Raw genomic sequence first — 288,358 nt, 5'->3', positions numbered from 1 at the left:
AGCATCTAACATGTATATAGTATAAAATAATTTCATAATGTTCTTAAGAAACAAATTAATTGAAGTAGATATCAGAGTTGCATTTAAGTGATCTTATTAATGACTATTTCTCCCTATGTTCTTAATATATAGTTAATCTCATGTCTATTCTTAATTCTCCTAATTTTTCATATGGGCTACAGAGGTGAACTAATCTGTAATATGAAAACCATATTTAATAACAGAAAAGCATGTTTAGATTTATTTTAATCACCAACAGTCATTCTCAGTGATAACTCTTCATCGCAAATTTGAGCACATAAAATTCCAGAGGAGTTAACATAAATAAAAATAAAACAAGATAACGTCAACCTACTGATAGACAGCTGGAAGCATAAACTCTATTGATTGCATTGTTAATGCCATTTGTTTAATCATAACTTTTCAGAATTTTACTCAATTTCTGCTTGAAGATGAACATGTAAGCATAATGTTGTGAAGATAAATTACAAAGTTTGAAAATTGCAACAGTTCTAACTCTAGAATAGAAAGGCAGAAAATGTAGTTAGTGAAGAGAAAATTAAACAAAAGAAACTTCTCTTTCAAAACATAGGCAAAATTCAAATGCACAAGTGCAAAGAAATAGTCCTGAGTTATCAGAAACAAGATGAATAGAGAGGAAAAAGTTCCATCAAAACACATTTTGAAGTGATATTCCTTTTTTTGTAAGAAATTCTACAAAATTGGCAATTAGCAACTCTTGTTTATTGTGCAACTGGAATTCTATTTTAGTCATGTTTGGAAGAAAGCCCAAAACTGAAATTGCACAGTTAAGAGTCTTTAAAAGAAAAGTAAGATATTTTGATAACCCTAAAAAAGCATATGTTATGATTCAGATGACTGGGTTAAATGGCTTTTTATTTAAAAGGTTTCTGGAAACAAGAATAAATGTTCCACACAATAATAGCCAAAGGGCAGATGGGGGACGTTGGCGTCTCGAGAAAGGATAATTGGAATTGTGGAACACAATTTATATGTCTTGCAATTGGCAAGGAACATTTTCTTAATTTTTCACATGTACACTCTATGTTTACAAATACAGGAGGAACACATTTAAACGAATAACACAAGAATTAATTTATTGTAATTGCCTAAAAGTATTTTATCTAAAGCACAGGCTTAGGCTGAATAATAACACTTTATGTCTGTTTTTGTCTTCCAGAGTTGTTCCAAAATTTTCCCTCCCTGAAATCTACCAGAGTCGGAAAATAAGCTAATATCAAAATCTATGTGTTTTTAATTTTTGGCTTGAGGAAAAATATTATGTAGCTTTTATGTATTTTACTAGTTTATGTGCTTAACTGGTCACATTTGTCCCCAACTCCATCTTATTTATATTGCATTTAAGCAATTTTATTTTTATTCAACCAAAAAAGTACCTCTTGGAATCATAGAACATTTACATTACATTTTCTGGTATTTTTACTTCTGTCTGGATTGAATTCACCTATTAGCTAGCAACGCAAATTTAAAAAGCATATTTTGCTAATGAAAATATTACAATGAAACAGTGGGTTGTGCTTTCCTTAAGCCCAAGGGCAAGGAGAAAAAAGTGACTACATATGTATGTTTACCTAACATTTTTTTGATACAACCATCCTTATTCTATTATACTGTGGAAATAGCCACTTAACAAGATATGTCCATAGAAGTGTATGGCTCCTTACTCTAACAATATAAATGACATTCTTCTTCCCTCTACTGCTCCATTTTTGTTTCTATTGTTGTAGATTTTTATTTTATACAATATAGAGTTTTAGTTTCAGATTAATAGCAATTTATCCTCTTAATTGAAAATTTGAAAAATACCAAAGTCTATCAAAAAGGAAAACAAACAAACAAACGAAAAACAATAAAACGTAAAAGGCATCAGTAATATCTATCATCATATGAAGAAAACCATTGCTAATTTGGGTAGACTTTACAATTTAAAAACTAAATTTGAACAAATGTTAAATGTACAGTTCCGTTAATTTTTCCCAAATGAGCTCATCTTTGACACCACACATTATTCATGATATATAATATCGACATTCAAAACCTCCTTTGGGACCCATGCTAATTAGTACTGCATCTGAGAATAAGCAATATTCTAGCTTCTAAGCCTACATATACATTTTTAAATTTATATAAATGAAATCACACTCTATTTTCATGCCTGGATTCTTTTGACATTATTATATTTTTAAAGATTCATCCATTTATTGTGAGTAGTTGCAGTTTGTGATTTGATTCCATATATGAAATTACTGTAATTAATAAACATTTAGGTTACTTTTAACATTTGGCCCTTTATGAATTATGCTGCTATAAACATGTTTGTGCATGTCTGTTGGCAAACAAATACACATTCCTTTAGGGACAATATGTAGATAAATTATAAATTATGTCTATGTTCAATTTTTTAAAAGATACTGTCAAATAATTTTCCAAAGTATTTGTGCCAATTTATACTCTCACCAACATGTAAGAGGATTCCAGCTGCTTTATACCTTTATCAAAACTCAGTATCATCTGTCTTCCAATTTGGCCATTTCGGTACGTATAGTATAGGTAGTATCTACTTGTGTTTTCAATTTATGTAGTTTTTCTTATTGAGGACAAATTGGGTAACCACATTTTTATATGGTTATTTATCCAGCACTGTTTATTTAAAGTGTCTTTATTTACTCACTGCCTTTTAAGGTCATTTTGTAATATCAGTGATAATACTGACAGGTGTGGGTCTGTTTTGGAATTTAAAAGAGTATATTACTTCTTTCATGTATAGTCTTGTCTACGACTAATACTAAAGTATCTTTATTATTCGAACTTTATAGTAATTCTTGATACCTTGTAGTTTAGGTACTCCAGTGAATACTGCTTGATTTCTATGAAATTTTAATAACTTTGATTTCTATGAAATTTTAATAAGTTTCTCAATTCCTAATTTTTTATTTCAACTTTTATTTTAGATACAGATGGTATATATTCAGGTGTATTACATAGGTATATTGCACCCAGATAATGAGCATAGTACTCATTAGGCAGTTTTTCAGCCCATTATCCCCTCCCTATCTCCCCCATCTAGTAGTCCACAGTGACTATTGTTCCCATGTTTACAACTATGTGTAATCAATGTTTAGTTCCCATTTATAAGTGAGAGTATGTGTTATTGGCTTTCTGTTCCTGTGTTAATTTGCTTAGGACAATGGCCTCCAGCTGCCTCCATGTTGCTGCAAATAACATAAATTCATCTTTTTTATGGCTGCATGGTATTCCGTGGTGTATATGCAGCACATTTTCTTTATTGAATCTACTATTGATGAGTATCTAGGTTGAAAACATGTCTATGTTATTGTGAACAATGCTGCAATGAACTTAGGAGTTCCATCTCTCTTTTTGGTATAAAGATCTATTTTCTTTTGGGTATATATGCAGTAATGAGATTGCTGGGTTGAATGGTAGTTCTATTGTAAGTTCTTTAAGAAATCTCCAAACTGCTTTTTGCAGGGTCTGAACTAATTTACATTTCCACCATCAGTGTATAAGCATTCCTTTTTCTCCACACCCTTGCAAGGATCTGTTGTATTTTGACTTTCTAATAATAATCATTCTGACTTGTGTGAGATGGTATCTCATTGTGGTTTTGATTTACATTTCTCTGATAATTAGTGATGTACATCATTGTTTTCACGTATTTGTTGGTCACTTGTATGTCTTCTTTTGAAAAGTGTCTGTTCATGCCCTTTGCCCATTCTTCAGTGGTGTTATTTGTTTTTTGCATGTTCAATCTTATGGATTCTGGATATTAGACCAATTAGACCATTGTCAGATGCATAGCTTGAAAATATTTTCTCCATTATTTAGGTGATCTGTTTACTCTGTTGATAGTTTATTTTGCTGTCCAGAAGCTCTTTAGTTTAATTAGGTCCTACTTGTATGTTTGTTGCAATAGCTTTTAGGGACTTAGCAAAAAATTATTTGCCAAGGCTGATGTCAAGAAGTGTATATCCTAAATTATCTTCTAATATTCTTATACTTTGAAGTCTTACATTTAAATCTTTAATCTTTAAATCTTCACTCCATCCTGAGTTGATGTTTATGTATGGTGAAAGGTAAGCAACCAGTTTTAGCCTTCTGCATATTGCTAGCTAGTGGTCCCGGCACCATTTATTGAATAGTGAGTACTTTTCCTATTTTTGTTGGTCTAATTTAATATCAGATGGTTGTAGGTGTGTAGTTTTATTTTTGAGTTCTCTATTCTATTCCATTTGTCTATGTGCTTATTTTTGTACCAGTAACATTCTCTTTTAATTACTGTAGCCTTGTGGTATACTTTGAAGTTAGATAATGTGATGGTTCTGTCTTTGTTCTCTTTGCTTAGAATTATTTTGGCTATTCAGGCTCTTTTTCGGTTTCATATAAATTTTAGAATAGTTTTTTTTCCCCTAATTCTGGAAAGAATGACATTGGTAGTTTGATAGGAAGATCATTGAATCTGTGAGTTGTTTTGCGCAGTATGACCATTTCAACGATATTGATTTTTCTAATCCATGAGCTCCGAATGTTTTTTCCATTTATTTGTGTCATCTCTGATTTTTTTCAGCAGTGTTTTAGAGTTCTCCTTGTAGAGATCTTTTATCTCCATGGCTAGCTGGATTCCTAGTTATTTCATTTTCTTCATAGCTATTGAAAATGGGTTTGTGTTCCTGATTTGACTCTCAATCTGGATGCTTTTGGGGTATAGAAACGCTACTAAATTTTGTACATTGATTTTTTTATCCTGAAATCTTATTAAAATTGTTTATCAGTTCTAGTAGCCTTTTGGTGGGGTCTTAAGATTTTTCTAGGTATAGAATCATATTGTCAGTGAAGACAGATAGTTTGATTTCTTTTTTTTTTTTTATTTGGATGCCTTATTTTTTTTCTCTTGTCTGATTGCTCCGGCTAGGACTTGCAGTACTATGTTGAGTAGGAGTGGTGAGAGTGGACATCTTTGTCTTGTTCCGATTCTCAAGAGGAATGGTTCCAGATTTTCCCCATTCAGTATGATATTGGCTGTGGATTTGTCATAGATGGCTCTTATTATTTTGAGGTATGTTTCTTCGTCCATTAAGAGTTTGTTATGTAAGGATATGAGATTTTCTTGAAAGTTTTTACTGTGTCTATTGAGATGATACTAGTTTCATTGTTTTTAATTCTGCTTATGTGGTGAGTCCATTTATTGATTTGCATATACTGAAGATGGTTATTACATGGGTATAGATCACTTCCGGTCAATTTGGATCTGTACCAAATCAAGGCAGATATGTAAACTAAATACACCACAGTCATTGATATGGTTTGGATCTGTGTCCCTGCCGATATCTCATGTCGAATTGTAATCCCCAATGTTGGAGGTGGGGCCTGGTTGGAGGTGAATTGAATCATAGGGGCAGTTTTGCAGTTTCTCATCGTTTAACACCATCCAGACTTGATGCTGCCATCGTGATAGTGAGTTCTTGTGAGATCTGGTTGTTTAAAAGTGTCGGGTACCTCCTCTCTGTTTTTACCTCTTGCTCTGGCCATGTGAAGTGCTTGCTTCCCCTTCAACTTCCGTCATAATTGGAAGCTTCCTGATGCCAAACAGATGGTGCCATGCTTCTTGTACAACCTGCAGAATAGTGGGATAATTAAACCTCTTTTCTTCATAAATTACCAAGTCTCAGGTATTTCATTACTGCAGTGCAAAAACGGACTAATACAGTCATCTTCTAGTTTACCACAGTCCTTAAACAATGTCCTCTAAAGTCTGAAATTGGATCCTAGGGTGATATTGATAGCTCACCCTTAAGAGATGCTACACTTATAGTGTAGGTTGCCTCAGTGCCAAAAGTGTGGGAGGAAATCTTCACTGAGAGTTAAAACTTCTACATGAGAGTTAAGGGCTGACTGTGGAGCTCACGTATTTGTATGTCTCCTTTCTTTCTGGAATTTTGGACCCTAATATTCGACTTCTGTAACCCTTATATCCAATTGTTATGAACTCAAGTCTGTGAGACTCTTCAAAGCACTGCTTTTACTTATCATACTACTCTTCTCTGTCAGGATTATTAAACTTTTGCTCTAAGCCAAGCATTCGGAAATAGGTAGGAATTGCAGGTGTAGGAAGTTGAGATTGACTAACATCAATTAACCATATTCTTTGCATCTAGCCTCTCAAGACTTGCCTGCATCAGTAGATCTCACATATCATGAAACAGATGATTTTGTTATTGTCATTTGCTTTTGTATCACTTCTCAGATGGTTAGTACTGAGTGACAACTTGATTGGATTGTAGGATGCAATGTATTGATCTTGGGTGTGTCTGTTAGGGTGTTGTCAAAGGAGATTAATAATTGAATCAGTGGGCTGGGAAAGGCCGACCCACCCTTATTCTGAGTGGGCACAATCTAATCAGCTGCTAACATAGCTAGAATATAAAGCAGGCAGAAAAATATGAAAATATTAGGCTGGCCTAGCCTCTCAAGCTACATCTATTTCCTGTGCTGCATGTTTTCTGTCCTCAAACATCAGACTCCAAGTTCTTCAATTTTGGGTCTTGGACTGGCTCTCCTTGCTCCTCAGCTTGCAGATGGTCTATTTTGGGACCTTGTGATTGTGTGAGTTAATATTTCTATCCCTGTAGAGAACCCTGACTAATACAGATTTTGGTACCAGTAGTTGTTCTAGAGGAAGAGAATATTAAGGATGGAGTTCTTTCATTGTTTTGGGGGTTTCTGGAGGTGGCTGCTTCATATGATTAGACCCCAAAATGCTAACAACTCTACTTCCAATAGTATGGAGAACACTGATAATCCTTGGCATGAACTGTTTAGAGATTTATGCAAAATAAATGCATTTGACACTCCCGATTCACCGCTCATGAGAGGCAAGGAGTTTATGTGCTCTTTACCTAGTACCTTTGATCATATGTGGAGAACCACAGAACATAATGAAACTAGTTCGTGGCTCCTAAGTTCACTGAACAAAGTGATGAAAAAAAATGATGAATTCAGGGCTTCTATCTCCCAGCTTCAGAAGAAGATACTGAGCCTCAAATCTGCTAAGATTGCCCTGAGTGAGAAATCTTATCTCCTGTAGAGAATAGCTGAGATTGTGGAAAAGCAGAAACAAGCTCTTATCATGCAAGTGGCTGACCTGCAACAAAAGGTTCATGCTCAGCCTTGCCAGGTGTCTGCTGTCCAAGTGAGGGCATTGATTGGAAAAGAATGGGAACCTGCAACTTGGAATGGGGATGTGTGGGAGGACGCTTAAGAAGCTGAAAACACTGGGTTTGTAAACTCTGATAAACCTTGTTTGCCAGAAGAAATAGCTTCCCCATCCCCAGTAGTGACAACATCCCCTCTCTGACCCATGCTGCCATCAGGCTTTCCACCCTTGTCTGAGAAGATAAACCTTGCACCGCCTGAGGCAACAGTAATGCCTGAGGCAGTTACCAGGCAAGATAATGTTGATTCTCCTCAGGACCCATCCCTAACACCACTTTTTGCTTCTAGACCAATAACTAGACTAAAGTCCTAGTGGGCCCCTGGATGTGACATTCAGAGTCACATCTGGGTGACATCTGGGTGAACTCACTATCACCCATGAGGAGGTGCACTAGACTTGCAAAGAACTGCTTGAGTTTTCTAATTTATGGAAGAAAAAATCTGGAGAACACACATGGGAGTGGATATTAAGGGTGTGGGATAATGTTGGAAGGAGCATAGTGTTGGATCAGGCTGAATTTATTGATTTGGGCCCACTAGGGACTCCACATTTAATGCTGCAGCTTGGAAAGTTAAAAAAAAAAAAGGTGCTAATACTTTATGTGCTTGGCTAGCTGAAATATAGATTAAAAGATGGCCCGCTGGGGACAAGCTGAAAATGCCTGATCTTTCTTGGTGTAATGTAGAGGAAGGGATCCAAAGGCTTAGGGATATTGGAATAGTGGAATGGATTAGTCACTTTAGACCTATTCATTCCAGCTGGGAGGGTCCAGAAAATATACCCTTAACCAATGACTGGTGAAATAGATTTGTGAGAGCAACACCTGCATCTTTGAAGAGACCTGTAATTGCTCTTCTCTGTATGTCACATCTAACAGTGGGAACCACAGTCACTCCACTACAAAATTTAAATTCAGTGGGAAAAACTGGATCCTGAACTGTCAGAGGCCAAGTGGCGGCACTCAATCATCAAGGGCAAAGTGTGTGTGGCTACTGTAATGGACAGCAGAGGCAAAGCAGCAATCAGAATAGTCTGACTTGTGTAGAGCTCTGTCATTGGCTAATTAATCAAAGTGTTCCTAGAAGTCAAATTCATAGAAAGCCTTTCGGAATCAATACTTAATTTATATAAGCAGAAAACTTCTCAATCAAATGGACAAAAAACTAATTTGAATTATAGAAGCAGAGACCCATGGCCCCTCAAGCAATTTCCAGACTTGAGCCAGTTTACAGACCCAGAACACCTTGAATGAAAGACAGGCAGTGTCCTCCTAAGGAAGGACCCACTACACTACCGACAATTTATGCAGTGAATCTTACTCCCATCCTTCCGCAAGGAGACCTCTGGCCTTTTACCAGGGTAACTGTGCACTGGGGAAAGGGAAATGATCAGACATTTCTGGGACTACTGCACACTGGCTCTAAGCTGACATGGATTTCAAGGGACCCAAAGCATCATTGTAGTCCTCCACTTAAAGTAGGGCTTTACAGAGGTAAGATAATTAATGGAGTTTTACCTTAAGTCCAACTTACAGTGAGTACAGTGAGTCCCCAAACTCATCCTGTGGTCATTTCCCCAGTGCCAGAATGCATTATCGGCATAGGCATATTTAACAGTGGGCAGAACCCCCACATTGGCTCCCTAGCTGGTAGGGTTAGGGGTATTATGGTGGTGAAGGGTAAATGGAAGCAATTACAGCCGCCTCTATCTAGAAAAACAGTAACTCAAAAAAAAAAAATATTGCATCCCTGGAGGGATTGCAGAGATTTGTGCCACCATCAAGGACTTGAAAGACACAGGGGAGATGATTCCCACCACAATATCCCCATTCAACTCTCCCATTTGGCCCATGCGGAAGACAGAGAGAGCTTGGAGAATGACAGTGGATTACCACAAGCTTAACTAAGTAGTGACTCCAATTGCAGCTGCTGTACCAGATGTGATTTCATTGCTTGAGCAAGTTAACGCATCTCCTGGTACCTGGTATGCAGCCATTGACTTGGCTAATGTTTTTATCTCCATTCCTGTCCATAAGGTCCACCAGAAGCAATTTGCCTTCAGCTGGAAAGACCAGCAATATACCTTTACTGTTCTACCTCAAGGGGAATATTAACTCTCTGGCTTTGTGTCATAATCTTATTGGGAGAGACCTTGATCACTTTGCACTTCCACAAGATATCACACTGGTCCATTACATTGATGACATTATGCTGACTGGATCTAGTGAGTGCGAAATAGCAAACACACTGGATTTATTGGTGAGACATTTGCATGCCAGAGGATGGAAAATAAACCCAACTAAAATTCAGGGAACTTCTATCTTCAGTAAAATTTCTAGGGCTCCAGTGGTGTGGGACCTGTTGAGATATTTCTTGTAGGGTGAAAGATAAGTTGCTGCATTTAGCCCCTCCTACAACCAAGAAAGAAGAACAATGCCTAGTGGACCTATGTGAATTTTGGAAGCAACACATTCCTCTTTTGGGTGTGTTACTACAGCTCAATTATCGAGTGACCTGAAAGGCTGCCAGTTTTGAGTGGGGTCCAAAACAGGAGAAGGCTCTGTAACAGGTACAGGCTGCTGTGCAAACTGCTCTGCCACTTGGACCATATGTCCCAGCAGATCCAATGGTGCTTCATGTGTCAGTGGCAGATAGGGATGCTGTTTGGAGCCTCTGACAGGCCCCCATAGATGAATCTGGAGCCTCTGACAGGCCCCCATAGATGAATCACAATGAAGGCCTCTAGGATTTTGGAGCAAGGTCCTGCCATCTTCTGCAGATAACTACTCTCCTTTTGAGAGACAGCTCTTGGCTTTTTGCTGGGCTTTGGTGGAAACTGAATGTTTGACTATGGGTCATTAAGTCACCATGTGACCTGAACTACCTATCATGAACTGGGTGCTTTCTTATACACCTAGCTATTAAATGGGTCTTGCACAGCAGCATTACATCATCAAATGGAAGTGGTATATATGTGATCAGACTCGAGCAGGTCCTGAAAGCACAAGTAAGTTAAATGAGGAAGTGGCTCAAATGCCCATGGTCTACACTCCTATGACCCTGCTTTCTCTCCCCCAGCCTGCAACAATGGCTTCATGGGGAGTTCCCTATGATCAGTTAACAGAGGAAGAGAAGACTAGGGCCTGTTTCACAGACGGTTCTGCATGATATGCAGGCACCGCCCGAAAGTGGACAGCTGCAGCACTACAGCTCCATTGTAGGACATCCCTAAAGGACAGTGGTGAAGGGAAATATTCCTAGTGGACAGAACTTCAAGTAGTGCACCTGGTTGTGCACTTTGCATGGAAGGAGAAATGGCCAGATGTGAGATTATATACTGATTCATGGGCTGTAGCCAATGGTTAGGCTGGAGGGTCAGGTTCTTGGAAGAAGCATGATTGGAAAATTGGTGACAGAAATTTGGGGAAGAGGTATGTGGATGGACCTCTCTGAATGGTCAAAAACCATGAAGATATTTGTATGTGAGTGCTCACCCATGTGTGACCTCAGCAGAGGAGAGGCCTCATAATCCAGTGGATAGGATGACCCCTTCTGTGGGCACCACTCAGCCTCTTTCCCCAGCCACCCCTGTCATCACCCAGTGGACCCATGAACAAAGTGGCCATGGTGGCAGGAATGGAGGTTATGCATAGGCTCAGCAATATGAACTTCCACTCACCAAGTCTGATCTGGCTATGGCCACTGCTGAGTGCCCAATTTTCCATCAGCAGAGACCAACAATAAGCCCTCGATATGGAGCCATTTCTCAGGGTGATCAGCTAGCTACCTGGTGGTGGGTTGATTATATTGGGCCTCTTCCCATCATAGAAAGGGCAGAGGTTTGTCCTCGCTAGAACAGACACTTACTCCAGATATGAATTTGCCTATCCTGCATGCAATCCTTCTGCCAAGACTACCATCGCTGGAATCACAGAATGCCTTATCCACTATCATGGTATTTCACACAGCATTGCTTCTGACCAAGACACTCACTTTACAGCTAAAGGATTATGGCAGTGGGCTCATACTCATGAAATTCACTGGTCTTACCATGTTCCCTGTCATCCTGAAGCAGCTGGATTGATAGAACAGTGGAATTGCCTTTTGAAGTCACAATTACAACGCAAACTAGGTAACAATACTTTGCAGGGCTGGGGCGAATTTTCTCCCATAGCCAGGATTCCTGGGTTTAAGAATCAAGGGTTGGAACTGGAAGCGGTACCACTCGCCATCACCCCTAGTGATCCACTAGTGAAATTTTTGCTTCCTATTCCCATGACATTACATTCTGCTGGGCTAGAGGTCTTAGTTCCAGAGGGAGGAATGCTGCCACCAGGAGACATAACAAAGATTCCATTAAACTGGAAGGTAAAATTGCCAGTTGGTACCTTTGGGCTCCTCCTACCTTTAAGTCAAGAGACTAAGGAGGGACTTACAATGTGGGCTGGGGTGATTGACCCAAACTATCAAGGCGAAATCAGTCTTCTACTCCACAATGGAGATAAGGAAGAGTATTTGTGAAATACAGGAGATCCATTAGGGTGTCTCTTAATGTTACCATGCCCTGTGATTAACTTACCTACACCATCCCAATCCAGGCAAGACTACAAATGGCCTAGACCCTTGAGGAATGAAGGTTTGGGTTACTCCACCAGGAAAAAAACCATGATCTGATGAGGTGCTTGCTGAAGGCAAAGGGAATACAGAATGGATAGTGGAAGAAGCTAGTCATCAATACCCACTATGACCACATGACCAGCTGCAGAAATGAGGACAGTTATTGTCATAAATATTTCCTCCTTCTTTTGTTAAAAACGTTTGTGCATGTATACACTTGTACTGAGAAAATATTTTCACTTAATTTCATTTTTCCTTTATCATGTGACGTAAAATTTATTGACTTCGTATCAGTATTTAAGTATCATAAACTTTATGTAATAGCATTTGGGTTTGGAATTGGTGCGTTTCCCGTTGTAGGAAGGATAGTTGTAATATGTTAGGCATAATTATGACCTTATTATTGTCTTTATTTGAAGATTATGCATCATCTCAGGAGATGTGTATGTGTTCTAGTTGACAAGGTGTGGACTCCTGATGGTTATTACTGAGTGTGAACTTGATTGGATTGAAGGATGCAAAGTAGTGATCCTGGATGTGCCTGTGACGGTGCTGCCAAAGGAGATTAACATTTGAGTCAGTGGGCTGAGAAAGGTAGACCCATCTTTAATCTGGGCGAACACAATCAGATCAACTGCTAGAGCAGCTAGAATATAAAGCAGGGAGAGAAATGTGAAAGACTAGACTGGCCTAGCCTGCCAGCCTACATCTTTCTCCCATGCTGGATGCTTTCTGCCCTCGAACATCGGACTCCACGTTCTTCAGTTTTGGGACTTGGATTGGCTCTCATTGCTCCTCCGCTTGCAGACGGCCTATTATGGGACCTTGTGATCATGTGAATTAATACTTAATGAACTCCCCTATCTATCTATCTATCTATCTATCTATCTATCTATCTATCTATCTATCTATCATCTATCATCTATCTTATTAGTTCTGTCCCTCTAGAGAACCCTAATACAATCTGCTTTTCTAGTTCTCATTGAGGTAATTATTTGACTATAAGCTATTTGATGGTAATAGAATTAAAAATAACTCAGTTTTAAAAATATTGAATATGTAGTTTGTAATATTTAGGATACATTATAACACGTTATATGATCTTTATTACAGATTTCACTTATAAAAATCTATTTCATATGTTGCTAAAGTTCTTAGACATTTCTTTTACTAATGATTTTTTTAAAATGCAATATAAATCTTTTATCCACTACCCACTCCCAGAATATAATGAGTCCTCTAGATTTTTTTATCTGATTTTTTTAAGTTCAAAAAAGCATAGTTTAATTTTACTGGTATTTGTACTACTCTCTGGGTCTTCTAGTTTTCCATGGAGTTATGTCTATGCTTTTATTATATATAGCTTACTTGCCTCTCTTATTATCTTTATTTTTCAATTTCTCCACATTTTTAAGTATATTTCACATTTTGTGTATGTATTATCTATATCCCCCTATATATTTTTTCTGACATGGAAATTTTAATAGTTTTATTTAGTCTGTCATTTTTATGATATTATAATTTTATTTGATATTTATATTTATTTATGAGTTTATTTTTTCCCATGGCTCACAAGCTTGTAGAAAACATTTAATTTGTTACCTGATTCTTTCTAACATGTTTCTCTAACTTGTGCAATAAAGATATTTTCTATAATTTTCTTTGTATGTTTTTGTCACTAATTTTCACAATGCTAAATGTTTCCTTGGTCTTATTTTTGAGATTTATGTTTTACTTATCATTGTTATATTCAAGAATATATCCACATATGCAATCTCTTTATTCCTCTTTTCTATCTGAGTTCAGGAAATTCTCTCCAAATTTTAAACTGGAGTAGATGTACATATTTCATGAATTATTTTTTAGCTAATGTAAAACAATTGCAGTGTTTGTGTGTGTGTGTGTGTGTTTGTACAAATAATGTGAACATAATGAGATTCATCAATAGCTTAATAATTTGAAATCAACAATTATTTATTAATTATTTTAATGTATTAACGCATAAAAATATTATAATGGCAAATTATATATTTTACTTATTTTAACCAGATAGTTCACCATATTTATGTTAGTATTATGGTTGTTTAGCTATACATTTCACTAGGTTTACATTAATTTTTTCATGACATGAAATTAAGACAAATTAACTCCAGCTATTACTAAGCAGGCGTTTCTTTATATTAAATTGTTATGTATGTACCTTTAATAATTATAATTTAAAATTGAGAAGAACTTATATTATTTTTATTTGTTACCACAAGGTATAAATTTCCATTTTTCTATGCTTAGATAATGTTTTAAATTATGCAGATGAAATTTAAAATGTAATGTGATACTGCAAAAAATATCTTTCTTTACTATAACACAAAATTCCAGTCTTATAGATTGAATATTTGAGATTGGAAGAAATGCAAATATATAGCATATAATTATTCTATAAGCATGCTAACATTAATTTTACTCTCACAAACAGGGCTTCTTGGAGAGAAGAAAAATACTGCACTAGACAAACTAAATTTCAGTGAAAAATAATTGACTGAGGAAAGTGGTGAGGATCCTGCAACAACATACTGCATTAATGGCTTCCTCTCACCTCAAAATGCAACTTCAATTTCTAGCGATACAAGAGGTAATCTAATTCCCAAGATTTAGTGCCTGTTTTACCTACTTTAATTCTTTCTTATTTGCATTCTCTCTTCATTACAGATATGTATTTATCGTTCACACCCTGTGATCCCTCCACCCAAAGATCCTAGACTATGAATGGGTCTTAGGGTACTAAAAACATGTCATGTAAATCTAATGGAACATTGGAGACTTCAGACAATAAATATTTTTTATTTATAAATTCAACCTGTAACATACATTGTTCAACTGCAAAAAATAAATAATAACTGATTTTTCAATGAATTTAGTATTGAGGCTCTAAATAGCAGCAATTCTCAGAAAACTACATAATAGTCCATCTCTGAGAATAAAGAAAGATCATTATCTAGCAACTATTAGTTTAAGTTAATAGAAAGAATGAAAGAGAAAGAGAGGAAGAAAGAGAGAAGGAAGGAGAAAAAAGAGATGATGAATAGTAAGGAAGTACAGAAAAAAGAGGGAAAAGAAAGAAGGAAATTGTAAGACAAATTTCAAATCAAAATATACTAGTACGATCAGAAATTTAAGTCTCACCTTAAGCCTATATACAGAATAAAGACAAAGAAGAACATATTTGCATGTATCTTTATGCAAATTTTATAAATCATTTATAATTTCAAGCTCTAGGGTCAATGAGAACTACTTAGGAAAATATGTTATTATGTATTAAGTTATATGCCAATCAAAAATACAAGTAAAGTAAATAGAAATCTGTTATATCAATGTTTTAGTGAACTTCAAATAACAATATTTATATTTTTATAGGATTTTATGTAAATTGCTTTGTCATTCCCCTTATAGATTATCATGCTGAAATATCAAAAACAGTGTCAAAGTTAAAATTACATCCTAAATTATTGTCCAGCTCTTCATCAATAAGTTTATTTAGCTTCTTCAGGCATAATCATTCTATATAGAATCAGAAATAAGATAAAATTATTAATTATTACAATACCTATCACCAAATTAGTTTTGCAATATGCTGAAATCATTAAGAATCACATAGCTTTAGTACCTATGTCATACACAAAATTTAATAGGCCAGTAAACATGTTATTTGATGTATATATTAGCAAACAAAGAGTTTGATTTAAATTAAACTAACAGTGCTATTTAAAAATTACTAAGACATGAACTGAGCACTGAAAGACAAAGACATAAAATATTTCTGTATCTTATTTCTAAACATAGAGCATAATTTAAAAATATTTTCTTGATTAAAACCAGTGTATGGAAATAGACTTAATATAAATCCTTTCATTAATATATCACATATATTATTTCATATTCCATTAATTAGCTTTTAGTACATAATGGTTATTGGACCCAAATATTTTGCCTTGAATCTAATGTCTTAAAACAACAACCATTTATTCAGCTCATGATTCTATGGTTGTCAATTTGGCTGTACTCAGCTGAGAAGTTCTTCTGGTGATCTGGACTGGGCTTAGTCATGCATTTGTACTCAGTTGCCAACCATCATCTACCAGCAAGGCGTCATCAATTGATGAAGCAAGCTTGCCCAGGCTGGATTATACAATTGTGGAAAGGTCCCAGATACAGCAAGATACGTTTCATGGCCAACCTCAGAGTCAGCGTAGGAGGGTACTACCAAAGGCATAGGATCAGAGAGAGGAACAACTTATGGCTGTACTAGTATTCTAACACATGTGTGCTCTGTCTTATTTGAAAGTCGTCTTGTGTACGCTCTTCCCCAATTTGAATAAAAGTGTACCCCTCTAAGAGGACATCAAAGGCCTGCTTCCCAAAACTTGTTTCAGGTTCTGAACAATGAACAACTGTGTCCTCTGCTAAAGCACATAGTTATTAAAGTACAGTTATATTCTCTGATAAATAATAGTCATGTTCAATGCTAAATATGATAGGACATGAAATTTATTATATTTAGTGTAAAGTATTTTTAATAGGTAAAAGTTATAGGGAATATTTTAATTGACAACTATGTACTTCTCTTTCAGCCCAAGGAAATACTATGAATAAAATAAAAAGGAGGCCTCTGTTTCACTGAAAACGTCTCCCTCATAAAGAGATATCATTACACCAATTTTGAGATTTATTATTCTCATTCATGTCTTCATATATGTATAGAATGTGCATATCCTATTATATCTCAGTACGAAATTGTCAAAATTGAATATATTAATTGCAAAATTCTCTATATTCTTACACAAGCCTTCCTTTTCACTAAATTTTTGTTAGATTGATCCTTGTTAAAAATGTAGTGCTAATGCATTGATAATCACTGTTGAATTCTATTCGATTTTATGAGTAGATAGCACCATATGCGTTTCCCTGTGGATGAGTGTTATTATGCAAAAGAGTGATTAGACACTGTGTGTGTCCCTAATTTTAAAAACAAATGAACAGTTTATACTGGTTGAATTAATTAGAACTAGATAATTTATGTTATTGTTAATGTTAGTCATCATGTTTTTGAATGAAATCAGTATCTTACATAAACCTAGACTATGATAATGAGTGTATATATGAAAACTCATGGCAAAATTCAACGTTTCATAGATTTTCTCTTATATATAGTGTTCAATTTTATATTTAAGTCTAAAATTCATTTTGAATTAATTTTTGTATAAAGAAAGTCATAAATTAATCTTTTTGTTTGTGGATATTTGTTTCACCACCATCAGTTGAATAAACAAGTTTCTTCATTGAATTGCCTTTGCACCTTTTTTATAAATTACTCTATTTGTGTGGGTATTTCAGACTCTCTGTTTTATTGATATATGCATATCTATACTTCCACCAATACTATACTGTCTTAATTACTATCTTAAATAGTTATCTTGATTACTGTCTAAATTACTTAATTACTAAATTTTCAAATTGAGTAACTTTTACCTTTTTCTTTTTATAATTGTGTGGTCTATTACAGTTTCTTTTTTGCTTTGAATAAATTTTGAATTCACCTTTTTGGGATACTGAATTGCATTAGATCTATAAATCAAATAATGGGAAATTAACATCATAACAATATCAAGTCTTCCAATGCATGAATATAGTATATCTCTCGAGTTATTTAGATCATCTTTGATTCTACCATCAAAGCTTTACAGCTTGTAACAAATGTGTATTGCACATATTCTGTTAGATTTAGGCAAAACTATTTTATTTTGGGGGGACTACTGCATTTTGAAAATTCCAATAACTAGTGAGCAGTGCTAGCATATTACGATTAACTTCTATATGTAGATTTTTTATACCACAACATTTCTAAACTCATAAATTCTAGAAAAGTTTTACATATTTTGCAGGATTTTCTACATAAAAATTATGTAATCTGCAAATACAGACAATTTTGTTTCTTTATTTCTATTCTTTTTCCAGCCTTTTTGCACTGTCTAGGACTTCCATTTGTTAAATTAAAAAAAAAAAAAAAAAAAAAAAAAAAGGACCCGGTGCGGTGGCACTCTCACCTGTAATCCCAGCACTTTGGGAAGCCGAGGTGGGTGGATCACTTGAGGTCAGGAGTTCGAGACCAGCCTTGCCAACATGGTGAAACACTGTCACTGTCTGCTAAAAATACAAAAATTAGATGGGCGTAGTGGTGTACGCCTGTAATCCCAGCTACTCGGGAGCCCGAGGCAGGAGAATCGCTTGAACCCGTTGAGGAGGAGGTTGCAGTGAGCCACCATCACACCACTGCACTCCGGCCTGGGCGACAGGGTGAAATTCCATCTCAAAAAAAAAAAAGTCATCAGAGAAAATTATCTCCAAATATGTTGAATTTATCTGGGAATAAGCAAAGAGGATTATAATCTGGGATGCTTGGCCACGGCAAGCCACTGGTGCATCCAGAGAGAGAAAAGTAAAGGGAAGCTTGTATGGGCTTAAGGGAGAAGTTTACATAAGAGGTTCGGAATCAAAGCTGACTGGTTTCATAGACTCAGAGTCAGAGTTGTGTTTATTAGTGGAGATGCTGTTACTGGGCAAGTATTATTTTGAGAACATCTAATCTGAATTGCTGTGTCCTACTAAATATTTATAGAAAACTCTTGCCATAGACACATGTCCATAGGTGTGAAACGTGCAAGCAGGAGATGTGTGAAGGACATGAAGGGATTTCGTGTGAGGCTTTTAGAGAGTCCTTGGAAACAGTTATTTCAGACACGTAAGCATGAGTCCCCCTCCTTCATGCCTTTCTGACCTTATTTTTTCTGGGTCTGACTAGTGACTTTATCCTCATAGCTGTAACTTTTATACAGTATGATTTTGAAGAGGAGTAGGGAGAATTAACATCCTTGATTTTTTCAGAAACTTACGGGGTGTATTAGTCTGCTAGAGCCGCCATAACAAAAGACCACAGACTAGGAGGCTTAACCAACAGAAATTTATTTTTGCATAGTTCTGGAGCCTGGAATTCCAAGATCAAGAGGGTGACAGGTTTGGTTTCTCCAAAGACCTTTCACTATGTCTTGCAGAAGGCTACTTTCTTGCTATGACCTCACATGGCCTTTTTTTTTGCATGGGCATTGCTGGTGTCTCTCCCTTATGAGAACATCGGTCATGTTAGATGAAGACCCCAGCCTTATGACCTTTAAAGATTTATCTTCAAACACAATCACATTGGGGTTTAGGGCTTCAACATATGACTTTCGAGGGGAGAACACTCAGTCCATAACAGTGGGAGAGTATTCACTGTGTCCCTATTAAGCGAGATGGTAGCTGTAGATTGTAGTAGATACCCATTATTAGATAAGGGCTAGGAACGAACATTCCTATTTTACTGAGAGATTTTATCATGGATGGGTTTGAATTTGAATGAGTGTTTTTTTTCTGCATCTATTGGGGTAATCATACAATTTAATTTTCTTATTTAGTCTGCTAATATGGTGAATGACATGGATTGATTTTTGATTGTAGAACAACCTTTGTATTCCTGAGATGAACTCCATAGTCATAGGGTATTATCATTTTATGTAATGCTATTATAGGTTAAATTTGCTAACATATTATTAAGGATATTCACATCTATTTCCATGAGAGATATTAGTCTGGAAACATTATCTTCATTTCAATGTTTTCGTTGGTTTTGGTATGTGACAGTCACTCTCTAAGATAGTCCCTAATGATTGCCATGTACTGGTATTTATTGTCTAGAGCAAGCCCCTCCCCTTAAGTAATGTGCCTCTAGTAGAACAGAGCAACACTGAGGGATGTCGTATCTGTTATTTGGTTACAAAAAATATGACATCCATAGTACCAACAGATTCTCTTTAATGCTGGTTCTAATGAAGCAAACTCTCATGTTTGAGCCCCATTTGGCAAGAAACTGTAGGTGTCCTCTGGCAATTTTAATGAAAATGTTATTACAACTTTTATAAGTTGACAATAAAGTGTAACAGGAAATAAGTAATAATAGTTAATAAAATCCTGTAAAATAAGAAACGGAGAATCATGAAAAACAAATTTCAAAAAATATTAAGGAAACAAATATTATGAGATGTATACATTTAAAATATGGCAGATTTAGTATTTTGATCACTGGTGGAGAGTCTGTAATATACAGTGCTTTTATATTTAATGGATTGTCTTATAATTTAAGCAAGTACATTTAATTTTACTTTATATACAATGCAACTTATAGATTAAACACCTAAAATAAACATAAAATATTAAAAAAGTATTGGGGACAATTTTCTTGGTATGAAACCAAGAAATAATTTTGAGATTACAAACTACCACTGGAGAACAGTTTCTATCAAGAAAAAGCTACATGTTACATTTGAAATAGTATTTGTGACACGTATTAAATTAAAAATATATCCAAAAGCAACATGACAACCACAAAGAGATAATAGTATATGTTTAAATAATACATAAAGGCAATTTATACCAGAAAAAAAGGGAAATAAACATAGGTAAAGAGGTAAAATGTGATAAAAATAGGGACATTGAAATCAATGCACTCACTTTCTTTTAATTTTTGACTTTCCTTTTAGAAAATAGTAAAAATATTTTGTTAAATGTTAATAATGACTATTTTTGGAGAAACACACCCTATAACAGACTTAATGAGATTTACAATTTCTAACCCATACCTCAAGGGGAATTTGGCAATACTTACTTATTTGTAACATGCACATAACTTTGACAATATGAATATGAATAGATATGCAATATTAGATTAAAATTATTTCTAGTTGAGGAAATAATAAATTTACATGGCGATTTCCATCATATAATGATTTTCTTGATTCCGTTCATCAACTAGGACAAAGGGATGTTATTAAACAAGTTTTTATAAACCAATGGCTCAAGGATTTGTTTAGGTTTAATTTCTAGCTATCTCATTTATTTCTAAAATATCCTCTAATTCCTTCCCCCATTCTCCTCTCTCTTACATTTATCTCTTAAGTCCTTTCATACTATTATAAATGAAGAAAAGGAGATTCAAGGAGTTATGAGCTTTACCCAAGGTCATAGACTTTAATATGTGTCAGAAACAAATGTAAATTTAAGCATAGCTAACTATAAAACCAGCAATCTATCTGATATAATAGAAAGGACTAATTCTGGCCAATATTAATCTACTTATGAGAGTAATAGTAAGGTGATATTTTTCTTCAATTATGCAGATATCATACAAAATTTTCATGCCTAGTATTGTTTAAAATACTTGAAATATAGCAGTGTATATACAGAACCAGAACATGTATGTACTTAATATGTTTTTAGTTTTCATAGAAAGAGTATGTCATATTTTGTTTAACACACTAGAACAATTGTTGTTAAATCACTTCCATACCTGAGACCCTATGTGGTAGTGATTTGTGAATCATTACGTTTATTCATTAAGTAATTTAAAAGTGCTTTTTATTTTTTCTATAAAACTCATTTATAAAACCATTTTATAAAAACAGAGTTTCATAATTACTACAACATTTAACCCTTATACAAATTTTGAGGGTAGTCAAACCAGGAATTACTTTCTGAGGAGTAAATTAAGGTTCAGAGCTCTTAAGCTTCCATTTTTACTATGTGGTGGTGTGGGCACACAAATACCAGTCATTGAATGCCCTATCAGCTTTCTTACCATTTGTGTGTTTCTCCTGAATGTCATCTACAGATGTTAGCAAATAAGATACTGATAGCTTAAAAAAAAAAAAAAACTACCCAAGACAAACTAAAATTTGTCTTGGGTAGACAAAGGAAAGAAACATGTCGAACCTCTATCACTCACGTATGATTCAATCCTTTATTTCAGAGTTTTATTGATTTTAATTTTTCAAATTATCTAGAAGTAGTCTTGTAGATAGATATATTTTGAACTTCTTGTAAAAACTGTGGCCTTCTTTTTATACTGTTGGTTTTTTGATCATTTACATGGTTGTTTTATGTAGTACAATATCTAAAATAAATAAATAATAGATATTCATTTATTTTTGTCTGAGAAGAAAAAAGTAGAGAAAAAGTGCATTATTTTTTCAAGTATCCCTTTGGAATGATCCTCTTTTAAGTCAAGTAGAAAAAAGCTCTTTTCCATTCCACTAACATGTTTAACCATTAAATTCTGTGTAGCTATGAGTCATTACCTTAAGGTTTATTTTCCTAAACATCAAACGCATAGGCAAAACTCAAAGCAAGATGCATTCTTCTAAATATATATATATAAATAACATTTCTAGGATTTTAAAAATACTAGAAAAGCAGCAATATAACTGTCTAGTTAACTCAATTCTGCTCCATTTCTTTAGTTAGCATTTTCAAACTATTTCTAAGTTTATTATTTGCACCTGCATGTAAATCACACGGTTATTCACCTGAACAGCTTCTTTTGGATAGCTTCCCAGATTGAAGCCATTTATACACAAAATTGCCTTTTTGGCAGAAGTTCTAAGTGAAGTAAATAGTCTTGATTGGTCGGTACATAAAACCCACAAATGTACAGTTAGGAAAGGAAGAGTCTGTACTGTAATTGTCCAAAAAGCAGTGCGTGGCAGTTGTTAAATGAAGTATTTTTATTGGATATTTCTATAGTAAGAAGAAGACAAGATTGCAGTTTTCATTTAGTGAATGGAATAAATTCAACCCTTGTAATTTCCCATTCACTTGAAGATCTTTGTTGCCATAGTGCCATTAGAGTGATACTCCACATTGATTTGTATTACTGCAGCTGAACCTCACCAGGCTTTTAGGAGCTACATAAGTGCTTACTGACTCTGTTTCATATTTGTATATTTACAATTATACCATAGCTTCTTTTTATCTAGGATAAGTGAGAAACACTGTATCAGGCTACTAATGAAGAGTATTAACATATATTATACATTGTAGTTAAAAGCAAAGGCTTTCAAGTATTTGGATTCAAATCTTGCTCAAAAGGTGCAATCATGGGCAAGTTCAAGGGCAACTTACCTGATCTCTACAGGATTCAGATTCTTCAGCCTTTACGACAAGTAAAAATTAAGGGCATGGCTAATAGGGTAAGTGTGAGGAGCAAATGAGGCAACAGGTGAAAATAATTAATAAATGATATGAGGTAATAAGTGAAAATAATTAATAAATGATCTGTAATATGTGTTTCTCTTTGTGATAGTAGTAGTAGGTTAATATTAGCATTATTTAGATTCATTTAAATCTTTTGATGTTAACATTATAATAATTTTAAAATATAGTACTAATCTTTATTTTATGATTAAAGAAAATTAAGTCCAGGGACATTGAGTCACCCCTTACTTGTCAAGTAGGAAAAGCAAACCCCAAAGAAAGAAGTCTATTTTTCTATTGCATGTTATTTAATATAAGAATAAGCATTCGATATTTGAGGCCTTATTTTTCCGAATAAACGTTCTTTCAGGTTCTTGTAATGCCTTAGTTTTATCATTCTCAGCACCAGTTATCATTCATTCTTAAGTCCTATAATAGGACTGAACTTTTTACTTAGGTATTTTGTGCTTTAGGTTGTAAAGGCCATATATTATACTTAATCTTAAATATGAGGTTATTTAGTTACTTCTTTCCCATTAAATCACAACAGAAAATTTGATTTAATAACCAGCAGAAGTTGTATGTGATACTGAAAAGAATTTCTCATACAATAAAACCTAAATAATAAAAAAACATAAATAACCATAGTAATAAAATTGGCTTTTCTCAACTGAGCATATTTATTACTTTTTAAAATAGGAAGTCAACAGTAGCATGAAATATGAGACATATTATCAGTAGAAAAATTATTCAAAATTTTTAATTTGAAAGAAATATTGCTAAATATTATTCTTGCCCACTGAAAATTTTGTATACTAAAAATATGCTCATTTTCAATATTTTCTTGAGTTAAATATGTATCCCTAAATTGCTGAACAATTTAATTTACTCATTTATTTATTAATACATATTTAAGATAATGCTATATTTAAAACTGTTAAACACACACAAAAAAACAAATCTGGTTGAAAGGATCTTACAATTTTCTTGAAAAGGTATCTATATTGACAAAGTTATGAAAACATAATTTATAAAATTATAAAATATGCATTAAAGAATGCAGAATTTTAAAAGAATCAAATTCTTCAGTGTTATGAAATAGAACACAAAGATAGATAAAAAACAAATAGTATGTAATTGGCAGAAAATAAGGAGCAGAACAGTGAATTGCTGGAGGAAACACATCATGAAGATGTTCTAAATAATCTCTATTGCTACAAAGGGAAAAGATTCTCACTTTCTGTGATTTGTCAGGAGAGTTTCAGTATTAGAGTCAGACAAATTTGATTATAACTGTAGAGCCAAAAGCTGCTAGTGTATAATACTGGGCTTCAATTGCATCGTCAGTAAAATAGAGATAACATTCACCTTATTGAGCTGCTCAGATGATTACATAAAGTAACACATTAAAGTATCAGAAGCCTATTAATTGAAAATTTTAGGGAATTTTAATCTCCTGTTCAATAATTCCTGAAGAAATATGTCACAGATGATGGAAGAGAGAAATACAGGGAAAATACAATTCAGCTTTTGAAGACTTTGAGGAAAGATACAACAGTTTCAGAGAGAACAGATATTTTTCCTATTCATCTTTACCCATAGTAGCTAATCATATAGGCAGAGTCTGTTTTACAAATTTTAGTCTTTGTAAGTCTTTCAGTCTTATATTAGTGGAAGACACAGACTTTAGTAAATTATCCAATTGAAACATGACCTGCGCGGCCGGGCGCGGTGACTCACGCCTGTAATCCCCCAGCACTTTGGGAGGCCGAGGCGGGCGGATCACAAGGTCAGGAGATAAGAGACCATCCTGGCTAACATGGTGAAACCCTGTCTCTACTAAAAACACAAAAAAGTTAGCCGGGGATGGTGGCGGGCGCGGTGGCGGGCGCCTGCAGTCCCAGATACTCGGAAGGCTGAGGGAGGAGAGTGGCGTGAACCCGGGAGGCGGAGCTTGCAGTGAGCCGAGATTGTGCCACTGCACTCCAGCCTGGGCAACAGAACAAGACTCTGTCTCAAAAAAAAAAAAAAAAAAAAAAAAAGGAAAGAAAAAAAGAAACATGCCCTGCGCAAAAGTGAAGAGGTACACTGAATTAGGAGACCCTCCCTAAAAGAGGATATATCACAGGGGATTTAGAGATTAATTTCTTGAGAAGGGAAGGCTTGTTCTGATATGTGAAGAATGGGAAAGAGCGAACCATGTGTAGAGGAGAATATAAAGAAATCTTACAGGAAAAATCTCTCTAACAGAAGAATGATGATAAGTAGAAGAGAATGGGAAAAAGGCCAGCATGACTGAAATGGAAAAATCAATGGATAAGACAGGGAGGAAGAGAGAAAGAGAAGAGAGAGAAAGGAAAGGGCTAATTTCAAGATCTTTCAGGATAATGCAAGTAATATTTGAAGGAAGATGAGTTGCTCAGATTTGCATGTTAGGAAGTGTTCTGCAATTTCAAGAACTGATTAGTATGGGGGAGGTGCGATAAAACTGAATGGTAGTAGATCACTTGGAAATTTAGATAATTATTTTAGAAAATATAATTTTGTCCTAATTGAAGTGTTATGATTGACTAAGTTATTGTTGACCAATAATAGTTGTTTAATTTGTGGGGGATAATTAAACTTCTTTTTACAGCCTGGTTCATACCTGTGACAAATTTTGACCATGGAATTATATGTGAAAATGTCACTTGATAGAAGAAGCAGCTAAAAGGGCCAGTATTTGCTCTTTTCTCACTGCCGGGAGACCAGCAATATTCTAGTCAGAGAATACTCTATCAACTGTGTCTCTGAATTAGGACAACATAGAGCAAGGCTGAAGCCAACCTGAAATTACTGTATAGTACAGGAGAGTTAAATTTTAAGCCACTGACATTTTGCAGTCATTGTTACTGGCATACATTATCCTGATTGATACAGTAGAAACATTGCACATGAAGATAAGTGATCCAATTTGAGGGATATTTCTCATGTAAAATGGATTAACATCATAATGGATTGGATAAAAGGTCTGTGTCAGAGAGAGGTGTGAAGTTAAACTCCTTATGGTTTCACAATTGAGAACCAGATGGATGGAGATGACTGAGCTTAGATAGAAAAGAGAAGAAGATATGAATTATTGATCAGAATTAATTCTAGATCTCTATTTCTTAAGACTATTACTTGCAGTTATCTTTATTATCTTATTCCAGCATTAGTATCAATCCCATTGAGTAATCATTAAACATAAAAGATCTTCTGGTGTCAAAGAGATTTTTGGACATGATAGTCATATTCACGAGTATAATGAGTGAAAGCACATGTGGCCATGCAAATATTATTCTGGTTAAGAATTTCTCTTTCCAGAATGAAAGCTAAAGGTTTCAGAGTTCTAATATATTTTCAATAGATAATGTCTTGAATGATGTTTCCTGTTGAATTCATGGGATGTGAGTGTCACATGCTGAATGACAGTAATGGGCATGAATCTTACTCGAATGTCTTCTCTTCAATGTTTTCTCTTTAGCATTAACAATTATAATTGTAACCTTTTGAATAAGAGGAGTGTTTCTAAATAATTCAACTTTTTACACAACTCATTACTGGCACTTCATATAGTCTCTAAGATATGCCAACCATCAGTAATAGCTTCTGCTATTACTGAAAATATTTTATTTTAATTTAATTAAAAATAAATAAAAATATTTGTTCTTCAAATAGCATTTTTCTTTATATTATCTACTTTTTCCATACTTATAATCTGTACTATAATCCAACTTTAGCTGAGGGAAGCAAGGGTGGACATTGATTTTGATATTGTATGGTTCATAAGAGTGCAGAATTTTTGTAAACACTAGTCTGTAGCCTTATCTTTACATGAGAATAGAATTGTTTTTACTCCCCTAAGTGGACGTGCCCATTCATTAATTATACTGTAAGCGATTCATAGAGAGATGAAAACAGCAGACAGAGCATGTGCATGTATTTTGCTTAAACCTGATTCATAGTTAATTATGAAATTAGAACTTCTTAAAGTGATTTCATGATGTGATTGAGCAATGTAAAATGTAGTGCTCATATAGATACATATATAAAGGAAATGTAATAGGACATTCTTAGCAGATCAATCCATGAATACACTTTTTAAATACATATATACTTCTGTTTAGCACTAGAGTGCTAAATAATTGAGTTTATAAGTGAGATTTTCATTTCACTGTGAAAAAAATTTCAACTTCAGAATGTCATGGGTCTCTTTTATATGCATTCTTTAAGACAATATCATCCATTCTTTCCAAATTGAAGACAATTTGTAATATAAAAGATAAAGTTTGCCAAATGTAGTATCAATGTGTTGCTGAACCAATTTACTTTTGTTGAAAATGCCTAGATTGGATTTACTGAGTATTAATATTTCTGTAAATGTTTCATTAATTTACTTGCACTTTTATGACACCCTCTAAAACATCTCTGATCTTATCCACAACATGATGCTCCTGTTTTAAACAAACTGCATTCCACTAATGGAAACAGAGCAATCTTTTTTTTCAGTCCAGAGCTTACCCTTTAAATTCTACTTCTATTCTTGAGGAATTCGGAGTGCAAAACTTTCTTTTTGTAGTTCTACTACTTATTAAAATTTGCATTCTCAGGTCGAGCATACGATTTTCAGAATTTTAATGGAAAACTTGCTTAAAGCATTATTTTTCCTTTTATGTTTTTCTAGGAATTCATATATTTTCTAAAAATTTTAAAAGCATTTTCACACAGCTAGAAATAACATACACATTATTTTCTCTCTGTCTTCCTTTTTCTTTTTCAGCTGTCCATAGAATTATCCATTTTATTAGATTTTAAAATACAACGTTTATGTTTGTTGATACTCTGTTGCAATTTTATTCCCTATTAATTTAGTTTGATTTCATGAATTAAATATTGTATATGTCTGCTTATTTTTAGTGTCTAGAGGCAAATACATAGAAAATTGATTTTAAAAAAATTAATGAAGTATAATTTACATAATGAAAGGATAAATCTTAAATATACAGATCATATAGTTTTTTCATAGTACACTCCTATATACCTACCACTCAAAACAAGACATCAAACATTATTTATCATTCAAGATCTTCAGAGACCCTTCACATTCATCAGCTTTCACAGACTAATCACTTCTGAAGACAAGGTTTCAGGATCTTCGTGTAAAGACTGTGAAAATCTGTTACTTCATTACAGCAATGAGAAAATACCGTAACATTTTCAAAATTAATTTTATCAAAAGTCTGAAAATTAACCTAAGACTCAAAAATCGAATGTGGGCTTTGAAGCAAAGTGGCTGGATCTCAATAAAAATCTCAAGTTTTTTTGCATTTTAACTTGACTTGTTCCGTCCCCCCTCTCTTTAGCTCTTATGTAGCTGAGAAAAAAAGCAGGCTAGTGGCTACTGGATAGGGCAGACCCATTGCCAATGAGTTTTCACCACTTAAGCTGTCTGGAAACTCCAGAAAAAGCCTTGTCACAGGGATTTTATTATTTGACTTAACTCAGAACTCACTCAGTGTGAAAAGCCTTGCCATGACTCTCTCACCAAAACAAACAAACAAACAAACAACCTAACAAAACAAAAGGAAAAGAAAAACAGCAGTAACAGTTGAATATTGAAAATGCCTGACAGAGTGACACCGGTTGGGACAAACACAAACCTGGACAAAAAATTAAACAGAGAACTTGGGGGTTTTGAAATTCCGACACATCCCTTGGGATCCAAAAAGGTGCACACAATGTCACCATTGGCATGCCCAGGAAAGATTTGAAACAGCACTAATATTTTACCTCTGACTAATTTTGAGCCTCTGCACTAGCAGGAAATGAAGGTTAAGGAAGAGTTATAAGTTCCTGTAACATCAAAGGCATGCACCAACACACACACAGAGACATTCAGCAATGTGTGGAAGACTTAAGCTCAAAATATTTAAGAAAATTCCCACTTAGTACTTAGCTGATTATAAAGCTAATGGGCAAAAGCTTTGGGGACTGTTCCTGATACAGAATATAGACTTCAAAGAATTGTGACAAGAAGGTTACAAAACAAAGAGTAACATAAACAGTTGGAAATGTTAAAAGATAAACAAAAACAATAAATCTTTAGATAATGAAAAAAAGGAGAAAAGACTCAAAATCAGATGAAAAGAGAAAACATTAAGACTGACGCCACAGAAATGCAGAGAATCATAAGGGACTATTAAGATTGGGTCATGAGAAAACAGAAAATCTGAACTGACAATTACTGAGTAAGGATACTGAATCAGTAATAAACAGTCTCCCATTAAATAAAAGCCTAGAAACTGATGTCTTCAGTGCTTAATTATACTAAGCCAAAGAATACAAACTTACAGTCACATAGGAGGAATAAATTCAAGAGATCTATTGTGCAGCATGGGGACTAGAGTTAATGATGATATCTTGTATTCTTGAAAAATGCTAAGAGAGTGAATGCTAAGTGTTCTTACCAACAAAAATAATAACTATGTGAGGTAATGCATATGCTAATTAGCTAGATACTCCACAATGTTTATAAACTTCAAAACTTCTTGTTTTATACAATAAATGCTTGCAATTTTTTTGTCAATTTGAAACAAATAAATAATTAAAAATAAAATAAAACTTGCATTCTTGATTATCTGATCTAAACATCAAAACAACCCATTATTTTTGTGAAAAGTTAAATAACATAATGAATACATCTCTTGGAAGAACCTAAATGTCACCAATAGGACAAAATTAATAGATTTAAGAGAAGTAGGAAAAATGGTTGCCGGGAGGAATATGATAGTACGGGGGACATTGGATGCTGGAGAAAATTATTCAAAATTTTCTTCACACCGAGACAATAGTTGATTTTAGAATATAATTAATAATTGAGTATTGTTTGTCTTTTAAAGTCAAACCCTTCAAACACACACAATGACCTCAGGTGATCCACTCGCCTCGGCCTCCCAAAGTGCTGGGATTACAGGTGTGAGCCACCACGCCCGGGCAAGTCTGAGGTTTCTTTATTACTTTTTGTTTTTGAATGAGGCCAGTCCATTTACTGAAAGTGGGGTGTTGAAGTTCCCTACTTGTATTGTATTGTACTGCATTCTAACTCTTCTTTCAAATGATTTAATATTTGCTTCATATATTTAGGTATTCCAATATTGGGTGCACACATATTTGTAGTTTTTATACCCTCTTGCTGAATTGACCCCATTATCATTAATAATGACCATTTTGTCGCTTGTCACAGTTTTTTACTTAAAAATCTATTTTATATGATATACATATAGCTACTTCTGCTTTTTTTTGAATGCTCTCACCTTTATTTCTTTCAGTATACCCGTGATACAGATTTTTCATACATAACAAGGTAAATGACATGTGCATGTTTTATGTAAAATAGAGGCAGAACCATGGCTAAAGCATCTAGCCCAGCAATCATCTCATTATCCATGAGGAGTGGGGGCGGGAGGAAGTCACAGGCAGTTCACCAACACCTGGAAAGTCCATGACTATATAGCATATAGCAGATCTGCTATATGTATATGTATGTGTATATATATATACACACTATACTATACAGTATATAGTATATGCATATATAGTATAATATACAGTATATACATACAGTTATACTATACGGTATATACATACAGTATATGATATATACTATATATAGCATATATATCATATATAGTTATACTATATACTATACTATACAGTATACAGTATTTGTGTATATACATATATACTATACAGTGTACACTATAGTATAGTATATATAGTATATAGTATATATACCATATACATATATAGTATACACTATAGTATAGTGTATATATGTATATATAAGTATAGTATACACTATAGTATACTGTGTATATATATAAGTATATATATACATATATACTATACAGTGTTCTTATAGTAAGGTCTTATATAGTATACATATATGTATACTATATGTATATGTCTGTATATATACTATACTATATGTATATGTCTACATACATATATGTACATATATAAGAGAGCAATATTATATACACATAACAGATCTGCTATATGATATACATATACATATAGCAGAAGTGGTCATATGTATATAGCTCTCTTTTGTTTTTCATTTACATGGATTATCTTTATCCATCTCTACACTTTCAGTTTCTGTGGAGTCTGGAGAATTTAATTCATTTATATTTAAAATTATTATTAAGAGCCAAGGACTTACTACTGCTATTTTATTCTTTTGTAGTTGTTTTATAGATTTTTTTCTTCCTTTCTTCCTACTTTGTTGTCTTCTTTTATGGTCAAGTGATTTTCTCCAGGGGCATGTTTTGATTACTTGCTATTTGTATTTTGTGTATTATAGCTTTTTTATTTGTAGTTATAAGTCTTACAAAAATTATTTTATAGTTGTAGCAGATTATTTTAAGCTCATAAGAATTTATTAATTTATCAAGGAAGAAATCTCAAGGTAGATAAAAAATACTTTTTGAGATAAGAACAAAACCATAACAGACCAAAACTTATTGGAGGCAGCCAAGCAGTGCTAAAGGAAAATTTGTAGCAGTAAATGCCCAAATTAAAGAAAAAAGCTACAAATTTAATAAATTAAACTTCTCCTGCAGGAAATTAGAATTCCTAATTTCTAAAAAAAATCTAAAGTAATAAAATGGAAGGCAGTAATGAGGATTAGTACACCAATAAATGAAATAGAGAATGGAAAGCAATACAAAATATCAAGAAAACAAGTTTCTTATATTAAAAAAAAAACGAAAATTGACAAACCTTAAACTATCTATCCAGGACAAAGCAAGATTATAATCAATAAAATCTTAAATGAAAGAGCATCATTATTATGAAACTTACAGAAATTAAAAGGATTGTAGAGAAATATTGTAAAAACTTTATTTGAAAAAAATAGCTGACTACACATCAATATGCCTTATAAATAAAGACACAAACATTTTGAATGTACTACCAAACCAGAACCAGCACTGTATAAAAAGGATTATACAGAACGACCAAGACAAATTTATTCCAGGAATAAAAGTGGTTCAACCTGTAAAATCATTCAGTGTAATACATGACAGTAATTGAATAAAAGACAAAAGTAAATAATGATAATCTCAATAGAAATAAAGAAAATCTTTTGATAAATTCCACCATGCTTTCTTTATTAAAATGTACTACCTAACTGAGTGTAGAAAATAACTCTCAATCTGAAACTAGTTGGCTTTTCTGAAAAATAACAATTAGCATCATACATAATGATGAGACTTAAATGCTTCCCCTCTAAGATTTCAAACAAAAACAGAACGTCTGCTCTTGTTACTTATACTCAACATTATACTAGAGGTTCTAGACCGGGCCATTTATACAGAAAAAAGAGATAATATGTATCCTGATGGACTGGAAATAAATAAAACTATCTCTCTTCACATATGCCATGATCTAATATATGGAAAACTCCTAAGGAATACACACACACACACACACACCACAGACAAAACTTTCATAACTAACATACAAGTTTATAAAATTGACAGAATTTAAGATCAGTGTACAAAAATCAGTTGTATATATAGATACCTTCTATAGACAAAGTGAAAATGTTATTAAAACATATTTGTTTATAATAGGTTCAAAAATATTTAAGAATAACTTAAAATAATAAAATTACTTCTAATTTGAAAACTCTAAACCTTTATTGAAAACACACAAGTAGGTCCAAATGAATGGAACTACATTTTATATGCTTGAACTGGATGACTTAATTACAATGGCAATACATCCCAAATAATTCTCCACATTAAAAAGAATGCTTACAAAATCCCAGCTTTCATTTTATAAGAACTGACAAGAAAATTCTAAAATTCAAATAACTGTGAGATGAACACAGCCAAAACATCTTGAAAAACACTAAGTTAGAGAAATTACATTTTTTATTTCAAAATGTATTACAAAGTTACAGTAATTGATATGATACTGGCATAAGCATAGACATATAAATCAATGGAGTATAATTTAGTGTCCAAAAATGAACATCTTCATAAACAATTATTTTTACAATATTATCAAAATAATTTGATAGGGAAAGAATAGTCTTTTCAAACAATATTACTGGGACCACTGAATATGCACATGCAAAATAATGAATTTGGATCCCTACTTCATTTCATCTATAAAAATTAACACAGAATTGAACTTTCACCAGAACATAATAGAGAAAACCTTAGAATTCTTAGAAAAAAAAAGACATGGTAGCAAATCTTTCTGTTTTTCAGATAGGGAATGGTTTATTAGAAAAACACCAAAAGTACAAGAGAATAGAAAAGGATTAAGAGGTGTTTTTCTAATAAACCATTCCCTTTCATCAAAATCAAAATCTCGTGTTTCAAAAAACAGCATTAAGAAAGTGAAAAGACAACCCAAAGGAAAAAAAAAATACATATTTGCAAAGTATATATCTGATAAAAGACATATCCAAACTCTATAAAGAAGGCCTACAACTCACATTATAAATAAAATTAGCTCTAACATACACACACACACAAAAGCAAAATATTTGAATAAGTATTTCTCCAAAGATGGTCGTAATTACATAAAAAGAGGATTCATATCACTCATCACAAGAAAAATGCAAATCATAATTACCATTTGATAACATTTCGCTCTCACTATGATGGCTAAAAAGAAAGTAACAATTGTTAATGAGAAAGTAGAGACATTAGAACACCTGTAGATTCCTAGTTGAAGGTAAAATGCTGCAGTTGCTTTGGAGAATAGTTTTGCAATTTCTCAAAAAATGAAACTTACAGTTACTAATTTACCTGGCAATTTTACCCCTTGGCATATACCCTGGGAAATAAAAATATATTTGCATGAAACTTTTACATATAGCAGCATTATCCTTAATCACCAAAAAGTGGAAAAAATACAAAAGTTCATCAACTGTTCAATGGGTAAAATATGGTATATCCCTACAATGAAATACTATTTTCTAATTTTAAAAGTGAAGTAGGAATACTACATAGTATCAATGTCTACCACAAAGTTAAAACCATTCACAAAGGCCACGCATTTCATGTTTCGGTTCACATGAAATATTTTGAAGACAAAATTCATTGAGAGAGAAAGTTCAACGGTTGCCAATGGCTAGAGTTAGTGGGGAATGGAGATTGACTTCTAATGGGTACGTATTTTTGTTGCTGTTGTTGTTTTTATGGTGATAAAGTCTTTCTAAAATTAGATACTGCTATTAGTTGAACAACTTTGTGAATATTGTGAAAACCATTGAATTGTACACTTTAAAAGCTGAAGTTTTTGATATATAAATTACATCTGGTTAATGCTGTTATAATTACTCTTCTGAATTCTAGCATTATATATTATTTTTCACTTTTCTGGAAGTGCATTTAAATGAAGTAATATAGATTGTAATCTTTTGTCTGCCTTCTTATATACAAAAAATAACTGCAAGATCCATACATACTGTTGCATATATCATTATTTCATTCTTGTTCTTGCTATGTAATATTCGATTACATAAATATATCAGAAATATTTATCCATAAATTTACAAATGTCTGTCTGGTTTCTAGTCTGGACTAGCATGTGTAAATGCTAGGAAATCATTCTACATATCATTTTGTCACCACATACATTTATTTCTCCTGTGAGAAGATATAAAAGTGCAATTGTTGGAGCATAGGGTAGGCATATGCTTGGATTTATTACACATAATCCGTCGTCAAAAATGGTTAAATAAATATCCTCTCCCACCAACAATGTGTGAAAGTTTCAATTGCATAACACAACACAGTGAAACTGTTTTAAAAAATTGATCTGACACTAGCTTTTGCATTTAATAGATATGATTCAGTTTAAATCTTCTATTTTTGCTATATATCTCCTTTCTTCTTTTCTTCTTTGTTCTATACTTTTCCTGTTTTTCTGCCTACTTTAAGTTTAGCAATTACATGCAATCTATCCTTTCATATTTTAATTGAATTTCATTTTCTTTGTATATTGAAGTCTAATAGGTGATTAATTAGATAACTCAATGAAGCATTTTAAATAATTAAAGTATAATCATAATAAGGAAGTCATTTATCATGAAGAGCACATTGCAAAGATTTTTCGGTTTGTAAATTTAAATACAAAAATCTGAGATCTGAAGAACTGAATTTCTAAATCTAGCACTATAGTTTCAGTATTGTCATACATTTTATAGATAATCTAGATAAGGCCATAACTTTTAAAGAGAAATATGCAGTCTTTGAAGGAAAATTTTGTTTTATAGGCTACAGTGAGGCAACCATCGGCCTAAAATTCAAGACTTTTACTGGTCTAATGCCAGAACAACAATGATATTCTATTGACATAACTTATTTATTGCTTCAAAACTATTTTTCTTTCTAGTACATGAAATTTCTGACACAGGACAAAGTTACATTGTTACTTTACATTTCTTTTGATTCTTCCATAAAATGCTAGGGGGAAATGAAAAACCTATGGAACATAAAATTTTTTTAAATTTATTACTATTATTCTTTAATATAAAAAAATTAAAATATATCATTCTCTTTTAATTTTATACAAACATCGGAATATATACTAATTTTAAAGTTATAAGAATTTGTTTCTAAGTTATCAATTGTTAATAAAAAACTTGGCTGGGTGTGGTGGCTCACGCCTGTAATCCCAGCACTTTGGGAGGCCGAGAGGGGCGGATCACGAGGTCAGGAGATCGAGACCATCCTGGCTAACATGGTGAAACCCCGTCTCTACTAAAAATACAAAGAAAAATTAGCCGGGCGTGGTGGCGGGCGCCTGTAGTCCCAGCTGCTCGGGAGGCTGAGGCAGGAGAATGGTGTGAACCCGGGAGGCGGAGCTTGCAGTGAGCCGAGATTGCGTCACTGCACTCCAGCCTGGGTGACAGAGCGAGACTCCTAAAAAAAAAAAAGAAAAAGAAGAAAACAATCCTGTATAAATTCTGGTAATGTTCTGGAAGGTCTAGGATGCGATATATCTCTAATAAAAATACCAGGTTATAGGTTTTTTATTCTTAAAATTTACGTTTACATTAAATACAAATAAAAAGTATATCTGAGATTCTAATTCATAAATATCCCATATAAAAAATTTAAAATTGGCTGGGCGTGGTGGCTCACGCCTGTAATCACTTTGGGAGGCCGAGGCAGGCGGATCAACTGAGGTCAGGAGTGAAAGGAGTTCCTTTCACTATGTTGGCCTGGCCGGCATAGTGAAACCCCGTCTCTACTAAACATACAAAAAATTAGCTTGGCTTAGTGGCGCGCACATAATCCCAGCAACTTGGGAGGCTGATGTGGGAAAATCACTTGAACCTGGGACGTGGAAGTTGCAGCGAGCCAAGATCACACCCCTGTACTCCAGCCTGGGCAACAGAGCAAAACTCGGTCTCAGAAAAAATAAATAAATAAATAAATAAATAAATAAATAAATAAATCTTATTTGTTTCATAGTAAATATAAAGCACTTTCTAAAACCATTGCACATGGTGACCTGGGCAAGGAAATCCACTGTGGTTTCCAACGAACACTCAACCAGGCAATATCAGTTAATTTTACTGATATATCATCCTAGAATATAAATTTATCTAATTGTAATTGTTGGATTTTACCATTATTAAATTACTGTTATACCACTTACGCACTTTGATTACATTATTTTTGCCTGTCTAGAAACAATAAACTTGAATAAAATCAGTATGCAAGGCTTTAAATTGTTTCAAAATTAAAATATTTGTATTATGTTTGTGCAAATTTTCTTAAATGACCATGTACAGCCATCATCATTTTTCCAAAATGTTGTGTGTTGTATGTGTCTATATCTCCCAGCAGAAATTAATGACTGAGATGGAAAGAGGAAGAGAGAGAGCGAGAGAGCGAGAGAGAGAGACAGAGAAATGAAACCATACACCTGCTTGGCTCAGATGAATGATGTAGCATAGATTAGGCTTTGAAATATTTACTTAGAAGATTTATTAAATTACTCCGTGGCATACACACTTGTTTCTTTCATTCGTGTGATTAAGCCGAAAGCTACAGCACAGCCTGTCTTATTCAGAGGCAGAGCGCTGTGTGCTGACTATACAAGGCTATTAAGTGACTGGCTCCATTCTCCTTCAGACTGAGGCCAAGGCCTATCCAAATTGCTGAGTTTCCTTGCCTCCAAAACTTTTTAAGCTTAAAATTTATAATTTCTTTCTAAACGTACTGATTAAAAGTCTCAGGGTTTTTTTGTTTGTTTCACTTCATATTATTCCAACGCTGATACTTCTTAGACAACACTATTAAACACAGTATTATTTGAAATATAAAAATGGAACATTCCATTTAGCTATGGTGTATAGACTCACTATGAATTAACCTGATGTCAATGATCTCAGATTTTTTTTCCAGGCATTTTTGAAGGGATCCTGTAAAAGAGAAAGTTGAGATTTCTACTTTACTAGAATATATTTTAAGTAACTGTCAATATTTTCATTATTACATGGTGGTTAACCTAGACAAACCCAGTTAGGGCACATTCTTTCCATCAACACCCAGTTCTGACACTATCAACCCCTCTTTAGGTCCTTTCTGTGGTCAGAGGAGAAAACATTTGACATTGATGGAATGCTTAAAAACACTTCCAAAAATTCTGAGTTATGTGTTGCTTTCAGCAAGACTCTATAAAGCCTTTATACCAAGACAAGTCTGAGGGTCTTCTGTGCAATACTCCTAAATCTTCATTCTTCTCATCCAGAAGAATATTCTTGCATTGTTGGAAAAAGAAGCCTGTAGTATACGTAAAGTTTCTGATTAAAGTGCCTAAAAACCATGCTTTTGGATCCCACCCTCCATGTCCATTGAAGTGAGTGGTTCCAGGAAAGGAAAGTGAGTTGTCAACGTGCAAAGAACAAAGGAGAGATCTACAGGTAGAATGCAGATAATGTATCTAGAGACTAGCACCCTGTAACAAATCAGACAGCACACATGAAAACAGGCAAAATGCAGACGTCAGGAAGTGGATGCAATAGAGAGTAAAATAATCCCCTCCTATCTTATTTCTGTCTTTTCAGTGATGTATATTTGGAAAGTAATCTTTTCTACAGCCAAAACCTGTTATATTACACAAGGAAGCTTCATGAAGATTATCACATCACAAAATATTTTTGAGGTATATGCCTACAAAGAGTTAGCACAGTCCAAGCCCAGATATATATATATATATATATATATATATATATATATAGAAAAGAAATTTTTTTGGCCGGGAGCTGCGGCTCACACCTGTAATCTCAACATTTTGGCAGGCCAAGGAGGGGGGTGGATCACCTGAGGTCAGTAGTTCGAGATCAGCCTGGCCAACATGGTGAAACTCTGTCTCTACAAAAAATACAAAAAAATTAGCCAGGCCTGGTGGTGGGCGCCTGTAATCCCAGCTACTTGGGAGTCTGAGGCAGGAGAAACACTTGAATCCGGGAGGCAGAGTTTGCAGTGAGCTGAGATCATGCCATTACACGCCAGCCTGGCAACAAGAGTGAAACTCTGTCTCAAAAAATAAATAAAAATGAAAGAGAAATCTTTTTGTATTAGCTCGTATTTTCACAGAATACTACTTACATTAAAAACATAAAATATCATCCTACAACGTAACATACACTGTGCTAAAAAATCCGCAGGTTTGAATTTTTCACATGAACTTTAAAAATCATTTTGAAAATGTAAGATATTTCAGGCTTTGCTCCAGGAATCACCTAATTCTCTCACACCTGAAGATTGGCATATTTAATATGTAAGCACCTGGAAAATTTTCTGATTTCAAAAAATTAATTTCTAGAATCGCCAAATGAAAAGATTTTTTTTGGAGCAGAAAAGAGAAAAAGATTGTGAATATGTACATGTATATGTGTGTGTTTGGAGAGGCTAGATTTACTGTACGTAATTATGTGAAGACTACTTCATTCTCTAAGCATCTAATACAAAAATGTTTTCAATTAGAGGCTGGTCTTCATTGAGAAAATATTTTGAGGATCTCAACATCTAGAACCTGTTTGCTTGCTCATAAACAAAGAAGCAACACTGAAAAACAAGGGAGATAAAAATATAAAGTTTTTGCAGAGTGAGCAGGCAGTTTGTCACAGTGCTCCACGCAGAAGACAATTAAGATATTAATGCTTACTACAATTTTAAAGTTTTTCTGGGGCATACCTGTCTTGCTAAATTCAAGTCTTACAAAATCATATAGTAAAGTCCACATTGTTCGTTAATGTTGCCATGTGTTATTTCTCCCTGATAAGCTAGAAAAAAATTAAGATTCTTCACACAGGTAGATTTTGGATTAATGAAAAGAAAGCATATTTGGCCAAAAAAAGCAGAACTTGAGAAAACTGCTTATGTTGTTACAAAATCATAAAATTGTTCCAGTGAATGCCTGATTCTGATACTGGTAAAGCGGTGGTGCAATTATTATGTGCCACTGTGTGCTCTGTATGCCTAAGCTACGTACCTTCTTTATAAAAATGCTGAAGTATATTCCTATGACATTTCCGCCTGGAAAAACAAAAGAAACTTCTTCAAATATAATTACTTTTTCTTCTCCTCCTACCTAACTGTCTTTGCAGAGGGTTCTACCAATATCTTTAAAAGACAAAAATAACAGTTTTATATCAAGTCTCTGAAGTCAAAAATTGAGATTTTTAAATATCTCTTGACTTGCTTATTACATTATTGAGAAAACCTAGTAACAAATAAGCCAACTCATTATATATAAAATAACTATGTGTTCATGACATTGTTAATTGCATATGATCTATTACAGTGTTAATTTACAAAATTTAGTACAAGTTGGCAGGATAAAATACCAGCTGAAAAAGATGATGTAGTTGTCACAAGGTAAATATTAAGCAAAATGTACACATAATTATTTTTAATAGAATAATCTAATTATATTTCACAATTATTTGAAATAATTTACTTCTTTAAGAAATTAGAAATGTTATATCATACTCAGAGTCCAAAATTTAAGTGAAAGATTAACTTAGAGATATATAAACACTTGCCGTAGCTCATTTAATTTCTATTTTCTGTTTTATTTATTTACAGTTCTAATAACAATTTGAAAAAAAATTGAGTTTTATTGGCAAGTGCCTATTTTCCACTAATTACAGTCTCATTGCTGTTAGTTTACATATTTTCTTTTTGTCCAGAAGATGCTGCTGCTGCTGCATAGATGCTGATACAACTTTGGCTACTGGCTGTTCATAGTCTCCCTGTCACATTCATCTTGACTAAAAAGGAGATTGATGCACTTTTTTCTCAATGACTTTGTTTTTCATTCCTCTCCTTGATTACTGCAATCTCAGAAAACAAGGTATCATCAAACATAAAGGGTCTTATAAGAAATCCATTTATGTTATCTGATCCAGGAGAGAAACAAAAAAGAAGATTGGATTAAGATGAGATCAGGCATTGAAGATTTACAATAGAAAGGGTAAAGGTGGTAACCAATGTGCATTTTCAAACACTGGAAAACACTTGAATAAAGTATTTTAACTGAAAAGCCAGTTTTCAGCTATAGAATACACTGTAATAATTCAGAATGTCATGTTCAAAAACAGAAAAAAATAAAACTCACCATTAGATAAGGAATAAGTAAAACATATTTTTCTTTTTTTGTTAACGTGTTAAGACGTACCATGCTGAAAACATATATACTTTTAAAAGTCCTCATTATAATTTAAGGAACTATTGTATATGATCATGTTCATTTATATGCCTAATTCTTTGTTTGCTAATTATGGAATTGAATTAATTAATTAGAAAAGCAAGTTGAGAGGAAATCTGAAATAGTGTAGCTCTACTCTTACTCTGAAGAAGTTGAAGGGATCTTTAAAATAATACACGTTCCATCCCCTGACCTTCTTGTTCATAAAACTGCTGAAATAACCACAATGTCTTTAAGTCTCCTTCATGTATATACATATGTGTGAGCACACACATATACACACAAACATAGATTAATAATTTATGGTAGAAATTTTATTGAGGTAGAAATTTTTGGTTAGTTTCTACATACAGTGTCCTTCAGAGAAAATGTGTATCTTTTCACATTTATGGTCCTAAAGTGGCAGTTTTAAAATAAAATAGGAGCTTTCAAAATGTGGATGTGTAGATGCATGAGTTATGAGTAGTACTAAAAATATTAACCTAGCATTTGTTTAAAAAATACTGAGATCTGATATGGCCAAGAGTTGATATACAGCATAAAGCTTATTTTTTAAATAAATTTTAATAAAGATTACATTTAAAAGGTTACTTGGGAAAATAGTAATTCTTTTTCATTCTTTTCAAGTACAGATAGAATTAAAGTTGACCATGTATTTACAACAAAAGAAGTCTTAACAAATGCCAAATAACAAAATCATACACATCTTCTTTCTAAGCTATGATGTGAAAGTTAAATTGGTAACAGTAAGTTAGTCAAAATAGCATAATTTGTGTACTAGAAGATACTTCAGAGAACTGCATAAATAAAATAATAAATAAAAAATAAAATAATATCAATTTAGAACTAAAACAGGGAAAAACATTCTTTTAAAAAGTGTTTGAAATAAGCATGACCATGTCCTATATGCCAGGACTTGTTCTGAACAATAACAACAAAAATTATGAAGCACACAAAAAGATAGCAGAAATCAATTATGAGAAACAGGGTCAGACACGACATAGATATAGGACTGACATGGTAATTACAATAACTATGCTTAATATATTAAAGCCTTTAATAGAAAAGAGAGCCCCAGAGAGATAATTCCAGCCACAAAATGGAAACCATAAGAAAAAAGTCAAGTAGAAAATATAGAAATCAGAACAATGTGTAGAAATGAAGATCTTCAATAAACTCATGAGTAGACTCAGCATAGTTGAGGAAAAAATCAGTAATGTTGAATAAACAATGATTAAACAACCCAATTAAAATGAAAAGAAAAAAGAGAAACAAAAAAATTCCAGATCTTTGGCACAATATCAAATATTCTAATTTATGCATAATTGGAATTTTTAAAGAAGAAATGTTTAATGAAATAATGGGTGACACATTTGCAGAAGTAATGCCAAGCTGCAAACTTGTTCTAAGGTAACTTAGTGTCAAGCTGGAAAAAAACCCAAAATATACAAACAGGCTTGCATATACACACATGTGTGAATGTGCACACACACACACATAAACACAGAGCCCTAAGCATTTTATAGTCAAACTGCTGACTGGTGAAGTCTATGAGAAAATTTTTAAGACAGATAAAAAGGCATTTTGCTTTCAGAGAGCCAATGATAAGAAATACAGCAGACTTATCATCAAAAGCCATGTGAATAAGAAGACAATGGAGTGACATCTCTGATATGTTAAATGAAACACCTGTCAACCTCAACACCAGTGAAAGAATCTTTCCAAATTACAATTAAAAGACACACTGTGACAAACAAAACCTGAATGATTTGTTTATTTCCATATTCCTTGCCAGTAGAACTACACTACAGACAATGTTTAAGAAAGTTCTTCAAGCAGAAAAAAAACTGTGATATAGTCAGAAACTTGGATCTATACTGAATAGAGACTTGCCCATGGAATAAATGATACTTGATTCTTTAATGCAAAATGGTAACAATATACATGTGTACTAATGCATATATAATAATATACATGTATAAAATTAAAATAACAGTAATGGAATACGGAATGAGAGAAAGATATTGGAAACATAAGGTCCATAAACTGTATGTGAGTGGCATAATATTATGTTAATATAGCCTCTGATTATTTACAAATGTATATTGTCAACCATAGAGATACTACTGAAAAAAAAGTTAAAAAATATGAAAATAGACATATAAAAGCCACAAAACTATAATATACTTAGTTAAAACTAAAACTAAGTATGTTATATGGTTGGAAAAGTGGGAAAGAAACAAATAACAAAAGAAACATAGAATACTGCTAGAGAGATGATATATTTTAATCAAACATTTTTGATGATCAGATTAAATGTGAATGGTCTAAACTCAGTTGTTAAGGGATAGATTGTTAAATCAGATAAAGAAATGTAGAACTCAGCTATATTCTTACGACAAACATTCCAATGTAAATAAAAAGATACAGATTTTTTTCTTAAAAGGATGAAGAAAGATATTCCATTTAAATACTAATTCAAAATAAAGCTAGACTGGCTATATTAATTTCAGACAAAGTAGATTTCAAAACAAGAACACTTACAAGGGAGAAAGAGTGACATTAGATAATTGTGAAGATAACAATTATCTTCACACCAATCCTGTGTGAAGATACACCAATCCTGTGCGTGTATGTAACTAACAACAGACGTTCAAGATTTGTGAGACCAAGAAAATGCTAGACCTGAAAGGAGTAGTAGATATGTGCACAACTACAGTGGAATATTTTACTTATTTTTCAGTAAACTATAGACAAGCCAGCAGAAAATAAGCAACAATTTCTATGACATGAAAAATCAGCTTGATCTAATTGACATTTTAGAACACTACACCCAATGAGAATAAAGAAACACATTCATCTCAAGAGAACATTGATGATTCACCACAACAGATTATACTTGGAGTCATTAAATAAACCTTAATACAACAAATACACACATTGAAATCCTATACAGTATGCTCTAAAAACCAGAAAATGTAATTAGAAATCAATAACCTAAATATATCTGGAAATTACTTAATACATGGAAATTAAACACACAGCTAAACACAGAATCCAAGAGCAAGATTCAAGAAAAATGTAAAATTTCTTAAGTACATGTATTTTTAAAAATTGAAAGTAAAGAATAAAACATCACAATTTGTGAACTGAAATTAAAGCAGTGCCCAGTGAAAACCTTATAACATTAAAGGCTTATATTAGAAAAAGAAAGATTTAAAATCACTACCCTCTGCTTCCATCTGAAGAGACAAGAGGCAGAAAAGCAAAATGAACTCAAAGCACATAGAAGGAAGAAAATGATTTTGATAGCACAAAAATCAACAGATTGCAAATTAAATTAATAAAAATTCAAATAATGAATCAAGTCAACACACAAAAAAAGTAGATAAGACAAAAATTATCGTAAGAGGATGAAAAATGCCCCACCTACAGAGGCCCGCATTCTAATCCCCGGAAATTTTGAATACTGCTTTACATGGAAACAGGGTCTTTGCTGATGTGATTAAGGTATGACTCTTGAGATGGAGAGAGTATCTTGGAAGAAAAGGATAGGCCCTAATGCAACCCTTTGTATGATCATAAGAGGGATATTTGACACAGACATAAGAGGAGAAGCCAATTTGACTATGGGGGCAGACATTGAAGTGTCGTGATGATGGAAGTGGCTGCCCATCTATCTGGCTGTGTGCTCCTCAGAAGCTGGCAGGAGCCAGGAGCAGGTGGGAGCCCCAACCCCTACCAAGTTGGCTGGGCAGGAGCCCTATGTTCCTGGGCACAGCTGCAGATGCCCAGCTGTGGCTCTGGACCTAGGCATACCTGCCCTCTCAGGGGTCCAGGAAGTCCCCCTTGCTCCTGCAGGTTCCAAAGCACCTGCTCTTGCTCCCTGGCCCCTCCCTGCTCCTGGCTCTTATTTTGGAGCAAAGTTGTGGCCAAGCATGGGTGATGTTGCATCCCGGCCAGGTATGCGTGTGTTCAGGGCAGCACTGACACACAAGATCCCCTCTGCCATCTCTGCCCCTCAAGACTTTGGGCACTGATAAGCACCGGAGGGAAGCATGGGTGGGGAGGGTATTGGGGTGCTGAGGGCAGCTCGGAACTGGCCGCACTCACCCCTTGGTGCAAACAGCCAGGCCGCCATTGATGGTGATAGGAGCTTCTTGAGGGAGGGCTGTGACACTCTCTTTGGGGATCTGCGGTTCCTGGTGTATCCAAGCTTCTGACCACCATCGTGTTCCCCAGTGCCTGCAGTGGAAAGCCGCCTGTGGTATGCCTGGTCCAGCCACCACCTCGCCAGGAGCCGGTGTCTGTGCCAGCGTCTGGAGCTCCCCGCCCCACTGCAACTGATGTGCCTGGCTGTGCACATCAGTGCCAGCCCTACACTGTGGGTTGAGTGTAGGGCCAGACCCTACACTCACTCACAAACCCTTCACTACTGCGCACCTGGTTCAGCCTTGGCAGGCTTGGGATCTGGGCTGGTAGTGTGAGCAGAGCACAGCCTGCTGGGCTGAGTGGGTACAATGAGCTCCATAGGCAAAAGTAAAACTCTGAGAAAGGTGTATTGGCCACAGAGATATTGAGCTGGAAATGTAACACCCTAAGGATACTGTGACAATCAAACACAGTCAAGGCATGTGGGCAGCCAAGAGGCCAGAAGTGATTTGTCCCCTAGAGCCTCCAGAGGGAACATGCCAAAGCTGACACTGTGATTTTAAACCAGTGAAACTGATTTCAGACTTCTAGACTCCAGAACTATAAGAACATAAATTTAATCTTTGTGTCATTTGTTAAAACAACCATAGGAAATGAATACATTATCATATCAGGAATAGAAGAGAGAGCATCACCACTATCAATCCCACAGTCATTTAGAGAATAATAAAATTATACTGGGAACTACTGTACATCTGTAAATTTGATAATTTAGAAGGGATAGACTTATAATTAACAGAAAGATTAAACTTTATTGTATATGTAGATAAATATATGTAGATGATATAAATATAGCTAATATAAACATACGTGTGTAACTAAATGCAACATGATAGTCTGGGTTGAGTTCTGAAACAGAAAAAGAATTTTAGCTAAAGAAAACTATTAATATACAAAATAATGTTCATTATTTAATTAATGGAATTTGACTAAATAGAATTTCTTAATTTAGACAGATATACTTTGTTTATCTGATGGTATCATTAAGGGAAGCTGATTGAGGACAGATGGTTGCTTTCTGTACCATCTAATTTTGCTATCAATCTACAATTATTTCAAAAACAATTTTGGCCAGGTGCAGTGGCTCACGCCTCTAATCCCAGCACTTTGGGAGGTCGAGGCAGGCGGATCACAAGGTCAGGAGATCGAGACCACCCTGGCCAACATGGTGAAACCCTGTCTGTACTAAAAATACAAAAATTATCTAGGCGTGATCGTGCGTCTCTGTAACCCCAGCTACTCCAGAAGCTGAGGCAGGAGAATCTCTTGAACCAGGGAGTCAGAGGTTGCAGTGAGCCGAGATTGCGCCAATGCACTCCAGCCTGGCGACAGAGCAAGACTCGATCTCAAATAATAATAAAATAACAAAATTTATAAGAACATAAAGCATTTATTTGTAGTCAATGGTTTGCCAGGAAATATCTACTAGGCAGTATACTTATAATGATCTGTCATTAGAGATGGTCAGAAAATTTCGAACTATTGTCTGTGCAGAAAAAAAAACACGTATCTAATTTTTAAGTTTAACTTTTTTTTTTGTTTGTTATTGTTTTTTTTTTTTTTTTGAGACAGAATCTCACTCTGTCGCCCAGGCAGGAGTGCAGTGGTGCGATCTTGGCTCACTGCAAGCTCCGCCTCCCGGGTTCACGCCATTTTCCTGCTTCAGCCTCCGGAGTAGCTGGGACTACAGGCGCCCGCCACCACGCCGGGCTAATTTTTTGTATTTTTAGTAGAGACGGGGTTTCACCGTGTTAGCCAGGATGGTCTCGATCTCCTGACCTTGTGATCCGCCCGCCTCGGCCTCCCAAAGTGCTGGGATTACAGGCGTGAGCCACCACTCCCGGCCAGTTTAACTCTTTAAAGTATGTCTTTACTAGAATAACATTGGTCTTAGTTTTAATACTGTAAATAGTCTACTAACTACATGTCTTATTTTTTATAAAAGAAACCACCTCAATATTAAAATGTACAATAATAAATAATCTATGGTGTTTAAAATCATTTATTTCATCCTCTAAACTACATAGGTAACTAAAAATAGGGTTTTCTGTATTTAAATGGGTAGTTAAAATTTAATCAGATGTAATTAGTTTTTGGAATATATTTGGTACATATGTCAAAAATATTTTTATATAAAAATTTATTAATTATGCCTTTCTGTGCACATTTTTAAAACAGAAGAATTAACTGCACAATGAAGAAGTTTTCCAGTATGCTCCAAGAAAATGAATTCAGACCAGGTGCAGTGGCTCTGCAATCACAACAATTTGGGAGGCCGAGACAGGTGGTTCACTTGAGCTCAAGAGTTTAAGACCACCTTGGGCAACATGGCAAAAACCCATTTACACACACACACACACACACACACACACACACACACACACACAAAGTAAAACAAAAGTACAAAAATTAGTCAGGTATGGTGGCTCACATCTGTGATCCTAGCTATTCAGGACGTTGAGGTGGTAGAATCAGTTGAGCCCAGGAAGTTGAGCCTGCAATGAGCTGAGATCAGGCCACTGCACTCCAGCCTGGGTAACAGAGCAAGACACTGTCTCAAAACGAAAACAATATATTATTTCAGAATTGTCAATTTTTAAAAATATAAACATACATCAAGCAATGCATCAAAGTTTCCATATGATAATTACAATACAACAACTTACAAAAACTCAAGGCTCATGTGATTACTGTATTTCTTAGCGATAGGCTTAACATGAGAATATCTATTTTGTATCTTAAAAATGAATCACAACACTATAATGTTTTTAGTTCCTTCAGAAATGTCTGGTAACTTATTTTTCATCCTGTTTTCTGTTCCAAGGAACTTTAATGGATGACATCAATGATTCTGTTTAATTGGCCCTCAGATCACAGTGATGGGTTGCTACATTGTCCTTGTCTGGCTAATCTTTGTCATTTTTTAACAATAAACCAGAACAGCCAAGGGAAATAATAAAGTAAAGAAATGTAAAATCCTTAAGTTAATCAGATAGTCTGTGGATAATTTCTTTCCATTGTGCATTCATTAATGATTATTTCTAAGCTAAAATTACAATTAAATTTGACAATTGAGGATACTAATTTTATAGACTAATGTAAAATGTAATAGGTTCTTACAATTTTCTGTTATAATGTTTAAAATCCACCATAACATAAAGAGTAATGATACTTTATATAAAATATTACCACTTTAGATCCTTCAAAACTCAAATGAAGAGAGTGATTAAAATAAACACCTATAGATGAATTTTAATGGGCATACATTTTACCAAACATTTTATGTACTTCATCTAATTGAATCTCATGGTAATCCTGGGAAGTAAATGCTTATATCTATATTTTACAGAGGAGAAAATTGGCAAAGTAAGGTTATGTGAGGTACAAAAATTCTACCTTTTGTAACTATGTATTTTATGTATTTAGTAAAAGTGATGTATAATATTTCTAGTATCTTTTGCAATCTAGTCTTTTATTTAGAAAAATAACTGTTGTTTTGATGAATACAGATATGTATGTATGTAATTATGTATACATGTATGTGTTTGTATATTTACGTGTGTATATTTGTGTGTGTGTATATGTATATAATTCCAAAATCCCAAATTAACTATATATGTATATATATATAGTTAACAGTATATATGTAGTTAACAGTATATATAGTATATATATAAAACAGTGTATATATAGGTATATATAGTGTATATATATACAGTTAACAGTATATATATAGTTAACAGTATACAGTTAACAGTATATATGTATAATATAGTTAATTTGGAAACTGTAGCTTGAAGAAGAATAAAATGAAAAATGAAAGAGTATTTTAAAGTGAGCTCCTTCATTAAGATACTAGAATAAAAGCTATATATGCCCTCTAACAATTAAAGGCAAAGCTTGTATTAAAATTGTGGTAAGAGAAACATAGAGCAGACATTCACAGAGACTGCATATTGTAGTGATGAAAAGAGAGAAGAGAGGATATAAAAAATACTTTCTCTTTTCCTGTTGTTGTTTAAATTGGTTGCTAGAAAATGTTGCCGTATCATGAAGCTGGAAAAAGAAAAAAAAAAAAAAAAAAAAAAAACGGAGATAAGAATAAGTTTTTTGGGGAAAGAATGAGAATTCTATCTTAAACATATTTTATTCAGATATTTGGAAACATCCAATTTAAATGTTAAAAAGTCATTTAGAATTTTGAAGAATCTGAACCTCAAAAAAATTGTAGGGTACAAAAGCAAATTCAAGGTATTCATTACATAGGATGACATCACCAGGGAGAGAATACAAGAGTAAATTTTGCTAGGATTGGGCCTTGAGCTATTCTAGGAACTTATTTTGGAAAGAGGCAAAGGCAACTAGGGATAATGGATCGTATCAACTTGAAAACCATGACAGCACAGAAGATTGTTGTAGAAACAGAGGAATAATTGTGCTGTAAGAATGAAGTCAAATTAAGATGAGAATATAAAATTTAATTGACAGAGAAGCTGTGATTCCTGAAAAATGCAGATTCCAGGAAATGGTGAAAAGGAAATACTGATTGATATGGTTTGATTATGTGAAAAAATAAAGTATTCCATGATCTTTGAAGGTGGAAGGACATAAAAGGGGTGGTACACTAGTGAAACAGGGGAAACTAAGATTGCATTTTATACAACTTACAGTGGTCAGTTTTGGTGATCTTTTCCAGCAACACAACTTTGAGGAATATCACTAAATAATTCAGAGAGAAGGACCCAAGACAACCAATTAGACACAGCTCCACTGTGTGACTCCCACCGAGAAGAAGGAAAACAGCAAGTGAATCCTGCTCCATCAACTGAGGTATCCAGGTCCTCTCACTGGGAATGACTAAGTCAGTTGTCATAACCCACTCAGAGCAAGGAAAAGCAGGGTGGAGCAATGACGCAGGAGCCACCTGGGATAAAGGGAACTCCCACACCCAGCCAAAGGAGGTGACAAGTGAAAGTACTACCCCACCTGGGAAACCAAGCTGTTTCCATGGATCTTTGCATCCTGCAGATCAGGAGATCCCCTCATGAGCCCATGCCACCAGGGCCTTGGGTCTAAAGCAAAGAGCTGTATAACCCACTCAGGTTATGGCCACTGGCAGCCGGCGGGACACTGCCTAAGATGACTGAGTTCCTGCGGGGAGGGTTGGCCACCATCACTGTGGCTCCAGTCAGCCATTTCCCACTGGTGGTGTCAGGGACACTGGGCAGTTTGGACTGAGAGGAATTTCCCACAGCACAGCACAGCGGCTGTGGCGGATCGTGGCCAGACTGTTTCTATAGGTGGTACCCGATTTATCTCTCCTCACCAGGCAGGGCCTCCCTACAGGAACTACAGCAACTCCGGCCAGGGGTTTATGGACAGAACTCTGATATCCCTGGGAAGGAACACCTTGGGGGAGAGGCAGACAGAGTCTTGTGGTTCAGCAGACTTAGTCTTTCCTGCCTGCTGGCAGTCTGGATGAGGGGGATTCTCCCTAGTGCAGCTGAGCCTACTCAGCAAAGGACCTGCTTTTTAAAGCAGGTCCCTGATCTCATGCCTCCTGACTAGGTGAAAACTGCCAACGGGGGTCGCCAGACACCTCATACAGGAGCATTCTGGCTAGCATCAGCTCGCGCCCGGCTGGGATGGAGCTCCCTGAGGAAAGAGCAGGCAGCCATCTTTGCTGTTCTGCAGCCTCTGCTAGCGATACCTCCAGGCGCAGCAGGAACCCAGGGGAATAGGGTCTGGAATGGTACCCCAGTGAACTGCATAAACCCTAAGGAAGAGGGACCTAACTGTTAAAAGAAAAACAAACCAACAGAAAGTAACAACAACATCAACACAAAAGACCCCGCAGAAACCCCATCCAAAGGTCAGCAGCCTCAAAGATCAAATATAGATAAACCCACGAAAAAAAGAATCAATGCAAAACTGCTGAAAACTCAAAATGTGAGAGTGCGTCTTCAGTTTCAAATGATTGCAACACCTCTCTAGCAAGTGCACAGAACAGGGGTGAGGCTGAGATGGATGAATTGACAGAAGTAGGCCTCCGAAGGTGGGTAATAATGAACTTCACTGAGCTTAAGGAGTATGTTCTAACCCAATGCAAAGAAGCTAAGAACCATGATAAAACATTACAGGAGCTGTTAAACAGAATATTCAGTTTAGAAAGGAACAAAAATGACCTGATGGAGCTGAAAAACACAACATGAGAAATTCACAATGCAACTACAAATATCAATAGCCAAATAGGCCAAGTGGAGAAAAGGGTATCAGAGCTCGTAGACTATCTTGTGAAAATAAGACAGGCAGACAAGATTAGAGAAAAGAGAAAGAAAAGGAATGAAAAAAAAAAAAAAAACCCTGAGAACTATGGGATTATGTAAAAAGACTGAACCTATTACTGATAGGGGTACCTGAAAGAGATGGGGAGAATGGAACCAAGTTGGAAAACATACTTCACAATATCATCCAGGAGAACTTTCCCAACCTAGCAAGACAGGCCAACACTCAAATTCAGGAAATCCAGATAACCTCAGTAAGATACTCCATAAGGAGAACAATGTCAAGACCCATTATCAGCAGATTCTCCAAAGTCAAAATGAAGGAAAAAATGTTAAGGGCAGCCAGAGAGAAGGGCTAGGCCACCTACAAAGAGAAGCCCATCAGACTAACAGTGAACATCTTAGTGGAAACCCTAGAAGCCAGAAGGGATTGGGGGCCAATATTCAACATTCTTAAAAACAAAAATTTTCAACTTAGAGTTTCATATCCAACTTAACTAAGCTTCATAAGCAAAGGAGAAATAAAATCCTTTCAGACAAGCAAATGCTAAAGGAATTTTTTACCGCCAGGCCTGTCTTGCAAGAGCTCCTAAAGGAAGCACTAAATATGGAAAGCAAATCTATTACCAGCCACTATAAAAACACACTGAACTACACAGACCATTGACACTATCAAGCCACTACATTAACAAGTCTGTAAAATAACTAGCCACCATGATGAAGACGGGATCAAATTCACACATAACAAGTTTAACCTTAAATGTAACTGGGCTAAATGTCCCAGTTAAAAAACACAGAATGGCAAGCTGGATAGAAAGAAAAGACCCATCAGTGTGCTGCATTCAAAAGACCCATCTCATGTGCAAAGATACATATAGGTTCAAAATAAAGGGATAGAGGAAAGTTTAACCAAGTAAATTGAAAGCAGAGAAAATCAGGGGTTGCGATCCTTGTTTCTGACGAAATAGACTTTAAACTAACAAAGATCAAAAAACACAAAGAAGGGAATTGCATAATGGTAAAGGGTTGAATTCAACAGAAGAGTTAACTATCCTAAATATATATGCACCCAATACAGGAACACCCTGATCCATAAAACAAGTTCTTAGAGACCTACAAAGAGACTTAGTCTCCCAGACTTTAACTCCCCACTGTCAGTATTAGACAGATCATTGGAAAAAATTTAAAAAAAATATTTAGGCTTGAACTCTTCTCTGGATCAAGTGGAACTGATAGATATCTACAGAACTCTCTACCCAAAAGAAACAAAATATACATTCTTCTTGGCACCATGTAGCATTTACTCTCAAATTGATTCAATAATTGGAAGTAAATTGCTCCTCAGCAAATGCAAAAAGCTGAAATCATAACAAAGAGTCTCTCAGACCACAGTGCAATCAAATTAGAACGAAATATCAAGAAACTCACTCAAAACCACACAACTACATGGAAATTGAACAGCTTGCATCTGAATGACTCCTGGGTAAGTAATGAAATTAAGAAAGAATTCAATAAGTTCTTTGAAACCAATGAGAAGAAAGAGACAATGTACCAGAATCTCAGGGATGCAACTAAAGCAGTATTAACAGGGAATTGTATAGCACTAAGTACCCACATCAAGAAGCTAGAAAGATCTCAAATTGACATCCTAGCATCACAACTAAAAGAACTAGAGAACCAAGAGCAAATAAACCCTACAGCTAGGAGAAGACAAGAAATAACCAAGATCAAAGCAGAACTGAAGGAGATGGAGACACACACACACGCACACACACACACAAAAAAAACCCTTCAAAAAATCAACAATTCCAGGAGCTGTTTTTTTGAAAAAATTAATTAAAAAATGGATTGCTAGCTAGACTAATAAAGAAGAAAACAAAGAATTAAATAGACACAATAAAAATTGTTAAAGAGGGTATCACCACTGACCACACAGAAATACCAACAAAAATCAGATAATATTATAAACACCTCTATGCATGTAAACTAGGAAATCTAGAAGAAATGGATATATTCCTGGAAACATACACCCTCCTAAGACTGAACCAGGAAGAAGCTGAATTCCTGAATAGACTGTTAACTAATTCTGAAATTAAAGCAGTAGTAATCTACCAATCAAAGAAAGCCTAGGAACAGATGGATTTACAGCTGAGTTCTACCAGAGGTACAAAGAGGAGCTAGTACCATATTTTTCTGAAATCATTTCAAACAATTGAAAAGGAGGGACTCCTCTCTAACTCATTTTATGAGGCCAGCATTATCCTGATACAAAAGCTTGGCAGAGATATAACAACAACAGCAAAAAAACAAAACAAAACAATAAAAACAAATGAACAAACAAACAACCCATTTCAAGTTAATTCCACTGATGAACATTGATGCAAAAAATCTCAATAAAATACAGGCAAACCTAATCCAGCAGCACATCAAAAAATTCATCCACCACGATTAAGTTGGCTTCATCCCCAAGATGCTAGGCTGGTTCAATATATTCAAAATAAATAAACATAATTCATCACGTAAACAGAACTAAAGACAAAAACCACGATTATCTCAATAGATGCGGAAAAGACCTTCAATAAAATTCAACATCCTTTCATGTTAAAAACCCTCAATAAACTAGGTATTAAAGGAACATACCTAAAATAATAAAAGCCATTTTTGTCAAACCCACAGCTAATAGCATACTGAATGAGTAAAAGATGGAAGCATTCCCCTGAAAATCAGCACAAAATAAGGATGCCCTCTCTCACAGCTCCTATTCAAAACAGTATTGGAAGTTCTAGCAAAGGCAATCAGACAAGAGAAAGAAATAAAGGATATTCAAATAGGAAGAGAGGAAGTCAGATTGTCTTTCTTTGCAGATGACTTGATCCTATATATAGAAAACCCCATCATCTAAGCCCCAAAACTCCTTAAGCTGGTAAGCAACTAGAGCAAAGTCTCAGGATACAAAATCAATGTGCAAAAATCACAGGTATTCCTACACACAAACAGCAGGCAAGCAGAGAGCCAAATTATGAATGAACTCCCATTCACAATTGCTGCAAAGAGAATAAAACGCCTAGGAATACAGCTAACAAGGGAAATGAAGGGCAACTTTAAGGAGGACTACAAACCACTGCTCAAGGAAATCAGACAGGACACAAGCAAATGGAAATACATTCCATTCTCATGGATAGAAAGAATCAACATTCTGAAAATGGCCACAATGCCCAAAGTAATTTATAAATTCAGTGCTATTCTCATCAAACTATTGACATTCTTCACAGAATTAGATAAAACTACTTTAAAACTCATATGGAACCAAAAAAGAGCCTGTATAGCCAAAACAAACCTAAGCAAAAAGAACAAATCTGGAGGCATCACACTACCTGTCTTCAAACTACACTACAAGGCTACAGTAATCAAAACAGCATGGTACTGGTAACAAAACAGACTCATAGACCAATAGAACAGAATAGAGAACTCAGAAATAAGACTGCACATCTATAACCATGTGATCTTAGACAAACCTGACAAAAACAAGCAATGGGGAAAGAATTTCCTATTTAATAAGTGGTAATGGGAAAACTGGCTAGCCACATGCAGAAAACTGAAACTGGACCTCTTCTTTACACCTTATACAAAAATTAACTCAACATGGATTAAATACTTAAATGTAAAACCCAGAACTATAAAAACCATAGAAGAACATCTAGGCAATGTCGTTTGGGACATAGGCACACACAAAGATTTATTGATGAAAATAGCAAAAGCAATGGCAACAAAGGCAAAAATTGACAAATTGAATTGAATTAAACTAAAGAGCTTCTGCACAGCAAAAGAAACTATCATCAGAGTAAATAGATAACCTAAAAAATGGAAGAATTTTTTTGCAATCTATCCATCTGACGAAGGTCTAAATACAGAGTCTACAAGAAACTTAAACAGATTTACACGAAAAAAAACCTGACTCCATTAAGAAGTGGGTAAAAGATACGGACAGACACTTATCAAAAAAAGACATTTATGCTGAAAACAAAGATATGAAAAAATGCTAATCATCACTGATCATCAGAGAAATGCATACCAAAACCACAATGAGATACCATTTCACACCAATTAGAATGACAATTATTAAAATGTCAAAAAAACAACAAATGTTGGTGAGGCTGCAAAGAAATAGAAATGCTTTTACACTGTCAGTGGGAATGTAAATTAGTTCAACCATTATGGAAAACAGTGTGGTGATTCCTCAAAGACCTCAAACCAGGAATACTATTTGACTGAGCAATTCCATTACTGGGTATATACCCAGAGGAATATAAATTATTGAATTTTAAAGATACATGAATGCATATGTTTATTGCAGCACTATTCACAATAGCAAAGACATGAATCAACCCAAATGCCCATCAATGATAGAGTACATAAAGAAAATGTGGTACATATACACCATGGCATACTATGCAACCATAAAAAGGAAAGAGATCATGTCATTTGCAAAAACATTGATGGAGCTGAAGGTCATTGTTCTCAGCAAACTAATGCAGGAACAGAAAACCAAACATTGCATGTTTCTTACTTATAAGTGGTAGTGGAACAATAAGAACACATGGACACAGGGATGGTAACAACACACACTGAGGCCTGTTGGGGGTGTGTTGTGGGGAGGAACAGCATCAGGAAAAATAGCTAATGCATGCTCGGTTTAATACTTAGGTGATGGAGTGATAGGTGCAGCAAAGCATCATGGCACACGTTTTCCTACATAACAAACCTGCACATCCTGCACATGTACCCAGGAACGTAAAATAAAATTAAATTTAATTTAAAAAGCGATGCAGATATTTAAGCCAGTCTGAAATAAAAAGGTTAGTGTGTGTGTTTTAAGAAGTGCGATATTATAATCTGTTTGGATGTGGATAAAATGATCTAATATCAAGTTAAAATCATGAGTTAGCAAAAGACATATTTAGGATGGAAGACAGCTATGGATCCAGACTGCAAGAAGAAACTAACCATAGGCAAGAGAAATAAAATACCTTCCAGCATAAAAGGATTGAAGAGCAATGGGAGGGCTATAGGTCAAACTTCAGATTGTGTATTGGGAAGATGCATTAAATTCATTTAAATAGTATATTTTCTTGACAACGGTATAAGGCAAGACAATCTACTATGTGTGAGGAAGAAGATGTGTGGAAATTGAGAACAGAAGCTAAATAATCACTTCAGAATTTGATACATCAAATAATAGAATGCTGGACATTGCTTAGTGTCCATTTGAGGTTTACAAATATGAGTTTTAAATGAACTTATGTAAAAACATCATTGTTTTAAACAAGTATGAATGGGAATAGATACCACGGATTTATTTAGATATGCCTTTTATATCATTTCCAATAGTTTGTTAAAAGCATGCTAGTATCTTAGCTTCATTAAATATTTAATGATTCCACGTCTTATGATTTGAGGAGTGGCTATTTCCTTGTCTTATAAATTTTATGAAGTTCTTATTATCAATTTATATCAGTAATGACAATAATTCCATAATGATTACCAGGCAATATTATATTTTGCCTATATTTACCCAGTCAATTCACACAAGAAAAATATGAAGTAGGTATTATATCTTCTTGACAGATGAATAAGTAGAAACAAAAAGAGTTAAATAACTTTCTCAAAGTCATAGTTAGTAATTGTTGAAAGAATTATGGCATGTTGACAAGTGGGCCAAAAAAATAATTGTTTTGAACAAAATGTGATGTCCTGGTTCAGTGTTATGCAAATGTCTATCACATTTTGAATATCATGTGCCAAATAAACATGCTTGAAATAGGTAAGATATTTAACAAATTTAAAGTATTTTCGGATTTTAAATCAACTGAAGAATTCTTAAGCAATAGCTTGCATGAAGACACAACATAAAACATTGAGTAAATTAGCAAAGTTTCGGACTCCAGAGAAAAGAAAAAGGTAGCCATAGAGATTATGAAGGTCAGACCATTTAAGTTTCAAAACCAGTTTATTGAAAAAAATTTGAAAACTGGAGTAAATAGTATGAATAGATTGGTAATGCTGTGAGCATGAGGAAACACTATTAAGGAAGATATAGTGATAGAATTTTGAATTTAAAGAAAGAAGGAAAAATGGTACATAGTTATAATGTGAAAATACACCAGTAGAAAAGCTTATTCATAGAGTTTTTAATAAATATTGCTGTTTTTCTAATATGCTCATTCTTGATATTGGATTCATAGCTGCAGTTAGTATTTATGGATCTTCCAACTCCATAGTCATTATGTTAAAGTAGCTAAATATACTTTTATTTAAAATGCATGTAATTAACAAAAATATATTGAGAAATCATTTACTATTAATACAATGCAGATGGCTAAATATATTTAATGTTCTTTTAGAATTAAGCACATTTGCATATATAGCAGATCACAAATTCAATTGAGCGTGTTGCTAATATTAACTTGAATAACTTTACAAATTAAGTGATAGGCTTAGGGATGAATAATGGTGGTTTGTTGTTCTGATAACCATTTCGTTTTTGGCTTAATCCTTTTATAGCAGGTCTTTTTCTCAGGCCAGTGTGCATTTGAGTGGCTTGTTTTCTAGAATTTGAGCATTTATTGCCTACTTAATATAGCTCAATTTATTTTTGTGAGTAATTGCCTGAAATTTAAACTTTAAATGGTCTTCAAAGGATGTGTTTAGTCAAAAACCATTTATTCCGTTGATTTCTACTTATTGGTACTGTGTTTCTTTGCTTAATGTAGTTAAGAGAACAAGAGCAGACTGTCTGGGGCTGAATCTAAATTTCAGTAAATATTATTTGCATAATTTTGGATAACTTATTCTCCCATGAATCTAAGATATCATTCTTTGTAAGATATGTAAACATTAATTCAGAAATGTTTAAATTTGCAGAAAATATATCTCAATAAACTGTGGCCTTTAGTATACTGAATTTTATCCTCTGTTAAAAAAAGACAGGGTGAGAGAGAAATAATGAGTGGAACTCCCTTTTAGGCTGGTTGAGAGGATTAATGAGTTAATGTATGTAAAGTGCTTAGAAAAGTACCTAGTATATCATAAACAATAAATAAAAGTCATTTTGTGGTTATTTTGCGATAGCTTCTCCTCGTTTGTGCCATGTTCTAGCTCTCAGCTTTAATCTTCCGCTTCATTCTCCGCTGTAAGCTCAATTCTGCAAATGCCTTTCTATGAAGTAGGACTGGCAGGTCCTTTATAATGGGATTGGAAGGCTATGGAAAATGAGAGTAACATCTTCCAGCTCAATTCAAGTTGAAGAGGGGCAGATTCAATTTTCTAGAAATTTGTTTTGCTTACTCCCATTAAACATCCTCTTTCTTCAGGAAATTTTATGGGTTAATTGTTTCATTGCTTCCATATAATTATTTACAAAGCAAAGGCTTACAAGATACAGACAAAATTATTTGGAATATGTTTTGTTTAAGAATTTTCCTGAAAACTCAGTTATGACTTTTTGTTAAAATATTTTGTTATATCTGTACTACATACAAAGAAAAGCAACTTTTATGAATAAATACATGTATACATTTAAATTAGATTAAGGAAATGTAATATCTAATATATTTTATTTAGTTTTGGTGATTTGAAGAAGAAAGCCAAATATATTTTTAAATTCATAATCTATTTTAAACTGAGAAAATCAAGTTTGGACTCTATCTCTAAAAACTTACTATCACTAGAAGTTCAAAAATTAAAAAAAAACTAAAACATAGAAACATTTCTCAGAATTGTCTTAATTAGTATTAAATTATTTGCAATTTATTAAATAGAAATTAGTCTTGATTTATTTACTATGCATTCAAAATATGTATGCCCACATTATTAGATGCTATGATTCCTTCAGTTATGCTTATATATAGGAAATTGCATACAATTCCATATTTTAAAGCCATCTTGTTTTGTATTTAACAAAATGCAATATAAATTAGTCCAACTTGAATTTTTTAAATCCTGCTTTTTAAAATGTTGTGGGTTTAAATGAAGGTTTTCTTATTGCTTAGATTATCTACAGCAACTGAGCCAAAGTTATCTAACCAAGATTTATTGTTCAGTTACACGATGAAATGACAAGATTTAATATCACTAAATAAATATTAGCAGTCAGGATGAGAATATAATACAGTTGTAGGTATTACCAATTGTAAAGAAGGTCAACCATTAATCCATATTAAATAGAAAACAAAATTATCCTAAATTTGATAGTATGAAGTTAAACTAACTTAAATAAATTAGAAGATATACTAGATTTAAAGGAAAATGATTGTTTTTGAATTTTAGGACTGGGTTATATTGAACAAGCTGAGTCATTTGCATATTTTTGAAAAAATTAAATAAATTATAAACCAACAATCAAACTACAAATATGGACATGTGCAAAATCTGTGTTAGGTGTCGTTAGTGCACATTTGGAATAATTTGTGTTTGTGTTTTTAAATACAACCTAAAATTCAGGGTTTGCTGGTGGGCAATTTTTGTTGTTGTTGTATTTTTATTGTGGGAAAGAGTTTTAATACAAAAGTTAACATTAAGTATAAAACCAATATTTCTTCAATGTGACAAGTGTCTTAGAGAAATGTTTCTTGTACTTAAAGATTTTATTCAACAGTAAACTTATAAAAATAACTTATTTTAATGGTGAAGACATTACAAACATAGGACAAAAAATATAAGCAAAATTTACTTGAAGACATTGCACTGCTTGTATTGGTTTCATTGATATATTTTTCTTGAGTAGCTATATAATACATTACAACAAGATTAAATTTCAGGTTAAATTAACAAACTCCAATCTTTTTTATTTTATTTTATTTCATTTATTTATTTATTTATTTTTGAGACGGAGTCTTGCACTGTTGCCCAGACTGGAGTGCAGTGGCACGATCTCGGCTCACTGCAAGCTCCACCTCCTGGGTTCACGCCATTCTCCTGCCTCAGCCTCCCAAGTAGCTGGGACTACAGGCACCCGCCACCACGCCCGGCTAATTTTTTGTACTTTTAGTAGAGACGGGGTTTCACTGTCAACCAGAATGGTCTCAATCTCCTGACCTCGTGATCCGCCCGCCTCGGCCTCCCAAAGTGCTACGATTACAGGCTCCAGCCACCGCTCCCGGCCAGCAAACCCCAATCTTTATAGAAAGGCTAGTTGCATATAGATTTACTGGCAAAAAGTAAATAAAATCCAATATTATATCAAAATGTAATTATTTAAATGAAGCTAAAAATTCTGAAACATAATATCTTCCAAGACTCAATTATTCCCTGCCTTTTCTTCATCAGGACCAAAAATAAATTGGTTTTGATCAGTCAGGAGTCTGAGAAAAATGGTACCAGGCTCATTTCTCAGTGAGCTTTCAGTTGATTTGTACATTTCACGATCCCCTCAACAAAGGCTGAAGAGCAATGTATGTGTTTCCCTTCTAAGAATGGTGCCTCAAATAAGTAGAAGCCCTGCGAAAGCATCAATATAGACATATGTTTGTAAAACACATCCCAGAAAATAAATCAATAGATTATTTTAGACATTGGCCTCCTTCGCTACCTCTTCCCTTATTTTGGTGTTCCTATACATTGCCCTAAAGATTTGATACAAGCTTTGCACTAGGACTAGCTTAAAACAGTAAACATTTAATTCCTTTCTAGATGTTTCAACTAAGTATTATTGACAGAGTTTGACTTCATTAAGACTGGGATGTTACAGTGGTATATAAATTCGAACGTTTCATACACCAATACATAGAAAGGATATAACATCTTTTTAAAAACTGAACTTACTCTGAAAGTGAGACTGGCCAATCCATTCATATTCCATAGAACTAGTGATACTCTGATACCAGTGAATTTTGACATAAAATACAATTAAAGTTGCCTTAAGTTTTATATAGAAAATATTTTGAAAAAGGTGATATAAAGTCCATTTAAAATACAGAACATAGTGTAAATTTGAAAGAATAATGGTAACCATATTTATAGAATGCTATAATGTTACTGTGTACATCATTCTTAGTAAAGTGTATTATTATTAATAATTTTTGTATAATAATGTACATGAAAATATTTTCATGAATTGCTACTTATTTCATTGTTGATATTCTTGTAGGTACTCAAAACTAACAGATTGTCACATAAAGACATTCAATACCTATTGGATAAATGAATTACTAAATGAATACTTGGACATTATTTTTACCCTATATAAGAAAATTCTCAGCATAGGAGAAAATAGGTAAAAAATAATTTATTGCCTACCTAATCTTGCTTCTAAGTCTGTCTTTACCCCTTTGCACCTAAAATTATTTTCGTCTATTTTTTTCTCTTGGTTTTACCAGCATTTTCAAAGTATGTGGAATATTTATTTAAAGTTTATGTGGAATATTTCTTCTTTAATGTGCTAAATAAATTTTACCAGCTAAAAGTCATATTTATCAAATATGTTTGCAATATTCAGGGTTCGTTTTTAATGTAATTTTTGTGATCTCAGAAATTTGATTAAAGTGCAGATACAGAAACTATGACAGGTAATATCACATGTAACCTAAGTTCCCCAACTATAACCACTGCTGGTAGATTTTCTATTTTTCTTATTTGTTTGCTCATTATCTGTCCATTTCTTTGCATCATACTCAATTTATAAGTTACTTACAGTGCTTGCAAGAACAAAGGAAAATGCTAGGCTAAACGGCAAATAAAAGTGGAAATTAAACAATAACTAAAAAAAGTACATGAAAACATATGCTCTTAGATCATGTATAATTTTTAGACTTGTTCTACTAAGTCAGCTACAAGATTCTTTCTGACACAGAAAAATAATCACAATCAGTTACAATAAGAAAAATTAGTTAAATACAAAATATCTTGAGAAGCTCATATTTTCAAGACAATGGAAGTTAAGAATAATTTTTTTCTTATAGAGTCTCATGAAAAAGAGAGAAAATATCAACAAGATCTCTAAAATATGTTCCATATTAAAAGTCTCATGACTATATTTTATAATACTCAAAATATAACCTTAGATATCAAGATTGAACTAATAGAATATCTGAGAGATTAATAAAGTATAGTGTTCTTCTTGTAGGATATTTTGTGATTTTCAGGTTCTATCCAATTATATTATTTCACTAGTTCAAATATTAAATATAACTAAAAAATACTAAATTATGTTCTATTAAATTGACTATAACTTATTAACTTCCACTACTCTACTAGAGCTATTTAATATTATTCTGGATGCCATATTTGTTCAAATACATTCCACAAAGGGTCTAGGATGACACTGGGGGTGATTTTACTATTAAAATTATCACCTTTTATTCACCCAATGATGCTGCCATACACTGGAAAAATAAAAAGATGTCTGAACTGTATTTTTTAAATTCTGAGTATAATATAGGGAGCATAACAAAAGCTTATAACTTATTTCCACATATTTTTACTGTTCAGCTTTATAAAAACCATATGCAAAAAATGCTGGAAAATGTCTTTCAAATATTTTATGTTATTTTATTTTAATTTTTGCTTTCATGATGACCGTATAGGTTTTCAACTCAGAATGTTATTATAATGAGAAACAACAGTCATCACCCTTATGTGTCAACTGAAAGTTGATACTAATTTGGCATTTGGAGTGAAAGAATGATAGCTACAGGAGCAGCTACATGCTTTACAGCCATCTGTAGTCTCTTAAAGACTTTAACATCAGGTCTTGATCAGAAGCTGGCATTTTTAAAGGTCATCTGGCTTCTCAGTGCTAGTCAATTACTGAACAAGAGAGTACCACTGACAGTTAAACACTCTGCAGAATTAGCTAAAGCACTACAGAAAGACACCAAGCACTTCTTACAGAAATATTCTGCATACATTTCAGAAAATCCCCCTGGTATTTTCAAATCAACTTATGTTCAGCTGTACATAAACAATTCTATTTCTGTCTCCAAAGAAATTCTCAAACTGCAGGTTGTAGAAAATGGTCAGAATTTCAATCGTTATTTCTGTTTTGAGGTCCTGATTTGGAATTCTTCCTTTAATGCTTTCTTACAATAATATTTTGAGATAATATCCTTAAAAATGAACTGAATTCTATAGTAATTATATTACGTAAAAAATATAATCTATTTTCGCATACATACATATGTAGTATCCAAGATACTACAGTGAAGCCTACATAGACTATAAACCCATCACTAGACTACAATCTTTATGAGTGTATATTTTTTGTCAGTTTTGTTCAGTGCCACATGTCCAGTGCCTAGATCAATGCCTGACTTTGAATAGTTAATAAATATCAATTGAAGTGAAGAATAAAAAAAAACGGGAGAAAAAAATAGAATTGGCTATCTTTTCAATATCTAGTTATTGAGCAACCAGAATAAACATAATTATGAGGTAAGCATTGATATTTAGGAGGTGGCGCTTATGTAATGAAAAGAACAGAAACTATGGGGTTTGAAGAGAGCTTTTTACTTGTTTAAGACATCTAGCTTTTTTCTGAGCTCTGAATTAAAACAGTTTGGGTGAGAATTCCAATTCTAACTGCAACTTGTTGAATGGCTGTGTATAAAAGATTTTATTTCTTGTCCACAGGGTTTTCAAATAAAAGGCAAAGGTAAAATTATTAAATACTTACCTCCTTGGTTTAACTTGAAGATTTAATGAGGTAATAGAATAAAAATATTTGTCATCTACTGTGGGTTGAGTTGTGTCTCCCTAAAAGACATGTTCAAGTTCTAACCTCTGGTCCTCTGGTACCTGTGAATATGAGCTTATTTGAGATAGAGTCTTTGTACATATAATAAAGTTAAGATGAAATCATATAGGAATAGGGTGGGCCCTCAATACACTAACAGGTACTGTTATAAGAGGACAGGACACAAAGAGAAATAGGGTAGAAGGTTATGTGAAGATGGAGGCAGAATGTGGAGTGATGCAGATGTATCCAAGGAATGCCAAGAGCCACCAGAACCTACGAGAAGACAAAGAAGGAGTCCTACCTGGAGACTTTGCAGAGGTCATGGCCCTTCTGACACCTTTGTTTTAAAATTCTTGCTTCCAGAACTCAGGAAAATAAGTTTATGTTGTATTAGCTACCCAGTTTGTGGTAATTTATAGGGCAGCTCTAGGAAAATAATACAGCATAGTTAAAGTTCAATAAATATTATCTCTTTATAAAATATTATCACTCCATGACATTATTTTCTCATTAAAAATGAAATATAATAACATCTAACTTGCTATATTATGTCAGAATGTTTTAAAAATATGTTATCAACTGCTTTCTTGTACTGATCTCTGATAGATGTTGATATAGTTTGGCTCTGTGTCGCTGCCCAAATCTGATGTTGAATTGTAAGCCCCAGTTTTGGGGGAAGGGCCTGGTAGGAGGTGCTTGGATCACGGGGGAGGATTTTTCCCTTTGCTGTTCTTGTGATAGTGAATGAGTTCTCATGAGATCCTATTGTTTGAAAGTGTGTAGCATGTCCCCCTTTCTCTCTCTCTCTCTCTCTCTCTCTCTCTCTATCTCCTGCCAGCCATGTGAATATGTGCTTGCTTCCCCTTCACCTTCTGCCATGATTGCAAGTTTCCTGAGGTCTCCCCAGAAGTAGAATTGTTTTTGAGTTCTGTACAGCCTGCAGAACCTTAAGCCAATTAAATCTATTTTATTTATAAATTACCCAGTTTCAGGTATGTCTGTTTAGCATTGTGAGAACAGAATAAGACAGGTGTTATCATGAGAACATATTTTAACTGTAGATTTTATAAAAGAAATATTTTTGAAGAGTAGGTCTTGTAAGAGCATGTATCCATGTGCAATGGAGATAAATACTTACCAAAAGGCAAATCACTGTATATTTTAATCAGTATCTTAGAAAACTTGTTGTACCATTTTGTGCATGAGTGCCTTAATAAATATTATCTGATAAATCTCACTGATATAAGTGGTACTAAACATTTTTCTTTTAGTATTTTTGAGGCTAATATTATTAGCATGAGAGATTATGGAGGAAAAACAGCTTAAAGCAAGTACAAACATTCAAAATTATGCGGACTATGAAACTTTAAAGTAAAGCATGTAATTTATTTTTCCCCTATGTTTGATATCTAGCAGAAAAAAAAATCCAACTGAATTAAGAATGGTAATCCAGATAGATGACTGTCCTTTTGGCCCCAGATGGCTCTGACATAAAACTCATCCCTTCATTGGCTTCCAAACAGCATCTAATCATAGCAGTATAATTGGTTTTTTATAATTTTATTCAAGATATGTGGGGTTACAAGAAGGGTCAAACTGCATTGTACACTGAATACTGCATTTTATTTGAATAATTCCATTGTCATTGTTTTTTCTCTAATTTGTTATTTATTTATTTATTTATTTATTTATTTATTTATTTCTGGCTGCTCTTACCCACGTAACACCCAGCCCTCTGGCTTTCTTTCTTTCTTCCAGCGAAAGTGCACCTGGCTCCTTTCAGTTCCATTAAATTGACCTTTGATTAAGTAAAACAATTAGTCTGTTTTTCTGTTACTTCTATAAGTGAGTATTTCAATACCTAAAGGTTTTTAGCAAGAAAAAGTCTTAACATATATTTGGCACAACTTCACATCCTCACTTAGAACTCACTGTCTCTTTCACATCCTTCCAGATTATTTTAAGAATAAAATCACAATCATGTTTAAACTTTACCTTGCTCTATTTCTTTAACTCTAAAAGAAAACTCTTTTTACATACTCTGTGATACAAATACAGTACCTTAGAAAGGAAAACAGGCTTACAGTATAATTTCTCACTAATTATCAATCTGAAATCATAGGATGTAAATGGTGCCTACTATCAGGATCTTTCTTTCTCTTCTCAAATATATTTCTTTTTATCTGAGAAACTGATAACAAATTTTGTCAAACACACAAAATAAAAAGAAAAGATGCTCACGTATCTAGCCTCTGCCTTGATATATATTGATTTTCTAGGTACCTTAAAATAGAGTTAAGATTCAGCACACATCTAGAGAAAATCTGCTCCAAGGGGCAATGTATTGGGAAGCTACAGAAATAGGGTTAAGTAGAGCTCTCAGTGAGCTCACAAACAGTGAGAGGACAGACACGTATGTAACTAAGCAACAAACAAATGATACATGTGCCGTTAGAGGACTCCAAAATCAAAAGTTGTTTTTAAAAACATGGTTGCACTACTCACATTCTGATATCGAGTAATTTTCTTAACATCTTTGTGCCTTAGTTTGTTATATATGAAAATGGAGTCCTAATAACACTCAACTCAGAGGGAGGTTACAGTTACATAGGAGGACTTAGTTCTGGTGTTGCACTGTAGGGTGACTACAGTTGACAATAATGTATTTTTATTTCCTAGCTAAGAAAGAGGATTTTGAATGTCCTCATCACAAAAAATGACAAGTATTTGAGGTGATGGATATGCTAATTACCCTGATTTGATTATTACCCAATGTATACATGTATTGAAACATCGCACTGTACCCACAAATATCTAAAACTATGAATCAATTAAAACCATGAATCAATTAAAACCAAAATAGAACTTCAAAAAATGATACAATTCCTATAAAACTCTTTGATTCCTGTGTGGTACATTTTAAGTACAAAAATACATGTTTGTTCTTATTAATGCTGTTATTCATATGAGAATGAATAAACACAATTTGAACCAATTTTTTCTCTTCTAAAACTTGAATGTCTTCCTTTTCTTTGTTCTCAGCTGATACCCTTCGCATTTATATTATGACGATATCAAGGAAGGAAGATGCCAATGCTTTTAATTTTTCAAAATTACAAAAAATAATAAGTGTGCATACTTGAACTGCAGTTGCACCATATTCTCCACTTTTTCTCCTCTTATAAAGAAAAAGCATATATTTTCTAATTCAAGACCAAATCCTAGCCCCTTATTATGTAAAGTACAATTGAAGGGCAAAATTTCCCCAGCTCAACCGTTTCAGGTAAATTGAATCAGAATGTTCAGTATTTCTCCAACTTTCATGAATTACGTATGAATTCCTGGGAATCTTGTTAAAATGCAGATTCTGATTTCGTAGGTCAGGGATGGGGATAGTTTTTGTTTTTCTAACAATCTTCCAGAAGCTGATAATGCTGCTGGTTCATGGACCACATTTTCCTTAGGAAGAACCTCACAGATAGATTCCTGTATCCCACAAGGATTCCTTCTTTTTTGTAACACTTTTCATGCAGTGTAACATACTTTCCCTACGCGATAGATCAATTATAACTTTACAACTATTCTGGTCTGTCTTTCATAAAGTAATATTTCCCCACCTAATTTTCAATGTTCTGCCAAACTGGTACTCTCTTAATTTGTAAATGTGACAGGCTATTTTCCTCCCTGGAGACTTTATCCATGTATTTTCCTATTACCAGAAGAATACACTCTAGCTTAATCTCTGTTGTGTCCTTAAGTGTTTGATTCCTTCTATTTTTATGTCTCACCATGTCACTGATATGATTTAGCTTTGTGTCCCCACCCAAATCTCATCTCCAGTTATAATCCCCACATGCCGAGGGAGGGACTTGGTGGGAGGTGATTGGATTATGAGGGCGATTTTCCCCATGCTGTTTTCATTATAGTGAGTGAGTTCTCAAGAGACCTGATGGTTTAAAAGTATTAGGCAATACCCCCTTTTCTCTCTCTCTCTCTCTTGCTCCACCTTGGTAATAAGTGCCTTGCTTTTCCTTCACCTTGTACCATGATTGTAGGTTTCCTGAGGCATCACCACCCATGAGCAACTGTGAGTCAATTAAACCTCTTCTATAAATTACCCAACCTCCGGCAGTTCTTTATAGCTGCGCAAAAATGGACTAACACAGTCATGTCTTTGAAGAGCCCTTTAAGAATATCCAAAGAAAAGCAATCCAGCATATACTTGTTATGTTGTGTCTTCAGCAACACTACAACACTACAACTCTTTTTTTTTTTTTTGGAGATGGAGTTTCGCTCTTGTCACCTAGGCTGGAGTGCAGTGGCGGCATCTTGGCTTACTGCAACCTCCGCCTCCAGAGTTCAAGAGATTCTCTGGCCTCAGCCTCAAAAACAGCTGGGATTACAGGTGCCCGCCACCTTGCCAGGCAAATTTTTGTATTTTTAGTAGAGACGGAGTGTCATCATGTTGGCCAGGCGGCTCTCAAACTCCTGGGCTCAAGTGATCCACCCATGTCGCCCTCCTAAACTGCTGGGATTACAGGTGTGAGCCACCATGCCAGGCCCAACCCTCTGTTTTCTTTGTTGCAGATATGGTCTGGATGTTTGTCCCCTCCAAATCTCATTTTGAGCTGTAATTCTCACTTGAGTTAATTTTTGTACATGGTGTCAGAAAGGGATTCAGTTTCAATCTTCTGCATATGGCTAGTCAGGGACAGAAAACCAAATACTGCATGTTCTCCCTTATAAATAGGATCTAAATGATGAGAACACATAGAGGGAAACAACAGACATTGGGGCCTTTTCTAGGGTGGAGGGTGGGAGGGGAGAGAGAGGATAAGGAAAAATAACTAATGGGTAGTAGGCTTAATACCTGGTTTATGAAGTGATATGTATAAAAATCCCCATGACACAAGTTTTACCTTTCTAGCAAACCTGCAGTTGTATCTCTGAACTTAAATTTTTTTTAAATACAAAGAAATGTAATTTCCAGTGTTGAAGGTGGGGCGTCATTAATTGCTTAATACAATTTCCTTAGTGCTGAGGGAGTTCTCGCTCAGTTAATTCACACAAGACGTGGTTGTTTAAAAGGGTCTGCAAGCTCCTCCTTTGTGATCATAATCCCACTCCTGCTAAGTGCCATGCTGTCCACCGTGATTGTAAGCTTCCTGAGGCCTTCACCAGAAGCTGAACAGATGTTAGCACCATGCTTCCTGTACAGACTGCAGAACCATGAGCCAATCGAACCTCTTTTCTTTATAAATTACCCAGCCTCAGGTATTTTATACTAATGCAAAAACAGCCTAACACAGTTGATAACTTTTTAGTCATCTCTCAGAGATAGTGCTTCACCAAATGAATAATAATTTGTGTTAATTTCCTATTGCTGTCTTAGAAGTAACACTACAAGGTTAGTGACTTAAAATGGCACATATTTATAATTTACAGTTCAAGAGCCCTGAAATCTAAAATGAACTGGAGGAGCTCTAGGACCCATCGTGCCCACTTTCTGTTTGTGAAGACATATATTTGGTTAGAGGAGCCAAGTTCTATCCACTAGCCATATATATTAAGGTATCTACCTGAACAGGCACTATGTTTGAAGTTTTTATTTCTGTGTGTGTGTGTGTGTGTGTATGTGTGTGTGTGTGTGTGTGTCTATGTAAAGACAGATCAGGTTGTGTTTGAGTGATGAGCAGGGTTGTATGAACAAGAGTATAAGAGATGTATTTCCAAATTTTAAAGAAATTTAGATAAGATTTTGCTTTCTTAGTTTCTGTTTGTTTAGCTGGTTTTGAAAAAAAAATAGATAATAGATCTGCTATTTAAAATGTTTAAAATAACATTTAAAAAATGTTTTCATCTGTTCCATCAGAAAGTATGTGATTTTAGAGCACCTGTCACAACAATATTAGCATTCACACAAGGAATTAAATCGGTAAACAGTATTGGGGTACCTAAAGACAGGTGGAAGGCAGTAAACTTAGACAAGGTGGAGCTATAGCTAGAACAACTGCGTAGTAGACACTTCATGGTGATTCTAGTTATTGGACTCATCTGTGATAACAATAATACCCTGGTTTTATTTAATTTCTCCAAAATTCCAGTTGATATTTGGATGGAACTTTTCATAAGGTTTAGGATTAGGTAAGGCTATTGAACTGTTGGGTGCTTAAGGACATGTCATTAGACATTAATATTGATTATGAACTTGGTATCCACAATGATGGTCATTCTTTAATGACCTTAAATCTTTCTAGCCCCATTCTCAATGTGGTATGTTTGGTGCAAAAAGGTTGGCTAAACACTGAAAAAAAAGAAACCTGAGTTATAATGAAACTGAGGTTCCTTTAAGGGCCTTGGGTTTTCTAATTGATGATATCCTAGTTAGTTGCTTGCAAACAAAAAAAAAGGTCAGGGAAGAAAAAATGAGGTTTCCTATTAGAAAGGAGACAAATAATAAAAGTCTAATATCTTACTTCCTTCTAAGTAAAATTGAGCCCAATAACAAAATGATACTTTGTTTAACATGAAAATAAAATATTAATCTTTAGCACAATGAGTTTGACATACTTGAAGATATTAGTAAATGAGTGTTAAGGCCCCGAAGCTTGAAGCTAGAAGCTAGAAAATTTCTAAATCACTTTGTCTAAATAAAAAGCATAATCATTCATTACCTGACATCGAGAAGATTTCAAGTTATGTGGGATAGATTCAGAAATAAAGCAAAGTAAAAGATTTCCCTAGGTTCTGTGAGGATTGTTTCTGATAATTTTTATGTGCTGCTCTTTGAATAAGCATCTTGTACAAGACTGTGTCTAAGAAAATAACTCTGCCATACTCATCCCAAAATTAATCACTTTAGTGTGAATGACACATCCAGTGTGTGATTCAGTGAGGGTTGCATGCAAATTGCAAAGAATCTGAATTTAGAGCTCTCCCCATTTTTCCATGTATCTTTGAATTCTGTTATTTCTGTTTGCACTAATAACAGTTACTTACACACCACTTTCCTCAAAGCAAAGAGACAGAGGGAATGACTCATCACTAAATTTGAGTTGGAGAGAGGAGCCTGATGCAAGCTTATAATCCTTTCCAGATTGTGAAATTATCTTCATGAATTCTCTCTGCTGCTGAAATATTCCCAAGGGACCTTTATTCTAATTTCATAAAAAAAGAGGAGGAAACAATTTTTTTTTTTTTTTTTTTTTTGGAGACGGAGTCTCGCTCTGTCGCCCAGGCTGGAGTGCAGTAGCACAATCTCGGCTCACTGCAAGCTCCACCTCCCGGGTTCACGCCGTTCTCCTGCCTCAGCCTCCCGAGTAGCTGGGACTGCAGGCGCCTGCCACCACGCCCAGCTAATTTTTTTGTATTTTTAGTAGAGACGGGTTTTCACCGTGTTGGCCAGGATGGTCTCGATCTCCTGACCTCGTGATCCGCCCGCCTCGGCCTCCCAAAGTGCTGGGATTACAGGCATGAGCGACCACGCCCTTCGGAAACGATTGTGTATGGCAATCACGAGGGTCGGGTGCCTCATATAAACTGTATGTATCTTCCTCACTCATTTCTCTCATGGTGGAAAAAAAGTAGGCCACCATATTTCTTGAAGAAAAAGTTTTTTTGAAGAATATTTCTCTTGAAGAATGTGACAGGGAAAGAGACATATTCAGGCCCACTGCTTTCTAATGAGAATTGGTAGTATGGAATCGGCTACATGGAAGGCAACAGCTAGAAAAAAAACCTCTCTACTTGGGATAACAGATTTGGTTGGGTACAAAAAATGAAACATTATATGGGGGGATTTATGAAAAAGAACAGCCATCTAGAGGTCCAGCTAGGAAGAGAAGATTGTGAAGGGTATTTAGTAAAATATCACCTGTGGAATATTTTGTGTTCCTCCAAATAATAACTCTCTTAGAACTCAAAATTTTTATGAAGTAAATTTTCCTAGAGTAGTAATTGCATAAACATTGATTAATGGTATATGTAATCTTTACCCTACCCGAGGTGTCCCCAGTCCCCAGGCCACAGATGGGTACTGGTCCATGGCCTGTTAGGAACCAGGCTGTACAGCAGACGGTGAGTGGTGGAAGGACCTCCTGTTGGTTCAGCTGTGGCATTAGATTCTTATAGGAGCATGAACCCAATTGTGAACTGTGCATGTGAGGGATCTAGGTTGTGTGATCCTTATGAGAATCTAATGCCTGATGATCTGAGGTAGAACAGTTTCACCCTGAAACCATCATCCATCATCCCTCACCCTCCATCCCTGGAAAAATTGTCTTCCACAAAACTGGTCGCTGGTGCCAAAAAGGTTGAGAACTGCTGCCCTGCCTCATGCCCTAAACACACTAGGGATTCACCTGTCTTCTTTATAGTTTTTCTGCCAAGACTGCTATACTAGCTGCTTCCTTTTTCTAAAACTTTTTGGACTTATTCTTTAATTGATGAGAAATAACTGAATGTGGTAACCCACTCCTCCAGAGTGAATCCAGAGTTTGCTTTTCCAACCAGAAGCAAGTTACCTGGCTCTGAATGTAATGGAATCCTTAAGGATTGAGTGAGAATTTTTTCATGCATGGTAAAAAAGCTGACTTATCCAGACCTTGTATGATAAAATCTCATTCCAAATGGAATACTGTATTAAATTCTAAAAAATTATATTCAGATCCTCAAGTGTCTTCAGAAAACTTGAGTGATCTCCCTTAGAAGCAAAGTCAAAAGAAGAATTTGAGGAATCCTATGTGTAACAGTGAACTAGTACAAGGCCCCTAGTACACACACTTGTTTTGAGTGGGTTAGGAAATTAGACTTATTCATTGGCCCAATATAAAGGAGAATTCCTTTAATCATTCAATCTAAAATCTATTGGAGTATTAAAACAAAAACTGAATTTTAGAGAAAATATATATTTAATTTTCAATGTATTTTTTTTCTTTCCCAGGATTCTTAGCCCACAAGAGCATAAGCAGTGAACTTCATCTCCAGGTATTCATATTTTTATGTAGTCCTCTCTGACCATAAACCATAAACATGACTGATTTGTAGAATTAATAGCATACTGTGGCTTTCAAGTTTAGGTTATAAAAGAAATTGTGACTTCATTTTGTTTTATTTAATATTTTGCTCTGAGGGAAGCCTACTGCCATGTTGTAAGGACATTCAAACAGCCATATGGAGAGGTCCACATGGTCTGAAGCTGTCACCTTTTGTTGATGGCCAAGACCAACTTACCATCCCTGTTAGCCAGCCATCTTGGATATAAATCTCCCAGCCATAGTGGAGCCTTACTATGACTATAGTCCTGGCTAAAATCTTAACTGCAACTTCCTGTGAGTCTCCAAAGCAGGACAATTAAACTTTTATGCACCTGATTTTCTGACCCAGAAACAATGTAAGAAAAAACACATTTATTATTTTAAGCCACTAAATTGTGAGGAAATTTATTATACAGCAATAGATCATTAATAGCCCCTGTTCTTCTTTTCTTTTCTCTTTCTTCTATGTTTTAATTCTAATCATCCGAAATAATATATTGTCTTACAATCAGTAATCTGGGGTATAAGTGACCATATTAAGTCTTGCCTTTAAATATAATGAGCTTACTAGCACACCCACATTTCAGAGTTATCATAAGAACTCTTTTCTTGCAAATTATAATTGGGTTTCAATAGAAAAAATACACATATACACATATATTCATGTTTAATATGTATTTATGTATAAATTCATATTTATGTATATATGTATTTACATACATTAAAGTATTATATAGATGTATATATATTTATAAAGTAGGAACCTGAGATAAACAGACTTTAGTGGAGGAAGTTATCTTTTGGCTTTTTTATCTACTATTCTCTTTTTTTCCCCTTTTGTTTTTATGATTTGATTTGTTACTGTGTTTTACAGGCACAAAAATGTTTATCTTTCAATAGCAGCAATAATAATATCCAATATATAATTTTACAAATAGCTACTGGCTTTTTTCTCTGACTTTTACATTAAGCACTGACAGTTCAGCTTTTACAGTTTATTTACAATGTAATTAGGGTGAGTAAATTTCATATTAAGATAAAATGAACAGAAAAATATTACCAAAAATAACAAATGGAAAATGGAATGCGATACAATATAAAATTGTATCTAACAGAAAATATAGCGTATTAATATTGACAAGTTGATGCGAAGTGTGGAGATCAATTTAAAAAATGAAATCACACCCTTTATTCAGACTTTAAAGCTAAAATAACCTAAGACTGTATAATGTTTCTTATTTATCTCTTAACTCCTGGGCTAGTTTCCAGATTATTGTCATAGTATTAATTTGCTTAATACATTGTTTTGTAATTTAGTTTCATTTCAAGGATTTCTTCAGAATTTCCAGATATGGTTTTTACTGTTTTATTAATGTTATTGACATTTTTAAAATTATTTATAGTACATGTTCTTTCTTGTTTGGATGCTTGGCAGTTCACACTTTGTAAGTAAAGAATTATCCCTACAACTGCTTGCATTTCCACTCGCCTTATTATACCGAAAAACAAAATTGACAAATTAGTATATGATAAAAACTTTTCAGTATGTTATAACATTATAAGTAATACACAATAAAATTTTCCCAAGTGATTCCTGACTTTTAATTACTTACTTATATGTTTTTTTCTAGTCCAAAAATCTTTCTTGGACTTCTTTTTGTTAGACTATCTAGAAACCAGGATTACTTTTAAAGGAATAATTATGACATCTCACAAATGTAGCTTGTCTTTTAAATTCCAGTGTATTCTGCCCTTTTGTATGGCTCCTTCTGTGTTTTTTCTAAAACTTTTTCAGAAGTAGATATTAGATTTTGCTTTCCTGAAATTATGCATGTTTTTCAGTATCTTTTTTTGACATTATTATTTTGTTATTGCATGTGTGTGTGTATGTGTGTATTTGTGTATTTGTGTGTGTTTAATGTGTTTGATGTTTATCATATTTGCAGTGTGGTCATGTTTGGCTGAGAAGTTTGTGAATAATATAGCTTAAGAATTCATAGATTTTCATGTTTGATGTATTGGACAAAAATATCCATTTCTTCCCAGATGTAGATAAAGGAGACTGGGGAAAGAGAGTGACCAAATCGTTAATCACCGAGATAATTAAAATGGAAATAGTCCTGGAAGGCACCGGTTGTGGCCTTTCCTGAAAGTATCTTTGTTCAGATATGTTTAATGCCTAAGTCCTAAAGGAGATCAACTTAATTATCTCTAGTACATATTTTAAGTGTTAGAAATTTTACTTGAAACAAAGACATTTTGAATTTAACTAAATATGATAGTATTTATGAGCAATTATCATGAATCTTAGAATTGTCACCAAGAGTTAAAATTATTATGTTATTTCTGAGTAAATTTTATAATTATTGCAAAAGGTCATCCAGTAGAGTTTAGTTAAAATCATTTGTCTTAGCAATAAATGTAAAATATTTCTACTTGCTACTAAGCAAAATATAGAAATAGAAATGAGCTTTCATTTAAATTATTTATACATATATAGACAGATTTTTGAATTGAACTTTTGTCTGTGGGTCTCGTGAACAATAGCTTTTGCATAATTTATAGTAATCATTCTAAAATTTAAAAATTTCCAGCAAATGTAAGAAAAATAAAAAGATGACGAATCCAAAATTCTTATTCCAAATTTTGTGACAATAGCCACACCCTCCCTGAGGGTCCTTGAATCTCTGATTTTATTTGAGTGACCTAGAGGTTGACACATTTTAACAGTGAAATAGGTTAGCTTTCGTTATTCATTTGATAATAAAAGCCATAGGAGTAGCCACAAGACATCAGGAAGAATGATCATATATACATTAGTGTCCCTGCTGGATTTCATACTCCTCACAATTTTTTAGTTTTTTCCAAACCCAGTCCCTTAACCATGGCCAACCCATATCTAGCCAAATATCCTGTAGTTAAAAGTCAGCACTGCCCAGGACATAGATATAATATTTTTGTTTGAAGAATGAATAAAGACTAGAGCTGCCTGCGGACCCAGGTAAGATGACTAGCCATTCCAATTTGACTAGAACAGGAGGTATAGCAACACACTGGACTTTTGGTGACAAAATTGGTACAGTCTTGAGTAAAAAGGGAAAGCTGGTTTTCCTAGGAGTATTGGTGTAGGAATTAATACCACTGCCATAACTTAAGTACATATGTTATTGGTCAGTTTGGTAGACAGAATAATAACTCCATAAAGATACCTACCTCCTAATTTCAAGGGAATGTGAAGTGTAACTTTAAATGACAAAAGCGACTTTGCAGATGAGATTAAGATTCTTGAGAGAGGCAAAATATTTTGGATTTTTGAGGTGGTGCCATATAATCACAAGCGCTTTTATAAAAGAGAAGTAGAATGGTCAGAAGTAGAAAGCTATTGTGATTACGAAAGCAGGGGGAGATTTGAAGATGCAAAGCCTCTGGCTTTGAAGATGAAGAAAGATCAGATGACCTAGGAAATCAAGGTCATCTTGATTTTCCAGATGCCGGAAAAGAAAATAAATGGGTTGTGCCCTGGAGACTCCAGAAGAGACTAGCCCTGAAGTCATAGTGACTTTAGCCTACAGAGATTAATTCTGGACTTCCCACCTCCAGCACTGTACAGTAATAAAATTTTGCTGCCTTAAGCCATTCAGTTTGTGATAATTTGTTAGAGCAGCAATAAGAAACTAAATAAAGTCCAATTCACTGAGCTTTGTTGTTATTTCTTGGACAATTTAAATGCTTTTGAAAAATCATTGTGTTTCCTTTTATCCATATGATTAAAAACATATATTAGCTATTAACTACTAATATCTTACTTTTGCAAATAATTATATGCATGATAATGTCTGCTTGGTTAAAATGTAATTTCTAACATCCTTTTCCTGTTTTCCATAATTTTCTTTCTGACTAACCTATCAGAGACACAGGAAATATATTGTTGTGTCATCAAGAGCATTCAGCACATTGGAATGTGAGATTTGTATTTAAAACTTGATTTTAAAATGAATAGCTTAGGCAATTAACACAATGCATTTAATCAACCAGAATCAGGCCTTGTGTCCAACTCTAGCTATAAGAGAGGTGAGGAATTTTGTAACTGTCCTTTTTAACCTGCAGAGGATGGACAGAGAGCACCGAGGCCCAGGCGGGTGGATCACGAGGTCAGGAGATCGAGACCATTCTGGCTAACACGGTGAAATCCCGGCTCTACTAAAAATAAAAAAAATTAGCCAAGCGTGGTGGTGGGTGCCTGTAGTCCCAGCTACAGGGAGGCTGAGGCAGGAGAATGGCATGAACCCGGGAGGCGGAGCTTGCAGTGAGCCGAGATCGCGCCACCGCACTCCAGCCTGGGCGACAGAGAGAGACTCCGTCTCAAAAAAAAAAAAAAAAAAAAAAAAAAAAGACTCAGTTGGGAACTATTGGTGTTTAGCTAGCCAAAAGAGTCTGCCAAAAGGTTGGTCCTGAAGCCCCAAGGGAAATACAAGTCTGTTAGGGGTCCCACATGTACACTAACAACGGCTCATTGGAGGGTTTGGATGGCACTAGGAATTAAGACTTGATTTTATAGACAGAATATATGGCTGGAAAACAATTGTAAGAATTTTAAAGGGCAGAAAAGATGAGTAATTCTGCAAAAACTAATGAGACTGTAAAAATGGTATGGTCAATATCATAATAGAATTCATCAATTGTTTTCAAAAGAGAAAATTGTTAACATGTTGGAAAAGTATTAATAAATGTAAAGGCATGCATGGATCTGCTCAGTTTGGACTATATTATTAGCTTTTTAATGTTGAACACATTATTTCACCCTTTTGAGTTTAATTTCGTCACATATGTTGAAATTGATGACATTAATATTTGGTTATTAAAATGAAATAAAATAAGTAGACATATAATGCAGCTACTGATCCCTGGAAAGTCTTCTGAATAGTTTTTTCCACTCTTCATCCTATACATCCAGTTTATTTTTTCTCCTTAAAAATTATTCATTAACAAAGACTCAATAATTTTAAATTCATAAAAACCTAGTCAATGGATTACAGTTTAGTTTGTTATGAAAAAATGTGTTTTCTTAACAAAACAGAGTTGTAAAATATATCTTATTAAGCTATTAATTAGTGATATATTGAAAATGATCTTTCTTCAAAGCACATTGTCAATAGTAGTAAGCAATATTTAGATAATCTCACATTTTTAATTAAAAGAATCAAAAAGTTTGCAGGTGTGAAAAAGTCACTTTCTTCGCTGGTGGCCAGGTTCCTGGATGAGGCACCTATAATAAAAGAGATTAAAAGAGAGAAGCATACAGATTCATTTAATGTAAATTTTACATGACATGTGAGCCTTCAGAAGTGTTTCCAGAGAAATAGGAGCCCCTGTGTATTTCTGTGCTCAGATTTGATGAGGAGTGGTCAGTTGTGGGGAAGTATGATTGGACAAAAGATATGTTCTGATGGTAATGAACTGGTGGTACTTAACAGGACTGTTTGTTCAGATGTTTGTTGACATGTGTGTGTCTTTGAGGATGACAATGTTTCTTTCTTCTGGATATAGGGAGGCCACCTGTGGAAAAAGATCTTTTGACCTGCTTCGGGGGAGAAGGGTGAGGGAAAGGGGACAGTGGACTCCCTATTTTTTCTTCTTTTTTCTTGAATGTCAGTGTGTCATATTGGGGTAGTGTGTCCTGAACCTCATCAAGTGAAAGTCATACTTGAAGTTCATCTTCTTAGAAATTGCATTTTATTTATTCATTTATTTATTTATTTTGTAAAGACGGGGTTTTGCCATGTTGCCCAGATTGGTCTTGAACTCCTGGGCTCAAGTGGTCCTTCCAACTTGGCCTCCCAAAGTGCTGGGATTATAGGCTTGAGTCACCATGCAGGCTGGAAATTTTATAAGAATGTAAACATAATGCTATTGGTATACTATTTTTTAACTTAATTTTGAGTTGCCTTTGGTGCATACACTCATAATTAGAAAGTTTGAGTTAAATATTGAAGACCAATTAAAAGTTTCAAATGATTAATAAGCATGAGATTATTAACCAGCAAAATGACATTTGTGGTCAATGAAACAATACAAGCAAATTATAAGGCACAAAAAAACAAATACAAAAGGAAGTATAACAAAGGGATGATAATTTTTGATATAGAACCATTTAAAAATTGGCAATACTACAAGGTAGACATGATTCTTGCTGTGTACTTTACAAATGTCAGTGTTATTACCTTTTATTCACATTGAATAATGATGGATCCTTGCAGTCAGTTTCCTATAACCCTCAGGATGTGATGTATGTGATATATGAGCTAGGGTCAAATTTTATTTCATAAATCAAAAGAATGTGTCTTTCAATGACACAAATAAAATGTAAAGGTTAAGTGCTTCATCTTCTAGACTATGAAGATAGAACTGTATATTTATGAAAACATCTTTAAATGTTTTTCCATTTCCATATTTTATTAAAAACAAATGTTATTTTATTTCTCTTTAAATGTCTTGTTTTACTTTGTAGTTTTGTATGACATGTAAATAGAAAGGGAGAAACATATTTCCACTGTAATAAGGATCTTGGTTTTATTCCATAATATTTAATTACCAAAATAGAATTTTTAAAAAGTGTAAAACATTCACTTCCATAAAACACCCAGAGTCCTCACATTTACGTTTCTCATCATTACACATGATCCATTATGTATAAGTGAAAATGTCAAACATTTAAAATGATCTCTGTTCATTTAATGTCATTTAAGATGCTATTTTATTTTTTCTTTCTGTAGAAACCATTGAAAGCTAATTCACATAAGTATATCACACATTGTCATATTTTTATAGTATTGCATATGGAATGACTGTACTACTAAATCAAGTTTAAATAGTCATAGTATAGTTTAACCAGAAATCAACAACCAACAACATTGTCACTCAGGGAAACAAAACAAACAAAAATCATGCTTCCAGGGCACGTCTATTACTTTTTTATTTTTGTTCCTCTATTTATGACAACCTCCTCTTCCTTTAAAGACTTTGCTTATGCCCCACTCCCACCCCGTCACTGTATCACTCATCTTATTTCTGTTTCTGGATTTTCCTACTCTTCCTCTCTCCTTCAAACCATATTTTTCAGCTTGGAACTATCTATATATTTATTTAGTAATTTACACTGACTTATGTATGTTCTTGGTACTCATTTCTATCCATACACAGATTTTGACCTTTTACACTGACCACTGAGATATTGTTTCTCAAACTGGTTGATCATAATAATAACTTAATAATACATAGTGAACAGGAATCCCTATAAATTCAAAGCTTTTCACCAAAAATACAGAATTCTCTAAAAATCACTGGCTTTACTTTTCAAATTTATGGTAAAGTTTTTATTTCACTCTGTGATATGTTGACTACATGAAACAAAATTCTAAATTGCTTAGCTGATATTGTGAAATGCAAATTTTCTTAAACCAGGACAGGCACAGTGGTTCACTCTTGTAGTCCCAACACTGGGAGACCAAGGAGGGCAGATAGCTTGAGCCCAGGAGTTTGAAAGCAGCTTGAGCAACATGATGACACCCCATCTCTACAGGTCTATAGTCCCAGCACTAAGGAGGTTGAGGAGGGAGGATAACCTAAGCCCAGGGAGGCCGAGGCTTCAGTGAGCTGTGATCACACCACTGCACTTCAGCCTGGGTGACAGAGAGGAGACACTGTCTCAAAAAAAAAAAAATCTAAAATCCAGATAATTTTTTTGATTTGAAAACACAAAAGCAGATGAATTGGTATGAAGTATCTGTAATGTTCATTTTCTCTGTTTACATGAATATTGGTGTTTTATTGCATGTATATGATGTGTTTGTTTAGCTATATAATACACTAGACTACATAGTATATGCATCAAATTAGATTAAAAAAAAAACATTTAATTTGAAACACATTTGCCTGCATGAATTTCTATGTAATGCGGACCAGAACCAGCTAAATTGCATAATAATCCTTTCCTTGTATTTGCAAGTATAATTATGGTTTTCGGGTTTCTTCTGGTTAATTAGCTCATATGTGGAGGTCAGAGTGAGGGCTAGATTCTATTTGGAGAAGAAATGATCTACATCTTACAAATGTATTATGAGTGCAGGTGTTAACTCTTCTTTGCAAATGTGGAGACTGAGAAAAGGAAAGATGAGATAGCTTGCCTAAGATCATATTACCAGGTCACCACTGAATCACAGCAAAGCACCTTCCTCAATGATTATATTATTGCTTTTCTCTCTCTCATCTATAATTCCTGCAGTATTCTTCTCTGAGATAGGATTCTTAGTCTCAGAAATGAATGTAAGCTGCGATATTACTAGGTGACAATAGTTAGAAAACATCAATATTTTATCTGCAGCTTTCAGTTGCCTGTAATATGGCATTATGGCAAGCCCCAAGGAAGAGAGACATAGATTTTTAAATGTGGTTCTATTGTTGATACTTACGGAAGATCAGCATGAGCTCAAAATCTGATTATTGTGTTTAGTGAAAATCAAGGTTAGGTGAATTTAGGGTGCTACTATTTCTGGGAAAAAGTAATTGCGTGATTAATTGATTCATTATTGTTAAATAGTCTTGTCTTTTTATGTGCATGCTAGTTTATACTTTAAGATTTCTATACAGAAGTATTTTCAAGAAATTGAAGCACTATTGAGTTAAAGGCAATAAAAAATGTCACAACAGTTCAAATCAGTGGTAAATACAAGTCATGGAGAAAATTATTATTACATGATTCATCCTAACTTAAGAATTAAAGGTATTCTTTTGCTTACAATATCACCTGTGCTTTTTCAAGTATATTTCACTTAAATAAAAGAGTGAAAAATATAAAATACCACATGTAAGCAACCTGCCAAATACTCATGCATTATGGGTACTGAGGTCCCATAAAAAATGGAAATTTTTAAATCAGCAAATAGCTATATAGTTTATTGCAGTATTTTACATTAGTAAATTTTTTAATTACACTTTATTGTCCTGTAATACAAATATGACTAAATGACAAGTTGTCTTTTATGTTTCAAATATAACTGAATATAATCACATCAAATAATTTAACATAGGCCTTTAAAACTACATATAACTATGTGTTATGTTTTTATCTTAGTCCATTTTGGCTATTTCAAAAAAGTACCCCAAACTGGGTAGGTAATAAGCAACAGAAATTGTTTCTTACAATTCTGGAGGTTGGAAAGTCCAAGATCAGGGTACCAGCAGATTCACTGGTCAGAGCCTACTTCCTGGTTCATAAAATGTGATCCTTTCATTGTGTTTTCATATTGTGGACATGGCAGAAAGCTCCCTTGGGCCTTTCTTATAAGAGCACTCATTCCATTCATGAGGGCAAAGCCCTCACATCCTAATCACCAACAAAAATGTCAGAACGCCTAATACCATCACTCTGAGCATTAGGATTTCAACATAGGAATTTTGGGAGGACACAAACATTCAGACTATAGCCATCATTATACACAAAAATAATATACCACTTAAAATTTCATGTTTATAAACTGACATTTATTCTTAAGGGAAAAAGTATTTGTTTACAAAGAGTTTTATAATTACTTATGTTACTGCAATTTATAAATGAACTCAGTTTGCAAATAACCTTAGGATACATGAAAAATGAAGCATTATCAGAAGGTAACATACAGTCATGAATTGCTTAAGAACATGGATACATTTTGATAAATGCATCATTAGGCAATTTTGTCACTGTGCAAACATCATAGCATGTACTTTCACATATACAACAGAAACCTCTATTGTATAGCATACAACCCACCTAGGCTGGATGGTACAGCTTATGACTCCTAGGCTACAAACCTGTATAGCAGTTTACCATACTGAATACTGTAGGTGATTGTAACACAATGATAAGTACTTGAGCATCTAAACATAGAAAATCTACAGGCAAATATGGTATAAAAGACAAAAAATAGTACACCTGTATAGGATAACTCCACTATAATCTTACAGGACCACTATCATATATATGGCTCATTGTTGACTGAAACATCCTTATGTTGCACATGAATAACCAGTTTTCTGAGAACCACACATTCTAGTTTAGGTTGTATTCAACAATAAAACTGTTTTATTTCTTTACTACCTTTGCAGGAGAGTTTTCTCGATTCTTCTACCCTTTATTGCATATATGTAAGCCTATGAATGAATTTGAAGAGAAACTTTATTGAAATTTTATATTGGATTCCAGGCTGTGCTGGTTGGAAGTGTAGTTCTGTCAACTGAATTTTGAGCCAAGTCATGATTAATACAGCATTTTCATCTGGGTTTTTGTACTAGGTACAGGGAGTGAGAATGGACAGCAGGAAAGTCTTCATTTACTGCAACCTATTGAGTAACTGCATCAGCCAGAATCATTTATTTGAGGCAAAATGTCACATTAATTACCTTCTTGTGAAATCTGGGGCTTTGGCTAGCCACTGCCTTATGATACGCCAGAATTTAAGTAGGGAAATTCCCACCCAAGATGCTAGGAAAATGTCAAAATCAAAGATCAGGTAAAGCTATGAGTACAGTGAGAAAACAAAGTAAACATAAACCAGAGCAAGGGCCACAGAATTGGTAAATTAGAAGAAACAGGAGATGTACAAAAAACTAAATGTGAGTATCAAGATATAAAAGCCAAGGGAATAAGTGCAGAAGCTAGCAGATCAAGAGCAAGTCTAAAAAATTAAAAAATAATACCTAAAAGAGGTTATCATAAGACTATCATAACAGAAAATATATTTACTATTCAATGAGTGGAATTGGATCACCATAAAGGTCTTAATCCTCATCCTTTTCATTCTAAGTAGGCTGAGGAGGAGGAGGGAGAAGAGGGGTTGGTCTTGCTGTCTTAGAGGTGGCAGAGGCAGAAGAAAATCCACTTATGAGTGGGCCCTCGCAGTTCAAACATGTGTTGTTCACGGGGCAGCTATAGACGTAATACACAGAAGTACATTGAGTACAACATTACCTAATTCAAAGTGCTCCAAGAGTGTACATTAAAAACACACAAACACAAAACCTCTAAAACTTTTATGTAAAGAACCATTAGCTAGTCAAAAGAGAAGTTAAAATCTTCATTGATTGTGGGGGATCAGTCAGAGTGGTGGGAAAAAGTATAGGAAAGGACGCAAACCTTCTGAAAGGTCGGAAGGTTCTTCAGAGCCCCGGGGGAGAATAGCTAAAGGCAGCTGTTACAATATTTCTATATATACTGTTGCTGTTGAGCTGATAACTGTTTTCCCCTGATGAAATCCTAACTTTAAAATCCCCTAGAACTTGGAAATCCCCTGCAGGCACAAATTACTTACTGCATAGTCACTTCACTTTCGTTTACTAGGATTCCCTCGCGATCCGCCGCAGAGTTCCTCACACTGGGCACCACCTGCGGGGTCTGTCCCGCAGACCTTGGCTGATAGATGAAATGAGTACTCAGACACAGGTATGCAGCCTAAGAGCAGCTAGGTGACTGCCCCGCTCTAGTGGCCGGAGAGCAGCCCTGAGAAGCTGGAGCGGCTTACTTTCATTCAGTGCAGGCACAGTGCCAAAAACCTGGAGCCAACACAACCTGTAGGTAATTAACCTTTATTGTTCCCTTTCAGGGAATGTCATGCGTGCTGATGACCAAAGGTCAGTTCTGGGTCAAGATAAGTAAACAAGCCTGTTTAAGATAAATTCCTCCACACTCCTTTGTACCTACTCCTTGCCCTCTGCCTCAGGGTTGTAGAACAACTACCTACAGCTATTCTACCCCGGGGCTCTGCAGAACCTTCTGACCATTCAGAAGGTTTGCATCCTTTCCCTATAGTTTTTCCCACCACTCTGACCGATACCCTACAATTGATTTTTCTGAATGAGTATCCGTGATTCATTATTAGCAGGAAAAATGTATGTTAGAGGATAATTTTATTCCATGATGTGTGCTCTGACTTTCTGGCACATATGTGTCTGAATATTTATCTTCCTGCTTGTAAATGTGTGTGTGTGTGTGTGTATGTATATACACATATATATGAATATAAACGTGATTTTATCTTACTTGCAGATGTAGAAGTTAATTTCTAAATTGATCAAATGCATAGAAAGATGAAACATGTTCTAGTTTGAAATAGACACGGTTTTGATTTTTGCTGGTCTTCACTTCCCTGCAGAGAATTTTTTAAATAGTTTCTAAGGAAGATAATAATGCAGTATCCCTGAGTGACTGTCTCATCTTGAGACAGCACAAATTATAGTTTCTAAATCATAATGAATTCGAATTAAATTTTGGCACAGTAATGAGGTTACACCATTTCATGCTTTGTCCTTGCTTCAGTCTTTGTTTTGAAAAGGAAGTGTAAGATTGTTAACAGCTGATATTATCAAAGCAGATAATGGTAATACAGACATCTTTTCTGAGAGATTTTGACAGAATGCATACCATGGAAACAATCTCTCAGCAACAAAATTGTTCAAATTGGGAAATAATGCCCAGGTCTACTTATCCTTTTTACTTACACTTTTGTGATTTTCTTTAAGCTACTCTAATTTCCCTGTTAAGAAAACTCCAAGGATAAAAATATAGACTGCATTAATACTGTGTTCTATTTGAATTAGAAAATCAAAGCAGAGAATCATGGCTTGAAGCTTCCCTTAGATATAATCAAAAGTAGCACATTCATTTTAGATAGGAGAAAACCAAGATTCAGGATGCCAATGTGCATTGCCCAGGGCCATTTAGCTACTGACTGGCAGAGACTCCAGGGAAATAGAATTATCCTTGTTCTTTGTCAGGGGCTATCTTACTTAACTGGTAACAAATGTAGAACATAAATGGAAGAACTCATCAGCATTATTAGGAATGAAATATACTTTACACAACATTTATTTATTTATTTATTTATGAGATGGAGTCTCACTCTGACGCCCAGGCTGGAGTGCAGTGGTGCGATCTCCACTCACTGCAAACTCCACCTCCAGGTTCAAGTGATTTTCCTGCTTCAGCCTCCTGAGTAGTTGGGATTACAGGCACACACCACCATGTCCAGCTTATTTATTGTATTTTTAGTAGAGACAGTGTTTCACCATGTTGGCCAGGCTGTTCTCAAACTCCTGACCTCAGGTGATTCACCCACTTCAGCCTCCCAAAGTGCTGGGATTACAGGTGTGAGCCACTGTGCCCCAGCCTAGTTTTAAGAAAAATTTGATTCTAGAGAATACTTTCTTTATATTCCTTTCTATTAATGTTATGTGTGAAACTCATATTGATTAAGAGTATATAGAATTTAAACATTATAGTAAATAATGTTTCATTAAATAAGCCCTCAATGAAAAGCCCTCATTAAATATCACACAATATATTTTCTTATTTTAAGACCATCCAGAAAATGATTACATATAAGAAATTGCTTACAATTGTAAAAGAGTCTTATTTCAAATTATACCATGAAAACCAAAGACTTTGAATAATGATATTTTATTTGTACAAATTTAAAGGGTACAAGTGCAATTTTTTTAGATAGTTATATTCTATAGTGGTGAAGACCGGGGTTTTAGTGTATCCATCACTCAAATAATGTACATTGTACCCATTAAGTGATTTCTCATTTTCTACTGCCCTCTCATACCCTTACCTTTCCAAGTATTCACTATCTAATTTTTCATTCTCTATGTCCATGTGTACACATGAATAATGATTTATGAATAATTATTCAAAATATAAATGCTTCCTCTATTCTATAAGTAGATATATCATCCACATAAATATATTTGATTTTAATTTATTTCATTTTGTTTACATAGCATGTATTTTCTTATATGAGCAGCTGCAATCTGTTTCAAGATAAAAAAAAATCCAGAATGCTCCTTTAGTTGTGCAATTCTGAACAATTAGTTCCAGTGTTGCCTCTGGCACTTTGGATGTAAAAATATAAAGAAAGACAGCAAAAGAAAATATGCTTTAGTTAGTTTAAAACCAGAATGCTTCCATACATTTATAATAGCCATGTCTTTGGGAAATTATAATATAGTCTATCAAGTCAACACATTAGTATTGCAGCCCATACATTCGTATTTCCATGTGCTTTTGCTTAGTCATTCTTTCAACAAGTGTTTAATGAAGACATTTTATGTGCTAGGTTCTATGTGCATTGGTGGAATGATGGTGAACAAAACCACACAAGATTGTTAACAACCCAAAGCTTCATTCTAATGAAATAGACATTAACCAATCAAATAATCACAAAAACATGCAAGTACATATAAAAATGTCATAGCTCTGATGAAACAGTACATGATGTAGCCTTGAAAGGATGCAAGAGGAGGACTTTATCCTTTCAAACAGGTCAAGGAAATCTCCCCGGAAAATGTGAAATTTAACTTAATATTAGAAGATTACAATTTAACAAAGTAGAAGGATGTGTGAGGAGGCAAAGTGAATAATGTCCCAGGATATGGAGATAATGAAAGTAATTTTGGACAGAAATGTCACGTTTGCAGTAAAAGGACAGAATAACTGATGTCTGGAGAGAATGGGAAGGGCATTGTAAGGCAAAGCTGGAGAGGCCTATGAGGGCAGGCCTTCTATGTTCTGTTGATTAGCTTAAGAGAAATGGGACTCTAGATCTCTTATTTTATATTAATCAAGACAATAAAAATATTAAATAATTTCCCCAAAGATGTAAAAAAAAAAGAAATGGGAATACATTGATTTGTGTTTTTAATTTTATTTTTAAACATACAGAGTAACATAAATAGGAGCTGAACTTCGTAAAAATATTGCTGAATGCAGAATAAATAAAACGGTTTGAAGGGGGCCAAAGTTAATTATGTGTCTAGATCTTAGAGTGAAAATGTAGTCTTGCTTGTGAAAATAGACGATTTTAAACAAAATTTAAGAGAAAAATAATTGACAGGACGTGATGAGAGATTGGATCATGAAGACTGCAGGGATGTGATAGCATGGTTTCCTGCTTGTATAATTGGGTGGAATCAGTTGTTATTCACTGGGACAGGCAATGCCAGAAAATAATAACATATGAGGGTGGAAATATCATAAGTTCATTTGGTTTTATTGGGTCTAATCTACCCTATAGTCTGCCAGGAGTGATTCAAGTAGCCATCTTTGTTATAGATCTGGAGCTGAGTAATTTTTTTTTTTTTTGAGACGGAGTCTCGCTCTGTCGCCCAGGCTGGAGTGCAGTGGCGCCATCTCGGCTCACTGCAGGCTCTGCCTCCCAGGTTCATGCCATTCTCCTGCCTCAGCCTCCCGAGTAGCTGGGACTACAGGCGCCTGCCACCGTGCCCGGCTAATTTTTTGTATTTTTAGTAGAGACGGGGTTTCACCGTGTTAGCCATGATGGTCTCGATCTCCTGATCTTGTGATTTGCCTGCCTTGGCCTCCCAACGTGCTGAGATTACAGGCGTGAGCCACTGTGCCCGGCCAAGAGTATTTTAAATGAAAGAGTTATATATGGAAGCTGTTCTGACTAGAGGTAACTGTTTTGTAAGAAGTAACTTTGTCTGACAGTGTAGAACTGTCATTAAAATCATGTTCATCTCAAGCTAATTTAATGCAATCACATCCTAAAATCCACTCACAAATATGACTTTTATGCAAATAAGTAAAACCTTCTTTATTCTGAAATTAGTGCTGATCTTCAATTTACTACTTACGGACATACTGAAATTTGAACTACAGTCTAATTGCAACAAATAGCATTATCTGAACAGCAATTTTTCTTTATATATGGATTCAAATATATGCCAAAATAGAGTTCATCACCCAAGACAAGTACATTTGACTGATTTGCCTGAGTAGTGAAGACACTGGTATCAAAAGCACTAAAATGTATTTTAATTACTCTCGATGGATTGTTGAAGACATTGTTGCTTATATTCTAGATTTCTGAAACTATCAGTAGTGTAATTTGGGATGTTTCTTAGTTATCGTGCTATGGGAATCACCTTATATGTGAACCTTATGAAAAAGGCTTCAAATGTTATCTCTTAACTAAGGCTTCATCATTATATATGGTATCGTTTGTTCTTTCAATTTAACATGTGGAAAGAGGTTATATGATAAGCACCAGGCTTACCACGAATAATAAGACAAAAGTTCTTACCTTTGAGTCACTTACAGTCACTCAGAGTGAGACTATAAATTTAAAGTGCTAGAAAGTGTTACGGGAGGAACACAGGATTCAGGGTCAAGTAATAACCCAGAGGAAAGGGTGGTCAATTTTACTTGGAGGTGAAGCTTAAAGTCTTGAAAGAGTAAAAAGGAAAGTGTTCTTTCTTCAGATAGGATTAAGATTAAGTACAGTTGATGGCAGAGATGCATTTTCTTAGAGACCTATGTCACATCTTCTCCTCTTTTCTAAATCACCTACAACTTTCTTTTACTGCCTTATTCCAAAATAGCTTTCTTCACTAAGAAAATGGAAAGAATGAGAGGAAAATTTCTACCATCAAGTCTATTAAATCTCACTGAATCTATGTTCTTTGTCTTCCTTTCCACCACAATGAATACACTGTTTGCTTTCTTATTTAAGGCAAAAATATCCACTGGTACGCTGTATCCCTTCCCTTTTCGACCATCACTTCATGAACTGTCCTGTCTTCTCCCTCCCTCCCTTCCATCCTTCCTGACTTCCTTCTTTCCTCCCTTCCTATGAAGCTGGCTGGGCTTCTGGGACGGATGGGGACTTGGAGAACTTTTCTGTCTAGCTAAAGGATTGTAAACACACCAATCAGCGCTCTGTGTCTAGCTAAAGGTTTGTCAATGCACCGATCAGCACTCTGTAAAAACGGACCAGTCAGCATTCTGTAAAATGGACCAATCAGCACTCTGTCAAATGGACCAATCAGCAGGACATGGGTGGGGCCAAATAAGGGAATAAAAGCTGGCCACCCGAGCCAGCCTCGGCAACCTGCTGGGGTCCCCTTCCATGCTCTGGAAGCTTTATTCTTTCGCTCTTCACAATAAATCTTGCTGCTGCTCACTCTTTGGGTCTCCGCTACCTTTATGAACTGTAACACTCACTGCGAAGGTCACGGCTTCACTCGTAAAGTCAGCGAGACCAAGAACCCACCAGAAGGAAGAAACTCCGCACACATCTGAACATCTGAAGGAACAAACTCTGGACACACCATCTTTAAGAACTGTAACACTCATTGTGAGGGTCCGCAGCTTCATTGTTGAAGTCAGCGAGCCCAAGAACCCACCGGAAGGAATAAATTCTGGACTCCCTCCCTCCCTTTCTTCCTTCCTTCCTTCCGTTTTTTTTTTTTTTTTGACGGAGTCTCACCCTGTCACCCAGGCTGCAGTGCAATGGCATGATCTCGGCTCACTGCAACCTCTGCCTCACAGATTCAAGGGATTCTCCTGCCTCAGCCTTCTGAGTAGCTGAGATTACAGGCATGAGCTACCACGGCCAGATAAGTTTTGTATTTTTAGTAGAGACGGGGGTTTCATCATTTTCTCCAGGCTGGTCTCGAAATCCTGACCTTGTGATCTGGCCACCTCGGCCTCCCAAATTGCTGGAATTACAGGCATGAGCCACTGTGCCCAGATGACTGTCCAGTCTATTTGCCCTACCAGTCCGTTTTCTATTGAGTCATTTGCATCAACATAAACACTGGTTTTAGTATCTCCCACCTTCAAGAACTCTTTTTAGACTCCAAACTCCTACCAATTAGTATAAACTTCATTAGCTCCTCACATAGAAGAACTAATTTTAATAAGTGCTGGTTTCCTTCTCTCTTTGTCCTTTGTGCATACTTCAGTAGTGATTAAATTCCCACTACTCCATTGACACAACTCGTGTCAGAATTACTAATGGGTTCCAGATGACAAATCCAATGGAAAGCGTAAGACCTCCTCGTCTGTCTCAAGCATCAGTAGCGTTTGACAAAAATAATTATCTGATTAAGTCTCTTGAATTTTAAAATAATTTATATATTGATGAGATTCAAATTTATGTCTCAAGTATAGATCTTACTCCTTAACTCCAGAAAAGTACTTTCTCAATTACACTTCAAACTTAATGTGAACAAAAAAACTGTTTGTAAACCCCTATCAAAACTAAACCTTCTGCAGTACACCAACCTCAGTGAAAAGACATTTCTATTATTTCACTTGCTCAGAACAAATCTAAGGAATCATCTTTGAAACTTCATCATATCTCATATTCAATACATTGAAAATACCATTGTTTGTTCCACTAAAATTTATCCCTCTTTTTTTTTTTTTTTTTTTTTTTTTTTACTGCTACTCACCGTTTCCACTGCAGCCATCCATGTCTGTGACACCAAGTTTGGTTCTTTATAAACATGTCACATCATATCATCCAAGTGTGTTTAGAAAAATGCAAACGTTAAACTAACTCCAGAATATAGTTAGGATGTGTTTGTGTTTTAGTCATTTTGGAAGGCATAACAGAATACCATAAACTAGATAGTTTAAACAATATTTTTTTTTTTCTCACGAGTTCTGGTTGCTGGGAATTCCAAGACAAAAGTGCTGGTAGATCTGCTGTCTGGTGAAGGCAATCTTCCTGATTTGCAGATGGCCATTATCTTGCATTGTCCTCACATCATGGCTCTGTGTGTGTGTGTGTGTGTGTGTGTGTGTGTGTGTGTCACTCCACTTTGCATAGCTATAAAAATACCTGAGCCTGGGCAGTGTATAAAGAAAATAGATTTATTTTGCTTATGGTTCTGACAACTGTACACGAAATATGGTGCCAGCATCTCCTGCTGGTGAAGCCTCAGGAAGTATATAATCATGGCAGAAAGCAAAGGCGGAACAGGCATGCTTTTAACATCTAAGATTCAATGGCAGTAAAAGCATTGTGTAGAAATTCCCATTCCATACTACTCAGTCATAAAAAATAATGAAATAATGTCTTTTGCAGCAAGGGATGAATTTGGAGGCCATAATTCTAAGTGAAATAACTCAGGAATAAAACTGAATACTATATGTTTTCACCTACAAGCTATGGGTAGGCAACGGCATACATACAAAGTGGCATAATGTACATTGGAAACTCAGAAGTAGGGAGGATTGCGGGGGATTAGGGAAAAAAAAAACTACATATTGGGTACCACATATACTACTTGGGTGACAGGTGCACTAAAATCTCAGACTTTACCACTATACAATTCATCCATGTTACCAAAGTCCACTTGACCTTCAAAACTATTGTAATAAAAATATATATCAAAAAAGGAAAATAAAATAATGATGATGAAAAAAGAGACATTACATTTTCAAAAGGTAGAAATTGGCCTAAAGAAAGGGACAACAGACCCCACGCAAGTCTAAAACTCAGCAGGACAGACATTACATATTAAAGCTCCAAAATAATCTCCCTTGACTGCGTGCCCCACATGCTGGTGTAACGAGTAGGCTTCCAAAGAATTGGGCAGCCCCATTGTTATGGCTTTGCTGAGTATAGCTCACGTGACTGCTCTCATGGTTTGGGTTTGAATGCCTATGGCTTTTTCAGGCTGAAGGAGCACACTGATGGTGTTTCTACTATTCTGGGGTCTGGAGGTAGGTGGTCCCCTTCCCATAACTCCACTATGCAATGCCCTGCTGGGGACTTTGTATGAGGGCTCCAACTCCACATTTCCCCTTGGCATTGATATAGCAGAGTATCTCTGTGGGGGCTCCCCTGCCTAACCACCCAGGCTTTCCCATACATCCTCTGAAATCTAGCTGAGAGCTGCAAAGCCTCCTTTATTCTTGCATTCTGTGTGCCTGCAGGATCTATACTACATGGAAACTGTCAAGACTTATGCCCTCCAAAACAGTGACCTGAGTTATACCTAGGGCCCTTTGAGCTAAGGGTGGAGGCAGAGTGGTGGGTGGGATGCGGGAAGCAGTGTTCTGAGGCAACACAGGGCAGTGGCACCCCAGGCCTGGCACCTGAAGCCAGTCTGTTCTTTTAGGCCTCTGGGCCTCTCATGAGAGGGATGGCCTCAAATATTCCTAAAATAACTTTGAGTCCTTTTTCTCATTGTCTTGAATATTAGCACTTGGCTGCCTTTTAGTTAAGCTAATCTCTTTAGAAAGTAGTGGCTCCATAGGCTGTTTGGATTCTTCTCCTGAAAATGCTCTTTCCTTCTCAACCACATGGCCAGCCTGTAAATTTTCCAAATTTTTATGCTTTGCTTTTCTTTCAATTACAAGTTTCAATTTTAAGTCATTTTTTGCTCCCATATCTGTTCATAGACTGTGAGAAGCAGCCAGACCATTTTTTATCACTTTGCTGCTTAGAATTTTCTTCCACTAGATACTCTAAGTCATCACTGTTAAGTTCAGGCTTCCAAGACGTCATCAAATATGTACATAATACAGCCAAGTTCTTTGCTAAGGTGTAACAGGGTGACCTTTACTCTATTTCCAAAAAAAAAAAAAAAAATTCCTTATTTCTATCTGAGACTTCATCATCCTGGACTTCATTATGAATATTTATATCAGCATTTTTGTTACTATTACTTAACCATTCTCTAAGAAGTTACAACTTTCCTTTATCTTTCTGCTTTCTTCTGAGCCATCCAAACTTCTCCAACCTCTGTCCATTAGCTAGGTCCATAGCAACTTCCCCAATTTTAGGCACCCCACTCCTGGTGCCAACTGCTTGTATTTGTATTAGTCTGGTTTGCATTGCTATAAAGAAACACCTGAGATGGGGTAATTTACAAAGAAAACAAGTTTATTTTGCTCATGATTCTGACAACCGTACAAGAAGCATGTTGCCCACATCTGTTTCTGATGAGGCCTCAGGGAGCTTACAATCATGGAAGAAGGCAAACAGGGAGCAGGTGTGTCAGATGGCAAATGAGGGATCAACAGAGGGGGAGAAAGTGCCAAGCTGTTTTTAACAATCAGATCTTATGTAAACAAATAGAGGGAGAACTCCCTTATTACCATGGGGAGGGCAGGAAGCGAGTCCTAAGAAATCTGTTGCTGTAATCCAAACACTTCCCACTATGCCCCTCCTCCAACATTGGTGGGCTCAAATTCCAACATGAAACTAAGAAGGGCAAATATGTAAACTAGATCTCTCTTGCTCTCTCTCTGTCTTTCTCTTTCTCTCTCTCTCTCTCTCTGTGTGTGTGTATGTGTGTGTGTGTGTGAAAGAGAGAGAGAGAACATAGGACATGCAGGTTCTTTCCTTTCTTTCCTTATTCCATTATGGGCCCTTATTCGATTATGAGGGCTAAACTTTAATGACATAATTACCTCTCAAAGATCCCATCTCCAACTTCAAGTTCCATTACATTGGAGATTAGGCTTTAATATATGAATTGTGCGGGGATATAAGCATTCCATCTATAGCAGTTTGTATAGGAAAAAAATGGCTAATTATTGTTTTTCCCCTAGTGAACTATTGCAATTTCTTTACATTCTTCTGTAAAATCTCAAGGTTCTATTTTATTCAATATTTTCTGATATAAATAAATAATTATATGAGCCTATCATGTGTTTGGCATCACATCAAGTAATAGGTATACAAAATGAATGAAAAAGACAAGATATAATTGACTACAGAGAACAACATCATTTAATTTCTACATAGAAAAACAAGTGCTATGATTGGAGGGCATAGTTTTAAACTATACTTAACAGAGGAATTCCAGATGCTCTTTATTCTAGACTCTGCAGATTTAATCATCAGGTAAACTAAATACTTGTCTAAGCACCAACAAGGCAAGGATATCAGCTAAACAAATAAATCTATTAAATTCTTATATTCCTAAAAATGTCTCAAGGAACTTTTAAAACTGCCTCTGTTTCCTTGCTTCTTCAAGTGTTACAAAGCACAAAAGTCTTTAACCACATTTTTCCAAGAATAATTCTGCCTCCTTAATTGTGTTAGCATATATGCGGTACTAGAGCCTTTTGTTTAATGCTTATGACTACATTTACCTAAAAACAGAAAAGAGCGTTATTGAATTCTGATGGGTAGAGCCATATGCCATTTCAAACCTAAAATTCTGCTGTACCAACCAATTAAATTTATATGTGGTAGACCATAAAAAGTTAGAAGCAAACGTGTTATTTTTCCAGTTCCTACTTACCCCTACTCTAATGGCTTATTTGACCTTGCCAGGGGCTTTAATTGGGACTTCAGAGTGAGATAACCAGGAGCTTCATACGCAGAGGAGGAACTTGTTTTTTTTTTGTTTTTTTTTTTGTTTTTTTTTTTTTGCTGAGGTTGTGGTTATCCTTCTTGTATTTTGTCAAATAACATTTTTAAATTCAAATATAGAATCCTGGAACAAATATGTAATGTTCCTTCGGTGCAAAAAGGGGTAAAATAATGATGACCCAAAAGTAAAGTTAAAAAGAGATCATGCTACACAATGGAGAGTCTATTTTGCATTGATGTTAGTAATACAAGAAGTGAGGTGGAAGTAGAAGAAAAGAGAGACTGACATGGCAGAAATAGAATCTTCAAAGAGCAGAAAAGAAAAAAAAAATGTGGGGGAAAAGAGAGCAAAGGATATAGAGAACTTATATAAATTTTCTCAGTGAGTACAACAAAGTTTTAATAGAATTAGTAATTCTTACACATTGGTTTGTTTCAGAGGGAGGCATTGCAGAGAGACCCATTTCAAAGCACACAGGAAGTGGCTGAAGTCAATAAAGAAACAGAAGAACAATTTGAATGAAGATGGATCAAAAAGAAGACAGACATTTCTAAAAAGCCGTCTTTAAATATACCATTTTACAAGCTCCCTAGTAAATATCTTGAGACAAAATTGGATGACTACACATTTAGCATGTTATCATGATGCTTTGAAAATATGTATGTGTACATATATATGTAATATTTATACACAAAATGTATAACATAATATTTCATATGACAATAAATATAAATGTAAATATAAATTTGACTTAAGAAGAGAGTATATGTTGATAGCGTTGAAGTAAGCTTAGATGATCACCTTAAATGTTGTTACTGTCTTTGTTGCCATAGAATAAACACTTAAAGAGAAATAACAACTTTGTTTTAAGTTTGGAGCATATTTTTGGCCCTGGGATTATTGATTAGAGAGATTAATATGTATTTTCCTTATTTCATCTGTAAAATTTAAGTTATTTTTAAACAGTTATTTTATTTACACATAATGTCAGGCTGGCACCTGAAACAATAAATGTGGAGTTTTATTGTAAACTTGATCCAAGTATTTGAAACTCAATAATTTTTACAGTGCTAATTGATATATTACATGGTTCTAAGAATTAGAAGAAGGAAATAATAATTTAAGATGATATCAAATTAAATATTACAAATTCCCACTATTCCCTTTCTGGGGTAATTGAATAGTTGCTGAGTTTATATAAAAAAAGTTGAATTTAGATGAGGTTGGAAATTATGCTATTAAGTTGACCTTATGTAGAACTAATGCACACTTTAGGGGAAAATTGTCTTTCAGTTGGACTTGAAGAAATCCTTTAATTTCTTAAATTATCCATTTGGAACATTTACTTAAATAAATAGTCATAAAATTCTGTGAACTTTAAATTCTGTGAACCAAAGGCTCCTACCTTTGGTCCCCATCATCTTCCACTCTGAAATGTAATGTGTAATCATTTCACCATGAGCCTCTGATAAACTCACCACATGGGAAAAGAGTAAATGTTTTCCAATCATATCTACAAAAAATATGACTATGGCTTTTGGTGATCAGAAGTAAGCATACATCTCTTAGGTGTTGGAAAATAAGCTTGTCCTTGCCATAACCTATAGGTATATATTTTTTCCTGCTAACATGGTTTCACAGCAGAACCGAAAGTCAGTTCACAATCATACACATGCCGTTCAGCTTGATAGTTTTAAGACTTGAGATAATTGTGTTTGATGGTTATATGTCTAGAGAGAGAACAAACTGAGTGGACATAATCAATCTTTTTATTCTGAGAATGTCATAACAATCGCTAACACTTGAGAAATATGTGATAAAGCCTATGCTCTCTTATGTGGCTTATATGAAATGCTAAATTCAATGGCATTTAAATATGGCCAAAGAAAGTTATAGTTTTAAATGTTTTAGATGAATCACTAGGTTAAATAATTGGTTATGTGACAGTTTACAGCACCAAAATCAGGTGCTGTAAGATGCTATTCTGAGAATCTTTATTGAATATGCAGATAATGCTTCCTAAATTTAACCACAGAATATTTTTTTCTTAATGCAACTTGCAAGATGGATACTTCTTGAAATATAATTTGAGAAATTCTAGTCAGCTGTTCCAAACTTAATTATTTTCCTCAAATTTTCCATTTCTAGCACTCCTCAGTTAACAGTAAACCACATTTCATTAAATAGAAACTCACTAAAATTTTTATCAGAATTTCAGCAAAATTGTTTGTACTTGCATCAGTTTGTTTCACTCATCTCCTACTTGAAAAAATGCCTCAAACTATACAGTGAGTTCCATTGACTCTTGTCTTCTTGGAATTCTCTTCCATCTCAGTTCTTTCTACGTCTTCAGTTTCTCCAATCTTACTTATTGTCCTCATTATCACTTAAACATAATTTTCTCTTTTGAAGTTCTATAGAAAGTCATTATGATATGACTCATGCTGCATCTCAAACTGCAGGGTCATCCCCAAAGACAAATTGTCAGAATTGTTGCCCTAGAAACTCTGATGCGACTCTAGAATCTTTCCGTCAGAGATCTCTGACCAAAACTAAAATATTAAGATTTCAAAAGTGACTTAATAGCATGGATTTTTGCAGAAATATTTGGAGTGCTCTATTTTGAAATTATCAGACATTTTTCTTGCAAAAAGAAAGAAATGGAAGATGCTATTTAGAGAGAGAGACTGAAGTCATTGAAGTTTGGGAGAAACACTTGTCCGGGTTTGTCAGAGAATAGCTATTATTCTGGCTACTAATTCAGAAAAATCATTTATCCTTCTTCCTGAAACTATATCTAGATTATAGTTTCCAACTTCCCTTACATGTGGTTATGTGTTTGCATTTTGGCCACCTTAATGTGGAAGGGAATTAGGTATAACACTTCCAGCCTATTCAAAAAAGCCCCATACTAAACTCTCTATTTTTCCCTCCCTCTCACTCTTTAATTATCTCTCTATCTTGTTCTCTCCTTATTTCTATTTCAATCTCCATCTCTCTCTCTCTCTTTTGCTTACAAGCCAAATGCAAAGGATGTTGTAATTACAAGATTGAAGGGATCAGTTGAGTTCTTGAGTTGCCGTGCAGAAAATCACTTTCAGTAAAAATACACAGAACCGTTAAATGAGCACAAAATAAACCTCACTTATCTTGAACTACATCAATGAGACTTGAAGGTTGTTTCTCTCTTATTTATTAGTGAGGAATAACTTTTGCTTATGATATTTAGATGGCATATGAGTTATACTGATGAGATTCTTTGAAAGTGCTGTGATATAGGAAGAATCTGCTATATTTAGGAAGGAAATCCTTAATCAGAAAGTTTCAAGATAATGTATGTGTTTGTTTACATGTACAAGATGCAGACTACACGGAACCAAGAGCTGAGTTATTTTACAGCACTACATTTCAGATGCCAACTTTCTTATCTCCTCTTTCTTTGTTAATTTTTTTGTGATCCACACATGGGAAGGTCAAGAATATTAGTTAGCAGGTGAGGAAGAAAATGATCAAAAGATTTGAATGATTAATCCACAGAAGACTCTGGCAGGAGTAGCTGAGGGTATTAGACCATAAAACAAGTTCTGAGTTTTGATGTGTGTACTATCTATTGTTTCTGCTCTTACTGTGTTTTTGGCCTCAAAATTTAAGAGCAAAGTCAAGTGAATACCAATAGTGCTTATCTTCAGGTCCTTGAGTCTCTTTTTATGTAATGCTGAAAATTTACATAAGTAGTTCACTTAATACTTATGATTAAAAATACCCCTGTTTTTTTAAAATACACACAACCAAGATCTGGCTGTGGGAATCAATAATTAAACTCTGCCCTTTTTCTAGCTTGTTGGGTTTGATAAATGATCTGAGTCTGGATCAAAATCAGAATTGAATGAATATCATGTCATTTTCACAGATGCAGCACATATTACAAGAGAAAATAGGAATGTCCTATGAAGAATTCAATAGAGAAACTGGTCTATATTCTGATATTAGAATAAATAAACAGGCTGGGAGATAGCAGATTGAGTAGGAGATTAGGTGTCTTGGCTAGATTTCTGTATAGAATTTGCCAAGTATGAGGCATTTCACTTAATGGCATGAGGATCATAAGGACTAAATTTGGTAGATGTTCCCAAATCTAAAATTGTTTCTATTTTATATGTGGAGGATGGCTAATGGATAACCTAGATTCAATATTTTTGAGTATTTGGAGGACTGCTAATGGATGAGCTAGATTCCATTTTTTTCTTCCAAAACAGTATCTTTGATACTGTTAGTTATATCTTTTTCTAATTAGAAGACTTGATCTGAATTATTTCATAATAATTTTGGGAGGGTTTATGATAAAATTAGTCTCTAATAGAAAGATCCAAAAATAACTTAGTTACTTAAAAATGATATAAATTTCGTTTTCTTTTATGTATTAACTCAGTGTCCATCTCAGTTTTTTCCAGTGACTGACAGCTGAAAACTCTGTTCTGTATGGTCTTCAGCTTCACTATTCTCCTTGAGATTTGAGGCCTGTTTATTTTTCCAGTATATACTAATATATTTAACTCCCTCAGGCACTATTTTCATCTTTAGACTCCATGATTTAATGAATCCTTAAGCAGGCAAATTTTGGGATTGAATAAAATCTGCAGTTTGGAAGCTAGACTGGTCTTCTGATAAAATATTCCCGAATAATAATATAGTGATTATATCTGCAGAAGTTGGAGGCAGATTGTCTAGGGAAAATAACCAGCTTTGTTATTTATTAACTGTGAGAAGTTATTTAATCTCTCTGTCCCTGTTTGCTCATCTCAAAAAATGTCTCTAATAATAACACCAACCTCATTGGTAGATTAAACCAATTAATAAATTTAAGGAACATAGAATAGTGGCAAAGCCATTGTAAATGCTCAGTAAGTAGTATTGAATATTATCCACTATAATAATAAGTACCTTTAGGGAAGGTAAAGAATGAGGTAGATTGTTATTCTCTTTCTGCCTCTTTTTATTGTTTTATTTCCACTCCCCGAAGTACCTGGCATATATTAGACACTGAAATATTTGTTGAGTTAATCAATTTCAAGTATTCCAAAATATTCTTTCATTATATAACTATTCATTAATACAAAGAATCCAGAAATCAAAGCTCATTTAATGTAATTGATATAGCTTAACATTTGTGAGCTAAAATATCCATAACATGATGAGATTTTCTGAATTTGAATCCTTGACCTGCCCCTCTCTAAGTTTTATTTAACCTCCCTGAGCCTCATTTATCTTATCAAAAATGTAGGTTTAAAAATAGTACACCCCTCAAATGTATGATCAAGTAAGATTACATACCTAAAGTGCTTAGCTTCAGGCTTGGAAAAATAATAAATGCATTATAGATACTTTTATTAGTATATTATTGTTATTTAGCACTTAAATACTCATTAAAAGTGTATGGGTACTCTATGCTGTCATTACATTAACATTCACTAGGCCTACTTTATTCCCTTGTTGTTTTGTCTTTCATTAACTTTTAAAATGCTTGTTTCCTCAGTAGATATGTTTCATACCATTTTATATTCCATCTGCTCTCACTGGTATATGACTGCAATGAATGCCAACTGGTGATTCATTCTAGTGATTTAGAGAAACAGTGTTCTTTAGATATAAAATCAAGAAAACCATTTTCTCCATGATCAATTACTCATGTCTTTTTTCCTAAAAAGAGATATTATTTAACAGGGTTGCCATTCAGGAACCTCTCAGAGACATGATCTTCTCCCAATATCTCCTTCATTTAAATGAAATATTTTTGCCATTGTGTCCCAGAATAGCAAACCTTCTCTCAGGCATTGGTTCACTGATCCTATAAGCACAGTTGCTAAGAGAGATCTTCACAGATTTTTTTTCCCATTTATTGCCCTTTTGTTAATTGTCTCACTGATAAAGGATAAGAAGGTGAGCTTTGACTTTATCATTATTATTATTATTCATGATTCTTTGTAGTGGAGACAACTCCTTTGGAAAGACTGCTATCCCTCATTTAATTTTCTCTCTTCAGCATCACTTGGAACAATCTCTAACTTTTATTTGGTAAGATATTTCTAATATCCTCCACTCTTAAAACAAGGGTTATTCACCCTAAATATCTATTATTCAGATTATATATGTATATCTCAGTTTATATATATATCTCAGTTTACATATATATCTCAGTTTATGTATGTGCATATATAGGTGTATATATATGATATATATCATATATATGATTTATATATATGATATATATCATATATGATTTATATATATGATATATATCATATATATGATTTATATATGATATATATCATATATGATTTTTATATATGATATATATCATATATATGACGTCATATATATGATATTAACTGACTCTGGAGCATAGGCATGTGCTATGACCTAAAGATAAATGAACAAGTAGGATTTGATTTCTACTCTCCCGGACCTAACTTTAACACTAGTGAGAGAGATGCTGAATTTAAATAAAATGAAGTTACACAGCTGGTGCATTTAAAGCCAATATTGAACGGATCTAATGCATTAAATTCTGAAAAATGAAGGGAAATGTACACATCTTAGGATGTTAATTGAGCTTACTTTTGAAATTCTTGAATTTTCCTTACGTTATTGTCGGTCACTATATTTTAAAAGACAACCTATTACCAAGAAGTAGGAATCATTTATTTTAGACATACAGGATTTTTCTTTCTCATATTTTCTACAGGAAGACTGCCAAGATGAATAAAGTACAAAACTCAACTAAATCATTTAAAAATCACATTTCATGAGGATTTATTAACTCTCAAATTTTAGGAAGCCAATTACCTTTACATTCTTTTACGCTTATTAATAGGAAAAAGTGATTGCCATATGTGCTAAGATCTAATACTTCCAAAATGACTCTTTTTGTCTTAAGTACAGCACTTTTTGAACTATGGAATAATTGCATAATTATAAAATTTGAACTACAAAATGTTTCATAACAATAGATGTCTGTACGTGTAGAAAAATTGTTTTTCTACATGTTTGATTAATCAGAATGGTGTTACTATTAATAGAGAAATTTGTGATTCTATCCCAGACATTTAGAATTGAGAACAAGTTAAATAAGAATTGAGAATAAATTAAATTTCCAAATTTCTTATGAAAATTGAAATCATATGGATTTATACAAACTGAGTATTTTGGTAATATTATCCTGCAAAAATAATTTGAAGTTGTTTTCACTTTAGATTATCCTTTGATTTATAACTTACATGACAACTTTATTTAAAATCTTTTGAGCAAATCACAGTCCTATAATATCATATTCAGGTTGTTTTATTGTCTACCTTGCATTAGAAGAACGTTTTCCAGAATTCGATCCTTTGGAAAGAGTTGACAAAAAATTTTTCAGCTTGTTCAGAATCCAATTAGGAGACGGAACTCATGTATTTAGGTCAATTGAATGATCAGCTGGCTGAACAGCTATTAGGTATGCATTAAACAAGTTTTAGTACAAAGCACTATGTTAGAGTTTACTTCTGGGTTTTAAGGAAGAACTGTTACAGAATCTTCAGGGCACAAAGAGCATGGGGGTCTCTTCCTCTCTGAACAAGCATGTGCCCGTGGGCCCTGCTGGCTGAGCCTGCTTAGTGTTTGTGGAGAATAATAGGGAAGTCGTGCACGTATCTCTCTCGGGTTCTTTTTGACAATCTACTTTAATATAAGACCTTGAACTTCAGTGGTGCTTCTTAGTGCTATGTATTTTAGGTTGGTTAGCCTTATTTCAACAGCAATGATTCCACACAATCCTTTGAACACAATGCAAAGGATCAATCAAATCATACATTCTGGAGCCACAGTGTCTTTCTTTTAAATCCTCAATCTTCTTGCTTTTAGCTTTGTGGCCAAATACGTCTCTGTGTTTCTGTTTCCTCAACTGTGGAATAGAGATAAAAATGACAGCAACCTCAAAGTATTTTCAAACAAATAAATGTATATATAAACAAAAATACCCAACACAATGCCCAGTACCTAAGATCACACAGTAAACATTTTTATATGTATAGAGTGTGATGAAGTTGGATAGGACTTTCACCATGGGCTCCTAAAAGAGCCCTACTGGCTATTTTTTTTTTTTTTTTTTTTTGGTTCTTTCTAGATCCATTTTCCATGTTTCTTTAATCTGCTCTGTTGATAAGCTACATGCTGCTGTCTCCTAAAATCTATAGACTGCATCACTGGACTTTCTTGTCTTTAAGTTTCCCATAGGGTTTCACCAATGGGAAACGCCAGTAGATAAGAGAGCAAATGGGGAGAAAGGGCAATATATTGTTGTCTCTGCTTCCGCGAGTAAGGTATTAGGCGGCTGATTCCTCTGCCACAGATCCTGACTAAGGACCATACTCCAGTGTTGTTCTTGAAACACTGCTTCTTTCCTTATTTTTCGGGACTCTGGGGAAAGCCTTCTGTCACTGGTCCCTGGGTGCTTCACTGTTCTTTGTTGGTTCTCTTAATTCTGTAAACTCTTTCATATAGAATCTCTTTCTTCAGTTAAACACCTTGAACATGTTGAATATGACATCTTTTTGTTTTGATGAATTAAATATGAGGGCAAAAATGTGTCATTAAAAACTTTTTTCAGACTCACTAAAATATCCCTAAAATGTCTCTGCTTTCCAATCCTGAGGCATCTTCCTTCATCTATTTGTACATGCTTAATATTATAAAGAAGCAAGGGGTTAACCATGAAATGTCAGAGGTTACAAAAATATCTTGTTCATGGAAAATGGGTATTTGGATCCTCTTCCTCAATGTGCAGGAGAGGAAATCATTCTTCTGCTATCTGTTGCTATATAAAAAGTCCCTCCAAAATGTAGTGGCACAAAACCAACCATTTCATTTGGATCACATTCCATGGATCAGCAATTTGTCCTAGGCTTTCATGGGTGGCCCTTCTCATATTGACTTAGATATTATTTTCTGGGCTTAATGATAGTTCTAGAGCATTAACTGTAATAGCTAAGAGTCTCTCTTTACATAAGTATGAATTCTTATCCTCCAGGAGGCTAGTCAGGCTTGTTCCCGTGGTGGAGAAATGTTTCTTGGGGCAAGGGCAGAAGCTAAAGGTCCTCTTGAGGTTCAGAACTGGCACAGATTACTTCTTTCCTAGTCTATAGGGTTAATGCAAATTAGCTCAGATTCCCTCAAGGGATGAGGGAATAGACAACAGTTTTGGGTGGGAGAGGTTGTAGCGAATCTGTGTCCATTTTTTCAATCTACCCCAGTCCTAAATCCCAAAATCAGGTGAAGGATTGCTACAAAAAAAGCAAACATTATTCACAAAACCGTTGTGGGATATCTTTTAGAAAACGAAATTCAGCTTCTTTTCTCCCCTTAACTAGACTTTGCTAAGCTCTGGAATAAGTGATTTGCACTATTGTTATAATCAGAGCAGAACAGAGCATAGTGAGAATCTTTTGGGGGGAAATCTGACATGTTTCCTATGAACATGATTCTGGAGGCAGTTTTCACTAATGTTTAGGTATTGAAAGCTTTGATACCTATTGAAACCGCCCATGATGGTAAGAACAATGTGGAATAAGACTGCCCTTTTTTTTTTATACTTTAAGTTTTAGGGTACATGTGCACAATGTGCAGGTTTGTTACATATGTGTACATGTGCCATGTTGGTGTGCTGCACCCATTAACTCGTCATTTATATTAGGTATATCTCCTAATGCTATCCCTCCCCCCTCCCCCCACGGCACAACAGGCTCCGTGTGTGATGTTCCCCTTCCCGTGTCCCAGTGTTCTCATTGTTCAGTTCCTACCTATGAGTGAGAACATGTGGTGTTTGGTTTTTTGTCCTTGCTATAGTTTGCTGCACTTTTAAAGAGGGAGGCTCTCTCCCGACTCCTTAATGCTACCCCTCACCACATTCTCCATGACTCTTAAAGGCCAAAGAAGAGTATCTTGGAATTTCTGTAGTTTCAGTAGTCCCCTGGGAAGGCTCTCAGAAGCATAGAGAGTTTACCTGAAGTAAAGGCACAAATGATCTCTAGAAAATGGGAGAACATTGATTTGTGAATATGAAGACAATTGGTCAAGTTAGTAAATGGTACTATACAAAACTGATTCAGTGCTTACTGAAGGAGATGATGTTTTCATAGACATTACTAGAATCTGATAGTATTTTTTAAATGTTATCTTTGTAAGTGTTGTCTTGAGTCTTTAAGTTTCTTCAGGAGTCCTATCAAAAATTTAATATTTAAAATAATGCTATTAACCCAAACATTTGACCATCCTATGGGAATGGGTATATACATTTTGTCAGACATTGAACTTTAAAGGAGCCTGATTGCCACTTTGTTTACCTAATCTCCAACATACTGCTTGGCTCACACTGGAGTCTCAAACACCTTTAGAAGACAAACCCATTAAAACATTGTGTTCACATGAAAGGTCACAGTTTATTATAGAACAGATTTTAGCACAATGGTTTTCACAATAATTTTTGTAATGCTTACAAAGGTAAATAAGTGTTTATTTTTCCCTGAAACTACCTGTTAGACACTAATCAGAAAACAATTAAGTTATATGATCTTGACATATTAACCTTAACTTAAAAACATAATTATATACAGACACTCCTTGAATTACAAAGAGGTTAACCTATGTGAGCTGACGATATTGCAAGAAACAACACATTGAACATCATAGCTTAGCTTAGCCTACCTTACATGTGCTCAGAACACTTATATTAGCCTAGACTGGGGCAAAGTTACCTGGCAACAACAGTACGCTGTAGTATATCCGTTGATCATGTGGCTGATCATGTGGCTGAGTGACAGCTACAGCTCACTGCTGCTGCCCAGAACAGTGAGAGAGAGGATCCCACTGCTCGCTACTAAATGTGTATGGCTTCTGCAACCATGGGAAAGTCAAAAAATTGTTAAGTTGAATCACTGCAAGAGGACTCTCTGTATATGTATGTGGAAATTATATATATAATATATAAATATGTATATTATATATATAAGATATATATAATATATTCTATATAAGATATATAGAATATATTATATATTTTATATATTATATATATATATTTCATTACCAATGGAAATGTTATAACTGTTCCAGGGAAGTAAGTGTCGATGAAGCTTCATCAGGATTTTGAGTACAGAATTCTTTTGGCCCCATGCAGTTGACAATCGCATTACACATATTTATATGTACCTATTCATCTTATTGGAAAAACAGTTTCAGAAGGAAAGATTTCTCTATTGGATAAGTATAGTACTAAGGAAACTAATCACTTAGAAAATTGGCACTTCAACAGCTCCAAAAGTGCAAATGGAAAAAAAAAAAACATAGTTTAAATAAGATAAACAAGACAAACAAGGGAAGGTCAAGCATTTTGTTCTTACTACTTAATGTCCCCCAGTTACCTATTTTTAACTCCTGTCAATACGGATTGTTAGCCTTTGTATTCATAAAGTACATTTGGCTAGAAAGATGATAAATGCTGTAAGAACACGTGAGAACTTTCATAAGAGCATATTCTTTTTTAAATCATTGTCATCTTGGTTCTCAGTGGGTTAGAATTCAACTCATTTCTATGGTTGTTTTTTCTCTATCTGGGATTTAATTTTAAATTAAATTTTAATGAAGTAGTCTCCTTCTCCTCATAAATTGGAGAAAAATGAGAATGAACATTCTTCTTCTTTCCTCAGAATAGACTTCTGCTTCTACAGTACTTGAAAATACAACTACCCTAGAGATTTGTCGCATATATTTTAGCTTGGGGCTTTCCTTTATGATCACTTACATTTACTACTTTTCCTCTTCCTCTTGGACTCTTCAGAGAAATCTGTAAAATGAGCTTTTTCATCAAAGATGAGCAGAATTTCCACTTAATCTTAAATTAATATTTTAATCCCAATTCACAAATGTTGTTTTTGCTGCATATGCAAAAATTTATCAAAAATAAGTGCCTAAAATTGTTAAGTACACATTTGTTTTTGTTCTGAAAGATTATTTTATTTGTAGGCTTCTGTTGCCTAGTGGCATTCATATTTATCCTTAAATGGAAGAAGAATCTAGTATTTTGAGGGAAATAGAACACATTTTTAAACTACTGAAAAAAGCATATCATGCTAATTAATTAATTTGTTATACATAAGCCAATAGCAAGCAGTTTAGTTCTATTAGTTTCAATTGAATTAGAGCAGATTTTAACATAGAAATTTTTAGAAATTCCAATCACTCTTACAGTTACCATAGATTTATATTTAAATATCTTTTAGCATTTGTCCTAAATTACTTGTTATTCAGTGAGCAAAGCTAATGGTTATTGCATTGGAGATTTAATAAATAAAAGTTGAGAATATTTAATAAAATTTCATGATAATAAGCATGAGAGTACATTAATAATGAAAAAATGCAGAATGAGATTTTTCATCATAGCTGGAAGGTTAAGGAATTAATTTTACAGACCATGAAATGGAAATAGCTTCCCCACCATATTATTAACCAATGCTTAGATCAGTATAATCAACTCCTTTATTCAGAGCATGTCTATTCTCATATTTAATGGCACTAAATAGGCATTTCCATCAGTTCAATAGGTTAATATAATTCAATAAATAATATCCAAGTAAGAAGTAGATCGCATCATGTGATGATTCCTTGATAAGATGCCTTATTTTATTAAGCAAATACATCAACAATTCTGAAGCTAATGTAAGTATAATTTTGTTAGCTACATTTTTACAAGTTACACAGTATATTAGCATGCTGCCACCAATACAGAATGTGACCATTGTAGTGAATGGAAAATAAGTGGGATATTTAGAAAACGATGTTTCCCAGATAGATCTTTCCCAATAAAAGATGAATTGTGATTCAAAGTGTGGATTATGTTTCTATAAAAATTAAAATATCAGTTTTTAAACATATTCAGATAACATAACCCTCCACACTGTCAAAATATATTGTTATATAGATGTCAGCATATGACAGGGAACCAATACGTTTACTTCTGTTTAACAAAATGTTATACTAGTTTTTGCCCTTGGCAGCGTATGGAGCTTTCTGTCATTACAAAGTTGTCTCAGCACTGTAGAAAATATTTGCACTTTGACACATTTAAAGTCATGCTGGAGAAATGGGTGGATATGTGTGGAGCAGAGCAAAGGACTGCTAAAATACCTCCTTGGTTCACCTCTGAGATTTTATTTAATTGAATACCATTGACAAAAAACAAAACAAATAAACAAAACAAAAACACAGCATCTTATTCAGAGGCCAGAGAAAAATAAATATTGAAATTAGTGTCACCTTTGTTCATTTATCTAGTTTCTCATTTCCCCAGAAAGATGTTCTTAAATTCCAGGCTGTTCTCTTTATGATGGATGTACCTAATAACAGGTGTGATGTTCAATATTATTTCTTGGAATTAGACTTAACTGCTGCTAGTCCTCATCTTCATTTGATTGCTCCTCAGATTAATTCAAAAACGGTCTTTCACAGTTTTAAAGCATCATAGGGATATGTCAGACATATGGTCTCACTCCTGATCTCAAATCTCTGTTTGTCATGGTACTTCCTATCTGTCTTCAAGGTGTGAATACAAATTTATCTATTAGTGTTTGTTTTTGCAGAAGTCTCAGACACTTCAGCTTTCAATGAAAAGTGGACTTATATCTAACCCTACAAACACACCACATGATGTATCCACAGTCAAATAATATTACAAAATTCTGTGAGAATTTCTCCAATCAGAGATGATTTTTTCCCTTTGAGAGGGATAATTGACAGAAATTTTCTGAAGTGCTGCATTTTAGCTTTACTGTTATGATTTTTTTTGGACATTGATTTTATAGTTACTAAAAATTATTTGTTAAAAATTTGGATGTTTTCTATAAGGCAGATATTATTATATTGTTCTTTAATGACATTTCTCATTTTTCCACCTAGCCTATCCTTATTTTCAGCCTTTCAAGAATGGTAATGAATATAATATAAGTACACAGTAAATCTTCATTGTAGGTACTATACTAAACTGCTTGCTTTATACTACAGCAGGGGAAGTTGCTTTAATATACTGTAGTTTTAAGTTAGCTTTGGCTATTTATTATTAGACTTTTAATGGCATCAGTTTCAGATATTATCCTTATCAAGAACTTGTTTGTATAATTTCAGATCCTTTCTTTACAAGAAAAATGTCATATTTTTTGTTTTTTCAAAACTCCAAACTCTTATTAGACCATTCATTATTTTTTCTTCTCTCTCAGCAAATTGAATATAATATTATATTATCTGAGAAAAATAATTTGATTAGACAGTTCCCAGCTCAATGCCACCATCCTCTGAGTTTTATACAATGATGCTGATCTGGAATAATATACTGATTAAAAGGAAAGTCTACTGAGTCAGATTGTCTGAATTTAAAACTTTCCTCCACATTTTACCAACTTGTGATGTTATATAGGTTTCAGTTTCCTATTATATAGAGTGGAGATAAGAATTATAACCAAGTGAAAGACTTTTAAGAATTCAATGAGTAATCCCCGTAAAATGATTAGTACAATGCCTGGCATTTATCAAGTATTCAATTCATGTTCATTGGGCTTCACATATGTTAATACATGTTGTTATTCTATGCCTCTATTTACGAAACTCTTTAGTCTTTCAATAATCCAATATAAATCACCCTATAGTTAAAATCACAAATACATTCTATACTAATATATAGTATTTAACAAATAAATACAATACACTTTTGAGCCATTTCTTTATAAGAAAATCTTTAGAAGATATTATCTTTAAAGTATTGTGAAGATGGGGATAAAAAGGCAATGCAAAATATTTATCTTTAAATGTTTATCAGAGTTCTGTGTGTATTAAGTTGCAGTTAGCCTAATCAAATGACCATTTTAGACATCGGTAACTTTGCAAAGGCTGATGGACCTTCACTTACAGTTTGGTATGGACATTGACACTAACGATGCCCCCCACACATCAAGAGGTTATGGAAAGTTTGATCATTTATGTAATTGAGGTCTCTGGGGAGAGCAGGAAGGACTCTCAGGAAGATCCTAAATGGCTAGAGAGAGGAAGGAAAGAGACTTGCCTAGGTTTTTATTGTACAAGCTGGTGAGATCTTGCTCATGTAGCGAGGATTTATGAGATTTGAATTTCTTGCCTGCACCAAAGGAGGGAACACCAGCGCTTTCTAGCCAGCTTGTCCAGAAGCAGGGATCAAGGGGAAAAGGGAAGGATGAGGCTCGAAAGCTATCAGCAGTCAAACATCAAAAAATTGAGTCAGACTCCTTGTTAACAAACCGTGACATTAAATTTTAGTAGCAAAATTGGCTGAGTTTAATCAACCAGAGAGTGTCTTACATATATTATTCAAAGGTACCTTTGACTGATTTTTACTGGATATAGCAATCTTCATTCAACAATTTTTAAACAATATAATGTGACTTGAAAACTCCTAAAAATGTGAAGCCAAAAACACATTTTGTTAATTCTGTTATTTCTAAGCCCTTATCACATACCACTTTATATTTTAGTTAATTGTGTTTATTGAATTGAATTCCAAAATCTTAAGAAAATAAGAGGTGCCCATTATACTATTTTAAATTTGTTGCATGGCTTTGCATAATGCTAGTATTTAAAAAGAATTTATAAAATTAATAAATCAATTAATTATTCACTTATATAAGACTCTATCCATGGAGTTTTTTAGACATAGCATCCTGAAGAAAATAAATTAAAATTTGAAGCATCAAGAATACTTTTGATTAAAATCATTACTTTTATAAGTATAATAATCCTATATTTAATAAAAAAGGCTCTAATGTATTTTCTATGAAAAAAAATGTTTGAAACTACCATGTCATAAAACTGAAGCATTCTTAAGAAGTTAAATTATAAAGTGGTTATAAATGTGACATGCTCTGATAATTAGAACTCTTAATTCAAGTAAATATATAGGAATTGTATACTTGCCCTGGTTTCATTTGCTGCCATATAAATGCTGTTCCGGGTCATGTTATAATTGGCTATTAAATGAATGTGTGCATAATAAATTTCTAATACATGAAAGGCATTAAATGAATCTAGAATAAAATGCACTGAAAAGTAGTATTGAATGAATGCGAAGACAAATAAAAAAATCTGAATGCTTACATTCATCTCAAGAACATAATCACCTGAAAAGATATTTTTCTTCTAATTTTCTACATATGAATTTCTCATTTGCTAATATGAATAAGGATTATGTACTGGACTTAAAATCATCAAAAATAAAAAATAAGGTATTTATTAACAGCATTTATAACATTTAAAAAATTGTAGCTAATGTTACATAATAGAAGTTACCAACTTAAATGCTCAATACCTGCAAGGAGCAGCAGATAATATAATTTAATAAAACAGCGTGTAAGTATCCATAAGAGAGATTTCTGATGACCAAGGAGTTAAAATACATCCTTCCTTCTAGCACAACTCCAAAGTGCCCAATACAGCCAGAGCAAAAAGCACAATTGATTACCAGGAATATTTTTAAAGTATAACAAAGCTACAATATTAGACAAAAATAAACAATAACATCATTTGGGAGATGTGTAGTCCAAATTATCTTATACTTGGGAGGAGGCAGAGCAAGGAAAACAACAGAATGTGATTGCTGTGGGATGTGAGGCCCGGGACTCTAGCTCTTCAGGGGAGATCAAGGCCATCCCCAGTTGCTGGTAGAACGAAACACCAGAATGAGGGCTCAGCACAGGTAGAGTGAGGAACTGGTCTGTCCAGACTGGAGCAGTTCAGCAAACTGCAGTAGAGATTTCCTCAAGAATCTAAAATCGATTCCCTACTTGTTTGTGTCTGAAGCTGAAATTTAGACAACTGCCATAGAGTCTGGGGCAGAATTAGTAATAAGGAAACATAGAAAACCAAGCCAAAAATGTCATGGAATAGCATACACCATAACATATATATTTTTGATTACACTAAAATTAAATATAATAAAAAGATAAGCCTCTTATTTGTGAAATATAGTTATATATTGTTGAAAAATTATTACTCTCAAGAGTTTTGTACTTATCTGTTCATAAGTAATAAGAATGTTAAAACATCTAAAAGAAAACTGTTATAGACATGAAGCAGCAAGTTATAAAATTACCTTAGTGGGACATAAATATAATGAATAAATGCTTAAATTAACTTAAATGTTACATTATTTTAGAAAATCTAGAGAGAATAATTTATAGGTAAAATATCTTGATTTTTAAATGAGGTCCATAGCGTGGTAAATTGTTACAGTTTTAAACACAATATGAGCTAGCAATATATTTTCCAAACAAAACAAAACAAAACAAAACACTGACTACAGGTCAGATGAGGTTCAATGTCTCTGGGTTGCTATTGTCAGTGTGTTTTTTTTTTGGTTTCTTTTTTTTGAGATGGAGTTTTGCTCTTAGTGCCCAAGCTGGAGTGCAATGACACGATCTTGGCTCACTGCAACCCCCGCCTCTGGGGTTCAAGCAATTCTCCTGCCTCAACCTCCCAAGGAGCTGGGATTACAGGTGCATGACACCAAGCCCAGCTTATTTTTAGTAGAAGTGGGGTTTTACCATGTTAGCCAGGCTGGTCTTGAAGTCCTGGCCTCAGGTGATCTGCCTGCCTCTGCCTCCCAAAGTTCTGGGATTGCAGGCATGAGCCACTGTGCCTGGCTGCTATTTTCACCATAAAGATTGAAGTAGCTGATATTTCTACTGCATTATAAACAATTATTTAAGTGCATTTATTTTTTTTAAAGTCCCAATATTTTTATTGAAATTTGGGAAAAAATTAAGCATATTTAAGTAAGGCAACATTTTCTTAGAGCTTAACTGCTCAGTTTGCCAGAAACTATATTCCATGACCCGAGTACAAGATAATAGCGGGCTAAAAGCTGCCCAATAACTGGCCGTCATAAAGTTAATTACAATTGCAGAAGAGAAGTGTACATATTTTTATTCCTTCTCTGTGTGAGCTTGTGTTTTGATTCTGACATTTAGAATTGACGGTCTGAAATGTAGTAAAATTCCTTTACTGTTATCTTTTAGAAACCAAGATTATTAAATACAATTTTAGTTGTGTCAGGTTTTTATTTTTTAACTTGAAAAATTATTCAAGTTTTAAAGAAATTTTGAAAAGATTCTTTCAAATAGTGATTTAATTGTGATCAACCATAATTTAGCAAACTATCTTTCAATTTAACAGTCTAGAGTATATTCAATATTGTGTTGAAGGCAGGTACATTGTTGCAAATTTGAGTATAATTTTCCCTCTTTTTTTCCACATTTATTTATTTATTTATTTATTTATTTATTTATTTATTTATGTTTGAGACAGGGTCTTGCTCTGTTGCCTAGGCTGGAGTGCAGTGGTGTGATTATAGCTTGCTGCAACCTTGAACTACTGGGCTCAAGCCATCCTCCTGACTCAGCCTTCCAATTAACAAGGACTACAGGCACGCACAACTCCACTTAGTTAATTTAAAAAAAAAAAAATCTGTAAAATGGGTTTTCCCCTGTGTTGCCCAGGCTGGTCTCAATCTCCTGACCTCAGCAATCCTGCCACCTCAGTCTCCCAAAGTGCTGGGATTACAGGCATGAGGCATGAGCCACCACGCCCAGCCACATTTTATTTTTCATTTCCCATGTATTTATAATATTCTACAAAATTTTTTAAATGCTCGTATACAAATATTGAGCATTTTATTCAACATTGGGCAAGTATTTGCAGCATGCCAACAAGGTATGAGACAACAATCTGGGCACGTGAGATACTTTAATGAATAAAATATATAAAAATTGTTGTCCAGAGAGATCAAGCATTCTAGTAGAAGTAGACAGACACAAAGTTAAAGGATAAACAAATTCTGTATCAGGTTGACTGGTGCTATGTGCTGTGGCAAACATTTATTTTTAAAAATAGAGAAAGGAGAAATGGGTGTGGAGGATGGCGATTTTAAATAGACTGTTCGATGTAGTTCTCACTAAGACGGTCACATTTAAAAGTGGTCTTGAAGGTAGTTATGAAGTTAACTTTGTGGATATCCGGGGAAAGATTATTCCAAAGAAAGTAATTAGCCAGTCGAATGGAAAAAAATGCTTGCCAGTTTTGAGGAAAAACAAGGAGCCCAGAATAATCTAATTGAAATGAGTGAAAGAAATGAGAATAATTTATCAGAGAAATACCGGGAATCTGATCTGACAGGTCCTTAGAGGCCACTGTGAGGACTGCGTCTCAATGCAAATGAACAATTGGTAAGTTCTGAAAAGAGAACTGAGATGTCCAAACTTAGCTAGTTAAAAAAAGAAGCATACCTGCTCTGTATTTGGTTGAAAATAGATGGCAGGAGCGGAAGCTAGTGAGAAGAAACACTTAGAAGAACACTGCAATAATCCAAGTATGGGTATTAGACCAGCATTGTAGCAGGAGATATGATGAAAAGACATTGTATATCAGTTAAATTTTGAAGGTATCACTAGTAGGATTTTCTACAGTATTAGATATGGAAGATAACAGAATGAAATAAGTGAAGATTGACTGCTTGGTTTATGGCCTGCACAATTAGAAGGGTAGAGCTGACATTAACGGAGATGGGGCAAGTTGAGAAACGACAGGAGCGAAAATTAGTAGTTAAAATTTGGACATGTTACTTTTGACATGTTTATTCAAGTAGAAATTTAGAATAGTTGGATATATGTTTGGATTATTAGATAGAGGTGAATGTGGGAGGCATAAAATCAGAAAATTTCAATCTATATCTTAGATACAGATATAGATATAGACGTGTATAGTAACATGGAAAATTGCTAAGAATACCGAGGACCTGAATTTAACTAGGAAAGAAAAAAGCCTGGACAACTCTAAAATAGAGAGCAAGAAAAGAAGAGAAAGAACCAGTAAAGAAGACTGGGTAAAGTTAAAGAACAACCAACAGAATAGAGAATCCTGGAGGCTAATTATGATACTTGTGCCAAACTGAAAGGAATGATCAATATCCACCACTGACTAAGGTGAGGTATTATTACTTTTTTCTTGTTTGTTTGCTTGCTTTTATTGTTAATTCTATTTTATTTTCTTTACTAAATTTGGTATGTAAGTCATTGAAATAGATTCAATGTGCCTGAGAGCAAAATTGAATGGAATAATATCTCCACTGTGTATTAAAATGCAAATAGTGTAGACAGGTTATTCATACTGAAAGAAATTCAGATATAAATACAGACATATTCTAAAAATTATTGAACTTTCTAAATAAAACAATGAAATTAAGTTTAATTATATTTGGGATAATGGTTACTCAATTGATTTTAATTTAATTCTATTTTAGTTTGAAATAATCAGAGCTAATTAATTTAGTTTGGTAAGTACACATTAAGAATAAATTATCTTCAAATTTGAACAACCCCATAGTTCATGAGAATAAAGTAACAGAAACAAATCTTACTGAGAATATTGTGTGCATCTAGTAAAATAAATTCCAAATTCAACAGGGTGAATATTATGATGTCTGTTTTTCTGAAGAATTTCAATGATTCATTTAGTTTGCTAGTAAGGAAATAATAAAATCTGGTCCATCTGGCTCCTGAATGCATTTTTCCTATTATGGACATTTCATAGATTACTGGAAAAGTATAGAAAGTATTAGTGTTTCACAGATCTGTTAATTTCCTTCATTCAATCAGATCCTCTGATTCATTGCTTTTAAGTCAGGTATATAAAAACAATCACATACCAGTTAATATTAATTCTTCTAGCTCTGTCCTCCTTACAAAGACTACCATAGGGCAGTCATTTCACAGATCAAGAAAAGTGAGAACTTTGAAACTAACTTCATTATTTCTCAAAAAAAGACAGCCAAATAATATTTTGCAAGTTAAAATATTTAATGTCTCATTCTATCTAATGACAATATGACTCTCTCATATCAATCAGAGATCTACAGCTTGTAGGTAGCTTGGTTTGTTGCAGTGTTCTTAGTATTTCAAGCATGGTAAGCCCAGGCAAGCTATGTAACTATGAATTTCCTCATCTCTCCTGCCACATAATGTCTTCTTTTTTTAAACAGCCATTACATGTACAGTCAGTATAGGTCTTCTTAGAGCTGATTTACTTATTGTTATTTAACCTTGTAGTGATTATAGAATAAAGTGATCATAAGAGGCCTTGCTCGATGCCTAACATTTTTAATCACCTCAACCCACTCTACATATCCTATTCGAGTATTTGTCTGATCTATGATGGATGAGTTTTGGCAATGGGGGAACTAATTCCTTTCTAAGATAAAACTAAAATTATCTAAATTAAAACCGAAACTAAAAATATTTCTGTTTCCTGGGTGATTGTGTCCTGAGAAACATTTCAAGTAATTCTTAATAGTCCAGTATGATTTTTTTCTTAGCATTAAATTCAATCTTTAATGTGTGTTAGCTACTGAAGATAAAGTTCTTGAGTTAGTCCTGGTCTACAAAAACTTTACAACATAGTGATATAAAAACAAATAAGTACATGTTTATAATTTTGTATTTGCTCAGTAAAATCTCTTGGTAACAGACTAGACAAAGTTAAATTTCTCCTATGTGAATTCCACCTAGGAATCACCATGAGCATGGCATCTGCTGCCTAAAGGATGAATAATTAAAGAGGAATAAAAGGTTAATTCTTGGCACAGAAAATAGATAACATGCAATCTCTCTGTGAAGTTCCCCTATCTTGGTTTAAATTTTACACTGTAGGCCATATCAGGGCCAGATTACACATGGCAGTCTTTCAAATATTTGCAGATGATGACTGTTTACGATTCCCATCTCTTCTTCTCTCCCATGCTTTGAGGTGCCTATATTCTATTTTTTGGACAATCGCAATCATTAGTTAACAATTACATTCTTTTAGGTTTCTTTTCTCTACTTTTCCTTAGCTCTTTCAAAATTTTCTCAAATATAATGACTTGGAATTTCCTCAATAAAATAATAAATTTAAAAACAAGCTCTCTAGTCTTCAATACACATTTTAAACATGTTACCCACACCTGAGCACATATTCCATTAATTGTCTCATCATGAAGAAAAAAAAATTAGAACAGTGATTTCTCATTTTAGAGAAGGTTGATTTAGATTTTTTCTATATCTACATGACATTACTGATACACACTTCATTTACTCTCAAATATAATCCACTAGTTGACCCATAGTAAAGACTTGCAATAAAAACTTAAAGTTTATTATCCACAACTATATATATATGTATATATATAATATTTTATATTCCAAATGTGTCTCATACTCTATTGATGGTTAGACATCAGTGGTTCTATAAACATTAGTCAATATTTAAGTGATGAAACGGAAAAATAACAATTTGTACCAAAGCTATTTTATAGTTTCACTACATTGTAGGTCCAAATCCATGCAGTAGTTTCTGAACTGCTTATTCCCTGAGTGAATCACGTTTTACATTTAAAGGTGTAAAACATTTTTGTTATAAATGAGATCAGATCTGCCTCCAGGAATTAAATAAAATGAAATGTGTTTTATAAATACTAGTTTATTTCATAAAAATACAAAAATATAAATATACATTTATAAAAATATGAATGAATTAACACAAAGACATTCTTCAACTAAATAAATATGGCAGTAATAGTCATTCCTATTTCATTAGGGATATATCTTCTTCATATTAATTTACAAAGCGGTTGCACAATATTTAGTTTAATTGTAAAGGTGACTGAAAGTCAGTTAAGAAAACATTTATAAATTATTATACCTAAGAAAAGGCACAAAAAGCCTTTTACTTATTTTTATTGATTATTGATGTGATATATTTTCCTTCCGAGATTGTTAGGCAAAGAGGGTGAACTGGTTATTACTTTTTAAAAAATCTGTATCATTCATATTCATTCACAAAGACTTACTGATTAAGCAAATCCCTACTTGACAACACCTACGTATTGTTTGTAACTTCAATTTTTGAAAGATTTCCTCCCAGGAAGAGAATGCAGGCCACTCAATCTAATAACATAGACAGTACTTCCACTAATATTGATTAAGTCAAACAATCCTCTTAGTCTCGGTCACTATCATCACCCCCATACATATCGGCAAGTTTTTTGAAACGAGGCCCCCAGTCACTGAGGTAACCATAATCTTGGTTACAATCAGCTGTGAGAGATTCCAAAGAACTGAGCGAATCTGCTATGGAATCATTCCCTTCATAGGCATACGTTGCCAGCGAATCATATGGCGGTGCACTTGGGTCTGCGTCGTTTTCTTTTAGTCTTCGATGGATAAAATCTTGTACATCAATATTTTCCCACAGAGGCACAGTCCTCCTTATCTGAAAAATAGTTTCAGGCATTACATCCCGTCTAAGTTTACTGTCTTCTCTTGCCTCTGGATTCCTTAATGTGCCAATGTCAAAAGCTTGGGTATCTTCTTCGCCGCCGCCTTCATCGTTGTAGGTCACAATGTTGTCCCGGACATCGTCTTTTGAAATTATCAGAGGTTCCTTTTTTCTTTGCCTCTTCAATGCAGCAAACAACACGACTAAAACTATTAATAAGAAATGGGAGAATAGTGAGATTTCATGAGTCAGGATAAAATAGAGTACACTTCTGAGTGTGAAATTCGTTTGGTGCAGGAGATATTAAGATTGATCGAATAAAAAGAATTAACTACCCTGTACAAATACAGAGTTCCTCTAGGCAGTGACTGGATGCACTGTATTGATAAAGGAGCAGATATTACCATGCCTTTAATTTACTGTCAAGACATACTCTCCTATGAACTTCTGGCTTTATTCAAGTACAACTATTATATTTATCCAACTGCAATTGCCTGACACCTCAGCAGTCTTTCCAAATGTGCACTCATTTCAAATACAAAAACGCTAAAGCTCTACTCATGGTGATATTGATCATTCCTTTCACTTTGGCACAAGTATCATTTCTAATTGATTCAAGGGAATATATGCAAAACATTACTCATATATAGATACATATATACTTGTATATGCATTATATTTATATATTATGAGTGTACATACACACATACATGAATATGTATGAGTCACTGATTTTACCACTTCCCATATCTCATAGGTTTAACTAAATTCCTTTACTGGTCTAATTTTATAGGAGGCTTAGAAAGCTGAAATATAACTCTAAAAGTTACAATATAAAACTCAAACTCAAACTCATCTTTAACTTATCTTGCAAAACACCTCAGACTGTATCTTGTTAATGAGGACTTCCTTGACATACAAGGTCCGATTTAAGCTTTTGGAATGAAACGTTAATTATATTCCCTCTATTTGCTGTATTATTTTTATTGTTTACATGTCTATGTTACATAGTTAACTGTGAACTTCCCCTCATATAATATATTTTCTTATTTCTCATTATAATACTGGGATTCAAATTATGTGTACTGGAAGATGAACCTTTTTCTAATAAATGCATGTTGCAATTAATAAGATTCATTTTAAAAGAAGCAAACACAATTTTAAAAATATAAATTTTCCATTAAAGATTGCACAAGCCCATAACTTTACATATAAGAAAGGTGAGAATAAAATCAAGAAAATATCTTCAAAACACACTTCAGCATTACCAGGGAAAAATACAAACTAGATTTCCTTTACTTTAGGGTTCTTAACTGTTTGTCAGTATTATTTATGCTTCACAGAAAATAAGAAAATGTTGGCTGAAGAAGCTATTATTCCTTTTCTCAATTTTTACATTGAGATTAAACAAAGCATACTCACTGTCATTGAGACTACACTTCAACATGGCCCGTGAGGCCCCTATAACTACACTAAAGCCCTGTCCAGTGTTATTTTCACATTGGCCAGCAGACTTTTCTCAGCTCTTCCTAACTGAAAGTAAGATTTTACGAAAGATAATTAGAAGTATCTCTAGTTAGCCTTCACAGAATGGGCTTTGGAAGCTGTGCTATATTCAGGATCATTTTAGAGATATATATATATATATAAACTGCAGTAAAAATGAGGCCTCTGTACTCTTCTTTTAAAAGATGGACATAAGATTAATTAAGTCCAACATAGATCTGACATCTATCAAATTTGAGCCAGGCATTAGAAAAAGAGATTTCTTTCTAAATTTAATATTAAATAAATTTATAAGTTCTCCACTTTTTAATCAGTAAAATAACAATTGTGTAGTCAAATTGTATTAAGGGTTTCTCAGCTAATAAAAATGTACTAATTCCCACAAATGGTCCTTAGAATCTGTTCTGAGCTTTTCCTTTTCTACCGTATTAAAATTATCCGATCATTTCTTAGATTGAGGTTATTAATCTGGGGCACATGAACAGAATTCAGGAAGAATAGGATAAGAAATGAAAAAAAGTACATCATTATTTCCATCCATCTGTAACTCAAATTTAGCATTTTTTTCAATAGGATTATTGGCATAAACTATGGTGATAGTGGCAGTGTGTGTGACAGATATTTCATATTGCATTACAGTTTGACAGATAAATCAAACCATAGTTAGACTTGCTCCAGAACACAGCATGCATGATTTGATAAGCAAGCACGGTTTTCTTTGTGTTTTTTGTTTCATTTGTGTAAGCGTATTTCCTTTTTGTCTTACATGTTTTACTCTAATAAATTTAAATCATCATTCTGGCTAGATCCATTCTTTTCATCAGGCTGCCAAAAGTGTCCCTACTTTTAACCAAAAAGTTTAAAAAGCCCTGCCCTAGATTTTAATCTTCCATCTTGCCTTATAAAATAGATATAAACTAAGAGCTACATTTCTTCAAAATGTACGAAAGTACATTTAAAATATTATTGTCAGTGCTATGTCACTATCTTATGAAAAGCGAACTCTCTTAATTATAGAAATGCATTAACTATGTCCAGCTATTACCATAAAGACTCAAAATAACAATAAAGTGCTTTAATAACTTTGCAAATATAAATTTCTAAATTAGAAGCAATTTTAACTACAATAATAAAAAATTACTCCACATTTAGGCAATGAGCTGGGAAAGTGAAAAGTAAGAAATTGGTGCTTTCCATATTGCTCAAGGAACAAAGGTGGCTGACTGCAGAACAGAAGAAGAAACCTTCTAGGATTTCTGCATAGAAAAAAATCATATCAAATTAATTTGACAATGTTAAAATATCTAAACTTATTTGGGGGGATGCTTTCAGTTCCCTATGTGTGCATGACTGTCTTTGTGTGTATGCACATTACATTAATATAGAAATTTTACAAATGATCTAACAATAAACATATTTACATGTTGTTCTAAATTAGGAAAGTGGAACTTCCTGAGCGAATAAAACAACGTGAAATCAGTAGCACTTAGCTAAAAGGCTAAGCCAAATTTTTATCTCCATAGGAATACAAAAATATTTTACAGAGGAGTTGAACTCTCTAGCAGTAGGTGGGGATTGAAACTGCTGATGGTGATGGTAGCAGTGTGTTTGTTCTAAACCACACTGAGAAAATGTTTTTCAAAATAGTTGGAACATCTTAACTGAGACAAATGTTTTTCCCTCACTTTCATCAATCCCCTACTGAAGTCCTGCAAGAATATCTGGCCAAAGGGATTTCATCCAGATAGCTTGAAAGGATTTGCAGAGAAAAGGAGCCAGCACATACGAGCATTAGAACATAAATTTAGCTAGCTCTCCTGCCCTAAGCATAAGCATTTGGGCTGAATATTTGATAGAAACAATTTTTTTGGGAATATTTTCCAGTGGAACAACTGTTTAATTGAATTAAATCGTTGTCCTGTTAGTGCATGCTCAAATAAAACATTCGCTGTTGGAACATGACTTTATTTAGAAAATATTGCAGGGCTAGGTATGACCACAGCGACATAGTGATATTTTTTAAAACAGAATTTTAACTTTTTAATTTGTTATGTCACACCAAGGCACAACAAGTTATATAGGGGAAAATGTCTAACTTACTGTGACAACTTTAACGCATTTGCATGTTAGACATCTGATATACATAATTCAGAATATGTTAGTAACTGTTAACAGTTAGTAACTGTAAGGGCAAAGTAGTCTTTGGATTGGGAATAATAGAAAGGAGAACTCTATGGTAGAGTAATCTGTGTTTGAATACTAGCTAAAGCTTTTCCTAAATGAGTGACTGAGTAAATTATGCAGCCTTTCTCTAGAAGAAAAGTATTTACCTTATACAGTTGATGCAAAGATGAAATCAATGAAATCAAATGTCCTTAGAACAGTGAACATAGTCAAAAATATAATAGCTAATGCTATAAAATATATATTTTTAAATACGCATGTGTATAGCATTTGTTAGATGTTTCTTTTTGGTCTCTGGAAAGCTGGGCCTATCCCCACACACATAAACGCTTATTTTTTCCTAATTGAAAGAAGAATTTTAATAAAAAGTGAAAATGTTCTATCTTTATCTATAGAGAAAATTGTTATTCAGTGCACCATGCTCAGACAGTGAGGGAGAGATTTTTGTGAGTTAAAGGATCATTCAGAGGGGCAGAGCTTACTAAGCAGTATGAGGACACAGAGTAGAATCGCAACGAGAGCTCCCGTGCTCAGGCCGGCTGAAAGGATCAGGGCTTCTGCGGTGCAGGATTGCATGTTTCCTTGATTATCGCAGGCACACACACGAATAGTGAGTGTACCAGTGCTGCTTTGAATTGGATAATCGTTGTCAAAGATTAAAATCGGCAATAAGTAGGTGCTCATTTTGTTGCGACTGTAGCCATCTTTCCGAGTCATGATTCCTGCTGTATTATCTGGGGGAGAAAACATGTAAAAAAACAAAAACTTTCATATGTGTTTTTAACTGTGTATCTTAAAGTTTCATAATTTTTAGTTTTAGAAATTTTCTTATACCTTTATTATCTACAATGGTGAAATTCGGATTGAGAGTAAATTCTGGCACTGGTTCAAAAAAGAATTTGTGACCTCGGGGAGGGTCATCCTTATCCATGACACTGACAGTCTGAATCAACTGAAACCAAAATTAATTAATTAATTAATTAAACCTAAGGCAATTTTCTTGTTATTACAAGATATCTTAAATCCATGTATTTGTGCTTTAAATACATCACGAAAACAAAGCAAGCAAGAAAACAAAATAAATGCCATTTTCAGAAAATTATGCCAATGTCTTATTTTTTACAGTTTTGTCTTAGATAACTTATTTAGTTAAGAGTGGAAGACATCCATTAAGCAATGGTTTGCAAGGTAACTTAATGCATTATTGTCTTATACCTGGCCAGCTTAAAGAAAAATTCAATCCCTCCAATAACTATCCTCTTTTGATATTGTTGAAAGGCACAGTCCATTGTATTATTAATTGATGAGCAATCTGTTACTTCCACTAGACAATAATTCTTCAAAGGATGAGTACACAGAAGATGCATTTTTAAAAACACCAATGCTTAGCACAATCACTTCTATATATTAACAATATTATTAATATATTTTTAAAATAAATAAATTTGTCATGTAGTATCAGAAAGAAAATGATTTTGAAGCTATGGACACCATTACTATAATTAAACTATTTTATTTAAATTGCTTGCTTTTCCTTTAACAGTATTTGCAGAGACAGATATACACAGAAATGCTTTTAAGATTTTGTAAAATCAATGTTGAAGTTTCAAAATTAGAGCACCTCTTGGCTGAGCTAGTGTAAGTAAATAAGAAGTGTTTACTTCTTATATGGAACAGCCAACTATGGGTTGGGCAGAAAAATTTCACTGAGCATTTTATAGTGGAAAAAGCACTGAGCTACACATTGGCATGCCTCCCATCTGTGATTTGAAATCACAGCCATTTAATTACTCTGACTTTTAACATTCTCTTCTACAAAAATAGACAGGTCTCATAGTCTAACATTGTGTGGTGAAAAGTTATTGAAATTCACAATAGTTTAAGCTTTCCATTGTTTTACTGTACACCTTTTATAACTATACTAACCTACATACTCACTAGTCAGTGCTATTTTCACTTTAATTTTATATTAACGATAATTACATCATTTTGACAGCGTGATATGTAACTGTATTTTTAATAAAGTGCTTTGAAAGTGCACAATTTTTAATAAACTTTTCTCCTTAGAAAATTGGAATATAAGAAAATAATTATATAGGATCTAATATTTTTGCTCAACCTTCTGTTCCTACATAGCAATAACAAATCTAACTTTTAGTAATAATTTAAATCATAAAAAGTTGGTCTTTTAGTTATATATGACATTTGAAGTCTTGAAATTATTAGATGGGCTTTGTATAAGTATATTTTATGAGGATATACATATACTTAAAATCTGTTTTATTTTTAACTTTGTTAAATTCAATTAGGGCAATATATATTAAATAATTATAATTAGTTAATATCAATTATACTTAATTTTTATAAAATATTAGCATATAATATATCAATAACACACATGAATCAGTAAAAGACAAGCATACTAATAGATAAGTGAGTAAAGAATATTTATATGTGATTGTAGGTTGACTTGTGTTCCCCCAAAATATCTGTTCAAGTCCTAAATCCCAGTACCTATGAATGTGGCTTATTTGGATATAGGCCATTTGCAGATAAAATCAAGTTAAAATAAGATCATTCTAAATTAAGGAGGACTCTAATTCGATGACTGGAGTCCTCATAAGAAGAAGCAAATTTGGACACAGAAACAGATACAGGAAGAATGCCATGAAATGATGGAGACAGAGATTAGAGTAATTGGCGTCCACAAGCCAAAGGATGTCAAGGATGGCTGGCAAGCACATGAAGCCAGAAAGTGCCAAGGGAGGATAGTCTCCTAGAACCTTTAGAGAGAGCACAGATAGCCCTGCTGCATGTTAATTTTATACTTCCAGCCTCCAAAACTATGAGAAATAAAATTCTGTGTTTTAAGTCATTCTGTTTGTGGTAATTTGTCATGGCAGCCCTTGGAAACTAATACAGCTGTAAATTATTTTTAAGTCCACGTTTTTATGAAAAAAAAATGTTTGGCCTTAATGATTTTAAAAGAATTCACACTAAAAGTGTTATGAGAAATTTACATATTGGCAGACATTTAAAATCTAGAGTTGCCAAGTACATAGGCAATCATATGTATTTGGTGGGAATATCACCTAGTTTACGACAGATTTGGAGAAGTATTTGGGAATAGTTATTAATATTTATAGATACAATTTAATTTTTCCTACTTTGAGAATTATATCAAAAGAAAGAGTACCAGGTGGTAAACAAGCGAAATGTACTACAGTGCTTATTATAGTATAACTGGGGTACTGCTAGGGTAACATTTTGTGGATAAACCAAATTTCCATTAAGAAGGTAATAATTGAATAAGTAATATGTAACTATGTTATGAAAATTAAGCATCAAATTCAAAAAAATCATTTACTAAACTGAGATGCCCATTATATATTGCAAAATGAAAAAGAAAAGCACATTTTTATCCAAATAGCTATGTGAAAATTCCATGTTATTACAAATAAAAATCTCATTCGCATTTTTGTATATGTAGGTGGAATGTGCTGTGTATCTCTGTCTTAGTCAGCTGGGCTGCCATAACAATCCCACACACTCAATGGCTTAAACTACAGAAATGCATTTTCTCACAGTTCTGGAGAATGTAAGGTTGAGATCTAGAGGCTAGCATGGTTGGCTTCTGGTGAGGGCTTGCAAATATTAATAGCTACCTTCTCCCTGAGTGCTCTCATATGGCTTTTCCTTGGCCCACGAATTCAGGGACAGGGAGAAAGAGAGAGCATGAGCTCTCTGTTATCTTTTCTTTGTATGCTAATTCCATCAGATCAGGCTCTATCCCCTTATAACTTCACTTCATCTTAATTACTTCTTTGAAACACCATCTCCAAATACAATGACACTAGGGTTATATTTTCAAGATTTGAATTTGGAGGAGGGCTACAAACATTCAGTTCATAATATTCTCTATTGGAATAGAAGAAAAACTGTATTTCAGTTTATTTTCTACCTTAAAGAGACATGACAGAATTAAAGATGATTCTTAACATCTACCTATTTTATCTTTAAAGTAGTTAATTACATGGTTAAATTACTTTTGGTAAAATTTATGCAGTTACTGTTATTGAAAAATACTACATTTTTTGTCAAAAATGAGCATATTCTGCATTTATTTAGAATTACTTTATATACATTTGAAAGAATTACTTTGTAAGAAGACTTCATAATTCTTTTACAAACAAATCTACTTCATTTCAATGATACGAAACTTTAAAACTTACAAAATATCACTCATATCAAAATCTGAAACTATTAAAAGTGGCAAAATGTAATCAAGAAAACAATGATTATGATTACCTTTATAATAACATGAAACAATTTCATTTTCATACTTCAGGTTTTATTTAATGATATATTTTCATTCTATTAGTGAAGATAACTCAGCATAAGCATAATTATGAATGCAGGTAACAGCTTCTACATATGTGATATTCACTATAAACCTAGTATATAAATTAAAACATATGTTATAATATTCCCTACTATATTATTGATTCCATTATAAAAACATTTTTAAATCACCTTTTTAAAAAATCACTGTGAGTTCTTTGTTAAGGATAAATGGTGGACAAGAAGTATTGACAACAGCCTGCACAAAAGAAATCCTGCAAATAAAGTGATGTAATGTCATTTGACTTTGTAAAGAGAAAATATATTCTTTGAAGTTTTTAATGATTTTATTTACCTGCCCAGGTTTTGCATTTTCACAAACAAATGTTTCATAATACATGGCAAATTCCGGAGCATGGTCATTTATATCTAGAATTCTGATGAAGACAGGGATGTGGCTACTTTGTTTTGGGTTATCTGCAACGAGAACACGTGTAAGATTTCAGTCTCATTTACACAGAAGCAGTGAAACCACTCACCCATTTGTAGCTTAGCAACAGATCCTTTTTGTGGTGTTCACTTTCTCAATTGGGCTGCTGATGAATATCTCAGCTCTCTTACATGGTCCAAAAGAAAAGCACAATAAAATTGAGGAAAACATAATTGAGAATGAAGTATTATTTGTAATAGATAATTTTCTTAGATTATTTTTATGAGGTTAAATTATATTTCTCTCCTATATAAGGTGTAAAAGAAAATCAAATTTGAAATGAATGATTTGATAATCCTTAAAAATAACTTAAAAATGTGTTGATATTCTAAGCCATTTCTCTAAGATCTTGCTAAGGATACAATCGTGCCACTCAAGAAAATGAGTCTAGCTGGTGCTATTATTTTACCACTTTGATGAAAGACAGTGTCTTCAGGTAGATGTAGCTCCAACTTACTTATTTCTGTGGCTGTAACAGTGATGTTATGCCAAGGAGATGATTCCCGGTCAAGGGCTTTCAAAGTGAAAATAGAACCATTTTCTGAGTGAATACCGAAAATACGGTCCATATCAGTATGCCGATCAACAGAGTACCTGGCAGAAGACAGACTCATAAATCCAGGCATTCTTCTAAGGTTATTAGTTCTACTCTTTCTTAAAGCTATAGGTAATTTCCACAATGATCTGACAAAGACATGAAATGCAAAATGCTAACAACTTTCTTGAATTTTTATTTTATAGAATTGTTATTTGAGCAATTTCATATGTTTGACTCTTTCTACTTACTATATTATCCTATGTGTACTTTAGAACTGTTATTTATACATATGAATCTGGATGGCAGCTGTTAAAGTGAGTTCTTAAGTATCACTTGGTTCACTTATCCTATCGTAGGCCTACTGCAGTGCTTGAGACACTTTAAACAGTAATGTTAAACTTGACTGAGTCAATAGTAATGAATAAATCGAAAGTATGTTAAAAAATACATAACTGTGTCCAGAGTCCTCTATAAGTGAATATTGAGAAGGCTATTATAAAATACATCGCTCTTGAATGTTTTTTTATTCAAGGAATATCCAGCTGAATCAAGGTCTTTCTCTACTCTATCCCTCCAACTTATTTCAAATCAAAATGAAATGTTATATCACCACAGAGTTCTGTGACTTTCTCATCAGGGCTGTATGTGGAAGAGGTCATTGTAAGCTTTGTATCTTATTAAAGATAAGACTCTGCAGTTGGCAAAATAATATCTCCTCTCCCTAAGATGTCTATACCCTAATCCCCAGAACCTGTGAAGATGTTGTTTTACACAGCAAAAGTAATTTTGCAGATGTGATTAAGGTTAAAACACAGAAACAGGGAATTATCCCTGATTATCAAGGTGTGTCTAGTTTAATCCTATGAGCCCTTAAAAGTGGAATGGGAAGACCAGGTGCGGTGGCTCACGCCTGTAATCCCAAAATTTTGGAGGCCGAGGTGAGTGGATCATCTGAAGTCAGGAGTTCGAGACCAGCCTGACCAACATGGTGAAACCCCGTCTCTACTAAAAATACAAAAATTAGCCAGGCATGGTGGCAGACACCTGTAATCCCAGCTACTCGGGAGGCTGAGGCAGGAGAATCACTTGAACCCAGGAGGCAGAGGTTGCAGTGAGCCGAGATGGCACCACTGCACTCCAGCCTGGGTGACAGAGTGAGACTCCATCTCAAAAACAAACAAACAAACAAAGTGAAATGGGAAGGCAGAAAATTGGTTTAGAGAGATGAAACAGAAGATAAAAAGAGAAGAGATATGAAGACTAAGAAGTACTTGACCCATTGTTGCTGGCTTTAAAGCTGAAGGAATGGAGCCACAAACCAATAAAAAATGAACATAGGCAGCCTCTAAAAACTAGGAATGGTCCTTAAGCTGACATCCAGCAAGGAAACAGGGGCCTTCCCCACACAACTGCAAGGACTTGAAATCTGTTCACAACCTGAATGATCAAGGAAGCAATTCCCTGCCTAGAATATACAGAAAGAAATATGGCCCTGTTCACACCGCCCACCTTGACTCTAGCCCAGTGAGACACATACTGAACTTCTGATCTACAAAAGTTCAGACCTATCTATAAGATAATAATACATTTATAGTATTTTTGTGGCAGCAATAGAAATCTAATATATCCTTAAAAGATAAATTTTTGAAAAGATTAATTTATATGAAAGTCCTTCAGTTACATCAGACCATGTTATGCCGTACTAGTTAATTCTTTACATCTTTTTGAGATTTCTGTTGCAGTCTTTAATTGAGCCATATCAGAAAGTGAGTGCTTCTCAAACATTAACATTTAGGTGAATCACATATGAATCCTGTTAAAAACAGAGTTTGATTCAGTAGGTCTGGAGTGGGAGCTGAGATTGTGCATTTTTAACAAACTCTAAGATGAATCCTATGCTGTAGCTCCACAGGCTAGGTTTTATATAGCAGTTTTAGGCCATGGGATGAAGTGATTAGAATAAGAACAGAAACAGGAAAAGCAATGAAAGACAATTAACAGGCTAATTAGCCTCTTGTGTAATCCTCATTTTTCTAGGTATCTTATTAAGGCATCTTATCTTATTATGAACTCCCTTTTGATCAAGTGAATTGGGAAATTACAGCTCCCACTGTAAATCTTAAATATATTCACAGTTTGGTGCTGGCTTTGGCAAACATAAGTAATAGACATTTAGGTTTTGAAACATTATGAAGTACTGGCATTTTTTTGTTGTTGTTTTTCTTTTCTTTTTTTGAGACTGAGTCTCACTCTGTCGCCCAGGCTGCAGTGCAGTGGCGCGATCTTGGCTCACTGCAAGCTCTGCCTTCCAGGTTTCCGCCATTCTCCTGCCTCAGCCTCCCGAGTAGCTGGAACTACAGGCACCCGCCACCACGCCCGGCTAATTTTTTTTTTGTAATTTTAGTAGAGACAGGGTTTCACCGTGTTAGCCAGGATGGTCTCGATCTCATGACCTCGTGATCCGCCCGCCTCGGCCTCCCAAAGTGCTAGGACTACAGGCGTGAGCCACCACACCCTGCCAGTATTGGCAATTTTTAAATTATTGGGTGAACATACATTAACCTAAATTGTATGATTCTTTTGTTTGAATTGTTTATTAAAGGACATACTATTTAATCTATTGTTTAAGAATTATGCTGAACTTAAGGGATCTATTAAGTAAATGGGTCTGATCATAATTTTAACAATTTAATATAGTGTATGAAGATGCTTGCTTAATTTGTTTTCTGCTAAATTTTATAATACAATTATTGCTGAGTCATAGATACTGCTTCAAAGAGAGTATTTGGGCCTTTGGAAAAAAGTTATTGGGTGTCATCTCAGTGGTGGAATGGCTAAAAACTTATATACTTGGTCTCAGGTTTTACCTCACTCCCAGTACATGGAACCAGTTCAGTTGTCTCTGTTTTGTCATTCAATAGGATTTTACAATGCACAACAGAAGTACATGCAAATGATAGTATTCCCTCAGTTTTTCAATAATCATTATTGTAATCTTTTCACATGGTGTTATGAAAAGAATTTAGGCACTTAAAATACACTCATTTGACATACGATTGCTGCCCAAGAGTGGCCTATATTTCTTGGGTGGGAAGTCCTAAGGCGATAAAGGAGAAATAGAAACCTAGATATAAAAATATGTAAAAATGCATAACAGCATATATATATTTTTTATTTTATTTTATTTTATTTTTTTCTGGAAGCAAATGTCATGCTGGCTTTTAGCCAACAATTGTTTGTCAGAGTATTATCAGAGCTAGATCCCATTTGCAAAATAACAATGTAGTAAAATTGAGCATGCAAGTCATACTGAAATTTTTCTTTTAAATCTCTATTTCCAGTTGTGCTAACATGAAACAAAATATTATGTTTCCTACCTATAGGTTTCAACCCTTTCACAATTCCTGATGTGGGCTTTATTGATGTTGGGACCAAATCACTATTATAAGGTTTTTGAGAGAAAAGCAAATAAAGTCATTGGAACAACAAAAATATTTTATTTTCCTTAGCTACACAAATTCTGCTTATGAATAAAAACAAACCTAAAATGTACACAAAGAAAGAGGAAGCAAAAGAACATAATTACATCTGTGCATTGAATGGAGCTCAATTCATAATATCCACCTGTAAATATTTCTCTCTATTGTTGGAAAGGTCAATAGTTAACCATTACCTGCTTATGTCTGAATAGATCTTGGATTTCTTCCTACTGTTTGCATTGAAGGTCAAAGAGGAAAATAAAATTTCCTTTTGTGCTCATTGCTAGCTGCCCTAGAGTTTAGCCTAGAGATTTTGATGATATTTCTATAACTGAGGAATAGCTAACAATTGCAACATGATAAAAATCAAGCTTTGATACACTTGTATCTTTTTTCAGGATCAAAATAGATTTGGGTTTCTGGCCACCTTACTCTTAGGTACAACCTTGAAAGACACTGTTTTTCACTTTAAGAATTCATGAAGGCACTCACAGACGATACAGAAATAGCTCACTTTTAACTTTGACAGCGCCAACTTCCAGGTCTATATTCAAATTTTTGTTTCCAGTGCAAGTGATGTCTCACAATTTGTCAAAGCTCAGAGATAATTTTCTTTTATTTAGCAGCCAAACTTCTATTTTCACCCAGAATAGCACATTCAGATTTACTTATTAATAATAAATACATTGGATTACCACAAATGACCAGAAAGAGCCTGATAAACCCTTAACACAGAACAAAGCTATCTCTATGTTCCAGCAGATGGCCTACAATAACAACAATATTTTATTGGTCCCCCTGCATTGAATTTTGAACAATCAGTTTAAAAAGGCCATTGTCATAAGTTTTGTATAAATACTCTCTGCAGAGACAGGATCCAATCATATAGGCATCAAATAACATGTGAAAGAGAGCACAAGGGCTCTCTTCCCACAAAAGCTGAACTCTGCTTTTCATTTTTCTTATTTGCTTTATATCTTTATGTTCTACCATTAAAAGTCAAGCATGTATCAGATATCTATATTTTTACCTAGCACAAATAATCTAAACTCAATTATAGACACCAGAATAAATGAGTAATATGCAGAAATATGTCAAGAATGCATTCCTTTTTCTCTGCTGGATTCCATATATTTCTTCCACTGACTAAGTCAATTTAGGTAGGACATAATTTGATTTTTACTTTTCAGCTACTGCTTTCCAGAAACATGTTTTCATAGCTGTGACCTAGCCAAACTTCATTATCCCTCAAAAATGAATATTGACTATTAGCTATACAATGACATTATTTATAATTTCATTTGAAAAAATAGTTCAAATCTTTTTTGCAAAGATTAGTGATATTATTGTTAGATTATTATTATTTTACCTTTTGCAATAAAATCAAGCAAATATGAGAGAAGCACCACTATACAGGAATGCACTTACACATTTATTCCAGTTTATTTTGAAGTCATGGACATTTTATTGAGGCATAATTAAATCCCTCACCAGAAAGTTTGTTTTGTTACTTTTCAATTCCACAGCAGTAGAAAGGATCTTTTAAAAATCATTGAACTTTAAATACGTTAAGCATAAAATAGGTGTAAAATGAGGCAACATGTTATTTCAGATCTTGTAAAGCTATAATCAACCCTATAACTTTGGAGATTCGTGATTACTAATGAGGTGAAGCAGAGCTGACAACAGCTGCTAATTGTAACCATAATCTCATGTTGCAAGTGGCAGATGTATTTCAGAAAATATATTTGATGAACAGATTTAATCGTGGATGAGAATTAGTTCCCAATCTTTCCCTGGAAGAATGTTTTTCTGTGATGCTTATCATAGCCTATTTCTGCTCTGAGATCAGTCATCCTTCTAAATTTGATCGTAGCAAACAAAACAGTCCCATGTTACAATGTTGCATTCTTGTTGAATTATTGCTGATTTTTCTTCACACTATAACTGGATATCTAAGGCTTTTTTGCATACATTTTGAATGCTAACAGAAGCCATCCTCTGTGCTATGCTTTCCGGTATGGCCTTACAAATTGGCAGAATTGGAAGTACCATCTGAAGAATACAATTTGAGATTAATTTTGCTCAATATTTTTCCACTCCTTATAATAATCTTGAGATGCTACAGGTGAAATTATAATTGATTATTTCTAGGACTTGAGTACCCTATACAAAACAAAGATTTCTGGATGACCTTTAAACTGAACTTTTTTAAAGCCATTTTTTTAAACACTGGGAAGCAAGTCTGCAAATTTTACTATCAGTCTTTGAATGAGAAATTTTACTTTTGAAATTATATCCTTGGGAAATTATCAGATATAGGAGAGGTTTTATATACACACATGGAAATTATCAGATATGGGGAGATTTTATATGCACATACACACCAAGTATATGTGTGTATGTAAAGATTGTATATATCTCTAATCTAAATATTTATGATGTATAATATACATGATAGTATATCATTTATACAATAGAATGAAATGAAATGAATTTCATTTCATTTTACAATAGAATGAAATGAAAATTTCATTTCATTATACAATAGAATGAAATGAAAATTTCATTTCATTATACAACAGAATGAAATGAAGGCAGAAATAAATAAGTTATTTGAAACCTATAAGAACAAAGACACATATAACAGAATCTCTGGGACACAGCTAAAGCAGTGTTTAGAGGGAAATTTATAGCACTAAATGCCCACAGGAGAAAGTGGGAAAGAGCTAAACTTGACACCCAAACATCACAATTAAAAGAACTAGAGAAGCAAGAGCAAGCAAATTCAAAAGCTAGCAGAAGACAATAAATAACTAACATCAGAGCAGAGCTGAAGGAGATAGAGACACAAAAAAACCCTCAAAAAAATCAATGAATTCAGGAGTAGTTTTTTTGGAAAAGATTAAGAAATAGGTGGACCACTTGCCAGACTAATAAAGAAGAAAAGAGAGAAGAATCAAATAGACACAATAAAAAATGATAAAGGGAATATCACCAGTGATCCCACAGAAATACAAACTACCATTAGAGAATACTATAAAAACCTCTATGCATATAAACTAAAAAAACTAGAAGAAATTCATAAATTCCTGGACACATACACCCTCCAAAGACAAACCAGGAAGAAGTTGAATCCTTGAATAGACCAATAACAAATTCTGAAATTCAGGCAGTAATTAATAACCTACCAACAAAAAAAAAGCCCAAGAACAGACGGATTCACAGCCAAATTTTACCAGAGATACATAGAGGAGCTGGTACCATTTCTTCTGAAACTATTCCAAACAATAGAAAAAGAAGGACTCTCCCCAATTCATTTTATGAAGCCAGCATCTTTCTGATAACAAAACATGTCAGAGACGCAACAAAAAAAGAAAATTTCAGGCCAATAACCCTGATAAACATTGATGTGAAAATCCTCAGTAATATACTGGCAAACTCAATCCAGCAGCACATCAAAAAGCTTATCAACCACGATCAAGTTGGCTTCATCCCTGGGATGCAAGACTGGTTCAATATGCATAAATCAATAAAGTAAGCCATCATATAAACAGAGCCAACGACAAAAACCACATGATTATCTCAATAGATGAAGGAAAGCCCTTCAATAAACTTCAACACCCTTTCATGCTATAAACTTTCAATAAACTAGGTATGGAGGGAACGTATCTCAAAATAGTAAGAGTTATTTATGACAAACCCACAGCCAATATCATACTGAATGGGCACAGGCTGGAAACATTCCCTTTGAAAACTGGCACAAGACAAGGATGTCCTCTCTCACCACTCCTATTCATTCAACATAGTATTGGAAGTTTAAGCCAGGGCAATCAGGCAAGAGAAAGAAATAAAGGGTATTCAAATAGGAAGAGAGGAAGTCAAATTGTGTCTGTTTGCAGATGATATGATTGTATATTTAGAAAACCCCATCGTCTCAGCCCCAAATCTCCTTAACCTGATAAGCAATTTCAGCAAAATCTCAGGATATAAAATCAATGTGCAAAAATCACAAGCATTCCTATACACCAATAACAGACAAACAGAGAGCCAAATCATGAGTGAACTCCCATTCACAATCGCTACAAAGAGAATAAAATACCCAGGAATAAAGCTTACAAGGGATGTGAAGTACCTCTTCAAGGAGAACTACAAATCACTGCTCAAAGAAATAAGGGAGGACACAAACAAAGGAAAAAACGTTCCATGCTCATGGATAGGAAGAATCAGTATCGTGAAAATGGCCATACTGCTCAAAGTAATTTGTAGATTCAATGCTATCCCCATCAAGCCACCATTGACTTTCTTCACAGAATTAGAAAAAACTAGTTTAAATTTCATATGGAACCAAAAAAGAGCCCTTATAGCAAAGACAATCCTAAGCAAAAAGAACAAAGCTGGAGGCATCACGCCACCTGACTTCAACCTACACTGCAAGTCTTCAGTAACCAAAACAGCATGTTACTGGCACCAAAACAGATATACAGACCAGTGGAACAGAACAGAGCCAGCAATAATGCCACATATCTACAGCCATCTGATCTTTGACAAACCTGACAAAAGCAAGAAATGGGGAAAGGATTCCCTATTTAATAAATGGTGTTGGGAAACCTGGCTAGCCATATGCGGAAAACTGAATCTAGATCCTTTCCTTACACATTATACAAAAATTCACTCAAGATGGACTGAAGACATAAACGTAAGACCTAAAACCATAAAAACCCTAGAAGAAAACCTAGGCAATACCATTCAGGACATAGGCGTAGGCAAAGACTTCATGACTAAAACACCAAAAGCAATGACAACAAAAGCCAAAATTGATAAATGAGATCTAATTAAACTAAAGGGCTTCTGCACAGCAAAAGAAACTAGCATCAGAGTGATCAGGCAAACTATAGAATGGGAGAAAATTTTTGCAATCTATCCATCTGACAAAGAGCTAATATCCAGAATCTACAAAGAACTTAAACAAATTTACAAGAAAAAATGAACAATCCTATCAAAAGGTGAGTGAAGGATATGAACAGACACTTCTCAAAAGAAGACATTTATGCGGCCAACAAACATATGAAAAAAAGCTCATCATCACTGGTGATTAGAGAAATGCAAATCAAAACCACAATGAGACACCATCTCCATCAATTAGAATGGCAACCATTAAAAAGTGAGGAAGCAAAAGACGCTGGAGAGTATGCGGAGAAATAGGAACACTTTTACACTGTTGGTGGGAATGTAAATTAGTTCAACCATTGTAGAAGACAGTGTGGTGATTCCTCAAGGATCTAGAACCAGAAATACCATTTGACCCAGCAATCCCACTACTGGGTATATACCCAAAGGATTATAAATCATTCTACTATAAAGACACATGCACACTTATGTTTATTGCACCACTATTCACAATAGCAAAGACTTGGACCAACCCAAATGTCCATCAATGATAGACTGTATATACACCATGGAATACTATGCAGCCATAAAAATAATGAGGTTATGTCCTTTGCAGGGACATGGATGAAGCTGGAAATCATCATTCTCAACAAATTAACACAGGAACAGAAAACCAAACACCACATGTTCTCACTCATAAATGGAGTTGAATAAGGAGAATACATGGACACAGGGAGAACATCACACACTGGGGCCTGTAGAGGGTAAATGGAGTTGAACAATGAGAACCCATGGACACAGGGAGGGGAACATCACACACCAGGGCCTGTCAGGGGTTGGGGGAGCTAGGGGAGGGATAGCATTAGGAAAAATACCTAATGTAGATGACGGTTTGATGGGTGCAGCAAACCACCGTAGCACGTGTATATCTATGTAACAAACCTGCCGGTTAAACACATGTATCACAGAACTTAAAGTATAATTTAAAAAAAAAAAGAAAAAATAAGCAAAAAATAGATAAAACCAGAAGTTAGTTTTTTTTGAGAAAATAAATAAATTTCAAAAAAGTTTTGTCACACTGATCAGGATAAAGTAGATAAAAGTTAACAATATTAAAGATAGCTTTCATCACTACAGATATCAAAAGGATAATGTGAAAATATTTTGAACAACTTTATGTTAATACATTTGACAACTTAGATGAGATTTACAAATTCCCTGAGAGATAAAAAATTAAAAAAAACAGCTCATTAAATAATTAGATAACCAGAATAATTCTGTAACTACTAGAGAAATAAAATATGTAGATACAACTCATATAAAAAACAAAATTACATCCCCAAATATTGTCATTTTTAAATCCTACCAAACATTAAGGAAACATTCTAATTCTGTGCAAACTCTTTCAGAAAATTAAAGAGCATATTATATATCCTACTGTATTCTATGAAGCAGTACTTCCATTTTACCAAATTTAGACAAAAACATTACAGAAAAACAAAACTATAGAAGGTATCTCTTATAAGCATCATGCAAAAGTGACTAAGTGGCTAATTTATTTTACAAAATAAATAGCCTTGGTGACCTAGAAGGGGCATCATGCCTCTTGCAAGGTGCCCAGCATTTACTGAATTCCTAATAAGCAAATGTGCTAGATGAATGAAGAAAAAATAATATGGATTATTAAAAAGATTTGGTCTCATTCAGACTCAAAAATGTTCAATTGTCCAGCAATAACATGTTTCATCATCTAAGTTGATATGATGTCATTGTTTACAGTTTTCCGGTAATGTGTGATTGCACTGAAACAAGTTACAATCAATTACTTCTAAAATGAATGTAGGATTTCTAGCATAAAAATATGGTGCAACAGACACTAAGGAGAAATCAAGACACAACCAACATTGATGATTTTTTTGAAACACGACAAATACTATAAAAAAACAGACACTTGTTGAGCATTTGTAGCTACTGGTATGACCAACCCCTTGTCCTTTAAAAAATAGATGAATACTTTTATTTCCATTTATGTACTGCAGGAAACATAAAAATAATTTACACTCTTTTCTAATAAACCCTCATACAAAAGACACCAACAAGCACTCATATACCATTTCAATAAAACACAAATCTACATTGCTTTGGATATGAACACGCTAGTGCATATACATTGGTGATTGGACGGCTAGATTAATTTTTCATTTTATTTCAAGAGTTTTACTTTAAGCAATATGAACATTTTAATTAAGCATTTTATGTATCATGGTAAAAATCCTGCCAGAGGTAAATAATCTCCAATAATAACAAGAAGGTGTGTTTCAAAATGATGTTAAACAATATAACAAGTACATAATTTGATACTGATAATGTATTTTTTTGAAACAGATGTTTAGTGAATTATACTGTAATAAACCTAAAACTAACCCTAATTTTCAATCTAATATAAGCTCTAGGCATTAACTACACATTGGATTTTATGGACTGTTTCTTAATTACAAAGGTTAACATGTTCTTAATCTCACCAACAAATTAAATCATCATTAAAATATATTTAGTGCAACAAATTGCTTTATGAATTAACATATTTGGATAGTCCTAAAATGAAAATTAAATGGTTATATATTTAGTATTGTGATTATTAATATGCTATATGTAAAGGACAACATGAAAAGAATTTAACCATTTTCCCTAACTAATTAAATGTTAAGCAAAGTAGAATTTTAGATAATTTATTAGCCATATATTTAACAGATTATTGTATTGTCTATCTCTTCAGCTGTCTATATGTTCCTCCACACATCCACCTATCATTATTCATCCCATGCATTAATCTATATATGCCCCAACTATATTTAAATTCCCCTTTGAACAATATATGAGATTCATTTATATTTCTGACATATTTAAAACCTTTAAAATGGTGAAAACTATTCAAAATTTGGAAAGATACGCTATACAAATTAATACTTTTACCTTTCTTATTCACTTAAATGTCATCTCTTTAGTAATACTCTGATATGAGAATATAATTGACATAATATTCTTCAAAAATTTTGATATGTGTTAGGCCTTACTAACAATTTTCAAAAGAAAATATTTCATATTTTCTAGGAAAACATTTTTTTCTAATTTATTTATTTAGTTCCTTATTAATTTGAACTTGTATTTAACCAAGAGGGACAATGAGACAAGGACTACGGCAACAATAAAGGTATTAAAATCATTGACTCTGGCATTAAACTGCCTGGTTCTTAAAATCAGCTTTGCTAATAAACAATGGGCAAATTACTTAAGTACTTGGTGCCTCAGTTTTATCCTCCCCCAAAACAAATTATAATACTATCTACCTTGTACCCAGAGCATTTCAAAGACAGCCAAGCTAAGAATTTGTTCTCTGGAAGTGTTTGGTATTATTACTGTGCTTGATTATACATTGTGCAACCATTTTTTCACACAGTTTGTAAATAGTGATATTATTATATTTCTAAAAACATAATAAATGTTTTCAAAGTACTTACTTTATTAAATTGTTCCTGGCATCTGGATCGTATGCTGTAACCTGTCCAATGATACTGCCCTCCTTTACATCTTCATCTACTTCTATCAAGTAAGAGACTTTAGTGAACACAGGAGGCTCATCTATATCTTCCACAGATATTTTGACCACAGCTGTATCTTTGAAAGGTCCCAGGTGTAAGAATCGTGGATCAGGGTGAGTGTTACTTGCATCCACTCTTAAAGTATAGAGCATTTGATTTTCAAAATCTAAATTCTGGAGTTAAATAACATAAAAGAAATTAGCATAATTCAGAAGATATGACAATGGAAGATGATTTCAAATTTTAATAGCCAGCGATCATGATTATACCAACAATTCTATTTAAATGACAATGATTGCTTCATAGGTATATGAAATAAATTTATAAATATATGTTTTGCCATACACTTATTCACAGAGGGTTAACTTAATATAATGGCATACACATTGAAATTGATTCTCACTTAGTAATATGCTTCATTTTTTTGGTGACAAGTAAATGAAGTATTATCTAATGGATTTATACATTACATATTATCATTATTAAAGTTATGCAGTTATAATCAGAAGAAAAATATAAAATAGAAGTATAGAATAAAAATTATTTCTACTTCAATTATTTGAGCACTTGTGGAGAGTAAGATATGAATAAAAAGTGAAGTAAGGACAATATGAAATGATAATATTGAGCTGTACTATTAGATGTAAAGATTAAGAATGTTCTCCCACATTGCATTGAAAATCGAGGCAACCAATGGAAAACACAAAGCATCTTTAGGTTTTATTTATTTAAATATATCATCACACTTACAATGAAAATATTTTGAAAAGTGCATGAAATAATGATGGCTGTGTGTTTATTTTTTCCTCTATGGAGAAATACAAAACAAGTACCTTGAAGTTTATCTAATTTTAATTTGACTGTTTTCTAGTTTTAGCATGAGCAACTGAGGTTTTAAGTGTCAATTATGAAGACATTTAACTTGCTTGAAGTGATATCACAACTATTCTCATTTATCTGAAGGATAGACAGCATGTAAAAGATGGGAGAAAATAAATCCCAGGCTTTTTTTCCCTTTACTGAAAAGCAAACATAAATTATAAAGCACTCAATGAAAAAATGAAGACAGTGAAAAGAAACCTGTTTGACAGTTATAATCCCTTCCTGTGTATCCTTGTCAGTGATGACATCGAACATGTCTGCACCATCTCCTTCAGCAATGCTATACTCCATTTCTGCATTTTCCCCCACGTCAGGGTCATTGGCTTTTATCCTTCCAAGATGAGTTCCAAGAGGTACAGACTCAGGAGAATTAAATTGATACGTACCTATAAATTAAGTAAGAGCTGTTTTGACATTTCATCTTTATATAACTTTTTTTCATTTCCTCTGCATTTTTAACTTAAATACATTAATTTTAAATAGGGAGAGTTTTTATCATATTGAATTGTAAGCTGTCAAAATTGTATATTTATTAATTTGGAAAAATAATTTATAAAACAGAACACTCTCATTTAGTAAATGAGAAGTGTAAGTCCCAGAAAAAAAAAAAAATTAGAGAATGTCCCAAATTTATTTAGACTATAGATGGTAGGTCTGATATAAGAATCCAGAACTTTTGGCTTAAAAGAACATGAAAAACAATTATTTACTGCTCATCTGGGGCTTTCAAAATGGTCATCACACTTTTTTTTTAACATGTATTCAATTATTTTTTTAAAATGCATTTATTATTTTATTCTAAATCAGGAATAAAAAATAATGCCATACAGACCAATGTTTCTTTTTTTTTGCTGTTTGTTTTAGTTTTAATATCTTTTAGTGGGGCATGGATGTTTGTATTTTTTGTAGGTTCAAGCAAGTGTTATATTGTATTCTGGTAACCCTAAAAGCATTTTAGTTTGTGGCTACCTATTCAAGAGACAATAGAAAAAAGAAAACTTTAATGTTAATGAAGGTCAGAAATATTTTTAAACATTTACAATGTGCTGCAGTCTATACAAGGTCTAAAGGCTTATATGCTAATTTATTTAATCCTCACACTAGTCCTCAAAGGACCAATTTAGCTATATCATCTTCAGGGGCAGGTCTTAAGGAAATTATCCTGCAGACTTGGGAAAGGGAGGATGCAAAAACTAATTCTTTCTGACTTCAAAGTGTATATTCTTTCCTATTTATTTGGTGGTTAAGAATATGAGTAAATAAATTCAACTGCCTGGGTTTGAATTCTGACCACCTGGCCAGTTAGTTAAATTCGCTAAACTTTGATGTCTGCGTCTAAGAAATAAGGATGATAATGATAGTAGTTCACTCATAGGTTTGTTTTATGGGTTACAAAAATTTAGTTCTGGGTCTAGTCCTTAATATTTTATTATTACTCTTATAGTTCCAAAGTTTTGTTAGCATTATTATAGATAACAGAATTACAGAATGTCAAGGCATTAAAAATGCATCGAGTAATACTCTTTATAAAGGAATATGAATGCAAAGATGTTTATGTTATTTAGGCTTATTATTTATGTTCTCAGCAAACTTTATTGTTTTACATATAACATATGAATATGTCCACCATTCAAAGATCAATACAACATTTTAAATATAATTGGCCTGGAAAAATGTTTTACTGTATTGAGATTAGCGATATGAATTTAAGTTTCAGCTTTTAATTGAATATTTCGAAATAGGGGTCCTTATATATTTATTCACTGCAAAATAACAAATTTCAGCAGAGAATGGAAATCTTTTTCTGCAGGACATCATGAAATGCAAAGCATCCATGGTTTAATGTCCGTCCTAAAATGGTGACAACTGAAAGAGTGTTAACTGATGTAATCTTCATAACTTAGTAACAGAGATACTACCAAACTTGAATACGTCTAAAATGCCCTCACAAACATAGTAAACCATAACTCTATGGGCCACTAGGAAAATATAAAAATGATGCTAAATAAGCCCATCTGCATTGATATCTTTAAACTATCAAGAAGTCTGTGTTTCAGAATCAGTTAGATAAGAGATTATAAGTCTGCGTGTAAAACAAGGTAGCTGAGGTAAGACAAGTGAGAGACACAGGATTTGAATCCAGATAGCCAGACATGAGAGCCCACCCTCTTAACCAAGAAGTGGATCCAAAGGAAAATGTTGAGACAATCTCAGTGAATGATGAGAAAGGAAGTCTGGAAAACTTTATAATCCTTCAAAGTTAGAGAAGTTAATTTAAAAGTTGCCGGAGAAGCTTAATACTTTGTTTTCTTCCACTACATACTCCAAAAAATGATGAAAATAATCACCATCACTCTCTATTTGTGGGAAATTGTGATTTTTTTTTTTTGGTAGAGGAATGGATTATGGTTTTTTCTTTATGCATAAACCAATAGCAAAACTACTAGTATGAAATCTGAATATTAAACTTGGCTACTAGTGTATTTGAGAAGTTTTTGGACATGAGATCACTGAAACATTTCTTACTCTGGGGAAATCGAGGAGGGTTGTTGTTGACATCTGTCAGCGTGATGTTCACTGTGGTGGTTCCAGAAAGGCCTCCCATCTGGCCACCCATGTCTTTGGCCTGTATAACAACCTGGTACTGCTCTCTATTTTCTCTGCTCATGTCTGGTAATGCAGTTTTTATTATGCCTTTTGGAAAAAGCAGACAAAAGTTTTGCAATTAAATCGCTGAGTTTTAAAATTAAGCTAGACAAGACTCATTTTACAAAAGTTGATTATAACAAACATAAAATGTCAGTGTATTTAAATATGTCTTTCAATCCATAACCACTTTAAGATAATTCACAGAACAGGAAGGATTTTCCCACGGGCTATTGTTCATGAAATGGGTTTTGCTAAATCAAGGTATTTAATTTTTTTGATTACAAAAATTAACTTCAGCCAAAAATCTTTAGACATATACAGTTGTTTAATTTTGACAATTGTCATATTCAAGTTTTGAGTATTCTCTATGCCACATAATGTGCTGAATCTCTGTGAAATTTTGTATTTAGTGTTTCAAATTTAAACCCAATGAATAATAGTTTAAAGAGCTAAGGGTTCAAATAAGTTATTAAAATAATAGAAAGTTTGCATTTGTTTACATTCAATAATGACAGGAAACAAATAGAAACATGAAACTGAATGAATAATGGTTTTAAAATATTTTAAAAATCTCTAAATTAATTATGCATCTTAATGTATTATACAATAAGAAGTCAGCCAAGTTTAAATGTCGTACCTGATTCTGGGTCCACTGAAAAATATGGCTGTCCTTGCAATATGCTATAGACCACTTTGGCACTATTTCCATAGTTGGCGTCATCTGCATCTGTTGCAGTTACTTGTATAACAGATGTACCTACATGAAACCCCCATCCCCAAACAGAGACATTTACATACTTCCAAATTTGAAGCAATCTTTCTTAAAAATATGTTGCTCTCAGTGTTTTGTATTAGACGATGTTGTATGTTTGAAGAAATTTATTTAAATACTTCCTCAAAAAAGTTACTTTCCTTTCTCATTTTCTATAAACTGAAGTGTTTCTTAATTTTTTGTTTATCTAAGAAAAAGTATCAAAATATATTATCAGTAAGGTGAATATAATAAGACTAATTGATGCATCACATTTTTAATTGATTGGAAGTGTTTTAGGGCAAACATTCTTAAAATGAATATAACACACATGAAATTTGTAATTAATACATTTACCACTAACTGGAAACATGTATTTAAAAGATAAATCTAACATTTTTTAACCTGCTGCTGCTTTTTATTCTGGTATATTTGACTGTGAATGGTAAATAAAATAAAAAAATAAAGAGACAATTTCTATGAAGAAATAAACCAAAATGCTGTAAAATTGACCTGCAAGATATTTTTTGTTCCCAAGATATACCTAATTATGAAGGGCCTATGCCTCTCCTTTAAATATAGATAATATGGTTCTTATGATTACCCCTATTGATATGCTGCATAATACTGGTTATTTGCTGCACATTTGTAAATCATTATTCTCCAAAAGAAGGTGTAAAGTGTGTAATTCTGTGTCACATGCAATACTGCAATTTAACCTTACTATCTAATTTTATATCATTAAATTTAAATTATGTTAAATTTTGTTTCAAATCTTTCAAAACATAAAAGTGCTTTAAAAGCAGGGATCAGCATAATAAAATATATTGATGAATTTTTAAAATTATCTTTTCCTGAATATCCATAAATATTCAAAGCATGGTTCTGACATCACCCTTAACTGAAGCCTACTAGCCTTGGACAAAGCTAGATTGTAGGACATTGTTCAGTATATTTTACATAATTTCTAAAAGTTTGAGTCTGACTCTTACATACATTTTAAAGATTTTGAAAACAGGAGGAATTCCATATTGGCCCTACCACCTAATTTAATAGCCCACATACATTACACACTCAATAACTTGTCTAATTGAATTACGGTGGATGTTTCTCAAATGTTGCCTGTATATGTGTATGCCAATTCCAAAAATTAATATATAGTAATTAAGATCAATATTAACAGCTCATTTCCTGTCAATATGTTTGAATGTTAACACATCAAATGAGCAAGGCTTTTTAATGTTTTCTCAAAATTAATTAGCATAACAATGACAACTTGAGCTCATTCTCTTGAGGCCTCTGTTTTCTCAACTGTAATGCAATTGATGTGTCCTGTGAGTGAATGGAAACATTGCATATTTACTTAATCCATCCCAGCTGTAAGCTTTTATCATTAAAAAATTATCCACCCATGTGTTCATTAGATGAAAGCAAAAATGATAAAGTGATTTACATTCCCCCCACACAAATCACTTTATGATGTGCAGAAGTTCAACAAAGTGTTTTTTTTTTAATTTACATGTAATGTCCTCTTTATATAACCCTATGTGATATATATTAGAATAAGTGTGGTTTTCACAATTGGAGGTTACTGAAATATGAATTATTAAGCATTACCAATATGCTGAAAATACAAGTAGTTCGTTCATCAATTTTAGGACATTTCTTGAGTTACCCATTTTATTTTTCTTTTAACATGAACATTATTGTAAGCTTTCATAATGGGTACAGGTAAAAACAATCTTTTATATTTATTTGACTCTTTCAAATAATATTTTTGTGGAATTTTAATTTCGATTATTAGCTCTATTAGTCGGTAGATGATCTTTGAAGTTACGCAAAGACGCTTAACAAAGAGAAAGAAGTTAATATAAACAAAAGGAATAAACTCTATGATGTGGCCAAAAAGCTAAAAGCACACATAAAATATTTGTTCCACCTCTCAGAGCTCTGGTAATAATTAAGAATGCTTTTAAACACTGGTAGTCACTGACAAAATATCATTGATATGTTATTTTTTAGCAAACTGAGAGACAGTGTGTTAGATTATAGGGAATAAAGAGTTGTAGTTTTTTTCAGAGGTGTAATTAAAAGTTAAAAGCATTTAGTAATAAAATTAAATAGAAAATGGTTTATAGGTTTTATATTAATTTCTTTCTTTTTTTTTTTTTTTTTGAGATGGAGTCTTGCTCTGTAGCCCAGGCTGGAGTGCAGTGGCGCAATCTCGGCTCACTACAACCTCTGCCTCCCGCGTTCACACCATTCTCCTGCCTCAGCCTCCCAAGTAGCTGGGACTACAGGTGCCCGCCACCAAGCCTGGCTAATCTTTTTTGTATTTTTAGTAGAGACGGGGTTTCCCATGTTAGCCAGGATGGTCTCGATCTCCTGACCTCATGATCGCCCACCTTGGCCTCCCAAAGTGCTGGGATTACAGGCGTGAGCCACCGTGCCCAGCCATTTTATACTAATTTTATAAATGTTTCTTTATAGAGACAAAATAAAAGAGAATACACATGGATATTTACATCCCACTAAATTTTCCAAAATATGTATAATTTTTATTTGTTCTTTAGTTATTTAAAATAAATATTTTATTTTCATATTAAAGATAAAAATATAGTAAGTAAAATATAGTGAAACTTGAATGACAAATTTATATATTGCATCTCATATCAAAGAGCTGAACACGATTTTGAGACCATTATTTTTGCAATTCACATTTTTATGAGTTTTGCATATAATATCTTACTTTAAATAGAAAATATGTTAAGGAATCAAAGAAGTTTACTGTAATTCTTAACTCATTATTTACTTAACTGTATAACTAATAATCTTTAGGAAAAATTTCAAAGACTCAAAGGCTAATTCTGTGATAGTAAATCATGAAGAAATGTTAAAGCTGATAAATAACTCGGTGGCTAAAGATTTCGGGGAACCAAAAGCATTCCTCTGGATATGGGAGAAAAATTCATCAATATAATTATTATTATAATTTAAAGATAAGAAAAGTTTAGATTACACAATGTAACCAAGTTATGCCAGTTGGTCTTACATATATATTTACACATCATATTAGAGGAAGTTAAATCAATTCATTTTATTACACTATACAAAATAAACTTCATATATAAAAGAAAAAACATCCCTCTATATATTTGTGCCTTATATGCAAATATGAAAGTGTTTTGAATCTAGTGTTTGAAATATTTAAAATCGCAAATGTAAATGACCCCAAAACCTAGGCCTCGTATCTATTATCCATCTATCTATCTATCATCTATCTATCTGGCATTAATTATCTCTCTCTATAAACTTACAATAAAATATTTGTATACAAAGATTACTTAGTCAGTATAAATGTTACTAATTTAAACAGTTTTCTAGACACAGATAGTATTGAGAAGGGGAAATACTGCCTTTATTCTTCTTTAACAAACAGCAACTTTGTGGCATGGTAATGTCAGAAAATATGTATCACCGCCTATTATGTTGTATAACATGTAAAAGCTTTCTCTCTCACACACACATTCTCTTTATCTGTATCTATGTATATCTATCTATCATCTGTCTCTTTCCATATGTCTGGAGTGGTTGATAGAATGGTAAAACCAACTAAAGGTTAAAGAAACAGAATCACTCTATGAACTAGAGGAAACAAAGAAAAGAGGTGAATAGTATGGGCTTTTTCCTGCCCTGTAGCCTAAGGCCTGTCTTTAGAGCACTGTAGAAAAGAGACTGGAATATTTTGACTTGGTTCAATGTGAGAATAAGATAATGAAAGTTACAGAAAGTGAAAAAGGAGTTTATTCTTCACACCTCTCTGGTTTTGACAGAGTCAACTGTTTTCTTCTGCCATAGGGCGATGACAGCCACTAACTTGAGGAGCAGGGGTAAACAGTGCCCTGCTCTGTAAACATAAATGTTTGTGCTGTGGGGGCCACTAATAAGAGAAGTAGGGGTGATGTTTTCAGACAGTGTCATGGAATTATAAGGGGTCCATTAATTCGATGTCCAGGAATTTAAATCATGCTTTGTTAGATATAAGTTTATTTTACTGTGAAATGCAAACTCTTTAAGGGCAGAGTCCATATCTAGTTTGTTCAACACTTTATACTTAAAACCCAGCAGAGAATCTAGTGCAAAATCCTAAGAACTAACTTTCACAGAATGCTTAATGTAGACTAGACATAGTTCTCAGCACCTGACTAGTTTTTATTACTTAATCCTCATGATACATGTGGGATGTGGGCCTTGGCGTACATAGAAGTTGCTAATGACCACAAACCCGGTATGTGATAGAGCTGGACTAGGTCTAAGTCCATTATAAATATATTTGGTCAAGAATTTTCTTTATAAATACTTTACCAAACGGCCTATCTCTCTGGTGTTAGAAATACAATTGGATACATTATTGAATCCACACATAGCAAACCTCTGGGACATGAAGAATTCATTGACTGAGTTATTTTTGTTGTCTGTAAAAAATTACAAAGGGATTCCTGGTTGGGGGTCAAAGTGTTAGGAGGAGGACTGGATAGGTTTTTGAGAGTGAAGGTGGGGGATATTTCCAGTCACTGAGAAAGGAAGCATCCCCAATCACCAAATTTACAAAACAAAAATTTGCCTAGGTGAAGACGAAAGCATGCACATGAAGCAAGTTGATAGAAAATATTTAATCAATAGTGTAATGATCACAAGAAAAAAAAAATAGAAATAGAAATGGAAAACACAAAACATTGTAATCGAAGTGTATCCCATTATCTTTAAATATATATCTTTGTATATCTTCCAGATTATATGTTCTGATTAGAATATGCTAGTGTATTTCAGATTTCATGAGTTTATTGGAGTCATTTTATTTTAACCGAAAATGGGTTGGACATTTGGCACTAAAAATCCAATGTGAAATATGGCATATGATTGTGACAGACAGAAACTGAAGCAGAGGGAAACAACAAGGGAAGGAGTTGGTAAGAGAGAAGAGGAAGAAACAAATACTTTAAGAAATAAAAATGAATGGAAATAAGGAGTAGATAAATAGAGATCAACAGAAAATAACATTGTAAAGAAGAGTAGGGCAATAATAGAGAAATCTTATTTTATTCCATAAGACTCTATTTCTTCACAAAGCTAATACTTGCAGTTTTTAACTCTTTGATTTAAATGAAAATATCTTGTACTATCTGAAAATAATTTTAGAATTAAATCATTGTGTATTATTAATAGATGTATTCTTAATTCTTTGATTATGCATCAGATTTAACTGTTAATATATGGGATACACAAGGCATGACAGAGTTCCTAAATATTACTTGTTAGTTTTCCTATGTAAATTGGTTTATTTGGATACATAGGAGTAAAGAAAATCACACCTGCAATAATTATAATAAGTTAGTCTTTTATTTTCCTTTAAATAAGGTAGGAGAGTTACAATAAAAGATCAATACAAGTTTAGGAGGTAAAATACATCTACTTTTTATTTAGACACATTTATATGGTTATATATAGTGATATATGTGATTATATATAGTTTTATATATATACAGATATATATAGATATGTATGTATTAAAATGCAGGGGCTTTATCCCCTTATATTCTTATTTAGATTTAATTTAAATGAGAAGGACATTTGATTTAAAGTAATAAATAAGAAAGATACTAATTTACAGGAGTTACTCACGATTGAATAAATTAAAAGATTTCCAGACTAGATTTTGAATAATAAATAATAAACATAACTATTTAACAGAGAAAAATAGTAAGACATAAAATTGTCCAGCTATCTCTGTGATATGGTTTGGCTATGTTCCCACCCAAATCTTATCTTGAATTGTAACTCCCACAATTCCCAAGTGTCACGGGAGGCCCTGATGGGAAGGTGATTGAATTATGGGGGAGGGTCTTTTCTGCATCTTTCTCCTGAGAGTGAATAAGTCTCAAGACATCTGATGGTTTTAAAAACAGGAGTTTCCCTGCACAAGCTCTCTTTCTTTGCCTGCTGCCATCCGTGTAAGACATGATTTGCAACTCCTTGCCTTCTGCCATGATGATTGTGAGGCCTCCTCAGCCATGTGGAACTGTAATTCCATTAAATCTCCTTTTCTTCCCAGTCTCGGATATGACTTTATCAACAGCATGAAAACAGACTAATACACTCTGCATCTATTAATTTTTGTTTTTCTTTTTAAAATTAGGCTAGTAGTAACTTGGCCAAGTCAGTTTAATTCTTCTGGGCTCATGTTTTTGTATTTATTAAAATAGGCAATTAAACCAAGTATAGTATCTTCTGCATATGCATATTGTATATAATATATTATACATTTATATTTAGGTAATGGAAGCACATACAAAGTTATAGGTGAACCAAAGTGGAAGCAAGTAATATAATGTTAGTATTAGTAATGAAGAATAACAATTGTCTTCTACAAATAGGATTAAAATTTATCTGTATTCTTAAATCTTTATTTTTTAGTTCCAAAAGCTGCAGCCAGAGCCATACATCTGCCTGCTACTATATCCTTGTCTCATTTTGTGGGAATTCTAGCCAGGTGGTGAATGCAACTGACAATGGCTCAAATCCTTGTATCTGCAACCTACACTGATCCGAAGTTGTACTCCTTACACTTTAAAGCTTATGTAAATGAAATATAGATTGCCTTACAGAAAGAGAGTTTGTACAATATAAACTACAAAACATCTTTCATGCATAAACTTATATATTGTATATTTTATTATGAGTGATGGAACCAGTGAAGGATTCTAAAATATATACATATATGTTTGTGTGTGTGTGTGTGTGTGTGTGTGTGTATTTCAGTTCTGATATTGTTACTCAACAAATATTAATAGAACCTAGTTGTATTAGTATTTCATATGAGACAAAATACATTGAATTATGTATACAGGTGACAAATAGTAATACACAGAGTAAAATATAATAGTCCATTAAGTATCAGAAAACAATGTAGGAGAAAATACAGGTTATGTGCGATTAAATATCAATAGTCTCTGATAGGGAAATACTTGTTTTTTCAAAAAAGTGGGGTACTTCTTTGAAATATTTTGTGTATTCACATTTAAAATAATTATTCTTAAAGTTTCTCATATTCAAATATTTCCATTATCTTAATTATACTTTTTACTTTTCTAGGTATGTCAAATCTTTCTGGGAAAGGATAAGTGAAAGTTTTATATTGTAAGGTTTCAACATATCTGGTAAAATAATATGTACACAAGAGAAACGATAATATTTTACAAAAGGTACTAACAAAAACAGAATTACTTTAAAATAATCATCAATGGGAAGTTGATGAGTGTAATTTTATATGTACCTTAATCTCACATATAAACCCATTTAAAAAAACATGGTATGTGTCTAAATTAGCCCACTGGTCGACCTATACAAACCAATCTAGCACTTTCCATGCAACTAAGATACTAAAAAATATAACAGGAAACATATCCACTCATTTTTTGTATTAGAGCTTTATGATTTCACAGGACTCCTGTCTAATTTGATAAATTCCTTTTGTTTTATTAGAGTGAATACCTGAAAGTGCTATTTCAGTTCTATTTAACTGTGTTTTCCTCAGTTAGATGACATTTCATTTGAGGTGAGAATAAATACGTTTTTAAAAATTCTTGGTTCTTCCTGCTAAATATCTCACATAGTTAACATTTTACATTAAACATTCAGTAAAGGTGGATAAGTTTGTTTCTCCTTCTATAGAAATTATTTTAGACTGAAACATATATTAGTTATAAGAATGTCAAAATCATACACTGAAAACTGGTTTTGAAATAGTATTCAACTAAATTGTATCAAATTTGGGAAATTGGCTGCAGATCTTGTAAATTAAGTTTATGTCAGTTATTTTAGAAATATTTTTATGATGTGAATCAGTTCTCATTGTTTCATTAACAAACCTAAACCTTTTATATTAATAGAGTTAAATGTAGTCATACACATATAAAACTCTGCACAAGTGGTATCTAAAATGGTGGGCAGCCTTAAGAAGTAGTAGTGAAACAATTATTTTCAGTTTGCATAAGGCAATGTTCAGTGGTAAAATGTGCACAAAAATAACATAAAGAGACTTGCAATCTTGTCATGATGCTACCAGGTTATTTGATCTTAATTCAGTTGCTTAATCTTTCTGAATCTTGAGTTTCTAATTAACAGAATAGGGATTTAAAGTTCTATTTCTCATGCCTACCACATAAGTTTGCTTTAATGATCAAATGAGAAAACACTTCAGTAGAAATTTGCCAAATGCAAGCATTGTTATTCAAAATAATGCGAGCAAAATTGTCCAAAACTGCTGATACTATCTATTATTCTTTTGATTTCTGGCAAAAAATACATTCCACTTGACTGCCATTTGAATGCCAGTTAGTAGAGTTGAGGGTATTGATTGAAATAAAATGAATTAACTGCTACTGATAATCATATTTTATATAAATTACAACATAACAGGAGAATTAAGATATATAGAAATAAAAATAGAAGAGTTAGTTTAAGCTAAATAGTAGTTAACAGTTATAACTCCTATTTTGAAAGAGGCCACATATCATAACCACAAGTCAATAATAATTACCTGAGCAAACCAACAAATAAAAAGTAGTTTACATGGATTAGAATATACCTACCGACTCCAGACATTTCAGGAACACTGGCAGTGTATAAGTCTTTTGTAAATTTTGGCTCATTGTCATTGATATCATGAATTTTAATGATAAATTCCGATTCTGGTTCCACCTGCCGCCCAGTTTTTCTGTCTATAGCCTTGGCACGAAGAATGTACAGAGATTTTTCTTCTCTGTCTAGTTTCTTTGCAGCATGAATGTCTCCTGTATTTTCATCTATAACAAATAGACTGCCAGCCCCATCTCCTGTTAGTATGTATTTTAAATTTCCATCTCCTTTATCTTGGTCAGTGTGAAGCTTTAGAGAGGTAGAAAAGAAGAGTTCTGTAAATATATACATTATCAGTACATAAAACATAATTTTGGCGCTATCAATTCATCTCCATATAACAGCTCTGCAATAATTATCTTAATGGTTATCTTGACTTTTGCTGTGAGAGGGAGTTAAATATTTCAGTTCTTATTATACTCAAAATTTTTAACAGTCATATTTAGACATCATAATGGACTAGATTTAAAATAATGTGAAAATTAATATGTATCTGTCAAAACAAAGATATTTATGAATAAAATGTTACCAAGATTTAAACCTCCAGTGCATTACAAAAAAATCCATTAATCTACATCTTGAGTGTAAAAGATTAATTAATGTTGATTACATTTAAAATGACTAAGCTCTAAGATATGATTTGAGAGATTTCTGAAGGTATTATAATGACAAGTTTAGAATAGCTACCTTAATTTTTAACTGATTTTATTCTCCTTCAGTACAGAGTATCCCCTTATCTGTGGGGGATACATTTTATAAGTGGATCCCTGAAACTGTGGAGAGTACTGAACCCTGTATATATTGTGTTTTTTCCTATATGTACCTTCCTACGACAAAGTTTAATTAATAAATTAGGCACAATAAGTGATAAGCAACAATAACTAATGATAAAATTGAGCAATTATAACCATATACCATAACAAAAGTTATTTGAATGGTCTGTCTTTCTCTCTCTCTCAAAATATCTTGTTGTTATTTACTGTGGGTAATTAAAACCTCAGAAAGTGAAACCATGATTAAGGGGGAACTACTGTAGAACATTGATTGTAGATTCACAGGCTCTGTATTCAGAGAGACTAATCAGAGAGAGAAAGAGATTTGTAATTACTTATTTTCTATACGACTCTGAGAGAATACTTTTTCAACCACGATGTTCTCATTTTTAGAAAATGTTTTATTCTTTATATCTTTTAGATTTCAAGTAATATAAAACTCACAGCTTGTCCTCTGGCCATATGAACTATGTCTTAGGAAAAAATAGGATTATGTTTTCATAAATTGTCTTCTTTTCATTGATAAATGCCCATCTGTAAAAATAACTTCTTAATGTAGGAGGCTTATCATTGAATATGTACAACAAACAGACCATGTAATCCTAGGAATTACAAATTGAAAAACAACCTTAAAGATTTTACAATCCTAACACGATTCTGAAAATAATTTTTTAAAATTAATTGAAAACAATAATTGTTTTTATCATAAAATTATGACTACAGTATATTTTGATATATGCTTACATTATAAAATTATTAAATAAAACTAATTAACAAATTCATCACCTCACATACTTATCTTTTTTTTTTGTGGTGAGAACATTTACAAGGATGTGGATGCAGATGGCAGATATTGATCAAGGAATGCAAAATTTTATTTATTCAGGAGTAATAATCTTCAGTGGTCTTTTGCCCTGCATGGTGACTATAATAAATAATAAACTATATATTTGAAATTATCAAGAAAGTAAATTTTAAATAAAACTGGAGTTTTAACTAGCTTACCCCTGCTATGTTGACTTACATCATATACTTTACAATTCCCATTTACATCCTGCCCTCACCTATTTCTTCAGCATTCCATTTTATCTTTGAATTATTTGACTATTTAAATTATGTTTTTAAATCATAGCCAAAATTAGAAATGTTTCACATTTTACACCTCCTTTGCAAGCTCAGCATCAAAATAATTGTCACATGTAGCCTTCCCATCTCTGAAATATCTTCTCAAGACATCTGTCTTCATCTCTATGGCTACATCATGTATTTTCCTTCATCTTATCTTCTCTGGACCACCAGAGCAATCTTCTAATCATGCTGCCTCCACTCTTGCTCCACTCCAAGCAATTTTTCATACTAAAGAGGGTGATTTTTCCACATCACAAATGTAGTCTTATTACAATCTAGATTAAACATCTTCAAGTCACAGCATTTAAGAACTATAAACCTGAAGGCATAAAAACCAGAGTTAGCATCATGCACATTTTGGTGTTATATTGGCCTGTGGTTTGCTTGTTTGTTTTTAAATCTAAGTTTATTTTATTGAAAAAATATAATTTTTTAAAACTTTACTTTTATTATTATTGTAATTGCTTGAATTCTATAACCTTATTTATACATCCTGGATAAGCTGGCCCTGAATTCCAGAGGCATCTCTGCCTCTTTTCCCTCTTGCTATACATTCTATACATAGCAATTGTTTTGTTTTGCCTTTATGTCTCAGAAGGCCTGTTCTAGCTTTCAAGCCTGATGTTTGCATCTGTTTCCCTCACCTTTTTACACCTTTACCTTCTTTTTTGTATTTTCCTCTAACTAAGTATTTGTCATATTTCATTTTACAATTTCCTCCTTAGGGAGGCCTTTCCTGACTCACTAGATTAGGATGGATGAGCCTGCTCTTGACTTACATAGCACACTTCATTCCCTATCATGATACTCATCACATTTGATGTAATTGTTTACCATGCCCACTAAACTGTAAAATGCATAAGGGAAAGACTGATATTCTTCTATTAAGTCTCTCAACATGTATTTCTTGAAGACCATAAATATTTCCTCTTTTTAATACTAACTTTTCACATAAAATCAGATCATAAATAAAACTTGCCTTTTTAACATAAGTTGAATGGATAGACTTGAATTTGAATAGCTAGACTTAGTAAAGTGGATTGCACACCTCAGTATGGGTGACTAGTCTTTAAACAATCCCTTAAAGTCCTGAGTACAAAATGAAAAGCTGAGTAAGAGAGAATTTACTCTCTTTGCCTATCTGCAAGCCAATGTATCAATCTTCTCCTGCCTTTGGACTCAGACTCGATGTGGAACTCGATACCATATACTCTCTAGCATCTCAGTATTTTGGACTGAGACTGAAACCATGCCATAGTTCTCCTGGGTCTTCAGCTTGCCAACTGCAGCTCTTGGAACTTTCTGGCCTCCATAATCTTGAGAATCAATTCCTTATAATAAAATTACATATGTTTTATGTGTCTCTGGAGAATCCAGGCTAATAAAACATCTGAGTTTAACATTTTTTAAAAAATGGATTTGTGGAAGAGGAGGTGGAGTAAGGCAGCCAAGTTCAAGCCTACAGTGAAAATTCCTCCCACAGGAACATCAGATTGAACAACTATCCACAAATAAAGCACCTTCATAAGAATGAAAAATCAGGTGAGTGACCACAGTACCTGATTTTACCATCATATTAATAAAAGAGGCACTGAAAAAGGTAGAAAAGACAGTCTTGAATTGGCTGGACCACTCTTCTCTCATCCCCTTGCACCAGCCACATGGTGAGGAGTGAATCTATGTGCTGGAGCAGGTGAATGTAGTGATTGTGAAACTTTGCATTGGAACTCAATGCTGCCCTGTCACAGTGGAAAGCAACTTAGGGTAGAAGTCAGCTGGCACCCATGGAGAAAGCATTAGACTAACCCTGGCCAGAGGGGAATTGCCCATCCCAGTGGTCAGAAGCCAAATGCCAGCAAGTCCTGCCACCATGGGCTAGAGTCTTCTGGGGTCTAAAATAAACTTGAAGGGCCGTCTAGGCCACAAAAATTGTAATTCTTGGACAAGTCCTGGTGCCTTGCTCGGCTCAGAGCCAGTGGACTTGGGGGGGATGTGACCTAGTGAGACACCAACTAGGGCAGCCAAATGTGTACTTGTGCCACCTCTCTCCCAACCACCAACAGCACAACTAGCACCTCTGGGAGGGACCTTTTCCTCTGCTTGAAAATAGGAGGTGGGAGGGGAAAGAGGATTTTGTCTTGCAACTTGGATACCAGCTCAGTCACAGTAGGATAGGGCAGAGTCCTGAGGCCCCCATTTCCAGACACACCTTGGGCCAGAAGGGAACCTACTATCCTTAAGGGAAGAATCCAATTCTGTCAGGACTCATCATCTGCTGACTAAAGGAGCCCCTGGACCCTGAATTATCAGCAGTGGTAGGCAAGCAACACTTGCTGTGGGCCTTGGGTAAGACTCAGAGCTGTACTGGCTTCAGGTGTGATCAAGCACATTCCCAGCTGTGGTGGTCGTGGGAAGAGAATTCTGCTTAAGGAAAGCAGAGGGACTTTATCTTGCAGCTGGTGGACCAGCTTGGCCACAGTGGGGTAGAGCGCCAAAAGTAATCCTGGGGTACCAATTATGGGCCTTGGCTCTTGAACAGCATTTCTGAACCTGCCTGGGGACAGAGGGAAGCCCACTTCCCTGAAGGGAGAGACCCAGGCCTGGCAGCTGACAAAAGAGCCCTTGGGCCTTGAGTGAACATTGGCGGTAGCTAGGCAGTACTTGTCATGGGCCTGAGGTGGTATGGTTACAGGGAAAGACTCTTCTGCTTGAGGAAAGGGGAGGGAAGACTGAGGGATTTTTTCATGTGGTTTGGATGCCAGCTTAGCTTTAGTACAGTAGAGAACCCACATAGATTTCTACGGTTCCTGACTTCAGGTCTTGGATATTGGGTGGCATCTCTGGACCCATCTAGGACCAGGGGAAACTCACTGCCCTGAAGGGAAGAATATAAGCCTGGCTAGATTCACTGTGTGTTGATTTTAGAGCCCTCCAAACTTGAGTGAACACAGACAGTAGCCAAGCAGTGGTTACTGTGGGCCTTGGGAGACACCCAGTGCAGTCTCAGTGGCGGGGGCCACAGGGGTGCTTGTGTCACCCCTACCCCAGCTGCAGGCAGCTCAGCGCAGAGAGACAGACTCCGTTTGCTTGAAGAAAAGTGGGAAAAGAAAGAAAGCAAGAGTCTTTGCCTGGTAATGCAGGTAATTCTCCCAGATCTCACTCAAGACCACCAAAGCAGTACCTCTATGAGTCTGCAAGAGCCACAGCATTAATTACTGAGCCTGGGATTCTCTTATGCAGATATGGCTTCAGTGACAAAGACACCAAAGATTACAACACCCATGTTCCTTCAAATACTTGAGAAGCCTTCCCAAGAAGGACGAGTCAAACAAGCACAGACTGAAAAGACTACAATAAATATCAAACTCTTTAATGCTTTGTCACTGATGAACATCTTCAAGTATTCAGACTAGTGAGGAAAACATGACTTCGTCAAATGAACTAAATAGGGCACCAGGTACTAATTCTGGAAAGACAGAGCTATCTGACCTTTCAAACAGAGGATTCATAATACTGTTTTTGTTAGAGTAGGCAGATAGCTAGACATGAGCAGGAGGGACAGCCCCTGAGAAAAGAGAAGTCTGGAAAATCTCACATGCCAGAGACCACCTAAAATATGCATACCAGATATGAGCAGAGAAGATGGGAAGTACCTATGCTGAAAGGAACACCCTTAAGACGCCCAGTAATTACTCACTCTTTAGTTAATCTGTCAGAATATAGCTTATAAGGAAGAGAAGAGGGCAAAGGAGAAATTCCTAAGAGATACCAAGGCACGATAAGTATAGATTTGACCACTATTCAACCTTCCTGGGGTGACAGGAATAAGCAATGCAGCCATTGGGTAGAATTTGTATCCAACACCGGACCCACACATGCCCACCAAGTAATAGTCACTGAGAATCCCATCATCCTGGGATGGGAACTAGGTAAGGACTAAAGCACAAGTGGGAAAACTGGACAAACAAAAAGGTGGAGACTTAAGACAGAAACAGAAACTTCAAGAAAATACCTGGCATCAATAAAAACCAATGCAGAAGCCGGGCGCGGTGGCTCACGCCTGTAATCCCAGCACTTTGGGAGGCCGAGGCGGGCGGATCACGAGGTCAGGAGATCGAGACCATCCTGGCTAACACGGTGAAACCCCGTCTCTACTAAAAATACAAAAAATTAGCCGGGCGTGGTAGTGGGCGCCTGTAGTCCCAGCTACTCGGGAGGCTGAGGCAGGAGAATGGCGTGAACCCGGGAGGCGGAGCTTGCAGTGAGCCGAGATCACGCCACTGCACTCCAGCCTGGGAGACAGAGCGAGACTCCGTCTCAAAAAAAAAAAAAAAAAAAAAAAAAAAAAAACCAATGCAGAACTCTCGGGGCTGTTGCTGATTCATTCACTTTCGACAGCCTGCTCTGCCTCATCTTTGAGTGTACTGTCTCTCTAAATAAACTCTCTGCTCTCTACTTTTCTTCAGTAAATTCTCTATTTTTGCCTAAATGGTCTCTTTGCCGAATTCCTTCTTCCAAGTGAGTCTAAGAACCGAGGACTCCACACTTCCTGGTAACATATTGAGGAAACTCAAGAAAACACAGAGAAGGAATTCAGAATTCTATCAGATAAATTTAACAAAGAGATTAAAATAACTAAAAGGAATCAAGCAGAAATTCTGGAGCTGAAAAAATGCACACTGAAGAATGCATCAGAGTATGTTAAAAGCGGGATTGATCAAACAGAAGAAACAATTAGCTTGAAGACAGGCTATTTGAAAAAACACAAAATAGTCCAAAAAAAAAAAAAGAGAGAGAGAAAGAGAGAATAAAAATGAATGAAGGATGTCTACAAGATCTAGAAAACTGCCTCAAAAGGGAAAATTAAGTTATTGGCCTTAAAGAGGAGACAGAGAGATGAGAGTAGAAAGTTTATTCAAAGAAATAATAACAGAGAACTTCCAAAATGTAGAGAAAAATATTAATATTCAAGGACAAGAAGTTTATAGAACACAAAGCAGATTTAACCCAAATAAGAACAACAAGACATTTACTAATCAAACTTCCAAAGGTCAAGGACACATAAAGAAAGCATCCTAAAAGCAGCAAGAGAAAATAAAAAAACAACATACAAAGGAGCTTAAATGCACCTGGCAACAGATATCTCAGTGGAAAACTTACAGGACAAGAGAGGGTGGCACAACATATTTAAAGTGCTAAAGGAAAAAAAAATCACTTTTATTCTAAAATAGTATATCCAGTAGAAATATCCTTAAGAATTGGAGGAGAAATGAAGATTTACATAGACAAACAAAAGTCAGGGGACTTCATCAACACCAGACCTGACCTACAAGAAATGCTAAAGGGAGTTCCTTAATGTAAAGGAAAAAGATATTAATGAGCAATAAGAAATCATCTGAAGGTACAAAACTCACTAGAAATAGTAAGTACCCAGAAAGACACAGAATATTATAACATATTATAAGACTGTAATTACTGTGTATAAACTACTCATATCTTGACTAGAAAGATAAAAACAACCAATTAAAAATAACTACAACTTTTTAAGACATAGTATAATAAGATATAAACAGAAAAACAAAAAGTTAAAAAGCAAGCAGATGAAGTTAAAATGTAGAGTTTTTATTAGTTTTCTCTTTGCTTGCTTGTTTGTTTATGCAGTTAGTGTGGAGTGGATAATGAGGTTAAAAAAAGAAAGGAGTGAAGGAAGACAAACAACCAGAAAAAAAATGGAGGATTAAATTCCTACTTCTCAATAATAACAATAGAAGTAAATGGTTTAAACCCTCCTATCTAAGACATAGTGTAGTTACATGAATTAAAAAAAAAAAAAAAAAAAAAAAACAAGACCCAACAATCTGGTTGAATGGATGAAAAAAAGAAAGACAAAGCAATCTATTGTATTCAGGAAACACTACATCTATGAAGACACACATTGACAGAAAATAAAGGGATGGAAAAACGTATTCTATGCCAGTAAAAACAACAACAACAACAGAAAGCAGGAGTAGCTATATTTAGACAAAATAGATACCAAGACGGAAATATAAAAAGAGACAAAGAAAATTATTACTATATTATAATAAAGGAGTCAATTCAGCAAGAAGATAAAACAATTGTAAATTGAGCAACCTATATATACAACCTTAGCACACCTATATATACAAAGCAAACATTATTAGAGCTAAAGGGAAAAACAGATCTTAATACAATAATAGCTAGAGACTTCAACACACCACTGTCAGCATTGGAAAGATCATCTAGACAAAAAAATCAACAAAGAAACATTGGAACTTAATCTGTACTGTAAACCAAATGGACACAGTCAATATTTACAGAAGATTTTATCTAATGGCTGCAGAACATACATTCTTATTGATAATTTTCAAGGATAGATCATACGTTAGGCCACAAAACATATTTTGAAAATCTAAACAATTGAAATAATATCAAGCATGTTCTCTGACCACAGTGGAATAAAACTAGAACTCAAACACATGAGGAATTTTAGAAACTATACAAACACATCGAAATTAATCAATATGCTCCACAATGATAAGTGGGTCAGTGAATAAATTAAGAAGAAAATTAGAAAAGTTCTTGAAACTAATGAAACCTACGAAAACCTACAGAATACAGAAAAAGCAATAGGAAGAGGAAAGTTCATAGCAATAAGCACTTATATCAAAAAAGTAGAAACACTTCAAATAACCTAATAATACATCATAAGACACTGAAAAAGCAAGAGAAAACTAAGCCCAAAGTTAGTAAAACAAAAGAAATAATAAAGATCAGAACAGAAATAAATGAAATTGAAACAAGAAAAACAATACACAAGATCAATGAAACAGAAACATGGTTTGTTGAAAAGATAAACAAAATCAACATTTATCCAGCCTAAATAAAAAAGAAGTAAATAAGTAAAATAAGTAAAATCGAAGATAAAAAATGACATATTACGACTGAGACCAGAGAAATTCAAAGGATCATTACAGGTTCTAAGAGCAATTATGTGCCAATAAATTGGAAAACCTAGAAGAAATGAATAAATTTCCAGACACATTCAACCCACCAAGATTGGACCATGAAGAAATCCAAAACCTAAACAGATGAATAATAATGAATGAGACTGCAGTTGTACTAAAAAAGTGTTCCAACAAAGAAAAGCACAAGATCAATGACTTCACTGCTGAATTTTACCAATCTAAAAATAATTCAAACCAACTATAGTCAAACTATTTAAAAAAATAGAGGAGGAAATATATATATATTATATTATATATTATATATATGTAATACTTTCAGTTCTAGAGTACATGTGCACAACATGCAGGTTTGTTACATAGGTATATATGTGCCATGTTGGTTTGCTGCACCCATTAACTCGTGATTTACATTAGGTGTTTCTCTTAATGCTATCTATTCCTACCCCAGCCCCCCATCCTAAGACAGGCCCCGGTGTGTGATGTTCCCCACCCTGTGTCCAAATGTTCTCATTGTTCAGTTCCCACCTATAAGTGAGAACATGCAGTGCTTAGTCTTCTGTCCTTGTGATAGTTTGCCAAGAATGATGGTTTTCAGTTTCATTCATGTCCCTGCAAAGGACATGAACTCAACATTTTTTATGGCTGCATAATATTCCATGGTGTATATGTGTCACCTTTTTTTAATCCAGTCTATCACTGATGGACATGTGGGTTGGTGCCAAGTCTTTCCTATTGTGAATAGTGCCACAATAAACATACGTGTGCATGTGTCTTTGTAGTAGCATGATTTATAATCCTTTGGGCATATATCCAGTAATGGCATCACTGGGTCAAATGGTATTTCCAGTTCTAGATCCTTGAGGAATTGCCACACTGTCTTCCACAATGGTTGAATTAATTTACACTCCCACCAGCATTGTAAAAGCGTTCCTATTTCTCCACATCCTCTCCAGCATCTGTTGTTTCCTGACTTTTTAATGATCGCCATTCTAACTGGTGTGAGATAGTACCTCGTGGTTTTGATTTGCATTTCTCTGATGACCAGTGAAGATGAGCATTTTTTCATGTGTCTGTTGGCTGCATAAATGTCTTCTTTTGAGAAGTGTCTGTTCATATCCTTTGCCCACTTTCTGATGGGGTTGTTTGTTTTATTCTTGTAAGTTTGTTTAAGTTCTTTGTAGATTCTAGATATCAGCCCTTTGTCAGATGGGTAGATTGCAAATATTTTCTCCCATTCTGTAGGTTGCTTGTTCACTCTCATGGTAGTTTCTTTGGCTATACAGAAACTTTTTAGTTTAATTAGATCCCATTTGTCTATTTTGGCTTTTGTTGCCATTGCTTTTGATGTTTTAGTCCTGAAGTCCTCGTCCATGCCTATGTCTTGAATGGTATTGCCTAGGTTTTCTTCCAGGGTTTTTATGGTTTTAAGTCTAAAATTTAAGTCTTTAATCCATTTTAAATTAATTTTTGTATAAGGTGTAAGGAAGGGATCCAGTCGCAGCTTTCTACATATGGCTAGCCAGTTTTCCCAGCACCATTTATTAAATATGGAATCCTTTCCCCATTTCCTGTTTTTGTCAGGTTTGTCACATGATTATCTCAATAGAGGCAGAAAAGGCCTTTGACAAAATTCAACAGCCTTCATGCTAAAACTCTCCATAAACTAGGTATTGATGGAACGTATCTCAAAATAATAAGAGCTATTTATGACACACCCACAGCCAATATCATACTGAATGGGCAGAAACTGGAAGCATTCCCTTTGAAAACTGGCACAAGACAGGGATGCCCTCTCTCACCATTCCTATTCAACGTAGTGTTGGAAGTTCTAGTCAGGGCAATCAGGCAAGATAAATAAATAAAGCATATTCAATTAGGAAAAGAGGAAGTCAAATTGTCCCTGTTTGCAGATGGCATGATTGTATATCTAGAAAACCCCATCGTCTCAGCCCCAAATCTCCTTAAGCTGATAAGCAACTTCAGCAAAGTCTCAGGATACAAAATCAACGTGAAAAAATCACAAGCATTCTTATACACCAATAACAGACAAACAGAGAGACAAATCATGAGTGAACTCCCATTCCAAATTGCTACAAAGAGAATACAATACCTAGGAATCCAACCTACAAGGGATTTGAAGGACTTCTTCAAGGAAAACTACAAACCACTGCTCAACGAAATAAAAGAGCACACAAACAAATGGAAGAACATTTCATGCTCATGGATAGGAAGAATCAATATCATGAAAATGGCCATACTGCCCAAGGTAATGTATAGATTCAATGCCATCCCCATCAAGCTACCAATGACTTTCTTCACAGAACTGGAAAAAAAAACTACTTTAAAGTTAATATGGAACCAAAAAAGAGCCCACATAGCCAAGACAATCCTAAGAAAATAGGACAAAGCTGGAGGCATCATGCTACCTGACTTCAAACTATACTACAAGGCTACAGTAACCAAAACAGCATGGTACTGGTACCAAAACAGATATATAGACCAATGGAACAGAACAGAGGCCTCAGAAACACCGCCACACATCTACAACCATCTGATCTTTGACAAACCTGACAAAAACAAGAAATGGGGAAAGGAGGAAGTACTTCTAAACTCATTCTGTGAAGCCAGTATTACCCTGATACCATAGTCAGGCAAAAATACAGCCCCCCCCTCAAAAAAAAAAAAAAAAAAAAAAGAAAGAAAATAAAACTGCAGGCCAAAATCCCTGATAAATATTGACACGAAAATCCTCAACAAATTCTAGCAAACTGAATTCAATAACAGATTAAAAAGAATATTTATCATGTCCAAGTGGGGTTTATTCCTGGGATGCAAGGATGGTTCAGCACATGCAACCCCAAGCAATGTGATATAGTGTATCAACAGAATAAAGGGAAAACCATGTGATTACTTATAATGATGTTGAAAAGGCGTTTAATAGAATTCAACATCCCTTCATGATAAAAACCCTAAAAACGTAGGGATAGAAAAAAACATACTTTAACACAACATGAGCCATATATGAAAGATCCCCAGCTAGTATACTGGGGAAAAAGTGAAATCCTTTCCTCTAAGATTTGGAGAAGACAAGGATGCCCAAGTTCACCACTGTTATTCAACATAGCAGTGTAAGTCACAGAGCAGTTAAACAAGAGAAAGACATAAATGGCATCCAATGCGGATGCCATTATAATTAGGATAGCTTTGGCTACTCTAGGTCTTCTATATTTAGAAGGAAATATATTTGGAATGGACTTAGACCTAGTCCGGCTCTATCACATACTGGGTTTGTGGTCATTAGCAACTTCTATGTACCCCAAGGCCCACATCCCACATGTATCATGAGGATAAAGTAATAAAAACCAATCAGCTACTGAGAACTATGTCTAGTCTACATTAAGCATTCTGTGAAAGTTAGTTCTTAGGATTTTGCACTAGATTCTCTGCTGGGTTTTAAGTATAAAGTGTTGAACAAACTAGATATGGACTCTGCCCTTAAAGAGTTTGCATTTCACAGTAAAATAAACTTATATCTAACAAAGCATGATTTAAATTCCTGGACATCGAATTAATGGACCCCTTGTAATTCCATGACACTGTCTGAAAACATCACCCCTACTTCTCTTATTAGTGGCCCCCACAGCACAAACATTTATGTCATGGGCACTGTTTACCCCTGCTCCTCAAATTAGTGGCTGTCATCGCCCTATGGCAGAAGAAAACAGTTGACTCTGTCAAAACCAGATTCATATAGAGGTGTGAAGAATAAACTCCTTTTTCACTTTCTGTTACTTAAGTTAAATTATACATGTTTTTAGATGATATAATCTTCTATTTTGAAAAACCTAAAGACCCCACCAAAAAACTGTTAGAACTAATAAAACCAATTCAGTAAAATTGCAGGATACAAAATCAACATACAAAAAACAATAACATTTTTATATTCCAACAGTAAGCAATCTGAAAAAGAAATGAAGAAACTTATCCCATTTACAATAGCTACAAGTACAATAAAATACATAAGAGTTTACCTCACGAAAGAAGTGAGAGATCTCTGCAATAAAATCTATAAAACATTAATGCAAGAAAGGAGAAGATGCAATAAAATAGAAAGAATTTTATGTTCTTAGTTTGGAAGGATCAATATTGTTAAAATATCCACACTACTCAAAGCAATACACAGAGTCAATGTAAGCCCAATGTAAATACCAGTGACATTCTTCTTAAGAATAGAAAAAGAATCTTAAAATTTTTATGGAATCACAGAAGACCTAGAGTAGCCAAAGGTATCCTAAGCACAAAGAACCAAACTGTAGGAATCACATTACCTGACTTCAAATCATACCACAGAGTTATAGTAACCAGAATAGCTTCGTACTGGTGTAAAAACAGACATAGACCAATCGAACAGAATAGAGAACCCAGAAATAAATCCATACACCCGCAGAGAACTCATTTTCAATAAAAGTGCCAAGAATATATGCTGAGGAAAGGACAGCCTTTTCAATAAATAACGTTGGGAAAACTGGATAGCCATATAAAGAAGAATGAAACTAGACTCCTATCTCTCACCATATACAAAAATTAAATCAAAATGAACTAAAAACTTAAATCTAAGATTTCAAGTTAGGAAACTACTAAAAGAAAACATTTGATAACCTCTCCAGGATATTGGTTTGGGCAAAAATTAGTTAAGCAATACCCCATAAGCACAGGCAACAAAAGCAAAAATGGATGAATGGGACTATATCAAGTTAAAAAGCATGTGTGCAGCAAAAGAAACAATCAACAAAGCAAAGAGACAACCTAAAGAATGAGAAAAAATGCAAACTATTCATCTGACAAGGGATTAATAACTGAATATATAATGAGCTCAAACAACTCTTTAAGAAAGAAAATCTAAGTATTCAATTTAAAAATAGACAAAATATCTCAATCAACATTTTCAAAAGAAGAAATGCAAATGGCAAACACGTATATGAAAATGTGTTTAACATCATTGATCATCAGAGAAATGCAAATCAAACCTACAATGAGATATCATCTAATTCCAATTTAAATGGCTTTTATCCAAAAGACAAACAATAACAGATGCTGGTGAGGATATCAGGAAAAGACACGCCTTGTACATTGTTGGCAGGAATGTAAATTAGTACCAACACTGTGGAAAGCAGTTTAGAGGTTCTTCAAAAAACTAGAAATGGAACTAGCATATGATTCAGCAATCCCACAGATACATAGCCAAGATAAAGGGAAACAGTATGTTGAAGAGACATCTGCACTCTCATGTTTAACGGAGGCACTATTTACCATAGCCAAGATTTAGAAGCAACCTAAGTGTTCATCAAGAGACAAATGGATAAAGAAAATGAGGTACATGTACACAATGGAGTACTACTCAGCCATAAAAAATAGCGAGATTCTGTCATTTCAAAAACACAGATGGAACTGGAGGTCATTATGTTAAGTGGAATGAGCCAGGCACAGAAAGACCAACTTTACATATTCTCATTTACTTGTTAGATCTCTAAATTAAAACAATTGTGTTCATGGAGACAGAGAGTAGAATGATGGTTACCAGAGGCTGGGAAGTTTAGTATCGAATGGGGAGGAAGGGGAGTGGTTAATGGGTACAAAAATATAGTTAGGGGGAATGAATAAGATCTAGTATTTGATAGCACAAGGATTGTCAAAAATAATTCATTGCACATTTAAAAATAACTAAAAGAGTATAATTGGATTGTTTATAACACAGAGAAAGCATAAAAGCTTAAGGTAGTGGACATGCCATTTACCCTGATGTGATTACTATGCATTGTATGCCTGTATCAAAATATCTCATGTGCCCCATAAATATATCCACCCATTATATACCTACATAAATATAAAAAATTCAAAATAATTATATAAAAATATTTTTAAAATTAGGACAAATTACTTCCCAATCAAGTTTGTTTTTTTAAAAATTAGGAGTAAGATTTGCTTTGGATGTTGGTTTTATCTTTTTGTTTGTTATAAGTTTATGGAGATATAATTGATAGCCAATAAAAACTGCACATGTTTAATGTATATAAAATTGTCCCTTGGTATAGATGGAGGATTGGTTTCAGGACTCTATATATGCCAAAATTCAAGCATACTCTAGTCATGCAGTTGACCCTGTGGAAATCACCTATGTGAAAAGTTGGCCCTTCATATATTTGGGTTTCACATCCTGCAAACTTTCTATTTTTCATCCATGTTTGGTTGAAAAAAATCTGCATATAAATGGACCTGCACAATTCAAACCCATGTTGTTCAAGGGGGAAATGTAATTTGATCAGTTGGACATATGCATAGAGCTGTGATGGATATGTTTACTAACATCATGGTGGTAGTGATGTAACTGTCATTTTACTTCTTTTTTAACCTGTTATTAATTGCAAAGATATAACAAACAGCCCAACTCTTATCATCAGCTATTCTTAACTTTTCTTAAACATATTTTAAATTTTCTAACTTCTTGTCCAATTTTAATTAGGAAAACCATAGAGTAATTTTAATCATTATAATACAATAATGATAAAATACATTTCCAAGACATGTTTTAGAATAGTGTGTTTCACTTCAGCCATAAATGTATTTCTTTGTTTATTTTAGACAAATTAGCTTGTATCTTTAAGCCATCTCATATTAGATATTAGCTTCATAATTAGCATATTATTTTGTGGTTTTAAGATAAAAGAAAACCAATTATAATCCTACTTCTATGCAATGTATTTCCACTATAAAGATTTTCAGTTTAGGCTAATATGCGTTACCTGTACTTGAGCTCTCATAGCAAACCACCACAAACCTGGACAAAATATGTAAATTCACTGTTTTTAGAAATTGGACAGCAGAAAAGAAGCAACATGACAAGGTATACATTCCCTCTAGCATTCTGTCTGTACAAGAATTTTACTGCAGGGAAGTAGAGTATGTGCAGAGATTGGAAATCCTGCTGCGAGGAGAAAACAGATCAGAGTTCAGGGCTGCTATTGTGGAACCAGTTGTCTGGGCAGAGTACAAAGGGAAAAGAGCCACAGAGAAGAGCCCAATCAAGATATCTTTGTAAGAGTTTTGTTAACGTTTGTATTGGAATCATAAACTGTGCGTGAACAGTACGCCTGAAATTTTAACAAATAATTTCAGAGGGTATAAAATACAGAAAGAGGTGAAAGTTTTGACACACCGGAAAGGTCTAGTCTCAAATAAACATTGTGAACATTAAGATAAGATTTGACAAAAATCATGCATTAGAAGTAAAACCTACATTGCATGAGTAAAGAGTACATCATAAGAAAAAAATTCAAGCTAAAATAGACCCACTTAAACAAAGCTTAAAATCAAGACATGGAAGGGCATTGTATCATGAAAATGTCCAGAATAAAGTAATATAAAAATTACTACACTTAGGAAGTACCAGAAGAATGCGTGATATGAAATATATGTATACGAAGTGTGTGTGTGTGTGTCTGTATGTGTGTGTGGTATGCCAATGGAAGCAGAAGTGCAGTCAACCCAGACATGGGAATTAACAGACATGCATGTAATTAGACTTCAAAGAATATACGAAAATTTGCAATCAGAAAATGGAGAAAAGAATATGGCACAGAAGAATTTTTTAAAAAGAGATAATGGTGACCTGTTTCAAGTTAGAAGGTCAATCCTCACATCTATGTTCAGTGAATTTCAACCAAGATAATTACAAATAAATGTAAGCATAGGCACAACATAGTCAAATTGATAAAAGCTAAAGTTTTAGATAAAATATTTGTGTTTTCTAAATTCTTCATGATAACATCAGTGATTATTTAGAAGTGTTATTACTTTTCAAATATTTGAATATCATTATATTTTTTAATTATTGGTTTCTAGTTTGATTCTATTGTCAAAAAAATCTTAAAAGCATCCAAGGAATACACATATGCTCGGAAAACAGAACAAGAGAGACACTTGACTTCATATCAAAAATACTAGAAGGCAGATTTGTTCAGTAAAAATATCTTTCAAAAGAAATTATTTTTTTACAAATTTAATAGACAAAAAGAGTAATCTGAGAAAAAAGACCTGAATATAATGGTATGCAAAGCAGCAAATATTTTTCATACGAGCCCCAGTATGCATTAACAATAAAAGAAAAAAAAACCAAAATATTTGTAATGTCATCAAAATTAAGATCTCATCAAAAGAAAATCCATTTTGATGGTGTTCTGATAAGTGCATGCATGTTAAGAATTGTTGTTTTCCCAAATGACCAATCTTCTTATCATTATGTAATGTTCCAACTTATCTATGATAATTTTCCTTGTTCTATCTTCTTTGATTAGAGTTAGCTTCGCAATGTCTTTATCTCTTTAATCTATATTTGACTTTATATTTAAAGCGTGTTTATTGAAGACAGCATATTGCTGAGTCTTGAATTTTAAATACACTCTATTTCTGTCATTTGTATATTTAGACTATTCACATTTAAATAAATTATTGTCTTATTGGATTCATATCCACCATATTTGTAAGTATTTTCTATTAATGTCCCTGATTGTTTGTCTTGTTCAGTCTTTATGTTAGTTTCCAATTTTTTCCTGCCTTGTCTAGGTATAATTGAGGTTTGTCTATGATTCCATTTCCTTTCCACTCTAAGCAAATTAATTATAATTTAAAATATTTGGTGTTTTGCTTTAGAGTATTATATGTGTTACATATATAATTGTATAGATAAAAATTTAGATATATTATTTGTAAATATATTATATTAATGTATTATTTATATTTTACTTAAATATAAATATAATTATATTTATATTATACAAATATAATTTTAAAAATATAAATATAGTTATATTTAACTTGAATATATATAATAAATATATATGATTTTATATAATTGCATAAATGTATTACAAAATAAAATAATATAAAATTCATGGTAAAATTTCACCTTGGGAGACTACAAAAGATGAGTAAATTAAACCTGAGGTAAATTCAGCATTGCTGACACTTTGATCTTGGACTTCCATCCTCTAGAACCATGAAAAATATTTGTTTTTGTTAAGTCCAAAAAAATAAATAGGAAAAAGGGAAAGAAGTCAATGAAATCGACAATGAGAGATCATAAAAGGAATCAATGAAACTAAAAGCTGGACATACAAATAAAATGGATAAAACTCTAGCCAGGCTAACTAAAAAAAAAAAGAAGGCAGGGCGCACTGGCTCACGCCTGTTAATTCCAGCACTTCGGGAGGCCGAGGCGGGTGGATCACAAGTCAAGAGATCGAGACCATCCAGGCCAACATGGTGAAACTCCATCTCTACTAAAAATACAAAAATTAGCTGGGCGTGGTGGCGCGCGTCTGTAGTCCCAACTGCTTGGGAGGTTGAGCAGGAGAATCGCTTGAACCCAGACCAGGGAAGCGGAGGTTGCAGTGAGCTGAGATCAAGCCACTGCACTCCAGCCAGGCGACAGAGCAAGACTCCGTCAAAATAAAATAAAATAAAACAAAATAATAAGAAAAAAAGAGAGAAGACACATTACTACTATTAGATATCACGACTAATCCCATGAACACAGGATAGTAAACAAATATTATAAACAATTCTGCCTTAGTCCATTTGTGTTGCTATAAAGGAATTCCTGATCCCCAGTAATTTATAAAGAAAGGTGGTTTCTTTGGCTCAAAGTTCTTCAGGTTGTATAAGAAGCATGGTGCCAGCATCTGCATCTGATGAGAGCCTCAGATGGCTACCACTAATGGCAGAAGGCAAAGGAGAACAGGCATTGTATGGCAAGAAAGGAAGAAAGAGAGAGGGGAGAAAGGTGCTAGGTTCTTTTCAACAACCAGTTCTTGATGGAACTAAGAGTAAGAACTCAAGGCCAGGTGTGGTGACTCCAACCAGTAATCCCAACATTTTAGGAGGCTGAGGCAGGCAGATGTCTCGACCCCATGAGTTTGTGACCAGCCTGAACAACATCATGAGACTCCATCTCTACAATAATTACAAAAATTAATCAGGCATTGTGGTGTGCACCTGTAGTCCCAGATGCTAGGGAGGATGAGGTGGGAGGATTGCTTGAGCCTGAGAAATTGAGGCTATAGTGAACTGTGATTGTGCCACTGCACTCTAGCCTGGGCTACAGAACAAGACCCATCTCAGAAAACAAAAAAATAGTAAGAACTCATTCACTCCTGGGAGAATAGCACCAAGTCATTAGTGAGGGGCTCGCCTCCTTGATCTAATCACCTCCCACCAGGCCCCACCTCCAACCATGGGGATCACATTTCAACATGAGACTTGGTGTAGTCAAACAAGCTATATCCAAGCCATTCTGTGCCACAAACTTGAGAACTTAGATGAAATGAACCAATTCATTAAATGCCATCATCTACCACTGTTACATCAAGAGAACTGGTCTATACAGGCTTACAGAGAAAATGAATTAACAATCAATATCCTTAAAAAAGTGAAAGCACCAGCCCAGATGGCTGCACTGGTGAATTCTATCCAACATTTAAGAAAGAATTGCTACAAATTCTCTAAAATCTGCTTCAGAAAGTAGAAGCAGAGGAGCACATCTTAACTATAGGAAGCCATAATTACCCTAATACAAAAATAAAGATACTGAAAAAAAAACCACAGACCAGTGTCTCTCATGAACATGGATGTAAAAATTATCAAAATAAATTATCAGATATAATCCAACAGTGTATACAAATAATTACAACATGACCAAGTGGGGGTTATTCCAGGTATGCAAGACTGATTGAACACTCAGAAGTGAATTAGGTAATCTGTCATATCAAGAGGCTAAAAAAAGTCATATGATCGTACAAATAGATTTAGAAAAAGTACTTAACAGTTTCCAAAACATATTCATGATAAAAAGCTAGTAAGAGCAAGCTAAAAATAAAGGAGAATATTTTCTAAATGACGACAAAGGACATCTACAAAAATTTGTACAGCCAATATACTTAATGGTGAAAATCTAGATGCTTTACCCCTAACATGAGAAACAAGGCAAGAATGTACCCTCTTAATCACTCCTATTCAACATATTACTAGACGTCCTACCTAATGCCATAACACAAGAAAGGAAAATAATAAGTACACAGATTGTGAAGGAAGAAATAAAACTCTCTTTGTGCACATATAATATGATTGTTCCTGTACAAAATCTCAAAGTATCCAAAACAACAAACTTCTGGATCTAATCAGTGAAATGCAAATTAAAACTACAATGAGATACTAGTTTACTTCTGCAAGAATGGCCACAAATAAAAAGTCAAAAAATAATAGATGTTGGTGGAGATGTGGTGAACAGGGAATACTTTTAAACTGCTGGAGGGAATGTAAACCAGTACAACCACTGTGGAAAACAGTATGAAGATCCCTTAAAGAACTAAAAGTAGAACTACCATTGGATCCAGCAATCCCACTACTGGGTATCTAACCAATGAAAAAGAAGTCATTATATGAAATAGACACATGCACATGCATGTTTATAGCAGCACCATTTGCAATTGCAAAACTATGGAACCAACCTAAGTGCCTATCAATCAACAAGTGAATAAAGTGGCATATATATACCATGGACTACTACTCAGCCATGACAAGGAATGAAATAATGTCTTTCACAGCAACTTGGATGCAGCTGGAGACTATTATGGAAAGGCCAAATAATGGGATGGAAAACCAAATATCATATATTTTCATTCATAAGTAGGGGCTAAGCTATAAGGATGCGAAGGCGTGAGAATGATATAATGGACTTTGAGGATTTGGTGGGGAAGAGTGGGGGGGTGAGAGAAAAAAGTGTACATATTGGGTACAGTGTACACTGCTAGAGTGATGGGTACACCAAAATCTCAGAAATCGCCACTAAAGAACTTATGCTTGTAGCCAAAACAGCCTGTATCCGCAAGCCATTGAAATAAAAAATTTTAAAAATATACAAAATTCAGTATATTTCTATAGCAATTACCACTTGGGATTGTAATTAAAAAGACAAAATTATCTACATTAATGCCAAAAAAGTAAAATACTTAGGTATAAATTTAGCAATATATGTACAAGTATAAAACTTCTGATGGAAGAAATCAAGAAACTAAATAAATGGAAACTGAATAAATATTTCATGTTGCTGAATAGGACCACTCAGTATTTTAAAGAGTCTTTCCAACTTGATCTATGGATTCAATGCAATTCCACTCAAAGTTAAAGCAAAGGTAACTACATCTAATGTTTCCATGAAAAGGTAAAAAATTCAGAATAGCCAACATAATATGGAGAAAATGAAAGTTGTATAACTGACATTACTCAAAGTAAAGACTTACTATAAAAATACAGTAATCAAGACAGTGTAGTACTGGTGAATAAGTAAACAAATAGATCAATGAAACAGAATAGAGATCCCAGAAATATACTCAAACAAATATAGTCAACTGATCTCTCACAAACAAGAAAAGACAGTCTTTTCAACAAATTATTCTGGACACTGGGCATCTGCATTGAAAAATTAATATAGACCTTATAGCCTTCACACACACACACACACATCACTCAAAATGTGTTTTTAGATAATAGACTTACAAGTAAAATGTAATGTATAAACTTTTAGGCAATAACATAGGAGAGAGTATGTCACTTGGGTTTGAAATAGTTTTTAGATACAACACCAAAAGAATGATCCATGAAAGAAAAATTGATAAATTGAACTTCATTAAAGTTAAAACCATCTACCTAGTGAAAGATAGTGCTAGAGTAATATAAAGAAAAGCCACATACTGAAAAATGAAATGTTAGCCAAACACACATGTGGCAAAAGACTTGTATCCAAAATGTACAAAGAAGTCTTAAGAAAATAAATAGCCCAATTAGAAAATGGCTAAAGATCTGAACAGACACCTCACCAAAGAAGACACACATGGCAAATAAGCATATCAAAAATGTACAACATCATATTTCATTAGTGAATGGCAAACTAAAACAATGAGACAGCACTATACTCCTATCAGAATGCATAAAGTCCAAAGCACTGACAACATTAAATGCCAGTAAGGATTTGGAGCAATGAGAACTCAGTCATTACTGGTAAAATGCTTTAATAAAATACTAAAGTTACTTTGGTGGACAGTTTGTGAGTTTCCTACAAAGCTAAACAGTCACAGCATATGATCTAGAAATTATATTACCTGGTTGAAAAACCTGTTGCATGAAGATGTATAGCAACTTTATGCATAACTGGAATCAAACAAGATGTCCCTCAATAGTTGAAGTAATAAACAAATCATGGTACATCCCTATAATGGAATATTATTCAGTAATAAATAATGAGCTGTCAATCTACAAAAAGATATAGAAGGAAATTAAATTCATGTTGCTAAGACAAAGAAGCTAGTCTGAAAAAGACTATATACCATAGGATTCTAATTATATGACATCTGGGAAAGGCAAAACTATGAAGCAAGTACAATGTTCAGTGATTGCCAGGACCTCAGGAGGAGTTAGGGAGAGAGGAATAGATGGGGCACAGGGGAATTTTTAGGTGGTGAAATTAGTCTGTATAATACCAAAATGGTGGATGCAAGACATTATCCATTTGGGAAAACCCATTGAACTGCCCAACACACACAAAAATGAACCCCGATGTGAACTATGCACTTTAGTTAATAATAACATAGTAATATTGGAATATCATTTTTAAAAATGTACCATGATAATGCAAGATATTTATAATTTGAAAAATTCTACTGGGGGCAAGGTGTAGAGGGAGGATATAGAAACTCTTTGTATTTCCTGCTTAATTTTTCTGTAAACCTAAAACTTCTCTAAAAATAAAAATCTATTAATTCAAAACAAACAAAAATGCATAGTTACCAAAAAAATCAATGTAAAAATGTGAAAAATAAAGCCATAGGCTGGAATAAAATATTTAGAGAGTATATATTTAAAAAGAACTCATTATCTATTATATATATTTACATATATATTATAAATCAATGAGCAGAATGAACTAATACAAAATAGGTAAAAGAAAAACAGGCATTTCACAAAATTAGATGCTTGTATATTCAAAAAACTTAAAATCTTGCTCAACACATTATGCTTTAGTAAAATGTAGGTGGAAATCTCAGGATAGGATACTATATATATAATAGAAAAGCTATAGTTAAGTAAATTTTTAAAAATCGGGTGTGCAAAATATTGTAATTTGAAGCATAAATTATTTTACTTTTCTAATAAACTCTCTGGCAATTTTGAATAAAATTAATTATACACCTAACCTAAGACAGAGTAAGTGCATTCTTCGGCATTTGCACATATATGTCAATGCTCTCTTCAAATACATGTATAAAATTCTTCATTTAAGTTTTATTTATGATAGCCCAATAACCAAGAGGGGAACTGATCAACAAATTGGGGTATAGTCATGCAACCCAATACTGCTCAGCAATTAAAAAATAAAACACTGATGTATTCAGCAACTTGTATGTTCTGAAATATATTATATCAACTACAAAAGTCAAATATATAAATGTGCATCTGGTATGATTCCAATTATATAAAGTTCAAGGACAGAAAAGATTTATAAGAGTAACTCAGATGACACTAGTTTTCCTTGTCTATGACAGTGACAACAGAAAATAAAATGAAGAGAAATAGTAACAACAACAATTTAAAATATTGTGTGAAATTACAATAAATTTGTAGGATTTATATCAATAAAATATATCTTCAGGATGTGACATAAATAATTTAAATAGAGGAATAATTTCACCAAGTTATTGGAAGGAAATGTTTAATATTGTAAATATATCGATTTTCCCAATATCACTTTCTTAAATCAAGTCTAATGATTATTTTTAAACTTAATCTATTATAAATTTTAGCTGGAATCTGAAAAATGTCAAAAGTTAACGCAAAAAATACGAACAGGTAACATTGTTTTAATATATGTATCAACTAGTATTGTTAATATGAAATGAGCTCTTAGACTCATATACAAAAACAAACACTAATTGAAAACCGTGTTCAGAAGGTAATCTCATTTCACAAAAGAAATTATAAATAACAAATAAGCAAAAATATTTATTTTAACTGGTTACCAAAAGTTTAGAAAAGTATATATACATATATTTATATATATGTATATATACTGTCTCTACTGTTAATAAATATATATATATTCTCAAATTTACAGTGACAAAATAATGATTATAGATGATGTTGGGAAGCAATAATAGAAATATTAACTCCTAATCGATGTGTGAATTTATTCAAAAAATGCGGCAAGCAAATGATGATTTCCTTTAAATTAAATATGCATACTTTTTGGCACAATTATCCTAATGCAGTTTTTTTCTACTTAGAAAATATAAAAAACACATACCACTAAGTATATTTATGAAGATGTTTATCCTAATTATGTTTTATTAAAATAAGAACAATAATATACCATAGAGAATTGTTTAGGCATGCATGCATGGCTTTTTCCCTATCATTAAGTAGAAGAAATAAAAGTAAAACTAATTTGTAAAAAACACACATGGCCAGGCATGGTGGCTCACCCTGTAATCCCAGCACTTTGGGAGGCTGAGGCGACTGGATCACTTGAGCCCAGGAGTTTGAGACCAGCCTGGCCAAATGGAGAAACCCTGTCTCTACTGTTAATAAAAATGCAAACAAAAATTATCCAGGCATGGTGGTGCGTGCCTGTAATCCCAGCTAGTCAGGAGACTGAGGCAGGAGAATTGTTTGAACCCAGGAGGCAGAGGTTGCAGTGAGCCAAGATTGCGCCACTGCATACTAGCCTGGGCGACAGAGTGAGACTCAGTTGCAAAAAAAAAAAAGAAAGGAGATTTTTTTTTTGACAAATTACCTAGTAAAAAATGAGAGTATGTATAGGATGGATGGCATAATTCCTAGAACATGATATAATGTATTTTTTCTAAAAGTTGAAGAAAGACACTGGCAAAAGACTTGAACATTTTCAGAGGCTTTTAACTTGCTTCACTTTCCCTGAAAAGATTCCCAGGATCCTATAGTAGTAGTTAAAAAGGAGCTATCTATTTAAAATAATGCAAAATTGATTAAAGGTACACATTATTAAAAACTAGATATTTGAAGAATATGCAGGGCCAGGAGATTCACAATTGTTAAAGCTGCCATTAGAATATCCTACCAAAAGGTTATAAAAGGTTATAAAAGTGATGACATTTGATATGTGGTTTTCAGGACCTGGCCCAAGCCCAAATGCCTCTTTTACTAAGGAAATATCCAATAACACCCTAGCAGATATCCAGGAATTATTGCTTTTTTTCAGTGACAAAAACATTTCTTCTTTTCAGACACTAACAGGGAGTAGAGCCATTGTCTACATATATGTTAAATCATGAGAGGTCTGAAATAAGACAAACAACATAGAACAGTGGAATTGATTTTGAAAAACGAGGTACTATTAAACTGGTAAGAACAATTAACCTGAAAATATTACTGTAGGAAATTAATTTGTATTTAAAAAACCAAGGGCACCTTGCTTGTTTGGTAAAACTAATTCAGAAACATTTGAGAGAGGCAGTATTTTCTACCTCCCATAGCGTGTTACTGAAAATAAACTTATCCAGGCTGAAGCCGATGTAATAGATAGGGTTTTCATAGAACATAAATTGTGCTTAGCACCGAGTAGGGGTTTAATAAATAATCACTGAATGAGAAAATGAATGAATGTCTTCCACCAACTCACATAAACATACCATCTTATACTAGTCACTTTCAGATGGCTTCAAACAACTTAGGATTGCTCAGTTTTAAATCAAAATTAATGTCACATCATTGGATTGTCAGGGAGTGACTCTTGCTAGATATAAACAATGATGAATAATCAGTCCACCTGATTCTGGGAACATATTAGTGTTCCATGAGATGAATGCAGATTGGTTTTGATGCTTTCTATATAGGCATACATTTGCTATGTCATCAAGGGTAATTTACTCAGCTGGAGGTAATTCTTCCATATGAGAGAACTTCCAGACTCTTTGAAACCATGAGGAAACATCTGCTTGTTTTCTATGCCCCTTCGGGATGACAGCGTTGTGCTGGTCACACCTCAGGGAGTCAATGTCTCTGTCATCCCATACAGATTTTTCCACTCAGCTGCTCCCTGTCATTGTGACACAGCAAATACGAACCAGACTATTGCCTATCACAGTTAGGGATGCTCCTCTTGTCCTTTCTAAACTCTAAGGTTTTCTGGGAGTTCATTATGTTAAGGACAAGTCCCAAAACCAAAGTTGATGGAAAAGCCCCTGCAACAGAAACTGTTACAATATCTCCAAATCTTTCACAGAGCAGGTAATGTTGTGTGCTTGGGTAGTGATCAGCAGAAATGGGGAAAGGAAAAATAGCTTTGAATGACTAGATAGTCTATGAATAATTTTATTGTCCCACACTTGCTGTTTTCTCTTGCTTATAATGGTCAAGGAAACTGGGTAATTTACAAAGAATAGGAATTTATTTCTTACAGTTATGGAGGCTGGGAAGTCCAAGGTGCAGAGGGCACATCTGATGAGAGCCTTGTTGCCATGGGAACTCTTTGCAGAGTGGCACAGGGCATCACATGGCAAGAGGGCTATGCATGCTAAGGTGCTAGCTAGGATCTCTCTTCTTATAAAGCCACCAGTTCCCCTCCTGTGATAACCTCTTCACGTTGCTTATAAATACATACTCAGGATTGGGCAATTTATTAAGGAAAGAGGTTTAATTGACTCACAGTTCAGCAAGGCTAGGGAGGCCTCAGGAAACACAATCATGGTGGAAGGGGAAGCAAACACATCCTTATTCACATGGTGGCAGCAAGAAGTGTTGAGCAAAAGGGAAAAAGCCTCTTATAAAACCATCAGATCTCCTGAGAACTCACTCAGTATCACAAGAACAGCAGCATGGCAGTAACCACCCCACAATTCAGTTACCTCCCACTGGGTCCCTCCCACAACACACGGGGATTGTGGGAACTACAATTCAAGATGAGATTTGGGTGGAGACACAGCCAAACCATATCAACCTCTTAATCCATAAACGGGTTAATCCATTTATGAGGTCACAGCCCTCATGATTTAATCCCCTCTTAAAGGCCCCACATTTCAGTAATGCCACAGTGAGGTTAAGTTTCAACATCAGTTCTGAAGAGGACATTTAAACTATAGTATTTGCTTACAACAGTTGCCTTAAACTGGACTGTGATAATTCTGTGCTTATTCCCAGGATGCACGAAAGTTTGGTACTGACTTTTGGCCAAGACAGGATAAGATAAGCAAGCAACTGATTCATAATATGCTGTTTAAAGTTCTAAACTCCCCGGGTGGCATCCTGAGTCATTTTGTTTATACTGTTTAGGATCCTGTAGATACAGGCCTTATGTCTGGTTTAACCAGTTACATAGACTAACTTGGCTACATAACCTCATATAAATGATCTCTTTGGAAACTTTTGCAAAATTACTCTAAAACCAAATATTTTGCACATATCTTGATGTTTCAAAATCTGACCAAGATTTTGACTTTTTGTTTCTGTTTTGTTTTCAGTAACTGTAATGCAAAGGATGTGTCCCTTATATCTAGAAGTCCCTGCTGCCAGTGAAAATTGTGGACAGTAATGAAGAAATACAATTTTAAAGGTCACATTAATTAATTATACTGTTATATGGGACAAGACCAAAAAAGCTGAGTTCTGTGGGTTGGGAAGTTACCTTCCTGCCAATACGAGCATAAAATTTTGCCCAGATACTTTAAGAAAACTAAGTGAAACAAACAAAAACCAAAAATGCAAACACAAAATCTTGATCTTTCAACTCTCCTCATAGACACCTCATACCCCAACCACACATCACTGGGGAAAATAGCTAACTCAGGGGTGGGGCGCGGTGGCTTATGCCTGCAATCCCAGCACTTTGGGAGGCCGAGGCAGGCAGATCACCTGAGGTCGGGAGTTCAAGACCAGTCTGACCAACATGGAAAAACCCTGCCTCTACTAAAAAAATACAAAATTAGCCTGATGTGGTGGCTTGTGCCTGTAATTCCAGCTACTCATGAGGCTGAGGCAGGAGAATCGCTTGAACCTGGGAGGCGGGGGTTTTGGTGAGCTGAGATCACGCCACTGCACTCCAGTCTGGGCGACAGAGTGAGACTCCATCTCAAAAAAAAAAAAAAAAAAAGCTAACTCAGGCATCTCATGAGGCTCCAGAGGGCAAGAAGAATATATCAGGATTATACTAGACAAATATTTCAAAGGGCTAAGACTGTTTAAAGGCAGACACTTCAATTGAGGCTGTGAACCTGAATAAATGGATGCAAAATCTATAGCACATGTTGTTGGAAATTGACTGAGACATGGAAGTGGGAAGGTGATGGCAGGAAGATAACTGATGATGCATGATATACAAGCATACTTTCTAAAACATATGCCTCCAAGAGATAATTAAATCTCATTCAAGTGACAATTAAGTAATGCTAATTACATCAGTGTTATTTAAAGTTTACATGAGATAATGTTTGCAAAGTCTTAGCTCAGTTTATATTATATAACATACATTCAATAAATTAGAGTGTGATTAAAACTGCTCTATGGTTATGTTTACATTAAATTCAGCCTATGAAATTTGATTATTATATTTCTAATTATTCTAATTCACAACAATTGCATTCTCTCATTCTTATTGATCATATCTACCACATTTCCTGTTATTTTTGCTTTGCTCATGATTATTTTTAGTCCATATTATGGTACACTTTTTTCTTCTCATTCACTAATTCATGTTTTTGGATTTGATTTTTCCTCTGTGAATGCTGCTCTTTACTTCCTCCAATGTAATCACATTTTTTATTTCTTTAGATTCTTGCTATATCTCACTGATTTTCCATTTCCTATCTTTATTTTTTTTACTTTATATCTATCTTTTATTTTATTTCTATCCTTGACTCTTTTCTATAGAGACAGTTCTATTTTGAGGAAAATCAAATGGCTTTCCAAAATATCTTGTCTCTAAAAAGGATAACTTGGCTGGGCAGAATCTCATGCCTGTAATCCCAGCACTTTGGGAGACTGGGGCAAGAGGATCGCTTGAGTCCAGGAGTTTGAGATCAGCCTGGAAAACATAGAAGACCCCGTTTCCCCCCAAACTTTTAAAAACATTAGCTGGGAATAGTGGCCCATGCCTGTAGTTCCAGCTACTCAGGAGCCTGAGACAGGAGGATTGCTTGAGCTCAGGAAGTCAAGACTGCAGTCAGCCATGATCCTGCCACTGCACTCCAACCTGACAGAGTGAGACACTGTCTCACAAAATAAATAGATAAATAAATAAAACAAAATTAAAAGATAATTTATTATTAGCTGTTCCTTTGAAATTATTGTGTACTTGCATATTCAAATATATCAGTATTTTAAAATCCTGATTTCTCTGTTTTTTCTTTTACTTATATTTCCAAAAATATGCATTTCAGCTCCATTTCCAACACCGACAGGAAGCTAATCTCATGTAATCTTACTTTCTCTTCTTAACTTATACTATTTAATAGTGAAACAAAATTATATGAGAATAAAGCTAAAATTATAATAATAATAAAACTTAAATCTTTGATATACACTATTAGTAGAACTCTGAGTGAAACTCTACCATCCAGGAGGGTTGGATGTTGGATGTCCCCTTAAAACATTTCTCCTATTTGTACTCTAGTGTGTTTTAGAGTTGCCGTCTAATGTTTTATACAGAAAATTTGAGAAATAGAAGTCTGTTGGTTTTACATTTTTACTTTTTTTTTTAGCTAATATGGGGAGGAGTTGTATAATTCTACTCCAATTGTCCTCTTAAACCCGAATTACCTTTCTGTTATTTATGTTTCCTTTTTTTTTCCCCCTCACCTGAACAAATTACATGACTAATATCCAATGGCTACTGAGAAATGAACAGTCAAATGTGGTTTTCAATATGTTCTTACAAGCTTTAACTCAAGAATTGTTTTATTTTTTCATTAAAATAATGCATATCAATTATTGCATGCATATCAAAAAGGAAACATTTTTTCAAAAAGGCTAATCTTCATTTAAATAAATAATTCATTAGAAAATAAAAGTTTCTTTATTGATATACATCTGGCTATTACCTTTTACTTCTTAATTGCTTTATGTTTATAAATATGTGGTAATGTTGCTAATGAATTGCAATAATTATTTTATTTAGTTCCAATTTTTTATGTCACTATTTTAAAATCAGCATTTAGACTTGCTCCTCAAATAGCTTAAGAATCAGTTACCTAATCAAACAAATTTTCAAGTTCACAATAAAAAAGTGCATGTGTCATATCACATTTTCTTATATTATTGATTATTCTAATTTTTTAAAAGAAATACTCTGCTGGGGAAGAGTTTAGATCAAAAACTCTGAATTAAAAAGTGTCAATGATAATAGCGGAAACCTGGAAAGAGAAAGGGCTAAGTCAAATAAAGAATATGAAAGATTTATGGCTTATGGTAATGAGAAAGCAGATAATCAGCAGGCTTGCTATCCATTCTTTTCCGTCACTGGGGGAACATGCTTTAGAAAGAAAGAAGGTAGGTGACGTTGGTATAATCTCCTTGCAAGTGGATTATTTAACAAACAAACTAAGACAAAACGAAGAAGAAAATCTTGAGTCATGTAATTCTTTAACAGGAGATTCATGGCTTAGGATTGCTATTTTAAATTTCCTAGACACTATGAGTAATGGGATATGGCTTTCTCTATAATGTTACATAAGCTACATAATTATCTGAGTAAAAAATTGAGATGTTTGATAACTTGAAAGTTTCTAGCTGTGTGAAAGAGACAATCACACCTCTCTCTTAGAAGCCTTATATTTTGAGCTGGCCTAGAGGGAATTCTCAATGCAAGAAGGAAGATGTGGTGACTTACATTGAATATCCCAGATTCCTTCCTGATTCCTCTGCATTCTTGATTGTATGCTTGAGTTTAATAGCAAAGCTTGATATTGAGCCATGTTTCTGATTAATTTAAGTCTTATTTATAAACACTTTTTTGCTCAGACTGATGCTATTGGGCAGGATTGTATTGAAACCCACTAATTATCATAGCTAACGTACCCATTTAGAAGAAAAAAAAAGGAGAGGATAAGTATGATAAAGATTTAATGCCAAGAAGTAGGGCTATGTATATTTGCTAGTAAGTGGCACGTTTTGAAGCAGATGATGAAATGTCTCACCAACTGAATTTAAAGGTAATAGCTTTAAAGCTTTATAAATAGGTTAAGGGAATTAAACAGTGAAGAAAGTAATTTTTAAAAGGCAGCAAAAATCTTATTCTCTGGCAGTTATTATCATCGCTGGTACAAGCCTCACTTTTCAAAGAGAAAAAATTGGTAGCAGGCCTTGTTGTGATTCTGTGGCTACTTGGGAAGATGTCCTATCTACTCACAAAGTAATAAAAGAACACAAATTGCCTGAAAAACTGAATAAGTAGCTGTAGGTCAAAAATAAATGACTACTGAATCCTGAGCTTATTCTATTAAGCAGTGAGAAAACTCTAGATAAATACCATCAGGAGTCAGGCAAACCCTCACTGTTTAAATTAAAATTAACAGTGGTGAGATGGTGTCAGGGATGAACGCTTGAATGCACAGTGTGCTAAAGAGATTTTTCAGTGATTGTATAAATTTTACCTGATACATAATTGTTATGGATATTATTATGTATGAAGATGACCTGCTGACTTTACTTTTTTCACAGGAGTGTTTGACTATATCTGCCAGACTTAATGGCAATCTTTGAATTGTCCTAGTCCTCTTTGGTGGAAAACATTAAGCAATGTAGAATTTAGGGAATTAAGCAATATACCACTCCTAAGCTTAAGGAAATGATCATGCTGAGAAATTTGTTTACACAAATTCCCTTTTAAACAATTTTTCATGGCTAATAAGCTAAATTTCTATTCATAGAAAGAAATATAAATGTGAATGAAGTCCTGAAAAAAGTAACCATTAAAACTGTTACAGAGGGTGGTGGCCCAAGCAGTCCCACAAGACTCTTATAATCCAACTGTTCAATGATGTTAGAATATGTGCATCCAAAACATACAGTCCGCAGTTTTGACAGAACTCAATTATGGCTACTTAGCAGAGACCTCTTGAGTTTTTGACACCAAAGGTTGCCTAAGGAAGCTTTATGTATAGCTTATTCAAAAGTAAATTGCTAATACTAGTCAAAAACACTTTCATCATGAAAGGACATGAGATATTTATGAACCTAGAAAATAGACTCTGCTATGGGTAATGACAAATAAGCATTGAAATAAGGAAAGAGCAGCACCGTGAAGCTCTATTACGAAGAAATGCTGTTTTAGAGAGCATGGCATGAGGGAGAATTTCAGATGTGCACACCACATAGGCACATCTATGAGCAAGTTGTTTTATTGGCCAAAAGCTGAAGGTAGAGTCTTCCAAGAATCTCTAGCCTCCATCACTGTGTGGCACAAACCTTTTGATCTCCTCCTGGCCAAGACACAGCAGGCTGCCTGGTTCACTCATGGGATCTCCAAGATGTAGGATTGCCTTGCTCTTTGGCAATTAGAATAAATACTATTTATGGATGATAAAACTGTAATTGAAAAAAGTAAAGGAAATTTTGAACACCGAGAGTCGAAACCTCTCCATTTATTGGTGGAAGAGAAATTGGTCCCCACCTTCAGGGAAGTGCTTGGATATTCACAGACTTTTAGGCTATAGCCTTGCTCTGTGGTCAGACAAATCAAAGGGAGACTTAATTTATTCTTAAAGTCCAAACAGTCTACATGTATCCTTAATGTAGATTGTTTATGAATGCCAAACAAGGAAACAGCAAGAACAACAACACAGAGATGACAGTTCATAAAGGAAATGAAATGCTAAGGCAGTGCCTCAGGCAGGCTAGAGCTGTTTGGGTTCCTAAAAGAAAACAATATTTGCGGCTTAGACAATTACTGATGGGCCGAGAGATGAAACATTTTTCTAGAATTCAACAAAATATTCAATGTGCCCAGAAACTCACCCAATATCAACAGAAGAAACATTTCTTGAAAATATCTGTGGTTACAAGTCCCCAAAGACTGGGATGGCACATAGCACATATCACACAGCCTCTACTGCTAACTCTATGGGTTACGAATATGCAACATGTGGCACTACCACTAGTTCTTATGTCACCTTTCCTGATCATGTAACAGATGTAACATGGGAGAATGCATTTACAAGTTTAGAACAGCAAATTCCCTGTCAATGTGGCCTACATGTATATATGTTTTCTACTCAAGATACAGGTTCCTGTTATTAATATATGGAAAGAATCAAGGAAACATACATTTGATGAACATACCACAGTGCTTATTACAGTCAGAGAAGTGTGTTAATCAATAGGCAATTGAAACACTTGCTATTGACAATGGGTGACAAAAAAGGCTCTATCTATGGATTGGCTTAATTGTTTAAGTGAACATGACCTAAGTTTGAGAATGAGAGGACAGACGGTGCAATCTTCACTGGAATGATTTCTTAGAATCTAGAGGCAGGAATGATGGGGTGGGAGAACGCTATTAACCAATGCTCCATTTTTCCATCTAACAATATTTTTTCATTCTTTCTTATCCACTGGTGCCAGACTTGCCTTAAATACATTCTTTTGAAATTGTGTATACTTAAAGAATGTCTTATACCTAGTACTGATGTCATTGAATTTACCAGTTCATATTTCTAGGCTTAGGGTTAGGATTAGCAATTTACCAGTGCATATTTATGACTCATATTGAAATGAGGCATACATTTGACCCTTTTGGCTTAACAAGGGCTACCAGTAAATGCAGCTCCATTACCAAGCAACGAGGTTTGTCTTTTATTCTCTAGATGTCAAATTTCTCATCAGCTTGGAGTGGAGGTGAGAAGGGGCACTGATAGGTGTTAGTAAGGTGGCCCTTATTACCAGATTTGTGGGCGATTGATATAGCTGCTGAGTTTAAAGCCAACTTTAGGTGGAAGAAAATGTAATAAGTTGAAATGGGAGATACAACAAATGGAAAAGATACTTGTAAAAGGATTAATATTCCAAGGAAGGCTGCATCTACAAATTAAACCATGAGCATGTCAGCACAAGACAACAAAACTCTTAGTTATTCTCTCAGATCTGACAATGACCAACGGCAAGTTGTAGGAGAAACTTCAGGACTTGTTATTCTCACAGAAGAAACATTGAACTCATGTTCATCATGCCACAGCAACAACATATATGATGACTTGATCACCACTGGCCCCATTTTTCTAAATATTCTTTGGGTATGTTTTAGGAACTCATCTTGGATACTGAGTAGGACTGAAATAACATTCCTAGAAGGTTGTCAGCATGATGAAAAAGTCTTGCTTGTTAACACAAATAAGGACATAAGTAAGTATCTCTTTTGTAGGAGACTTCCCATGGCTGGAAATAGGTCATGAGAAAAAACAAAACTCTATTTGTATAAATTAATTTATAAGAACTTTAGCAGAGGTCTCAAAAATGGTGGAAAACAGCTTATTCATTAAAAAAAAGGTTATGAGATATCATAATCACTGATGTCTTTATGGTTAGTGACTGTGTGGCTTAGAGAGCCAAAGGAATTTCAAATGTTTGAATAACTATGTTAAACTTAAGTGTAGTGGGACATCAGAGTGAATTGGGGCTTTAATCATTTTTTTTCTAATGGTTTGGATATCCCACATAAAAAGGGGTTTTCTTCCCCATCATGCAACTGGGTTTCAATGATAGAGAGGCAAAACTGTTATTGCTACTGGGTATAGAAGGATTAAGTAAGACACTCACACTGGAAGCTAGTGTTCTACAATGTTTCCTGTGACAAGTGGAATATTGTTATGTCCACAAACAAAATGAATTCCATAATTCACAGAATGATGTCCTTTGGTCACTATCTCAGTGCATGGAAGTGTATGGGACATGGAAAAATACTACATTTATCCCTCTGACAAAGGTATATGATGAACAAAGCATTTGATAATTCATTTATAGTATTTAAATTAAAACTAGATTATGTAAATGATAATTTCTCAAGATGAAAAAATATTTTATGTTCTGAATAGAAGTCACCACTTGCTAAAATGCCTCTAGAAACTTTCCAGAGAAGGAAGTAAAGTTGGTCTCATAAAAATTAATGCTGACATTCTTCTGACTTTTTGATATCTTTTACAATCACATCAATTCCTGCTGCATCAGTGACGATTTTTAATAAAAATAAAAAATGAAATATTTTGTATAAAAATTACACATTCCATAAATACTGACATCAACATACATAGAAAAAAAAGATCAAATAACTATGGTAGGTAGGGGAATAAAGATAATTACACTGATAAAATAATATTAAAACAAATCTGGAGTATCATTATGTTTAACAAATTTTGTGAAGAAAAATCTTGTTAAAATTATATGAGTAAAATCCAATTTGTTGTTAGGATGTCAGATTACTCTTTATAGAAAACATGGCACAGAGTATAAGGCAGAATATAGAGATGTAATTTCAAAATATATAGTAGAGATACTGACTAAGCAAGAGGGTATACTGAGAAGTTAAACAGTTGTTATCTTGTGCATTTTTTTGCATTGCTGGGGAGACACTCTTTGGAATAATAAAAGGCATGTGCTGGCTCGCGCCTGTAATCCCAGCACTTTGGGAAGTCAAGGTGGGCAGATCATGAAGTCAGGAGTTCGAGGCCAGCCTGACCAACATGGTGAAACCCTGTCTCTACTAAAAATACAAAAAATTAGCCAGGCATGGTGGCACGTGCCTGTAATCCCAGCTACTCAGGAGGCTGAGGCAGGAGAGTCACTTGAACCCGGGAGGTGGAGGTTGCAGTGAGTGGAGATCCCGCCATTGCAGTTAGCCTGGGTGACAGAGCAAGACTCTGTCTCAAAAAAAAAAAAAAAAAAAAAAGGTATGTGCATATGATCTAATCTCCTCGTAACCATGCTCAGAACAGATGTCCTAAAAACAAACTAATGGTATTTAGTCGGAGGAGAATACTTACCTTTAGATGCTTTAGTGGAATGTCCCCACTTTAGGATTGCTTTTGGTAATTAAATCAAGAATCTGTGATTAATTTGGCATACTCCCTGGAAAACGTCGCATAAGCTATATAAGTATAAAATGGAGATGTTTCATAACCTAAATATATTTTCTAAAGCAAGTGACTGCCCATCTTACTTGGGGACCTGTTCTTTACATGCCAGTGGAGAGTACATTCTACAGAGATCTGGGGAGCCACACAGAATATTCTGAGTTTTTTCCTATATATTTTTCTCTGGATTGTATATCCTTGAAATCATTAAGTAAGTTTTATGTGGGTAGTATCTCTGATCCAAGTGAGTCTGATTTAACAATAGTTACTCACTTGTCTTAGCGTAGAAGGAAAGGACAGTTATTTATAATTTAATCAGAGATATCCTCAGGTTGTTTTCACAGATTTCTCTTTTCTTGGCACAAATGTGCCCATAACACTTTCTTCTTCAACATGTATGCTATGGCTCACATGTTTGTCCCCTTTCAACACTCATGTTAAAATTTATTTTATTTTATTTCATTTTATTTTATGACAGAGTATTGCTCTGTTGCCCAGGCTGGAGTGCAGTGGCGCAATGTTGGCTCACTGCAACCTCTGCCTCTCGGGTTCAAGCCTCCCTAGTGGCTGAGATGACAGGTGCCTGTCACCACACCTGGCTAATTTTTGTATTTTTAGTAGAGACGGGGTTTCACCTTGCTGGCCAGGCTGGTTTCGAATTACTAACCTCAAGTGATCTGCCTGCCTTGGCCTCCTAAAGTGCTGGGATCACAGGCGTGAGCCACCGCGCCCAGACTCATGTTGAAATTTAATTAACTCAATGTGGCAGTATTGAGAGGGAGGTCCCTTAAGAGGTGATTGGGTCGGCCAGGCGTCTTGGCTCACGCCTGTAATCCCAGCACTTTGGGAGGCCGAGGCGGGCAGATCACGAGGTCAGGAGATCGAGACCATCCTGGCTAACACGATGAAACCCCGTCTCTACTAAAAATACAAAAAAAAAAAAAAGAAAGAAAGAAAGAAAAAAAGAGGTGATTGGGTCATGAGGGCTTGGTCCTCATGAAAAGATGAAAAGTAGTCCTCATGAATAGATGAATCCACTCATGGATTAATGGATTAATGGGTTAATGGACAAATGGTGTATCATGGGATTGATACTGGAGGCTTTATAAGAAAAGGAAGAGAGACCTGAGCTCGGGCTGGGAATCTTGCTGGTTATAAGAATAATTTTCACTGAGTTAAACCAAAAATGTTTCTATTCCAAAAAAAAAAAGCAGTTTAAAGAGAATACAGTCAAAGTTGAAAGGTGAGTCAATTTTAAAACAGTAAGAAAATTAAAGAATTTCATAATTAGGGAGGATGTTATATAATTGATATTCTACGCAGTAGCAGCATAAAGCACGCTGCCTGCTGTAGTTTCTTCACATTAACTTCAGCGTATCCTACTGAAAGTTTTATCATTCTGGAACATTTTTCTCTATCTTTTATTGTAAAATATTAAAGTTCATATTTAGCAATATATCAAACACTCTTCTTTAGAAAACCTAATGAGCCAACCATTTGACGCATACAGATTACACTCTAATTTTGATTTAATTATTATTTAGTGGATTGAAAATATAACTATTATTCTATTAAATATTTCTCTATTGTGCTACAAAAATATTTTCTAAAAACAAACTAAAACTTAGGCACTTGTACACTACAATTGTAATCATAATGCATTTTCTCCTAGACATTACCATAGATATTGCTTTAGTGAATTTGTTATTATACCAAAATAAAAATCCATATTCTCGTTTTCTATTTACACTTTCTCCCTAAGTCGTTTAACCAGTCGAATGACAAGACAACCATGTGTAATGGCTCTCACAACCACATCTCTATCCTGACTGTTCAACTGATTTTTTTGAATCCAATATTTAAATGCCTGCCTTGCATTCCCACCAATGTCAAATGAGCCATTTAAAATTTTATATGGAAAATTATCTATTTCTCTCCAAGTCTTCCACTACACATGCCTATACCTTTTGTTTCCTCTCTCATCCCTTCATTCCATCCATCAGAAAGTTCTGTATCTTAATCTCTTCTTCTAACATTTAAGTGCAAGCCACCACTGTTGACCACCTGAATTATTTCAATGGCTTCCTAAAAACCAGGCTCCCTAAGCCTCTCTCTCCTTTAGAATCCATGTTCCACAAAACAACCAGAATGATCCTTTTCAAAATATGAATGTTTTTAGAATTACTTGCTTAAAATGCACCCATAGCTTTTCTGTATATTATATGAAACATAAAACACACACACACACATAGATCAAAAAAATAAATAAGTGAATAAATAAAAAACAAAAGATTACCATGGATTCCAAAAACTTACATGAGTTTGGCTATTATCTACCTTTCCAAACTTACCTGGTCATTATTTCTCTCCTCGGTCATTAAACTATATCCATAATGGCTTTTGTTCTTTACCATGTATCTCAATATAATTTGGTACAACCTCTTTAATTCAGAGTGACAGCTGGATTACCAGGTCTCTGTTGGAATTTTATCATGAAAGATATTTAAATAAAGATTTTTCTGACTATTTAATGTTCTTCATTTCTTTCTGTAAGTGTATAAATTTCAACTAGCAACAATGCTTCCCATGCTTCCTTCATTTGTGATTGTCAATTTTAATATTAATCCTAACTGCAGTTTTGCACATTTTTAAAGCTTTTCGCTATTACACAGCCTTTCTTTTTTTTTTTTCTTTTTTTTTTTTTTGAGACAGAGTCTCGCTCTGTTGCCCAGGCTGGAGTGCAGTGGCGCCATCTCGGCTCACTGCAAGCTTTGCCTCCCGGGTTCACGCCATTCGCCTGCCTCAGCCTCCCGAGTAGCTGGCAATACAGGTGCCCGCCACTACGCCCAGCTAATTTTTTGTATTTTCAGTAGAGACGGGGTTTCACCGTGTTAGCCAGGATGGTCTCAATCTCCTGACCTCGTGATCTGCCTGTCTCGGCCTCCTAAAGTGCAGGGATTACAGGCGTGAGCCACCGCGCCCAGCCCTGTAACAGCCTTTTTTTTATTCTTGAAAAAAACCAAATCACCACCATTTGGTTTTAAGAACTCCCCTAATGTGGTGAAGATAATGGTAGAAATTAAAGTGTAAAAATATAAACTAAAATAAATCTAACAAAATTTCAAAATGTTAAATGCAGACTGTGTCACGTATGTGTCATCATAAGATTCAACATAAATAATTTATAATGGGCCAGGTGTGGTGGCTTATACCTGTAATCCCCACAATTTAGGAGAGTCTGAGGTGGGAGGACTGCTTCAGCCTGGGATGTATTGGCCTGTGGTTGCACCACTACACACCAGCCTGGCAACAGAATGAGAACATTACTCAAAAAAAGTTAAATTTAAAAAATTTTTCATAGATTGTTTGGATGTCATCCTAATAAGCTGTTACTCACTGTAACTTAAAACCAAGAATCTCCGTATACTATTTCTCAACTCTTCTTTTCCAGTTTTCTTTTCAAATATCGGACCCCACTATCTGAAATGTTTTATCTCCTCTTCTTTCATAAATTTCTGGTATTTCAAGGAAATGTTAAATGTAGCAATCATGCGAATCCCTTATTTATGTCCTGGATAAATTTCCTACTGGTTCTGTAACAAGCCACCACAACCTTTGTGTCCTAAGGCAACATAAGTGTGTTATCTTGCAATCCTCCTGGTCTGACAAGTGTAAATAAATTAAAATCAAGTTATCAGCAGGGCCACATTCTTTTCCTCAGGGCTCAAGGGGAGAATTCATTTCCATGCCTTTTTAAGTTTTTTGGGGCTGCCTGAATTCCTTGGCTCGTAGCCCCATTCTAAAACCAGCACGGGCAGGTCCAGTAATTTTCACGTGATATCTCTCAGATGTTTCTGTTGTGGCAGTATCTCTCTCTCTCTCTGTGTGTGTTTCTCATTATTTCAATTTCAGCTGACTACCAATATCAATTCCCTTTTGTTATAAATGGCACTAGAGACACAGATTCCGGGATTTAGGACATGGGCGTATTTAGGAGCCATCATTCATCTTATCACATATCTTCACAGTTTCTCACTGCAGTCTTTCTACGCTTAGCAGATGTACTACTCATATACTGTGCACTACGCTAAACGGAACATCAGTATAGGATAGTGGTTAAATGCATGTTGATCAGAGGCAGACAGAATGGAATCAAATCCTAGGTCTGCAAATTCACACCAATGTGATTTGAGAGAATAATTTAACCTTTTTATATCACCATCCTAGTGTTTGAAAGTGAGTTTCTTCCAAAACTTACACTAAAATTTAATTGCCATTTTAACAGTATTAAGACAGGAGAAGTGTAAGAGATACTTAGGCCACGAAGTTTCTGCCCTTGTTGAGGGGGTTGGTACTTGATAAGATTTGGCTGTGTCCCCACCCAAATCTCATTTGGAATTGTAGTTCTCATAATTCCCATGTGTCTTGGGAGGGAACTCGTGGAAGATAATTGAATCATGGGGACAGGTCTTTCCTGTGCTGTTCTTGGGATGGTGAATAAGTCTCACGAGATCTGAATTCCCCTGCACAAATTCTCTTCTCTTGTCTGCTGCTTTTTACCTTCTGCCATGATTGTGAGGCTTCCTAAGCCACGTGGAACTTTGAGTCCATTAAACCTCTTTTTTATCTTTTTGTAAATTGCCCAGTCTCTGGTATGTCTTTATCAGCAGTGTGAAAATGGACTAACATAGTACTGTTATAAAAGACCAAGTTGGTATTAGTCTAGAAGGAAAAGAAAGTACTTATCACTCTTTAATCAGAGACATCCTAAGGCTGTTTTCACAGATATCACTTTTCTTGGGTCAAATATGCTCACAAAGCTTTCATCTTCAACATATAGGCTATGGTTTGAATATTTGTTCCCTCAAAAGTCATATTGAAATGTAATCTCCGGTGTGTCTGTATTAGCCCCCTGCCACCCTCCACAGACCCCACAGGCTTTCTGCTTTCCACCATGGCATGACACAGAGAGAAGATCCTTACAGGATGGTAGAACCTTGATACTGGATTTCCTGGCCTCCAATATCAAATTTATTAAGCTAATACATTTCTATTGATTAGAAATTACCCAGTTTCAGTCATGCTGTTATGGGATCAGAGATTAGACTGACACTCCCTTTTCTCCATAAAATCATCATCATAATAGCAATCACTATTATTACTAGGGGTTATATTTGTTAAAATATATAAACATTAAGAATAGTGTCTGGGTCATGGTTGTACTCAACAGTATTAGAGATAGTCATTAGCATATTGCAATGCAGTTGTCTTTCCATGTGCTTTTTATTTTCATTTCACTTTGGCCATTTAATTACTTTGATACTCTGAGTATTTATTTTTTAATTTTTTCTACAATATTATAATAGAATTAATAGAATATTATGATAGAATATACCCCTGATTTTTATGTATTTTCCTGCACCATCAATAATTTCTTTTGGGGGTTAAATTTTAATACCTCATTTTTGATTTTTGTCTAAAATACTAAAGGAAATATAAGACTATGAAATTTTTAATCACATTTGTTGTAGGAGTGCTGTGAAGTCATTTTATATGTTATTATTGAGAAGCATTTATATATAATCCAGATAAGAAATGTTTTAAAAAATCATAGGCTGTAAATAATAAAATCTAGTTATTGAAAATTATCTTTGGCAGGGCCTGGTGGCTCACATCTGTAATCCTAGCACTTTGGGAGGAGGAGGCGGGCAGATCACCTGAGGTCAGGAGTTCCAGACAAGCCTGGCCAACATGGTGAAACCCTGTCTCTACTAAAAATACAAAAATTAGCCGGGCGCAGAGGTATGCGCCTGTAATCCCAGTTACTCAGGAGGCTGAGGAAGGAGAATTGCTTGAACTTGGGAGGCGGAGGTTGCAGTGAGCTGAGATCATGCCACTGCACTCCAGCCTGGGGAACAGAGGAGACGGTCTCAAAAAAAAATCTTTATTTCTTGTTGAATTAATATTTCTTTGAATATTTTGAATTACATGCTATTTTCTTTGGTGGCAAATTTGATGCACAATAATAGGTATAATGCAGATTCCATGGTATAAAAATGTATGCTTTCTTTACCACAAATTAATTAATATTTTCTGGCACTGCTTATATTTCAAACAAATTAACCATTATTTTATATATGGATTCTATTTAAATATTATCTCAATGTTATTGTGAGACTTCTGATTTAAAATGATAGATGAAGCAAACAAAGTTAGTCTCCCATTCAGTTTCACATTTATTGGAATATAAAAAAAATTACAGTAAATTCCTTCATAATAATTTTAAGAAGAAATTCTAGCAAGTTCCTGGAGAGGAGCAAATGGGTGAGACTTACTAATACATGATTCAGAGGAAAGAGACAAAAGATTCAGAAAACAACAACAGCAACAAAGAATACTTGAGTGAGGAATGGAAGAGTCTTTATTTTGCTGTTAAGTACATGTGAATCTCTGAGGTGAGCAGCAGAGGAGAGTGAAAATGAGAAGAAAATGAACATTAGTGGACATTAACCAAAGAACCGTCTGTACACGGCACCTTTGGTTGGATTCTATTACTCATCTTCCCCAAACCAACATTGTGAAAGAGACAGTTTGTATCCAAATTGAAATAAGGCATATGCTTTCTGAGAAAATCAGAAACATATCTTACACAAGTCTTTCTTGTTTGTTTAACTAAACGATGACCTCCCCGTTTGCCTGCCTGATCTCTCTGCGTGCCTCCTGAGATAAAGTCTGTCATTCCACAGGCATCTTTAAGGCACACAAAGCTGAAGTTCAGCGGTAAGTCAGAAGAAGTGGCAGTAATATCAGTTATAGATATAAACAGACAAAAAAATTATCATGATATATTTGACGAAAACTGGCGACCTGTGAATAATTTTATATTAAAAAATAAACCAAGAAGACACTGCCTCAGTACAAGAAAAAGTTGTTTTAAACAAATTCTAGATTGTGTGCTTAGTATAGGCAGAAATAACTTACATTCATTTATGTAAAAGAATTCACTGTAAAAGAAGGATAAAAATAAATGGAGATCTAGAAATGCTTTATCTAATAAAAAGCATGCAGAAATATTAATATGAATGACTGGACAAAAATAAGGATATAAATAAAATGATGGCAATAATTAATTCAAAATAGATCAATGGCCTATGTTTAAGAACTACAAATTCAAAACTCTTAGGAGAAAACATAAAGGTAAATCTTCATGACCTGAATTTGGCAATATATTCTTAGTATGATGTCAAAAACACAAACAACAAAAGACAATATAGGTAAATTGGACTTCATCAAAAGACACTACCAAAAAGTTAAATAGATAACTTTCATAATAAGAAGAATTATTTGCAAAACATATATCTTATAAGTGTTTAGGATTCGTAATATATAAAGAACTCTTAGAACTCAACAACAAAAAGACAACACCATTTTTATACAAATGAATAAATGGCTTGAAAATAAATTTCCTCAAAGAAAATATACAAATGGCCAACAAACATATAAAAAATGCTCTATGAGATTAGTCATTAGGTCAATGCTAAACAAAACCAAATTGAGATACCACTCCACAGTGAATAGAGTAGGCATATTTTAAAAATGGGAACTAGTAAGTCTAGGCAAGGTTGTAGAGAAATTGGAATACTCATATATTGCTGGTAGGCATATAAGTGGGTGCAACCACTGGTGAAAAACAGGTTGATGGTACCTCAAAAAGTTAAACAGAATTATTACATGACTCAGCAATTCTATTTCTTTTTATTTACCCCAAATAATTGAAAATATGTTTTCACACGAATACTTGTATGTAAATGTTCAAAGCTGCCTTATTTATAATAGCCAAAGGAAGAAACCAAAGATCTATCAATGGATGAATGGCTGAACAAAATGCAATGTATCAATTTATACAATGGAATATTACTCAACCTTAAAAATAAAGTACTGATACAACACAGAGTGTTGATAAACCTCAAAAACGTTTTGCTAAGTGAAAGAAGCCAGTAGCAAAAGGTCACCTAATGTATGATTTTTTTATATAACGTATAAAATAAATACAAAATATCCAGAATAGGTAAATACATTGTGGCAGAAAACAGATTAGTGATTGTCAGTGTTCGGGAACTGGGGTACTAGGGCATGATTATTTAATGTGTATAGGGTTTCTTTTGGGATGATGAAAATGTTTTGGAAATAAATAGTGTTGTAAGTTGATCACCATTGAAAATGTACTAAATTCCACTGAATAGTGCACTTCAAAATGGTTAATTTTATGTTAATAACACCTCAAAAAGTAAATTTATGAAACATAGGAATTTGGATCACCTTTAATTCTTTTTCTCTTCTGTTATGAAATTGCAAAACACTATGTAAACAGAAGACATCCTAAATGTTTTCAGAGAGAAAAAAACAAGAAAATCACCTGTCCAGGAATGTGTATTATCTGAACAGTAGACTTTCTAGCAATGACCTCAGACACTGAAATATAAAGAAATGATCAATGCTGGTCATTTTCTAAGGATACATTATTTTTAAATTTCAATTCCATAATCTAAAAATTATGAATTAAATGCGTAGATAAAATCAAGAGTTTACCTCCCATATGCTGCTTCTAAAATAACCGAAAGGTTTAGACAACATAAAACTTTCCAATCACTAGTATGCTTACCCTACTAAAGGTTTTCTGTTGAGGATAGCATTTTCACATTTCTACATATAAAGACAATCAGTTACTTTGAAAATAAAAATCTCTGGATAGTATTCAGAGTTCAATTAGAAAACAAACAAAAAAGTAACATGATTTTAGATTAGAGAAGAAAATTCCTATGATCTTGAAGCTTTGACTGCTTTCATTTAAGTCATTTAGGCAACACCATTTTACTGAAAATGTATGCTAATACAATGATAACACTTTATATGCACTAGTATATACTAAATAAATTTAGATAATTATAATTGTAAATCTTATTTAATATGTTGTTCTTTTCCAGAATCTTTCAGTAGCATATGAAATAATTATAAAAATAAATTAGGTAAAAGTTTTCATTGTAAAAGTAATTCTATCCACACTTTGACAATCTGGGCATCCTCGGGATTTTATTTTCATATGCATGTGTATTTTACTACTAACAATAATACTTTAAAACATATAAATTACTTTGTATAACTACTAAATCTTTTGTAAAGCAAAAAGTAAACACCAAATCAAAAGTGCATGCACATTTGACTCCCAATTTATGCTTTGGTAAGAGAACTTGATTTCAATGGCTGGAAAGTAGAGTCCTTCCTCTCTTCTAGCTCCTTGTCCTCCTTCTCTTAAAGTTGATTGCCTATTTCTCAGGCTGTCATGGATTAACATTGATTGATAGTCATTAATTTTATTTCCTATGTATTTTAAGTTGACAAATACAATCTGTATATATTTATGGTAAGCAACAAGGTGTTTTGATACGTGCATACACTGTGGAATGACTAAATCAAGCTAATGAACATATGCACGTACTTACCATTTTTTGTGAAGAAAACACTCAGAATCTACTCTTTCAGCAATTTTTAAGTATGCAACATGTTATTATCAGCTATAGTTACCACATTGTGCAATAGATCTTTTGAATTTATTCTTCCTAAATAAAATTTTGTATTCTTGGGCCAACATCTCCAAAATCACCCCTCAATGGTTATAATTTTTAAAATATGTACTATAGCTTCAATTGTAAATGGAGTATGAGTTGGTATAATCTGACCTCTTAAAATTATGGATAGAATTGCATAAACTCTTTCTATGTCTCATTGAATTACAAAGTCCTCTTCATTAGCTAAACAAGCACCTAGGATACCTATATTCTATCACGTTTCCTCATCTTGGTTGTTTTCCATGTAATTCCAAATATTTTGATTTAAAAATAAATAAATAAAATAAAAAAACTAATCCATTTAATTTCCACTCAAACCAACCAATTAACCTACCAACCTGTATGCAATTTTTATTGTGTTGTAGGAGATCATATTTATTATATGAAAGACTTAGCATGCAGTTTCGTCACCACCCATAAACCTAGCACCATGAGTGCATTATCCAGAAGCCCTTTTTTTTTAAAATTGTCATACTTTAAGTTCTGGGATACATGTGCACAACGTGCAGGTTTCTTACATAGGTGTACACGTGTCATGTTGGTTTGCCACACCCATCAACTCATCATTTACATTAGGTATTTCTCCTAATGCTATCCCTTCCCTCGCCCCCAACTCCCCAACAAGCCCTGGTTTGTGATGTCGCCCTCCCTGGGTCCATGTGTTCTCATTGTTAAACTCCCACTTTTGAGTGAGAACATGCGGTGTTTGTTTTTCGGTTCTTGTGTTAGTTTGCTGATAATGATGGTTTCCAGCATCATCTATGTCCCTGCAAAGGACATAAACTCATCCTTTTTATGGCTTCATAGTATTCCATGGTGTATATTTGCCACATTTTCTTTATCCAGTCTATCATTGATGGGCATTTCTGTTGGTTCCGTCTTTGCTGTTGTGAACAGTGCCACAATAAACATACTTGTGCATGTGTCTTTATAGTAGAATGATTTACAATCCTTTGGGTATATACCCAGTAATGAGATTGCTGGGTCAAATGATATTTCTAGTTCTAGACCCTTGAGGAATCGCCACACTGTCTTCCACAATGGTTGAATTAATTTACACTCGCACCAACAGTGTAAAAGCATTCCTATTTCTCCACATCATCTCCAGCATCTGATGTTTCCTGACTTTTTAATGACCACCATTCTAACTGGTGTGAGATGGTATCTCATTGTGGTTTTGATTTGCATTTCTCTAATGCCCAGTGATGATGAGCATTTTTTTGTAAGTTTGTTGGCTGCATAAATGTCTTCTTTTGAGAAGCGTCTGTTGAAGCCCTTTTTACTAACAACCTGAAGTTTTCTTACTGACTCTCACTCTCATGCCTCTCCACAGAAAGAGGTGACAGTCTTCTGTCACTGTAGTCTTCTTTTTATTTTATTTTATTTTATTATACTTTAAGTTCTAGAGTACATGTGTTCTGTTCTCTTCTGTTGCGCTGCCTTCCCGTCAGATAAAAATAACGTTTCTCATTTTAACTATTTTTTGTTGGTTTAAATCCTGCTCACCTCCTCAAGATGTCATTCTCTAATTAGTTTATCAATTTTTAAACCAAAATTTTCTTAATAAAAGGAACCCTCCTGATAACCAACTCAATATATTTTCCTACAGAAAAATTTATTCTCTTGAACACATTTACCTTCACAGTGGTTTTATAAAACTATAAAAGAATGTTAAAAAGTAACCCATGTTAGCATTAAACAAGTTCAAAAACAATTATTATATGCAGATAAATACTGAGTTATTATTAACCAGAACTTATTAAATCGCATTAGAATTAATCACATAGAAATAACGGTAATAAAACATGCACTTAGACCATTGTCCTTTTAGAGAAACAGTGCTAGTTTTGCCTGGAGGAAAATATAAAGGCAGTGCAGTAAAAACAGTAAAATAATGTACCTCCTGGAAGGATAGCAGGGGATCTAGCTTCTGGCTCTAGTCCCCTTTGAGGTGCTAAATTGGACTAGTTTTTAGTTGATTTTGTGTAAGTCAATTATGTCTTAGACTCTCAAAATGTATATAGAAAATAGAGTTAATTATAAAGGTATCGAATGCCAATTATATCTGTTTTGGTTTATGATGATAGCAATTGTTTATTGTGGATATTTGAGCCCATCGAGAACATTTTTTATAACTGATTGAAAAGTTGTAAAATTAGCACCAAATGAATACATAAGTGAGTAAATAAAATAATAGCCACCATTGACCTTCTTTCAAAAGGTTCTGAGATAGAGAAACTTGGGAGATTTTACTTCATTATTTTGTATATTTTTCCTAGAAAAATGAGCACAAATTCAAATGGACCCTTACCTTATATTCTGCGAACATTAGTGCACATTGGTGATTATGCCTTTGGCCTTCTTTAAAAAAAAAGACACATCATTTCAATGGATATTATGATGTAATTCCCAGAGATTAGGAAACTGGATGAATGTTAATTGAATCACAAAATAAGGGGGAAAATGTATCTTTAATTGGAATGTATAGGTTAATAGAAAGAAATAACACTGATATGGAGTTTGAAAAGCTTTCACAAGACTACTATGATCTTAGAAAAGACAATTAATCTATGTTTCTAACTTAAAGAGCTTTTACCAAATTATATGTGAGGTCCAAGGCAGATTTAACATTAAAATTTTCCATAAAATAAAAAAGAAAATATGAGTGTTCATGTTAAATATAATAAAATATTGTGAAGGGTATTTTCACAGGCTCTATAATAAAGCTCTCATACTGTTTTATACTTTATTGTTTTGTTCAAGAAAAGACTCTTATCTTCACAAAACTTACATTCAGTAGAAAGCAAGACTCTATGCTGATTAATACACACACACACACACACACACACACAAGCACACGCATTCATGGTAGAACATGGGGAAATATTTTTCAATTCTATATTTCACTAAAGCCAGGTTTCTAAGACCACCAAAAAGAAACAGTTGTTTCTACTCTCTAAGAATTTGCTTCACTGAGTTATGGTGTGTCCTTTCTCAATGAATGAGTAGAATGTAAAATCATAAAATGTGTACACCTATAAATCATCTGTTGTTATATCTCTTTTCTCAGAAAAATTAAGTGTGTCGATTGAATGGTAGTAGTAGTACTACTAAATTTCCACTCAACCAACCAATGAACCAACCAACCTATATGCAGTTTTTATTGTGTTGTAGGAGATCGTATTTATTATATGAAAGACTTAGCATGCAGTTTCATCACCACTCATAAACCTAGCACTATGAGTGCATTATCTTGAAGCCCTTTTTTTTATTGTTATACTTTAAGTTCTGGGGTATTTTTGGACAACGTGCAGGTTTGTTACATAGGTATACACTTGCCATGTTGGTTTGCTGCACCCATCAACTCTTCATTACATTAGATAATTCTCCTAATGCTATCCCACCTGCCCCACCCCCACCACCCCCCAACAGGCCCCAGTGTGTGAGTTTCCCCTCCTTGTGTCCATGTGTTCTCATTGTTCATCTCCCGCTTATGAGTGAGAACATGTGGTGTTTGATTTTGCTTTCATGAATCTAACACCTTTTCTAAACACCTTTTCTATATACTGTTATACTTAAGCATCTGGAATTATTTTTCCCTTAAAAATAATTAAAACAGCTCTTAATTTAGCAAATTTCAAATGCTTATGTCTGTGGTAAAAACTTCCAACTACTAACTTTTATTCTTATTGGTCTCTTACTGATTTTACAAGGGACAGACGCTGAGTAGATTCATCAATTACTACAAGACTTTCAGAATATCATTTTCCTGAAATATTCCCTCTTAACAGAACAATTAAGTTATTCTATCAAAAAATGAAATCTTTTAAAATTAAAACACTCACATGCCGTTAATAATGATATTTACACAGGCCAAATCTATTAAATAGCTTCTTGTATTTCATCCTTAAAATAAAATATTTCTGGCTGGGCACAGTAGCTTGCACCTGTAATCCCAGCACTTTGGGAGGCTGAGGTGGGCAGATTACCTGAGGTCAGGAGTTCACAACCTGCCTGGCCAACATAGTGAAACCCCATCTCTAGTAATAATACAAAAATTAGTCAGGCGTGGTGGCGGGTGCCTGTAATCGCAGCTACTCGGGAGGCTGAGGCAGGAGAATCACTTGAACCTGAGAGGCAGAGGTTACAGTGAGTGGAGATCATGCCATTGGAATCCAGCGTGGATGACAGAGTGAGACTCTGTCTTAATAATAATAATAATAAATATTTCTCTTTAACAGCTGGTGATACATTTATGAGCTTTATGAACAGGAAACAAAAATTGGACAACTAGAAACTACATTAATTATTTTAGCCTAATTATTTGATCATTTCTGGGTTTTACCCAAGAAATGAAGAACACAGAGTGACAGTAAGAGCCAGAGTACTAGATTACTTTGGTCCGTTTTTGCCCCAAGATGTATATAGAACAGATTCACAAGCATTGCAACAGTGATAGCAAAAAACATCAAACTCATACACATTAAATTAGTCTATGAAAATACAGAATAGAAAGGAAAACGCTTTCTACTTTCACAAGCATTGAAAATGTTGAATAATCACATCCAACTTTTTGATGAACTTATGTTATATCATACAGTATTTTTCACAATGGAAATTTGAGGCTATAAACCTGTGTGTTCTAATCAACCTGAGCTCCCTTTCTGAACTAGGCACTTATTTCCCCAGCTTCACTGTTGTGCTTCTCTTCAGTCATTGCCGCTGAGGGAAAGGGAGCCATTTCACCCAAGCCCTGCCCTGGAGTTCCTCATATCCACTGGCTGATTGATTCAGGATGCAAAGGGCTGGTCTCCGTGTCTAAATTTGGGGCAGCTCTGTAAAGCAATTCCAGCCCTGAAGTTCCTCATGAGATTGGCTCTGGCAAGTGTATTACATTTTGACTTCTCTCTCTGTCCAGTCCTGACCCCTGCAGTGCCTCACAGGTCTTGTTCCAAGAAGACTCTAATAAAACTCCCTCATGCAAATCTCGGCCTCAACATCTGCCTCCCAGGGAACAATCAATCTAAATTGCAACCATTATTCAAACTATTCTTCTGAACACAGGTCACCCAATCTCTTGTAATTATATTTGCAAATAATAAAAATACTTTATTTGCATGGTTGTAACCTAAAGCATCATTTTTTTTCCTTTTTCCTTTTCCTACAATAAATGAGGTGTCTCTATTAGCTTTCTTCAAGTTTTCTTCTAGTACTCCTTAGAGATTTCTTCACAATTTGCCTTCTACTCACAACAGTAAAATGTTCTTTCAGAGTTAACAAACTCAATATTTATCTTCGTCTAGTTAAATGAATAACACACATTTATAGCAAATTATTCTTGCTTAAGCTCTGTGATATTACATTCTTCTGATTCCCTTATACCCTCTTCTCATCTTCACTTCTTATGCTCTTTTAGGAATTACTAGTTCTTTTTCTGCTCCCCGAACATAAATCCTCAGTGGTCAGTCTATCTTCTATTGACTTGTCATTTCTTCCATTGTCTACTTGTGTCTCATCTTCTCTCTGCTTTTAAAAATTTTTTTAAGTGTATTTATTTATTTATTTATTTTGTGACAGGATCTCACTCTGTTGCCCAGGCTGGAGTGCAGTGGTGAGATCACAGCTCGTTGCAGCCTGGATCTCCCAAGCTTAAGCGATCCTCTCACCTCAGCCTTCCAAGTAGCTGGGACCACATACATGCCACACCACGCCTGGCTAATTTTTTATTTTATTTTTATTTTATTTTATTTTTTTGTGGATACAGGTTCTCACTACCTTTCCCAGGTTGGTCTTAAATTGCTAGGCTCAAGTGATCCTCCTGCCTATACCTCCCGAAATGCTGGGATTGCAGGCATGAGCCACTGCACCTGGCTTGTCTTTTCTTCTATCCTTTTCTCTTTTCCTCCCAAACTTGTTGCTCTGGTAATTTAATTCCCACCAGTGTCATCAAACACTATATTTATCTAAGTTTTTCTAAAACAGTAGACTTGCTCATGAGTTTCAGGACCAGGAGTCTATTGGACTTCTGCCTGGATTACTCCTCTGGAAATTAAAATTATATCAATCCAAATTTAAAGTAATTTTAAGTTAATATTGTTAGAAAAGTTATTTAATTACTGTAATTACCAGTCTCCTCAGAAAGAGTATTTATGAACGTATTCACTTATTAACTATCAAAATATATTCTAGGTACTTTTTTAGATACTAGAAATATAGCAATAAGCCACACAAATAAAAATGCCTGATGAATGGAGCTTACATTCTAGATGTACTCACAACATCCTATTTTAAGTTACAAGCATTCCTGTGAACATCAATTTTTTACACCTTTTTTTTTTTCAATGCTAGGTCTTCCTCTGTCACCCAGGCTGGAGTATAGTGGCACAACCATAGCTCACTGTAACAGCAAATTCCTGGGCTCAAGCAAGCCTCCCACCTCAGCCTCCCAAGTAGCTGGGACTACAGATGTCAGGTGCCACTATGTCTGGCTAACTTTTTCTTTTTTAAAATTTTTTGCAGAGATGGAGTCTTCCTATGTTGCCCAGGCTGGTCTTGAACTCTTGGCCTCAAGCGATTCTCTCATCTCTGCCTCCCAAAATGCTATGATTGCAGACATGAGCCACAGTATGTACATATTTTAGAATATCATAATCTGTTTTGCATCATCATTTATTAAACGTTTTAGAACCTATTGTATTTTAGTAACTATGCTCTACATTATATTTGCAGAGATAACACAAAAATTAATTTAATGGAATTCACATATTAGTTGGATGTCAAACATCCAAACAAAAGAACTACAGAGTGCTATTACTAAAGTATATACAGAAATAAATTCAGGAAAGAGAAGAAATCCAGAGACGATTACAGGGAAACGTTTCTGGAATTGATGGTGTCTGAGGTATTTTTATTTTTATTTTTTTTGAGACAGAGTCTCGCTCTGTTGCCCAGGCTGGAGTGCAGTGGCACAATCTCAGCTCACTACAACCTCCACATCTCAGGTTCAAGCGATTCTCCAGCCTCAGCCTCCTGAGTAGCTGGGACTACAGGAGCGCATCACCACACCCAGCTGATTTTTGTATTTTTAGTAGAGACGGTGTTTCATCATGTTGGCCAGGCCGGTCTTGAACTCTTGACCTCAGGAGATCCACCCACCTTGGCCTCTCAAAGTGCTGAGGGTACATTTTTAAAAATGAATAGTTATTATCTCAAGTAAATGGTAAGCCAAATGGGTGGAGACAGTCCATGGCATTTAAAAATCAACAAATTAGAAAATCCCAGGAAGTATGAGAAGCATGGTATGATATTAATATAATAAGCATTTCAGTATGGTTGGGGGGCAAATCTTTGGCAAGGGAAGCTTCTAGAATTCAAAGAGGGAGATGGGGCCGTATTTAAACCATTTTCATGCCTTCAAAATGGATAGAAGTATTAGTACTGTTCCTTAATATAAAAGCAATATGCAAATATGGTAAATAATTAAGATACTAAACATGTATATAATGCAAAGTTAATACAATTGATCCCATCTGTCCTCACCTCACTGAACTGAAACACACAGTCTGATATATCAGAGGTTATAAATATGTATTTATTAGCTGACTTTTGCCCTCCTAAAACCTCAAATCCCTTGCACTTTTCTTTTTACTAAACAATTTATCTCAGAAAGATCCTCATATCATTTATGTAGTTCTATATATTCATTTTCCACAGTGAAGAAATTTTTCATTCTTTTTAAACAATCTTCAATGAACTGATAGGAGGTTCCTTTGTTATTATCATTAGCTATTTTATTGAGTACAATAATGGATATTCTTGTACATGTATTTTCACATATATCTAAGAATATATCCGCTGAATAAATCTGTAGTTGGAGAATTGTCCAAAGTATAAACTATTATTTTATGTTTTGTTATTTTTGGATACTCTAGCTAAAATGTACTTCATAATCCCCTGCCAAGCATTAAATTCCTTTATTTTACAAGACTGATTGGAGAAGAACTACATTTCACTATTATTTTAATGTTATTATTGTCATTGTGAGTGAAGCCAAAAATCTGTTCATATGTTAATTGATCAGAAAATGATGATGATCATTTCAAATGTTTGAAAAATCAGTGTGATAAATTGAAACATGGAAATAAGGCAAAATTAAGGAGCCTATTTTTGTAGGTTTTGAAATAAAATTATGTTTTCCTTTGTTAATATGTTCCTGCTCTCAATGCCACTGGACTCTAAGATTCTTGTAAATATTTGTTGTGAAACTGAAATGTCACAGAGAAGGGCTTAAAACTAACATATTTAATCCATAGCTGTATAGTTTGATTGCACTGGTATTGATACTTCAGTAACTCACAAGCTTTTTTCCCTGATATCAATGTTCATTAATTCTGTTGATTCTCTTTTCCTTGTTTTATTGAAAATTGTCATCAAAGATCTTAGATGTTCATTTTCCTTGTCCTTTGCTGATTTTACTGGCTAGTTAAAAAAAATGTGTGTAACGTGTGTGTATGTCTGTGAGTGCATATGTGCAAATATATATATATAATATATATACACACATATATACACCCATGCAACTGACCCTGAGTCATCTTATTCTCAATACTTCTTTATACCAAAACCAATTTTAAGTCTAGAAGGTTTATTTTTATATTCTTAAGTTGTAGCAAAGTTAGCAATATAGTTATGAGATTAATGAATCCAATTAAGTTAAATATAATGGTGTAATTAAGTTAAATATAGTTATTAAATTAATAGTTAATGAATATAATTAAAATACTTTAAAAATACCGAATTATAATATTTAACATGAATCTATTTTGTGTTGCTTTTATGAAAGTGTCACCAAACTAAATATTTATTCATTTTCCCCTTCATATATACAGTGTAAATTATAGTTATTGATCTTATTGTTCTTTCTGATCAATTCTTTTTTCAAGTAGCTATGTAAAGAAATGACCATGAGTCACGTTATTTTACAGTAAAGAACAATCCTATTAGGTTTATCTATAGTTTTCTAACAATTTACCTAACATGAGAAATGTGAAGAAAAACAACCTCACTGCATCTATATATACACATACACATGATTGACATGATTTCATGTATTGTATAAATGTTTCTCCCAATATATTGTTGCTTCATGATCAAGCTTTATTGTTCAAGTTACATCCTATTTAGCTGACTTGTTAACCTAAAATAAGCATAGAAAATAGCTAAATGATTGCAACAACTCCAAAGAAGTTTGATAGAATAATTGACTATCCCTTGGAATTTATGCAATTGCAATCCGAACCTTCATTGCTCTGCCTTCACTGAATGTTTTTCCATATATTTACATAGGCTAGACCTCATTTATTTTCTTAAAAAAAAATCTCATTTTGCAAAACTGACCTTGACCTGTATGCCTGTATAAATATAAATAGATGATTTTTCTTATAAAACTTGCAGGTCCTACAGTGATTCAAATGTCTAGTGTAAATATAGTAAGAATGGTCCTGGGATGTTCACATATAATTCAAGTTGAATACCAACATAAACTCTCATTTCCTCTAAATTTTCTGATCCATAGAGGGGAAAAGAATGTTAGCAGTAAAAACATTAGAAATGCTTCTGACATAGAAGGGGCCATTCTTATCACAATTCCCACATTTCAGCTACCTTTTGTCCTATTAAGTTCCTTTTGACATAAATGCAAACTCTGCTTCTTTTCAGCTTTATGCAAAGCTAAAATGGGAGCCTCTACTTCTAGCCTTGACCAGAAAGTCAGAAAAGAGAATGTGTACTTTATGATTCCAGCATTATTCACCATGAAAATGGTCAAGATGAAGCACGCATTACCAGGAGTGAAATGGCATGAGAGAAAATTAGGATTCACTCATCGGTCATATTATATCTCATAGAATACAAACAAAGGTTTTAGCCTTGAACACATCATTTTCAAGAGGCAATTTTTACACTCTGGGGAGTGCTAACTACAGAAATGTATTTTCACTCTCACTATTTCATTCCAACTTTAGCGAAATACCTGCTTAGTAGGATCAGCATTAAGTAATCCATTGTGCTCTCAATGTATAAAATTCACTAAATATAAGAACTACAGTAGAAAAAGAATTGAGTGAATCATTATCTTGCAACATTTTATTTGTATATGTTGCTAAAATCAACTACATGGCTGAAATGTAGGATTTGCTTTAGGATATTTGCTTCTGAAGTTTAATCTCTTTACAATGAAATCTGTTTGTACTGATCTAACAAATGGGTTTCTGTGCATGTGTGTGTATACATGCCTGCAGCGTGCTAAGGGGATAGGAAACATAAGGGGGTTAGGTAATTTTTCTTTTCACAGCCTGCACACAAGTACATTAAAATACACACACACACACACACACACACCTATGTGATAAGAAAATATAAAAACACTATAAAATATATAATAACAGAACACAGAGACAGCAACCACTGACCGGCAGGTGAGAAAATGGCTCATAAAAAGTGACATCAGATGAACACCTTTTAAATCTCAACAGGATTTACTATTCATAGAATAAAATGGAAGGTATGAATAAACTGGGAAAGTGAAGTGATTAAATGGTAAATTAAATATTGGTGTGATTAGGGGTTAATAGTAGTGAATGTCCTATTTTAAAGGTTTTAAAAGAATGGCAATCTAGATGTATTCGAGCATTTTCCCTATGCAAGAGTCATTAAAATCTTTGAGGAGGATAACATTGTGATATGTAATTTAGGGAAAACGTACTGTAGTAACAGGATAAAAAACTTATTTCAAAGGGGAAAAGGAAACCAGATGTAATAAGACCAGTTAGGGGTCTAATATAAGAAAGTCAACTGGAAACATTGAAAGATTGACGGCTGTCAGCAGCAACTAATATGCAACCATATTTTGGAGTTTGGAAGAGAAATCAAAAGAACCAGATTAATCACAGGAGTCACAAAAAAGGCAGAGACATCAATAATAAGCTCAATGCATCTGTTTTTCTGGAAACTATTTTTCTTATACAGTTGTCCCTCAGTATATGTGGGGGCTGAGTTTCAGGAAACCCATGTATATCAAAATCTGAGAATACTCACGTTCTGCCATTGGCCCTGTGGAACCCCCCCACAAAAGAAAACTCAGCCAAAAATGTCAGCCCTCCCTATATAAGGATTTCTCTTCCCACTTTTCAATCTGAGTTTGGGTGAAAAGTCTGCCTACAAGTGGACATACGCAGTTAAATCAGTGTCGTTAAAGGATCAACTGTACTTTCTCTACTGGATGCTTTTCAGCGGTCCTGTGACATGAAATATTAAAACAATTTCTACCAGGCTTTAACAACATATGGTCAAACACTGAAAAAAGTCCTCTGCTCCTGCACTTTAGTTGCAGATTGTGGGTAGGAGGAAGAAACTAAGATGTGAGAATGATGACACTTAATCTTGATGCTGCTAACTGTAGCAAAGTAATAGTAAACTCAGATTTTTTTTTTTTTTTTTTTTGAGATGAAGTCTCGCTCTGTCACCCAGGCTAGAGTGCAGTGGCACGATCTCAGCTCACTGTAACCTCCGCCTCCCAGGTTCAAGCGATTCTCCTGCCTCAGCCTTCCAAGTAGCTGCGACTACAAGCGTGCGCTACCACGCTCAGCTAATTTTTGTATTTTTAGTAGAGATGGGGTTTCACTATGTTGACCAGGCTGGTCTCGAACTCCTGACCTCGTGATCTGCCCGCCTCGGCCTCCCAAAGTGCTGGTAATACAGGGGTGAGCCACCATGCTTAGTCTTAAACTTAGATTTTTATCTGACTTGGAAGCAATATCTGATCACTGGGTATCAGTGGGGCTTTAAATTGATTACTGGAGCTCTAAAATTGACTACTGAATGTGCTCTCTATACCAGATCTATATTATGACTTCAGTTAATGACCTAAGAAATTGGAAAACTTGAGCCACAATGGTCTGTTTAGCCTCTGGAAGGTCCCACTAGGTACCTGATTGCATCAACGTATCATTTTCTTTTGTGCATTAGCTTACAATCCCCTTTTTAGTATCTATTTTATTTTGTTTTTTTTGTTTTTTTTACAAAAGATGTTCCTTGAAGATTAGCAGCACAAGACATATTAACAACTGATGTTGTTACTTGAAATTCAAGACCGAATTTAAATTTATTGCAAACATGTAATTATATAATACTATTCGTCAATTTCAACCTCTTCCATGGCCAAAGCTTTTTGAGTAATTCCAACTAGAAGAAATTTCACCAATTCGAGTGTCTCGCTCTCTGCCCTGATACATGTTAGGGAGCCCATGTTAATAAATATTTATTTGAATGGATTTTCTTTCTTTTTGTGTTATTATCTCATTTTCTTTTTTAATATGATGAACACATTTAAGGTTCAAAACAGTGTTTACAATGCATTTTTATATTTTAAAATGCAGTGAAACATCAACAAAACAATATGTAATGTCTAGGCTTTTTAATATGCCCCCATTTTAATTATCTTGCATAGTATATTTTAAAACTTACTTTTTTCTTGCTCTGCTCTATTTGTTAAGATCATTTATTCATGTTAAGAAAAGGCTGTCTATGGCCGGGTGTGATGGCTCACATCTGTAATCCTAACACTTTGGGAGGCCAAGGCAGGCAGATCACCTGAGATCAGGAGTTCAAGACCAGCCTAGCTAACATGGTGAAACCTCGTCTCTACTAAAACACAAAAATTAGACGGGCATGATAGTGGGTGCCTGTATTCCCAGCTACTCAGGAGGCTGAGACTAGAGAATCGCTTGAACCTGGGAGACAGTGGTTGCAGTGAGGTGAGATTGCGCCACTGCACTTCAGCCAGGGCAGCTGAGTGAGACTCCATCTAAAAAAAAATAGAAAAGAAAGAAGTTAAAAAAGGCCATCTATAGCAAGCAAAATAATGAGCTTGTACTTATGAAGACAAATAACTAAAAGAAACATGATAGGTCCTTTTTTTTATCTTTGTAGAATTCCAGCAAAGCAGTTCTATAGGTTTGAAAGATATTCGCCTGTTCATTTGAGATCTCCTATCTTGTGTTTAATCAGTGCCATGATTACAATAGTGATAAAGAATGTTATAGTCCTGTGCTCAAAGAACCTAGATTAAAATCAACAATGAATTGAGTGTAAATGTGTGCCAGGCACTGAACTGGCTGGTGAGGCTTCTATAGTTTCAGGAATAAACTTGTCTGAATGGATATTGATGGGAGTATTTTTATAAAATACAAAAGACAAAACAGTGAAGTGAGTGTTAATTTATTTTGGTTTTTTCAAGATTTATTGAGGTATACAAATGACAAATACAAAATATATCTACTTAAGGTGTATAATATGATGTTTTGATATACATATAAATTATGAAGTGAGCACACTTAACCTAATTAACATATCCATCACCTCATATAGTTACCCTTTTGTGTGTGTGTGTGTGTGTATTGAGAAAACAATATCTACTCTCTTCGCAAATTTCAAGTATACAACAGAGTATTGTAACTGTAGTCACCATGCTGTACATTTGATCTCTAGAATCTATCCATCCTATCACTAACAGTTTTGACCCTTTGACCAACAGCTCTCCATTTTCCCCACCCTTAGCCCCATATCTGTTATATACATATAATAGAATAAAAGAACAGAAAGTTTACAAAATAAAGGCTGACTATGACCTTTGACATCTGCCCTCACTTTCTGATTGACATGTGAGTGGAAGTGCTCACAGAATTGCCCTGGAAAGAAGGGAAGCTACTTCTTGATTTCACAGCCACTTGAGACATTGTTACCAGAAGAGAAGGGATGTGACTCTCAAATAGACTTGCAAGATCTAGACAAGAAGTGACAGAAAATATTTACATACCGCCAAAGCAGATTCCAATTTGAAGGTCTGAATTATTTCCCAATAAGGAAGCATTGAACTCTCATGTTTCTTAACATGCTGGAGCACCTCAAAATATACAAAGTCTTATTCTTAAGAGTGACATATTGAAATAAGAGAATGAGTCATACTACCACCTATGATATAAAACTCTCTACCTAATGAATTGAAACATGAACCTGAAATAGTAACTATAACTTTGGGGTAAACAACAAGAGAGTTTATTTTGACTTAGCACATTTGAAAATTTTTTAAATACTACAATATTATAAGCCTTAGTGTGACACATGCATATTCACATTGTGCTGTGTTTCTCAAAAGCAATCCTGGTGTTCAGGTTTTTGTCTTCACAAAGTTGTTGTGTTGGACAGATATAGCCATTGAGGATTATTAAGAAAGTCTGACCCAAACAAACAAATATACAGATAGACAAAAATTTATTGACACTGGCCACCAACCAAAGAGGAAGAACTGCAAAATTTATGGCCTTAATTTAAGCTTCTTATAGCCTATATCATAACCAGGCTTTCCCTCTGAGGGTAATTCCCAGTTATGGGTAGTAGAGACTGTATAGATAGAGCTCAAACAGAGAGAAGCAATATTATTGTGCTGAGGAGACCGAGGTTAGCGTTTGAGCCTGAGACAGTGGTAAGAAATTGGAAGGCACAATCTTAGAGAGGGGTCTCAGAGAGTGGAACCTCCAGGTCTCTTTTTAAAATGCCCAACTGTTTTGTTGTTGTGTAAACTTCACATGCACAAGACAGAAATCCAAGTCACTTAGTACAAAATGTTGGCAAGAAATCTAAGGACATAAACAGAAATTTAATGAGGAGGAAAAAGAAATTGGAGTTCAATCCTCCACCAAGTTAGTGTGAATTTGAGAGTGCTTCAAAAGTTCTGTATATCTCAAGCAGGGGCAAGTTCTAGATGTAATGACAAACCTGAACTATTTCTACCTTAACATAAACTCTATATGAACAGAAATAGTGATGAAACAGATTGGATGAAATATTGATAATCAGTGAATCTGGCTAAAGAGTATACAGAAGTTGGCAGAATTTGAGTGACCCTCCTATAAGATTGAAAAATGTTAAGTTACCAAAAATACACAGGCATATTGATTGTGATAACATTTAATCTTTAGGTTATTTTACAGTCCTCTAATTTTTTGTTTGTTTGTTTTGTTATTTGAGACAGGGTCTCACCCAGGTTAGTGTGCAGCGGTGCGATCTTGGCTGATGGCAACTTCTGCTTCCCAGGCTCAAGCAATCCTCCCACCTCAGCCTCCCGAAGAGCTCAGACCACAGGCGCAGGACACCACACCAGGCTAATTTTGTGTATTTTTGGGTAAAGATGAGGTTTTGCCATGTTGCACAGGCTGGTCTTGAACTCCTGAGCTCAAGTAGCCTTCTAATTTTTATGCATATTTGATTTCTCCATATATTGCTTCCTTTTATGTTTCTAGCATTTTTTAATTGTTGAACATCTTATTATGCATACTGGCCACTTGGATATCATCTTTTGTGAATTATCTATTAAGCCTTTTTGCTTTAATTTATATCTTCTCTTATGTTTTTCTTATCAATTTATACATATTAGTAAGCATAAAATATTTTGTTATCTGTATTATTGTATGTATTATATTTACTAAAATTACTGTCTCTTATTTGCCGATATATTATTTGTTTATACCACTAAATGAAGATTTCAGAATCTATACTCTAAGAACAAGGAAATAGTCTAATATAATCATAGTATTATTATACATTTAAATTAAATAATTTTAACAATAGAATTATATTCCACATTAGAAGAAACAGTCCATCTTCAAATATGCCCATTGTTCTAGTAATGCCATTATGTCAATTTCTAACTTAAATTCAAAATTCAATGCAAGATTATACATTTTCTTAAATAGGCATTTCATGTTAGTTTCTTTACTCTCAAACAGTTTCACAGACTAATGGAAACTGACAAGATAATTTTATGAAAATCTAAAGGACTTTGAAAGTCACAGTGATCTTCTAAAGGAGGACTACAATTGGGGAGCTTACATGACCAGACAGACAAATAAAACCATAATGCCTCAATAATTAAGGCAGTTTGGTATTGACATCAAATATAATTGACACTTTTGTTTTCAATAACAATAAGTAACATTCTACAAAGTATATTAAAATTTTAGATAGAGATATATGTGTGTGTGTGTATATATACATATACATATATATACATATATACATATATACGTATATATATACATATATATATACGTATATATACACATATATATATACGTATATATATATATATATATGGCACTAAATAATAACCAGGAGCAAACAAAGACTGGAAAGATTACAAGCAAATAGAGGATAAAAAGAATTCTACATTAATTTCCTTGAGGGAATACTTCATTTCATGTGTCATGTAAAATATGAAGTTTAAGAATTAAGGGTCAGGATTCAAGGCTGCCATATTGGTTAACAATTGAAAGGAGAAAGATCCAGGAATGGAGGAAGCCACAGAGGAGGTAGCCCTAAAATTGGCATACGCATGCATGACACCTAAACTGAACATGTATACAGTAAGACACAAGTAAGAACTCAGAGACATTTGAAGCACTTCAGATACTGAGAAGAGTTTAAAATTCAAGTTCCTTTTAAGTAGATGTGCTTGGTAAACACTTTGGGGTTTCCAGTGAAACATTAGTAGAGTAATAACTTAAGAGTAAGGAAACTGTACTAAGAAGCGTTACACTACAGGACTCAGGGAATAAACAAAATAATAGTCTGCCTAGAAATTTCTAAAACCAAACCTACACAGGATCAAAGTAGCATCCAGTGCAATTTTACTTCCTGCTGGGACGAAACTCGACACTCTTTAAAGCAAGATAATAGAATTTCTGTAATGTGTTAATCACAATGTCTAGTATATAATCTAAGCTTTGTAGAGAGTGAAAAAACAGAAACACTCTAACACATAATAAAAAAAAGATAGTGAATAGAAATAGACTTGAAGAAGACCCTGATATTGAATTTAATGGGACAAAGACTTATAAATAATTGACATCAATATATTGAAGAATTTATAGAGAATACTAAAATAATGGGAAGTACATGAGAAATGCCATAAAATATGTAAATATTCTAACAGATAATAAAGGAAACCCAGAACTGAAATTATAATAACTGAATTAAAAATGTATAATGGTAGATTAGACACAGAAACATAAGAAACAATAAATCTGAAAATAAATTTTCCAAATTTAAGCACAGAGACAATATTATATTAACCAAAAATAGTTTCCAACTATGGGACGATACGAAATGCCCTAAAGTATTTTATACTTGTATTTGAAGTTTCTAAAAGGAAGAGATAGTGGCCACAAAAATAACTTTTTTTTAAAATGCTCATTTAATTTTAAAATCCGATGAAAACAACTCACTGATCTAAGGAGGCCAGTGAATTCCAAACAGGATTAAAAAGAAAAAAAACAGAGATAGGTATCAAATTAAGAATACTGAAAGCAAAGATATAAATAGAACTTTAAAAGCAGCCAGAAAAACATACATATTACATATAGGGCAGCAACAATAAGAATAACGGCTAACTTTTGATTAAAAGTAATATAATTCACAATACAATGTAACAACAATTTTAAGTGCTAAAAGGAAAATAAACTGTCGGATTAATCCATGGTTCTATATCCAGTTAAAATATTTTTCAAAAATGAAAATGAAATAAAGATATTTCTATTAACGAAAAGCTAAGAAAACTTGTTTCCAGCAGACCCACACTACAAGTAATGCTGAAAGAATCCTTCAAGTTGAAGGGAAATGATGTCACACAGAAATTCTGAACTATAGATAAGAATAAAAAGCACTGACTAGACATATTTATATAAATTAATAGAAAAGATTATCTTTATTTCTAAAAGTTTTAAAATAAATAACGAATTGTTTAATAATAAACATTAACAATGCATTATGCAGTTTACAATATATATAAGAAAAATATATGACAAAAATAGAACAAAGTCTTGCAAGATAAATTATACTATTGTAAGATGAGTGTATTATATGCTAAAATATACACTATTAATTCAATTTATACTGTAACAAATTAATAATGAATCCTGAGATGCCTTAAATACAGACTAAAAACATAAAAACACAAAGAAATATAGCCAAGAATAGCCAATAAAGAGCATAAACATAGATGTTTAAAAAAATGATTAATTGTTCCAAAAGATGATAGAAAAAAATAAAAAAACAGAAATAAAGTTATAAAGAACAACTGGGGGGAAGAGAAAACAAGAAAACGGCAGACTTAAATCCAAATATATCAATAATGGCATTATATATGAATGGGTTTAAGCCAATTAAATGCCAAATATTGTCAGATTGCGTAAAAAGAATAAACCAACTCTGAGCCCTTTATATGACAATAAATCCTTACAGCTGGATTTTTAATAGACTTATACAGAAAGGCTGAGAGCAAGAGAATGATAAAAGATAAACCACACAAGCACATTCATGAGAAAAGTTGTGTGGGTAAATTCTTAGGAGGCAAAGTTAACCTCAAGTAAGTGGTATTATCACAGATAAAGGGTGGTATTCATAATGATGAAATATTTAATCAGAAATATAAAGAAAGATCATTAGATATGTACCTAATAACTGCATTAAAGTAAATGAGAAAAAAATGACAGTGGTAAAGAGAAAAATTTTTAAATGGAGCATTTAAAACTCTTACTCCCAGGAAGAATTTAAATATGGAGACACAAAATATGGAATGCTAGAGAACTGAACATTGTTACATTTTTCCTAAAATTCTTTTCCTAAGAATACTATACCCAGCAAGTATGTAATAAACATTCAAGTATATAAGAAACATTTACCAAAGTAGTTTTAAAATGCAGTTTTTCTAAAAAATTTGTGGGAGAATATTATTATAGTTTTTCAAGAGAAACATTTGTTATTGGAAAATATTGAGGAAGTTGGAAGTTTCACAAAATAGTCATGTACAAATATTTTCTCTTTTTGTAGAAAAAAAAGACCTCTTCTTAGATTTGCCTAGTCACTCACTTATTCATTATTATTTAACACTTTTTTATGCTTCTGTTTTTAACATAAATTTATGATATGATGAATTAGTAATCACCTTCCTAGGAAATTCTGGCTATGAATTAGAATATTTACTGAGTAAATTTTACTAAGTGTATACTCAATTGTCTACCTAAAGTGACCCCAATTACCTGAAAAAAATGTTTAAAGAAATTTAGATATTTTCACAATATTTCCCTGGCATTTTTTCCATAAACACCACCACTGCAGCTATAAGACTCTTAATATCAGTTATTAGGATTTATAATGCAGAAATTATAAAAGATTTGCTTGAGTACAGTTGCAATATTTGTGATTATCTGGTACAAATGTCTGGTCATCAGAAAAAGGAAACATGGTAGTTTCTAAACAAACAAACATGCATACTTTATTAATTTGGAGATGATTCTAGTGCAAAATTAAGCTAAATACAGTTTATGTATTAGGAATTCAGTCTATTGAGTCAGAAGAAAAAATGTCTACTTTTTCTGAACTGAGGCTATTAGCAGGTCTTTCTCACAGCAATGAGCAATAATAGCATTGCATTTATAATAGAGAAATTCTTTAAGATAAGGACCAATTAATCTTATTTACTATGATTTCTAGGACTTAAGATAGTGTTCCACGCTGTAGGTGCTCAGTTTTTTCAAAATTAATTGAACCATAATATTACACAGGGCTAAATTTCACATTAAAATACAGTCCCAACCAGACAAATATCTAGCATAACTAACGCCCCATGTCGGTACATTGGTTTTTTGTTGGTGGAAGAGAAGAGGTATAAATTTTTGAAATGCCATTGGCTAATATGTACCCAAAACTTTAAAATTATTCGTATATTTCAATTTTGAGAATTCTCCCTCCAGTAATCTAGCCTTAAAAAGGATAATTTATAGTACATAATCATCCCTTGGTATCCGTGGGTGATTGGTTCCAGGAATCCCTGCAGATACCAAAATGTGCAAATGCTCAAGTCCCTATATAAAATGGTGCAGAATTTACATTTAACCAATGCACATCATTCTGTTTACTTAAAATCATTTCTAGATTACTTATAATACCTAATACCCTCTAAATGCAATGTAAACAATTGTTATACTATATTGTTTAGGGAGTAATGACAAGAAAAAGAAGTCTGTACATTTTCACTAAAGGTGCAACAATCCTTTATTTTTCTCTGAATATTTTCAGTCTACTGTTGGTTGAATAAACATATGTGGAATCCACATATATGGAGAACCAACTGTACTAAAAATATCAGGTAGAAAATTTGGGAGGCGGAGGCAGGTGGATCATGTTTTTATACATGCTTGCATGTATAAAACCAGAGAGTCTAAACAAAATGTGTGGAAAATTTTTAAATTTTTATGATTTTATATATGACATAATATGACATGGCTAATACTAACATTTTAACAGTATGCCAAAATGTAGCATTGACAGGGAAAGCAAGATAAAACAGGTATAAAAACAATAGAAAATCAACAGTGTTAAAAATAAAACCAACAAATAGGTAGAAAAATATTTAGACAACTTACCCTCGTCTTAGTGAAATCATCATAAATATCTTAGGTTTTTTAAAATTATTTTTAAATTTTATGTTCCTGGTTTTTAACAGGGAGCACATACTGCTTTTATAATGACATCATCATCATCATCATTTATAGCCTTGTACATAAATAATTCTCCCCATCCCTCTCTCCATACCCTTCTGAAGATAATGTCACTTCTGTCACTTGTTGTTTCCCTCCCTCCGTCTCGTCCTTCCTGATGAGTATATAAAGGTGGATTCGATCATCTGCAAGTTTTTCCCTCCCTCCCACCCTTCCTCCCTTCCTTCCTTATTGATGGGTGTATATATAAAGGTGGATTTGATCATGTGCAAGTTTAGAAGATGAGGAAGAACATGTTGGAATATTAGAAGTAGTTCAAAAACACTGAAATCAGTGGTGGAAGTGTAAAACAAAATTAAACATACAACTTGGTAGCCATATTAAGAACCATTTTCTACCACACTTAATATTTTTTAAATGGCTTCACAGTTATGAGAACCCTCCAATATAATGGAAATATAGGAAAGGAATCAGAAGAACAGCAAAGAGGAAGTTTGACTTTGATGTACCATTTGTCAGGAAAAGGGAATATATTTCTATAAAATTTTCTCTGCTTTTTCTATTTTTCATAATGTCAATTTCTCAGGATTCAGGTTAATAAAGAATAAAGATTTTTAAAATAGTAGCTGAATATTAATTTTGAGTAAACCTATATTGTCAAAAATTTGGGGAAAGAAATCCAACACAGAGTGAAAGCCCAAATGTCACAGAAACTAGGAGACAATGTAGAAGGTGTATCCAAATAATTCAACTTGTGCTATGAATAAGTTTTTTTGTTTTTTTGTTTGTTTGTTTTTTTTTTGGAGATGGAGTCTTGCTCCATCACCCAGGCCAGAGTCCAGTGGCGCGATCTCGGCTCACTGGCTCACTGGCTCACTGCAACCTCCGCTTCCTGGGTTCAAGTGATTCTCCTGCCTCAGCCTCCCGAGTAGCTAGAATTACAGGCACCTGCCACCACACCTGGATAATATTTGTATTTTTTTTTAGTAGAGATGGGGTTTCACCATCTTGGCAAGGCTGGTCTCAAACTCCTGACCTCGTGATTTACCCGCCTCCGCCTCCCAAAGTGTTAGGATTGCAGGCGTGAGCCACCGCGCCTGGTCTATGAATAAGATTTTAAGAGATGATCTCATAGTTTTGAGGGATAATTCTAGCTAGGGAAAATGAAATGGGTTTTATGTAAGATTGTGCACAGAAGTTGTGGCAAGACATAGAGTGAACAACAACAACAACAACAAACAGATATGAGATTATGGAAAAGTGGGTAAGATACTCCCTGGGAAGGGGTCTGCGGATGTGATGAACAAAACGTCAGGTGTATGGAAGAAGAAATATCATGTTGACTAGAACTCAGGTTACGAAGTTATGGGGACATAGAACATAGGCTGGAATTTCCAAGCATACTAACGGACAATTTGAATTCAACTTAAGTGAATTTCAGTTAATTTTCTAGAGGTATTTTTGTGCTAGAGATTGGGATTATTCAAGAAATATTGTATAAACTGCTGCTGATCATTACAAAAATAAGTATAAATAAAGTCAAGGAAAAGATAAGTTTAGTGTGCTAAAGCAGTTTTCCAGCAGTGATTACACAGTATTGGCAGTGAAAAATAAAACATGGAGCTATATGTTAACAGTGAGCTTTTATAGAATTCAGTGCTAAACTTGCCTCAGTATGCTGTCCTTAAAGCGTAGTCATAATGTTTAATTTTTGTGTGTGTTCTGAGTTATAAACAACTAATGCATAAAGAGAATTTTGGAATACAATGTATTTACAAATCAAAAGCAGCTGCTCCATGTACTGCACTGTAAGTAATGATACTTACAAACCTTTATAAACATATTTTACTTAGATTCTGGAAAACACTGTGATATACTGTAACAACTCATCAAAACTCTTTAAATAAATTTGAGATTTTATTTCTATTTATATTTCTAATTTATATTCCATCAGTTAATTCTACATATCAAACTGACATACCTGAAAAGCTTAAGAAAAAGTTACCTATTCGAGTCCATTATTTTATATATACTTCAGCTGTATATTAATATTTAGTGCACAAACTAGCATATGTAAACGTGAAAGTGTCACTCCACCTTTTGATACACAATCAAATATAAAACAGATTCCTACCAATTTTTCTTTTGTTAACTGTGTTTCCTGTTGTTTTAGGTAACAGATGAACCAATTGTAACCATGAAGGCAGAGCTCGATCGATGTTAAAATCCCTTTCCACTCTAGAATCTATGATTACATTCATGATTTCAGAATGGGATAACAAAAGTTTCTAAATTAAAATTATAAAGACTTGAGAGGTAACTCTGCAACAAAGATACCTTATTTAATAGTGGCTACCTATAGATGGCTCATTAGCTCCACGTTCCTTGCTCTGCACAAAGCAAGTGCTAAATACATATTTTTAAATTAAAATGTAATGGTCAATTAAGTTGATATTCTAAATTACTAAATGAATCTTCACAATTGTGAAAAATAAACACCATTTTATTCCTTGTGAAAAATAAATACTATGTCTGCTGTGTCTGGGTATTGGGTTTCTCTTCATAAAATAAATGTGGTTTAACAACCAGATATTAAAATCAAATAGGTAAATTCTATTCAAGTCTCATTACTAATTGGGATATAGTTAATTGATTATTGATCCACGATAAGCAGGGATTATTCTGGACTTTGAACTTATGTATAACAAAATAAAGTGCTATAAATATTCTCTAACAGAATAGTAGGGACATTTGCTATGCTTCTTGTTATTTTAATTTCTCTCCTGAGCAGTATTGCAATTCTACCTAAATAATTCAGTCACAAGTGTCTCTTCAAATTATAGAGAAGCTAGATGACAATTATGACTTTTCTTTCTTCTTGGGGAACAGTGCAACATTTCGCTTATTACATAAAACAATATTAGTAAATCTCTGATAGTTTCAGTCAAGAATGACCAACCAAATTTCAAATTGCATTATTGCGAAAAACAAAAACTTGCTATTTATTCCAACATTTCTGACTTCTCTCCTATATTGCAAATGTCTGAAATGCCATAAAAAATTCTGCAGTATTGCCTTATTAAAATTATCTTAACTCATTTTCTTACTCTTCTAATCCATCCTGACAATGAAAGAAAACTCATTATTTCAGTTCTGTGCTCCCAACATAACTGATTTGTACAAAGGCTTTTAACAGATTATTTACATTTCATGCTGTATGTAAAAACAACCAGTCCTAGAATTCTGGACCTTTCACAGTGAAGGTCTAACTTTATCCTATTAGACTAGCCTCTTTTTTTCTTTTATTGTGCTATATACACGCAATTCTACCTTCTTAGATTTGTCCACATGCACATATTTATGAAAATATTTCTGGCTCTTCTTGTCCCTAATGGCAGGCCTTTCCAAAATCTTAGAAAAGACCAGAAATTTGGAGTTAAAGAAATCTTAATGACAATGTAAATCAACCCAACAAGAATCTGAGGGTTGTCAAGTTTAAACAACTTCTAAATTATAATATTTACTACGTGTCACAATTAAGACTAAATCTTATAAGTTGCATGTTTGTGTGTATACATGTATATAATTTATTAAATTTTGCTGCACTATTTTATTTTTCTAAAACTGCTTCTTCTCAATTCAGGATCAAACCCTTGTTTTAACCTTTAAAAATATATCTTCCCAATTTCATGCAATTTTACAGCACCTGTAAATTAATATGGTGCCTATCATTTTCTATGATTCCCAGCTTCTATAAAACTATAAAGAAACCATGTAAATTTCTTCCCATTAGAAGCTACTTAGCCTTTCCCAACCCTGGTCCGTTGTGAATACGACAGGCCTTTTCTTTACAGGGGATGCTATCAATGGATCCTGGAAGACTAGGTTGAGGTCTACCCAGGGAGACCAGAAACATTGTGGTCAAAAAGACAATCTGTGAGGTGCTCAAGAAGTTAAATCCTTATCAGAACTCATATGTTTGACTAAGTTTAGAGTTAAGGGTCCAGTTAGCCACTATATATGCAAATAAATAGTGATGTCAAAAGCCAGAAAAGCAGGATAAAGAGAGAGTAAACGCCCTTAATAAGTTAGTAAAAGCTAAGATGTGGTTGAAAGTCAGCCCACTTTTATAATGAACTAGCTATGTGGTAATGGAATATCTTAGATAAGTCCCTATTAAAAAAAAGAAAGAGTTTTTTCTTTAAAAAGTAGTATAAGTATTTTATTTTGCTGAGGTGTCTATTTCATATACATATTATTTCCTACTGGAAACACAGAAATAGTTGACGGTGGTTTTGGTTTCATTGTATTTATTTCCCCCAGACATCTGATATTATAATGAGTGTTCCATTTGTGGTTCATAACCCCGTTGTCAAGAATAAATTGGCAAAAAAATCGCACATCCTAACTTGTCCATGCATAAATCCAAAATGCCTTTTTTCCAACAAAAATGAAAAAAAATGAAAGGTAATTAAAGCTATGCATGTACATTTAGTAATTGTTTATGACAGATTATGGAATTAATTAAAAGGAAGCATGATTGCACACAAAATTTTAAACTATAATGTATAGTTAAAATGTGAGAACAGGAATGGTGGTCAATTTAGAAATTAATTAATGTACACTCAATTTTTAGAGGAAGTATTTTTGTTTTCAGCTTAAAATAAATGCTTGCTGTAGCGCCTTAACTGCCTTAGGATTATGAGCAATTCTTTTATCTGTGGCTATTCTTCTGTATCTGTGAATCTCCAAGGATAAAACTGATTCTGTAAGGCCCTGTGACCTCAATGTGTCCTTTATACACTTCCTTGGAGAATCGTAAGGCAATTTCAGGTCCTTAGACAAAAAACATTTGCTAGCTGAACTTGAATTTCCTGATGTTAGTTATTAACTGTAGTGTGAAAAGTGATGTTAAATGAGGGATGCCTGAGGATGCCATATGACTAACCTGAGAAGAAATAACAGGCAAAAAGGAACCAGCAAGGGAACTGAATGGGGCGGAATGAGCATGACCTATGGAACCAGAAAAGAGAAATTTCAAAAGAAGAGAAAATAATAGGCTTCTGATAAAGGAGGCTGCTTTTGATTGGCCCACACACAGAAAGAAGAATTAGATCAAAATTTTGGCAATTTCACAGAGCAAATGTATTCCTGTTTTAAAAGCTACAAGCATGACATTTGTGATATTAGGCACTTGTATTCTTTTTTTTTTTTTTTTTCATTTTTGGCCTGATCTAATTTATGTGCCTGGTGCTGTCAGTGAGTCAAACAATATGCAAACCATTACAGTCTCTCCAAGTACGTATATGCCATGACTCAAAAAATAAATAAATTTATGATCTGTAGACTGCAAGTATTTAAAATTGTTCGTTTTGTTGTAAAAATTTTAACATTCCTCAGCATTGGGTGTAAATTGGTAACAATTATAGTTAACAAATGAATTGTCCTGAGTTTAGAATAGTATGAATGTGATTGGTAAGGAAAAGGATGATAGATACATAGAAAATTATGGATGTTGGAAAGGTCACGCCACTAAAAAAAGAAAATTAGAGAGATAATGAGCTAAAGAAAAAGAAGTCTCTAAACACCAATGAAAGAGAGGCAATGAACCTGCTTCCTCAAAATTGAACATAAGAAGGGAGTTACATATTCTCTATTATTGTCTGCTTCTGTCTGGTAATGAGCAACTTTGTTCCTACTAACACAGAAGCACATCTTCTTAAAGATAGTGTCTTCTTTCTCATTTTTTTAAATCTTGTCTTTATCCTTCTGCCTTAAACACTTTTGTCTAGATTACAAGCAGGAAGCAGGAAGCTCACCCTAGCAGATATTAAGAAATAGAAATATCTAGAAGTACTTTATTTCTCATACAGAGTATACTATTCCTAATTATGAAAAACTATTTATCAATAGATCTCAAGGAGAGTTTTATTTAGATAATACACGTATGATTAAATAATATCTAGCTGATTAATAATGAATCACATCCATCCACATATGACTTAGTAGTTTACGCTTATTATTGACATTGATTTACATTTAGAACCCAAATATGGTTCCTTGTTCTTCCCCACTAAAATAGTTTGCAATATCACACCTTCAGAACATAATTAGTTAAATACTTTTTAATAATCACTAGTGAAAAGAAAAGTTGCTGGAAAAAAATAAATAGCTGTCACTTTCAGCTTTTAGATTTCTCATACAAAAATTCTTACCTTGCCTACATATTGTGTGTCAGTACCTGTGTACTCTTCCAATAAGAAGAACTGATTCCACATCCAGCCACGCTTGGTGCGACGTAGCATTTTACCGTCATCTTTTGTCAGACCCACTATCTTTTTGCTTGATAAATAACTGTTAGGTTTTTCTTGTAATAGGATGGTGTCAACTGTATGGAACATATAGGTCCAGATGAATAATGGTATACAATGGTAAGTCCTCATTATCTGCAACTTCAGCGGGTTGTCAAATTCAATGTATTGTTTGTTTTTCCTAAAGAGTAAGGAGAAAAAAAATGGCTGTATTAGCTTGAGTTTCACTTTCCCACAACGTGTAAACTGAAATACTTATTCCAGACATTATTTAAATTTTATTATGTACTATATATACATTATATTTCTATATCAGTGAACGGTCATGAAAAACTCATTTATCACACAGATAAGTAGAAAGACATATACAGCTCAAGTAGACTAAACAGGAATTTAGCAGCTAATTTAAAATTACTATAAAACAATCAGATACATATTAATATTTTTGTAATTTAAAACACTAAATATTTTGAAAAATAAGTTCTACAGCATACAAATTATCACAGCAAATGTTCCATAGTCCTTAAGACTAATAAAAGTAGAATATTTATTAACATATACATACATGTATGAAATTACATATTTTAAAGAGTACTTCTCATTAATCCATCATTTTTAGTAAACTCTTTTTCTCCTCTGCCCCCTATCTTCCTCTTTACAATCCTCCTCATCCATCAGGTTGAAATGTTGCCTCGAGGCAAATTATATGGTACCAAATATACTTAGGATTGTGTCTTGCAATACTTAGCACCATGTCGATCTTTTCCAATCAATAACTATTTTTTTCCAACAATTAATCTAGTAGGACACTCAAATTTATTTGAGACTGAGGAGTACACGCTCTAAATAAAAGCATTTTACATGGTAATTAAGAACAAATTTATTTCCTAAAATAATAAGAAAAAAATAGAATACAAAGTTGATATTGCAAAATTAGATAACACATGTTATGTATAGGATAATCTGATCCAGAATTTTGAAACAATGTCTCCCTGTTAATATAATAAGTTGATTATTCTTGTATGAAAATCATTGTTCACTTGGTATTTCAGAATTGGTTTTATTTGTTATCAAATTGGTTTTAATTTGTATGATACTTAATTTAGAAGATGTGAGATGATAATGGCTATGATCTATTAAGCAATGGAAATCAATCTCAAACTAGTAGGCAAAAAAGTCATTGGGTTATACAATCAAATTAAGTGTGGAAAAGAAAATAACAAAAGGAGCAAAGAAGCAGTTTGGCATTTCCTTATCATGAAAACTAGAATTAGGGGCTTGAGTATTATATTCTCTCTCTCTTCTCTGTCTCTCTCTCTCTCTCTTTCATTTTCTCTTTCACCCTGACTAAACCCCCTCAACCTGAATAAATTGTGTGGGTGATAATATCTCCTGAATTCAGATATAAAATCTTCAATTTCAAAAAGCAACTGATAGTCTTTTCTAATTGGAGTTTTAAAAATCCTGGGAATGGACTCTGATTTACCTGGTTTAAGCCAGAAACCCAATGTTGGACCAAGCATCTATGAATTCAGTAATGGGAATAACAAGGTATAAAGGTCAGATATAAGGATCTAGCTTGGCTTTGTGCCCTACTGTCTGTGATATTTTCAAATACGGACCTATATCACTTGGTCTTCATTAATACCTGACCCACAAGGTATTGTTGTTAATTTTATTTTACACTTTTATCAATACAAAGTAATAGTCGTGTACATTGCAGTGACTTATTTTATTTTGACGATAGCAAATCTGAGGTGTGATGAGTTTAAGTAACATGACAAAAGTCATGCAAGTAATAAGTATTAGAACCAGGTTTCAGACACACAGACTTAAACACCGTTTTTAATATAAGACAATGCATGTAGAAGAGTTATCACAGTGCTAGCACAAAACTCAACATATTAGCATTATCATCATGATCATCACAACCATCATCATTATCATTGTCATCATCAAGCATCATTGCTCATATTATAGGCATAGAGACATGGGTCCAACTCAGCAGAAAGAAGAATGGTAATTGGCAGGTGGTATTACAGATTCTTGCTATGGTCTAGAGCTACAGGTTCTGTCCAACACATCTATGTACCTTGATTTCCATGCCTATTATTTTAAAAATTGGTCACTCTTAGCTCTTAATGCAAACATACGGTTACAAATATATGCTGCTCTTAATACATATATATGGTTAAGTTCCAGAATTACAGTAATATAAAATTACACCATTTTTCAATGCTGAAATCTCAGGTCATGGTTATTATCATCAGGACTTTATGTGGCTATTTGTAATCCTGTAAACTATGGAATAATTGGTAAATTTGACCACAGCCAATATAAAACCCGGAATTAGATATCAGAAATTTAAAATGCTAAATAATGCTTAGAAAAATGTGCAATGGAAGAGTAACACTTAGTGGTCACTGGCCCAGAACATGCCCCATGTTTTGTAGCTGAGTGATGCTGTAGTGGAAAATGAACAGCCAGAGAATCTCAAGGACAGCTGTTATCTTACTTTGATAAAATACAACAAACTCCTTAGTTGACCGCACTGGTTACCCTGGTTTCTTCCCACTGGTAGAATTTGTTTTGATCATTGACCTTGCTTATAACCCTTGCCAGAGAAATCAAAGGGTATTCTCCATTTCCTGGGGTCAGTTCTAACTATGATGCCCATTTTGTGTGGAACATAGGCCTTTGAGCGGAATAATCTAGTTTTATGAGATGGGGCAATAGACTTAGGCAGGGGCTAGGATCCCATAGGAGTTTATAAACTACAGTAAGAAATTCTCATTCATTTTCAGTGCGATTGAAAGCAGTTGGAAGATTTTAATATGACATGTTTAGAAAAGATCAACTGGTGCAGACTAGAAAATAGGTTAGAGGGCAGGAAAGGGATTTGGTTAAGAGAGAGATCAGTTAGGGTCTTTTACTTCTAGTCCGGTAAGAGATGGTGAAGGCATATAGAGAAGTGGTTTGAAGTAGACACTGAAACACTGCTCAGATTCCCTTTGATCCTTTAATGTGGCCACACACCCACACTCCATACACTACAATTTTTCTATGCTTTTGCTTCTAATGGTCTGCCCCTGCAACTGTCTTTGAACAACTTCCCTTGGCTACTGGAACCACTTTGCCCACACGCACAGGATGCCTAACGTGCTGCAAGTTTACAGACATCTGTAATATCCCATTGCCAGTATGCAACAGGTGCCACAGTATGAAACTCAACATATTATCTACGTTCTAGAGCTTTCCTACAGAATCGTAATGAAGCTGGGATTTTGATACCTTTGTTTGGCTTCTTTTCCATCCCTGTCCTATTACTCCACTTAATCCTGAAATTCCTTACCTGGAACAAAATTTTTAACTGATCAATTGCCCAAAAATCCTTGTCTCAGGGTTTGTTTCTGGGAAATCAGAGCTAATATGTGGATCTAATTCACATATGTAGATATTTACAAGAGTAGATAATATCATCTTATATATTGGTTATGGAGGGTGAAGAAAAAATAAAAATAAGGTGGAACTTCTAGATTATTTATGAACTAGGTGGATGACTGAGTGATTTCTTGAGTGTCATTTATATCAGGAGAAAAGCGGATCTATTGGAAAAATAAAGAATCCATTCTTTTCTTATTCTTTTTTTTATTATTATACTTTAAGTTTTAGGGTACATGTGCACATTGTGCAGGTTAGTTACATATGTATACATGTGCCATGCTGGTGCGCTGCACCCACTAACTCGTCATCTAGCATTAGGTATATCTCCCAATGCTATCCCTCCCCCCTCCCCCCTCCCCACCACAGTCCCCAGAGTGTGATGTTCCCCTTCCTGTGTCCATGTGATCTCATTGTTCAATTCCCACCTATGAGTGAGAATATGCAGTGTTTGGTTTTTTGTTCTTGCGATAGTTTACTGAGAATGATGGTTTCCAATTTCATCCATGTCCCTACAAAGGATATGAACTCATCATTTTTTATGGCTGCATAGTATTCCATGGTGTATATGTGCCACATTTTCTTAATCCAGTCTATCATTGTTGGACATTTGCAAAGACTTGGAACCAACCCAAATGTCTTTTCTTATTCTTGGTCAAAATAAAGAAGTAATTTTTATACTTCTATCACCAACACCATTTGGGCATAATTAAAAATAGGGAGCAAAGTGGTTCTAATGATTTTATACTATGACTTGAATACATACACACACATATACATTACATATAGATATGGATACATATACAGATGAATATATAAATGCATATGTACAAATGTATATATGTATCATCAGGCACTGGATTCTCATAAGCAGCACGCAACCTAGATCCCTTGCACGCCCAGCTCACAATAGGATTTGCATTCCAGTGGGAATTGAATGCTGCTGCTGATCTCACAAGAGGCAGAGCTCAGGTGGTAATGCTCTCCTGCCTGCTGCTCACCTCCTGCTGTGCAGCCTGGTCCCTAACAGGCCAGGGACCAGTACTGGTGTGCAGACTGGGGGTTGGGGGGCCCTGCTCAAGGTGATAATATTAGGAATGGGGCTGTTGGGAGTTGATTATGTCATGGAGGTAGAGCTCTTATGAATGAGATGGTGCCCTTGTAAGAGAGGCATGAGAGGGTTCTCTTGCCTTTTGACCATGTGAAGACACAGCAGAACAATGGCCATCTATGAACCAGGAAACTGGCCCTCACCAGACACCAAATCTGCCATGCCTTGCTTGATGTTAGACTTCCCAGGCTTCAGTACAGTGAGAAATTAATTTCTGCTGTTTATAAGCCACCTAGTAAAATAATTAGTTATGGCAGCACAAACTAAGATTAGTACCAGAAGTGGGTTGCTACTATAACAAATATCTCAAAATGTGGAAGTGGCTTTGGAACTAGGTAATAATAGGTAAAGGCTGAGAGAGTTTTAAGGCGCATGCTAGGAAAAGGTCTGCATTGCTATGAATAGATCATTGAGGATGATTCTGGTGAGGTCATAGAAAGAAAAGAGAACAATAGAGAAATGCTTAATCTTCTTCAAGAATATCTAAATAATGGCCGGGCGTGGTGACTCAGGCCTGTAATCCTAGCACATTAGAAGGCCGAGGCGGGCGGATCACCTGAGGTCAGGAGTTCGAGACCAGCCTGACCAACATGGAGAAACTCTGTCTCTACTAAAAATACAAAATTAGTCTGGTGTAGTGGCGCATGCCTGTAATCCCAGCTACTTGGGAGGCTGAGGCAGGCGAATCACTTGAACCCGGGAGGTGGAAGTTGCAGTGAGCCCAGATCAGACTGCTCCATTGCACTCTAACCTGGGCAACAAGGGTGAAACTCCGTCTCCAAAAAAAAAAAAAAAAAAAAAAAAAAAGCATATCTAAGTAACATGGAACAGAACGTTGATAAAAATATGGACAGTAAATGCCATTCTAGTGAACTTCCAGATGGAAATGGGGAACACGTTGTTGGAAATTTGAGAAAAGGGTATCCTTGTTATAAAGTAGAAAAGACCTTGGCTAAATTGTGTTTATGTTCCAGTGTTTTACAGAATGTAAAATTTGGGAGCAGTGAAATAGAATACATAGCTAAAGAGATTTCTAAGAAAATTGTTGAAGGAGCATATTGGCTTCTCTTTATAGTAAAATGTGAGACACAAAAATTACTTAAAATGAAATTGTTTAGCAAGAATAAAACAAAGTTTAAAGATCTGAAAAATGTTCAGGCTATTCATATTGCAAAAATGAGAAAGTATTTGAGAGTGAATACTAAAGATGTGGCTAAATTTCTTTTGATAAAGGGGTTAGTAGGGGTGTGAACCATAGACTTAATATGACAGCCCAGGAGGAAAGCTGCCAGTTTGAAGTGAAGAAGAAGGATATGGGAAGGAATGAAAGAAGGCTGGTGGATTTCTTGGATTTTATAGGCCAGCTCCATACAGCTATTCAGCTGCAAAAAAAAAAAAAAAAAAAGAACTATTATTCAAGACAAGAGAAGAATGACTCGAAAGATAATTCAGGTATGTGTTGTTGGTTTCAAAGGAGGGACTATTGCCTCACTTTCAACATGCCAGATAGTTTGTTCACGGGGTTTCAGGGTAGGGGTGGTCACCCAGAACCATGGGGATGGGACTGCCACCCCAGGAGGTTCAGAAAGTGAGACCACTGCCCCAGTGGACTTGGACTGCAGAGCACTAAGCCAAAGAGAATTATTCTCAAGGCTTAAAATCTCATGGAGTTTGCCTTGTTGGGTTTTAAACTTGCTTTGGACCTGTCATCCTTTCCTTCTTTCCTATTCCTCCCTTTTAGAATAAGTATGTTTATCTTATCATTGCTTATCCCATTATTGTATTTTGAGAGCACATTACCTGCTTGCTATCAGTGGTTCATATGTAGACAAAAATTTTACTCAGGATAAATAATACCTTATGTCTCATCCATATCTTATTTACATGATATTAGATGAGATTTTGGACTTCATAGAGTTGATGTTGGAATAAGTATAGACTTTGGGGCCTATTGGGATGAAATGAATGTGTTTTATATGTGAAAAGGACATGGGAGAACTAGGGTAGACTATTATAGACTAAATATTTGTGGCCCATCAAAATTCATATGCTAAAATCTTAACCCCCAGACTGATAGTATTAGGAGGTGGGGCCTTTAGGAGATACCAGGGTTAGATTAGATCATGAGAGTGGAGTCTCTAATGATGAGATTTGTCCCTTTAGAAGGACATGAAGGTACTTGAGCTTTTTTTCCTGTTTTTTTTGTTTCGTTTTGTTTTTTTGTTTGTTTGTTTGTTTGTTTTGCTCTTGGCTATGTGAAGATACAATGAGAAAATGGTTGTCTGTAAACCAGAAAGAGTGCTGTCATCAGACAGCAGACCTGCTGGTGCATTCATTTTGGATTCCCCAGTTTCCAGAATTTTCAGAAATAAAAATTTGTTGTTTAAGCCACACAGTCTATGGTATCTTGATATAGCAGCATGGACTGACTAGAACAAAGTGATATTGCTCCATATGTGCCAACTTGAAGACCTCCTATGTGTTTTAAGCACTTGCCCAATTCACGGACTTCTTGCCTTTGCTCATGCTCTGACCTGCATCTATCTTATCTCGCTCATCCATAGCCATCTCCTCATTCTTTCAGTTTTTATATTATATTCTGTTTTGGGGGAAGTCTCTGAACAACCTTTTGAAAAATAGCTTACCCCGTTTTAGTCTCTATTGCTTTCTGTTATACCATCCATTCATTTCCTTCATATGATTTACCACTACTTTTATTATCTCTTTCATTTAATGGATTATATGCTTATTGACTGTTTCCACTAGTTTAAATGTAACACATATAGTGGTTAAATAGTTTGCAAGGTATTGTGTCTTGCATAAAAGTTATTGACATGCAGTCAGCAATTAATATGTATCTGCAAAAATTAATTGGTTAATTCATTAATGCCTAATATAAATAATTACTACTTTGAGCCTCGGATCATGTATGACATTGACTTAACATTCCAGTGCATAAACAAACTGATAGAGAAATAGAAAGAGTTGAACTGGGAGAAAATAGGCCTTTTGAAAACATTCAGGGTTTTTTTCCCCTAACAAATGGAATAAAATCTGCAGTGATGTAGAGTAATTCTCATAAAAATTTGCATAACATGAGATTCTGTATAAACTTCACAACACGATTGGTATAAATTACAGAATGTTTGCTTCAACTATATAGTCCTTTGATGGTATATCTTCTTTATTTTTCTCATAATTCTTTATAAATTTATTTTTCATTTAGAGAACATCAGTACAACTCTCTTGGGGCCAATTTAACACCTGTACATTCCTCTGCTTTTGGACAAAAGTGCACACCCAAAAGGATTTTCTGTTGCATTTTTATTTTAAAGATAGCAAGCTTTTTATCCCGTTGGATTTATTAAAAATTCTTCATATTACTTATTCAATAGGGAAAAGCTGATTACTAAGTTTTCTATGCCTAATTATTTGTCAGCATTAAATGCTTTGCATTTTAATCGCATTTTTGTTGATAAATAAATACTATCAGATGTACTATAAAGTACAATGTTTTAAATGTGGTTCAACTTTGATTTTGTAATCAGGGAACTCACTCAAATCTTGTTAACTTTAAAAACTGAAAATTGTTTCATTATTATTCCTTTGCTCTCTTAATTATATTCCAATTATATTTGAGAAAAATGTCTGCTATTAAATATTTGTATGTCAAAAAAGGTGAATTACTGTAATTAAATAGGATTTTCAGCATATAAAATGCACATCTAAAATTAAATTAAATTATGTGCTTTCTCCTCTCTATACCTACACATATACACTTACAGAAGTTTTAACTCAGATAAGGTATTTTAATTATTCTAATCTTTTTCTTCAAAGTTTCTCAGCTGAAATGTACAAATAACACAAGTGTTTGTGATTAATTTAAATATTATCATACTATTTTGATCAATAATGAACTTCAACATACATTAATCTATTGATCTTCAAAATGCAAAAACAAAACTGTGTGATATGGTCATATAATTTAAATATTTTTTCAAATAATATTTCTGAGGTTTGGATAGATGAAACAAATGATTTCTCATCACCCAATAATTTTGTGGTTTTGGAAAATGTCATACATATGTTTGATTCCTAGATTCCTGTGATTTTCCAATACTCTGTTTTGTCTCTCATACCAGTTGGGGAGACAAGTCTTGACAGCTTAGGTAAGCAAATAACACATATATAAAGAACACATTCTATAAATATAAGTAACACCAAAATAATGTATCTTCTAAAATCAAATAACTTTTGAGGGATATATGCTTAAATTTATTTTTTCTTATTAATTAATAGTGGTTACATTTATTATATAACCATATATGTGTACATGTATAAATATATACATATTTAATCATTAGTTTGTTAAGCTTAATATATATATCTATATCTCTATATATCTATATCTATAGATTTATATATAGATATAGATATAGATATGCTTTTTAAAACCATTTACTGATTTTTTAAGAACTCTGTGCCCAAGTGCTGGCATGTAATTTGGTATACTACCTTTATCCAAATTAATGGTGTAAAATTAGTTTAAGGAAAACAGAATTAGCAGAAATATGAGCTGCCATCTTCATATAAGCAATCCTCAATGGCTATCACCATCAAATGTCCAGCTTAAAAAATTTAGTTTCATGCCTTCCCTAAGGCAAAAAATCTAGTATCAGAAGAGAAGCTCTTGAATGACCTTTTGCTAATGGTTTATCAAAATAAAAATAATAACATCATATATTATAAAATATGATATGTATAGAAAATATGAAATGATAGAATATAAAGATTTAGAAACAACCCATTGCCAGAATATGAGAAAATTAACTGTTGTCTGTAATGATGGTGGAGCTAGTTTAATAAATAAACAAGGATCGATTGTTTTCTGAGATGCATATGTGTGTGTGTATAAACATATATGTATGTGTGTGTGTGTATATATGTATGTCCACTTTCAATTTAAAGGACAGACATAAGCAATTTTTCTGACAATATTGGATTGACCCCTTGAATGGAAATCCAGGGAATCAAAAATTGTATACGGTCTTCCATTGCAAAGATGTCCATCTTGGAGATGGCCAAGATACTATTATATCTATTGAACTAATGCAGCTTTAGAATAAAACAACACAAAGAAAAAAACAGAAAATGGAGAGTGATATAATATTGTATATATTTTAACTTGAACATATACCTTATGAGCAAATCATTTTAATCAGTGCCAGAGATGGAAAAGCAACAGTTAGGAGAAAGCTGTCTATGGTCCTGACATGCTGACATGTTTAAGATTGTTGGCTAACAAACTATTAGTGATGGAGCAAGTAGAATTTGTTATTATCACAAACACATGGTCATTTTTTTTTTTTGAGACGGAATCCACTCTGTCTCCAGGCTGGAGTGCAGTGGTGTGATCTCGGCTCACCACAACCTCTGCCTCCTGGGTTCAAGCGATCCTCCTGCCTCAGACTCTCAAGTAGCTGGGACTACAGGCACATGCCATCATACCCAGCTAATTTTTGTATTTTTAGTAGAGAAGGTGTTTCACCATGTTAGCCCGGATGGTCTCGATCTCTTGACCTCATGATCTGCCCTCCTCGGCCTCCCAAAATGCTGGGATTACAGGAGTGAGCCACCGTGCCTGATTGGTTAATGTTTTTAAACACTAGAAACTATAGAAAAGGTTTTAAAGTTGATACGCCAAACTATATAACATGGAGCATGAAACTGGACTATAATAAAGCCAAGGGCATTCCACACCCAGCATATAAGCATAAGTCCATGTGTTAATACTTGCCTTTGAGCAATAGAAACAACCAATGCCCAACAGGGCTTCTATACACAACAGATTGGGGTCTGTGAACCTATGGAAAATCAGAGGAAAAGATTGCAAAAATTTTCTCCCATTCTGTAGGTTGCCTATTCACTCTGATGTTTATTGTGGCACTATTCACAATAGCAAAGACTTGGAGCCAACCCAAATGTCCATCAATGATAGACTGGATTAAGAAAATGTGGCACATATACACCATGGAATACTATGCAGACATAAAAAATGATGAGTTCATGTCCTTTGAAGGGATATGGATGAAGCTGGAAACCATCATTCTCAGCAAACTATCACAAGGACAAAAAAAAACAAACACCACATGTTCTCACTCATAGGTGGGAATTGAACAATGAGAACACATGGACACAGGAAGGGGAACATCACACACCGGGGTCTGTTGTGGGGTGGGGAGAGAGGGGAGGGATAGCATTTGGAGATATATCCAATGTTAAATGATGAGTTACTGGGTGCAGCACACCAACATGGGACATGTATACATATGTAACTGACCTGCACGTTGTGCACATGTACCCTAAAACTTAAAGTATAATTAAAAAAAAAAAAGAAAATCAGAGGAAAAGAAAGCTTTATAAGGGAAGGAGTAATTAAGCTGATGTAAAAGACAGAAGTATTCGATTTCACCACATCCTACCATCTGAGTGGACTTCCCTTAAGATTACACAAGATTTTATGAAGAATCAGTCAATATCATTAATATATTAAAAAGTTATTAAAAACGGGAACAAAATAAGATATGCATCTATGTCTTTTAAAAACGCACAGGAGGCCGGGCATGGTGGCTCACGCCTGTAATCCCAGCACTTTGAGAGGCTGAGGTGGGCAGATCAAGAGGCCAGGAGATCGAGACCATCCTGGCCAACATGGTGAAATCCTGTCTCTACTAAAAATACAAAACTTAGCTGAGTGTGATGGTGTGCACCTGTGGTCCCAGCTACTTGGGAGGCTGAGGCAGGGGAATCATTTGAACCCAGGAGGCAGAGGTTGCAGTGAGCCGAGATCATGCCCTCCAGCCTGGTGACGGAGCGAGACTCCGTCTAAAATAAAAATAAAAATAAATAAAAATAAAGGAAAAATAAATATACATGAGCTATAATATTCATTCTCCAAAGCTGATACAAATCATGCCATATGCAATGACTTCTCTTCATATAAGGATAGCAGTGAGTTAAGCAGATACTCTTATTCAATAGAGATAGTGGCAGAAGAAAAACAAATAAATTTAATGGCAAATGTTACCAAGTGTTATGAATAAAAACAAAGCAAAATAATTTCCAAACTTGCTATGTAGGTACAGTAATCATGATAGCATGGTATTGCAGAAAGAACAGACGATAGGGTCATTGAATAGAATAGAGTCCAGAATTAGACCCACACAAATACTGTCAACTCTCATTTGATAAAGGGACAAAGGCAATTCAATGTAGAAAGAATAATCTTCTCAACAAATGGTGCTGAAAAAACTAGGCATCCATATGCAAAAAAATTGAAAATAAATATATGCAGAGAGCTTTCACTTTTCACTTGAAGTAACATAAAATGGATCCTAGATATGAATGTAATATTACAAATTCTATTTTTTTCCAACTGTATAGGAGGCTTTTTCAGAGGACAAGAGGACTTTGTCTTCCCAGAAAACAAATCCTATCCTTTGCTTTATGATGCAGATAAAAATATTACAAAATTTCTTGAAGAAAATGCTGAAGAATATCTTAATGACCTTGGGTTTGGCAATGAGTTTTAGAAAAAACTCAAAATGCCAAAAGTATCTTGGGTCTGATGATGAATTTTAGATACAACACTAAAAGTATTATTCATTAAAAAAATGATAACATGGATTCTGTTAAAATCGAAAACTTATTTTTTTGTGTAAAACAGTGTTAAGAGAATGGAAAGATAAGGCAGACTGGAAGAAAATATTTGTAACATGTATCTGATAAGGACTTTTATCTAAAATATAAAAAGAACATTGAAAACTCTATCATAAGAATACAAAAATATCATCAAAAGTTCTGCAAAGATATCTTATCAAAGAAGATATACATATGAGAAATAAGCATAAAAATGGCCAAAATTTTTTGCAGTTAGTGAATTGCAAATTAAAACAAGATGCTATGACATACCTATTATATCTGAATGGTGAAAATCCAAAAATTGAGAATTTCAAATGCTGTCATGGATATGGAGCAACAGTAACTCTTTCGCTGCTGATGAGAATGCAAAATGATACTGCCACTTTGGAAAACTATTTGGAAGATTCTACACACCCATACACTCAACAAAACAAAGATACTAAATTGATGGGGTTGTTTTAAAGGGACATAAGATGACACAATCACAGTGACCAAAGTTGGAACAACTTAAGCCACAGTTAAGCTTTCTAGTAAACCACATAACATGGGAATCACACTTACATATATACTTGATTGAAAAATAATGTCCACAGGAAAACTTACATATTAATGTTTATAGAACCTTTATTCTTAATCTCCAAAAATTGGTGAAAAAAAACTAGATTTTTAATAGATGAATAGATAAACAGATTGTGATAGATTTCTATAATTGAACATTACTCAGTAATTAAACGAAATTAGCTACCAAGTCACACAAAGACAAAAGGAAATTTAAATTCAAAAATGCTAAGGGAGAGCATCTTTTCTGAAAAGGCTACATATTGAATGATTTAAGTTATATGACATTCTGCAATAGGCAAAACTTTGCATATAGTAAAAGATGAGTGGTTTCCAGTGGTTTGAAAAGACAAGAAGGATGAACAGGTGAAGCAAAGGAGACATTTTGGGCAGTGACACCATTTTGTATAATACTGCAATGGTAGATACATGACATTATGCACTTACCAAAACCCACAGAACTTTATATAAAGGCTTATTATGAATGAACCTTAATGTATACAAATTAAAAGAAAAAAACATTTAGTAGGTAGGAGCTGGAAAGATGGCTTCAGGAAAGAATTCAGGCTGTAACAAGATAATCTAACTGTATTATAAATGTATGAAACAACCTCAGTGAAGAGAGTGGGAGGAAAACATGCTGGCATAAGTAATTTTCCAAAGTTGAGTGCAGTTTCTAAGACTAAATGGAAAAAAATTGCACAGAGGCACTGGACTCTAGTTAATAAAGTTGTTTTCCACAAGGGTATGTGTTGACAATTCTCTTGCTGCTATATTTGTATACTGGAACTGAACAATTAAGTAAGTAGTTGGCAGATGTTGGGATTCAGGTTTCTTATTTTTGGTGTGGGAATTTACAGATAACCAACAGGAGGTTACCATGATCCATGGGGTAATAATTAAGAGCTGAAGACACCAATGTAAAATCATTTATTTTAATATAGATATAGATGGCTACATTTTGAAATATTTATAGATATGTATATTTACACAAGTTAGTATATACACATATATATTCTTTACTCTGTCAGCTGAGATAGCCTAAAAGCAATGTCATCCAGTACTAATGAACTCATCTATAACCTAGCTCTTAGTGTCTAATACCATTTTCCATCAAAATGAATCAGGATCCTTCAAAAAATGGAACAATTCACAGTGACCAAAGTTGGAAAAACTTGAGCAACAGAATAAATAAAGAAGAATTCCTACAGAGTGGGAGAAAATTTTTGCCAACTACTCATCTGACAAAGGGCTAATATTCAGAATCTACAAAGAACTCAGACAAACTTACAAGAAAAAAACAACCCCATCAAAAAGTGGGGGAGGATATAAACAGATACTTCCCAAAAGAAGACATTTATGCAGCCAAAAGACACAGGAAAAAATGCTCATAATCACTGGCCATCAGAGAAATGCAAATCAAAACCACAATGAGATGCCATCTCACACCAGTTAGAATGGCGATCATTAAATGTCAGGAAACAACAGGTGCTGGAGAGGATGTGGAGAAACAGTAACACTTTTACACTGTTGGTGGGACTGTAAACTAGTTCAACCATTGTGGAAGACAGTGTGGTGATTCCTCAAGGATCTAGAATTAGAAATACTATTTGACCCAGCCATCCCATTACTGGGTATATACCCAAAGGAATATAAATCATGCTGCTATAAAGACACATGCACACGTATGTTTATTGTGGCACTATTCACAATAGCAAAGACTTGGAACCAACCCAAATGTCCATCAATGATAGACTGGATTAAGAAAATGTGGCACATATACACCATGGAATACTATGCAGCCATAAAAAATGATGAGTTCATGTCCTTTATAGGGACATGGATGAAGCTGGAAACCATCATTCTCAGCAAACTAACACAAGGACAAAAACCAAACACCGCATGTTCTCACTCATAGGTGAGAATTGAACAATGAGAACACTTGGACACAGGAAGGTGAACATCACATACCAGGGCCTGTCGTGGGGTTGGGGGAGGGGGAGGGATAACATTAGGAGATACACCTAATGTAAATGATGAGTTACTGGGTGCAGCACACCAACATGGCACATGTACACATATATAACAAACCTGCACGTAGTGCACATGTACCCTAGAACTTAAAGTATAATAAAAAAAGATAAAAATAAAAAATAAAAAAGTAAAATAAAAAGACAAAAAAAAAGAAGCATTGTGTTATAACCCAATAGGTGAAATAAATTCAGGTTGAATATTCTTTAAATAAAATGCTTCAGAACAGAAATGTTTCGGTTTTGGATCTTTTCAGATTTTGAAATATTTACATTATTCTTATGAGTTGAGCATTTCAAAGCTGAAAAACCCAAATTCAAAATGTGCCAATGGGAATTTCATTTGAGCATCAGGTTGGCACTCAAACAGTTTTGAATTGTGGAGCATTTCAGATTTCAGAGTTTTGAATTTTGGATGTTCTACTTGTATCTGTAAGTTTATACTGACATAAATAAACAATTGAACCAATAGATAATTGGGCAAGGAGATAATTTCTCTTAAAAATGAATTCTAAATAATATATGTGAATACTCTGCCCTCAAGGAGGAAGAGTGTAAATCCTCACTTCCTAAGTGTAGGATGCACAGAGTAATTTCCTTCCAAAAAGGACAGTGTAGAAATTGCAAGAAACAAATAACTTTCCAGTGGAGAAATCTGACAAGCTACCTCAAGTCCAATATCACAATATTAAAACAAGGGTAGTAAGTACCCTCCTTACAATATGTGGAAAATGGCACATGATCTCCATGGTCCTTCACCCCAGACCCATGAGCTCAGTGAAAACAAAACAAACAAACAAAAAACGAGGAAATTCCAACAAAGTGGCATTCTACAAAATACCTGATGGGTACTTCTTAACACTGCCAAAGTCATCAAAAATAGTAAATTTTCTCAGAAATCTGAGAAAATATCTTTGTCAAGAGAAGCATAAGAAGACATCACTGCTAAATGAAATGTGGTATCCTGGATGGAATCTTAGAAGAAAAAACATAGGAGGTATAAATTAAGGAAATCTGAATAAACTATAAAGTTTAAATATAAAATATATCAATATTTCTTCATTAATTGTAAAATATGTACTATACCAATGTAACATGTTAATAATAGGCAAAACTGGTTGAAAGGTGTATTGAAATATTATGTACTAGCTTCTCAGTTTTGATGTAAATCTAAAATTGTTCTAAAAAATTACGAAGAAGAAGAATAAAGCAAGTTGAGTGAAGGGAGGATAAATTGGGGAGGTAGTTACTTTTGATATTGTGGTCAAAGAATGCCTCTCTGGAAAAAAAAAAAAAAAAAAAGAGGGCCTCTCTCTTATGGTGACATTTGAGCAGAAAGCTGAAGGGAGATAGGGCATGAGACATGATGATATCAATGGGAACAGCATTCCAGAGAAGAGGCCCAGCAAAATGTATGTGTGAGAGAAGGTGGGTGGAGAAAGGATGTTTAGGACAGAAGCTTACAAGTCACAGAAGGAACAAAAGTGCCCCTACAGCTGAGTGAATAAGGAGAGCTTTACAGACAATAAAATTGAAGGGACAGCAGGATTTCAGAGTCTTACAACCCATAAATTTAATCTTCATGATATCTAAATCACATAAGGATTTGTGGCAGAAGAGGATCACGACATAACTTAAATGTTAAATGATAGCTCTGGCTGCTATATAAAACATAGACATTACAAGATAAGAAAGGAGGAAGAGAAAATAATGAGGAGATTGAAATATCCTGGTCAACAAAAGGCAAGGAGAGACAACTGGAAATAAATTAATAGAAGTGGAGGAGTGAGGGATGAATTTAAGGCTTTGCCTTGAACAACAGATTAGTGCTGTCATTTACTAATGAGAGACACATGAGATGTTCAGGTTGTGTGTGGGAGTAGAAAGTCAAGGTTCTGATTTTGAATGTTAAGATCGATCAATATGCCCTATTTAACATCCAAGTGGAAATAATGACTCAAATATGCATTTAACATCCAAGTGGAAATATCAAACATGCATTTGGGTAATGGAGTCTAGAATTTACAGCAGATTTTTAATACTGAGATTTATCAGTACATTACATAGTTATTAAAAATACGGAAGTGGTTGAAATTTTACATTAAATAAAAAACAATAATGCAATTTCAGTATCAATGGAGAGCAACAAAATGCAAATGTTAAAATTGAAGTTTGAGCTTATAAAATTTGATATTCAGCTAATATGCTGGGGAAAAAGGCACAGACATGGACAGCATTCAGTGCTATTAAGTGGGTAATAGGATGGACAATTCTTAGTATAAAAAGAGAAACTATAATAATTCTTTAAGTATTATTAATGGTGAGAGCGAAATACATTCAATTCTTTTTCAAATTAATTTAGAAAATACATCAAAGTTTTTAAAATTATGTACAGTATTTGATTAACTCAAATTCTAGAAAGTTTCTTAAGAAATTAGTCATATGCAACCTAGGCAATACCATCCTGGACATAGGAAGGGCAAAGATTTCATGACAAGGGCACCAAAAGCAACTGCAATGCAAGCAAAGAACATGAACTGACACTTCTCAAAAGAAGACATACATGCAGCCAACAGCATATGAAAAAAAGCTCAGTATCACTGATCATTAGAAAAATACAAATCAAAACCACAATAAGACCCCATCTCACACCAGTCAGAATGGCCATTATTAAAAAGTCAAAAAGTAACAGATGCTGACGAGGTCGTGGAGAAAAGCAAACACATGCACTGATGGTGGGGGTGTAAACTAGTTCAACTACTATGGAAAGCAGGATAGCAATGCCTCAAAGACCTAAAAGCAGAATTACCATTCGACCCAGCAATCCCATTACTGGGTATATATCCAGAGGAATATAAATCATTCTACCACAAAGACACATGTATGTGTATGTTCATTGCAGCACTGTTCAGAAAAGCAAAGACATAGAACCAACTTAAATGTCCATCAATGACAGACTGGATAAAAAAAATTGTGGTACATAGATACCATGGAATACTATGCAGCCATAAGAAGGAATGCAGTCATGTCTTTTGCTTGAACATGGATGGAGCTGGAGGCTATTATCCTACGCAAGCTGATGCAGGAATAGAAAACCAAATATCACATGTTGTCACTTATAAGTAGGAGCTAAATGATGAGAACTCAATGAAGACCAAGAAGGAAACGACAGACAATAGGAGCTACTTGGAGGTGGAGGCTGGAAGGAGGGAGTGGAGTAGAAAAGATAACTGTTGGGTACTGGGATTAATACCTGGGTGACTACCTAATCTGTACAGCAAACCTCTGTGATACAAATGCACCTTTGTAACAAACCTTCACAAGTACCCTTGAACCTATAATAAAAGTTTTTTTAAAAATAAAAAATAAAATAAAATTAGTCATATGAAAGAGAGGTTTAGATAAACACATTTATCAAATCATCATTTATTATTAGATTTACCAGAAATTATGTTTACTGTATGATTCATTTTCAGGTCTTCTTCATTTTCCTTAGTGCTACAAAAGGTAAACTCAGAACTGTATACCTGGGCTCACTAGTTCATTAGTACTGGGTTGGGTTTAGCCAGTGTGAAGCACAGGCAGGAGATCAAGGGTAGGAGGAGAGGAGTTCTATTCTCCTCTATGCAGCACCACTAAGAGTTGGCTGCTTTACAGTGAGCCACAGCTTCTTTCAGATGGTGCTCTGCTAAGATAACAGGATGCTCTCTCTGGAGTAATATCTGCTCCCAACTGGTGTTTCTTCAGGGCCAGGATGTGTAAGAGGCTCATTCTGTTGAGAATTCCTGCTTTAGTAGCATCCCTAGTCAGCTCCCTTAACTGTACCCACATCCTCTGTTAAGTCCTTCCCAATGATTGCATTTGAGTACGTCATCTGCTTCCTGAAAATACCTTGACAGAATTAGGGAAAGGTGAATAGATCATGCTGCTCCCATGGAATAGAGTATCATATCATGAAGTCATCAAAAAATTTATGTATTGTTGTCACCCTTTCATCAAATAAATATGAAGTGTCTACTGATTTTCTAGGCATTTTTCTTGGTGGACAGAACAGCAGACTCCTTGAGGAGTTTTCACTCTAGAAACATAGTCTACATACATAACCAGAGAGTTTGTGACACATCCCTGAATAGAATACTGCCCCTAGAAGTCATTTATTGAATAATATTTAATCTACTGAGAAAATGAAAGAAAAACTTTGATTTATATAGCAAGTTTTTAATCAGCAGAGAAAGCTATAAATGAATTTTCAGCCTATGGTTTCATGTCAGCTTCCAGCTTCAGAAATGAACATCAGAGTTTGTCAGATGCAAGCTAATGAGTGTCTTACATGAGCCAGCCTACACAAAGTACTTTTCATTTGAGAAAAAGCACACAGTGTTAAAAATTGTCTATATTTAAAACTGTATTTGATTTGACAGAGCTTCTGTCTTAAGTTAGCTGGAGAAAGCAATAGTTCAGCCCAAACTGTTAGCCAGTTTATGTCTGTGGGTAGGGAGGGGAGGATGACAATGGGTAGGTGGATGGGGAGGGTGTGCATGGCAATATTGAGAAGAGAAATGGGAATTAAACAGCTATACAAGGGCAAATTATAAAATGTATGCAAATTTATAATAACTTATTATAAAAGTAGAGATACCCATGATACATAATATAGTAATCAATTATTCAAGGGTTTATTATGAATTTTTAAGAAAAATCTCAACTTTTCTCCTTCAATGAAACTTTTTGTCAGCCTGGTGACAGAATTATATTTTTAAAGCACAAATAAATATATAAAATATGGACTATTACATAGGAAACCAATTTTATTAAAATAGACCTATGAAATGCTTTTTAAAACAGTTATGGTAAAATAATATTTGTGTATCTTAATTAATTCAATAAATAACAAAATCAAGCAGCAGGTCTAATCATTGCCAAAATTTCAAAGAAGTAATACACATACAAGGTATTTAGTATAATATTTGTTTTCTACTGATGATAAATTCATGGATATTTCTCATACTGCTGTGAATTGATACCCATAGTCATAATTGAAGAGGACTCTAAATTTCAATTAGATATTAGGAGGAATATTAATTTTTTTTCAGGTTAAATTTATGGGCTCCATGTTAAACAGACTTAGAACAACTTTCAAAAAAAAGACACTTACATTTGGATAACTGTGTAATTTTACATAGACATTATACATGTGGAACAGAAAAACTGAATGAACAGTAAACCTGGAATGAGGAGATATGGATTAATATTCTGAGCTTGTCACTATTTTAATGAGTTTACTGGAATTTATTAACTAGGTTTTATTTTTATTATATCTAGCGTGGGAATCATGAGCTGACCTTACAAGGAGATAAGTTGACTAAAGAAAACTATGTGTATAAACCGGGCGCGGTGGCTCACGCCTGTAATCCCAGCATTTTGGGAGGTTGAGGCGGGTGGATCACTTGAGGTCTGAAGTTTGAGACTAGCCTGGCCAACATGATGAAACCCCATCTCCACTAAAAATACAAAAATCAGCTGAGTGTGGTGGCGGGTGCCTGTAATACCAGCTAGTTGAGAGGCTAAGTCATGATAATCACTTGAACAGATGAGGCATTGATTACAGTGAGCTGACATTGCACCACTGCACTCCAGCCTGGGCAATGGAGTGAGACCCTCTTTCAAAAAAAAAAAAGTATATGTATAGCAAGAACCTAAGAAATAAGTACATCTATAATATAAAATTACAGTCTTTTTCTTTCAAAAATAAATTATTGATTAGGTCACAATATAATCATTTTCTATTATAGGGCAATAAAAACAATGTGCATTTACCCAGAAAACTATAAATGATATTTGAGAGGTTCGTTGTAAACTTACATTTGCCATTTTAAAGACATAAGCACATTCAGTTTATAGTAAGTGTTAATGTGATTGCATGGTAGATGCTGCAGTGCTCCCTGCAGATCTCATTTACCAAGCCAGTCCACAAATATTATGAACTGGACTATGACAGCTCATTGTTTGTAATACCACTATAATTATTTGTTCTACCTCTGCCAAGGCAAGGAAAAATAACTTTGCAATTGAAGTTCAATCTTATAACATCTCCACCCAGAATTGACACTCATGGATTCCAGTAAATTTTCATGAACCAAATAAGGTAACTTTGTCTAACTTCAAAGGCATTAGTGAAGAACCATCTTACCACTCACTTAGAAGATAGAAATATTTGGTAAATAACATGATGATCATGGTGACTCACCCCAAGGTTACCAAATATGAGAATGATTCTTTCTCCCGCAGAAAAATACTCAAGAAAGGCAGCTCACAAGCCATATCCAGGATTGTTATCAAGTTCAAATGGAAGGATTTGATAATTTATACATTGATCCAGTTTGTGTTTGGGGTGGAGGATCGGGTATAGTGAGAGAATGAGGAGGAAAAATAACAAGTTGTAGTTTCTGCATCAAGTTTAGAGGAAGCATCACAAGACAAAGAAACCTATGCATTAAAAGATATTGTATCTGCTCTCCCACATGCGATAAACAGTGGTGACACAGAGGTAGTGTAAACACAATAAATGCTTTACCTCTAAAAGGAGAAGAAAGAGAAACACATGGCAGCCAATGGAATTTTGTCCTGTTGCCAGCCCCCCTAATCTGGGAGTTGAGAATTAGGCAGAAAAAGTATTCAATTTTTCTGCTAAGAGGGGCTCCCCTATCTACTATTCTGTGGGTCCATTCACCTTCTGGAATACTTTCATTTTCATTAACCTCATTGGCCAGCAACAAAGAAGGCAATGGATACTATATATACACTCCTTGAGAGTCATACAGATTTCTTAGCCAGCTCATTGGCTATGGAAATTGATGGCCCTGAGGTTATTTCAGCCTCAACAAGACTCAGACTTCCTTTGTCTGGCCTGGTGGTTTCTCTGGCAGGATAACTCTCTTAAAAACGAAATGCCTTATCTATTTGACTCCAGTCAGTTTCATGTGTCAAGAGATATGCCACAGAAATAGCATCTTTTTAAGCATACTTCTTAGAATTTCTATATTTGTTTTCTTACTCTGGCTCCATAGACTTTGCTGTGTCTATTAAATTATGGGTCCCTTGGCCTTATTGAGCTTTGTTAGGTGAGACACAGCTTTAACGTGAGGCATTGTCCAATTAAAAGGATTTACTGGGAACTGAACCCTTGGCGGAGTCCTTAATCTTCCTTATATAATCATTCAGAAGTTTAAAAATAGATGAACAGCCATTCACTTGATATGAGATCTATCCTGTTAACAAATTGTTAAATGCACAGTATATTATTGTTAACTATAAGGACAATATTATACTGCAGCTCTCTAGAATTTTGTTTTTCATTTGAAATAACTGAAACATTACACTCTTCGAACAGCACTTATATCAATGTTTCCCTCCCCTCAGTCACTGGGAACCCCCATTCTACTTTGTGCTGTTATTAGTTTAACTACTTTAGATCCTCACGTAAGTGGAATGATGATATATTTGTCTTTGTAACAAATGATATTAGCCAGTTACACACAAAGGTGTATCCTTATTTCTATCTTTCATCAAGGAGTGTCAGAGATATTTGTATCTTTCCTGTACCCCAGCAGTCCCTCATGTGTGCCTCATCTCCATTACTTTACATCTTGCCAATAATTTGTCAAAAGACTTTCTAAACTTATCCCTTTCTTACAGTACTTTGAAAATACAGCCATAGTGACAACCACACCCTAGGAATATTCTGTTTTCCCACATTTTGCCCTAAAATCCTACATTGAGTGCAGGATCTGCCTTCCAAGTTATCACAAGTGACAGTTTTACCAAATGTTACACCTTCGAGAAAAATTCATCTTCATCTTTTTAGACTCTAATGAGGCTTTCTTCACTGCTGGATGGCCAGGCCTTAAGCCAATGCTGCAAATTTCATACATACTTTTAAGACAGCATTTCATTTCTGGTAGATATATGAGCACCAGTTGCAGTGGCATGAGTTATTTTGTGGAAACAGACAAATCTCAAAACCACAATGTCTTTAAAAGCAAATGTTTATTCTTGTTTATGCTATATGACCACTGTGGTTTTCCAGGGAGGCTGATAACACTTTATCAACAGGAATCTAAGGAATGGAAAGTTCCATCACCATGTTCCCATAATTGTCAAGAAAAGAGAGGGAACCTGGAAAATCTTATGGCCCTTAAGCTTTCCACAGGTGAGACACATTCACTTGCATTCACATTTCAATGGGCATAAAGAATTCCATGATTATTTCTAAAGTTAGAGGTGGGGGAGAAGTGCAATCAAGACTATTATCTCTCTAAGTGAGGGAAAGCCAGAAATATTTGGTCAACAGTTCTGATGATTATTTTGCTGGAATATGAACATGTTATTTATAGGTTGAACTGTGTCTCACCAAAAGATATATTTAAGTCCCAACCCCTGGAACCTAGGAATCTGACCTTACGTGGAAACAGAACAGTTGACGATGTAATCAGGTTAAGACGAAGTCTTTCTGAATTAGAATGAACCATAACTCAATATTACTGGGGTTCTTAAAAGAAGAGCAGAAGAGACACAGACAGCAGGCACAGAGGGAAGATGACCATGTGAAGAAGGAGACAGAGATTGCACAAGAAACCACAACACCGGAAGCTAGAAAAGACAAAGAAAGATGCTACAATCTTTGGAGGGACTATGGCCCTATCAACACCTTGCTTTCAGATTTAGGCCTCCAGAACTGAGAGAGAACACATTTCTGCTGTTTTAAGCCACCTAGTTTGTCATGCATTGCTATGGCAGCCTTAGGAAACTTATAGTGTTAAAGTTAATTTTTATTATTCATGTATAATATTTCCTTAACTATCACAGATAAAGGTAAGAGATTTTTCAGCTATGCTTTAGCAGCATTGAGTCCATATTACAAAGAACAGAGAGTTAATATGAATAGTTTTTAAGTTCTACTTGTAAATACTTGCAAATGTTCTAGAAAGCTGTGCTACTTAGTAGTTGTGTAACTTTTGGCAAGGCACCAATCTCTCTCTCTGCCTCTGTTTCTTATTTTTTTCCCTAATTTGTAAAATAAGATTTGTTATAATAATAATAAAACTCATGACATTGGTGCAAATTCTCTTAGAAAGTCTAGAAAAAATGCTCTATTAAATGACATATCACTCTCTCTTTTCTACACTATGATTCCAAAACAGAATAGGGACTTTTCAAATCTATATACAATCTTGCCTCAATATCCACAGGGACTAGGATCCACTATACCCTTAGATAACCAAACTTGCAGATGTTCAGTTTCCTTACATAAAATGGTACATTTTCAGCATACAACCTATGCACTTCTCCCACATACTTAAAATTATCTCTAGATTACTTAAAATATGTAATTCTACTTAAATGCTGTATAAAAAGCTGTTGTACTCCGTTGTTTTTGTGTTATTATTGTTATTGTATTATTATTATTTTTTAATATTTTCAATCTACCATTGGCTGAATCTGTAGATGGCAATTATGAATATTTCATTAGGATTTTATCTAAATAATCTACTATTATGCTTGAAACAAATTTTAAAAATCTCTTTTCTTCAGTCTATATGTATGAAAACACAAGCAGAATTCCGTTAATATTCTGGGGCTGTACTGTAAAATAAATGTTATCAGCTCAATAATAAAAATTTCTTGGCACCAATGCCAATTTAAATGTTACTATAGCAATCACCATGGTAATGCTTTCAATTAGTCTCCAGCATAACATGAGTCTAATGTACCATTTGGCAACATCATAATGGATCTACAGATTATTTGTACGAGCCAAATAAAATCTACAAGACCCAAAAAATCAAACAAGAAACAATTAAGAAAGTATCCCTTGGTTTCAAAGCATAAAAATGTACTCTAACTTAACTTCAAAAATATTTTCATGTAAAAACACATTAGCATGTTTTCCTTTGCCAATCACCTATTAGAACTCAGTAAAATTACAAGGAATATTTCCTTAATATCTTCATGCCAAACACTGATATTAAAATTCTAGTGTTTATTTCAGCTGGAAAGCCCATCTGAAAATGAGCAAAGTCGCATGTTGTTTGAACCATTATTACTAAAATCTGTGGGAGGGTGAGTGAAACAAGGAGATGATAATAATAGTCATTTATTAGTGTTATAACTAGCATTTATTAAGCACGGGCCAGGCCTTGTCCTAAGTGCCTCACAGTTTGCAGTGGCCATTTGTTTGTTAAAATAATCAATTTGGAGGTCATTAGATTAAGGCAGCTCCAGGGCCCTGGGTCTCTACATGAGTAAACCTAAACCCAACTCAATGTAAATGGTCATATCCTAGGAATACAAAACTTGAGCATACCCAGTCAAAAACTGGCACCTAAAGTTTAACTAGGAACTTTAAGGCACTTTTTTAGTTTAATTAGTCAAATATTTTCTTTTTCTGACTTCTGCAAACATTTGTAAAAGTTTTCTCCTTGCACCCCGTCAGTGAAATCCAACTGCTTGAGGTCTGGTGCTGCCTGATCCATGAATTGCTGTCTGCTAAAATAAACTCTTTAGAATTTTAATATGGCTACATTTATCTTTTAACATACTCTATTCACAAACAACCCTAGGTCTCCCTCTTTCAGAACATAGGATGAGGCTTCACCAGCATCTCGCTATTATATGTGGCTATTTGGCCATTGAAGTTTGAGTGAATGTGATACGTTATTTCTGGAAAAAGGGTTTATGAGCTTCTCCATGATCATGTCATGGGCTTTTTCCTTTGCCATGCCAAGTAGCAACACTTCCAGGCCAGATTCCAAAATGAAGACAAGAATCCACCTCTACAGCCCTACCAACCGACCTGTGATGAATATATATTGCAAGAAAAAAATACTGTTTACATTTGTTTTAAGCTCACTGAGAGTTCAAGGCTCTGTCTTACCATTTTAACTGTAGTTTTTAATTTATTACTTACACCTATTTTAAATTATGTAACAGTGTCTAAATTCACTCGAGGAAGGTCCTGTTATTCCCATTCTATATCCCATACAAAATGAAAATTCAGATCAATTAAATATATTTCCTGAGATAACACATCTATAAGGTGATAAAGAAGAAAGCAGAAATAAGCTTTGAGAACTGATATCTGGTACATGCCCTGGCAACTAGGAACTAGGTTTGGTTTTCTTTGCTGAACACTAACAACTTAACAGAATATCATCATCAGCTGAACTCATTCAACAGCTGTGATTGAACAGACAAAAGCAAGGCCACTGTACATCTCAAATATGACCAGATATCTTCCTTTCCTGGTTACTGCTTCGTTATCAATCACATCAAACTGTGTTTTTCCAGCCTCCTAAATAGAAATTAATATACAAGTACAGAATTACCTCCACTTCCTGACAGTACCCAATCAAGGATAGATCAAGCTTTTTAAAGCACTCCTTAGGTGCCCCCAGCATTTCTGAAGCTCTAATATTTCTGTATTAACCCCTTCCGACCAAGTATCTGAAAAGTTCCCATGATGGCAGTAAGCCTTGCTGCAGGAAGTTAATGCACCGAACTGTGCTTGACTATAGCTGTGTTCCTAGGGATCCTGTGAAAGCTGGACTTTGACAGTGGTAGTTGAGACTTCTACTCAGGAAGTTTGTCTTTAGCACCCACAATGTAACCACTATGTTGTAATCCAAATAAAGCAGTATAAGTTTGGAAAACTAATAAGATAATTATCGCAGGTGTTTCCTTTCTAAAAACTATCTATGATAGACAGTTTTTATTTAACATATATATACACACCAAATATGTACATCATACTTATATACCAGATAAACATATAGACATATATAAATATATATATAGATTTATAAGGAAACATTAAGAAATACATTTTGCAGAGGGTTGAACTATGTATACTACCAGTTCATGGATTATAATTATCACTGGTTCATACAAGAACCTTCTCTTGTTTCACTGTTTTATTTTTATCCCGATCTGCCCACTCTGAACCCCTCAATTCATCTAAGAGTTTTTCAGTAAATAAGAATCTGTGAATCCAAAGTGTTTTAAATAAAAATTAATTATCCTTATCACATCCACAGAGTTTAATGTAGAAATACGATCTGGTTTTGTAGGATAAATAACGGACCAAAAGTTAAAGTGACTCAAGGTGCTCAGTCTGTGCTTTAGAAGACTGCGATGCAAGGATCACATAACCGTAAAAAACTTTCAACAATTTGAATGTTATCTTTCACTTTACACATATTTCACGTAAGCAGATTCCATTTATAAAACACTGTAAAGTTAAAAATGGTTAAATTTTAATTAGAATTACTGCACAATTGAAGAAATTAATAGAGGCCTGACTGCAATATTCCTGTTACAAAATCACGGAATTCTACCCAAGGAGGTAGAATTATAATATAAATAATACCCAAGGAGGGTATTATTTTATCTCTAAATGATCGTGTTCTCACTATTGATATTTATTAAGACTTTTTTTCTATAAGAGGAAATCTAAAATGTAAAAATGCATCAATGCTAATTTCTTAAAATCAGGCTTTATTGAAATTACTTTTATTTCTTGTGCATACTTCTCTGAAGAAACCTCATTTAACTCTGCCACAAAATACGGGCAGTTTACTTTTTAATTTTTTTCCTATGTATTTAGCAAAGCAACATTTGTTTGTTGTTTAAGCAGCATCATTAGGCATTAGATATATGATATACCAAAATATATTTATCAAAGCCAATAAAAAGTATCCTCAAATGTTTTCCTCTTAGGAAGTTGCCTGTTACAAAATATAAATATAAATTATAAAATATATGATATGCTTTCTTAAATATTAATAATGAGTCCCAGAATTATTTGAAGCATGTTTCTGCTGCATAATATTATAACCATGCACTCTGCCAAACACTTCACACAAAAGCTTTTGCAAATGAGAGTCACCACTTTTCAGAGCTGTCTTTTATAATAGAATTCTGCTTATTAAGTATATGAGGGTCACCTGTGTCAACAGCACTAGTCAGAACATTTACCATGTCATTATCTCCTGATAATGACAATGAAAAATTATTTTTAGTTGATGATTTTGTCATCCCAATCTAATGAGACATCATCAGTCATCATCAGAACTGACTTAGGTAAATAGAAAGAGGATTGTACAGACAAAGACAAATTCAAACATGTACTGACATCTTACATAATTTTTATTAGTGAGATAATCTATCCTTTAACATTTCCACATAATTTAATATGAATAATCACTACTTTTGAACAGCTGTTTTCTCCTTAACTGTAACCATCCTCAGAGATGAATAGTATAATATCTCAATAAATCTCCAACTTGACAATAACAGCATGTGAGTATCTACTATTAATCAACTTTATCTTGGATTTTCGAGAACACTGATATAATGTCAAGTATAAGTTTTAGCCATACATTTAAAAGTCATTTTTATCATTCAGTGATAGACTAAATAGACTGTACTGGGTTGAGGAGAGATCATTGTTTGATGAAAAAGTACATTACTCATCAGAAAATGCCACCATGTGAGCACAATTACAGGATTTATAAAAAGTTTAATTATTGTACATATTAGAGTATGCCATAAATTCAGAAAGAGAACCCATTTTTCCAATATGCTTAAAATGCATGTGCTATACATTTCATAAGAATGTATTTTTAAGGTTTATGTATTTGTGAGCTTTGAGTTTTCCAAATATTGCATTTCAGAATCTGAGAATTTAGTTCTGTCCATTTTGAGAGGAATTTTAGTATAATTGGCAGCATAATTTTCTCCAAAAGTAGTAGCTTTAAATCTAAAAGTAATTTAAAACTGATATGCAAATTATCCATAAAATAAATTTCTGTTATTTTTAGCCATTAAAAATGCATTTAAGAGTCAAAACTTGGGTTATAAGCTTTTTATTTGTGAGATTTTGGTGAGATTGAGAGGAAAAAATAAAGAAGCACAGAGAAAGTTTAAAAGAGGACATTGTTTCTTGATCCACTGAAATAAAGGGAGCATTTTTATTCATTCAATATTAAATCCTTATAGTTTTCTAAAGTGTTGTGTCCATATCACTTGGAGCACTGAAATCCGGAGTGTTAACAAGTGTTGTCATTTTTAAATTATTTCTTTGTTTGCTCTTCTCCAATATCACAAGCTTCAAGTTTAATAATTGGAGAAACTCTTCAGCCCAAAACTGTTCTTTCTATTCTTCTTTCTGTTCTTTCTATGTGTTCTTTCTATTCTTCTTCATTGTTTGTTTTGTTGTTGTTGCTGTTTGTCATATATATCTCAAAGTACTTTTCAAAAAATACTATTTCATTCTTGTATTACCTTAATCATAAGAGACACACATACTCTTCAGGTACATTGAGAATGAAGGAACAAAATAGTAGAGGAAGAGATTTGAGGTGACAGAAAGACTCATTCTTATTTTTGGTATTGTCCTTTATTTTCCTAACATCAAAAATATTATTGTTTTTCCTTAATTATTTTAATTAGTGATCCTCAACTGAAGAAATGCTTTCCACTCAAGGGAATTTTTTAAAAAATGTTCAGAGGGATTGCTTTTCTGTTTCACAATGCTTGAGTCCACTGAAATTTTTTTTTTGGGGGGCAAGCTAAACGCTCTGCAAAGGTCAAAGCAGTCCCAAATGTCAAAACATTTTCTCCTGCCCCACATTTAAGTAGGTGAAAAGCCTGTTCACAACATATCTCTGCCTAAGACCTAACTTAGTTCTTTGGTGTTTGTGTTTGTTTGTTTGTTTTAGTTTTAGTTTTTATTTATTCAACATTTTAACTCTCGGTTATATTTATTTCGTCATCAAATTTCACATAAAGTATGCTAAATTTTCCAACTACCTCATAAATCAATGGAAGACCCAAAGTATATTTTGTTTAGAAAGTTGCCATTAAAAAGCATTTAGAAAGCCACATTGCTGAAGGCAAAGGCACTTGGGAGGTAGAAGCTGTCAGGAATCCAGCATTCTTTGATCTATCTCCATTTCTATCTGTCTAATTCACATATAGGTTATTTAATGTATATTATATTGTAGTAGTGATGTAGTACGTATTTTAGTATACATTGTTTTTTATTTTCTCATTTATATTATGCTTTGAAAATTATGTCGACAATTTTTGAGAAATGCTTTATATGTGACGGTAATATTAACTTAGATTTTTTTCTATTCAGAATAGTAAGAACAAGTGTTGGTTCTAATAAGGCTGAGAGACACAAATCATATTTTTTATTTACTTTTACAAAAAAAGGTTAAGATCTATTTTCTTTCTCAGAAGATTATTTGGATTGACTTCTATATTACAGATGGGTTATTTCATAAACTTTGGTAACCCCAAAATTGAAAAGCCATTTAAACTGATTTAAGCTCCTATTTACATATGGGAAGAGAATTTTAAAAAATTATTTTCACATATTGTATATAGAATTTTCCTCAGGTATGTATCATCTTGATTTAAATACATACACACATACATGTAAAATTAAATATATATGTAAAATTAAATGTATATATATAATTCAGAGATAAAAATATCAAATATTTCTAACCCATATGTAATTGTAATTAAAGACAAAATATTATTAACAAAAAGTACAGCATTTATTTCTAAGATTCCACTATTAGTAAGTTCAGCTTGTCTTTATGGAAATCTTTCTGTTCCCAGGGAGCCCTCTAAATCATGTAATCATGTAGACATATTCTAAGTGATGGTCCTACGCTTTTTAATGGAGACATCCAAATACTCATGTGTCATACTGAGATATTAAGCATTCCCTTTAATAATGTTTTTTTTTTAATGTTGGTACCTCTGGGATAATATTATCAGAGTAAACTATATTATTTTTGAAAATCTAGTCTTACAATCTGAGAAGGATTGAGGATTTTGGAGTCCCAAATCAAAATTCGTGTCAGGGTAGTACCTTTCGGTTCGGAAGATGTAAACCAGCTGCACAGCAGCAAGCAGAGAGCAGAGGACTCCTAGATGTCTAGCAGTCCAGTCTGGACTGGGGCACTACCAGGACAACAGAATTTTGAGTTAGCAGTGATTTATTGGGTTTTAGTTTTTCTTTCCTCAGGCTTTGTGTTCCCTACATCATCTTTATTCCTTTGTCCCAATGTAAAGTACGTTTTTATTATTATTACTATATTATTATGTCCTATTACTAATAGTGCTGGGATAAACAAGAGGAACCTAATTTAGGCTAAGCACTGAAATCCGCCCAGAAATTGTGGGACGAATCCCAAAAAAAGTAGTAACAGGTGAAATTCAGAATTGAAATAATTGGTGAAGTAGACTCAATTTCATGGAAGGTTGAACTAGAATGAAGTATTTGGGTATGACGAGAAACGAAAGCTATGGAAGAATGGAAAACCTAGATGTACATCTCCTATTACAGATGAGACTATAGCAATGGAGATGCAGATATTAATAAAGTTGATGTCATAGGTTAGCCAGACTATCTCCAAATAATGATATTTTTGGATGTTTTTTAAAATTTGATCTTTTGTTTTTTCTAAAATGCTAATCCCATCTTAGTAATTTGTATGTAATATTTGAAAAATAACATTATTTAACACATTTTATAACCTAGAATTAATCCCAGTCTACCTTGTAATTGTTTCACTCTATTCTGTTACTATCATTAGAAAATATTAGTAAATTATCTAGAGTTATTTTTTATGATGTTGGTGTCACCTTGTGAGCAGGTTGAGGTAATGTAATTGTTATATGTAGCATTTACATATGCTGAAATCAAGCTCATGGTAAAGCTTTTGCATATTTCTTAACACACAGAGAAGAAAAATTAGTACAAAGATAGTATTCAGCTCCCATTTAGCTGAGAAAATATTGGTCATTCAATTATGAAATACGTAAATAAGTAAATCAACACAAATGAAAGAGAGTTTTAAATTTACTCGTCAGAAACAATAATCTTACATATCCTTTGAAATAAAATAAGTTTTAAATATAATAGAAAATTTAAGACAGAGTCATTTCTCTACATGCAAAATTCTTAATATTCATCTACCACATATGGAATTTGAAGTTTTTCATATTATTGAGTTCTCCAAATAATGATTGCAATTTGAAGTATCTGTGAAATTAAATACATTACAAGAAGTGTCAGCCTGTTGGAAGGTTGGGTTTAGAAAGTGGACACCACTGGAACAGGTGATATTAACTTATATTCTTTTTTCTGACTGCACTGTAATAATATATTCATTATAATTTATTTTATATAACTTGTGATGGCATTAATATTTCATAACATAGGCTTATCGTATTTAAATATGAAAACTTAATTATCTGAATTGCCTACTATGTTATTTTGAGTACAAATAATGCCATGTCAATTAATATTTAATTTTAAAAAACAATTATTTAAAACGGTTGTTTGTTTCCAAAGTAAGGGTTAAGCAAATACACTTAAACAGCTTAAAAATAAAAATGAAAATATACCTCTGCATTTATACTTTTAGATATGCAAAATAATTACTTAACTTCTTTTTTTCTGGAAACCAACAATTCCATGAATTTTATATTTACACAATTGGCATTTACTGCTATTAAATATTAAAATACTATACTTAATTACTACAGAATAATAAACTAAAAAAATTAACCAAATGTGATGATAATTTGCTTTTCAGTAGCTTGAATTATTTTAGTGTTAGTATTGAATTATTTTAAGTGATGTTATTATAAGGTAAGATATATGTCTATCTTAAGTGTTTATTTTGTGCATATTATTGTTAATTATATATTTTTAAAGAAAGTTGCACAGACTTTTGTTTTATACATCTTGATCTCTATGTATTATTTTCTATGCCATTATGAAAATAACTGAGAAAAAATTTTAAGAACATTTAAGATAAGAATTCACACACGTACACACACACACACACTATATATATATATGCCTAGTGTTCAATACATTTTAAAGTTCTTCTTGGTTATTAAACGCCTTAGGTGTAGCTAGTACATAGTTCATGGGATAATTGAGCTCAGATATTTTATTTGGATAAATAGTATTTTAAAACCCTCATACAATTGACTGTTAATTCTTTTAGAATAATGTGTATTTAAACACTGTTATCAAAATAAATCCTTAATTTTGGGAAGTGTTCAATGGCTGATAAATCAACTAGTAAAACTACTTCTGAGTGTAGGTTTGGCTTACTTTCTTTTGAAAACTGATGAAAATGATTATTTTATAGAGTTTAATCATGGAATAAATATTGACTCAAATATTATAAAATGCCAGTAGAAATGAGGGCATATTAGGGGAGTCTCTCCTATTTTCATATTATAATCTGGGCCATCCAAAAGAGGGAGCTAAAGCATTGTGTTAAGCAGTTTGGTTTTATGAATGTGAGGTTTGGAGCAGTTTTACACATGAATTGCACACTGAGTCTATTTGTACATTTAACTGAGTTTGACGTTGACTTATTAATGACATATTAATAGTCAGCACTTATGATCTACAATTGTATATTCCCCCAGAAGAAAATATTTTTCAACAATCAGAAAATAATAAAAATATATTACAAAAGTTGGAAGAAATATTAACTAAAATTTCTTCTTAAATTTTGAGTCTTATAAAAGGAAGGAGAAAAATCATATAAGCCTCATATAACTTCCATCACATGATTTATTTCCCTACACTTATACAAGTAAGACTAATAACATTGAAGTTTTGTCCATACTCATGAATACTCTTTTAAAATAGTATAAAATATGATGCAGTTATAAAGTTCCAAACAGGAGTGTATAAGATTTTATATAACGTCAACAATATCATTGGTAAAGAGATCCTGTATGCTAATTATGTGTGGTTTATCCAACACAGCTGCTCTTCATGTTCCCCATAGAATGGGGCAAGATATCATTATAAATAAAGGTTCATTGCTAGAGTAAAAGAGAATCTGTAGAACTTTATTGTAAAACTGCATTTTACAACAGGATTAATTTAATTAGTGAATAGATTAATTTCCTTCTTCATAACATCAGGAAGAAATCTCTAACTCCAGAAGGAAATCACAAGAAGAGGAGATAATTTACCTATAAATAATTAATTTTCATGTAAATAGACTGTGAAAACAAAATGTTTAATTCACTATCGGATACTCTCGTGTTGTTATGTTTCCTCGAGACATTACGTTGAAACAGAGGGTGTTGCTCTTTTGTGAATTGGGGGTGCTTATCTTACACCTTCATGCTTTTCTTATTACTCCCATAACACTATAGACAAAACATGGTTAAGAATAGTAATTTCTGATGCGTCTAGTATCTGAAGTGCCTTACAGAGAATTTTTTTAATACATAAACCAATGAAATAACAATCAAGCACAGAATTTTGGAAACATGCCAATATATAATCTCTCAATGAAATAACTGATTGTACATGTTTTTTTAATCTAGTTTTTCACAAATTGAGTTTTTTTAAAGGATCATTGGACCTTAGAATTATTTATTCTTTGAATGATTCCAACATTTACCTTTAAAATTGTCAGACTGACATGTATACTTTGTCTTCTCCAAAGGATTGAACAGTTGTATTGACAAATTTCTCCATACTATACAATTCCTTGATATAATAATTTGTATATGCGAATAGTATCAAACATAGCACAATGTTATAGTTGCAGAAACATATATAACGAGTTCAATCAAATGAGTTGATTACTAATTGAATTAGTCATACCACACAAATAATTTAAAATAGATAACTGATGACTGAAACATATGTTTCTTTTAGGTGTCTGATAACTGAATTTGTTACGGGGTAATGCCAGATGTGACTGTCTTGACTGCACAGTTTAAGCAGAGTGTTCTGCAGACAGGGTAAACGAATACATTTCTGAATACGTCGGACAATAATGAAATTCTAAACCACATTCTTTCTATACACAGAAAGACTGATATCCGTGTGGGAAAATTTAGGCAATATGGAAGTCAATGGAACAGACTCAGTTCTGGTGCTAAACCCGTCACCAACACAGAGGACTCCATATCTTAGAAAAGGTCTTCAGGGAGGCCAGGTCTGAGGCCATGATATTTAGACTTTTGGATACTTCCAAGTAGTTCAGTTATTTGTATTGTTCTTTTTTTTTATTATTTTCCTTATAGGATGGAAGCTTATTACAAAAGTGGTTGAAAGTTTAATACGACTATTTTCAAGCAAAGTTGTAAATGACTTTGAAACTGAAAGAGTCCTTAGATGTCTTCTAGCCTCTTTCCATCATTTTAAAAATGAAGACGTTAAGCCCCAGTGTGGAAAATGAATACAAGATCCCTCTTTCTGATCTTTTGACTCCCATCCATTGCTCTCTTTCCAATACTAATGGTGTAATGTACATGGTGGAGTCTAATTCCACCACATACAATTTAGGAAATGTTAACTCTACTTTAGTACTGGAAGATAGAATAGACACTTTGCATAAATCAATTCTTTCTTCTTCACTCGAGAGGCTCGGCTGATTCATCATATTTTTGTTTTAGGAAGATTTTCATAGAAAGCCAGGCCCAACCACAGTAGTGAATTCAATGGTACTCATTTTTCTCTGTTTGTTACTTATGCTTAATACAATGCCATATTTTACATGTAAAGGATTATGAAACAAAAATAATTTTGTAAAAATATATAGATTCTCATTGATAATGAATTCTTATTTATATAACTACTCTAGTAGGCCTGGATTCTACTCTTTTTTGTTTGTTTGTTTGTTTGCTGCAGGGTCACTTTTTAAACAATTTCTCAGGGTGTTGGTATTCTTACCTGTAAAATCAGTCAAGTAATTATACTGTAAATTTGCTTTCTTCTTGCTGTAATAATCCGTAACTATATTGAATCATTCTTTTCTTAAAGATCTTATATCCAACAGAGATAAAATCTTGCAGGATTAACATTTTTATTTAAAAATAGCATGTAAGGGCCAGGCATGGTGGCTCAAGCCTGTAATCACAGCACTTTGGGAGGCTGAGGCCAGCGGATCACCTGAGGTCAGGAGTTCAAGACCAGTCTAGCCTACATGGTGAAACCCCATCTCTACTAAAAATACAACACTTAACTGGGCATGGTGGTGGGCACCTGCAATTGCATCTACTCGGGAGGCTGAGGCAGGAGCTTTGCTTGAACCCGGGAGGCTGAGGTTGCAGTGAGCCGAGATTATGCCACTATATTCCAGCCTGGGTGACAAAGCTAGACTCCATCTCAAAAATAAATAAATAAATAAATAATAAAAATAAACATAGAATTTAATTTCATTAGAAACCATTTTAACTTGACCCTATTTTTATTAATGATGAAAACTGGACAAATATTTTCTAAGAACCATGTTTTTCATACATTTTCAAATATATTTTTCATACTCTCATAAATAGAGATTTTTATTCTCTGTGCCCTTGGAAAGTATGACCGCTTACATAATTTTTAACTATTTTTCAATTTTTTCAATATGTTCTTATCGTTACTCCCACTCTGCATTCATGATTAATTATATGGTATTTTTAAAAGCCAGTGTAAATTTCTTTTGAAAAAATGTAGTGTCACATCAAGTAAAATCCCAGTCAGGACAAAACATCTTTTCAATCATTTATTTGGAGGTATAATTATGTTTTGTTTTCCACCTTCTTAAGAGTCTAGGCAAGAAAAACTAAAATATGTAAGGAAAAGTGTTACTACTCTTCTCAAACACAGTAGTGAAATTATCTTGAGCCACTATTAGAAACTGACAGTTTGAGTATATATTTGAGTGAACGTAGTAATAATAAACAAGAATAACAATAAACTCTTTGATACTTGCATTACCACAGTCATTAACAACAATTCCAAGAATTCTAATTATCTACATTTTTGCATGAGAAAACTGATATTTGGAGAAATGAAATAAATTAATTGATACGGCATTGAAACTTATGTTCTGACTAAGAGCCTGAATTCTTAACCATTACGTTTAATATTTAGGCATACTAGAGTTGATTTCTACTCTGTAGCTGAAAACATAGGGCTAGTAGTTTGAGCTGGGAATGGAGGTGCAGGAAAGTAGGAGACATAGAGTTAGCATCGGATCAAAAGTCATAAATACCATACCATTTACAATGCAGCATACGATTTAGTATGATAGTTAAGTAATGCAGAAAAAAATAATAATTTAGTAAAACATGATTCACCCAAAATACAGTGTTGCATTTCCTTATAGAAAATATCTATTAATTTTTTTGTGATATAATCTTAAAAATCCAAATTGGGTATTATTTATTTCTTACAACATTTCAGCCAAAGTGTGTAATCTATTGTGTAGATTGAGAAGCATATTATCTGTGTGTTATTTGGGGAAAGAATATTGGCATTACAACTGTTTAATTCACACAAGCGGTATAGACCTATCAATGTATTTTGAGTAACACGCTGACAGATATTTTTAAGGAAAGTTTTCCAAGCATTCTGCTAAGAGCTTAAAGTTCAATGTTTAGTAAATACATTGCATATCAGGAGATTCAAGAAAAGATGACTGGGCTCATCACCTAATACAGATATGGTACGGAAAATAACTGGAGACCAATCAGAGGACTGACCAGAGTCCTGATACAAAGAAACACAGGTTACTTTAGTACAATTAACTCAGAAAGCTTAACTGGAGATCATCAAAAGAATAAGTCAATAAAGAGGGAAGAGAAGCCGTAAAAGTACCAAAGAAATAAAGGTTGGCATGAAGCAATAGACAAAGTGCTAACAGTGGAACCTGCAAGACAAGTTTCTGGGAAGTAGAGAAGAAATGCCATTGTGTAATTAGGTTCCTTCTTTTGGAAACTGTACTTAAAGGATGGAAAATGTTCAAGATAAAAAATCACACAGATAGGGAAGGACTTGACCTTTGGCGACATTTGAGAGAAGTCTAGAACAACAGGTTCTTATTCTCTCCTGCCTCCATGAAGAATAGAACCTCCCTCAACATTCAGACTAAAGGAGCGTCAATCCTGTTAACAGAATTATATTTTTTGGAGAGTTGTAAGATTGTGTCCTGTATTATTATAAATAAAGATGCAGAAATTGACAGTGACATATACTGATATATATTCTTACACTAAAGTCCCACTTCCTGCCTTAGCTTCAGTGAGTCTTTCACTTATAACCAGGAGGCACTGGAGAACTAAGTTTTTTGGACACTCGCAGTTAAAATTTTAATACTTTATAGTAGCTGCTTGAACTCTGTTTGAAATTTATTAATAGCAATATTTAGTGAAATTCTAACTTTGTATACATAAAAAGATGAACATTATATCATATTGGAATATCTTATTTAATCAAGCAAGAAAAAAATAGAATGTAGGTTTTAATTAATAAAACACTGAAACAAGAAATGGAAAGTGTCAAGTTCACATTCTTATTATATGTTTATAATTACTGAGATAAGCATAATATAACAATGTGGGGTTTATGAATTAAATTAACTAGAGTTAGAATTCTATTCTAACATGAGTAAATTTCGCTAACATACCAGGGCTGTTTCACCTGTCATTTTTTCTACCCAAAATGGTATGTGTCATAATATTTCCTTCTCCTCATTTGGATCCAATTCAAATGTCACCTTCTCCAAGAAACCTCCCTCACCAAGTTCATAAAGCTCTACTTACCTCTCCAGTCACTCTCCATTATACCACCTGTTTACACAGAATTTAAAAATATTTTAATTATTCTTTTTGTTATTTGTATCACTCCTCTAGAAAATACCTTCTTGTGATTAAAAACTTTGTATCATACTCACTGCTACAATATTAGCACCCAGAAAAATGTATGATGCATAGTAAAGTTTGAACAAACATTTGGTGCTAATGCTTGACTATAGAAAAAAAATTAGTAAATAATATAAATTTAAATATTTTGTATATTTTATAAACATTAACTCCAGTTGACAATGCATTAGGAAAACCAGCAAATCATTAACATTCACCAAAAATATACTGTTCAAATTAATTTTGGTGAATGTTACTTGCAAGTATGCAATCATTATTACCATTTTTGTTAGAATCATATTTTTCAAACCACAATAAAATCCTTATATAAATGAATCATCTTTTATAAGTTGTAGTCATTTTAAGGTCAAGAATGGCATTCACTTTTATAGTTGTTAATGCAATTCAAGACTAAAAGGGGGAAGTCATAAATAGATTAAAAAACCAAACTCAAATACTTGGCATTAAAATAGATTATGATATGAGAGCCTATGAAATTTTATTATTATTGATTTAAAAGACTTTCATCATTCACTCACATCTCCAAGATCCATGAGTAATATACTCATTTTAACTTCAAGTGATAAAGTGTAGAGTGTTCTATCTATGATATTGAGTGTTCTATATTAATTTCAAGTAATATAAACTTGCAACACAAAATTGTTCAAAATATTAAGTATTTCCATTGTCTGCTATGTCAACTTAAGGAACCTTATGATATGAATATTTACATTCAGATTTAGCCTGTCTAATTTCAAGAACAATGAAATTAATCATTAAATTAATCTAGGCCACTCTCTTACTTTTGTATATGGTGGGTCTCAATACCCTTTACCCAGATATAAAGAACCTGAACCATAACCTTCTTAAGAATAACGGTAGTCATTAAAGAAGCCATCAATTGTGTCTCCTCTTAAAACCCTACAATGTAGTTACTGCTAATATCTTAGTTTTGCACAGGAAGCTCCTGGAGCCCCAAGGCATTAGAAGACTTTCTCAAACTCACACATGAAGTATAGAGTATAACTAATTTTTGTAAGTAGGATATCTGGCTCCAGGACTCTACCTGCCCTTACCCTGACTATCAAAAAATATTGCCTACTAAACTTCTTGTTTACTACATTTTATACATGAGACAATTTGCACCCAGAAGTAAAGATAACCTACTAGCAAAACAGAGGAAGTAAATGTGGGAGCTGGGAAGAGATCACGGGTCTCCACATGCATGGGGCTGACATCATCAGCCTAGTGCACTTTTGTTTTTATTCTGATAAAATTGTGTTGTTGATCATAAATGTTTTAATTTATGAACTGTTAAGCAGTCCATACATTTTTGGGGGGATATGAAACTCTCCATGGATAACATGAAAGCTGTAGTCTTTCTTCCAGTAAACTCAAATTAAAACATAAATACAATATTTTTGGACAGATTTCAGAATAGTTTTGACTATTTAAAATGTATACTTTGACATTATAGGGCAGTAGCCCTCAGGCTTTTGTGATCAAGAATTTCTAGGCCAGGCATGGTGGCTCACGCCTGTAATCCTAGCACTTTGGGAAGCTGAAGTGGACAGATCACTTGTGCTCAGGAATTCAAGACCAGCCTGGCCAACGTGGTGAAACCCATCTCTACCAAAAAATACAAAAGTTAGCTGGGAATGGTGGCATGCACCTGTAGTCCCAGATACTTGGGAGGTTGAATCACAATAATCACTTGAACCCAAGAGGCAGAGGTTGAAGTGAGCCAAGATCCTGCCACTGCACTCCAGCCTGGGCGACAGAGTGAGACCTGTCTCAAAAAAAAAAAAAAAAAAAAAAATTCCTTGGTAACAATAAATACCCTAGACTCCTCTTTCTGAATTTACTGTATACTGCATAGGGCTTGATATAGTCTTTAATAATTGATAGGTACTGTTGTAATGGACTGGTAGTTGAGAATGATATTTGAATAACAGAAAATCATATGAAAAAGGGCATGAAGTCAGGCAAGGACAAGTCTTTTCCATAAAGTGTGGTATCTGTTTTGACGAGAGTGATTTTCACTAGAGTGATTTTGAAAGTACACTTGGAGATAATTCAATTCCTCAAGTATTTCCTGACAAAATTCTGTTTCAAGTACATTTTTAGGTACTGGTTTATAGATATAAACGAAAAACCATATTTTAAGACTCAGAATATAGCAGAAAAAAATTAAAATACAGGAAAAAACCAATTGCCAAAAACCAAAAACTTAGATTCAAGAAATGTACTTCCTTACATTTCTGGATGTGATGGAGTGTTGGTAGGGATACAGAGAGAGAAGATTACTTGAACAGATCGTTACTTGACAAAATTATATTTTGTAGAATGTATCAATAGTTAAAGGAATTGTTGGCCAGGTGAACAACTAAAAGATTACTTAAATATTATGGCAAAAGTTAATTTTCTCAAGAAGAATGATCCAAGGACTAAATAGGAAAGGCCAATGTAAGATATAGTAAAGGTTATATCTCACTCAATTTGACAACATCTTATTTTAAAAGAGATAATTACAAATCATGGAAACTTTTTTTTTCTATACGAAGCTTTTGGAAACATTGAGGAATAATGAAAACATGACCTTAAACTAATTTGAAATGTTATAGCATAATTATTGTGTTAATTCATATTAAGATTATTGGTTTCAATTTTAGAGGCAATATCAAAGAGAATTCACTTCACACAGGGTTAGTTCCTGGTAGGATATGATCTATAAAATATTTCTCACATAATTGGAGCAATGTGGGATGTTTATACTGAAGAGAAAATATAGTAGGCTAAACAAAATTTTATTTGAATGAATTTAATGCTATTAAATAGAGGTGGAATAAAGATCAGTTCCAAGCTATCTAGACAAAACAAAGTCAGAGAGAGAGAAAGTTACACGCAGATATTTTATCGCAATGACAAGAAAAGAATCTCTATCTGAAGTTGTTTGAAACAGTGGTCTACAAGTGAAGGTGCTCTTCCCAGCTCAGCAGGTGCAGCCTCATCACAGCACAGTACCTAAGATGTAGTAAGTGTTCAATAAGGAGAAAATTTAAATGTAAGGCAATGACATAATCAGCTAATGGATGGATGAATAAATTATTACCAAAAAAAATCTAAAGATCTTTTTCCTGATTGCAAGTCTAAATGAGAGGAAAGTGAAGGGCTCAAACAGGATCCCAAATAGACTTCTCAAGGAATCTGCACACATTTGGGAGATGACACTACAGTGGTGGTGTTTTGAGAAGCATTGCTTCCTACACCTACAAATTATAAGATGGGCTGACATCGCTATGACATGGAAGTGAGACACAAGATCAGCTTCTTAGTGTGAAAAGTTAGATACGTCAATTATGGGGCTCCCGAGGCCAAGCAGAAAGTATAAAAACATTTTGCCAATTTGTCTCTCCACTCCACCTACCTCCACTAAAAGCAGTAATAAGTATACAAGGATATCCTTTGCTTTTCAAGCCTCAGTTTTTCTTAACAATTCTCCAAAATTCTCATGCAACTGTATACCTGCAGGACTGCATTACTGGAAGTGTAGACAGGTCTTCTTGTTAGTAAAAGTACTTCTCCTCGTTCTACTTATCTCTTCTTCGTGAATTGTGACCTTGGCAATACTCAACTCCCTGTAAGGTTCATTTCCCGTAGTAGGGAGAGACGGGGGAGAGGAGAGGAGGTTCTAAAGCCGATCATAAAATACATTGATCCATTTTTATTAGTTTCCACATCTAAGGAGTTTCTGATGTTGAAAAAGCCACTTTTTTAGCAATTAACTGAATAATCTCCCAAAATGAATGCCAGGTTAAAAAGGAGAAGCACTTTTAGTTAAATTTATTCCATCTTTGAAGTAAAAGAGGGGGGTAGGGAATAATGAACCAGGGAAAGCAGAAAAGCAGGGGGGATGGAAACAGAAGTAGCAGAGAAGCAAGGATTAAAAAAAAAAGCTGTACTGAAGTCAAGAAACACAGGTGGTCAAAAGCAAAAATATAAATAAGTCATCACAGTTTATTGCAAGGAAAAGACTTAACTGCTTTCTAGGTGTCAGCATAGATTTATGCTCAATTTGTTAGAAAGCAGTAGACAACATACAACCTAAGTCAACTTTATTTTAGCCATCAAATGATTTAGAATTAAAGCATAACAAAAAATACAGAAGGAGATGAGTGTGGATATCTTTCCTCAAAGATTATATTTAAAGGAGCAAATACATATAACACTCAGCACATGAATCTAGTATATTAAATATAGTGAGAGTAATTCTTTACATCTAGATATAATTATATACTTAGTATATTATTCGAATTTTTTTAGTGTATATGTTATCTAGAACATTTTAAATCACATGCTAACTACTAAAAATATCTTCTGTAATCTTAACTTATATGCTTTCTTTTATGTAGGCTAACATTGGTTACAAATCTACTTTTTTTCAAGTTGGTTATTTAATACGTTTAAATTTTTCTCACCAGGAAGGTAATTAAAGATCACTTTCATACAAGGCTGCTTAACATAAGCCAAAAACTGAGAAAGAAATATAACTAAAACATTACATAATTAGAATTGGATAAATGATTACAACTGCTATTTTAATAAAAAATTCATGTCACTGAAGGTTTATAAAACATCCCTTATTCAAAGAAAACCGCTATATTGTATGACTATACATAGAATTCTAAAATGATAAAATACTTATTTTTCAAGATATCTTTTCAAATTCATACTTTATAGAACAAAATATTATTTTTAAGTGGTTAGGATACATTTCTTCAAATAGATAACTGAAGTAGAATTTTCAATGTGGGTTAAAATCTCCTCACACTCTTTCTATATAGGCCTTTTACTCACATTTTCTTGTAATTTAGGAAGATTACAATTTATGGTCATTGCAATATAAATATAAGACATACATAAGTCGCATATTTACTCTGCAATAACATTGTATTATTTCCTGAATGTGTGTTTAAAAATTTATTCAGTGTAAGACTTCAACAGACCTAGTTTAGTCTTAGGCGTATGGAAGAATTTTCTTGCCCATGTTTAATAAAGGGTTGCAGTGATCCCAAAGCCAATGCTTTATTTGTCAACTAGCAAACTTGCATGCCTAATAGGTCTGGAAGGAGCAAAGGTCTACAATGGCAACATTTTTCAATGTAAACGGTTGTGTGACTGTGCTACTGAGTCTGCTATGGACTCCCACGCCTCTCGTGTCTTCATTCTGTCATTTGGTCTCTGTAGGTTTCAACATTAATCTTCGGGTATAAATGCTTATGAACTCCCAGTAGCTAGTGACACATACTTATTTCAAGAAATTTTATCAGAACAATTCTCTTCTTAATTTTCTAAAATCACAAATGATTCCAAAGTTGAAACTTACTTTCCTATTTAAATAAAATCATCTGACATATTTAGCTATTGAAAAACCAAGTTTAACAAAGGTCACAGGTCCAAAGTTGTGAGGGTGAGACACATAACACATATTTATATATTTAGCTGTCTATATATAGAGATATATATAAATATGAACAGACTATTGATAAAAACTTTCCATTTTAATAAGCTGAAATAGCCCTATAATATTTTTAAGAGCACTTTATTATTGATATTCACCATTTGTATTTTAATAGAACTTCATATTTTAAACTAAAATTAATTATAATTATAAAGATAAATATATTTATTACAAGTGTAATAATATTCTTTATTGTCAGTGATTGTATTAGGCATCTGAATTCTAAACTAAACAAAAAAGACAGATGAATATCATTTGAATAAATAAGTGTACATATTATTATAATAGTTAATTATTTAATTTTTGGAAAATTATGTATTTTCAGAATCTGACATCTTATTTAATGCTAGTGTATGAAAAAGCTGACTTAAAACAGTATTAAATATGTCACATCATCTAGATAAACTGGCAAAACTTAGGGGAGGCAGAAAACTATTTTCTCTCTTCCAACAGTTGAACCTATTCCACTCCCTGCTTAATACATGTGTAAATGCTTTATTAAGTTGTAACATTAATAAATTGTGACATTAATCTAGAAGGAGTGGTAGTAATAAAATATTTCTCTTTGTTTTATGAATTACTGTAGATCACACATAAGAAAAAAGCAATACTATTTAAACTTAGTATCATTTTTAATATAAAGTAAATATACAATCAAGCACATTGTTAATTTACCTAGAAATACAACAAATATTTAATAGCTTATTGACTCTTGGGGAAAATAGCCAAATAAATAATTAAAAATTTCACTATATAATATATTTGCTTTGTATTACACATGACTAATGTAAAATTATAATAATTTATTTCCTGATAATTATCTACTTTTTATCTATACATAGTTTGAGATAGCATTAACTTCTACGTTATATATTTCTCATCCACTGTAAATGTGGGTAAAAAGATAATAAATTTTGTGAGGTGTTCAAGAATTGTGAACATTCAATAAAGAATAATTACTTCTAGATACAGTTTAAAAAATAAAATTCTAATTTTTCCTATTCAAAAAATTATCCAAGTCAACCATTGTAGATGGACTATAATTGAGTTTAAGATTTTCCAAAAATAAAAAATTTTGAAATGGTATTTTATCATTTGTTTATAATATAATATCTAATATTGACTAATAAAGGAGTTATTTTAGTTCCTCCTGTTACACCATTGTAATAATTAAATATTATAATTAATTTATGTGAACATTGAATGTTCACAATTTTTGAATTAATTCATTGTGCTTTCTTTCTGTTTTCCATATGTATTCTGGATGCATACACACACAAACATACAGACATAGCTATAGATACAGATATACAGAAATATGAATGAAGAAACATATGCAGATACAGAGATAAAGATATAAAGACATAGATAGACAGATAGATAGATAGATGTCACTTTGTAATTTCAACTAAGTTTACTCTTAACTTTCTGTTAAGTTTTCTTGAACTGTTAAGTTTTCCTTAACAGGAAACTGTTACATTTCCTCTGCGGTTTACTTAACATTAAAATTTAAAAAAAACAAAAAACAAAAAAACACAATTTTTTTATGTGTTCTTTATATTGTGAAGCATTTATAACATATATATGGGAATATTTTAAAACATATTTCTAGAAATTATGTAATAATACTACAGTAACCTGCTTTGGTAAAAAAAAATACAAATACATTTTAGAGTTGGCTGATTGTCTGGGGAAAACTCCCTTCGACAACTTTTAAGACTGAATTCCCAGTTTTATAAAAGCAGTATATTTTATATAATGTCTTTTGACCCAGGAAGTGAATTACTGTTGCTCTTTTGCCTGGATTACACTTTGTTATATGCATTATTTGTTGTCTCCCCTGTTATACAGCTTCCGGTGTATATTGTTTCTTTTTTTATATGACTTTCCAAAGATGTTCTTTTACTAAATATGAGGAAAAAGCTTATTACGCTTTGGAAACTGTGTTAATAATATATAAAGTATGTCAACTGCAGCACATTCTAATATAAATTCTGTTAGATATATGTTTCTTTCAACATCGAATACATTAATGAACATGTTAAATCTTTCATATTCAAATTAAAATAATAATTATTAGTTACTACTATTTCCAGTGTAAATTGAATTAGTGTTTGGGGTAGAAATTAAAATGAAGTCATCTACGCTCTTCAGAATTGTAAAGTCAATTTCAAAATCTGATATGAGGGGTTGGCTTTTTAATCCATATTTATGAAACAATCATATGCTCGTGTTTCATTGATCAATTAGAGAGATCAAAAATTATCTTGCTCATCAAGAGAAATAGAAGATATACAAGAATGCTTATTTCTCCTGCAATTGGTTTACAATTTGCTAAATTAATAGGATAGAAAAAAATCTCAGAAAAACTTTGAATGTCATTTTAAGAAAATATTCAGCTCTTTACTTTTTTTACTTTTATTCCTAAAATATAAATAAATAAATAATACATCTCTCTCTTACACACACACACACACACACACACACATACACAGAGCATCTGACCACAACACCCCATGATGTTTCCACTTTCCTCTCATAGCCAATGAGATCCATTATAATGACTTTTATGTTTGGAGAGGTGTTTCTTGGAAATGTTAATATGAAATCTCTTGGTCAGGCTCCAGAGACCCTGCTTTTGTTCAGGCACTTTGCATTTGTAATGTGGCTAGAAGACTATGTCTTACTAGTGCTAAATTTAGGGATAAGTGCATTAACATGTTAGGGCTGTTATGGAAATGTAGAAGAGTGCTATAAAGACATTTTCCTCACTGTACACTCCTTACCATATTTTAATAATAAGGATAATGGTGCTTCCAGGCAGAGAAATTGAAATGACTCATAAGAGAAAAAAAAATTTTTTAGATTATTTATAACAATCCAGAATTCATTGTTTTCAATAATCTATACAACTCTATCTATCTATCTAATCTATCATCTATGTATTTATCTATCATCTATGTATCTGTCTATCATCTCTTTATGTATTTTTCTATGTTTCCAATTTGAGTTTCATGGCTTAATAGGATAAGTTTCCACATAATATTGCATATATATATACACATATATTTAACTTGACTGTCTTGGATATGGAACCTGATCTTTCTAAGCCTCTGCTTTAGTATGTGTCAAATTAAAGATGGAGAGAGTTAAAACCCCTCTTCTAAAGTTCCAAAATTTTATGTAAACACCTAAATAAGATAATGTCATGGGTATTGAGAGTTATTCAGGATATTTTTGAAAAGACAACTTGTTTCTGAAAACAAATATGCAAGATACAGAAAAAGAAATTGCTTTATCTTAGGAAACATGTTTTATGTTCTACAATAGAAATGACCATATTTATAAATTTAGCATCAGGTAAAAACAAACAAGACTCATTTGAAATCAATATCCTTTGGATTCTATTTAGCATGCTTTCTTCTTCTTTAAGAAAATTTAACTTTAAGCAGATGATTTACAAGGTAAAATACCCAAGAAACTAACTAGAGTTTTTATTACAAAAAATCTCACCATGAATCAAAATTACTGTATGTTAATATTGCTGTTGACGTGTGTGTGTGTGTGTGTGTGTGTGTGTGTATGTGTGTCCTTGAAGTCAAAAGTATTACATTGGACATTTTTTAAGATATCTTTTTTTCTAATGTACGATTATTTCTACATCATATTTAAATGTGCCTTTGAATGAGCAAAATTAGTCTTAAAGAATATAGCAAATTAATGATAAATATATTGAAGCATCTGCATTAATATTGAATAATTATCTATCTAGACTGTTTACTTTCACAGAGAACAAGTTACAGCCAATGTTTATTCATGACACATTCACACATATTTTTAAAATTAACTTTCACCTTAATTTATACTTTCTTGCATATTATATGTTGCCACATTAATTGCATATTTTATATTATATAATTTGTAAGCACTCTCTAAAGCATTCTTATTAACTACACCCATATACTGTAGAAATATTGTGGGGAAGGAGCATCTGCCTCATATCACTATTGATGCCTGAATAGTGCTAAGCCAGTAGAATAAAAACAATCTAATTCACTTTGCTTTAAAAATCTTACTTGGTGAATGTACCATGGACGGGACACTGCATTGGCTAAGCTTGGCATGTATAGGGGTTACAGGAAAACACCAGAACAAATCCCTCCATGTAAGGTGACGTTCAGATGAGCTTCTGATTCAACACACGATTTATCAAGTTGAGCAACACAACATTTAAAAGAATAATTTCAAGATCAACTTTGATATTGTACTCTTCTTACACACAGGCAGTGGTATGAGACATTTTTATTTCCTTCATGCAATGAATGCAATAACGGTAGCATAGTTATGTAAACCATTTCAAATATTTTAAAACTATCAAATACTGTAATAAAAGAAAAATAATAATTTTTATCCTAGAAAAATTATTATCTCATAGGACTATTGTTTTTATTAGTGCCACCAAATCTGTCTGACTTTAGTGCATTATTCTTAAATTCATACTACTCTCTGCTTTCTCTAAATCATTTTTTCTATTTATTTCCAGAATTGGATTTGCTCATAATATGTACTTATCTTACTTTTTTTTTCATTTTTCAAAACACATATAGAGATGTTGGTATTTCAACATGTCGGCATATATCTATTAAGTGCATATAATTATTTGTCTACTCCTCATTTGGAAAAACTTTAGTCAAACCCATAACATATTTGGTGACAAGACTACAAACACATGCTATTTATGTTATGTTCAAGTTCTTTGGTGCTATGTGCTGTAATAGCATGTTATTTCATTTTCCTTATCTTTCAAAAGATCTATGTTTCAAACCTGGATTAGCCAGTTTTATAGTTGCAAAAATGTATTTCACAATTGACACACATTGCCTAGGCAATGATGTAGTGTCCGAATGTGAAAAATAGGATGCTTCTGCAGAATGTAGGAGGAGGATTTTTACAAAATTGAGAATCTTGAATAATCAAATTCATTCTTAACGGCTGTGCCTGAAGATGGGTAACTCTTCCAAATTCATAGATAAAGCAAAGGGAGTCGAAGGAAGATTCCCTTCTGTCTTGCAAAAGTTACCACTTTTTTTGATGTCACAAAGTCATTCATTCTTCATGCTAAAAAGATTTAGAAACCTTGTGAAAAAATCCCTATTAGGAATCTCATCTACCTATAAAACAAAATATAAAATGACAACACATCTCCAGAGAAGACCACCAATTTCTCCTCCAATCTGTAGTCCATTATATCTTCATCAAAAGTTGATGATACAAATAAATGTAAACTTATCTACTACAGTTAATAACTTTCTTTTTATTACACGTTTGTTATTTAAAACAGATTATGAGAATTTCACCCTGGTAACAGTCTCTGTCAATACTAAAGAATTTTGATGACCTTATAGCTAAAATCCAAGCCTTTATTGAGACAAGCCTACCTGCAAAAATTTATTTGATGTGAATGGTGATCTTGAGCATGCGATGGAAAACACAATAAAACAATGCTCCACCAAATCAATGCATTTCCCACATCACTTCAAATTTTTTAAATGCCAATTTTGGCTTAGAAACACTCTCCCTTTCTTGTGGCTTTCATCTATCTAGTCATCATTACATTAAGACATATTTGCCTACAATAATAGAAAGCAATTATAGCTTACAGATGTATACATTCAGAGTGTCGACCTGAGTGGGAGCCACAAATATGTGAAGAAACCTCTTTTACCAGGTAAAGTGATCACCTTAATCCTGACATCCAATATGCATCTGTGGCATTTTTACTATTCATATATTGTTTCATTTATAATATTGAAAATAAAGAAAGCATTTCTTATTCAATTATTAATAAAGATGCCCTTATTTTTGACAATTTTGACTCAAGTGATTTAAACAAAAGTTATGAGAAGACCAGGAGTCCATTTCAAATTAATATAATAATCATACACATGAACACATAAATATGTGAGTAATTGAAAGCCACCACAATCAACTGATACAATTTTAAGTTTAGTTTTATTTTTACGACAACATTACATATGCAAATATGAGGACTATAAAAAGAGCTTGAGTAGGTATCAGCTTTGTAAAAGTAAAATAAGAAGCAAATGTTGCAAGTTTTGTCACTGAGCATGTAAACATTTTACTCAAATACTACTAAAATGTATTCTTATGTGCTTCCAAGTGTTGAGAGAGAGAGAGAGAGCAAAATATAGCAACTAGGAGAAAAGCAATATTTGTACTACTTCGTTATAAGAAAGCAAAAACTGAATAGTTTACATTGTCAAGCAAAGTAAATAACACTTACCTTGGTTAACAATGGAACTGAGTTTAGCCCTACTCCGCACTGACAGTTCCGTTGTTGCTTCTGTCTCGGTCCTTCTCTTCTCTTTTTATAGTATCTTCACAGCTGAATCTTCATGCATCTCAGTGTGGCTTTCTCTTCGAGCATCACTTTTAACTCAGACAGGCAGGAAGCTGAAGGCAAAGGAACTCTCTATCTGATTGGTTTCCATTCAGCGTTTCTGATTAATAAGAGACGTCCCTCAAATAGGAAGATATTGCCGCTGATGGCGCTGCAGGGCGCCAGGTTTGGGCTTGGGGGAGTGAGGACTTCTTTGGGCACAATGATTTGCAAGCGAATGAAGTGGGAGGACTCAGAAAGGAGGGCTTTGTCAAAGACCCCCATAAGAGAAAACGACCCAGTGTTTTTAGTCTCGGTTAATCAGCTCTCCTTAATCTGTTTGCAATTGGGAGAGAAAGGTCACAGCATGTCTGTAACCTGTAAATCATCTGTAGAAAATATATATCACAGGGAGAGTGCTGCTGCTCAAAAGAAATTTTGTTTATGGTTCCTGCAGAATTTACTACTACCTATTTCAATTCAGTGTCAAAATGTCAACTTTAAGAAAAAGAGGAGAAAAAAATACAGACAATATATATCATTGATAACGATGAATTTTTTACCTGTGCCTCTATGAGTTTATAATCTAAAATAGTCTTTTAGAAACATTGTTAAACATCTAAAAATTAATGATTGACATATCTGTTTTCAGTAAAGATAATGGTTTTAAGAATAATTTTAAATTTCTAGAACGACTTTGCTTTTTACCGGATAATGCAATTGAATGAGTTTCATCTTCCCTGGAAATAACCAAAAATAATGGTGACCATAGCCACATCACAAAAACTACATGATCCACCTGTTAGAGTCCCTGTTGTACATTGTACACCTCTTAGAGCGGGTGGACCAAAGCTAACGTCAAACCCTGCTTCAGAAAGAAGTCTGTTTAGTATTTCTGGAAATGGCACAATAAGAAAGATATTGATTAGTAGATAAATCCTTCTGAAAAGAAGTTCTAGTAATAGTTGTATGAAATGCACGGTGGGGATATGGCTCACTTTATAACGGCTCGTTAAGTCACAGTAAGTAAATAGCTTAAGTGCGAAAAAATATCAATATCCTATTTGATGCTTCAAAGGAAAACTGACAATACAAAAAAAAATTCAACTTCTTTTTTTTCCCCCAATGGTAAAGCTTATCCATGAAATGTAGATAATAGAGGTGCCCATCGGAGGCTTGTGCATTATGGAAATTCATTTCTTTAAAAGGAAAACAAATGTTTTTTAAAAAAAAACACAATTTTACATATCCCCAAATAAAATGTGACACTACTAAAACGTGGTGATTGCACATGGAGTGAATGGCTTTTAAATACTTCTGTGTTTAAAGTGTAGGAGGTGGACAAAAAAAAGGGAACTTCATTTTGTTCATCTATAAATAAAGAAAAAGAAGGAAGAAATAAAGCCTTATGCGTATTCCCAGGGCTAGATAGATTCAAGTGGTTAAGACAGCTTGGTGAATTCTTCATGGAGGCTAAGACTGTTTTCTTGAGGCAAAGACACTTAATTTAAAATTCACAGGCTCCTTTAGACTTACGTCTTCTGGGTCTACTTGCTCCTATAAATAAAGCTACATATTATAGAAGCCTCTTTATTAATACTGAGATAAAGTAATGTATGTAAAGCGGAAAAAAGAAACCAAACAAAATATTTTATCATAGTTTAAGGTAGACATTCACAAATAAAAGCTTTAAATCCCTAATGTTGCATACATTTTATTTCCCACTGAAATCCAACTGTGGGAAAAGGCTGTTTTGTGTGAAATCCACAATTCAACAGAGCAGTCTAAATCCTGATTTGAAGTTATTTTTACTACTGTGAGAAAAAAAAAGAAAAAAAAAGGGGGTTGCCAAATGAAAGGTCTTCTACCTTTCTCTTGTTTGATATGGAACCAGCATTTGAAAACAAAGGACTTAAACCCTGGAATTGTCAAAAATTCTTTTATATCATGTGTATATCTACTTGTAAGTTTTCAAATGTGAGTAGCATTCTGTATCACATGAAAACAACTTTTCATACTTGCAGTAATGTGTATGAATATTTAGCAAACATTTTGTACAAAAGTATTAGTCATTATTTACATTAGCAGAGTATATGCCCTCCTTTTATGTATTTAGACATAAAAAATTAACAGTAAATTTAAAATATTATTTGAAGTACTCTTTCCAAGATTAGTTTGAATTTACTTTTTCTTAATTATTTGCTATATTGAACATATTACCTTATTGTGGAAAAAAATTATATGGATATTTTTCTTTTCTTCTTCTTTGAACATAATGCATTGTCATACTTAAGGACTCCATCTATTTAATGCTGTTCAAAAAAATGGATAGATCTCTGCCACATGCAAAATTTCATTTTTTTGCATTTTAGTATGATAAATATATTCCTTTGCATAATGGTAATTTTGCAAATTGTTGAGAAAGAAAAACTGAAAAAAATAGACACAATGCCAGTTTATCTTGTACTGAAATAGAAAATAAACTTTATAGTGAAGCGAGTTTTTAAGCTTACAACTGTAAGTCCTTTAGTCTTCAGACAGGCCCATAAAGACATATTTATGGTATTGTACCAGGAAAATCTTGAGACAGAATCTCCCTGTGCTATGAGACCACTCATAGGAACACCCTGAAATTTAAGACCACTCTTTGCTCTTGGTAACAGACATTCACACCTTCCTAACTAAAACTGAAATACTTTGCACAATAGCTCTTGCATGTCACTACTAAATATATCCCTTTCCAGACCTCAGCACCAAGGGCTTGCTCCTATGACCTGAAGATTAAACTATACTAAGAATCAAGGAAAAATTATAAATTCCCTTCTTTTCTCTAGCAAGCCATTGATATCAATCCCATCATTGTCCACATTTGATTGCTTATCAGGCCTTCTCAGAAGTTTAAGCTTCTCTGGTCATCTACCAGGACCATGATTCTAATTACTCTCTGGCTTGAAATACCCTCAGGTCTTAGTGAAATCCCTTCAGTCCAATTATGCCCATTGATGGATCTCAGTGTGACACCGCAAAATCCTTTGAGTCCTTCAACTTTTCTTTGAACATTCTCTGCAGCTACCTGCTGTAACTGAAAGCTGGCTATTGTCTGAAGATTCTTTTTTTATTTTTGGTTTCTCACAAGAAAAGTGATATTACTCTCACAGCCATGTACAACAGTGCCTGGAGTTGAGATAGATGATCTTCCTGCCTTGTCATTACTGGGCCACTTTTCTTCACCCTTTTCTCCATGCTTGCCATCAGCTGATTTCTTGTTTAACTCTACTTGTCAAAATCATTTGAAGACCAAATCATTACTCCTTCTCATTCATTGAAACTGAATACCTGTGTTAGTATCTTATTATTTTTTTATTATGTTTTATTATTTTGGTTTATGATAATGAAGGTCCTCATTCTTAAGAAATTTAGTAGCCACTTACATGATCCCCAATAATACACCCACTCCTTCCTTGCCTTGACTTTCACATTCCCAGTAATCATTTCCTCCTCTCCATTCCAGTTTGCAATCCAATGGCCACACTTTATTGAGAAGAGAAAATTATTCTTTTTCTTCTGAATAACCATAATGACTTTTCTCTATTCCATGCCTCAAGGTGGACTAGCAATGAATTGACTCAGAACTAAACTGGATTAGCCTTAAAGGCTATTCGATTTCTACTTGCCTTTTATGACTGGCAAATAGATTCCTCCAGAGGACAAAATCAGAGGGAAGAATGTTCATTTTATCCTTATGGCCTTATCTCAACAAGACAGATCAAAGGATCTGGTACCTACTGCTCTCTTCTAGTGTGGAGATTCTCTTCAAGAGAGTTCCCTGTGTACTTAGCCCAAGCACTCCTTTCTGTGAGATGGAGAAAACTAAGGAACTAAAAGCATTATATTGATTTTCTCGGTTACATTTTTTTTCCAGATAAACTTTGCTTTGCACTTATGCTGTGTGTCATGCTTATGCTTGTTCCTGACCTTAATACCCAGACTTTCACCAGTATGACTTCCAAAATATGTTTTTTCAAAAATCCTAATTTTGCTATTACGACCTCTACAATTAAGTCTTTCTTTCTGTGATCTGATGCCAGCTATTCCTCCTTCCTTTAGGCCCTGCCATTGACTCCACACTTCTTTTTTTTTTTTTTTTAATGTTTGTCATCTCTCTGAAATCTCCTTTCTCTGCTTACTTAGGTTTTTCCTGAAACCCATTATCAAAATCACACTCTTACATACTCTCTGGTTTTGCTATCACTCTGTGATTGCATGAGTATGTAATAATTTTTAATGAAAAGATAAAGAAAAGGGGGCTATATATTGTATTTGTAGCCACAAAATATGGAGCAGGGACAGAATCTGGGATGCTTGGAATCGTGGTTGATGGGGTGATCTGCATCCCAATAATGCAGCAACAGCAGCACTTTGGCATCAGAGTTTCTGTTCTCAGCTTCCCTTTTTTCTTCATTGTTCAGGGATCTTCAACAAATTCCAGGCCTTATCTTGAAGATGAAAGTTCAGTAAGCTCAAAACATCCTTGAAGTCTATACTTGGATGTGCATAAGCTATGCAGAACATGGACGGCTTATAACAGTGACCCCCTAGTTTTTAAAATTCTGCTTATAGTTATGCTTACTTGTCTCCTGTATACGACTCTCATCATTACTATTATTACCCTACCATGACTACAACTATGCCTCCACCACCACTAATAATAATAATAGCACTAATAATAATAATAGCAATGGTTTTAATTTATTGTATACTTACACTAATAACTGTTAGCCTTCTATAAATGTCATTTCTTAAAACAGCTCTACAAGGTAGATTTTGTTTTTTCTTGATGGGATATAAGGAAACCGATGCTTAGTAAGGTTATTTGTCAAAATCTACTTAGCTAGGCAGTTGATACAATCAGGAGTAGAAACCAGTCCTATTTAAGTTCACTGCCAATCCTGTTAACCACTACCTATAAAGCTGACTTCAATTGTCCCATTGGCAGCAAAGTGTATCACAACTAAGACACTGATGACCAAAGGTAAATGGAATATTGTATATCCCCTAGAGAAAAAGTCTCATCCTCAAAGTTTCTATATTATATAGAAATATATCTAAACTGTTTGTCCTTGCTAAAAAGATTTTTTAATATAAAACACTGGAAATTTTAGTAAGAAATTAGATTACAAAAACAAGCAAATTTATAAATAATTTGCCAAAAATTGTTTCTAAAAGATATGGCAAATTATAAAAGATCTATATGCATAAAGCACATTTTTAAAAATGTTTAGGTTCATGGGTAAGATTTTTGGAAATAATTTAAAGTGCTTTTCCAGAGCATGTTAGATAAGTATTCTAAAAAAATATGTAATAACAAACATTTCTACATTAAGGAAAAATATGTTTTAAAATTAGTTTTATTCAATTTTGTATCCTCTAAGCACATGGCAAAGCACAAAGTGGTCAACCATTAAATGGTACATTATGTGATTAATACGTTATGAAAACGTAAAAACACACAGTCACCTGTTTTTTAATTAAAATAACTTAATTATATTCTTATTCAGGATTGCCGTGTGCTTATCTGAAAAGTCAAAAAACACAGAATACAATCAGAAAAACAAAGTAAAATCATTTGAAAACATACAATTTCTATTATCATAATTTTAGCATGCAGTTAAACCATTCACATAATTAATTTTCAATAAATGGGATCATATTGCAGATTGCTTTTACCATGAATGCTTTTTTTTTAACACTATATTTTTTTTTACTTTCTCCATTTTTATTCCTCTTTTATTTACCACTCCATTCTTCCAATGCAGGGACAGAAATTAGCAGCCTCTCTTATAATTTTCTGTACCCTAGATTGTCATATTAAAAATATATCTATCTATTGATCTATCCGCTGCTTATGTTTATCTTTAGTTTTTTAATTAATAAAAGCATATTTCATTATTCTCTGTGCATATTGCTTTCTACTTAACAATATAATGTATAAATCTCCTCCAGTTAACTGATATATTGTTTTAAGGGCTGCTAAATATCGTTTCTGTTTAGTATCCATGGACGTTTTATTTCTTCAAGGTTGGTATGTATCCATTATGAACATAGGTAAAGTACACAATTATTATTCTCTAATATTTTCAATGTTTCTGTTTTAAATTTTTATGAAGAATATATTCAGAATATGATACCTGCATTGCATTTGGAATATTTTAAATAGATATTTAATATTATATTACCTACAGGCTATAATTCATATTTCCCTAAGGATTTTACTCTTAATTTTTTTTTTTGGTCGTTATTTTCGTTAAATTTCACTCCCTAGTAACTTTCTATTGGTCTCTTCAGTTATCTTTTCAAATAAGTGTTCATTCTTAATTTTTAATTAAAATATAACCTTTTTATATGTCAAATTCTCATACTTGCTGGATTATATTGTATTCTCCTTGAGAAAAATGAAAAGAAAAACTGAATTTTAAAATTAGACTGACACTAATCAGTGATCTTACCCACTCTCAAGCATTATGGATTATTTCAATAAGACAGGTAGCCACAGACACAGTTGAATCTAGGAGAAGTCTAGGGCCAGGTCACTTGTTACCACATCGGAGTTGCCTGGACCAGCTTTAAACACATGAAGCCTCCACTTAATATGTTGGAGTATATTAATCACAAAAATAGACCATTTAGTTCACAAAACATTTGTTTTACATTGTTAGATGACACAGTTTTCAGTTATATTTACCACAAACAATCTTTAACAACTGGGTATATCTTGGTAAATGTGTTCAGTACATAAGCAAATTATATTGATATATTAACCAGGATATATATTATCAGCATATTTATAAAGAACTAGACTGGACCACCTTCTCCCTTTCTTGAGACATATGCTTCAATAATGGGAAAAAAAATGTTCCACCTATCTTTTTTGGTAACAATACCTTGCTGCTTTAATAGTAGTGACTTTGCATTACATTTACTAGACGGTATGTCAAATCCACCTCCTGATTCTTTGCATATTTTTTTTTTTAAATTTTACAGCTTTACCTTCCTTCTCTAAGAAATGCTCAAGACAGGAAGTACACAAACAACTATGAGTTCTACTGTTCCTATTATATAGGGAGTAGGCTTATACCACTTCATATTAGAGTGGTCTGGGACATAATGTCTTAGCACCTACCATTGTGTTACATAAAGTCTACGGTCATCTTTGCTATTCATACAGATGCAGGTATTCTTACCCATATAAAAGTCTATCATTCAAGAAGACTCTTTGTTATCAAAAGACATAATTCTTTATCACTGTGCCTTATTTTCTTTAATCTAATCTAGTTAATAGGAACTGGCTTCTTAACCTTGTATTTACATTTTTATCTAGTTTGAGCTTTTGTGGTGAAACTCAGTAGAGCCCTCTTGCTCACCTGCTCGGGCCTTCCAAGTCAATTGCCTCATTCTTGTGCATTCTCATCCCAATGGATTACCTCACCATCTGTAAACACTCTGCTCTCACAAAATTTCCCAAACGCTTACTAACTCCCTCCTTGAATTCACCTGTGTTCATCACATACAGTCTTTATATCATCTGTTAGGAAAAATGACTGAAAGAATAATGATTGAATAAAGGATAATTAGAAAAATGAACAGTTCTTTTAAAATTCAGGAAATACATAGAATGAAAAGCACAAATTGTACTTCATACTTCATGTCTATTTCTATTTATTGTTTGTTTTAAAGTGTTTCAGACATAGGGTATAAAATACATACAATTTAAAGAATAATAACGTAATGAATGTGCATGTATTCAAATTCAGATTAACACACTACTATTTTTTATTAACACACTACTAGCATGCTATCGAATACTCCATTTATATCACACACCATCTTCCATTTTTCAAAAGTCATAGAACACTGGGATAGTGGCCAGGTTATCAAGTTTTTTAACTAAAAATTTAAGATCTGATATTCTTAGTAAAATCCTTTTTTTTTTTTTTTAATCTGCTTTCAAGCTTCCAAAATGTAGCTATCTTTTCCTTCCCTGGTAGTTCCTTCTTTTTTGGATTGTTTTTATTTGCTTATCAGAAAGGAGTGAAATTACATATCTGTTCAATTTTCAGATTGATCCAGGTTTATGTTTAGATTATTAGTTCATTAATAAATGAGAAGAGCAACAACAGCAAGAGTAATTTTAAAAATTACATTTCCTCCACCAAATTAAAAAAATATATATAAATTGAGAGACTTCAATATTGAAATATATCAAAATTGAATATTTGAATTAACAATTCAAATTCTAAAACATTGCTTCTTAAAGGTATTTATGAGTTAACAGCATCTCAAAGCTTCAAAAGAGGAGCCTGATTATGCAAATAGCAGAAATTATAAAGCAGTGAGACAAGAAAAATGAATTTCACAATAAATAAGTTCATACTTATCTCTGTGTGTACGATGTTTTCATTAGTTAATAGCAATTGCTAATAAGACTTCATAAGGAGCCATCCATATCTTTCAGATAAATACCTTGCAAAACTTTCTGCTAATGTTGCTCCTTTTTTTTTTTGCCAAACTCTTTTAGTAATAAAATCCAATTTCTATTTTCAGTCCTTCATTTTTTTCTTTTTGAATTCAAAAACAAATTATAATATCGTTGAATTTGTATTTATTTAACTATTGCCAACTTTTCTTTCTGTTTTCACAATATATGCACTATATCAAGACATCATTTTAGTAAATATATTATAAATTGTACACACTGTACTCAATATATTAGTTGCTTATACATATATAAACTTCAAATATATTTATATATAAATATGATTATATAAGATATGTTATATATCATATATATATATTCTTTGGTATACAGCCAGAAAATGATTGAAAAATGGAAAGCTCTGAGTTAAACATGACTGTAACATCATCTCCATAAATAAGTAAAGCTATAAAGAATAACTCCATGAACACAGTACTTTGCTGGAAGCACTGAAGCACCAGACAAGAAAGACTGAGTTTCTTCTCTAAAGACACCAAAGGTACATTTTATATCCCGCAGAGTGAAAGTGACCTTGAGAAGTTTTCTTTTTAAACCAACTAAAAGGACTCTTACCTATTGTCTGTCTACTTAGCATATTAGCATACATCCCAGGCTGGCCTAAGGAGGTCAGAAGGTTATCAGCCCTGGTCACACAGTATCATCTGAGCTTAGGCTGCTGGGTAAAGCCCAGACTTTGGAATTTCAATAGGTCCAGTAATGATTTCAACATACATATAGATCAGAAAACAACTACAGGCTAGTGAGTTAAACTAATAGATTTACAGTTCCAGTCCCTGGTTATGCCCAGGAGACAGTAAGTATGTGATATCTGGAGGTCCCAGAAGGTTTCAGATACCAATAATTTCAATCTCAATATGCGGTGTTCATGGGAAATGGAATTGCTCACACTTCCCTAAATATCCTGGTTTTCTTGTTTTTGTTTTTTTTTTCCCCCAACACCTTCATGCACTCCCATAAAATTTCTACCAGAAGAGTCCTGTTATCTGTATTTTTTTTAATCCTTGAAGGCAATGTAAATGCCACCTTCTCCCTGGAGGCATGGAGGCATCTCTTATTTTTCCACTACTCTTTAGATATTTCTACTGGGCTTATATTTCGTTCTGCCTCTTTTGTGTTTGTTGTTGATGACAAGTCCGTCTTCCTCCATCAGACTGTAAGTTCCTTGGAGACTGTAATATTTTCTCATTTACACATCGTGACATTACCAGCACTTATGTTACCAGCTTGGCATATAGTAGGACTCATAAAGGGGGCTTTCTAATTTGTAAATTAGTCAATTGGTTAATATATGTATCTAATTTTTTTTCTAAAAGATGAGCTGTCTGCAATTACCTCATTATTTGTAAAATATAACTTAATTTATCTATACAGCAGAATAATTTAACAGGCAAAGCTAAAGTAACAACGATTACAAACACATCTTAAAAAGAAATATAATATTAGTCAACACTTGGTTTTATAGTTTCAGCTATTTTGTATGAAGTTTAATACCTTAGTACCTTCATATTAATTTCAGGTCTTAAAATATCAAAACACAGTGAGAAAAATTAGAATATACTCGTGTTTTTGTTTTGTTTTGTTTAAAGTATAATTGGTGTTATTTTTTAACAATAAAAGCTATCATTTTATGAAACCCAAGTACGATGGTTACTACAGTAGGTACCCTATAAATTTAACTACTTGGATCCCCACAATGACATACAAAGCATGCATAAATTTTCTTACCCTACAGATAAGGAAACTTAGCCTCAGAAATGGTCAAATGTAAAACCCAAATCTCACAGCTTGCAGGGCACAGGTGTGACTGAACACTGGTGTGCTTTACTCTGACACCTTTGTTATTTCTAGCATGCTGTATGTAAGATGCTATTTCTAGCATGTATATAAGATGTATAAAAGCTGTATATAAGATGTATATAAGATGTTATTTCTAGCATGCTGTATATAAGAACATCAGATTGCATATTCTGGGCACAAATGTCTGATTTTCCTTTTGTAATTTACCCTTCAGGGGAATGATACCTCATGCTATCTATATGAATCTAGTCAAATTACTCCGTATCTCACAGGTCTCAGTTTTCACTCAACAAAGGAAGAAATCATGTTCTTATCATAGAGTCTCTGTGAGGATCAAATGAGGCAATGACATGGTTACAAAGAACTAGGTCTCAAATGATGGACACCAAATCTGGAATTTTTGTTTTTAAAACAGAAGTGCACTTACATGGACAAGGCTCCAGTCTACCTCAAGAGTTCCTCCAGTCTCATTGGCCTAACTTCATTATTCTGTATTTTACATCATCCTATATTTTACTGACTATACCTCTAGTTTGGCTACTGGACCAGATTAGTGTTTGGTTTTGCTTCATTCATGCATAGTTGAAGTCTTCAACTGGATGTTTTACATTTTGGGATTCCAGACTAATCCTGATAGATAATACTGACTTAAAGGCAATGTAAATGCCACCTTCTTTCAGTAGCATTATAGCCTGAGTATAGAATATGAACTCCGTTATGCAAAATAATGCAAGGGCACGATTAGAAAATCACTATTTTGCATGTAGAGAACAAAGTCTTCCAAAGAAGAAAACTGAAATTGTATCTAATAAACTTCTGCAATGTGCACCATTAGAGCACATCCTCTATCTTACAGGGGAGAAAAGCACCGTAATAAAACATTATGGTGGTAATGTCATCAATTTTAGATTTGAGCTTTATATAGTACCTACTCCTACACTATCGTCCTGAGTCTGCCCATATTTCTACATATTTTAGATGGGGCATCACTCTGGATGTGTTAGGCTTGATATATAATTTATTATATTTAATGTGTGTGTGTTCTTAAAAGGTACCTTTTTAACCTGTGAAGCTTTATGGTTTAATCAGAATGCTTAGATCATTTATGTTTAATGTAATTGCTGATACAGTTGGTTTCAAATCTGCCATATTGTTCTTTGTGTTCTATGTCTCATATGCTCCTTTATTCTTCCTTTCTTGGCATCTTGTACATTATGTATTTTTGTTATCTTATTTTTCCTCCTAGACTAGATTTTTTGTTTTACCTTTTATTACTATACATCTACTGGTTATCTTCGAAGTTCAAAACGTAGCCTTAATATGCTAGAAACAACAATATATATTTTTATTATTAGAGACAAGTCAGTATTTTTACAGCGTCAAAAACAATGTAAAAATCATTGTAATTAATTTACTTAATTTTCTCTACCTGCTTTTTCATGATCTTAGTTATGCATTTTGTTTACACATGTCCAATAATGCAAGATAGTATATTTAATATTGCTTTAAATAATAAAAATCATTTTATATTTAACAGTATTATAAAATATAAAAACCATTCCAGTGATGTTTATTTCTTCTTAGCCTTTTTTGGCTTTAATTTGATATATGCATTTTCCATTTTGAAGGTCTACTTTGAAACAATCTCTCTTAGCTTTCATTTTTCTGAAAATATTATTATTCCATCTTTACTTTGAAGGACATTTTCACTGGATATAGAATTTTTGTTAATAATTCTATTGTCTTTCAGCACTTTAAAGTCTTCTGCTGAGACAAACTTTCTGTGCAAAAGTCAGGTTTTTTTCTTATTGATAAAAATATGCTTTTTAAAATTTTCATTGGCTGATTTTAGGATTTACAATTTATATTTCATTCTCTGCAGTTGGTGATGATATTCCTAGGTAAGTTTCTTCTGCATTTCTTCTTGTGGTTTATTCACTCATGTTCTTGAATAGGTAGTTTGGTGGCCTTTTTAAAGATTTTGAAAATTATTTTCCATTATTTATTTTATAAAATTGCTCTGTCCATTTTTTCTCTCTCCTCTTTTACTCTATGTTTGTTAGTTTGTCGTGCACTACATCTCTATTATAATCTTTCTTTCTCTTCATTTTTTTCTCTTCCTCTGTTCCATGTTGGATGTCTCCTCTTGGATTCTACTCAAGTTTTTGAATCCCATTTTCTGTTCACTAATACTACAATAGCCTGCTGCTAACTCATGCTT

The 288,358-nt window shown here is 33.9% G+C and overlaps 1 protein-coding gene across 1 annotated transcript; it reads right to left on the bottom strand.

Annotated features, from left to right (window-relative positions):
* Nucleotides 1-107,762: 107,762 nt before the first annotated feature.
* CDH9 (cadherin 9) lies at nucleotides 107,763-275,958 on the bottom strand. The gene is made up of 12 exons (XM_003809055.5): nucleotides 275,691-275,958; nucleotides 225,166-225,442; nucleotides 152,586-152,880; nucleotides 143,821-143,940; nucleotides 143,061-143,228; nucleotides 140,733-140,920; nucleotides 139,572-139,825; nucleotides 127,604-127,740; nucleotides 127,012-127,133; nucleotides 123,150-123,267; nucleotides 122,798-123,049; nucleotides 107,763-118,834 (listed from the first exon to the last, which is right to left on the bottom strand). Exons 2-12 carry the CDS (start codon nucleotides 225,391-225,393, stop codon nucleotides 118,347-118,349), a joined length of 2,370 nt encoding a protein of 789 aa, XP_003809103.1. The 5' UTR covers nucleotides 225,394-225,442; nucleotides 275,691-275,958; the 3' UTR covers nucleotides 107,763-118,346.
* Nucleotides 275,959-288,358: the final 12,400 nt, after the last annotated feature.

Source organism: Pan paniscus, chromosome 4 (genome assembly GCF_029289425.2).
Source record: "Pan paniscus chromosome 4, NHGRI_mPanPan1-v2.0_pri, whole genome shotgun sequence".
Classification (NCBI taxonomy): Eukaryota; Metazoa; Chordata; class Mammalia; order Primates; family Hominidae; genus Pan; species Pan paniscus.
This window is presented reverse-complemented; position numbering and strand designations above follow the sequence as displayed.

What these genes read in the sequence shown, in the direction of transcription:
- CDH9 (XM_003809055.5), bottom strand. Translation starts at nt 225,393, where the DNA reads ATGAGGACTTACCATTGTATACCATTATTCATCTGGACCTATATGTTC. An exon ending in GCCAGGAACAATTTAATAAA is followed by an intron (nt 127,741 to 139,571) that starts GTAAGTACTTTG and finishes GTCTTCTGCCAG; the next exon opens with GTACTCTGTTGATCGGCATA. An exon ending in AAAATGCAAAACCTGGGCAG is followed by an intron (nt 123,268 to 127,011) that starts GTAAATAAAATC and finishes TTTTGGTTTCAG; the next exon opens with TTGATTCAGACTGTCAGTGT.